The 285,451-nt window shown below is 50.9% G+C and overlaps 3 protein-coding genes across 9 annotated transcripts; all 3 read right to left on the bottom strand.

The window, feature by feature from the left end:
* Positions 1–154,523: 154,523 nt before the first annotated feature.
* LOC135454549 (uncharacterized) lies at positions 154,524–161,245 on the bottom strand. The gene is made up of 12 exons (XM_064726804.1): positions 161,198–161,245; positions 160,737–160,799; positions 160,125–160,220; positions 158,890–159,504; positions 158,632–158,723; positions 158,283–158,374; positions 158,092–158,161; positions 157,836–157,934; positions 157,224–157,355; positions 156,709–156,857; positions 156,499–156,604; positions 154,524–156,383 (listed from the first exon to the last, which is right to left on the bottom strand). The coding sequence occupies exons 3-12, from the start codon at positions 160,129–160,131 to the stop codon at positions 156,165–156,167; spliced, it is 1,581 nt and encodes a 526-aa protein (XP_064582874.1). The 5' UTR covers positions 160,132–160,220; positions 160,737–160,799; positions 161,198–161,245; the 3' UTR covers positions 154,524–156,164.
* Positions 161,246–161,932: 687 nt separating this feature from the next.
* On the bottom strand, positions 161,933–267,302 carry OSBP2 (oxysterol binding protein 2). 5 transcript variants are annotated; one of them, XM_064726524.1, is made up of 15 exons: positions 266,971–267,302; positions 259,229–259,306; positions 240,825–241,033; positions 196,188–196,438; positions 179,374–179,572; positions 177,489–177,609; positions 176,668–176,734; positions 175,173–175,340; positions 172,179–172,424; positions 169,346–169,466; positions 168,594–168,697; positions 168,258–168,353; positions 167,757–167,941; positions 165,839–166,059; positions 161,933–164,726 (listed from the first exon to the last, which is right to left on the bottom strand). In XM_064726524.1, the coding sequence occupies exons 1-15, from the start codon at positions 267,234–267,236 to the stop codon at positions 164,584–164,586; spliced, it is 2,475 nt and encodes an 824-aa protein (XP_064582594.1). In that variant the 5' UTR covers positions 267,237–267,302; the 3' UTR covers positions 161,933–164,583. The 5 variants fall into 5 exon arrangements, with proteins under 5 accessions (XP_064582594.1, XP_064582595.1, XP_064582596.1 ...); XM_064726525.1 differs by having other exon boundaries at positions 177,489–177,606; XM_064726526.1 differs by lacking the exon at positions 259,229–259,306.
* A 1,513-nt stretch (positions 267,303–268,815) lies between these two features.
* On the bottom strand, positions 268,816–275,813 carry IQCD (IQ motif containing D). Of its 3 annotated transcripts, none has more exons than XM_064727141.1 (5): positions 275,680–275,813; positions 274,164–274,957; positions 272,742–272,975; positions 270,471–270,542; positions 268,816–269,380 (listed from the first exon to the last, which is right to left on the bottom strand). In XM_064727141.1, the coding sequence occupies exons 2-5, from the start codon at positions 274,749–274,751 to the stop codon at positions 269,102–269,104; spliced, it is 1,173 nt and encodes a 390-aa protein (XP_064583211.1). In that variant the 5' UTR covers positions 274,752–274,957; positions 275,680–275,813; the 3' UTR covers positions 268,816–269,101. The 3 variants fall into 3 exon arrangements, with proteins under 3 accessions (XP_064583211.1, XP_064583209.1, XP_064583210.1); XM_064727139.1 differs by having other exon boundaries at positions 268,834–269,380; positions 275,029–275,776; XM_064727140.1 differs by having other exon boundaries at positions 268,834–269,380; positions 275,478–275,776.
* Positions 275,814–285,451: the final 9,638 nt, after the last annotated feature.

The following is a 285,451-nucleotide window of genomic DNA, read 5'->3' as shown; positions in this document are numbered from 1 at the left end:
CCAGCTGTGCCCTCCTGCACATCTGGGCAGTGTTCTCCACCCCCACCTGCAGGAACAGCCCTTCCCTGCTCCAGTGTCATTCCCAGGCAGGGATGGAGAGGAAAGGAGCCCTGTGAGGATTTCCTTCCTTCCTTCCTTCCTTCCTTCCTTCCTTCCTTCCTTCCTTCCTTCCTTCCTTCCTTCCTTCCTTCCTTCCTTCCGCCACTTGCGCCACTTGCGCCACTTGCGCCTTCCTTCCTTCCTTCTGCCACTTCCTTCCTTCCGCCACTTCCTTCCGCCACTTCCTTCCTTCCTTCTCTGTACCTCTGTCACCCCCTTTGCCTGCACAGCTGCCTTCTTCTTCTCTCCAGCCAAAATTAGTCACATTTGCGTATTAAATGCTTAAAGGTAATGGGGTTTATCCCAATGGATCACCCACATTCCTTGGCACCACCCTCACTCACTTTTGTGGAGGGGCTCCGGCTCCCATGTATACGAAAGATTCGTTGGATCTTGAAGCTTTGTTTATTTTTCAAACAGCTCCAGGATTTTTTGTCCAAGACCATCTCACCTGCAGTACCTGCACAGGAGGAGGATGAGGCTGGATTGAAAGGAGACCGTGGAGGACTGAATGTGTTAAAAACCAGTTTTAAAGCTTCAGCTGGCTAGGTTTAATCTCTGAGGCTTTTCCCAATGTTGAAACAGGAACAATTACAAAGAAAGGAGCTGGTTTAGAGATACAGCAATTATTGTTAATAACAGGAACCCTTTAGCCAGTGGGACTTAAATTTGTGGTTTGGGTTGGTGTGGACAGGTTTGGGAGCAGGGAGGTCACAGGGGTGGCTGCTGTGAGGAGCTGCATGAGGGGGAATTGTGTGTGTGTGACAGTAGGGATGGAATTCTCTGTGTGTGTGACAGGAAAATCTGGAATTGTGTGTGTGTGACAGGAGAGGCTGGAATTGTGTGTGTGTGTGACAGGATAAGCTGGAATTGTGTGTGTGTGACAGGAGAGACTGGAATTGTGTGTGTGTGACAGGAGGGATGGAATTCTCTGTGTGTGTGACAGAAAAATCTGGAATTGTGTGTGTGTGACAGGAGAGTCTGGAATTGTGTGTGTGTGACAGGAGGGGCTGGAACTGTGTGTATGTGACAGGAGGGGCTGGAACTGAAGGATGAGGCTGAAGGACTGAGACAAGCACTGGGAGAAGCCTGGGAAGGGCACGGATGGGGTGGGAGCTGAGCAGGGCAGATCAGGGTGGCCCTGTGAGTGGGGCACACGCGGAGCAGAGCAGCTCCTCTCCTCCAGCACATTTCCCACACCCCAGAGAAGACAAATGGGGTTTGCTTGTGCTTATTGTACAAATTTACAACAGCCTGACACGGGGCAGAGCAAGCAGCAGCCTCTAATAGAGACAGATGACAAACACATTTAATGAATGAAAGGTGATGGAGTGTTCCTGCCACAGCAAACCCCCCAGCCTGCAGCTGGCACTGAGCTGTGTGACACCACTGTCACAGAGGCTGCAGCAGATCAATGCCAGCCCCAGGCTGAGCCATGAAGGGCACTGGGGTGGGCTCCAGACCATTCACAGCATCCCAGGATCATGGAATGGTTTGGGTTGGAGGGTGTCTGAGAGCCCCTCTCATTCCACACCCCACCACAGACAGGGAGATCCACTCTGGGCCAGGTTTGGCACTAGGATTTTATGGTGGGATGCTGAAATTTTTGGTTGTTTGAATGATGGAGAGACCAAGCTGAAATTTTGGGGTGGGAAACACCAGATTTTGTGATCCATCCTCAGTTTTGAGTGTTCATCTCAGTGCAGTGCTGATGTTGAGACCCCAGAAAAAGCAGTAAAAAACCCCCCAAGGAAAGGGTTCATGGCTTGGCTATTCTGGGGATTGAGGAGTGGAGTGGATTTTCCTGAACTGGAGGACTAAAAACAAACCAGGTTTGGTGCTCATATGGAGTTGCTGAGGGCTCAACACCTCAAAATTAGGCTCAACACCTCAAAGCCAGGCTCAGAGAGGTGGAATCCCAGCAAGGGCTGAGTTTCACTGCAATCATGCTCCAGATCCAGCTCCAACCTGGGCTGACAGCCTGATTGGGCCTGCAGAGATTTGGTGACAGGGCTGGGTCACACAGAAATTAAAGATTGAATCTAGGCCATGATGAGCTTAGAGGAGATGATCTTGAAGGCCTTTTCCAGCCTAATTGATGCTGTGATTCCCTGGCAGGGCACATGTTTCCCAGGCCTTTGCTGGGGCAGTTTCAGAGCTGGGGCTGAGGGTTAAGCCTGGCTCTGTGTGAGTTTAGGGGGCTCTGCTGCAGGCTGGAGCTGCCAGGGCTGACCTGTGCTGAGCACAGAGAGATTGCAGTGACAAAATGGGCAGGGAAAGCTCTGCTGTGAATTAAATCCTGCCTTAAAGCCCATCTAGGCCTGTGTCTGGGTTTGTAAGACAGGTGTTTGCAAAGGAAGGCAGGACCCTCCCTTGAAATTGGAAATGCAAACTCCTTTCCTCTGAATTATTATCATTTTGAAATTAAGAGACTTTCAGGAAAAGATATGGGAGTAAGAATAACAGTTCTTTACTCGGGAAAAATAAAAAACATTTTTACTCGAGAAAAATAAAAATAAAATAAAAATGCAGCAATACAGAACAATACTGTCAGAGTGAGAGCAGTCCCTGCCCCCTGTGTGTCAGGGTGATGTCCCAGCCCCATCCCATGGGGCTCAGCCCTCCTGCAGTGCCAGCTGTGGCTCTGCTGCAGCAGGGATCCTGCACAAGGGGGGAGTTTTCCTCTGCAGCTCCAGGGCTGCTGCAGATGGGCCTGGGCTCCCTCTGGCCATGCAGGGCAGCAGAAAGCTGCTCCTCTGGCAATGCAGGGGGCAAAGGCTGCTGTGCTGTGCCAGGCTCAGATTGGATCCAGGTAGGAATGCTTGGCTCCTCCCCTGGGCGGAGCATCTCCCCATGGGAGGCTGGGATTGGATCAGCCCTGCAGGAACACTCACTGGCCATGGACAGCAGAGATCTCCTGGAGGGAGGGTTGGCTGTGGAAGAGATAAAGAAAAAACTGCCCATGGACAGCAGAGAACTGCCCCAGCTCTGACAGATGGGGATAGAACACACAGCCCCAGCCACAATCTTGTAACCTAAGACAGATTCAGATCTGGATGTTTGGTACAAACCCCCCCTGCATTAGGCCATGGCCATGGAGCCCACACGGGGTCTGGTTGTGAGTGGCTCTGTGGGGTGTGCTTATGGCTGGGAGGATCTGTGTCACCTGTGAGGGGGGACAGGTCACCCCACTCATACAAAAGGGACATGGGTCTGCTGCACCCTCCTGAAACTAAAATATGAGCCCAGAAATGTGATAGGGGAGGTCTGACCTGCAAGAATTCCTCACTGGGAATGACTTTTGAGGGCAGTCTGGTGGAAGACCCTGCCCAGGATCCATCCATGTTCTCCTTGTCTGGCTTGGGAGCACAAATCGGACTCCCAGACCCTGGCAGTGCCTCTCTGGGCCGACCTCAGGGTCAGTAAAATCCAAACTCTAACCAACCTGTGGTGCTTCTGCTCCCATTCCTGCAGTCTGGCTTATCCCAGGAGCGACCTGGAGAGGGAGAGAAAGGCAGAATGTTCTCCCTGCTCAGAACAGCTCAATTTCCTCCTCAGCTCCCACAATCACAGAATCATTCAGGTTGGAAAAGACTTCCAAGATCATCAACCAACCTTGGACCAAATCCCACCATTCCCACTAATCCATGTCCCTAAATGCCACATTTTTAGGCACATTCAGGGACGATGACTCCACAGTGTGTGTGCCAATGCCTGACCACTCTTTCTGTGAAGAATTTTTTCCTGCACTTCCCCTGGTGCAGGATTCCCATCCAGGCAGTCTTGTCTTCATCCCGAAGTCTTCCCACGAAGCTGAGGTGAGATTCTCCAGGTAGAATTCCCTATTTGAGATTTGTGGATGTCAAACTCTTCTCTAAGAGCCCCACAGGCACCACCAGGTGCAATCTAGGATCAAAGGAGCTGGAGCTGTTATCCATGGATTTCCCAGCCCTGCTGCAGCACTCACATTTCCCTTCCCCATGCTGAGGGAAGGTTGAGGAGATGAAGGCTCAGAGGGTCCCTGTCCCTCAACCTCTGAGCTGTTCCATCCTGGCTAATCCAGAGCCACTCTGGATCCCTCCTGTGTGATCCAATATGGATCACCCACTCCCTGCTTACAAGAAACTTTATTTTGGAGTGCAGCAAAGCAATCAAAACCAACTCCTTACCCTCAGATTTCCACTGCTCCCATTTTCCAGTGGGAATCCACTCATTTCACAGCCTATTTCAGTAATGAGCTGAGTGAATTTATAGGGAAGAAAAACTTCCCAGGTTTCTAAATTATTCTTGGAATGATATATTGTAAACCTGCCCCACCAAACCATTGGCTGAGTTGTTTTACATTTATGGCAAAGATGATTTAGACCTCAAGTGGGAAATAAAATCTGGAGACGTTAAGTTTATGATAGAAAAATCCATTAAGAAGCCATTTTTCAGGAGGAGCAGGGGGGAAGGAGAACATGGAGCAGGGATGGTTGTTCCAAGTGTTGTGGAATACTTGTTACCAAAATGAATGAAATTATACTCACTTCCAAAAATGTATAAAGTTTTTTAAAACTTTATCAAAAACACAACAGAAGACTGAACAGAGAAAATGTTACAGCACTAGGAGCAGAGGATTTTTTCCCACCCTATGCTCACCCACACAATGGAGGTTTCACCTTTTAACCCTTTAGCTCCCCCAAAGTTCTGTCCATCTACTCTTCCTTCCCTGTCCAAATATATAAATATTTATATAAATATATACATATATATACACATATACATATATATACATATACATTTATTTATTTATTTATGGAGATCACTGCCTTAAATCCTGATTGGAGCTCAAGTGCTGCCACAGTAACGAGTGACTGTCACAAATGTCCCAAACCCAGGGCACCCTGATAACAACACAAGGGGGGTAAAACGTAACTATAAACCTATAAAACTTCTCTTAACATTTATACATGATATTTGCCTTTCAATTGTGAGAGGAACAGCAGATTTGTCTTTCCAAACAAGCTGTGTGTCTGCTGGTAGATAAAACCAGCACTGGGAGATAAAAGAAACAATGGGAAGGATTCCACTGATTGATGAATGGAAAAAGATACTTGCTTTTACAATTAAACTTTAGGTTTGCTGATAAATGAAATTAGACATTCACAGATGAAAGAAACAAATGGGGAAGAAAAACCCCTAAATTCCATAAGAATTAAAAATTAAAAGGAGGGTTACACGTTAGAAGGGGATCTTTGGTATCAGGCGTATCGGGGAGTCTGAACCTCTCAAGTACCTCAGAAACTGGGAAAGAGAGAAGGGAAATGTGGCTGGGAAATTGGGATAAAAAGGAGGCTGCGTCCTCTAAAAATTGGAGAGACGCCAGGGGAATGCCCCATGGCCTCTCCCTTTATTCAAATAAAGTCAAAGAACTCCTCTGTCTCCTTTTTGGACATAAACCTGTGGTGTGTGTGGGTTAATTTTCCTGACAATTGTGAGAGCCAACCATGGCCCTGCTCATGTGTCTCCCCAGTCTGGCTGGGTGTGCCTGTCACACACCCCAGGGGCTGCAGTGCTGCCCCTGAAGCTGAACCTGCCCTGGCAGTTCCATCAGGGCTCTGGCATTCCCGGGGCTGCCAAGATTTCCCTGGGAATTCGCTGTATCCGTGGTTTCTGGCTTTGCCAGAATCAATAATTCCAGGCTGGTCACACAGCTCTGACAGGACGTGGTGGGCAGGCTCCACGGTGATTATTTGAGCAGCTACAAATGAAGTGTCTTCCTCTAAGAAAACATGACAAAAAGGGAAAAGACCCACTGCAAAAAAATTCAAAACTGCAAATGGGGATTTTTGGAGGAAAATAGGAGCCAGTGTTTTGTGGCTGTGTATCCTGAAATGGCACTGTTGGGATGAGCTTCAGGTGCTGGAGGCATCAGCCTCCCCGTGGGGAGGAGCAGGAGCCCCCTGGGCATTCCAGGGGTTTGCAGGCACAGAGCAGGAGCAGCCCCAGCCCTGGGATCAGCATTCCCACAGTGCTGGAGCGGGGAGCTCCACCAGGATCACGTTTCCATGGAGCACCAGCTCGTTCCACACACACACAAATGGGTTTAGACAAAGCCCCGAGATCCCTTCAACACCCATTTGAAACAGATTTTGTAATGAGCCTTTTCTGCATCATCCCTTCATCCCAGCCTGCCAGAGTTTTCCTTTTCCCAGCTCTCTCAATCCATCCCTTTGTCCACCTGCTGAGCCCAGAGCCATCTTCTGCTTGTGGAATCTTTTTGTAGAAGATATAAAACATGCAGCTCTCATTTCTCTGGTCTATACTCAGCGTACTCAGCCCTCTTACTCTTCCTTCTTGGGTTTTTTTTGGGTGTTTTTTTTTGTTTGCGTTTTTGTTTTTGTTTGTGTTTTTGTTTGTTTGATTGGTTTTTGGTTTTTGTTGTTGTTTTTGATTGTTGGTTTTGGGTATTTTTTTGTTTGTTTTGGATTTTTTTTTCTTGGTTTTTTTTGTTTTCTTTTTGATTTTTCTCAATGAAGAAAAAATCCAAGTGGAGAGGGGCTGCTTTTCCTTCCTGGATCAGGAAAACAAACAGGGACCCAGCAGCTCCCAGGTCCCACATCGTGGCTGCCTTGAAGTGACTCAAAACTGTTCCTTTAAAGCAGATTTTTGCAAGTGCTTCCATTGAGGATTCAAGTCACTCTGGAGCTTTAGGGACACCACTTGAAGGAGGTTTACTCCATGAATTAACTCCACTTCCCTGTGACAGAGGCAGCAAATAGAAAAAGGGGAACTATTGGGCTCTGTACATCCCAGCCTGGGGTTTCTTGGAAGGGCTTATTAGGTGATGGGTGATAATTGATATCACTGAGCACTCAGAACATCTCTGGCCGTGCCCATCCAGCCCTGGGAAGCAGCGGTTCTGCCGTTGCCATGGAAACAGGGATGTTCCTGGGATGTTCCTGGGATGTGGGAGCTGGGGCTGGGGCAGGAGCTGTGCCCAGGTCTGCAGCCTGTTCTGGCTGTGGGAGTGCCCCAGACTGTGACAGAAACACCAAAAAACTCCTGCTCAACTCTCCTGCAAGGCTGGGAGCGTTTCAGTGCCCCAGGAGAGCACTTCCCTCCCTCACCCTGCTCCTGCCTGGGAGATTTTCCTCCTCAGGGCTGTCCCATGACCTCCCAAGGCCCCTTCCTGCTGTCCCTGGGGAGGGGCTGCTCTCTCAGCCTGCACTCCCAGGGTTCTGTGGCAATTCTGGGCTGCAGTGATGTCTGCAAGAGCACTGCTGTTTATCTACATCCCTTCTTCCTAATTCATCAAGAACTCCTGGTAGAGCTGGAAATGTTGGCAATTCCTCTCACCGTGTCCCCTCTGCTCCCTGCTGTCCTGGATTTGGGCTCTGGGGATGGAGTGTCCCTCTCCTCTGAGCTTCCAGGCAGCTCTGCTGAAGAGGGGAACCAGGATTTAAGTCAGAAATCCCCTTCTGCTCATACAAAAAGGGCCTTTCTCCCTTCCCTTCCCTTCCCTTCCCTTCCCTTCCCTTCCCTTCCCTTCCCTTCCCTTCCCTTCCCTTCCCTTCCCTTCCCTTCCCTTCCCTTCCCTTCCCTTCCCTTCCCTTCCCTTCCCTTCCCTTCCCTTCCCTTCCCTTCCCTTCCCTTCCCTTCCCTTCCCTTCCCTTCCCTTCCCTTCCCTTCCCTTCCCTTCCCTTCCCTTCCCTTCTTCCTTCATTTTCCAGCTGTTTTCCTGTTTCCATTTTCCTCCAATTTCCAGCTGGAATTTATCCCTGGTCACTTTGCAGCCACCTCTCCTTATGAAAATATTGCTTTTAGCTTAAGTGCCTCTTTCCCTCCTTGGATATTTCTCCAGTGGATTTACAGGGAGCAATATCCCTCCAAGCCTGGCTAGATTTTTAAAATACCCACTCCAAACTCTCCCTGTTCCCTATCCAGAACCCATTCTCTCCTCATTGCTCATCATTCAAGGAATACCTGCTGGAATTTTAGCCCTTCTTGGACATGATGGATTGGAAAATTCCAGGGAGAGGCAGATGGAGAGAAAGGCTGTCCCTGCCCTGCTGGGAATTCTCTCCTGTTTCATTCTGGGGCTCAGAGAAATGTTGGTTCCATGTAGGAAATCTTCACCCTGTGGTCAGCCACATCCATCTCTTCCATGGATGGTCAGCCACATCCATCTCTTCCATTTTCCTGGCTAATGAGCAGTGGGAATTCTCTCCTGTTTCTTTCTGGGGCTCAGAGAAATGTTGGTTCCATGCAGGAAATCTTCACCCTGTGGTCAGCCATTTCAAGATCCATCTCCTCAGTTTTCCTGGCTAATAAACAGCGGGTAGAGCAGTTTGTAGGGATCACCCTGAAGGAGGGAATGTAGGGAATGCTCTGTGGCTGCCCCACAGGGCTCTCTGGGGATCTAAAGCAGGGAATGCTCTGTGGGTTTCTAAAGGCCCCACACAAATTCCAGGGTAGCAGGGGGACAAATGGGATCACTGCTCCGAGCACCTGCAAAAGCACAGCAGAGTACTGTACAACAACAGTTGTACAGTTTTCCAGCACATTCCATTGTGGTTTCCCCCCCTCCTGCCTGGCTCTGTTCCTGGCTCAGAGGATGTGGAGATAAGGGCAGGGATGCTCAGTTTGTGCCCCTGGCCTGCCAGGCGTGTTCAGATGGGAAAACACCCAGTGGGAAAATCCTCATTTCTTTGGACACCTGATGGCTCACCAGAGCCTGAGCTGCCCCCAGCAGGGGATCACAGGATCCTGGAATCTCCTGAGCTGGAGGCACCCACAGGGATCATTGATCCAGCCCCTGTCCGTGCCCAGACCCCCAACAACCCCACCCTGTCCATCCCTGGCAGTGCTGCCCAAAGGCTCCTGGAGCTCTGGCAGCCTCGGGGCCGTGCCCATTCCCTGGGCAGCCTGGGCAGTGCCAGCACCCTCTGGGGGCAGAACCTTGCCCTGAGCTCAGCCTGAGCTGCCCTGGCCCAGCTCCAGCCATGCCCTGGGTGCTGTCCCTGTCCCAGGAATGAAATGACATTTTCCAGTTGCAGGTCTTGACCCTGGGGTTCAGGGGTGTCACAGACATCTTTTATAAAAAATCTTTTCCTTAGGATTTTTTCTCCTGAGAAGCTGTGAGGCCTCAAGAACAAAATGTAAACAATGGTTATCTGATGCTGTGGAATGCAACAGGTGCATCTGTGATTGGTCTCATGTGGTTGTTTCTAATTAATGGCCAATCACAGCCCAGCTGGCTCAGACTCTCTGTCCAAGCCACAAACCTTTGTTATAATTTTTTCTTTTTCTATTCTTAGCTAGCCTTCTGATGAAGTCCTTTCTTCTATTCTTTTAGCATAGTTTTAATGTAATATATATAATAAAATAATAAATCAAGCCTTCTGAACCATGGAGTCAGATCCTCATCTCTTCCCTCATCCTGTGACCCCTGAGAACACGGTCACACAGGGGTCTCATCCTTGCAGGGACAGAGGATTTTCCTGTAGGGAACAGCACACCTGGCTCAGACCTGCCTGGCCTCCTCACTTATTCTTCCTTTGCTTTTCACTGGAGTTCTCTCTTCCCCGAGCTCACCACTCCCCATTTATCTTTCTGAATTTTCTCTTACTCATTTTGCAATGTTAATCTTTATTTAGGGAGGTCAGGTTTGAATCTCATCCCTGCTCTCTGAGTTCCTTCCAGCTCAGTTTGGAGATTTTAAGCACATCTCTGACCCATCATTTGTGCCATTAATAAACCCCTGAGCAGATCCTGACCCTGCAGGGCTCCCCTGCCCTGACAGAGCCGTGTTCCTGCCTGTATCTCCTACACCTGGAGTTTCTCTGGTTTTGTTTATTCCCATTGTCAGGGCAGGTTCCCCTCTGGCCCCTGTGTTTATGGACAGTTTTATTGAGTGTTCAGCCCAAGCAGGGACAGAGCAGCCCTGCCAGAGCTTGTATCAGGCAGCTGAATAAATCACAGGGCTGGGCAGCAATCTGTGTCCTCTGAGCTGGTTGGGAGGAACCACAGGCAGAGCAGAGAATGAGCAAGTGAGCTGTCTGGTCTGTCACAGGGGCTGGCTGGAGACACTGGGATTGTACCCAGCTTTGTGCAGGTGGTTCTGAGGGCTGTCCCACAGAAATGGCCTCACAAAGGAGGATTTTGGTTTTCTCTGCAGCTGCCCTGCAGAGATCTGTGCTGCCCACGGTGCCAGGGGGGCTGTGGGGTGAGAGAGGCTCAGGGATTCCTAAAACAGTGGCAGTGGGAAGGGTCCTAAAAGCTCATCCCATTCCACCCCATGGGCAGGGACACCTTCCACTGTCCCAGGCTGCTCCAAGCCCTGTCCAGCCTGGCCTTGGGATCCAGGGGCAGCCACAGCTGCTCTGGGTACCTGTTGTTTTTTTTGGTTTTTTTTTTTAAAGTTGTTTTAAGCCTTCTGATGTTTATATTCTTGTAATGAATTTTTTTATGCACTTTTTTGTTGTGACCATGTTCACAGGGGTTTTCGGATTGGGGAAGAGACAAGGATCTGACTCCATGTTTCAGAAGGCTTGATTTATTATTTTATGATATATATTATATTAAAACTATACTAAAAGAATAGAAGAAAGGATTTCATAAGAAGGCTAGCTAAGAATAGAATAGCAAAGAATGATAACAAAAGTTTGTGGCTCGGGCTCTGTGTCCGAGGCAGCTGGGCTGTGATTGGCCATTAATTAGAAACAACCACATGAGACCAATCACAGATGCAGCTGTTGCATTCTACAGCAGCAGATAATCAATGTTTACATTTTGATCTTGAAGCTTCTCAGCTTCTCAGGAAGAAAAATCTTAAAAAAAGATTTTCCATAAAAGATGTCTGCGACAGCTCATCCCATTCCACCCCATGGGCGGGGACACCTTCCACTGTCCCAGGCTGCTCCAAGCCCTGTCCAGCCTGGCCTTGGGATCCAGGGGTAGCCACAGCTGCTCTGGGCACCTGTTGTTTTGTTTTTTAAAGTTGTTTTAAGCCTTCTGATGTTTATATTCTTGTAATTAATTTTTTATGCACTTTTTTGTAAATAATTATTGGTTTACATTCTTTTCTGGAGGAGAAGAAATTTGATAGACTGTTGGTTTGTCTAGTGCCATTAGAGAGGTGGCACTTGATCTGCCAATCCAGTGTCACTTTTGAAAGTCTGTAAATGTTGGAGTCAGAAAATAAAATTCCCTTCTTTTTGCCTTGGAAGTTCCAAGAACGTGTGTGTCCTTTTATTTATGCCCTGTAGCAACAGGCACCCTGTGCCAGAGGGCCTGCAGGGCCTCCCCACCCTCACCCTCTTTTTAACATCTCATATAAATCTCTTTTAGTTTAAAACCATTCCCATTTGCCCTGTCACTCTCTGACCATGGAAAAATTGCTCTTCCTCATTTTCATCAGCCCCTGTAAAGTACTGGAAGGCCATAGGATCATAATTCCCAATGGTTTGGCTTGCTGGAGACCTTAAAGCTCATCTGGTTCATCCCTGCCATGGCCAGGGACACTGGCCCTGGTCCAGCTCAAAGCCCCATCCAGCCTGGCCACAGGGAGGTGTCCCTGGAGCTTTCCCATCTCCAGGCTGAACAATCCCAGCCCTCCCAGCCCAGCTGAAGTGCTCCCAGCTCCATAAAGCTGCTCTGGTCTGGTTCAGTGGACAAAATCAGGAGCAGGAGGAAACAAAAAGGGCAGGAACAGCACAGGGGACTTTTCTGAGCAGGAGCAGCTCAGGATCTGTGCCCTCCACAGGAAATCAGAACCCTCTGCACTGCCTACTCCCCTCAGTGAGGGAATCCCTCAAAAATCTCCCAGTTCTGGTGCTTCCTGGCCCCTGGAGAACATTCTGCAGGCACCACCCACGGATCTGGTACTGGGGGACGTTTGAATGGCCCAGCAGTGGAGGGGGATTTGCCTCTCCAAAGGCTCCAGCTCCCTGTCAGGATCTTTAGCTTGTCAGAGCGACCCCAAGATTGTTAAAAGTCTCTTTTCCCAGCCTGGTGCTTGAAGAAGGAGTCAGAGTTCTTAATTTCTCAGTCTCACGGTTGTTTATTTTATCTTATCTATAAAAAATTTTCTCCTGCCCTGCCGAGGTCCATCCAGCAGGACAGTTCCAGGCACTCTGCCTGTCCCCAGGGAGGTGTTATGTCTTTATACTAAAAACTACGTGTACAATGTTTGCAATTACTTCCCAATACCTATCACCTATGTTAGACAGTGAGCTTCTACTCTAAACCAATCCCAAAGTGCCACAATCAGAGCAGAAGATGGAGGCCAAGAAGAAGAAGAAGGAGAAAGGCTGGACACACCCAGTTCCCTCCATCTTGCCTCCTGAACCCCCATACCAAAACCCCAAAATCTACTTTTCCACCCTGTGATAAATTCACTATTATTCTACTTAAACTGTTGTGGCTTGCTGATCTTCATATAAGGTTGGTAATTTGCTCCACGGGTCATAATCAAACCCACAGGTGTTTTGGGCTTCTGAGCCCCCTGGCAGGGGTCCTGGCCATCCTGGACAGCCAGAGGGATGTTCTGGGGTCTCACAGCTCCCTTTGGGACAGGGAGCACTGGGGCTGCTCCCAGCAAGAGCAGGATCCTGGCAGCTGTACATGGAATTCCCAGAGGGAACAAAACCACAGGGACTGGGCACAGCAGCCCCACAGCAGCTGCAGGACAAGCCCTGCCCTGTCCCCACAGTTCTGGGCTGCTGCTCTGGCTCCAGCCCTGCTGCTGCTGCTTTGGTGGAAACGAGGAGGTGCCTCAGTGTTATAGATACATATTATAATATTGGCTTTTGACAAATATTAAAATTGATTTTATATGTGTAGTGTTAAAGTAACTTTGTTGCAAAGATATAGTTTTTATTCCTGTTGTTAATTAAGTTTAGTGAAATTGCTGGTATCGGTGTGCTTGTGTTAAAATGCCTGCTGGGATGGGATATGTTCTGGTTTGAAAGCAAAACCAATGACAGACTTTAAGTCAGAAATACAATTGATTAGGAAAAGGGAAAAGAAAATGAAAATACATGCAATAATACAAAAGAAAAACCACTGACGGAGTCAGAACACAACCTGACACCCTGTTGGTCAGGCTGTTGGTGGCAGTCCAGTTGGATTGGTGGGTGCAGCCCTTCCGAAGTGGTAGATATGGTTCTGTTGGAAAAGGGTGTGTGGGAAATCCACAAAATCAGAGGGTTTTGGGAAAGCTGCAAAAGGCAGGCCTCAGAGACAGTAAAACTGTGATTAGAGCTAAGCAGCAGCCATGAGATAGGTCAGCAGAAAAATTATTTAAAAAGTAGAAAAGCAAGAACAAACAGAACAATGGTTTGTGTATTAACACTTGTCTAGAATAACTCTCTAAGCTACAGAAAAGTTTATCTTGCTATCTGAACTTCCTCTGAAGATCCAGTGGAAAAGATATCCATTACTCTGGGAATGCAGTGGAAAGACTGACTGCTCTGTCCCAAACCCCAGATTATATCCAGGTGGGGATGCTTAGCTCCTCCCCCTGGGTGGAACATCTCACAATGGGCTGTTATCATTCTGAGTCATGTGGGGGGTCCATTAAACAGAAATCTCTGTTATCTCTGAGTCATGTGGCAAGATATTGATGGGCTCATTAACAGGAGATAAGGAAAAAACGATTCCCCTCCTGGTTTCAGCAGCCCTTGAGGATGGGAACAGAATACATTTTTATATTGTAACCTAGGACAGGATAACACCCAGTGAACACAGGATGAGAACATCTGTACAGATCTGCCAACCATCGGCACTCACTGGCTGCAGGCAGTGTGGAGCAAGGCACAAAAACTGGAGGGGATGAGAACAGACTAAAACCACAGCCAAGGAATTCACATATTCTAAAAAGGCTGACCCAAGGGGGAGCCAGGCTGAACAGTTCTTGGACCATGTGAACAGGTTTGGGGAAAAGTTTACTATGCATGAGGGTCTATGAATATGCAACAGGCTGATGTAATTAAAGGTATGTAAGGGGTACCCGGAAGATAACAAGGTGCTCTTGGCTGAGTGTCAAGATGCACCTAACCATAATAATCTTTGCTTTATTTCTATCTCCTACTGGTTTTTTATTAAACTTTTTAAATTTAGTGAAAGTGAACCTTGTTTCTCACATCCAGCATTCCTGTGGGGAGGGAATGAGGAGGGAATTCTTCCTCCCTGCTGGCAGAGTTGTGCTGCCCCAGCACAGGCTGTCCTTGTTGATAGTGGCACTGGGAGGGCTCTGGGAGCCCTTGGTGGGGACAGTCCTGGGGAAGGACTTGGATTATCCCAGCAGGGCTGGGAGGAAGATTTGGGGCAGCCAGGCTGTCTTAGGTTAGAAATTTAAGATGTGGCTGGGGCTGTGTATTCTGTCCCCATCTATCAGAGCTGGGGCAGTTCTCTGCTGTTCATGGGCAGTTTTTTCTTTATCTCTCCCACAGCCAACCCTCCCTCCAGGAGATCTCTGCTGTCCATGGCCACTGAGTGTCCCTGCAGGGCTGATCCAATCCCAGCCTCCCATGGGGAGATGCTCCGCCCAGGGGAGGAGCCAAGCATTCCTACCTGGATCCAATCTGAGCCTGGCACAGCACAGCAGCCTTTGCCCCCTGCATTGCCAGAGGAGCAGCTTTCTGCTGCCCTGCATGGCCAGAGGGAGCCCAGGCCCATCTGCAGCAGCCCTGGAGCTGCAGAGGAAAACTCCCCCCTTGTGCAGGATCCCTGCTGCAGCAGAGCCACAGCTGGCACTGCAGGAGGGCTGAGCCCCCATGGCATGGGGCTGGGACACCCCCTGACACACAGGGGACAGGGCATGGTCTGACTCTGGCACTGCTGGTTTTTGGTTTGTACTATTGCATTTGTATTTTTAATTTTCTTAGTAAAGAACTGTTATTCTTACTCCCATATCTTTGCCTGAGAGACCCCCTAATTTCAAAACTACAGTAATTCAGAGGGAGGGGGTTAGCATTTTCCATTTCAGGGGAGGCTTCTGCCTTCCTTACCAGACACCTGTCTGTTCAAACTGAGACAGAATCCAAGAACTGATCCCTTAAAATGCTCCTAGTTCTCTAGACAGGGCTCAGTAGAAATTCTCTTCCCAAGGCAGAGCCCAGCAACCACCTCCCAACAATGAATCCTCCTGTGATAAACATCCCAGTTTTCCATTATGTCAACAGCCTCAAGGATTCCTGAAAAAGCAGGGAATTCCTTTAGATAATTCCTTAGAAGCGACTTCAAGAAGAAGATAATTTCACACTCTGGATACCAACAAAAATCCCGACAATCCTGTACTCTACTAGGGAAACCCCAACCCCAAAGCTGAGGATCTTTGCAATCCCAGGTGAGCAGCCTGGGTACAAACACTTCTCATCCCAAAGGCTTTCCCACCAGAGCTGTGCCCTGCTCTGAGCTGGGCTTTGTGGCCACACAAAGGCTAAAACAGGCCCCAAAGAGAGCCTAAACAGAGCCTAAACAGGCCCCAAACAGGGCCTTAACAGGGCCCTAGCAGGGCCTTAACAGGGCCCAAACAGAGCCTAAACAGGCCCCAAACAGGGCCTTAACTGGGCCTAAACAGAAGTTCAGTTGTGAACCAAGGGGTGACCAAGGTGTCCTAAACCCCACAAGTGTCCAGCAGAAACCCAGAATTTGGTATTAAAGTGCCATAAATACAGCACAGGGAAATGCACTTGGAATGCAATGATCAAATCTGCATCCTGAAATAGCAATAAATCACCTGGCCAAGGCCTTTCACTTCCAGCCCAGGAATTATTCCCACTCTATCAAACAACTCCTTTCATCAACAGCTCCATCTCCAGATAATTTATGGGCCCTCCTTCCTGTCTGCTTCTCCTCATCTCCGTAGAGACAAATGGATTGGGACAGCATGGGAGAATTTCACTCCGTGGATTGTTAGAAATCTTCTAATTTCCAGCCTTGCTCCACTCAGGGCTGGTTTCTATCTATTTGATCAATTTCCATGCTATCCCTTAATAGCTTTTCCACATTGGATATTATCCCCCAGATGTGTTTCTATTAAGAGCCATCACCTAGCCCCTCCGAGCCATTTTGCACTGTTGACAAAGCAAAGCTTTCCAAGTGTGTTTTCCCAAGGCAGGTGCTCCAAGCTCCCTGGTCCATCATTCCTCAAAACTCATTCTTAGGCCAAAGCCATTAATTGGATAATCTGATTCTTCAGGTGAATTAAAACTGAAGAAAATCCAAACATTTTTGTCTTCTCAGAGGGGAATGTTTGGAGGTTTTTTTTTTCCAAAATCCTTTTTTGCATCATCTATTTTCTGTTCAATTCCCTCAGCAAAGTTTAAACCCCCCTAAAATTGGAATTCAACTTTTTCTTTTATCAAAACAGAATAGTCTGCTTGATCCAATTTTTTTTTCCAGTGTGGGGAAAAGAAAATTCATTTCCATTTCGCTTTGTGGAATCATGGAGATGGGAATTAAATGAGAAATGAGTTGTGGACCCAGAAGTATTCTGGTTCCCTGGTGAAGTTGAAGATGTTCCTCCCAAAGTTCCTGAAGGCAGTAGGGCAGCTGGCACTGCCATTCCAGTGGTGGGATGGGACTGGGACCAGCACAGGCTTGCTGACTTCCTTTGGGAGCTGGGAGAGACAGACTTTTCCCAGGAAGAAGCTCTGTTTACAAAACTCTGTGACAGATTCCACAGCAAATTCAATATTTGCCACTTCAAGACTCAGTTCCTGCTGCTGGGGTCAGATTCCCTTGCAGGAGCCTCATTCTGTTTCCCAGAAATTCCCTGCTCTTCCTCATTCCCAGTGCTCCCTGCTCCAGTCCCGAGGCAGGAGGGAGCAGATGGAGCTGGGGTTTGGTTCTTCCAGTGTCTGTAACCCCCCTGCTCCCAGGGTTTGGGATCTGGGGGCTTTATCCAGCTGTGCCCACACCTGGAAAACCAGGAACACAGCTGGGAACACTGGCTCATGGAGGGCTGGGATGGACTGGAATGGGAATTCTCTTCCTGGGCACTGCTCCAGCCCCTGATCTGGGAGCACAATCCTCTGACCCATCCTGGCAATGCCAGGCTGTGGAAATTACCCCTGGAAAACTTCTTCATTTCCTTATCAATTGTGCTCCTTCAGGAATCCCCTTTGCTTAGAAGGATTTCTGCTCAGAAGGATCTGAGTCCCAAGCAGGGCTTTCCAGCAGGATCCTGACTGGATCCCTGCTGTCTCCAGCTGTTCTTGCCTCTCACCTGCACCCCAGACTGATCTTATTGCTCCCTTTTCCATCTGCCCACAAACTCTCACCTTTATATTCAAGCTTCTCAAGCTGTTTCTTTGCTGTTCTCCTGCAAACACCCCCATTCACATGGAACAGCCTCAAAATCTTGGCATTTTCCTTCCCTGTTCCTGCATTTCCCTCTTTCACTCTTTATCTTTAGCTGTATTTTCAACATTTATTAATTTAAAATGAGTTCCTGCTCCAGTCCTTTCAGTGGAGAACTATTGAGAGATGCATTCATCAATCCTCAGGCAGATAAAAGAATCCTTTTTACCAGCACTACAATCCAGAGGCAAAGGGAAAAGGGACAAGGGGAAACTCTAATGTGGAGTCTCCCAGCATGTCCCACTCTCCATTATCCCAGTGGAGAAAAAATCAGAGCTTTCAGGCTGGGATTCGTAAGATCAAAGGTAGGCAATCATTTTAATTGGAATAAATTGCACTGCTCTGGAAGTGTTGGCTCCAGGGGAGCCTCCACTGAGGCTCTGAGGGAGACACAGATGTGGGACACAACAGATCCAGGTGCCCTGACCCAGATTCCCTGCATTGGGCTGGGGGCCACAAATGGAGCCGGAGGCCAGGCCAGCAGATCCTTCACCTTCAGCAAGGGGCAAAGAAACGGGAAAAATGAGGGAGCAGGAAATTCCTGCCCTTAGGAAAGGGCTGCTGTAGGAGTGTTGGGGGGTAGCATGGTGGGGATGGATGGTGACCAGAGATGTCTGAGGCCAGGTCAGGAACTTGGGGTTCATTGCAAAGGGCCTGGGTGCAAGGGCCCTGCTGGGAGCTGCCAAACACAGCTGGGGCAGGGCTGAGAGAAGAGAGGGGGAGAGAGGATGAGAGGGTGAGAGAGTAAATGGGTAAGAGAGCGAGGTTCCCGTTACAATACAATAAATCTTCTTCTGTGTTGAATATTCTAATTCTCACTAACCAATCTAGTACAAGATACAAATCCTATAGCATTTCCATACAGCCTATAAGAATCATTACATTACCATACTATATTACATTTTAAACCCTAAAAACTCCTCTTTGGGGCCCTTCTGCCAAGCTGTAGGGTCTGCTCTGACCCTTGGGCCTGTCTGCAAGCAGAGGGTGTTGTTCCATCCAAAGGGGATTATCTTCAGCTGGCCACACCATTGTTTTCCATTTGTTCAGTAACTGAGGGATCTCAAAGCTTGCTTTCATTTCAATCTCACTTATAGTTTCCATATTCTCAAACTCTTTTGCCAGGCAATCATATTGATAAGGCTTTCCTGTTTCATCTTCCCCAACAGGCTCCCTGCTGGAGTCAAGGGCACGTGGATCATTGATGGGCTGGTCTCCTTCATGGAAGCATTTTGGGAAGCTTCTCCCTGAAAAGGGGACTATTGTCCCCAGGCTGGTGTCCCCACCCCTAAAGGAGGCTGGCTGTGCACCAGGGCCCTGTGCTGGCTGCAAAGGGGCAAGGACAGAACAGGGATCAGCCTTTGGAGGCACTGGAACGTGGTTGTGCAGGACAGGCTTGGGCAGGAGGTTTAGGGAAGCTCAGGGAGTGTCCCTCCCTTCCCACCATCCCTTTTCACATCCTTCTGGTACCTCCTGGAGCAGGGCACGCCCTTCTGCTGCAGGGTGGAGGCTGAGGGGAGGTCTGAGATCAGAAAGATGGGGATCCTTTCCTCTTAGGGATCCTTTCCCTGTGGGGATCTTTTCCTTTTGGGAAAGGGATCTTGGGGATCCTTTCCTTTTGGGCATCCTTTCCCTGTGGGGATCCTTTCCCTGTGGGGATCCTTTCCTTTTGGGGATCCTTTCCTTTTAGGGATCCTTTCCCTGTGGGGATCATTTCCCTGTGGCTCCAGATATTCTTTCTGCACAATTCTTCCTCCTCTGGGGCAGCAATTCCACCTCCCAGGAATGTCAGGGTGACAGCCTGCAGCTCCGTTGGGTTGTGCACTGATCCCTTTGGACACTGGGTGTCCCAGGTCCTTCACAAAGCCCGTGGAGATGCCTCTGGAAGCTGCAGGAATTTTGCAGGCAAGCTCTGCAAAAAAGTGACTCATCCAGGCTGGGCAGATCAGCCCATGGGTTTCTTTTTTATCTCGTTTTTTTCACCATCTCCTCCTCTTCAATCCCCAAAATAAAAAGCCTCCTCATGGGTAACTTGAGTGAAAATCCTCAGGATGTTCCTCATGCTCTGCCCTTTCCTCATCTTTTCCAGGAGCAAGTTCCCATTAAAGTCCTGCTCTGTTCTGGCTTCAGGCGTTCTGCTACAAATCTCAGGAAAATGTTTCCTCTCCTGTCCCTCTTATGAAGGAGAGCCTTGGTCCCACAGATTTGTTGATGGAGCAACAAGGATTTCCTCAATTTCTCAGGGAAACAGCCTGGTGTCGGATCTCAAGATCTCAGTCCTGAGATCTGAGCCACCGAGACCCTGGGGGGGCTCGGGAGTCCTGGAATGTTGCCAGAAGTGTCTGGTGGCAGGACTTTAACCCTGCGCAGGAGACGACAAGGATGAGGGCTTCACAGGGTGAATGGTGAAGGGATTAGTTAATTAGAGGGTGAGACACAAGGTTTAAGATTTATGTACAGGGGGGTTTAGAGGAGTAAGATGGAGGAATTGGGGTGTGTCCTGTCCTTCTTCTTCTTCCTCCTCTCCTCCATCTTCTTTGGCCACGGTGGCACCTTTCTATTGGTTATTACTAAGAGTACACCAAGTTATAACAATAGATGGTATTGGGGAAAAATGATAAATATTGTACACGTCACAATGGGTATAAAGATAGGTGCCTGCCCCGGAGGGCAGAGACTGTGTGCCCATGGCTGACTGCTGAGCAGATCTTTGTTCGGCTGAAAGAACATCTTTTAGATAAACAATTAACAAACATAAAACCAGAAAGAAGAACTGAAGCCTCTTCTCGTCCTTCGACACGCGGGCTGCCCCAAGGCCACCCCCGGGCCTTTCCAGGCCCCTCAAACAGCCGAGAAAAACCGGCAGCCTGGAGGAGGTTCAAGGTGGGAAAATTCTTCAGTGACAGAGTGATAAGTCCTGGGACAAGCTGGGGTGGAGTCCCCATCCCTGGAATTGTTCAGGAATGGAGCAGACGAGGCTCTTCACTGTGAGGTTGAGTGGAGATGGGGATATTCAGTAAAAACTTGGATTGATGGCCTTGGAATCTTTTTCCAACCATAATGACTCTGTCATTCCATGTCTGGTGAGCCCTCAGTGATTCTCGTGGATCTCCTGTCCAGCTCTTCGCTGGCAGAGGAAGAGATTTCCCAAGTTACCATGGAGATGAGAGCAATGGAAAAGAGCTCGGAGCAGATGGATGCATCCCAAGTGAGCTCCTGTTGGCTCTCCCAGAACAAAGGGAATATAAAGATGCACAGCATTGGAACAAAATGATGGAAATGATTGATATAAACACTGATATGCCAGGGATGAGAGTGAGGCTGTGAGAAAAGCCAAGGAGCAAAGGGAAAGAGGAATTTCCAACTAGGAAATGGGGGGAAAATGAAGTTTTTGGAGATCCAAGATGGACTAAGGGGTTTAATCTTGAAAATGCCTTTGGGATTTTTTCCAGAGACGTTGGCTGCTTTAATTAAGGTGATTGATTCACTCCAGAAATATGTCAGAAGTCACCTTTCCCTGGTAAAATCCTTCCTAATGGGAGAATATCACTCATGTCCTGAGGCTAATTAATGTCAGCAATGAGTGATCCCTGGGCCTGATGGGGTCCTCCTATAAGGAGAAGTTTTATCCAGATTTTCTGGATAAAATTTCCTGGCACAGGGTGCCCAGAGCAGCTGTGGCTGCCCCTGGATCCCTGGCAGTGCCCAAGGCCAGGCTGGACATTGGGGCTGGGAGCACCTGGGACAGTGGGAGGTGTCCCTGCCCATGGCAGGGGGGCACTGGATGTGATTTAAGGTCCCTTCCCACCCAAACCATTTCATTATTTCATTATTTAGTCTCTTCCATTAGAGCTTGTCATGAATTTGGGAACATTTTTTTAGGAACAAGGGCTGGGGGTGAGGACACATGGCCAGGATGCAGCAGAGCAGATCTTTGGGCAATTCAGGATTTATCCATCATGGACAGCACTGTAAGAACATGGATGTTTATCCCATAAATGATCTGCAATCCCCATTTCCCTCTTTGGTATGTGGGGAGTGGCAGAGTGAGGCTCTTTTCCCAAATCCCAGGGGAGCTGTGGGCTGGGAACAGCCTGGACTGGGGGAATGTGCAGCTCCTGGTGCCTGGGGCTGCAGTGGGACCCAGGAGTGGCACTGAGGGGCTTTCTGCATTATGGGATTTTGTAACAGGACCCAAACCCTCCCTACACCAATGAGATACCTTTGGATGAGCCATGGCAATCATGGAATACGTGAGAGTGTCCCAATTTGGGATCTCAGGGGAGTAACCTTTCCTTGGGAATCACCCACCAGCCTCTCTTTTTGCAGAGAACTGGGAACTCCTCCTCCAAGGATCTCTGTATTGTGACAAGAGGCTGGGGTGTGAGAAGGGAACACAACAATTCTTTGGGAAGCACAGGTGACCTTTGGAAACCCCACAGGCCACAATAAATTTTTGGGAAGCACAGGTACCCTTTGGAAATCCCACAGATCCTTCAGGAATGGTCCCCAGGATAATTCAGGTGGGCAGGGATGGGTTTAGATGGAATCAATGTCAGGTGAGTTGTGACAGCCCCAGCTGCCCCTCTCCCCATCCCAAACTGCCCAAAGACTCCCTGTGGAGCAGGGGCTGTGCCTGCCCATGGATTTATCCACTGTGAGCCTTGATCCTGAATAAACCTGTCAAGGACAGAGCAAATTGTGACAGCCGAGCCTGAAATTCCCATTTTAGCATCATCATTGCTCCACACTTTGCTGGGAAATTGTGTGTTCCCTTCTTTTTGTGGAATATTTCAATCCCTAATGATGCACAGAGCTGCTGGTTATTATCAGCAGTGTAACACATCCTAAATCAGTGTCACCATCCAGGGATGCTAACTATGAGGGAATCATGGAGCTGTTAGGAGGCAGAAAAGTGGGGAATGACTCGTGACTGGAAGGGGGTGTGTGGAGTGCTCCTGTCTCTGCACATCTGCACCCATTACAGCATAAAAATATTCCCAGAAAAACACAGGGAAAATGTTGGGGAGCCACATCCTGAAATGAGAGGCAAAGTTTGGAATCAGAGTCGTTAGTGATGATTATATTTAATGATAGGGAATAGCACAGGGAAGCTGCACACAGGGAATTGGTGTTCCTGGGAATGCTGTGGGGCCAGAGCCCTGTGAGAGGGAACTTGGGGAACTGCTGGGTTTGGGGAGCTTTGGGATACATTGAGGAAAGTGTTTGGAAAAGGTGGGAGTTTGTGAGGAGTAAATCATTCCAGACAAACACTATTCATTCCTAATGGAACAACTCTGGGGCTGGGGAGAGAGGGACCAATAAATCCCATAAATCTGGGAAGGTTTTCCACGTGCCTTGGCTTGATGCAGTTTCCCAGGATGAATTTCCATGGAGCCTTTTAATCCTGGCCTGGCACTGAGCTTGGCTGGGTCTCTCCTGTGTGAGGGTGGAGGCTGGGATGGGCATCCCAGGAATGCCAGATCCACATCAGCTTCCCAAAGCCTCTGCTTGATCTCTGCATGTCCCAGCCCCTGCTGGCACCACCTGGGACACCTGGCAGGTGGCACTGCACTGGGACAGTTGTGTCATTGCATTCAGGTGTCACTGCACAGGGACAGTTTTGTCCCCATGACACCTCACAGGTGTCACTGCACTGGGACAGTTGTCACCTCAGGTGAGGGTTTATTCAGCCAGATTTCGGTGCTGTCATCGGGTTGGTGACTGGTCACCTCCTGGCTCCATCATTAGGACAGAGCTGTCACCTGCAGCCTGCAGAGGACACGAGGAGCAGCTCCTGGTGGGAAGCTGTGCCATGCTGGCACTGGGATTTCGTGGACACCCAGTATTGTCTGGCCCACGGACGACCTGAAAATCCTGATGAATCCTGGAATTCAGGACCTTAAATCCCACCCAGTGCCACCCCTGCCATGGCAAGGACACCTCCCACTGTCCCAGGCTGCTCCAGCCCCAATGTCCAGCCTGGCCTTGGGCACTGCCAGGGATCCAGGATGGGCACCCTGTGCCAGGGCCTGCCCACCCTGCCAGGGAACAATTCCCCATTCCCAATATCCCATCCATCCCTGCCCTCTGGCACTGGGAGCCATTCCCTGTGTCCTGGCAAAAATTCCAGGGTGTCATTACATGACAACCATGGTTCACATGGAGTGACTTTGTGTTCATGGGGCCTCAAGGAATGCTTGGAATCAGCTCCCAGCAGGAGCTCTGGGCCCGACTCTCCTGATCCTGATCACACAGATGGATTTACCTTCCAATGGGAGGAAAAGACTCATTACAATGAGAGCAGGACAAGCCAAAGCTGCTGAGCTAACCAGAGGAATGAAAAGGGCTTTAGGGAAGGAGGAAAGGACTGCTCATGGAATTATGGAAAACGGTTTTCCTTCATGCAATCCTAATCCAATGTGGTCCCTATAAAAATCCCCAAACCATTCCATGATTTCATGGTTTGGTCTCCTCCATTAGAGCTGCTCATGAATTTGGAAATATTTTTTTTAGGAACAAGGGATTGAAAGGAGGTAATTTGGCCAGGATGCAGCAGGACAGATCCTTGTGCAATTCGGGATTGGGGAATCATGGAACAGTTTGGGTGGAAAGGACCTTAAAGCTCATCCAGTGGCACCCCTTCCATGGTGGAACTATCCCAGATTGCTCCAAGCCCTGTCCAACCCAAAATGGCCATTCCCATGGATGGGAAAAAGAAAAAAGAAAAAGAAAAAGAAAAAGAAAAAGAAAAAGAAAAAGAAAAAGAAAAAGAAAAAGAAAAAGAAAAAGAAAAAGAAAAAGAAAAAGAAAAAGAAAAAGAAAAAGAAAAAGAAAAAGAAAAAGAAAAAGGTGTTTCAGTCCATTCTCCATGGTTTTGAAAGGAAAATAAAACCAGGTAAAATTCTACGTCATGTCAAAGACTTGATCCCATTATTCCAGAAGACACTGCCAGCCATACATTTATACATTTTATCCCACTCCATTAGTGCTCTGTCAGGGAAGAATATAAATGAATAGGATCCAAATGAAGGCCCTACAAAGTGAGATAAAAGCAGAATGCAGCTCACAGGGGAAAATGTGGGATTTTGAGACAGTTTGAGACAGCTGAGAATCAAATGTGCTCCCAAAAAAATATTCTCTCTGGGGAAGAAAGAGGGAGAGAAGATTGTTGCTTCACTGCCACCCACAGAAAGCTGGAGATTATTTTAGGGAAGAGCTTGCACAAGCTGCTCCTTGGGAATCTGCAGGATGGAAGAAATCCCAAATAACTTCTCTGCTGAGGGCTGGTTCTGTCCTTTGTAGGCACATCCTTCAAATCCCTGCACGGGTGGAAATCATGGACTCCTGAAATTGTTTGGGCTGGCAGGAACATTAAAGCCCAACCAGTGCCACCCTGCCATGGCAGGGACACCTCCCACTGTCCCAGGCTGCTCCAGCCCCAATGTCCAGCCTGGCCTTGGGCACTGCCAGGGATCCAGGGTGGGCACCCTGTGCCAGGGCCTGCCCACCCTGCCAGGGAACAATTCCCAATTCCCAATATCCCATCCAGTCCTGCCCTCTGGCACTGGGAGCCATTCCCTGTGTCCTGTCCCTCCATCCCTTGTCCCCAGTCCCTCTCCAGCTCTCCTGGAGCCCCTTCAGGCCCTGCAAGGGGCTCTGAGCTCTCCCTGGAGCCTTCTCCTCTCCAGCTGAAACACACATTTCCAAAATTATGTCAGGAAAACTGAGACACCAAGCCTGTTTATGCAGGCTTTTTCATCTTCAAAAGAAATCACAGCCTCATTAATGAGTGCCTGAAAGGTGTGAGACAGGAAATGCTGCTGTTCTGGATCCCTGAATCCAGGAAAAAAAACAGGAGCTATGGCTGGAGCAGGGATGTGCCTGTGCCAGGAACGTGCCCTGGAGCATTCCTGAGTCAGGGATGTGCCACAGGAACCAGGAGCTCCACTGGTGTGACAAGGGGAGAGGTCACTTTGAACAGGTGACCTGCTCTTCCCACAGCTCTTCCCTGTGGAATGACACTCTGGGATCTCTGGGATGAGCCCCATCAGTTGCTCCAACACTTTGAAATTCAGGATATGATTCCAGGCAGATTGGGGAGGAGTCTGTGCTGAGAGCTCTTTGTGTGACTCCTCCCCACCCAGCCCCTCCAAACAGCAGGGATTTGTTTTCCAACATTTTCATTCCCAGGGCTGAGTGGGCTCTGCCTGATCCCATGGGAATGAGAGCCTGTTCTTCCCACCTCGAGATGAGACAGCTCCTCTGGAAACACTTGTTTAATTTGCATCTTGTCACTGGAAAGCTGCCTTTCCACTGGAGTTTGATTTTAAAGGGGATTTCTTGCATTTTAATGAGGATTTCTTGGTTGGCTGCAGGAATTCTGTCCTGAGCTTCCCGTGGCTCTGGGGTCTTGGGGAACTTCTGGGTCAGACGAGATGTGAGCTGATTGATTCCCAGCCTCATCCCAAGGTTTTTCATCTGTTTTCTAAATATTCCAGCATTCTCCTCTCATTTAAATTCTTCCCTGTTTGGAAGTTTTGGAATCAGCTTAAGAGCAAAAGGGAAAAAGGGAAAGCAAGGAGACCCTGTCAAAGAGCTTCCCTAGAGACTGGGCAGTGCCAAGGTCCTGGAGCTGCCGGTGCCTCTGGATGTATCACAAGTATCCCAGGGTGTCCAGCTCTGCTGAAGGTCTCTGTCACTGTCACCAGGAGCTCACCCTGAGTGAGCCCAGCCATGGCACTGGGAGGGATGGGGCTGAAGGATGGGACACTGGACTGGGAATCTGCCCTGAGAATGAGCACTGAGCCCTGTCTGTCCTTTCCCAGAAGTTCTTTCCCATCTCCCAGAGCTCTTCTGGCCGATTTGGGGATCCATGTTATCACTGGCTGGGGTGTCTGTACAAATCATAAACAGGGCAGGACTGATGGGAATGTGCCTTGAGCTGTTTTATTCTCCAGCATCAGTCTCATTACATGGTTATGACAACGGGAAGTTGTCACCAGCTCACATCCCAGGCAGCAGACACAGAACTTAATGTTACAACTCACTTTATAAGTTTTTTGCCCAATCACACAAAGCAAAAGCACATTGACAGTAGTTCTATCCAATCACTATAAGCACAGGTACCTTTGGTTAAACAGTGCTTGCTTATTTCAAATACAATACCTGCCTTGTGTGCCTTAAACACAATGCACAGAGCTCCATTATTAAGCTTCAAACTTCTTAATATCTCACTAGATAAACTTTTCCGTAGCTTGGGGAGTTATTCCAGACAAGCATTAATACACAGACCATTGTTCTATTTGTCCTTGCTTTTCTACTTTTTACATAATTTTTCTGCTGACAAACCTTATGACTACTGCTTAGCTCCAATCACAGTTCTGCTGTCTCTGAGGTCTTTTGCAGCTTTCCCAAAACCCTCTGATTTAAGGATTCCCACACATGTGGGCACCAGCCCAGGAGTGGCACCTCCAAAAACACTTTCCCAGTGACATTCCTGGGCTGGAAATCAAGGGAAGGAGGAGAGCTCTCAGAATTTGTCTGGGTGCAGTTGGACATGGGGATGGCTGGGCTGCCTTGGAATGAGGTGGAGGGCTAGAGCATGTAATGATGGAATAACCAGGATGGGGGGATGGTATCCATCACTCTGCTGCCTCTGCAACTTCTGGATGACATCAGGGATGCTGCCATTTAATAAAAACAGAAATTTTGGCACCTGGAATTCCATTTGACCAAACTAACAGGGAAATTTTTCCTGGGAAAATCCATGTCCAATTCCAGTGCACTCAAGAAGCTCTGCCCAGCCTGAAGTTGAATAATCTCATCCTTCTGTGTCACAGACATATTTCATGAAAAATCATTTTGTTAAGATCTTTTCTCTTAAGAAGCTGAGAGGCATCAGAAACAAAATGTAAATAATGATTATCTGCTGCTGTGGAATGCAACAGGTGCATCTGTGATTGGTCTTGTGGTTGCTTTTAATAAATGGCCAATCAAAGTCCAGCTGTGTCAGACTCTGTGGTCAGTCACAAGATTTTATTATCCTTCTTTTCTATTCTTTTCTTTTCTAGCCTCCTGGTGAAATATTTTCCATTCTTTTAGTATAATTTTAATGTATAATTTTCTTTTAATATAATATAGATCATAAAATAATAAATCAGCCTTCTGAAACATGGAGTCAAGATTCTCATCTCTTCCCTCATCCTGAGACACCTGCAAACACCACCACACTTCTGCCTCTCTAATTTTTTCCATAAATTCAACATTAAGGATTAGAAGGGAAATTTCTTTCTGGAGAGTCAAGAAGGAACAGAGCTGGCAGGATTTTCCTGGGAGGGAGCAGGATGAGTGTAACTGGGGGAGGAAAAGATGAGCCCATAGACAGGAAAGATGGTTAAACCTCACCCAGCGCTAATCCTGCTCGCTGGGTTAAACCTCACCAAGGGCTAATCCTGTTCCCAGAGTTAAACCTCACTAGGATTAAACCTGCTCCCAGGGCTAAACTTGCACACAGGGCTAATCCTGCTCCCAGTGTTAAACCTCACCCAGGGCTAATCGTGCTCCCAGGGTTAAACCTCACCCAGGGTTAAACCTGCACCCAGGGCTAATCCTGCTCCCAGGGTTAAACCTCACCCAGGGCTAATCGTGCTCCCAGGGTTAAACCTCGCCCAGGATTAAATTTGCACCCAGGGCTAATCCCACTTGCAGGGTTAGATCTGCCCCCAGGGCTAATCCTGCTCCCAGGGTTAAACCTCACCCAGGGCTAATCCTGCACCCAGGGCTAATCCTGCTCCCAGGGTTAAACCTCATCCAGGATTAAACCTGCTCCAGGAGTTAAACCTCACCCAAGGCTAAACCTGCCCCCAGGGTTAAACCTTACCCTGGGCTTTGCTAAAGTGCTTTAAGCTGGTGTTTGCCAAGCCTTCAGGCTCAGCCTTTCCTCTGCTCTTCCCAAACATTTCCCAGTTTGTGTTTGCTGGGATATTTTGGGAGGGATTTTTTTCTTTGCTTTTTTCCTTCCTGAATTGGCCCAATATTTGCAATTCATTATCCCTTATTTGCATTTCAGGTGTTGCTGGTGGTAATTTGCTGTCCTCTGGAAAAAGTCCCACGTTGTATTCTCAGAAATTAGAGTCAGTCCTGTGGGGCAGGTGAGCTCTCCATGAAAAACAGCTGCAAACCAAGGGAATTTGGGACAGGGAGCTCAGGGGTGAGAAATGCTCCAGGGATGAGGGCCAGGAAATAGGGCAAGGATCTTAAAGTGAACTGAACAAGGGAGGGATTTGCGGAAAAAATAACATAAGGAAAAAATAATTCCAGAGCATTTGTGTGAGTAGCGCAAGGAAAATTTCTGGAGTGTATCAGATCAAAGCATCCCAGTGCAGGGAAGCTGCTCCATGAGAAGAGGATGGAAACTGGGCCAACTTGGGAAAAAGTCCCACAGAAATAAGAGGAACATTTCCAGGTGTAAAAGCAGGAGAAGGGAAACAATCAGCAGGGACATGAGGAGTGAGAAATCCTTCTATAGGCACGTAAAACAGGGAAAATTCATCTGGTACTCCTTGGGCAGGGAAAATTCCCAAGGGAAGTTTTGATGCCTTCCCTCTGCCTTTGCAGAGCTTGGGAAAGAGAGGCAAAGCTGTGGGAATGGGGCTGGAACAGGGAAAAGCAGGGAGGAGTTGCAGAAATGTGTGATTCTCACATGCTCTGAACCTGGCACAATTCAGCCCTGAGTGTTCCAGGCAGCTCTGAGCTGCTCATTCCCATCTCCAAGAGCACCTGGAGAAGGAGGGGGGAGGCTTCTGGATTCTGTCTTCATTTCTGGAGGCTGGAGAAGACCAAGAGGCCTTGAGAGGAGGGATATCCATGGGATCAGAGGGGAACTCAGCCTGGAAGGGATCTCAGGGGTCCCTGATGCTGTCTCAGGCTCAAAGCACAGTGAGCCACAAGATCAGCACGGTTTGGGCTTGGCTTTAGCAGTTTGGGCTTGGCTTTATCCAGTTTGAGCAGGGCTTTATCCAGTTTGTGTTTGGCTTTATCCAGTTTGGGCTTTGCTTTAGCAGTTTGGGCTTTGGGCTTGGCTTTAGTACTTTGGGCTTGGCTTTTTTCAGTTTGGGCAGGGCTTTAGCAGTTTAGGCATGGCTTTATCCAGTTTGGGCTTGGAAATCTCCATGTCTGGAGTCTCCCAAGCTGCTCCAGTGGTGGGATAGAACCACAGGGATCAGCTGTGATGATGCTGAGAGGTCATTTTGTTATCTGGTACCTTTGAGGGCTCCCCCTCCATTTCTAATTAGACGGTGAATATTTTGGGGTCTCAAATTTGAATTTTGGGGTCTCACTTTTGGAATTTGCTGCTCCTGGGTCCCACTGCAGCCCCAGGCACCAGGAGCTGCACATTCCCCCAGTCCAGGTTGTCCCAGCCCACAGCTCCCCTGGGATTTGGGAAAAGAGCCTCACTCTGCCACTCCCCCACACACCAAGGAGGGGAAATGGGGATTGCAGATTATATATGGGATAAACATCCATGTTCTTACAGTGCTGTCCATGATGGATAAACCTCAAATTGCCCAAGGATCTGCCCTGCTGCATCCTGGCCATGTGTCCTCATCTCCAGCCCTAAAAAAAATCTTCCCAAATTCATGAGCAGCTCTAATGGAGGAGACCAAATCATGAAGTCATGGAATGGTTTGGGGATTTTTTATAGGGACCACATTGGATCAGGATTGCATGAAGGAAAACCCTTTTCCAGGGGGATTTTCCAGGCTGCAGCCTCCATCCCTCAGAGAGAAGCAGTCTGGATCTGTTCCAATCTCAATCAATCAGCAGCAGACACTTGTCTGACATTAAAACTCCAACCCCAAGTGCTGCATCCATCACATTTCTCTTGGGAAGAGATTAAAACACAGCAGGAAAAACTGCAGGTTTCCCTCCATCCAAAAACCAGACAGGAGGAGGTTTATTCCTTTATTTTGAAAGCTTCGTAAACAGATCCAAAGCCCACCTCTACCATGCTGGAGACAGACCTGGAAGAGGCAGGAAGCTTTTCCAAGGGGATAATTCCCTGCAGGAATTATCACACACGTGCCTGGGGTGTTTTGTTTCCCCCAAACACCCAAAGTTGTTTCTCTGTCATGGGCAATGTATTTCCCAGCAGTGATCAGAAAACAGGGAAGGTCTTCCCTGCTCCTGATCCTGCTGGGGATGGAATGCCTCCAGCTGCTCCCTGGAGCAGCAGCAGGAGCTGGCCAGCTTCCAGCCAGCAGCATTTCAGCTGAAGTCAATGAGCTTGGAAAAAAATCCAAGCATCTGCTGCAGATTATCCAATTTCTTTCCCTCTTTCATTTGGCAGCCAAGAGCTCTGGCAGCTGGGCCTCAGAAATTGTGGGAGCCTCTAAAAACCCTTTGGACTGGGAATTCTGGGCTTTTTTTCTTGCTCTCTGCCCAGCTCAGGCTGGTTTAGGATTTTGGAGGCTGCCCCAAACACAAAATTCAAGTCCAGCACTGCCAGCAGGGACCTTCCAGAGTGAAATTATTCCTTTAATCCCTGGGGAAAACAGGGAATTTGTGGGTGTCCTGCAAACTCTGTGCATTATCCAGCTACCTGGGCATCCATTAGGAGAATTAAACCCCCTTTTTGGTTTGGGGTGAGTGGCTCTGAGCCCCAGCAGCAGCTGGATCATCCATGGTGGGCTCTTCCATCCCCCTTTCCTCCTCAATACCCACAGTGAACTGCAGGGAATGTGCTTGGATGTGTTCACAGGGCTGCAGCCCCATGCCTGGCCTTGGGTTTAAGTGGTCCCAGCTCCATCCCTGGCCCCATTCCACCTCCAACCCAGCCTTCCCCTGCTCCCATCCTTCCCTCCTGAGGAGCAGAGCCACAAGCTCACCTCTAGAATCCCTTTTCCCTGTTTCCCAACTCCTCCCCTGTTTCTGAGGGACAGGGGAGTGTGAAACCACCCTGCTCTGCTTTACAGCTCAGTGCTGACATGGCCCCACTCAAATAAATTTTGGCATCCCCAGGTCATTCTCTGCAAGCCTTTATTTATTCAGTGGGAGTGAAGGATTCATCCCCCCTGGACTGAGGGAGCCCAAGGATTCCCACATGCAGCTGAGCCTCTGCACTTCATCCTCAGCTGCTGGAGCTGTTTGCATCCATGCCAGAGCTATTGCACCTCATTCCTGCCCAACAGATTTTTATTTGGGTATGAAATCAAAATGTGACAGCACATGGAAAGTTAAGGAATGGAGAAATCCATAAATTACTTTTAGACAGCAGAGCTGATGTGTGTGTGCTGCTCTGGCCTTAACCAGTGCTCAGCCAACCTCAAGTCTAAGCTTGGTTTTAAGGGGTGCGTAAATCACACTGAGCTTTGTCTTCCCTAAAAATCCTTTCCTAATAATGCTAATTATTAGCCAGGAATGTTTTTACTCCAGCAGTTCTTCCCTTGGAGCCCTGCTGGGCTTGGGGCTCACCCCCAGCTCATGGTTCCTCAACCTTTCCCATTCCATGGGTGGAAATCACTTGGAGGTGTTCCCACATGGCAGGAGATGTTTCTGCTGGACAACAGGAGCTTTGGGAAGTTGGGTGGGACTGGTGGAGACCTTTCATGTGCTGATCCTTGAGCTCTGTGCCCAGGCAGGGAGGAGAGGATGGGAGATCAGGCAGGAGCTGCTTCTCCTCGTGGGCAGCAGAAGGACAGAGCTTCACTGGAGATTCCATCCCCTCCTCACCAAGACTCTGCCATCAGCACTTGTGGAAATGGAAACAGGATCATGGAATCATGGAATGGTCTGGGAGGGAAGGGACCACACCCAGTGCCACCCCTGCCATGGCAGGGGCACCTCCCACTGTCCCAGAGTGTCCCAATGTCCAGCCTGGCCTTGGGCACTGCCAGGGATCCAGGATGGGCACCCTGTGCCAGGGCCTGCCCACCCTCACAGGGAACAATTCCCAATTCCCATATCCCATCCATCCCTGCCCTCTGGCACTGGAAGCCATTCCCTGTGTCCTGTCCCTCCATCCCTTGTCCCCAGTCCCTCTCCAGCTCTCCTGGAGCCCCTTCATGTCACAGACATCCTTTATGAAAAATCCTATGCTAGGATTCTTTCTCCTGAGAAGCCTCAGAGGTAAAAGAAAAACAATAATTATCCGCTGCTGTGGAATGCAACAGGTGCATCTTTGATTGGTCCATGGGAGTTGTTTCTACTTGATGACCAATCACAGTCCAGCTGTGTTGGGACTCTGGTCAGTCACAAGATTTTATTATCATTCCATTTCTTTCTTTGCTAGTCTTCTGATGAAATCCTTTCTTCTATTCTTTAGTATAGTTTTAATATATCATTTTATTTAAAAATAATATATATCATAAAATAATAAATCAGCCTTCTGAAACAGGAGTCAAGATTCTCATCTCTTCCCGCTTCCTGGGACTCCTGCAAACCACACCTTCAGGCACTGGAAGGCCACAATAAAATCCCCTTGGATCTTCTCTTCTCCAGGCTGAACAATCCCAACAGCATTAAAAGCCACCTCTTATTTTCTTTTTTCCCATTAAGTTAAAAATTACATTCATTGGCTTTTTTAAATATTTGTATTAATTATTCCAAGTCATTTGCTGTATTCCATGATTAATAACTCTGGTAAAGTCCTTCCAAAGTCCCTCTTTTGCTATATTTGACTTGTTTGGAGCCCTTACCTTGAGGGGTTTTGGTCCTCAGCTCATAACTGAGTGGTGCAAGGACAGGGATATGGGGACATGCTGGGACAGCAGAATTTGGGATTTCTAAGCTGTTCCTCTGCTCCATATGGACAATAAGGGATGTGTTGAAGGAAGGATGAATAAAGGAGAGCAATGTGTGAGCAGAAATGGTGGGAATTATCCCCTGGATCATCTCCTGGTGGGACACTGTCCTAGGGTGACGTTCTGCTGCTTGTATCCCCATCCCTGTGCTCTGTTCATGCTGGATATCATGTTCTGTGCCTTCAGGACTGGCTCTGCAGAGCGAATGTTTTGTTTGGGTTTTGCTCTCAGCCGCTCCCCCACGGCTGGCGGGACACACAGACAGGGCAGTGCATGGTGCTGCTTTTGCTTTTTGCTTTGCTTTTCCCTTTGCTCTTGCTCCTGCTTTGCTCCTGCTTTGCCTTTGCTTTTTGCTCCTGCTCATTAGTTAGAGAATAAGAAAAACAGGATTTATTTTGGGATTGCTGATAAGGAGGTGAAGGTCAGGAGAGCCCTTTGGAAAGGCTGAATAGGTTCTCACCACGGAAACACCTGGAAGCTCTTCCCAAGAGCATGGGAGCCTCCCACAGCCACAGCATCCATTGGGATTTGGGAGTGAAAATCAGTGGGGAAAAAACACACCACACTAAACAGCCCCTATTCCCAATGTTTTCATGGCTTGTTCCCCAGTTCCTGGGAGCCTTCCAGCCACTAGGCAAGTGCTGAACTCTGGATGCTGCTCTGAGCTCGTGGATTGATGGATCCTGAGCCTCAGGACAAGACAAGGAGAGGAAAATGCTCCCAGCTCAGGAATGCTGGAGGCAACCACAACCACAGAGTGTCCATGGGGTTTGTTTGTGTTTCTTTCCACACAAAAAGGTGGTTTTGGCTAAAATTAGGATTTTAGACCAAAAAAAAAAAATTAGAAAAGACAGTGGTTTTGACTAAATAAGGATTTCCTTCACAATTGTCCAGCATTCCTGAGAAAAGTGAGATTCAGCTGTTTGGGAAAATAGAGGAAGGAGAGTTAGCAATTGAACCCATCTGTTTTCCAGGTTTTTAGACCTTTTTTTGCCAAACAGACCACATTTAAAACAGAACAAAAGGAATTTATATGGGATCAGCATCCAGCCTTTCTTCTGGAAATCTGTGCACAGCTATCCCTGGAGAAGGAGTTGCACATCTCCTGCTTGTTCTGGTGGGATGGTTCCCAAATTAAACCCTCAACTTGCACGTGGGAATGTCTCCCAGGTCCAGGGAAGGAAGCAGGGTCTGTCCTTGGTCCATCATTCAGAACTGGGCAGGAGAGGAGGCAATTCCAACCTTTCACTGCATTTTATTCTTATAAAAATGGAATAGGAACCTTTTTCAGATTTTAAGGATATTTAGAGAGCAAATTAATACATTTTGGTTCCTAAGAAAACTATTTGAGATTTCTGTCATTCAAGTTTTCATCACAAAATCTTTTTTTCCTTCTTTTTCTTGTGGAAAGTTAAGCATTTTCAGGAGAAATTAAATTGTGTTGAAAGCCCAACAAAGGAAGGTTTTGATAAGAAAAATAGCCTGGAACTTGTTGACATTCACAAATCTCCAGGTTCCACCTTCAGGACAGGGCCCCCAGGCAAATCCTGCCAGGATTTGGGGCAGGATGGGAATTCCAAACCATCCCTGTGGGTGTTTTGTGCAGGGGAAAATGGGATTCATCCAGAGCTCCTGGGCTGAAAGGCCCAGATCTGCTTGGTTTCCTCTGATTTCATCCACACCTGAGATCCCTTTAGAAAAAAGCTTTGGATTGGACAGGTCTCTTCTAATGCTGGATTTGTTTCCAACGTTTCCATCCAGGGATAGCCCTGGATCCCTGGCAGTGCCCAAGGCCAGGCTGGACATTGGGGCTGGAGCAGCCTGGGACAGTGGGAGGTGTCCCTGCCATGGCTGGGGTGGGATGGGATGAGTTTTACTTCCTTCCCACCCAAACCATTCCATCATTCCATGATCTTGGGGTGCCACTGTGGGCACATCAACTCAAGGAATGGGACAATCCATGATCTTGTGTCCCTCCACCTTTCCACTGCTCCAAACAGCTCCAAACCAAACCAGCCTGAACCAAATCCATGCACAAGCACTGGGCTGCCTCAGTTCTGCTCCGCATTCCATTCCTACAGGGCAGAGACAGTCTGGAAGCATTTGGGTGCAGGATATGATTGGAAGCCCTCTATTATTTGTGTTTCCCCATTTCCTGGTTCAGTTATTTCCTCTCTGCACTGTTCCAAGTGCTTTGTGGGCAGCTGGACACTCTCCATCCTGAGCCACCTCAGAGCCCAACAGGAAAATGTGGAAATTCCCTTCAGTTCATGGTTGTCACCAGATGGATCATCAAGAGCATCCACTGAGGATTCTGCTTTCTTCTTCCCAGCTTTTTTTTCACATTTTGAACTTTAGATCCCAGAACCCCAGCGTGGCTGAGGCTGGAGGGAGCCCAGAGGGTCCCTGGTGTCCCCTGGTGCTCCCTGGGGCCATGCCAAGCCCAGGGCACAGCAGGGTGTGCTCACAGCTCTGCCATGGCCCCAGCGAGGAGCCCCCAGAGCCTCTCTGGGCTCTGCTCAGGGCTGGCACTGCCCAGGGCAGCAGTTCTGCCTCCTGGGCAGGGGCAGCTCCTGGGCTCAGGCCCTGCCCGTGGCTCTGGGGCCATGGCTGGGCCTGGAGCACAGCCTGGGGCTGCCCTGAGCCTGCACACAGGGACAGACTGGGGGACACACGGACACACAGACAGGGACACACTGGGGGACACAGGGACACACAGACAGGGACAGACTGGGGGACACAGGGACACACAGACAGACTGACAGACTGGGACAGACACCCAGGCACCCCCAGGCCCCCCCCAGGGCTCAGCCCCTCTCTCTCCCTGGGCTCCTCTCCAGGCTGAGCAGCCCCAGCTCCCTCAGCCTTTCCTGGCCCGGAGCTGCTCCAGGCCCTGGCTCAGCTCCAGGAGCTCCTGGCCCTGCTGTGCTGAGGATCCAGAGCTGGGCACAGCAGCCAGAGGTGCCCCAGGGCTGGGCACGGGGGCAGGACCCGAACACAGCCCAGCATGAGCCATTTCCACCAAGGGCTCCTTTGTTCTTCAGAACATCCCTGGCAGTGAGAGAACACTGCTGGGCAGTGACAGAGCAGAGCAGGGAGGCTCTGCTGGAGCAATTATGGATCTGACAGTCCAAGGAGGAAAGTGGGGATCAGCCAAAAAGGGCAAAAGGTGCTTTCTGTGCTCCACATCCTGAGCAGGGTAGGCAAAGGGCCTGATTTAAACCCAGCAAGGACTCTGGGAATCCATCCTGCAAAGCTGAAGTGTCAACAAGCCAAGTTCATAACCCTGGAGCCAAAGGAGGAGCCCATCAGTTCTGTGTGAAGCTGATGAGGCCACAGCTGGCCCAGGGGGATCCTGGAGGATCAATATTGCCTTGGAAGCCTTTTCTGCAGTGCTCTGCTTCTGCCTGGCCCTGGAGGAGTCAGGAACCTTTCATCCATTTTTCCTGCACACACATCCAAGTGGCAAAGGTCACACATCAATATTCCAGACGAGCAAACCCAAAGATCTGCAGCTGAGCTCAGGCAGCAGAATTCCTGAGGGGCACGGGGTTTGCAGGAGATGCTGACAGCATTGCTGCAGCCCAGCCGCTCTGGGCGCTGCCCCGTGCAGGGATGGGGAAGTTTGGGAGCTTCAGGGCACTCCCTGCTGGGGGGTTCTGCTGGAAAGCTCAGTCATGCTCTCCCAAGGGATATTTATGGGAATATCCCACCCACAGGCACTGCAAAGGGGGATTTGGGGCATGGAGACAGCAGGGATGTGTCCTACTGCACATGATAAAGTTCAGGTTGGCACCAGCAAGGCCTCACCAGTCTGGCCATTAATTGTCACTCCAGAAAAAGGGCAGACATGGCAGTGACACCTTGCAGATCCCTGACAGCTCTTCCCCAGCCTTCCTAGATGTGACAGTGTTCACAGGGGTCTCAGGATGAGGGAAGAGACAAGGATCTGACTCCATGTTTTAGAAGGCTTGAATTATTATTTTATAATATATATTACATTAAGAACTATACTAAAAGAATAGAAGAAAATGCTTCATCTCAGAAAGCTAGATAAGCTAAGAATAGAAAGGAATGAATAACAAAAGTTTGTGGCTGGGATTCTCTGTCCAAGACAGCTGACTGTGATTAACCATTAATTAGAAACAACCACATGAGACCAATCACAGATGCACCTGTTGCATTCCACAGCAGCAGATAATCATTGTTTGCATTTTGTTCCTGAGGCCTCTCAGATTCTCAGGAGAAAAAATCTTAAGAAAAGGATTTTCATAAAAAGATGTCTGTGACAACTAGAGATCCCTGTGTGATGCTTTTGGGGTATGCAGGAAATGATTGAGCTCAACCCAGCTCCAGCCCCCACCAGCCAGAGCACCCTGGAGCCAAACCAGCCCCCAGGCCAGGCCTTCCTCTCTCATCAACCCCCAGAGCCCATTTCCAGCTCCAGCCATGTTTGCAGCTTTCTATTTTAGCATCCAAAATGCTTGGAACAAATATTTATCCCACTAATAATAAAATTAAACACTGGCTGTTTGTTTGTGAGCACACTGGGATGCAGCAAAGTTTGGGAGCTCCCTCATTTTCATTCCAATAATGAAGAGTGAGCAACACCCTCAGGCACGGGGTGGGATTGTTGGGCTGCCTGGGCAGGGCAGGAGCTGGACTGGAGGGTCCTTGTGGGCCCCCTCCAGCTCTGGATATTCCATTATTCTGTGACCTACCCATGGCCCAGACCTGAGAATTTCACAGCAGCCAAATCCTTGCTGAGGGATGCTTTATCCCAGGGCTGGCAGGCAGGGAATGCTGCTCTGTTGTGAACCCTAGGATATGACCATCATGCCAGTTAATGCCCAGTAACTGCCCAGTCAATGCCCACTTAATGCCTAGTAAATGCCCAGCAAATGCCCAGCAAATGCAGAGTTACTGGCCAGTTAATGCCCAGTAACTGCCCAGATAATGCCCAGTCAATGCTGAGTTACTGCCCAATAAATGCCTAATCAATGTCCAGTCAATGCCCACTAAATGCCTAGTAAATGCCCAGTAAACACAGAGTTACTGCCCAGTAAATGCCCGGTTATTGCCAAATTAATGCCCAGTAAATGTCTAATTAGTGCCCAGTTACTGCCCAGTAAATGCCCAGTCAATGCCCAGTAAATGTCTAATTAATGCCCAGTTACTGCCCAGTAAATGCCCAGTAAATGTCTAATTAATGCCCAGTTACTGCCTAGTCGATGCCTAGTAAATGCCCAGTAAATGCAGAGGTACTGCCCAGTTACTGCCCTGTAAATGCCCAATTAATGCCCAGTTACTGCCCAGTCAATGTCCAGTAAATGCCCAGTTACTCCCCCGTTAATGTGCAGTAAATGCCCGGTCAATGCCTAGTAAATGCCCAGTTACTGCCCAATTAATGCCCAGTCAATGCCCAAGCACCACAGGGCAGGTGGGGCTCACACAGATTGTGCTCTGCTCCTCCTCTGGTGGTTCATTATCCCAATCCACACCAGATTCCCAGTGCAGCCCTAAAAGCAGGAGCCACCTGTGTGTCTGCTGCTTGTAAACGACACCCTGGATTAATTAGGAATCACGAGAAGCCGGTGCTGTGAGGGCTCTGAACATCTCCCTTTAATGTTTTACTCTTCTCATTGAAGCGCAGGAGCCCTGAGCAAATCACCTGCTTAATGACCACATGGTCATCATCATCATCATCACCATCACCATCAGGTGCAGTCATTAGGAGGGGATGGGAGCAGGGGGACTTCGGCCATGAATAACAAAGGATGAGCAGCCCTGGATCAGCCAAGGCTGCCTTGGCACCAGCTCCTGCTGGCTCCAGAGCCCCAGAAGGGTCGTGTCACACCTTTGGGGACGTGTTTGTCCTGCAGGGTGCCAGGTGACAGAGCACAAACACCGGCTGGGATGGCGGGGCAAGACACAGCCCTAAAACTGAGTGATCAGCTCTGAATTAATTGATGTAATGGTCCCATCAAAGTGCCTTTATTTAATAGCCCAGGATTGATTTCTCCTGTTTCCTACAATTCCACCCTCTCTCCTGCCAGGAATAAAAGCAGGCAATGACTTTTAAACCCGGAGCAAATGGCACTTTCTGTCCTGTTCCCTGGGAGTGCTGCAGGGCCAGCACGAGTGCTGTGACAAGGAGCCTTAATCTCCTCCGTCAGAGTCTCTGAGGTGCCACGAGCTCCAAAGATAGCCAGGGACATGACAGCCTGTCAGGAAGCACAAGCTGCTCCAGCCCAGCCTGTGACAGAGCACCACGTAGAGAGACAATAAATAATTGACAGCAACGGGGATTAATAGAAGTGTCAGAGCACAGGAACCTTGGCCACAGCTGCATCCGAGGGCTCTGCAGGGATGGAAAAGCTCCACATCGTGGGTAAACTCAGAAATTCTGAAAGCCACCTGGGGCTGGGGAGTCCTCATGTGCCCCACAGATGTCCCCCATGCCCTGTCATCACCTGAATGTGGAAACGCTGCATTAGCTTGATGTCACTTTTAGATCCAGCCCAGGCCTGTGCAGAATACATCTGGTTTATTTTAAAATGAAGCTGTGTGTCACAGCCCATGGCTGCTATCCGGTGTAGTTACCAAAATCACACAATCCTGGAATCTCCTGAGTGGGAAGGGACCCACAGGGATAATCCCAGCCTCTGTCCCTGCCCAGACCCCCAACAACCCCACCCTGTCCATCCCTGGCAGTGCTGCCCAAAGGCTCCTGGAGCTCTGGCAGCCTCGGGGCCGTGCCCATTCCCTGGGCAGCCTGGGCAGTGCCAGCACCCTCTGGGGGAAGAACCTTGCCCTGATCTGCAGCTAAACCTCCCAGCACAGCTCCCGCCATTCCCTGGTGCTGTCCCTGTCCCAGAGCAGAGATGGAGCTGCCCCTCTGCTCCCCTTGGGATTTCCCCTGGTTTGGCACCACTGGAGCTGTGCTGGGATAAACCTCTGGGTTCCAGTCCCAAGTGCTTTCCCTGGATGGCCACAAAACTCAACCTAAACATGGTGTGCTGTTGGAACCCTGGATACTGAGAATTTTCGACTTTCTGTGCTGAGGGACACTGACCCCCAAAAGAACACTGCATTTGACCTGAGGCCATGGAGAAGGCTTCCCTCTCCATTTCCTTGGCAAAAAAGAAGCAAAGATTCGACAGTGTGGTAGTACCCCCCCCAAGGAAATTCTGAGGGAATTTGCTGTCCCAGCAGCAGAAAGCTCAGGACCATGGGAAAAAGGGATTTGCTCCATTTCTGTCCCATGGAAATGGGCACAGCCACATTCCCAGCTTGGAGCTGTGAGAAATAGCTACTCATTTTTCACAGTTTAGGAAGGTTCATTAAAACTTATCAAAAATACAACAGAAGACTGAATAAAGAAAAAAGGTTATGGCACTGGAAGCAAAAGATTTTCCCCACCCTGTGCTCAGACCCCTCACAATGGAGGTTTTTCCTTTTTAACCCTTTAACCCCTCCCAAAGTTCTGTCCATGAACCCTTTCTTTGCTGTCCAGCGGTGGAGATCTCTTCCTCAAATCCTGACTGGAGCTCAGGTGTTCCATTCAGGTGTTCCAGCTCAGGTGACAAGCCAGCCCTCCCAGGTGTACCAACCTAGCTGTCCCTTGATAACCACGTGAGGGGGTACAACATAAATATAAATCTATAAAACTTATTTTTCTTAACCTACATACATGATATTTGTCCATTAATTGTGAGTCAATCATCACATTACTCATCTATCACAGAGCTGAGATAAAAATGTGATGGAGATGAGACCCAGGAAGAATTAAGCATGGCTGTGGCACAGCTTGCACTTGGACCGTGTCTCCTTCTCCGTGAATGAATTGGGATTTTCCGAGGCACAGGGAGCCAAGCAGTGAGGGAGATAAAAATTAATGAGGAAAATTTCTGTAATGAAATAAGCAGTGAGAAAAAGGCAAAAGAGGCTTTTCCTGGAGTCTTAAGCAATGATGCCCCAGGCAAAGGAATTTCCCCTGCCGTGGTTTCAGCCTTCACTAAAGGAGTTAGTGACAGTGACAGGGTGAACAAACAGCTCCGGTGACAAAGGGGACAGAATTTACTCTGCAGCAGGAGAAGGATGGAGCAGGGAGCTCTCAGGGCCATTAGAGGATCCCAAATTGCCTGGCCTTGCCAGCATTCTCTGTGTGGCGCTTAAAGGAGGCCGAATCAATCTCGGAGCACTTGGCTTTTATCTTAGAATGTGTGTGGAAAAAATTTGGGAGGTCTGGAAAAAGTAAATGCTAAGACTATCTTTAAAAAAAGGATAAAATGGGGATCTGTTGCCTGAAATACCCAGAACAAGAATGGGAATATATTATCTGGCAAAGTGCTTGTGAACACCTGGGAGATAACGAGGCAGGGAATTACAGCCAAGTTTGATTTGTCAAGAGCAAATCACATAAAATCAATTTAATGCCCTTTCACGGCAGCGAAAACAGGCCTCGTGCTCAGGTGAGCAGTGATGGATGGCATGGATCAGGATTCCAGTGAACAGGAAAACTCAGCTGCCCTGGGGAGAGCGCAGGGAACACCCAGAAGTGCAGGGAAACATCCCTGGGTGGCCCTGGGAGGTGGGGAAGGACAGGCACCGCTCTGGAGATGCTGTTCCACTGCACACACCTGTTATAGATGGAAAATGAGATGATTAGCTGTCGCAATTAAGGGATGACTATTGTGTGAATATGAAGAAAAGCTTTAGTGATGTGTAGTTATGTTATTGTGCCAGAACCCAGGACATTCCTCTGGCTGCCCTGGGTGACTCCAGACCCTGGCAGGGGCTCAGACACCTTGGCACAGAGTCACAGACACCTGTGCCTTTGATTTTAGCCCATGGAAACAATTACCAACTTTGTGCAAGGAATTACAAGCCACAACAGTTTGAGTAGAATGATAGCTAATTTGTGACAGGGTGAAAAAGTAGAATTTTGGGGTTTTAGAATGGGGTTCAAGAGGCAAGATGGAGGAATCTGGGTGTGTCCTGTCCTTCTTTTTCTTCTTCTTCTTCTTCTTCTTCTTCTTCTTCTTCTTGTCCTCCATCTTCTGCTGTGATGGTGACACTTTTAGATTGGTTTAGAGTAGAGACAGACTGTCTAACATAGGTGATAGGTATTGGAAAATTATTGTAAATAAAGTCCAGTTTTTAGTATAAATAGATAACACTGCCCCAAGGGCAGTCAGTATGCCTCAATCCAACCTGCTGGACAGATCTCAGTAGGTCAGAGAGAGAATGCAACAGATAAGAGAAAATAAACAACCTTGAGAACCAGAGCTGAGGAATCTCGACTTCTTCTTCAGTTGCAGGGCTGGTAAAAAAGAGACTTTCCAACAGCTCGGGGTCATCTCAACACCAGAGACCTCGTCATTATTGTAGTATAGCTGTCCTCTGTTCTCCCCATAGTTCCCTTTCCCCCCTGTATTGCTGTCCAGGACAGGTAAAAGAAGCTGCACAGGTGTCCCTTGCATGGGGCAGGTGGGAATGGAAAAGCTTGGGGGTGCTCAGGGGGTGCAGCATGACAACACCTGAGCTCCAATCCAGTTACAAAGCAATCTGCACTGATAAATGGCACAGAAGAGCCGACTGACAGACTTTGGGAGGGGCCAGGGCTGGCTGATGCAGCCCCCAGGGTTATAAAAGACTGAGAATCCATTGTGAAGATGAACTGGCCATGTGGTGTGCATGAGGGCAGCTCCCAGCACTGCAGCCTTTTCCTTCTGTATACTTTGTTGTATTTTTGTTAAGGTTTAATAAACCTTCTTAAATTTTCAAAGGAAGCAGTTGTCTCTCACACACCCAAGGTTTGCCTGTGTGAGAAATGACTGCTCCACGAAATGTTGAAATGTTAAAGGTTTATTAAACCTTAACAAAAAGACATCAAAAGGACCAAATAAGGAAAGATTACAGTGCTGGGAGCCCTCGTGACTATCAGCCAAGTGCTTCTCTTCCAAATGGATGCTTTGCCTTTTATATATGTAGCATCTCCTAAAGTCTTGTCAGTGACTCATTCCTTGCTGTCCAGTGGTGGAGATCGCTTTCTTATACCTTGATTTGGGGTCAGGAGCTGCCATTGTAACAAGCCAACCCTCCCCAAATGCCTCGAGTACCCAGGCCATCCCATGATAACAATGCAAGGCAGGGAGGACATATTACAGTAACATAGCTCTGCACCTACAAAACCTGTCCTGGATTGTCAAACAAATCGTATTTATTTACCATCTGTCTGGCAGCTGTCTTCTGTTATGTGGGCAGTTTTCCTTATCTCTTCCACTACTGGGGAGACATCTGCTGATAACAGCTATGGAATGTCACTGCATGGCTGATAAGAACTACAGCATCCCACTGGGAGATGTGAGCCCAGAGGGAGGAGCCAAGCATTCCTACCCAGATATAATCCAGAGGTTTTGAGACACCAGCACGGCTTCTCCACTGGATTCCCCAGAGGAACAGCAGCTGCCTCTCCTTCCACTGGATCTTCAGAGGAAGAATCCATCCTTCTCTACAGGATCCCTGCTCCAGCAGAACCACCCCTGGCACTGCAGGAGGGCTGAGCCACAATTCCAATGGGACTGCCACCAACACCCTGACCCACAGGCTGTCAGGTTGGGTTCTGACTCTGTCAGTGTTCTTCTAGTGTACTGCATTGTTCATTTTATCCTTTTATTTTCTTCCCTATTAAAGAACTGTTATTTCCTGCTCCCCTATTTTTTGCCTGAGAGCCCCTTAATTTAAAATTTATAGCAATTCAGAAAAAGGGGGGGTGTCACATTTTCATTTCAGAGGAGGCTCCTGCCTTCCTTAACAAACACCAGTCTTTCGAAACCAAGACAAAACTTCTCTTAACATACACATCGTGTTCACCCCTTCACTGTGAGAGCCAACTATGTGATTACTCATCTCTAACACCTGGAAAGCTGAGTGTGGATGTGGCTCAGCTCAGCAAGGAGGTGGCTCCGTTTGGAGGTGCAGGAGTGGGAGCGATCAGGAAAACAGGATTTTGGAAGGAAATCAGAACTGTCACCACCAGAAGCTGGGAGATGATGAAGGGAGACTGGTGCCACTTGGAATTGTTGGAAGGGAGCTGTGGAGGTGACAAAGCATCCTGGTACCTGAGTGTGGGAAAAATCTGTCTAGGTTTGAAAAACAGGTGTCTGCTAAGGAAGGCAGGAGCCTCCCCTGAAATGGAAAATGCAAACCCTCTCCCTCTGGATTATTATAATTTTGAAATTAAGGGGCTCTCAGGCAAAGGTATGGGAGTAGGAATAACAGTTCTTTATTAGGGAAGAAAATGAAAATAAGATAAACAAGGCAGAAATATAAAACAGCACTGCCAGAGTGAGAGCATGCCCTGTCCCCCTGTGTGTCAGGGGGTGTCCCAGCCCCATCCATGGGGGCTCAGCCCTCCTGCAGTGCCAGCTGTGGCTCTGCTGCAGCAGGGATCCTGCACAAGGGGGGAGTTTTCCTCTGCAGCTCCAGGGCTGCTGCAGATGGGCCTGGGCTCCCTCTGGCCATGCAGGGCAGCAGAAAGCTGCTCCTCTGGCAATGCAGGGGGACAGCCCTGGAGTGGTGACAATGGGTGTACTGTGAGGTGAAAATAAGGGAAAATTCCCATGAGGAAAATGAGTGGGGGATTTTCAAGGTGTCTCTCACTGGGTGCTTTGGTGCAAAGCTCTGAGCTGACCACACGAGATTCTCTCAGCTCCTGGCAGGGGATGAGCAAAATTCCAGTTTCTTCCTTCCCCATGTGCAGGAATTCCATGATTCTCTGACACTGTTGGCACCCCTGGAGCAGCACAGCAGGATCTGACTCAGGCACAAATTCCAGGCAAGCAGAGCCAAACCTGCTTGTGAGATTTCCCCCAGGAACCTGGGAATGGCCCTTTCTCCCTTGTGGGTGCTTCACCTCCAGGCTGTTTCCTTTCCCATGTCCTGCCCAGGAATGTTCCTTGGGCATATCCAGGGCTGTGCCTGGGGTGTGACACCACATCTGTGCCCTGCCTCAGGGTTCCAGCCAGCAAACCTTGGATTTTAGCAATTTATTCAAAGAATGAGAGAGAAAATCCCCTCTGTTGAAAGCTCTGAATTTGCATAAAGAAATAAATCAGCTTTGTTTGTTTGCTGGATTCAAGAGAACCTCACTGGAGGGTGAAGGTGACCACAAAGAGCTCTGAATGAGGGAATTGTGGCGCCAGGTGTCCCACAGGTGTGGCTGCCACTGCATGTGTCTGTGCCAGTCTCTTTTCTGTCCAGTAACCCCTGGGCATCTTCTCTCCTCACAGAATCCCAGTTTGGGTGGGAAAGGACCTTAAATCCCATCCAGTGCCACCCCTGCCATGGCAGGGACACCTCCCACTGTCCCAGGCTGCTCCAGCCCCAATGTCCAGCCTGGCCTTGGGCACTGCCAGGGATCCAGGGGCAGCCACGGCTGCTCTGGGCATCCATAATTCCTTTCTTTTCTCCGTGCTGTCCGTCCTTGCTGACACTTCTCCCATGGCCCAGCATCCATGGGAGCAACAAAACAAAGTTCAATGGACAAATGAAGTTTAGTGGGAATGTTTCTGTGGCACAGCCATGGAAGAAGGAGTTCTCTCTTGAAGGCCCAAGATTTAATAAGCAGAAATGGATCACTCCCTGGAGCAGAAATGGAGAAATAAGGAGAAATGGATCACTCTGAGAGCACGGCAGTGGGTGAGTCACTGCTGTGACTGTGCTGGGTGACACCACTGTGATGCTGCTGCAGCTCTGTCACCAGGATATTTTCTGAAAAATCCCTTTGCCAGGATTTTTCTCTTGAGAAGCTGAGAAGCCTCAGAAAAGAAATGTAAACAGTAATTATCTGATTGCTTGGAATGGGGTTTGGAGGTTGCTTACCAACAGGTGCATCTTTGATTGGTTCCCTGTGAATTGTTTTTACTTAATGACCAATCCCAGTCGACCTGTGTTGGACTCTCTGAGTCTGTCATAGGTTTTTATTATTCATTCATGCCTAGTCTTCTGATGTATCCTTTCTCTTTCTTTAGTATAGTTCTATAATATGATATGATAGGATATGATATGATATATGATATGATATGATATGATAAATATAATATAATATAATATAATATAATATAATATAATATAATATAATATAATATAATATAATATAATATAATATAATATAATATAATATAATATAATATAATATAATATAATATAATATAATATAATATAAATCTGCCTTCTGAGAACTTGGAGTCAAATTCTCATTTCTCACCTCATCCTGGAACTACCCAACACAACACAGGTCCAAAGATGTCACCAGCCTGAAGGGGAATAACACAGCCCCAAGCTCAGCTGTCCAACCATGGAATGGAGAGGAGGGGAATGAGTGGATGGATGTGGGATTAGCAGCCCTTTGTCCTTCAGTATAAACACAAAGTGATGGTGGAGCAGGCAGATCCAGCCCTGCAGCTCAGCTGGCACTGCACGCACTCCTGCCAATGAGTTGTGGAATTGGCTCTCCATGAGCCACAGAAATGGGGACATGTGAGGTCCCAGTGTGTCCCAGCAGAGCTGCAGATGCTGCTCGTCAGGGCACTCAATGCTCTGGCATTTGGGAAAGGAAACCCAGATGGGGGGAAATTAAATCAGGATTTTGCTGGGGGTGTTCATCAGACTCTCCTGAAAATGCTGCATCCCTTTTGCTGATAAGATCTGATCTCAAACCTGCTCCCAGGTTGAGATCAGACGCTTCCAAAAAGCTGCAGGAATGGAAGAAGGGATGATGCCTGCTAAGAGCCCAAGGCCATCCCTCACCTCATTCCCTCCCTCCCTCCCTCTATGAACCTGCTCCTCTTCTCCCCAATTGCTCCTTTGCTCTTCTCTCTCCCCCTTTTCCCTTTCCTCATTCCCTATTTTTGCTCCAGGGAGTGAGGCTGAGCAGCAGCACGAGGGTGGAATCCTGCCCTGGTTCTTTGAGGGAAGGTTCTGATTTGTTCCTGCCTCCTGTTGTAATTTCCTTTGGCAGAGGAAGGTTAATTGTGTGCTCCACAGAGCTCTGAGCTCCCTGACTGAGGGGGCTGTTGAGAGCTGAGTGTTGCTGCAGCTCTGATTTAGTCCTGCTCACCAGGGTGATAAATTATGGGCAGATAGGAGCCCAGAATGTTGACATTTGCAGGCTGCTGAACCTGTGCTCGCTCTCCAGCAGGGAAAATTTGGTGTTTCCCTGCTGCTGCACTTCCCACGTTGTGTCAGGGTTCCTCTGGGGCTCTGCTTTTCATCCTGCGATTTTATCCTGGCTGTGATTGAACATCTCATTTCTTGGGAGTTGAGCTTCAGATTTTCGTGGTGCCAGTGATAAAAGATCTGAGGATAAAATGTCTCCACGACAGAGGAGCCTTCGTGCTGCCTTGGAGAGCAGGATCACAGAATGGTTTGAGTTGGAAGGGGACTTTGAATATCAGGTTCCAGTTCCAACCAGGGTCACCTGGCTGAGGTTGGTGGACACCTCTGGAGTCACCTCATCTAACCCCCCTGCTCTGCCCCATGGGAACATGGGAACATGTGATATTTTCTGAAAAATCCCTTCTCCAGGATTTCTTCTCCTGGAAAGATGAGCAGCCTCAGCTTCTCCATGTTTTGCTGCTCTGGAATGTGGTCTGGAGATTGTTTATCCAAACATGTGAATTGTTTTTAATTAATAACCAATCACAGCCAGCTGTGTCAGACTCTGAGGAGTCAGTCACGAGCATTCATTATCATTCCTTTCTAGCCTTCTGATGTATCCTTTCTCTTTCTTTAGTATAGTTTTAGTATAGCATTTCTTTTCATATAACATAATATCATAAAATAATAAATCAGCCCTCTGAAACATGGAGTCAAATTCTCATCTCTCACCTCATCCTGGGGATGCCTTCACAACACCACCCATGGGGAGCAGCAGCTGGATCCCAAGGCCAGTTCAGTGTGGCTGTGCTGAGGATGTTCCACGTGTGCTGCAAACGAGGTTGTGGTGCTGTGATTGCAGCCTGAGCCTCTGGCTGCAGCCTGGACCAGCCAAGATTGGGTTTCCATCTTCATTTTCTGCTGGGCCTGCACTTAGATCACACCATCCTATCCCAAATGGGATTATGGCCCGGCTGAAAGATGGAGGTGAGCTGAGCAGTGCTGGAGTAAGCTCAGTGTCCACAGGGCTCAGCCAGATCCTCACACAGCCTCTGTGTCACCTCCTGTAGAAAATGGAAATAGAGAAACTTCCACAGACACTGAAGGGTTTCATTTGCAGCCTTGAAAGAAGCTGGGATTGATGTAAAAATACAATACACAGACATTAAGCAGAAAAATAATAAATTTATGTTTCTATAGTTGTAAGTAAGAATGTGCCTTAAGTAAGTGAGAAACTGCATTGGGTAAGATGGTGAAGGGTTTATAGTGTAGTAATGTAATAATGTAATTGTAATGTATATATTATGTATCTATTAGTAATGTAATGTACAGAGCAAGAGTTTAGTTATAATGTGGTTATATTAGTTATAATAGAAGCATGTGTGTGTACATGTGATTATTGCCCATTGGATAAAAGTATCTGCAGTGCAGCAGATAGGTGATAGGAAATAGGAAAGGTGATAGGTTAGAAAAACAAACTTTGTGACAACTATCCATCGGATTAGAACATTATATATTGCCTGTAACAAATAAAATTGGGACCATTTTGAGCTATGGCCGACTGCTTACTCTTTTAAACCTCACAGCCTTTCAATGTGATGTTTATCTGAGTAACAATTTGTTCTTAGCCCGACTGTGGTCCCATCCCTTCAATTAAAGCAACGATAATAAAATCCTCCCTCACTGCCAGGCAGCAGCTAATGCTCCTCTCTCCCTATGCCTCACCCCTGAGTGCTTCCCTGGGCTTGCAGCAGGGAAGGGGAGATGCTGAGCCAGGCCCTGATGCAATTTTCAATCCCATCTCGTGTTCTGACACTTCAGATGTATTCCAAAAACTCCAGAAGGGTGAGGGGTCCTGCTCTGCTCCAGTTGTTTAGAGATGAAATTAAGTGGGGAAAAAGTGGAGGGCTGAGATAAATGGGGAGGGCTGGCTCCACTTTTGGGACTCCTTTTATTGAAACAAAGATGAGCAGGGATGAGGTTGGTGGGAGAAAGGGAGCAGAGCCATGAACTCACATTTTGGGGCAAATCCTTACATCTGTGGTCTGAGAGCATCGTGTGTGAGTGGCTGTCTTGGTGTGAAAAGCCAGGTGTCTGCTAAGGAGGGCAGGAGCCTCCCCTGAAATGGAAAATGGAAATGCCCTCCCTCTGGATTATTATAATTTTGAATTTAAGAGGCTGTCAGGCAAAGATATGGGAATAGGAATTACAGTTCTTTATTAGAGAAGAAAATGAAAATAAGATAAACAACGCAGAAATATAAAACAACCCTGCCAGACTCAGACCATGCTCTGCCCCCTGTGTGTCAGGGAGGTGTCCCAGCCCCATCCATGGGGGCTCAGCCCTCCTGCAGTGCCAGCTGTGGCTCTGCTGCAGCAGGGATCCTGCACAAGGGGGGAGTTTTCCTCTGCAGCTCCAGGGCTGCTGCAGATGGGCCTGGGCTCCCTCTGGCCATGCAGGGCAGCAGAAAGCTGCTCCTCTGGCAATGCAGGGGGCAAAGGCTGCTGTGCTGTGCCAGGCTCAGATTGGATCCAGGTAGGAATGCTTGGCTCCTCCCCTGGGCGGAGCATCTCCCCATGGGATGCTGGGATTGGATCAGCCCTGCAGGGACACTCAGTGGCCATGGACAGCAGAGATCTCCTGGAGGGAGGGTTGGCTGTGGGAGAGATAAAGAAAAAACTGCCCATGGACAGCAGAGAACTGCCCCAGCTCTGACAGATGGGGATAGAACACCCCAAACCCCATCTTACAGCCCAGGACAGTGGCAGTGGAGGCTCCAAGCCCAGGGACAGTGAGACTCCCCAGAAACAGGAGGACACAGGGTCAGCAGCTGCCCCGGAATCACCCAAATCATGCAGAGTGGGAATCCTCCTGAACCCATGCCAGCAGGGAGGCCATGGAGGTTTCTTCTCTGCAAAGGCAACTTCCCTCAGAGCTGAGCTGCACAGGGGGCACCTCCTCTCCACACAGGCTCAGGAAAATTGCTGCTCTTCCTGCACTTCCGTTGCCAGTCCCACTCTCAGGTTTCCATCCTGAGCTCTTCACCAAGGAGCAAGGTCAGGACACACCATGGGCTCTGACCCTGCTGCACCCTCAGCTTGTCAGGGCAGCTCGTGGATGTTCCACTGGCTCTGCAGAGAACAGAGAGCAGAGATCTCTGCTCTCCCCTCATTCCACAGCAACAGCAAAATTCCTGTGAGATTCCTGCTGGCATCACTGGCCTTGGAAGCTTTTGTCAGCCTGGGGAGCAGGGGGAGTGGATCCAGGCACCTGAGTGACCCGGGGGCAGCAACATCCATGTCACAGACATATTTTATGAAAAATCCTTTCATTAGGATTTTTTCTCCTGAGAAGCTGAGAAGCCTCAGAGGAAAAGAAAAACAATAATTATCTGCTGCTGTGGAATGCAACAGATGCATCTTTGATTAGTTCATGTTGGTTGTTACTAATTAATGGCCAATCACAGTCAGCTGGCTCGGACTCTCTGAGAGTCACGAGCTTTTGTTATTCATTCCTTTCCTTACTAACCTTCTGATTAAATCCTTTCTTCTATTCTTTTAGTATAGTTTTAATACATAATTTTCTTTTAATATAATATATATCATAAAATAATAAATCAGCCTTCTGAAACATGGAGTCAAGATTCTCATCTCTCCCCTCATCCTTGGACCCCTGGGAACACAATCCTCACCCAGGGAAAGGTGGAGCTCAAGCTGGGGCTCCTTTAGTCTGTGATTTCCCAGGATCAGTGTCTGGGAGCACCTTCCTCCCCTCTCCCTTTCTTTCCCTCAAAACACTCTGGCATCTCCTTAAGCCTTGCTTAGCACCTGGAGAAGCCCTGGGTTACACAAAAGACACTTGATAAAAGCCTGCCTGTATTTTACTCAGCAGAATTGTGTGGGGGAATGTGCCCAGAATTGCTTAGAGACACAGAGAGAAGTCCTTTAAGAGCCCACACTTTCCCTTGAAAGCCTGGGAGAAAAATCCCCACTGCCTGCCTTTGTGAGAAAGGTATTTTTTATTTAAGATACAAAGCAGGATTGTGTTTGTGTGCTGCTCTTCATCTGCATTACTCCACTTAAAATCCCATTGCAGAAATATGAAAGAACTCTGTTTTCTTTAAGGATATATCAGCTCTATTCCCAGAGGGATGAAAGAGCACCAGAAAAAAAAAGGGACAGCTTTAGTAAAACAGCACTGCCAGGGGACATAATAAATACATAAATTACTCACAACCAGCCAGGCAGCCTCACAAACTGCACAACATCCTGCAGTGCAGGGAAATATATTCCCTGGGAATGTTCTCAGTGCTTGTCTGCCATTCTGGGGGTCTCAGACCCCCAAACATTCAAACCTGTGGCCTGGAAGGAGCTGGAGCTCCTCTGGAGCGCTGCCTTTGGAGCTCCATGCCCCAAGCTCTCAAACACCTTGTTGTGTCTCCAGTGGATCCCACAGAGCTTCTCAGCATCTCCCTGGAGCTGTTGGAGCTCAAGACTGGACAGGGAGCTGCAGATAAGCTTCCCTGTGCTGGGAAAAGCTCCCTCAGCTCTCCTCAGCTCTTGCCACTGTCCAGGGCCAGGGGACAGTTTGGTTTCATTCCAGTACATCCCACAAAAGTGCTTTTCCTCACTCTGGGGTCCACCCCAACTTCAGTGCACCAGGTGTGGTTCAGCTTCCCAGCTGACCAAATCCGAACACACTGAGCTCAGACTCCTCACCAGAGACCCAAAATGGGTCCCTTACACCCCAAATTCTGCATTCCCAATGGCTGGAACTGTCCATCAAGACCCAAAATGGGTCCCTTATATCCCAAATTCTGCATTCCCAATGGCTGGAATTGTCCATCATGGCTCATTATGCTCTTTTTAATTGGTTCCCTTTCTGCACAGGAATGCTGCCATTATTTTTGGAGGATATATTTGGATATTTCTTGTCCTGCTTATCTTTCTCCCAGGTGTCTTATCAATCCTTCAGGTGGCTTTTGTACCTGTGCGTTGTCCTTTGAGGGATTACCACCATCACTCTTGCTGATGACTCCCTGGGTGCTTATCAGGTGAACTCCTGCATTGCCCATTAATTCAGGGAATTAATAAAAGAATCAGCATTTTCCCAGCCCTTCCTCAGGCTGCTGTCTCCACTCCTTCCTTGGATTTGTGCAGTTGCAGGAAAAGACTGAAGAAAGGCTGTCTGTTCCTGTGTGTCTGTCTGTCCCTGTCTGTCTGTCCCTGTGTCCCCCAGTCTGTCCCTGTCTGTCTGTCCCTGCGTCCCCCAGTCTGTCCCTGTCTTGTCTGTCCGTTTTGTCCCCCCCAGTCTGTTGTGTCTGTGTGTCCCCAGTCTGTCCCTGTCTGTGTGTCTCTGTGGTCCCCCCATTTGTGTTGTCCCTGTGTGCCAGTGCCTCAGGTCAGCCCCCAGGCTGTGCTCCAGGCCCAGCCATGGCCCCAGAGCCACGGGCAGGGCCTGAGCCCAGGAGCTGCCCCTGCCCAGGAGGCAGAACTGCTGCCCTGGGCAGTGCCAGCCCTGAGCAGAGCCCAGAGAGGCTCTGGGGGCTCCTCGCTGGGGCCATGGCAGAGCTGTGAGCACACCCTGCTGTGCCCTGGGCTTGGCATGGCCCCAGGGAGCACCAGGGGACACCAGGGACCCTCTGGGCTCCCTCCAGCCTCAGCCACACTGGATTCCATCATGTGGAGATGCCAGATGTGGGACACTGATGTCTCCGAAGTGCCTGCAAAGAATCCAGAGGCAGGGAAGATGACGAAGAGTGAAGAAGGCCTCTGTTTCCTACTCCTGCAGGTTTGTCTGTTCTAGGGAGGATCCACATCCAAATCCCCCCCTGCTCTGACAGGGAATGGTGCTCTGGAAACACAAAAGTGAAGGGAGAAGCTGGAAAACTGGGTCCACACCCTCTGAGGCTTTGGGGCTTTCCCTTTCTTTGGTTCCTTCCATCCTGTCCGTGTCCTTCCTCCTGTGTCCTCCCACTGCAATGGGCCCCAGCTGCTGCTGCAGAATCGTTACAGACCCCAGAATGAGCAGAGCTGGGATTTCTCCTCTGCTCATAACACACCCCTGCAGGAGGAAGGAACAGCAATGAGAGCATCTCCTCTCACCTCCAGCAGAAATGAGGGAGCCAGGAGGATGGAGAAGGTTGGGGAATAGGGGAATACAAACCTCTCCTCCTCAGCTGCTTCCTGCTCTCCATCCTTCCCAGTGCAGTTCAGGATTCCTCTAAACCTGTTTGGTGCAGCTTGTCCTGACATTTCCAAAGGGGCTTCTTGTTTGTGTTATGATGTTATATCCTTAATTGCAGAGTCAGCAATTTCAAATGTTAGCTCTCAGAGAAAAAATATTTAACACCAGAAATTCCCAACTGCCTTCCTTCGTTGTTCCCTGCTCTCATCTGAGTTGTTCCCTTCTCTTTCTCTACCTACATTTAAAGCCTGTTCCCTCCTTTTTCCAGACCTGTTTTTAAGATGTTTTCCTTTCAGCAGATTCATTTTTCAGGACTTTTGCTCAGGATCTTTCAGGCAACAGAAGCAGAGAGAAAATTCCTCATAAAATCCCCACAGCTGGAGGTTCAGAGGCCTGATGGAGCAGCCTTGGGTCCAACATTGAACCAGATCCATTCTCTTAGAACTCCAAATCCCAGAATCAGGTTGGTAAAGACCTGGACGATCATCAAGCCCAGCTTGTTTTAGTGTCGTGGTTATGTCTCCAAGAACTGCTTTGTACACTGTGAAAAGTCTTCATTTGAAGGCATTTTGGGATTATTTATTCCAGCAGAAAACTCCAAAATCTTTAAAAATTGAAGCCACTGCATCAGATCCCTGAGCTGAGTTACATGTTCATACAAACAATTCCTGCATGGAGCATTTTGGTCATGCTCAGTGTCCTCTTGTCCAGAAAACTCCAGTTTGTTTTTTATCCATGAATGACAACACATGTGGAATTTCTCTGCCATGATTCCTGAGTGGACGAGCAATTCCAGCCTCAATCCCCAGATTTTAGAGGACAAAATGACAAAGGATCTGCAAGGAGCAAAATTGTCCAGGATGAATGGAATGGTGTTTGGGTCTCTCCAAGTGTTCAAGTCTGAAATACAAAGTGGGAGATGTGGGAGCAAAATCAGGGACCAGTTGGAAGATGCCCAAAATCCTTTGGCTCCACCACCCCCTTGGCCAACCCATTCCCATGGAGGCACCTTCAGCTCCCAGAGGAAAAGCTCGAGGAGATCTCAACTCCCTCCAGGAGGAGGGAATTTGGAATATTTGGGCATTGTGGGTGATATCTGGTGGGATAAAGGGGCTCCACTGCCTCACGGCAGGGACAGGGCTTCTGCGTGTGCAATGGACAGCCAGGGATCCTCTGGGATAAAGGGGAATTTGAAATGGGAACAAAAGGAAAGAGGCACATGATCCAGAGCATTTTTTAATGCTCTTGAAGGGGGGTTCGGTGTCTCCTCTAGCAAGGCTTGGCTCCACTGTGTCACCAATAAACTCTCCACTAGATTTGCTGGATTGGAAAGCCAACACTATGTAATTATGAGTGCTGGATGTGTGGGAATTCTCCAGCCTACAGACCAGGTGTTATCCATGAAATTAATACATATCCCTCACATTTCTATATTCATTACATTCCTGTGCTCATTATGAACTTACTGGGATATAAGCAAGGGTATTTTGAGGGTCTTTGGTGGCATTTGGAGCATCCCATTCCTCAAAATCCCCTTGGATGGTCCTGGATCTTCTGATGGAACTTCACTCCTTGAGAGTGTCTCAAATACGTGACCAGGTCATGATGCACCTTCTGTTATCATTCTTTATTCTGGTCTCTGAATAAAGATCTCTGTTCTCAAAACTCAGGCATCTCCCAGTTCATATCCATCATGGATATAGAGAAATAGGGAAGCCTTGGCTGGCACGAGATCTTTTAGTCACAGATGTGGGGGATTAACACAAAGTCACATGAATCCCTGGTATTTTGTAGAGTACAAAACTCAGCATTAACTCCAAACGTGGGATCATAAACTATTGTCCTAAAATTAAAATTTTCCACTATTTGCCCCACTGCTGCATGGATTTCTTCCTGAGGAAACAGAACCTGGTTGGTTACAGCCCCACCACTGAGGCCACCACTAAGCCAGGTCCACAGAGTTTTACATCTCTTGAGGATTTAATTGCTTTATTAATTAACACAGCCCCTCTCAGAAGGAAGGATGAGCCCTGCTCCAAAGCCACCAGTGCTGTGACAGTCCCACACTCGCTGACCACAGCCTGGCTGCTGCATTAGTGCTCATCTGCATTCCCAAGGGATGGGATTTCACAGCAAGTGAGCAGGAGCAGAAACTCTCCATCCATCAGAGAGATCCATGGACTCCAGAGTGGGAGTCAGGTGTTTATGACTCTCCCCATAATATTAAATTAATACAGTGATGATTTATCAGCCTGGCAACTCTCTGAGGCTAACAAAGAGGGAGAGGGAAGCAAATAGAGGCTGAGGCTTTTCCTGAGATAAAATATTTGTGCCTGGTACTGCTGGTTTATAAGATCCAGCCCCATAAATGTTTCACGGGCTCATTCCTACCCAGGCTGTGCTGTCACACACCCTGGGCAGGGTGTTTAAACCCTGAACCCTGAGTCAGTTTAATTGTCAGGCCCTGACCCTGTGATTTTACTGCAGTGAAGTGGCAGAGAACAGAAAGTGCTCCTGCTGCAGGCCCAGCCCTGCATTGTTACACCTGCAGGAGGATGTGCTCTGCTGAGCACTGCAAAGGGCACGCAGGGCTGGAGGAGAGAGGCCCTGGTGGTGTCTCAGAATAAATCAGCCCCTGGGCTGCCTCTATTTATCAGGGATGTGGTTTGAACAGGAAGCCAGGCAGCAAAGCTGGAGGACAAAATGATAAAATGTCAGGAAACCTCCCCAAACCAGGCAGTGCACCCACACGAGTTCCCAGGGAGCTCAAGGACAAACCAGCTGCTCTGGGCAAACCTGCTTTACAACCAGCACAGGATCAGGGAATGTTCTCCAGCTTTCTGCTTTATCTAACATGTCTGAAAGTCCACAGAGTTCAGGGAAAGAGTCAGAGCACCTCAGGGGAAGCCAAGTGTCACCAAATGAGCCCCAACAACCACACCCAGAGGAGGCCTCGGTGGTTCTGTGGGCCTCAAGTCTGAGGAGAACTGGGGAGGGCCCTCACAAGGGGTTTTTAAGGGAAAAGGAAGGGAGGGAGGGAGGGAGGGAGGGAGGGAGGGGGAGAGGAGGGAGGAAGGAGGAAGGAGGAGGAAGGAAGGAAGGAAGGAAGGAAGGAAGGAAGGAAGGAAGGAAGGAAGGAAGGAAGGAAGGAAGGAAGGAAGGAAGGAAGGAAGGAAGGAAGGAAGGAAGGAAGGAAGGAAGGAAGGAAGGAAGGAAGAAGGAAGAAGGAAGGAAGGAGAAGGAAGGAAGGAAGAAGGAAGGAAGGAAGGAAGGAGGAAGGAAGGAAGGAAGGAAGGAAGGAAGGAAGGAAGGAAGAAGGAAGGAAGGAAGGAAGGAAGGAAGGAAGGAAGGAAGAAGGAAGGAAGGAAGGAAGGAAGGAAGGAAGGAAGGAAGGAAGGAAGGAAGGAGAAGGAAGGAAGGAAGGAAGAAGAAGAAGTGGCGGAAGGAAGGAAGGGAAGGAAGGAAGGAAGGAAGTGGCGGAAGGAAGAAGGAAGTGGCGGAAGAGGAAGTGGCGGAAGGAAGGAAGGAAGTGGCGGAAGGAAGTGGCGGAAGGAAGGAAGGGGGGGAGGGAAGTGGCGGAAGAAGTGCGAAGGAAGTGGCGGAAGGAAGGAAGGAAGGGAAGAGGCGGAAGGAGGAAGGAAGTGGCGGAAGGAAGGAAGGAAGGGAGGAAGGAAGTGGCGGAAGGAAGGAAGTGGCGGAAGGAAGGAAGAAGGGCGGAAGGAAGTGGCGGAAGGAAGGAATGCGGAAGGAAGTGGCGGAAGGAAGGGGAAGGAAGGGGAAGGAAGGGGAAGGAAGGGAAGAGGAAGGAAGGAGGAAGAAGGAAGGAAGGAAGGAAGAAGGAAGGAAGAAGGAAGGAAGGAAGGAAGGAAGGAGAGAAGGAAGGAAGAGAAGGAAGGAGGAAGGAAGGAAGGAAGGAAGGAAGGAAGGAAGGAGAGGAAAGGAAGGAAGGAAGGAAGGAAGGAAGGAGAAGGAAGGAAGGAAGAAGGAAGGAGAAGAAGGAAGGAAGGAAGGAAGGAAGGAAGGAAGGAAGGGAGGAAAGGGAAGGAAGGAAGGAAGGAAGGAAGGAAGGAAGGAAGTTAATGAGGATCATCACAGTTGTCACCCTCCATCCCAGGGCAGGGGTTTGAGCAGTGCCAGGGGCTCAGCTCCTCATAAACACCCACAGGAGCTGTGGCTGCCCCATCCTGGAAGTGTCCAAGGCCAAGATGGACAAGACCCCCAAGCCCTTTCCTTCCTTCCAGCCCCACACTCACCCCATGAGGACCTTTCCCTTTCTTCCTAAGGCAGCACAATGCCTCAAAAATCCCTTGTGAGGGCCCTCCTGTGTTCTCCTCAGACTTGGGGCACACAGAAGAACCCAGGGCTCCTCTGGGGTGTGGCTGTTGGGGCTCCTTTGGTGGCATTTGGCTTCCCATTGGAGCAAATGCCTTAAAATAATAATTACAAATATTTTAAAAATCAATGTATGTAATTTTTACCCTAATGGAAAAAATAGGTGGTTTTTAATGCTATTAGAATTGTTCAGTCTGGAAAACAGAAGGCTCCAGGGAGACCTTTCCAGTATCTAAAGGGGCTCCAGGAGAGCTGGAGAGGGACTGGGGACAAGGCATGGAGGGACAGGACACAGGGAATGGCTCCCACTGCCAGAGGGCAGGGATGGATGGGATATTGGGAATTGGGAATTGTTCCCGGGCAGGGTGGGCAGACCCTGGCACAGGGTGGCCAGAGCAGCTGGGGCTGCCCCTGGATCCCTGGCAGTGCCCAAGGCCAGGCTGGGCATTGGGGCTGGAGCAGCCTGGGACAGTGGGAGGTGTCCCTGCCATGGCAGGGGTGGCACTGGGTAGGCTCTAAGGTCCCTTCCCACTCAAACCATTCTGGAATTCTGGGATAAATAGCCTGGAGAGGAGCAGAGTGCCCAGGAGGGGTTTGCTGCTGGGGCATTGCTGCTCAGAGGACCAAGGTGAAAGAATTACAGAATCACAACGTGATGAAAAGGAAGGTGAAGTTGAAGTTGAATTTAAATAAATGTAAAGTCAAGTGCAAGGGGGAAATCCTAATGAGACATCTCCAGGATGGGCTCCAAGTGGATTATTGTCATTCCAGAGTGAGGCAGTGAGATTTTATCAATTCCATAAATACATCAGCTCAGCACACAAAGCAAGCAAATCAAATTATGGAATTATCAGGACAAGAGAGGACAGACACAAGGAATCTGTGTGTGATACTGGTAAATCCACCACAAACCTCTATTGGTAAATCCATGACAAAGCTCTGCCTGGATACTGGTGCAGTTCTGGGCCCTCCCATCCAGAACAGGAATGCAGGAAAGGTGAAAAAAAGGTGGAGAAAACCCCAGTGGGGTGAAGAAGGTCATGAAGGAACGGTTGGATAATTCAGGGAATTTCAGAGTGGAGGTGACATTAAGGAACATGAAAAGCAGGGAAAAGGTGTGAAGGTGAGAGACAGACACCAGAGACAGACAGGTCAGGAATGTCTCAAGGGAGCATCAAGGGAGTTTCTGGACACTCCCAGAGCCTCCTCCTTGGAAACATGCACAGAAAGCAAAGGAAACAGCTCCCAGTCACTGCAAATCCTCATCCAACCTGACCCTGCAGGGATAAAAGCAGAATCCCGTCATTATCTGGGACCTCACATGGGAGGGGACAGAGCCTCAGTCACAGGTGAGGGAAACAGGAAACAGGAGTTGGGCCTTGGAGGAACCACAGGAGAGAGCTGTCCCAGAAAGGGGGTTAATGGGGTCTGGGAGTTCTCTCAGTAGGGAAGAACAGGGGAAAAACAAAAGAAAAATGGCAGTTTTTTCTGGAGCCAGCCTGTCAGAGAGTGTAGAAGGCAGGACATGGATCAGCTCCAGGCTGGACAGAGGATGGGGACAAGATGTCAGGGCACAGGGGCTCAGCACAATCCCAGGAAATCAACTCTCTCCTGCTCCTGTGGGTGCAGAATGAGGCTCTGGGTGATCCATGGGGAACTGAGAGCAGGAGTGAGCAGCAAACACAGCCCTGCGAGCACCAAGGTTCCCCACAATGAAACATAAAGTTCATGTCCTGCTTTCACCACTAATTACCCTCCTCACCATAAAAGAGAGCTCTGCTCACATCCTAGTGAAGGTAATTGTGAGAAATGATCCTCACTTCCAAAAATTTAAAAGGTTTATTAAAACCTTAATCCAAAATCCAACAGACGACTGAATACAGAAATTATTACAGCACTGGGAGCAGAGGATTTTCCCTACCATGTGCTCACCCACACAATAGAGGTTTCACCTTTTAACCCTTTAGCTCCCCCAAAGTTCTGTCCATCGACTCCTCCTTCCCTGTCCCATGGTGGAGATCATTCCTTAAATCCTGATTTAACCCTTTAGCTTCCCCCAAAGTTCTGTCCATGGACTCCTCCTTCCCTGCCAAGTGCTGGGATCACTGCCTTAAATCCTGATTGGAGCTCAAGTGCTGCCACAGTAACGAGTGACCCTCCCAAATGTCCCAAACCCAGGGCATCCCCTCATAACAATGCAAGGGGAGTAAAACATAACTATAAATCTATAAAACTTAACATATATACATTATATTTGCCTTTTAATTGTGAGAGGAACAGCAGATTTGTCTTTCCAAACAAGCTGTGTGTCTGCTGGTAGATAAAACCAGCACTGAGAGATAAACAATGGGGAGGATTCCACTTATTGATGAATGGAGAAAGATATTTGCTTTTACAAATAAACTATAGGTTTGCTGATAAATGAAATTAGACATTCACAGATGAAAGAAACAAATGGGGAAGAAAAACCCCTAAATTCCATAAGAATTAAAAATTAAAAGGAGGGTTACACGTTAGAAGGGGATCTTTGGTATCAGGCGTTTCGGGGAGTCTGAACCTCTCAAGTACCTCAGAAACTGGGAAAGAGAGAAGGGAAATGTGGCTGGGAAATTGGGATAAAAAGGAGGCTGCGTCCTCCAAAAATTGGAGAGACCCCAGGGGAATGCCCCATGGCCTCTCCCTTTATTCAAATAAAGTCAAAGAACTCCTCTGTCTCCTTTTTGGACATAAACCTGTGGTGTGTGTGGGTTAATTTTCCTGACAGTTGTGAGAGCCAACCATGGCCCTGCTCATGTGTCTCCCCAGTCTGGCTGGGTGTGCCTGTCACACACCCCAGGGGCTGCAGTGCTGCCCCTGAAGCTGAACCTGCCCTGGCAGTTCCATCAGGGCTCTGGCATTCCCGGGGCTGCCAAGATTTCCCTGGGAATTCGCTGTATCCGTGGTTTCTGGCTTTGCCAGAATCAATAATTCCAGGCTGGTCACACAGCTCTGACAGGACGTGGTGGGCAGGCTCCACAGTAATTATTTGAGCAGCTACAAATGAAGTGTCTTCCTCTAAGAAAACATGACAAAAAGGGAAAAGACCCTGCAAAAAAATTCAAAACTGCAAATGGGGATTTTTGGAGGAAAATAGGAGCCAGTGTTTTGTGGCTGTGTATCCTGAAATGGCATTGTTGGGATGAGCTTCAGGTGCTGGAGGCATCAGCCTCCCCGTGGGGAGGAGCAGGAGCCCCCTGGGCATTCCAGGGGTTTGCAGGCACAGAGCAGGAGCAGCCCCGGCCCTGGGATCAGCATTCCCACAGTGCTGGAGCGGGGAGCTCCACCAGGATCACGTTTCCATGGAGCACCAGCTCATTCCACACACACACAAATGGGTTTAGACAAAGCCCCGAGATCCCTTCAACACCCATTTGAAACAGATTTTGTAATGAGCCTTTTCTGCATCATCCCATCATCCCAGCCTGCCGTGGTTTTCCTTTTCCCAGCTCTCCCACTCCATCCCTTTGTCCACCTGCTGAGCCCAGAGCCATCTTCTGCTTGTGGAATCTTTTTGTAGAAGATATAAAACATGCAGCTCTCATTTTTCTGATCTATACTCAGCGTACTCAGCCCTCTTACTCTTCCTTCTTTGTGGGTTTTTTTGGGTGTTTTTTTATATAAAACTTCTCTTAACATATATATATATGATATTTGCCTTTTAAGTGTGAGACCCAACCATGGCATTACTCATCTACCACAGTAATTACACCTGGAGCCTGACCTGCAGACATTATTTAGGGGTAATTGTCTCCTGAAAACAAATTGTGGTTTTTTTCCCCACAGCAGCTTTGGACAGTGTCACCCAGAGCTGCTCAGAGGGACCTGAATTCCAGCCGTGGCCACAGCTCAGCAATAATTCCTGCCTGCTGCCAGGATGGAGCTCTTCTCCAACAGATTTGGAGCTAAAATTTAATCCATTATGGCTGTAAACAACCCACTCCAATGGGAAGCAGGTGTAACCTGTGCTGTCTGCTGAAAATATGAAGTCATAACTCTGGAAAAATGGTGCAAGCCCAAGCGTCTGTCTGGTTATTTGTCAGTGGGTAATGTCCCCTGCATCCCACAATTATTGGGAGTGGGATTCATCTGGCTCCATGTGTCCCTCTGCAGCTCTCAGCAGGATAAGCAACAGAGCCCAAACTGCCATTAATCCTGGTCTAAAGCTTAAAATAGGTCAGTGAACAGCACCTGCAAGTGTCACTTTCCCTCCAGACACTGCAAAGGGAGCCCACAGAGATGTGATCAGACAGAGGCATTAAAAATTGGGAGGAATAAATCCCCCAGGGACTTGCTGCCCATGTATCTGAGCAACACCATTGATCCCAGGGCAAATTCAATCCCAGACAGTAATGGAAGGAGACACAGACACTGCTCAGTCTGTCCCTACAGTTGTTCATCCCAGTCAGCTGGGACAGCCACGGTGACACCAGTGCCAGGTCAGCAGGGAAAGTCACCCAGACACCTTTTCTAGAAATAACTCAGTGTTTTCTCTTCCAGGGATGCTCCTGAGGGATCACAGTGATTTCCTTGAGGTCTGGGCAGAGGGAAAGCCTGGCCCTGTGACCCTGAGTGGGGAGGAACTAAAGGGCAAAGTCAGTGCTGGAGTTTGGGAGTGTGGAAACAAATCCCTTTCACCTGAGGGAAAGGTGGGGAGCCAAAGGTGCCATCCCATAGATATTGCCAGGTCTGGAGAGCCCTGCTCCATGGAAAAGCACCTGAAAAGCTGGGGCCATCCTGAGTGAGTGTCAGTGTGTGTGGGAACCCAGGACATCCAGGACCCCTGCCAGGGAGCTCAGGGACCCTGGCACAGAGCCCAAAACACCTGTGGGTTTGATTAGGACCCATGGAGTAAATTACCAACCTTAGATGAAGATCAGCAAGCCACAACAGTTTAAGTAGAATAATAGTGAAGTTATCCCGGGGTGGAAAAGTAGATTTTGGGGTTTTGGTATGGGGGTTCAAGAGGCAAGATGGAGGGAACTGGGTATGTCCAGCCTTTCTCCTTCTTCTTCTTCTTCTTCTTCTTCTTCTTCTTCTTGGCCTCCACCTTCTGCTGTGATGTTGGCACTCACAGATTGGTTTAGAGTAGAAGCTCACTGTCTAACACAGGTGATAGGTATTGGGAAGGAATTGTAAACATTGTACACGCAGTTTTTAGTATAAAGACATAACACTGCCCTGGGGGCAGGCAGAGTGCCTGGAACTGTTCTGCTGGATGGACCTCGGCAGGGCAGGAGAAAATTTTTTATAAATAAGAAACAATAAACAACCTTGAGGCTGAGAAATGAAGAGCCCTGACTCCTTCTTCAAGCACTGGGCTGGGAAAAGAGACTATTGAACTTTTCTTGAAGTCACTCTGGCAAGCTAAAGAGCCTGACAAGTGTGTCCATCTGGTACCAAATGGGATCAGAAAAGGCTGCAGAGGTCATTTTTTTCCCTTTCTCTCCTCCTGCAGGAACATGTGGAGAGTCCTGCTCCTGCAGCACCTTTCCTCCCCTGGAACACATTCAGTGTAATTTTACACAGGGAAAAAAGCAGGATTGATTTCTTCTCCTCCCCTGATCTCTGTGAGCACAGAACCCAGCAGCAGCTCAGGAGTGGCTGGGGAGGAGCTCAGTTTATTGCCTGGAACACAACCCATCATCAGCAGGGCCATGATGGAAACACAGATCCCAGGCAGGCAGGGAAAAGGGCTGTTAGGAAAATGAGCTGGAGCTCTCGGAGAAGCTGCTGCATTTATTTCATGGAAAGCACAATTCCCAGTCCCTCTGGGAACCTGGAGCTTCCAGCACTTCTTTCTGTGCCTGCCAGGATTTCAGGGCCATCCGTGAGGCATCACCACTGTCCCCACACTGGCCAAGCATCCAGAGCTTCTTGGGTCCAGAGCAGGCATCAGCAGGGGCATCCAGAGGAAGGAGCCAGGCTCCTGAGGAAGCTGAGGAGCAGGGGATGAAGGGCAGGGCTGTTCAAAGGGAGGATGCTGAGCACACATTCCAGGGGCTGCAGAAACAAATCCTCTGGAGAAGCTGAAATGGAAAATCAGAGTCATCCCCGCTGTTATCCCAAAAGAGTCAGAGCAAGGAAGGGCTGCTCTGTTCAGTCACAACACACCACAGGCAGAGGAGCTCACTCCAGCAGGATCTGGGGAAAAGCAACTCTTGGAATCGTATTTTCAGTAGGAATTGGGCAAAATCCATCTGGAATGTTGTCATCTTGATTTTTTTAAGGTTTTCTAAGCCTTCTGATGTTAACATTCTTGTAAGGAACTTTCTCACACACTTGCTGTAGCTAACTTATTGTTTTGCATTCTTTTATGGAGGAGGAGAAATTTGATGGACTGTTGGTTTGTCCAGTGTCATTGGAGAGGTGGCACTGTCACCCTCCCATCCACTGTCACTTTTGAAAATCTATAAATGTTGGAGTCAAAAAAATAAAAGTCCCTTTTATACCTTGGAAAGAGCAGCAAGTCTGTATTGAGTTGTTTTGTGTCCTATAGTGACACACTCCAGCAGGATCTGGGATAAAGGAACTCTTGGGTTTGTATTTTCAGTAGGAATTGGCCAAAATCCATCCGGAATGTCTCAGATAAGATCATTGTAATTCCTGTGTCAGCTGATCCTGAAGGAGGAGGCAGCTTTCTTCCCTCTCACTGAGACATATACTATAAGGAATTTAGGGATTTTAGAGGTGCTGAGGTTTTAGTTACAGATAAGCTTTATTGGAGTTAATCAAAATAAATGGGTAGGCCTTGATGAAGTTAAGAGTTAGTAGTTAACTAATAATCAATTGCTTATCAACACAATGTTTGGTTAGCTGGGTTTATAATGAAGAATATAGAAACTGATAAATAGCTTTTAGGAACACAAGACAATTGTAGGCCTCCTCTGTTCTGAAACCAATTGAAGACAGGAATGGGAGTTCTACCAAGGGTTCATTTGTCAGATTTGCATTGAAAAGGTAGAAAGGTCAGAACAAGGAAGACTTCATTTACTTCCTCATTTTGGGACCCCTCCCCATGAAAGGGACCACAGACCCATTTCAAGGAACAAACTAATCATGCTTAATGGCTTTTGAACTAATTACCATAGGAAGCAGGGAATGGGATGTACCAAAGTTATGAATATGCATTTGTATTTTGGGTATTCAATACTTGTACAGATAAAAGCACTCTGTAATCATCTGTAAATTGAGGTGTGTATTTGGGAGCTATCCCACAATAAACATACAGTTTCTAACTTTAAACTGTTAGAGAGTCTTTGTCCATCACAGTTGGATATCAGTACTAGATCAATATCCGTATTTTTAATAAAGCATCACTGTGTGTGACAGGGCATCCTGAGCTGGCTGTTGGACTGAGAGGGAGATTCCCAGTGGATGTCTGAGGGGATGGCTCCAACATGGGTGGCACCAGTTTTGGCTCAGGATCCTCTCCTGGAGCCTCCATAGAATCACAGGATTATTAGGCTTGGAAAAATCTTCCAGATCATCAGGTCCAACCTTTGGCCAAACACCAGCATGCCCAGTAAGACAAACTTCATGCCAAGTGTGATGGTGTTCACAGAGGTCTGAGAATGAAGGAAGAGATGAGGATCTGACTCCATGTTTCAGAAGGCTTGATTTATTATTTTATGATATCTATTATATTAAAACTATACTAAAAGAATAGAAGAAAGGATTTCATCAGAAGGCTTGCTAAGGAAAAGGAATGATAACAAAGGCTTGTGTCTTGGACAGAGAGCCCGAGCCAGCTGACTGTGATTGGCCATTAATTACAAACAACTCTACGAGACCAATCACAGATGCACCTGTTGCATCCCACAGCAGCAGGTAACCATTGTTTACATTTTGTTCCTGAGGCCTCTCAGCTTCTCAGGAGAAAAAATCCTAAGGAAAGGATTTTTCAGAAAATATCATGGCTACAGCCAAGTGCTATACAAGGGTGGAACCCCAAATCCCATCGATTTATCCATGTTATTCCCACATTAGTGAGGTGAGTGCCAGCTGGGAGCTGCTGAGGATCTCTGCTCCTGCTTTTCTCTGCCCAGTTAAGCCTGCCAGGGCTCTGCTTTCACATCTCCAGGGGCTGCAGGTCACTCCAGGTACCTCCAGGTGTTTTGGTGCTCTGAGATGGCAGGAATTGGGGTGCCAGGAAGTTTGCAGGTGGCTCTGATGGAAGGACACCCCACACAGCAGTGCCAATGGCCACTCCAGCAGTGACTGGAAAGAAATAAGTCCTGAAATGGTCTCTTCCAAGCTCTGTGTGCTCACCAGGGCCACAGGAGCAGGAGACTTGTCCACACAGGCTCGTCCCTGTCACAGGAACCAGCAAGTGACAGCCAGAGTTATGCTGGCGCCCTGTCCCTTATTTTAAAGGCAGATCCCTGATGGCCTTGATTCCTTCCTCGAGGTGATTTTTTATTGCTTCTTCCAGCAGATGACCCTGATTTCATTTGCTCCACGAGTTCCAGGGAGGCCACATCAATCAGGCAGAGCCTGGAGAGGAAGCAGCCCCACCGTTGATTAAAGCTGGCGCTGAGGGTGGAATTCAGCCTGGAGGAACCTTGTCTTTTAACAGGAACTAATCACAAATTCAGGGGGAAAGGAGCTGCTCTTTTTGTGTGGTTGGTGTTCTTTGTGCACTGAAAAATCTGTCAGTGAGAGCTGAGCAGCTGAGCATAAATTCTTTTGTATTTTCTGATTTTTTTACAATCATCATCATTGTCATTATTTTATTCCTTTTCTGTCCCATCACACTGTCCTTACCTTAATCCAGGATTTTTCCTACTTTCACCCTCTTAATTCCCAGGGCAGGGCAGTGGGAGAGGGGCTGTGCTGGGCTCAGCTCCCAAGTGGGATTAAACCACCACAGCCCAGCTGGAAAATGACATTTTATTCCAAGAATTTAGTGAAGATAAAGGGCAGGACAGGATTCTGGGACATCCTATAACCTCATCTCTCTGATAGGACCTGCCTGGCACTCCAAGAATCTCCATCCCTGGCTGGCAGGGAGGGCTCAGAGCTGGACTGGGGTTGTCTTCCCTGAAAACTGCCTGATTTCCCAAAATTCTGGGATCAAGTTCAGCTTGGAATGCATTTTGATAATGTACAGCTGAGATAACTCTACATAGTAAATATTTTCTCCATAAAAAGGAATTTTTAATCCATAAATATGGGCTTGATGTGTCCTGGCTGGCCAAGGCAGGTCCCTGACTCACTCTTGGTGCAACTTCCATGTCCTACATGGATTGTGACCATTCCAGGGACTGCAGCAAGGCAAAAGATGCCTCTAAAAATAAAGAATTTTTCTCTTCTCCCAATTGGGAAGCTCTCCCATCAATCCCTAAATATAACAGCAATTTCCATGTGCTTTGGAAGTTTATATGGAAGTAGGTCCTCAGTTGCTTGGGGTGGTTCATCAGATATAAGTCACTATGCAAATGGGACAAGTGCAAGTGCTCAAATGATGGCATTAGAATTTTATGGACTATAATTACAAAATATTTTTGTATATCATTATTTTGATATGATTATTTTCATATCATTATCATGGAAGTTGGAGGAGAAGAACCCTTGAAAAGTTTGCGTGAGGAAAATGAGAATATGGGAAAAAGAGAAGGGATCTGCAGCAGAAAAATCCCTGCAGTACCAGCAATCATTAATATGGATTTTGGGGATTGCAACTGCAAATGAAACCTTTTTTTTCAGTCTTCACTTAGTGATAAAATGGCAAATCCTTGTGGGATAAAAGCAGGATGGATATTCCCAACAACGTATTAGTTCTCCTTCATCTGAGGAAAATGATTAATAAAGGCTGGACGTGGTTTTCTTTACTCCTGATGCTTCGTGCTGTGAAAATAACAAAATCTGTTGATTTGCATTACAACATCATTATCAGCTGCTTGATTATTTTCAAGATAAGAAAAGTGGTAGAGGTATTATTGCAGAATATGAAAAAAAAAATCAAACATTTTGAGCTTTGGTCTATTATTTATCATCATTTGTAGTTTCTGTGCTAATATTTATTTTAGTAGATTTGCCTCCAAGTTAACAGGAGAAGAAAATGAATGGGCTCTGTGTTGAACCAGCAGACCAAAACAGGGAATGCCAAAAACCTCGTGGATGTGGCAATTTGGGACTTGGGTTCATGGTTGGACTTGATGAACCTGGAGGGTTTTTCCAACCAGAACCATCCCCTGATTCTGTGAATAACCACCTCTAATCCAATAACCAACCCTAATCCAATAACCAATTCGACTCCAACAACCAATTCCAATCCCACTAAACTCATGGAAGCTCTCCCAGCACAACAAGAAATCTTTCAATTTGCCAACCTTAAACCCGCAGAAATCCACGTGTCTCCCCAGAAGGCTTTTTTCCTCTCTAATGTGCACCTAACAGGCTCATTAAATGATTTAATGTCATTAAAGGTCACTCCTGCACATCCAGGAGGACTTTCCACGTGGAATTTTTGATTTTATTACACGGAAATAAAGCTGAGGTGCACAGACCCTCTTTTTAATAGTTGAATATGCATGTATTTATTTATTTATTTATTTCCCAAAGGAGGTTTTTTTCATGACAGAGCTAATTAAAACAGACTCATCTTGTGCTCTGTCTATGAGATACTGCAAACATTAAAGAGGGGGCTAAAAAAAGAAAAGAACAAGTGACATTATTTGGACACAAACACAGCTCCTATTTAAAAGACAGGCACTGGTAAAGTGGAAATAAGACAAGAAGTTTCATTCTATTGCATGTTGGGATAACAAGGAGGTGTTTGAGAGGCTTTAAGTTGATTTTTTTTACTATTTCGTGCAGAAAAATTCAGCACAGGATGTGTGTGATAACAGCCCAGGAGACCTGGATGTGAAAATACCTGAAATTTAAACTATAAATATTTCTTTACATATTTATTTCACACTTCTCACACCAGGGACCTGTGTTGTCCCCATATCACTGGGGAAAAAAGCTTTCCTTGAAGAAGTAAATATGAATAAGCTGCAAAAATCCATGAAATATTGATCCTGTCCAGGCTGGCCTGCAAATGGAAGAGAATCCTGCTCGTACACCTTAGGAGTGTTTTACAAATTCATTAAAAATAACACAGTAGCCCCAGAATGCACTAAAGGTGATTAATTTGTACCATTTTAAATAATATACTCTGGCTTATAAAAACGGAATTATTTATGAGAGCAGCAGTAACATCTACTGGAAAGAAAAATAAATGTTGAGCTAAAGTAAACAGTGTTTTTCCAAATGTCACAACACACACCATAATTTCTGCATTTCCACCTGGTTGTTCCTCGTTTTCAGAGAATCACGGGATTGCTGAGGTTGGAGGAACCTCTGGAGATCACCAAGGACTCAAGCAGGCTGTCCAGGACCAGGGTTTGGATATCCCCAAGAATGGAGAGTTCACAGAATCCTTGGACAATCAGTGCTTGACCAAACATAAAATTCCTCTTTTTAGGTCCTAGTGAATGTCCTGGGCTGTAAGATGGGGTTTGGGGTGTTCTGTCCCCATCTGTCAGAGCTGGGGCAGTTCTCTGCTGTCCATGGGCAGTTTTTTCTTTATCTCTCCCACAGCCAACCCTCCCTCCAGGAGATCTCTGCTGTCCATGGCCACTGAGTGTCCCTGCAGGGCTGATCCAATCCCAGCATCCCATGGGGAGATGCTCCGCCCAGGGCAGGAGCCAAGCATTCCTACCTGGATCCAATCTGAGCCTGGCACAGCACAGCAGCCTTTGCCCCCTGCATTGCCAGAGGAGCAGCTTTCTGCTGCCCTGCATGGCCAGAGGGAGCCCAGGCCCATCTGCAGCAGCCCTGGAGCTGCAGAGGAAAACTCCCCCCTTGTGCAGGATCCCTGCTGCAGCAGAGCCACAGCTGGCACTGCAGGAGGGCTGAGCCCCCATGGCATGGGGCTGGGACACAGGGGGTCAGATCCTCCTGCTCTCACAGTGATTTTTTGAGGTTTTGGGTTTTTTGGGTTTTTTTGTTTGTACTATTGCATTTGTATTTTTAATTTTCCTAATAAAGAACTGTAATTCATCTTCCCATATCTTTGCCTGAGAGCCCCTTAATTTCAAAATCATAGTAATTCAGAGGGAAGGGGTTAACATTTTCCATTTCAGGGGAGGCTCCTGCCTTCCTTACCAGACACCTGTCTGTTTAAACCAAGAAATTGAGGCCTCCTGAATTTCAATTTTTTGAGCACTGTCCCTGTTCCTGGTACTGGGCACCACTGGAAGAGCCTGGATCCAGCTCCTGCCCATCCTGCCAGGTATTGATGGACATGGACAAGGTCTCCTCTCCTCAGGCTGAGCAGTCCCAGCTCCCATCAGGCACCAAAGGTGCTGCCATCCCATTCCACTCTCCTGGCCCTGTGCTGGATCCCTGCTCCCAGGACCATCTCCAGATGTGCAGGAGGAGCTGCAGCCCCAGGAGAAGGACACTGTGGCACTGAGCACCTGCAGAGCCAGAGCAGATTGGCCACCCTTGGGGTGTGTTTAGGATCCAGTTTGGAGCTTGAGGCATCAACTGAAACCTCAACCTGACTCCACAGGAAGTGAAGCTCCCCTGGGCTGTCCCCAGCCCTGTCCCCCTCGTGTGACCACACTGAGCCCCCTGAGGCTGATTCCTTTCCTGCAGTGCTCCAAAGCCTGGATTTATCCCTTGGGCAGCACCTCCAGCAGCATGAGGAGAAAATGGGTAAAGGAACTGTCTGTCTTTCCTTGAGGATGCACCAGGACAGGAGCTGGGAGCATCCATGGGGAAGATGGAGAGGTTTAATTCCTCACCAGAGCCACAGAACCCGTGGTGAGCTCCACAAGGCTGTCTCTGCCACACGTCTGCTCTCACCTCATGATGGTTTTATTATTTCCCTGTCAGTTTTCCTTCCCAGCTGCTTTAAAAGACAGACTTTTCATTTTGGTGGAAGCCCAGGAAGGCTGGAGCAGGGCTGGGGTTAAAGGAGGGCAGAGGAGGAGGCAGCAGTTGCAGGCTGCAGTTTGGATGCTTTATGTTCTCCTCAGAGCTCCCTGTCAGCTCCTGCTGCCATTGCCAGGTGATGGATTGGTTCTCAGCTCCTCACACAGAGAAAACACTGGGAAAGGGATTGCATCCCTCCTGGAATGGGAGCTGGAGCACAACTGGGCACCTCTCACCTCAACAGAGGTGATTGGTGGGAGCGGAGTGGAAAAGGTGTGCCCATGGAACTGGAGGAGCTCCAAGGTTCCTTCCCACCCAGCCCATCCTGGATTCCATGGCCCTGGAGAAGGGCAGGGTGCCCAGGGAAGGCTTTGCTCTCATGGGAGGCTCTGCTGTGGGGGATAGCTGGGGCAGGTTCTGCTGAGGACAGAGGGACAGAACAGGGTTGTCACAGACATCTTTTCATGAAAAATCCTTTCCTTAGGATTTTTCCTCCTGAGAAGCTGAGAGGCCTCAGGAACAAAATGTAAACAATGATCATCTGCTGCTGTGGAATGCAACAGGTGCATCTGTGATTGGTCTCATGTGGTTGTTTGCAATTAATGGCCAATCACAGCCCAACTTTGTTATCATTCTTGCTGACTCTATTCTTAGCTTAGCCAGCCTTCTGATGAAATCCTTTCTTCTATTCTTTTAGTATAGTTTTAATGTAATATATATTATAAAATAATAAATCAAGCCTACTGAAACATGGAGTCAAATTCTCGTCTCATCCAAAAACCCCTGTGAACACCATCACACAGGGTTTGACTCTGATAAGGACAGGAGAACAGCACAGCCTTGGAGAAATAGATAAAGGATGTAATTTAGGCAAAGCACAAGCAGGAGCCAGCCCAGCTCTGTAAGGCTGACAAAGGAGAAGTTATGGAAAACAAAGACATTTGGCTTCCTCAAAAATGGAGTTTGAGGAACAGTCACCTAAAAGGACACCAGACATTGAAGACAGACCCAAAGAACCCTAGAAGGGCTTTGATAAGGGGTGTGATTGTGTAAAATGATGTCAAGTCATCAGGGATAGCTCCTGGATGTGTAATCAGTGTGAGATAAAAACTGTTCACCCAGCACTCAATCAGATCCTCCCTGTGCCCAGCACTGCAGCACAGAATTCCTGATTTCTAATGCTCCAATCTGTGATAGAAAGTTTCCATCTGGCTGATTTCAGTAGCAGTTCCACGCTTTGGAGGATGAAGGTGTGAGATGGAGAAGGAGAGAGCCCTTCCCTAGCGAGATCAGGGCTCACTCCCCTCCTCAGCAGAGTCAGTAGGAAAATCATCCCAAGGCCAGCAGGACCCTCTGGGGCACGTCAGACCTCCTGGCCAGAGAAGAGTGATCCCAAGCCTCCCCTCAGTGGCAGGATTCACCTGTGGTTGAGCCAGAGATGGACTTGGGCCAAGATTCAGAGTCCTGGGCTTTGTTTCTCACCTCCTCCAGTGCAGCATCAGATGAGAATGGTGAATGGCTGTGGTACATTCCTGCCTTTCCCATGTCACACATCCATCCCAGAAGAATGTTGGGTGTCACAGACATCTTTTTGTGAAAATCCTTTTCTTTAGGATTTTTTCCCTCCTGAGAAGCTGAAGCCTCAGAAACAGAATGTAAACAATGGTTATCTGCTGCTGTGGAATGCATCAAGTAGATTTTTGATTGGGCTATCTTGAATGTTTACAATTAATGGCCAGCTACAGACCAGATAGCTTAGACTCTCTGTCCGAGCCACAGATTTTTATTATCTTCAATCTTTTCTATTCTTAGCTTAACCTTCTGAAGAAACCTTTCCTTCTATTTCTTTTTAGTATAGTTATAATGTAATATATATATTATAAAATAATAAATCAGGCCTTCTGAACATAAAGTCAACATTCTCGTCTCTTCCCTCATCCAAGAACCCTTGTGACCACTGTCACAGTTGGGTGCAGGAGACTCAGGCATTGATGGGGATCAGGGGCTCCTGTGAAATCTCATGATCACCTACAAAGCACCCAGAGGAAGCAGAAAATGTCCAGTGTTGACAAGGGGGACCCCCTCCAGACCCTCTGGACTCATTAAATCCTCTCATGAGAAAGGACATGGGTGAGAATCCTGCATTTTCCTGGAGCTCTCCAGCAGGGATGTGATGGAGGCAGAGCTTTCACAGATCCTGTCACCTCCTGGACACCCAAACCCTCAGCACCACACCAGCTGTGAACTGGACCCTTCCACCACTGCTGGGACATGAGGGACAGCAGAATTTGGGATGCCTGAAAGGAGAATTCTTGCCAGCAGAGCTGTTTACTTGGAAACATGCCCTTGATGAAGTTGTTTTTCTCATTATGACACAGAATTACAGTTGTTAGAACTCCCCATTTAGTGACAGTCTCCTCCCTTTGCAGACTGCAGTGACAGGAGATGACGAGGCAGGAATGGTCTGAGTTCTCCAAGGAATCTGGTCCAAGAAACTTCTGTTCATCCCTAAATAGAGGCTGGAAACCCAAGCACGACATCAGGAACCATCAGGATCAAAACCAAGATCCTGTTTTGCATATCCAGCCAAACTGGCTCAGTGAACACCATGAAATGAAACCCTTTGGGATTTACCCCTGCAGCCTTGGTTGGATTTTGTAGATGAGACAGGAAGAGTCAGGTAAATCCTATTGTCCCAACACTCATTTTCTCTGATTGCTGAGCACCTGCTATTGAATAAAATGCAGAGAATTTCTGCTCCTGAACATGTGCTGGGAGGAAGGCTGGGTGAGTAATTGATTTTTCAGTTCAACTACCGAGTTAAAAAGTGAAAAAAAAAATCAATTTGATCCAAACCCAGGCAGATGTTTTCAAGTTTCCTTGCCAAAAAGAAAAATGAAACAATTCCACTTCAGTGATTAAAAACAAAGAAGTTTTATTCTGGTTTGGGCCATTTGGAGGAAAATGAACCTGCAAAGTTATTGCATCTTTTTACACTCAACAGCACCTTACATTCAGCATTAGCAAGGCCTGGAGTGGTGTCCCCACCTCTAAATGGGGACAATGTCCCCTTGTTTCATGGGGAATTTGTTCCAAGTTTTATGGGGATCTGTTCCATGTTCCCTGGGGAATCTATCCCTTGTTTCCTGGGAAATCTGTTCCTTGTTTCATGGGGAATCTGTTCCGTGATCTATGGGGAATCTGTTCCATGTTCCATGGGGAATCTGTTCCATGTTTTATGGGGATCTGTTCCATGTTCCATGGGGAATCTATCCCTTGTTTCATGGGGAATTTGTTCTCTGTTTCATGGGGAATCTGTTCCATGTTTTAGGGGGAATTTGTTCCGTGTTCCATGGGGAATCTGTTCTGTGTTTCAGGAGGAATCTGCTCCATGTTCCATGGGGAATCTGTTCCTTGTTTCATAGGGAATCTGTCCCACTCATGCTCTACTCACTGGAACAAAAAGGAAAGGTGTCTCCTCTGCTTCCACATCCCTCAGAGATGCAGGATCATCCTACCCCCCAAATTAAGTATTTGGTCTTAAGTGGAATGATCAGGATATTGTCCCAAAATTTCCTTGCAGGGAGAGGAATTCAGCAGGGAGCTGGATCACCCCAGTGACTTGGAATTCAACAGAAGTGGATTTCAACACATTTAACCTTTGAATTGAAGGACAGAAAGTGGTTTCTCTTCTTGAGACTATTTGGTTTTTTCCTCTTAACAGGCTGGCCACTTCACAGAATTACTTTGAAATGCAGATCAGAGCAAAATATTTCAGATCAGTTTATTCTGCCCCTGAAGTTTCCTTACCTGAGTTGTCAGTGCAGCTCATGGAGTCTGTCAGGCCGCTCTGCCTTTTCCCTTTGGATTCCTGCCCAGAGCCCAGGGTGGTTGTGGAGTTTTAATTCCCCCCAGCAGGAGCTGATCCTGCTCAGTTCTGCTGTCAGGAAAGGCAGAGCAGTTTCACTGATCCCCCTTGTAGCAGAAGACAGGACTCAAGTGTCTCCCTTGTTCCACCGTGAGGCAAGGGAATTGTATCTTCCAAAAATTCCTTCTTGAACGTCCTTAAAAGACAGGGATGTGGGAGACAGCAGGGAGATTGTAAACAGAAGCACAACAGCAACTGTTAACACCAAGCAACCTTTGATTTTAAATCAAAAATACTCACCCAGCCTGCAGGAATTTGGGTATTTATTTGCTCTCTTTCAGCAAACCTTCTCCTTTCCCCAGAAGCTCTCACTGCTGCTCAAGTGGATTCTTGGGAAAAGGAAGCTGGGAGGGAAGGAATAGTGACTTTAATCTTATTTTATGGATCTGCCCCCTAAATAACTCAGAATTTAGGATGTGGGATGAAACTGGAGCTGAATGTTTGTGCTGCAGGAAGGGCCTTTTGCACCAGTAATGGGGACTTTGCATCCCAGGACATGGGGCCAGGACACTCCCATCCCACTGGGACTGACTTGACCTATAGAAATCCAGATGTCTTCCCCAGAAGCCTTTTTACCTCTCTAATGTGCACCTAATAGGCTCATTAAATGATTTAATGGCATTAAAGGTCACTCCTGCACATCCAGAAGGACTTTCCACGTGGAATTTTTAATTTTATTACACAGAAATAAAGCTGAGGTGCACAGACCCTCTTTTTAACAGTGTAATATGATTGACCTGACCTAATATGAACCGACTGGAGTTAATTCCAGCTCTGGAGTTCCAAGTCCAGTCTGGATTCCAAATCTTGATAGTTCTCCTCCAAGAGGACCAGCCTGGGAGTTGGGAAGATGCACAGAAAGTCTGCTTCCCATCAGTGGTCATAAGGGAAATGAGAGAAAATGGTGTTCAAGGAGAATTTTAAGGTAGAAAAACAAAAAACCCAGCACAGTCCAGGCTGGATGGAGCTTGGACCAATCTGGTGCAGTGGAAGGTGTCTCTGCCCATGGGAGGAGGAGGCACAGGATGAGCTTTAATGTCTCTTCCAACCCAAACCATCCTGGGATTCTGTGATTTCAAGACATCTGAGAGGGACCAGAACCCCATTAAAAGTTTTGCTGTCAATGGGGTTGCAGATTTGGGGTTTACGTCTCCAAATCTTGAGGCAAAAATATTCTCAGAATGTGTGAGGCAGCAAATTCACCTGCAGAAGGTTCAAGATGGGTTCTCTGGAGGAGAGAAACCCCAGCTTGTCTGGATAAAATGACAGGAACATGTCATGATTGCAGGTTTGCCTCAGCCCAGCCTGCAGGAGGGTGGAATAAGGCTGAAGAAATTCAGGAATCCTGATCCTTGGGGGAACAGCTGAGGCTCACAGAGGCTACCTCATATCAGTCTGATTATCTCCTGTCCCCGAGAGCTGGAGAAAACTCAGAGCTGCATCCTGGGAAGGAAGAGAGAGGCTGGAGCAGCAGCTCTGAATCTGCTGCTCAGGGAGAATTCGCTGCTTTCCCGCCTGCCCGTCTATCACCTTCCATCAGCACAAAGTGTGTCTGGATAAAGAGATGGAATGTGCAGGCTGAGGATAATTGCAGGGGGGAGATTGGGATAATGGCTGTAATTTGGATTGTGGGAGCAATAAAGCCAGGCTCAATCACTGCCTGCTTTATTTGGGAATGAGCCCAAGCTGCAAACAGCGAAAATGAAATTTATGAAAAATAGAGATTTCAAGAGAAGTAATGAGCATCTGTCTGCTGCAGTGATTGCAGGGGGCTGAGTGCTTCCAAGTCTGTGCAGCTAATCCAAGGGATTTGCTGTGGGATGCACAGGCTGGGTGGGGCACAGGTCAGCCAAGTGGGATGGATCCCCTGCCACACCTGTGGCTCTTCTTTAGCAATCATTTGCTATTGCACAGGGAATTTTTAGGAAGCTGAAGGTAGTTTGGGTAAGTTTTGCTGTTGTTGGATGTTTGGTCATCATTCCCACTGAGAGGCCATGGTTGTCCCAGTGGCGTGGAAAACATTCTAAGATTTTCTGCTCTGGGGCTGACCTATTCCATGCTGCTCCAGGTGACAGCATGCTCAGCAGTTGATGTGGATGGAGGAAGAGAAAGAAAATCATACTTCACTTTCTTTATACTATATTCCTTTTATGCTTAAAAAAACCCAAAAATTATCAGTTAGAATCCAGAATCTTCCTCTTCACAGACTCATGGAATGGTTTGGGATGGAAAGAAACTTAAAGCTCATCCCGTTCCACCCCTGTCATGGGCAGGCACACCTTCCACAGGGGCTCCAAGCCCCAATGTCCAACCTGGCCTAGGGCACTGCCATGGCTCAGGGTGCCCAGAGCAGCTGTGGCTGCCCCTGGATCCCTGGCAGTGCCCAAGGCCAGGCTGGACATTGGGGCAGGGAGTAGCCTGGGACAGTGGGAGGTGTCCCTGCTATGGCAGGGGTGGCACTGGATGGGCTTTAATGTTCCTTCCTACTCAAACCATTCTAGGATTCCATGATTTTTCCATGTTCTCTGGAAGACAGGGAATGGGAAGAGCATCAGAGGCCCTGTCTGAGGGCCTTGGTCTGGGCCTGGGCCTGGGCCTGGGCCTGGGTCTGGGTCTGGGCCTGGCCCTGCAGGAATGCTGGCACTGGTGATGGAATGGTGCCAAGACCTGCCAGGAGAGGAGCCCCAGCACTGGGAGACAGCTGATCCAAGGAAGGGAACCAGGTGCCTCCTGAGCAGGAACCCACAGAGATCAGCAGGAATGAAGAACAGCCTGAGGTCTCTGGGGTGGTTGTGGCACTCCTGATAAATTCCAGCGCCGTTCGAAATCCTGGATTTTCTATAAAGTGTGCTCAAAGTCACCCCTGCCTGCAAATCTTTATCACCTGGAAGTGCTAGAATAAGCTAATAAATAATATTTTTTTTGCATGGCAGGAGGACATGGCATCCTTGGCTTCACCTTGGTAACCCCACAAAACTGTCCATGCCTGGAGCTGCTCCAGGGTCTTGTTTGGCTCTAATTCCCCCATTCCTGAGTTACACAGACCACCCTTCATAAACACACCACAAATCCCAGAATCCCACAGAACCACGGCATGGGCAGGCTTGGAAGGCACCTCTGGAGCTCATCTTGTCCCACCTCCCTGCTCAGGCTGGGTCCTGTGGCCAGATGAATTCAAAACATCCCCAGGGAAGGAGACATCCAGTAGGATGTATGATCCATTGTTCTGGGAAAACCCAGAGCCAGCATCTGGGAGAAAATGAGGGAGGAGAATTTGCATCTGAATCAACATTTTTCCATATTTTTTTTTAAATAGACAACATTTTCCACAAGAAAAAGGCAACAAAGGAATTTATAGGATTCAGCATTCCACCTTGTTTCTGACCAGTGGCACTGTCTGCACTGAGGAGCTCTCCTCTTATAGTACAGATTTTGGGAGCAGGTCCTGGCAGGGTTCCACAGGAAGCTCCATTGGTAAATCTGAAGAAAACTTGGTCCAGAATTTACCTATAGCCTTAAATTTAAAATCCCACAGCCACAAGAGCAACCTCAGCCCCTTCCAGGAGTAAATTGAGGTTTTTCCTGCCCACTCTCCTGTTTGAGATGCCAGGAAAAGGATAATTATCCCAAAGAAACACTGAGAAGTGTCAGTGTGTATTTAAACTCCTTCAGAAAGGGTTTAAATGGAGCTAAATCCTTCCTTAGCCTCGGATTTTGGCAGCAGTTGGAATTTAAGGAAGTTATGGAGGTATAATTGAATCACTTTGTCCCTCAAGTTCTTAATGCTGGCAAATCAGATCTATTTATAAAAATGAATTATTTATCAAGATAAATGAACAGGCAAGCGATAACAGACGAAAGATCTTAATCAGAATTAATTACTACACAGGATAAAACTAAAAGAACTACTGGTAAATTATAGAATAACATAAAAGAGCGCAGTAGAGCAAGGTACCTATGTTAGAGTAAAAGAAATTATATTGATTAGGAGCTGAATGTGATTTACCACTGAAATGATAATAATATCCAGATTATTTCACTTAAATCCTGGGAATACCCATGAACTAAATGTCCCTGCTTGTGGAAGGATCTCCACACACTGCCAGGAAAATGTGCAGGAGATTTCTGCTTTGTGGAAGTTTGGTGTGGCCTTTACAGCTTAAAATGAGGGGCTGTCATGTCATCAGAAATCCAGATTATCCTGCAGATCTCAATCCCACAGTGAGCTCTGGCCCCAGCAAGGAGGGATGAGGACCCGAGGAATGAATCCAGAGATGCTCCAAGGGCTGGAGCCCCTCTGCTCTGAGCCAGGCCTGAAGAGCTGGGGGTGCTCACCTGGAGAGGAGAAGGCTCCAGGGAGAGCTCAGAGCCCCTGGCAGGGCCTGAAGGGGCTCCAGGAGAGCTGGAGAGGGACTGGGGACAAGGGATGGAGGGACAGCACACAGGGAATGGCTCCCAGTGCCAGAGGGCAGGGATGGATGGGATATTGGGAATTGGGAATTGTTCCCTGGCAGGGTGGGCAGGCCCTGGCACAGGGTGCCCACCCTGGATCCCTGGCAGTGCCCAAGGCCAGGCTGGACATTGGGGCTGGAGCAGCCTGGGACAGTGGGAGGTGTCCCTGCCATGGCTGGGGTTACTGTAAATGTCCTTCTAAGGCCTTTCCCAAACCATTCCATGATTTTCCCTCTGCAGGCCTGGCTGTATTCCTAACATATTCCCAAGCCCACAGCCACACAGGACAGAGGGAAGGAGGACATAGGGCATAAATTCCATGAATGACCATCCTGGGTCATTCATGGCCCCAGAGCTGCTGCAGAGGGTCACTGTCACTCCTGCCCTGGGCTGGATGTCACAGACACCCCTTGAATAGCAAAGGACACCAAGCAGGGATGAGGAAACAGCAGCAAAAGAAATATTCCCCCTCCTTAAAAGCTGCATTTGTTCCTTGCCTTTCCAGAGAGAATCGAAGGAGCGGGATGATGAAAAAGAGAGAGGAGAGTTAATCAACACCGAGGCTCTGGCAGGAAACCAAGTCACCTTTGGAGTTTCTCGTGCTCAATGAGAAACCATCAATGAGCAGGGAGAGCAGCAAATGATTTTCACAATGGACTGGCCCAAACCCTGGAATTATTCTGCAGGGAACAGCTCTTCACAGGCTAATTGGGCTCGTTCAGTCTTGAACGCCGAGGATACACCAGGGGCTCTTTTAATTTATTGGGTTTAGGAGGAGTATTTACAAATCTAAACCCATAAAGCTGAGGCTTTGCAGCAGAAATGGAGCTAAGGCTGATGTCAGGCAGGACTTTGTCTTCATCCTGCGGCTTAACTGCTTGATTAGGTTCCATGTAACTCATTTTAAAAACATCTATTAAATATATATGAAAAGGAGCACCCCTGAACTTGGAGGAGACCAGCCCTGAATGTTTTAATTCTGCAAAAACCAAGCAGAATTCAGGAGCAGAATCAGCAAATCAAGTGCAGCCCCAAGGAGGGAGAAGTGGTCCAGTCAGGAGCCAAAAATCAAAGTCTGGCTCTTGCTGGGCCCTTTGGGGTGGCCTTTGCTGGTGTGACCTCGATGTCACCACAGCTGGTCCAGGGTGGAGCAGTGAGATGTTCAGCCAGGAGCAAGGTGGGAATGGGAGAAGGCTGATCCCAACTCAGCAGGGTCTGGAGGTGTCTTAGGATGGAAATGGGGCTGTGTGTTCTATCTGCCATCTGTGAGAGCTGGGGCAGTTCTCTGCTGTCCATGGGCAGTTTTTTCTTTATCTCTCCCACAGCCAACCCTCCCTCCAGGAGATCTCTGCTGTCCATGGCCCTGAGTGTCCCTGCAGGGCTGATCCAATCCCAGCATCCCATGGGGAGATGCTCCGCCCAGGGGAGGAGCCAAGCATTCCTACCTGGATCCAATCTGAGCCTGGCACAGCACAGCAGCCTTTGCCCCCTGCATTGCCAGAGGAGCAGCTTTCTGCTGCCCTGCATGGCCAGAGGGAGCCCAGGCCCATCTGCAGCAGCCCTGGAGCTGCAGAGGAAAACTCCCCCCTTGTGCAGGATCCCTGCTGCAGCAGAGCCACAGCTGGCACTGCAGGAGGGCTGAGCCCCCATGGATGGGGCTGGGACACCGCCCTGCCAGAATACGACCCAGGGTGCCAGGGCATATTCTGGCAGTGGTTTGCTTTTTTTTTTGCACTATTGAATTTTTATTATTTTTATTTTTCCTACTAAAGAACTGTTATTCCTGCTCCCATATCTTTGCCTGACAGCCCCTTATTTTCAAAATCATAATAATTCAGAGGGAAGGGGTTTCCATTTTCCATTTCAGGGGAGGCTCCTGCCTTCCTCAGCAAAAAACTGTCTGCTCAAACCAAGACAGCAAGACCCCTGTTTGCAGTCCCCAGAGCAGTCACCAACTAGATCTGGACTAAGGTTCATTAATTAGCAAAGTCCCTCTCAAATGAATGATCGCAGAGGGAGGAAGGGCATTCACAAGTGCCACTGAAATTTGGCATAATTATTATAATAATTAAAGTAATTTAAAATGTTAATTGAAAACTTAATGCATTTTTTTTCAAATCTAAAGAAAAATAACAAGTATTAAAATAATTTTAAAATTAGGAAACTTTCTAGAAGCTGAAAAAATGGTCAAATGGTCAGCTTGGAAGAGGCTTCAGGAGGTTTAGAGTCCAACCTCTTCCTCCAAGCATGTCAGCAATAAAATAAGATTAAATGAGATATGAGATTATTTTGTGCCTTTTCAAGGTTTGTCTTAAAAACCTGCAAGTGTGGAGCGTCCATGGGAAACCTCTTCCCATCCTGGGCTGCCCAGTGGTAAAAACATGAATTTGGCCTCTTCATTTTTGAGTGGTCCCATGGAAAAGAGGAGGAGGAAGGCAAAAGAGGATTAAGTGGGTAAAGAAAAAATGCAATAACCTCATGTCAAGTAGTGGTCAAGCAGATGGAACAGAGCTCATTTCACCTCCTATGTTATGTCTCCATTCTGAGCTGGCCTTTCCAAATTCCCCATTTCCCCCGGGAGCTGGCACATCTGAGATATTATTTAATTTATCCTGAAGGAATGGCTGATACTTCAGACCAATGTCCCTCAGCACTTCGCTCTCTGGGATTGTGAGGACACCAGACAAAACCCCATCCCTGGACTGCCTAAAGCTGGATCTGGAGGCTGCAGCCCTGCTGCCTCCTCCACACCATCTCCCAAGCATTCTTCTCTCCTTTCCATCCTCCCATCTGCTCAGATTTGGTCTCTGTGGAAAGGTGGAGCCTTGGTCAAACCAGAATGTTCAGCACTGTCCTCATCAGTGCAGAATCCAAGGCATTGGAAGTGAGGCAGCAGAACAGCTTGGAGAAATGGACTTTCCTCCTAGCTGGGAATGAATAAGGATACCTGTCCTCTCAGGAGGGCTGATCCATGCTCTGTGTGCTTTTTTCCTGTCACGCTCTCATTTCCCCCTCCAGAGCAGAGCCCAGTGCAGCCCTTGGCTCTGGAGGGTCCCTGTAAGCTCCAAAAGAGCTTGGAGAGCCCCAGGTTCCCCTGGACACACAGGATGGTGCTGGCACCAGATCCCAGCTGCAGAAGGTGCCTGGCTTGCTCCAGGTGCCCCATCCAACATCCTCGTAAACCAACCCAAGCATGGCCTGGACCTGATCCACATTGTATGGGCTGGAAAAGGACAATTTGCCACCTTATTACTGGGGACCAGAGTGGCTTTAAAGGGTCATCAATTTAACCCAGTGTCTTATTTAGCTGTTACTTTTATGCAGCCTCGCTCATCGCTCAGTCAGACATTTCCCATTCCCAATTTCCGATTCCCAATTCCCCATTCCCCATTTCCCATTCCCCATTCCCCATTCCCCATTCCCCATTTCCTATTCCCCATTCCCCATTATTTCCCATTCCCCATTCCCCATTTTCAATTTCCTATTCCCCATTCCCCATTCCCCATTCCCCATTCCCCATTCCCAATTATTTCCCATTCCCCATTTCCTATTCCCCATTCCCCATTATTACCCATTCCTCATTATTTCCCATTCCCAAGTCCCCATTTCCCATTCCCCATTCCCAATTACCCATTCCCATTCCCCATTTCCCTGTTCCCTGTTCCCCATTACCCATTTCCCATTCCCCATTCCCAATTCCCCATTCTCTATTCCCCATTATTTCCCATTCCCAATTCCCCATTTCCCATTCCTAATTTCCCATTCCCCATTATTCCCCATTCCCCATTCCCGTGTCTCCATCTGGAGCTGCCCCCACTCCCCAGCAGGGCCTTTTCCAGTTGACACAGACCAGTGGCCAAGACACCAACTGGAGATTAGGACTGAGGACCAGGAATGAGCCAGCTGCAAATGTCACTCCTCTGTGTTGGCTCCTGCCTGGAAAGATCCATCCAAGCCACTTTGGGAATGGTTTGCAAATGAGGACATCCCTTCTGCATCATGCACAGAAAGGATCAAAATGGGAAGAAGCTGAAACATGGGAATGGTTTGATAGAATCCTCTGTATTTTTCAGCTCCTCTGTAGGAGGGTTTGTTTGGGCACTGAGCAGAGGAAAAATTAGCATTGTTAATTTGCTGCAAGCCAGGGCACCTCAAGAAATGCAACACAATTAATTAGCCCCTAAAAAAAAAAGAAACCATTTGAAGTGTTTATTGCAGGATCAAGCTCCTGGTTTTATAAGCAGATGGGGAAATAAAGTGCTGGGAATGACATGGAGAAAACAGCTGCAGTGGGAGCAGAGCCTAATTCATAATTCAACAGCCTAATCAGGGAACATCTTCCGCAGCTCCTCGCTGGAATGGCAGAACGTGAGCAGGCAAACGATGAGGCTGCTTCAGTTCTTCAAGAGCTGCTGCCAATTAGCTCGCTGTCTTCGTTAGCCGTGTACACAGCTAATGAGGGGCCCACGGTATTAAAGAGCCCGAAAAAAGTAGGGCAGCCTCAAATAATTGTCCTAATGATAAACACTCGGTGGCAGCGTTTCAATAGGGTTTGGTGGGAGTTCATTACCAGCATAAATACCTGTTCATAGTCCTTTTGCTGATCCTTCCCGTCCTCCTGCGTGGAGGGGGGGGGGGATGTTTTGGTGGAGCTGCTGCTGGCTCTGAAATTGCCTTTCAAGGTGGCTGCAGCTGCTGCTGGATCAGCTCCAGGCGATCCCACCCAGGGTCTGGCTTTGGTTTTGCACTCTGGACACCCAGTGCTGGTGGCAGCACCCAGGAAAATTCACTTCTGCTGAAGGGGACATTCCTGAGGGTCCCCAGGGACAGAGGGAGAGCCCACTGGGATGGGCCTGGGTGACAACAGCAGCTGGAAACCTGTGGAGAGATGGGAGATGCCGTAGGAACTTCACTGCCCTCAGGGAGAAGGGAATCCTAGCTTGGATCAGCCCACAAAGCCAACAGGAAATCTTGTTCTGGGGAAGACACCACAGGGGGATCAATGTCCTACACTGGGAATAAGGAATTTGTCCTGGAATAGTCTTTGCTCTCCATCAAGCTCTTGGCTTGAAAGACACCTGACATGGTCGGTGCTTTGAACAGAAAAATGCCTTTTTTTTAAACTTTTTTTAATTTATTGCAGTTAAAACCCATTTGTCTGAGCTGGGATCCATTGGGATGATCCTGGCATCCTGGAATTCTGGTCTAACCTGGAGATTATTTCACTGGAAGTCTGGTCACCTGCTGGCTCCATTTCCCTGCACTGAGCATTGACTGGCTCTGTGTCACAGGACAGTGACATCCTGGCCCTGGTCACCTCCAAGTATCCCTGTGCAGCTGGATGAGTCCAAGGTCCAAGATAAATTTCCTGGATTTGGAATTTGGAATAATTTCCCCTGTGCTGACAGCAATCCCCATTGAGGTTTTCTCATTTTCCTGGGTTCTCCAACTAAAATCAAGTGCAATTAGGAGTCACCACACTGAGCATCTCTGCTGATCTTCCCAAGGCTGGGAGAATCCAGGTCCATAAAAATCCTTTTGGAGGGCATCAGTCCTCCAGTTTTGGGAGGAATGTGTTTTCCTTGGGGCAGGATCAAACCCTCAGAGCTGAGAGAAGCCTGGGTTTTGTGTTTGCCCGATGAAACCTTTTGTAAAACCAGCCCCAACTGCACGGATTTCTTCAGCTAAGGTTCTGATCCACTTGGAAAAGTGGAACATTTCCCAAAGGTGTTTTATTCCTTCCTTTCAAAACAATAACTTTGAATTTTCAAACAACAAAAGGGCAACATTCACTCAGGCACCTTGTCAGCCATTCCTTTTTACACCAAACCCAGAAGCATTTTCAGGTTCTTGCAGAAGGAGTTTTTTAAGATCTAATTTGATGGAAAAGTCCGATTTCTTTTGCCACTCTGACTTTGATAAAAGTGGATGTTCAGAGCCCATTGATATCATCAGAGTGTGCTGACATCTGTGGAAAGAGGAGCCAGAGCCCCAGATCAGAGTTGCTGCCTGAAGAGTGAATGGATGAGTTCTCCCTGATGGGCAGGAAACCCCAAACCTGGGGTAAGATCTCTCTGATCCCATCTCAGAGCATTGTCTGACAGGTTCACCCCTAAATCCCACTTCTGTGACCCATCTGAGCTTCCCTGACTTTCTCCAAACACTTTGGAGCTCTTTGGAATATATTGCTTGGATTGAGAGCTGCTCCCTCAGGGCAGACTTTGATAGAAAATCTCTCCCATCTCCTTCCACAGAGGAAGGATGAGCCCTTCCCAGGGCATCGCTCCCTAAAAAGCCCTCATGGAGCACAAGGCTCTGATTAAAAGGAAGAAAAGTAATTTTCCATGTCTCCATTCAAGACCTGAGCCTTTCAATAATTACTGAGCTAATCTGACATTCACGATCCTTGATTTCACTCACTCATTCCGGAGCTGATTAACAAGATGTTCCTTAGTGCAACACAGCTTCCCTTCTTCCCCCAGGACAGGAGAATTTTAGGAAAAATATTAAATATTCCAAAGGAGAGCAGGTAATTGGCAGGAGCAGTCCTTGTCTGCTCTGCAATCCTTGGGCTTCCTCGCCACTAGGAGAGGTGTTTTCCAGAAAATCCCTTGGGAATGAATGGCTGGAAGGAGGTGGAGTTCCTCTGGATTTCCTGTTGCTCTCAGTCAGGAATCAGCTTATGGAGGCTCCTCTCTTTTTACCCACCTGGAGCATCCATGACAGCTTCCCTCTCCCACCCACCTCCCAAATTCCCTCACTGCAGCCTCAGTTTGCAGTTTGGAGCAGTTCCTTGGTTTGGTCCTTGTCTGGATCTTTAGCTTGTCAGAGTAACCCCGAGAAAAGTTCAATAGTCTCTTTTCCCAGCCCGGCTCTTGAAGAAGGAGTCAGGGCTCTTCATTTCTCAGCCTCAAGGTTGTTTATTTTTCCTTATCTATACAAAATTTTCTCCTGCCCTGCTGAGGTCCATCCAGCAGGACAGTTCCAGGCACTCTGCCTGCCCCAGGGCAGTGTTATGTCTTTATGCTAAAAGCTACGTGTACAATGTTTACAGTTACTTCCCAATACCTATCACCTGTGTTAGACAGTGAGCTTCTACTCTAAACCAACCGGTACGTGCCACCATCACAGCAGGACATGGAGGCCAAGAAGAAGAAGGAGAAGGGCTGGACACACCCAGTTCCCTCCATCTTGCCTCCTGAACCCCCCCATACCAAAACCCCAAAATCTACTTTTCCACCCCATGATGATTTCACTATTCTTCTGCCTAAACTGTTGTGGCTTGCAGATCTTCATACAAGGTTGGTAGCTTGCTCCACAGGTCATAATCAAACCCAGAGGTGTTTTGGGCTCTGTGCCAGGGTCCCTGAGCTCCCTGGGAGGGGTCTGGGCTGCTCAGGACAGCCAGAGGGATGACCTGGGTCCTGACAGGTCCTCAGCTTGTAAATATTTTTGGATGTCGCCAATGCCGTGTGTCCTCTCACTCCCCTTCCTTAGAAACCATTTCCACACTGGATCAGCAGAGTGGGTCATCCCACCTCTCTCTGGGCTCCACAATTTTTGAATTCCAATGCACTTCAGGGAGTCTGTGCTTCCCACAGGAGCATCCTCAGGGACACGTGGCAGGACTGAAGTGGGAGACGTGGAACTGGTAAAGGATCAGTCACATCTTTCCTTTATGGGGGAATTGAATTTGATATTTAGGGAAAAAAATTCCCCCATGTCAGACACATCACAGGGCACCACAGCTTAGACAAGGCTGAAATTCCAGATTTCCCCCTGGATGAGATGGACTGAGCATAATTTACTTGGAATTTGGTCATCATTAATTCATGCCATTCCAGCGAAATATCAAATTATTTCCTTTAAAAAACCCAACAACTTCAAAATTTGAAGTGTTTTTTGGTGTTTTTTTTACTCTGATCATTGGGATTATCACGAAAGTATGAAAAAAAAAGTGGTCTTAAAAGCCATAAATACAGAGAGGTCGTGGTTAAATCTTCTGAATATTCAACCAGTCCCAGCATTTTGGGGATCCCGCTGCTGGTTTTGGGTTGGGTTTAACTGGTTCCCAGTTCTGCAGCATCTCACAGTCCTGACTTTCTGTTATCTCATTGGTTATCACCTGAAAATTGGGGTTTGGATGCTCCAAATGAGGCTTTGAACATCTAAAAATGAATGTTTGAGCCCTAAGTGTGGAGTTTGTGCCCTAAAATGAGGGGTTGGGCATTGAAAAGGAGGATTTCAAGCCCACAAGCAAAACTTTGGGCTCTAAAAATGAGAATTTGGGCCCTGGAATGGGGATTTGTAATGTACAGTTGAGGGTTTGGAGACTGAAAATGTTTCTTGGATCCTAAAAATAATGGGCAGGATCCCAAAAATGCCCCTCTAGAGGCTTTGGGCACTAAAACTGCTGATTTGGACTCTTAAAATAGACATTTTAATGGAATGGAGTCTTTGGACTGTAAAAAAAAAGGGAAGATTTGGGCCATAAAAATGGGGTTTAGCCCTAAAAATGAGGGTTTGGCTCCTAAAATGAAGGTTTGAATCTTCTAAATGAAGCTTTGGGTCGTAACATGGGCATTTGGAGCATAAAATGAGGGTTGGGTCTTAAAAATGTGTCTTTGAGCCCTGAAAAAGAGAATTTGGGGCTCTGTAAATGCTTTTGGGCATTCAAACTGGGATTTTTGGCTGCTGGAGATGAGGGGTTATGGCTAAAATTGGAGGTGTGAGCCCTTCCTTAAAATGAACTCCTAAAAATTATTCTTTAGACCTGAAAAATGAAAAATTTGTGCTGTAAAAGTTGGGATGATGAAAATGAGGGTTTATATCCCGGGAATGCTCATCCAGAACCACAAAATGGGTCTCTGGAGAGAAAAATGGGACTTCCTGCCCACTGCAGCGTGGAATTTAGGGCACATTTAGGATTTTTTTCTGTGTGTTCTGAGGCTTTTCTGATCTTTTCCAGGGAATATCAACAGCAGAGAATGGTGGTGCTTCAGAAAGAATGGAATGTTGTGGCACTAGTGCCTCCATCACTGCATTCCCCAGTTCTTCCTGACCTCCCATAGTTTATTTGGAAAATGGGCTCATTTCGTGCCTTTTGGCTCTTTCAGGTGAGAATTATGGAACCTTGGAATGATGTAGGTTGGAAGGGACCCTAAAGCTCATCCCACTGCAATGGCAGGGACATCTCCCACTGTCCCAGGCTGCTCCAAGCCCCATCCAGCCTGGCCCTGGAATACTTCCATGGATGGGGCAGCCACAGCTGCCCTGGGAGTCCTGAGATGTGGAAATCCTTCTGCAGCAAACAGGAAGGGTTTCCTGGACAGATCCCACTGTAGAAAACCTGTCTGTGATTCCCTGATGTTCCCATGGGACAGCACTGGGTTTTCAGTGAGGTTTTCCCAGCTGGAATCTCAGACAGGGAGGACAAAGATCCTGGTCACAGGTTGGGAAAGACCTTGAATATCTCCTAATCCAGCCATCATCCAACAACCCCATAACCACCCCAAAACCACATTCCCAAGTGTCACATCCACTCTTGAACACTTCCAGACACAGGGACTCCACAACTCCCCTGGCACCTCATCCCAATGTCGCAGACATCTTTTATAAAAAATCCTTTCCTTAGGATTTTTCCTGCTGAGGAGCTGAGAGGCCTCAGGAACAAAATGTAAGCAATGGTTATCTGCTGCTGTGGAATGCAACAGGTGCATCTGTGATTGGTCTCATAGACTTGTTTCTAATTAATGGCCAATCACAGTCAGCTGGCTCAGACTCTCTGTCTGAGACACAGCCTTAGTTATCATTCTTTCCCATTCTATTCTTAGCTAGCCTTCTGATGAAAACTTTTCTTCTATTCTTTTAGTATAGTTTTAATGTAATATATATCATAAAATAATAAATCAAACCTTCTGAAACATGGAGTCAGATCCTCGTGTCTTCCCTCATCCTAAGACCCCTGTGAACATTGTCACATCCCAAGGCCTGTGTCTCCCTCAGGGACACATTGTGTTTCCAGTTTTGTTTCCAATTTCTGATCTGAGCCCCCCTGGTGCACCTGGAGGCCATTTCCTCATCCTTTCCCTTCCCTGCCATTCCTGCTTTGACCTGCCAAGCTCATCCCAATGTTTGTGTGCTGCTGTCCCCAGCAGACCCTGGTGGATGAGGCAGATGGGAGTAAAGGTTGTTTCCTCTGGATGCCATGGACACAATCAGGGAATTCTGGGCCATTCTTGGCCTCTCTGGGCTCAGGTGATGTTTGTCTCCACCTGCTCCAAAGGGTTTCCATTGCCATTCCTTTGGCGTTTGGAACGGCCAACAACCACCACAGATCCTGTATGACTGCCCAGGAAGAGGTTTGCTGGCCAGAATGGTGTTTGGTGGCCAGGATAGGGTTTTGTGGCCCATGATGGTGTTTTGTGGCCCACGATAGTGTTTGGTGACCCAGGATGGGGTCTGGTGACCCAGGATGGGGTTTTGTGACCAAGAAAGCATTTGGTGCCCAGAATGGTGTTTGGTGGCCCAGAATGGGGTTTGTGCACCCAGGATAAAGTTTGGTGACCTAGAACAGGTTTTGGTGGCCTGGGATGGTGTTTGGTGGCCAGGACAGGGTTTGGTGACCCAGGATGTGGTTTTGTGGCCCAGGATGGGGTTTGGTAGCCCAGGATGGGGTTTTGTGGCCCAGGATAGGGCCTGGTGGCCAGGACAGGGTTTGGTGACCCAGAACAGGTTTTGGTGGCCCAGGACGGGGCTTTGGTGGCCAGGATGGGGATTGGTGGCCTGGGATGGTGTTTGGTGGCCAGGAGAGGGTTTGGTGGCCAGAATGGTGTTTTGTGGCCCAGGATGGGGTTTGGTGTCCAGGATGTCTCTGACATTTCCAGAAACCTTTCCCTACCCCACTAAAAGCCTTTTCCATGGTGCCAATGACTTGCCTGGCTCCACAGGATTTTTTTTCCCCTTGAACAGCAGGAATTTAGCAGGATTTGCAGATGCTTAGGGTCTGGGAGAAGGGGATTCTCCCACCCCAGCCAATGCATTTTTCTCCATTCCTCTGGCAGCAGAATGCAGGCCTCAGTTTGCCTTCACATGGAGGGGAGTGCAGTACACCTGGAACCAATTGCCCCAGGGGTGGAAGCACAGCCCCACCATCTGCCACGGACTGATCCAGGCTGCACTGGAAAAGGGTGAGGCTCCAGAACATCTGCAATATATTGATGACATCATTGTGTGGGGGAACACAGCTGCGGAAGTGTTCGAGAAAGGGACCAGCTCGTGAGATTCAATTCCTGGGAGTGAAGTGGCAAGATGGACGGCGTCAGATTCCTACAGATGTCATCAACAAGATCACAGCAATGTCTCCACCCACCAATAAGAAAGAGACACAAGCTTTCTTGGGTGCAATAGGTTTTTGGAGGATGCATATTCCTGAGTACAGTCAGATCATGAGCCCTCTCTACCTGGTCACCCGCAAGAAGAACAATTTCCAGTGGGGCCCTGAGCAGCAACAGGCCTTTGTCCAGATCAAGCAGGAGATTGCTCATGCAGTAGCCCTTGGCCCAGTCAGGACAGGACCAGAGGTGAAAAATGTGCTCTACTCTGCAGCTGGGAACATAAGGGAGAGTTATTCCTAGCTCGATGGGCCCATGATGCCTCAGGCCACCAGGGCAGAGATGCCACCTATAAGTGGGCACGAGACCGAGGGGTGGATCTAACCATGGACAGTATTTCTCAGGTTATCATGACTGTGAGACGTGTGCTGCCATCAAGCAGGCCAAGCGAGTGAAGCCCCTGTGGTACGGTGGGCGGTGGTCTAAGTACAAGTATGGGGAGGCTTGGCAGATTGACTCCATCACACTGCCCCAGACACGCCAGGGCAAGCGCTACATGCTGACCATGGTGGAAGCCACCACTGGATGGTTGGAAACCTACCCTGTGCCTCATGCTACAGCCCGGAACACCATCCTGGGCCTTGAAAAGCAAGTTCTGTGGAGACATGGCACCCCTGAGAGGATCGAGTCAGACAATGGGACTCATTTCAAGAACAGCCTTATCAACACCTGGGCTAGGGAACATGGCATTGAGTGGGTGTACCATATCCCCTACCATGCACCAGCACTAGAAGTGGGAAATGCACAACCAAGACCAATCGACCAGTGGATGATGATGATGATGATGATGAAGGAGAAGGAACCTCAGTGCCTCCTGACGTAAAGTGAGGAGTCAAAGCAGCAGGTGCAAGATCAGATGCCAATATTGAGTCCTTCTCCCTGAAGGACCTTCGTGGCCTACGGAAGGATTACACTCGAAGGTCTGATGAATCCATAATTAGTTGGCTGGTCCGTCTCTGGGATGCTGCAGGCGAGGCTACAGTTTTGGATGGCACTGAAGCCAGGCATTTGGCATCCCTGTCACAGGATCCTGTCATAGACCAAGGAATGATGAGGGGGGCTAACTCTCACAGCCTCTGGGAACAGGTCCTAAGAAGTGTAGCAGAAAGATACCTGTGTGCAGACGATCTCTATATGCAGCAGACTCAGTGGAAGACAATAGAGCAAGGGATCCAACGCCTGAGAGAAATGGCAGTGGCAGAGATTATCTTCTCAGATGATGTAACAACTAGGAACCCAGACTTAGTACCATGCACGTCTGTGATGTGGCGAAAACTCGTACGACTTGGGCTACATGAATATGCTGCTGCCTTAGCCATCATGAAGAGGGATGAGAAGGGTGAGACTGTGCTTGACATGGCAAGGAAGCTCCGAGCATATGCAGATGCTGTACAAGGCCCAACACATGCCAGAATCGCAGCGGTAGAAACACGTCTGCAGAACTTAGAGGATAAGATAGAGGAGAACCATAAGAAGCTTAGAGAGGAGATTAAAGAAGACCTTCTCCAAATTTCAGCAGTACAGATCCGAGGTTCCGGTATCCAAGGCAGACGTTTCCCAGATGGACTGGGAAACACACAAAAAACTGGGCCAGAAAGGGAGGGAAGAGATTAAAATCCTGATGAGCCACCTGGTCTGTGCAATGATTCCCAATAATGAGGAGTCAGGAAAGGGATTGTTAGCACGGGCTGGAATTGAAAATGCAGCATGGGAATGTTACATAATGTAAACATGTTAATTAATGGAGCATGGTAATGAATGGAACAGGTCCTGACAGCTCTGGCGTGCAGGGGTGGTACTCTTTCACTCCTCACAAGGAACAGCCAGCAGAAAATGTTGTTCCCTCAATAATTCATTAAAACTGGGAGCAGCATGCCAGGATATGGGAAGAGCCCTGTCCCTGCCTCGCTCCCCACATCCTTTGGAATTACACAGACACAGGTTTAAGGGCTATAATATAAAAAGAATATTTAAAATATATAAATATAAAATAATATTATATTACTTATAATATAAAATACATTATAGTTTAATATAATTTAATATAAATATTAATACTAAATATAAAAAGAAGGCTCATTTTCCAGAATCATGGAATATTTGAGGATGGAAAAGGAGATTCCCAACCCTCCTGCTGTGTCCATCTGGGAATATCTCCAATAATTCTCATCAATCCATTTCACTTTTCCCAGTGGCTTCAAGTCAGCTGGAAGCAGCCAAGCAGATCCAAACTGATCCAAAGTGATTAGGGATTCCTCTGATCACTGGAATGATCTCCCAGGAAGGAGCATCAAACTTTAAGTAATGATGTTGTTCCAGTTGATTGTTTCATTAAAGCCCACAGAAGATGCTCAAAATAATTATTCCCATTTGGAGAGACAGGCTGGAAATAACAATTCTGATTTGCAGAACTCCATCAGCTTCCACAAAAAAAACAAAAACCACCAAAAAAAAACCAAAAAAAAAAGACAAAAACCAAACAAACAAACAAACAAAAACCTGTTGTTCCAGCAGGACTGTGGAATCTGAACCCCAAAAACAACTTAAGTGGCCCTAGAAAAGGGCAAAGTAGGAGGTGCCAGTCCTGGGATGTGGCACCCACACGGGCACAGTCATGCTTGGGATGAGGGACTGTACATCCAGCAGTCCTTCCCTTGGGATTTTCCTACTGTTACTCAACACACACATGGAAAAACAAACCCACTCCTGGTCTGAATATCAATTCAGGGAGTGATCTTCATTACTAAAATCATTGGGAACAGAGCCTGGTGACACCTTTCCTTCTGCTGCTTATTAATCTTCCCTTCACACATGGAAAAACCTGATTCAAGCCTTCTCTGCAGGGCTGGGAGCAGGCAGGATGGGAAGAAGGTCACCCTGCCTGTCCCAGATTGGTTTTCATGTCCTGCTAAATCACATTCCAGGTGCCAGACAGGAGATTCCAAATAAATTGGATATCAAAAATTTAAATGCATGGAGGAATCTCCCGGCTTTTACAAGAGCACAGCAATCAAAACAATGCAGGGATGCACAATCTTCCTCCTGGGATGTTTCTGCTGCCTCTGAGCTCCAACATCTCTCCCTGAGCAGATTCCTGCTATTCCTGATCCATGTTCAGCCCCATTTCTTCATGCCCAGGGATCTGCTTGAAGACACCTATCCAACATTGTGTGTCCTGACACTTCCTCAGAGACATCAAACCCCCAACATTCCCAGTTACCTGCCAGGCTTTACTTTTCCAGGCTCTGGGATTTGCTCTGGAGGTTCTCCAGTTCAGCTTTTTCTGGGGGAGCAATTTTCATAAATATGTTTAAAAATACACTCAGGAATCACCAGAGGGAGGAGTTATCTGTGTTTATAGGAATTTAAAAAACAAAAAGGCAAATTATGAAAATAGATATTCCTTTTCCCTGAAGGAATCTTTCAACACTTGTGTGGCAAGGTCATAGAATCCTACAATTATGGAATACTTTGGGATGGAAGGGAATTTGAAGTTCATCCAGTGCCACCCCTGCCCTGGGCAGGGACACCTTCCACTGTCCCAGGCTGCTCCAAGCCCTGTCCAACCTGGCCTTGGGCACTGCCAGGGATAAGGTAGCCACAGCTTCCCTGGGAAAACCATTCCAGGGCCTGCCCACCCTCACAGTGAGGAATTCCTTCCCAAGATCCCATCTGACCCACTCCTCTGCTCACGGGGAAGACACTCCTGGATGGAAAAGGACTTGGGCTGAGTTTGGGAGGTGGTGGTTTTTAATTAGTCATTAAGCCTAACAATTAATGATCCCACAAGCCTGTGGAATGCTGGGTTTTATTCCCTTGGCATTATTCCATCTGCATCCCAATGTTTTATGTTAGGATTGTTTATATGCTCCTTACAGGAAGGTCTCCCAGCCTCTAGTTGCCATTCCAGGACAGCTGCATGAATCTCAGGTTTCTGTGGTTGAGATGACCCTGAGGTATTAAAGTCTCTTTTTTTCCCAGCCCCACGACCAAAGAAGAAGTCAAGATTCATCAGATCTGCTTTTCAACGTTGTTTATTTTCTCTTATCTGTTACATTCCTTCTCTGACCTGCTGAGATCCGTCCAGCAGATTGGATTGAGGCACACTGACCACCCTTGGGGTGATGTTAACTTTTTATACAGTACTTTTTGTACTTTATTTACAATAATTTTCCAATACCTATCACCTATGTAAGACAGTCTGTCTCTTCTCTAAACTAATCCAGAAGTGTCACCATCACAGCAGAAGATGGAGGACAAGAGGAAGAAGAAGAAGAAGGACAGGACATGCCCAGATTCTTCCATCTTGCCCCTTGAACCTCCATTCTAAATCCCCAAAATTCTACTTTTTCACCCTGTGACAAATTCACTATCATTCTACTCAAACTCTTGTGGCTTGTAAATCTTCACACAAAGTTGGTAATTGTTTCCATGGGCTAAAATCAAAGGCACAGGTGTCTGTGACTCTGCCAAGGTCTCTGAGCCCCTGCCAGGGCCTGGAGTCACCCAGGGCAGCCAGAGGAATGTCCTGAGTCCCAACACATGAACTCCATTGAAAGGGACATTCCAGCCATTAAACCTGGAACTACTGTGTCTGCTGGGAAATGCCCCAACAAAGGCAGGAATGATGCATGTGACTCCATGTTCTCAGAAGGCTAATTTATTACTTTATTATACTATATTATACTAAAGAATACTATACTATACTAAAGAATACAGAAAGGATACTTACTGAATGCTAAAAAGATAATAATGAAAACTCCTGACTCTTTCCAGAGTCCTGACACAGCTTGGCCCTGATTGGCCAAAGAGTGAAAACAACTCACAGCAGAATCCAATGGAACAATCACCTGTGGGTAAACAATCTCCAAACACATTCCACACCAGCACAACACAGGAGAAGCAAATGAGATAAGAATTGTTTTCCTTTTCTCTGAGGCTTCTCAGCTTCCCAGGAGAAAAATCCTGGATGAAGGGATTTTTCAGAGAATGTGAATGCCAATGGAACAACCCCAGTCTGCTGCTCTTCACCAATTAATTACAGCAACAAGCTTAAGGCAATTAAAGACAACTAATTAATGGACTGCCTCATTGTTTGTCAAGAGTGATTTCTTCGGATAGGAAATGGAGCTGAACACAGTGTTACAAATGGGAAGGATCAGGGACCTGGGAACACATCCTATTCCCAAAAATTTGGCAATCATTCCTGCTGGGAATGAAAGTTAATCAGAACAGCACCTCCAAGCTCTGATCCCAAAATTTAATTGGAATTCTGATCTTCATTAAGATCACTTTAGAAAGCAACCTTTCCTACTTGATTAAAACTCACAAATTCCTAACGCAGGAAATATTTTCATTTTCCACGAGACTCCTCTTCTGTACTCTTATCATTTCGCTCCCAACCTTTTCTTCTTGGTTCCCTTTAAATGGATGCCCATTTAAACTTGGGCATCTTTTCAGTCAGAAATGCCATTTTCAGTCAGTTTTGCCACTTCCTAAAACCAAAAAAAGTGATTTTTTTCATCCCAGAATTTTTGTCAGTTTTGAACTCTGGTTATCTTTTGGAATTTGGGGTTTTCCCATAGAAAATATGTTCAGAAGAGAGAAAGAAAAATAGGGAAAATATAGAATATTTTTTTCTTTTTAAAGTTGGGATTATCTGTGTGAAGTTTTTACCTTTCTAAGCAAGAGAGGTGGTGAAGGATTCCAAGAAAACCAGGAACAGTGATGCAACAGAACCTTTGCTCTTGCCTTGCCATAAATCCCTTCCACCCCTCAATCACTCTCCAATTTATCAATTCCCAAGAGACAGTGATAGTGATCCATAGCCCCATTCCAAAGTCCTACTTCCAAAAGACTCCAAGCCCAAGAATTAAAGAATGATCTGCAGAAATTGGAGGCGAGAATCAGAAAATTCAGGAAAATGTGTAAATGTTACATTTGTGGTTTGAAGACAGAGGAAAATCACTGGATTCATGTTCCAATATTCCTTTGTCCAGCCAAGAAATACAGAAGTGTCAGGGATCTCCCACCGCTGTTGGAGGCTTGGCACCTTCCCAAGAAAAAGGAGGGCATGCAAATCAGAGGGATTTGCCGGAAATGTGAAATGGAATGGCTGCAGCTCCTGGGATTTACCTGCACAGGGATTTCTGAGCAGAGCATCCAGCAGGAAAAGGCACCCAGGGGCTGGAAGGTGCAGGGCTGGAGAAACAGTGTCCTTGGGGCACAGAAAATTGATCTTTTATGATAAATTGAATGCCAGCCCTTGAGCAGGGGAGTGATGGGCGTGCAGGAGACACCAGGAAAGGCCCTTCAAGCCAATCATGGGCATCTCACAGATCACTGGAATTCTTTGGGCTGGAAGGGACATTAAAGCTCATCCAGTGCCACCCCAGCCATGGGCAGGGACACCTCCCACTGTCCCAGGCTGCTCCCAGCCCCAATGTCCAGCCTGGCCTTGGGCACTGCCAGGGATCCAGGGGCAGCCACAGCTGCTCTGGGCACCCTGTGCCAGGGCCTGCCCACCCTGCCAGGGAACAATTCCTCTTCAGTGGAAAACTGCCCCCTCCTTGTCTCACCTGCCTTCAAATCCAGGATGTTTCTATTTTCCCTCAGATTTTATGAGTGGAATGTGCTGAACAAATATGCAGGAATCTCCCTGGACAGGAGGGAATGCCATGAGCTCTCTGCCATGTGAGGAGAGCATGGAATCCACACCCAGGGATGGCCCTGGCTTTGGGGATGGAGAAATGAGCAGGTTTAGGGCTGGAGGGCCCTCTGAACATCCCCTCTCAGCACAGGGAACTCCTGGATCTGCCTCCTGTCCTGAGCAGGGATGTGGCACATGGAGAAGGAGCCTGGATTGAGGCTGGAGGAGGAGGAGGCCCTGCCGTGCTGGCTCCGTGTGACAGCCCCGGAGCCCTGTGTTACACAGGGATTCTCCTAATCCCTTCATTAGCTTAAATCCTGCTTTTCTCCAGCACAGAGAGGCTGTTCCAAGGAGAAAGGAGTCAGTGGTGCAGGAGCACACTCCTCCTTTCTGCCAAGGAGAAGGAGCTGCGAATAATCCCCTCTGTTCAGCTGGGATGAATGGGGTGTGATTGACACCCTGGGTCCCGCTGCTCCTCACTCCAGAGTGGATGGAGCTGCTCTCACAGCAGCTCAGGAAAGGAGCAGGAAAAACCCCAGAAGAGGTTTCTTAATTAGGAAAATTTCATTTCTGCAGATTAACATATTTATTAGAGCCATTAATCATCCCTTCCTGTGTCCTACCAGAGCACAGCTTTGCAGGAGCAGGGTGGGATGGGGAGCTCCAGCAAGGAGCCAGTGGCTTCCAGAGGAGCATCCCAGCCCAGAGCATCCTCCTGCTCCAGGGTCACTGGGAATGAGCCAGGAACAGCCTTGACAAAGTTGTCACCACTGCCACAGGAGGCTAAAAAGGGCTGGAGAGGGACTGGGGACAAGGGATGGAGGGACAGGACACAGGGAATGGCTCCCACTGCCAGAGGGCAGGGATGGATGGGATATTGGGAATTGGGAATTGTTCCCTGGCAGGGTGGGCAGGCCCTGGCACAGGGTGCCCATCCTGGATCCCTGGCAGTGCCCAAGGCCAGGCTGGACATTGGGGCTTGGGGCAGCCTGGGACAGTGGGAGGTGTCCCTGCCATGGAGGAATGGGATGAACTTTAAGGTCCTTTCCCTCCCAGGCCATGGACTCAGAGGTGTGACGGTGTTCACAGCGGTCTTAGGTTGAGGGAAGAGAGGAGTATCTGAGTCCATGTTTCAGAAGGCTGATTTATTATTTTATGATATATGTTATATTAAAACTACACTAAAAGAATAGAAGAAAGGGTTTCATCAGAAGGCTGGCTAAGAGTAGAAAAAGAAAGAATGATAACAAAGGTTTGTGGCTGGGACAGAGAGTCGAGCCAGCTGACTGTGATTGGCCATTAATTAGGAACAACCAACATGGGCAAATCAAAGATCCACCTGTTGCATTCCACAGCAGCAGATAACCATTGTTTACATTTTGTTCCTGAGGCCTTTCAGCTTCTCAGGAGGAAAAATCCTAAGGAAAGGATTTTTCATAAAAGATGTCTGTGACACAGACAAACCAGTCTGGGTCCCAACCTGTGGTGTGAGGGAAGGGAATTGCTCCAGCCCTCATTTATGTGTCTTTTCCATCTCCTACCAACCCCATATCCCCATCCAGCAGGTTAAAACAGGTTCTCTGAGCATGTTCCAGGATGTCCCAGGCAGGGCTGCCTCCCTCAGCCCAGCCAGGCCCAGCAGGTCCCACCCAGCAGCTCCTGCCATGAGGGCACTGCTGTAGAGCTTTAAATGTGGAATGTAAATGGAAAATACAAATGAACTTTAAGGGATCACTCTGTACCCCTGAGGCTTCTCCTGGAGCAGCTGGGAGTTGGGGGTTCCTTCTCCTCTGCTGTGACCCTTTTGGGGGGTCAGGGAGGTGCTGGTGGGGTGGACAGGGAGCCTGGCTGGCCACACTTGTCACAACCACGCTGTGAAGTTTGTGCTCTCTACCCCAGTGACCTTCTTCCCTTTTTCCCTTTTCCAGCACTCCCAGAGCCCATCCAGACTCTGAAATCCTCAGTGACCTCAGCATCCCTGTACAAGCAACTTAATTATTGCCCTGTTGTATTTTTCCTGCTAAACTGTATGTGCCCTGCTCCTGGAGGAGGAGGAGATGGAATTTGCTTTCCTGTCCCACGTGTTCCTGGGGGAAGGGAAGGGAAGGGAAGGGAAAAAGGAAAGGGGAAAGGAAAAGGGAAAGGAAGGGGGAAGGGCAAAGGGGAAGGAAAACTCGTGGATCTCTCTTAGCCTGCCCTAATTTCTGAGCCTGGGCAAGAGCAAGGAGCTGCTGTGTGCTCCAGTTCCAGCCTCCAAGGACAGTGTGCTCCCAGGAAAGGGAACACCAGGACAGGCAGGGGAGGGAGCAGTTTTGGGGAAGTCTGGGCTGAGCAGGAGGACTTGGCAGCACTCACAGACACTCAGGAATAAGGATTTTTTAGAGTGATGTTTCCTCTGAGCTCCAAAGGAGCAGATTCTGGCTGGATTTGCAGTGATGAGCAGCACAGAGCTCATCCATCACACTCAGAGGGTTCCCCTAATTAGAGATCCCCTTTTGGAGCCTCAGGCCCATCCAGTCCCTGACAGAATCCGAGCAGGGCCCCCCCTCTGCTCCACTCCAACCAGGAGATTTTTCTTCATCTGCTGCTGACAATGCTGTGTGTGTTGGGGGCTGATGGGGCTGTGGGGAGCCCTGGCCAGCAGCCAGAGCCGGCAGCAGCAGTGGCTCAGTGTCACTGCTGCAGGAGATAAGAGCTCCCCAGAGAGCCAAGGCCTGGCACGGGGCGCTGGCTCCCCCCAGCGCCTCCCAGTTCACCAGAATCAGCTGGGCTCAGTCCAGCTGGGATGCCCTGGCCATGACTGCAGTGGGCAGGTGGGTATCACATGGGAAAAACACCTTCACTCTCCTGGGAACATCTAAAAAGTGTAATAAAGGACAACTGAGACAAGGAGCACAGAGCAAAGGTTATTATGGCACCCTGTTATCTTCGGGGTACCCCTTAAATACCTTTAATTGCATCAGCCTGTCGCATATTTATAGACCCTCATGCATAGTAAACTTTTCCCCAAACCTGTTCACATGTTCCAAGAGCTGTTTACCCTGGCTCCTCCTTGGATCTGCCTTTTTAGAGCGTGCACATTCCTTGGCTGTGGTTTTAGTCCATTCTTATCCCCTCCAGTTTGTGGCTCCTCCTTGGTTCCACCTTTTTAGAACATGTGAATTCCTTGGCTGTGGTTTTAGTCCTTTTTTATCAGCTCCAGTTTTTGGGCCTTGGCCCACACTGCCTTCAGCTTGTGAGTGCTGATAATTGGAATATCAATTGCAGGGTGCTCATCCTGTGTTCACCAGGTGTGATCCCATCCCAGCAGGCATTTTAACACAAGCACACACTGATATCAGCTATTTCACTGAGCTTAATGAGCAACAGAAATAAAAACTATATCTTTATAACAAAGTTGCTTTAACACCACACATATAAAATTCATTTTATTATTTACAAAAATCCTATATTATAATATGCATCCATACCATCACACATCCACCCTTATCTGCTCCATGGGTCTGTGCCAAAAGCAGCAAAGCTCCAGCAGCTCTGCCCAACCCAGGGTCCGGAGCAGCTGCCCTTCCTCTGAGCAGCTGTTTGTTGTGGTTATTTACTCTGAGCAGATATTTGTGGTTATTTGCCCCGAGCAGGTGTTTGTGATTCTTTTGCCCTTCAGCAGATGTTTGTGGTTATTTACTCTGAGCAGATATTTCTGGTTATTTTGCCTCTCATCAGGTGTTTGTGGTTCTTTTGCCCCTGAGCTGGTGTTTGTGGTTATTTAATCTGAGCAGGTATTTGTGGTTATTTTGCCCCTGAACAGGTGTTTGTGGTTATTTGCCCCTGAGCAGGTGTTTGAGGTTATTTATTCTGAGCAGATGTTTGTGGTTATTTTGCCTTTGCCCCCAGAGCCATCACCCGATATAAATCTGCATCCCACACTCATTCCAGCTAATCAGTCACTAATTACATGATTGAAGACCTCGGTGGCTTTAGGAATATCACACCATGCCCTGGCAGGAGTCAGGGATGTGCCAAAGATCCCTAACAAACCACCTGAGTAGGGAAATGTTTATCCAAGGCCAGGCTGGCCCCTGACTCCTGTGCTTCTGGTGCTGTCAGTGTGCCCAGCTGCTGCTGTGGATATCCTTGCTCCTGGGAGAAGGGGCTGGAACTGGTGTGGTGCAGTGTCAAAGCCCAAATCAGTTCCTGCAGATGCATTTCCGATGGAGAAGGTTTAGAAAGAAGTCCATGGTTTTCCCTGAGTCCCAACTGCCTCACAGTGATGCCTCAAGGAATCATATTTTATATTTTATATCATATAATATTTATATAATATTTTATATTTTCAGATTCTGTGCTGCTTTAGTCTGTGGGTCTGACCTTCATATTAGGGGATGGTGAGGTGTCTGCACAGAGCAGGGAGACAAAGCAATTCCTTCTCTAGCTGGGGACCAAGGACAAATGATCCAAATCTCAGGCCCAGGAGCACTAACAACGTGGGCTGAAGAGAGAAAAACAAGAACGATGGGACTTCATAACCTAAAACTGTAGTTGGACAATTAACTCCAATATGCAAATGGAGCAGAACTTATAAAAGTGAGAGACCCCGTGACCTGTTGTGCATTTTGGGACCATTTTGGTTCATCTTGGGTGCAGTCCTGGCTGGGCTCTTGTGCTGGATACACCCAAAGTGAATTCACTGAGGCCTTTTAATAAATCCCTGCTTTATTCTTTAACTCTGTCCAGCCTTTGTTCTAGGGCAGCCTTCACAAGGCATCAATGATTCATTCTGTCCCCCCAGAAAAGCCCTGTCCCTGCTTCCAGTCGCCTGTCCTTGGTGAGGCAGGCAGAGGTGACAATCTGTGAGGAAAAAGCTCAGACCAAGTTTTGATTTTGTTTTTGCTCAGCCCAAAGTCCTGCTTGGCCTTGGGCAGCACCACAGCAGAGATGGTTGTCCCAGAGTTTCTGTGAATGGGAGCTGATCCTGTGGGTCAGGACAGGGTTCAGCAGCAATTTGGGGTCCTGAATCCTGGCAGGGAGATGTCACCCCAAAATGACAGCAAGAACTGACCCCAGCAAGAGCTGCAGTGAAGCCCCTGCAGCTCCACAGCAGGAGGATGCATGGGCAGGACTGCAGGAGCCAGGGAATTTATTTTGGGAATTTCTTTTCTGTGTCTGACATCTTAAAACTTTTCTCTCAGGATTTGCTGGAGGTTATTGTCAGAAATACCATGTTAGATGGACCTCTCATGGTTATTTACTTTTTGGAAGCATGGAAATATGGAACAGAATGTCCAGGATTTGTTTTGACCTCCACATCCATTAAATATTAACCTCATTTGCTCACTAAGTAGGGAAGACAGGACACCAGGTCCACAGAGAGAAACTCTTCCTGTCTCCTCCATAACTCAGCTAAGGATGATTTTGGAAGACCAACTGTTCCAGGGAGCTGAATCCCAGCACAGGGCACGGGGCTGGCACGGGGAATGGCAGCAGATAATCAGGATGTGCTGGAGCAGATGCAGCAGCAGAGGAAGATAAATGGGTGGGAGTTAGAAGGGAAGCAGCAAAAATGAATAGGGGTTGCGAGACCTGAGAGATTAAACAAGATAAAAAGCAATAAATATGTACATTCCCAGTAAACAAGGATTAATGGGAGTGGGGGATGCTGCCAGCAGAGGTCTGCTGGAGCCATGGAGGGTGACAGGACTAACAAGACACTGAGGAGACACAAGAGTGCTGGCAAACCTTGAGGTATCACAGTGAGGAGGAAAAGAGGAGCCCAGGATGGGGCTGGCTGGGAGAGAGGACACGGAGACAACAGGAATGGGATGACAGCAGGAATGTGGTGACAACAGTGACCAAACTGGTGTCACCTCCCATGGCAAAGGCAGGGGTGATGGAGTCAGCAGCTTGAGGCCCCTCACAGCAGCTCCTGGGGGTCATTTGTGAACCAGAACTTCTCTCCTAGGGAAGGGTGACGCCTCCTTGAGAGGATGAAACCTCCCAGCTGCTCCATTTTACTGCCCACAGAGAAGCAGAGTTCTAATCCTTTTCTCCTTTACCCTTTTCCTTTACAGCAGGACCTCCAAGGCTCCTTCTCCAGAAGGTTTCAGCCTTGATCCTCCTGCCCAGAGGATGCAAACACCTTCTACCCCAGCTTTGGGCATTCCCTGCCCGCTGGTGCCATTGCAGAAGCGCACAGGGGAAGAAGAGGAGGGTGAGGAAGGATCATTTGCCCCCCTTGGAGGGGATTTTTCCCAGCTTGGAGAGGATTTTGGAGAAGAGGAGCTGAGGGTGTGGCAAGAGTTCTGGCCAAGGACAGGAGAGTGAGTGCTAAACTCTCCACCAGGTGCTGAGAGAAGGGAGGCATCCATTCAATGAAATTTCCCTTTTCCCACCAGGCTGCAGATTCCGCAGTGATAAAATTAATTAACAACTGCAATTAAACCCAAACCTCCCCTGCTTTGTCAGGATGAGCTGGGGTTTGTAATGGCTGCAGCATCCAGGGGAAGGCAAAGGTAGGAAGTGCTCACAGGCTGGGATCCTCTGAGCCCTAAATCACTTTGTTCTTGTGGAATAATTTTTTAGGAGGCTTGGATTTGGGAACACAGGATCCAGATTTTCTGAGTATCCCTGCGGTCCTGGATCCCTGATTTCCCTGAGGACCCTGGAAAATGCTGGCCAACAGAGCTCCAGCTTCAAGATCTCAGGGATCCTGGATTCATGGTGGGACCATAGGGTGAGAAAGGCCCTGAGTGAAGAAAGTGAGGATGCCCAGAGCAGCTGTGGCTGCCCCTGGATCCCTGGCAGTGCCCAAGGCCAGGCTGGACATTGGGGCTGGGAGCAGCCTGGGACAGTGGGAGGTGTCCCTGCCGTGGCAGGGGTGGCACTGGATGGGTTTAAGGTCCCTTGTTCAAAGTCCCTCTCAAACAGAAGTGCTGCCACTGCTGATGCCCAGATTTTCCAGAGTGTGAGTCCTAACTGACTTCTGGGAGCAGCAATCCCAACTCGTCCGTGCTCTTAATTAAATCAATTATCAGAAGTAATTGAATTAAGAGACATTTATACAGAGTCTGATTATTTCAGGGCTTTGTAGAGCCCTTAAGAGAGAAAAGCTTTCAAGCAGGACCTGACCACAGCCGATCTATCCAGGGAATACAAACCCAGCCAGAGAGGGGAAAACTCAGGGAAAAGCTCCACATTGAGACATCAGCAGCATGCAGGGGAGGTGTCTGTGAGGTTGTGCAGCCTCTGACTGTGGAGACTCCAGGATCAGATGGAATAAAAGCCCTGAGGAGCTCAAACTCCTCCTGCTCTGAGCAGGAGATTGGCCCAGAGCCCTCCTGAGGAGCCTCCAAGCTGCATCCTGTGTGCCCACATCAGTCATTAATGGGACATCGGCTTTCTTGGTGCTGCACAATTATTAATTATCCATTGGATAACTCCTCTTAGGCTACCAGCAAACCTCTCCAGCCTTTTTCACCCCTTTTTCAGGGATTCAGCAATGCAGGAAGCACAGGGGCAGCCAACCCTGCAGCCACAAGCAGCAGCATCTTAATTACATCTCCCTGCAAGTACAAGGAATCATTTCAGAAGGAATAAAATACTTGGGTTCTTGGGTTGGTGCTCTCAGCAGAGGCATTTCAGGGTTTTCTGGGCTTGAATTTTAAATAAACGTGGCAGAATTCCCAGGGAGCGATGAGGGCTCTGCCACAACAGCAATAAAGGGAAGATTAGCACTTGGAGGGGAACATTTCAATTTGCCTACAGGTGGCATTTAAACCTTCTTGGCTGGGCCTTTCGTGTCCTCATTCCCTGGAATGGGCTGCCTGCCTGCCTAGCTGGGATAATGAAGTGGCAGCAGTGCAGGAATAATTTTTAAAAAAAGAGATTTAATGCCTTTTAATTCAATTTTAAGAGAAATAAGCAGAAGGCTGCATTCATATAGACACAGCCTGGCATGGAGCCTGGAGTTCTTCTCCTTCAAGGATCTGTTGGAATGCCAGGGAAGGAAAGCCTTTCTGGTTAAAAACTTTGCATTTCCCTCCTCAAAGATGCTCCTACTACACCACAGCCGGAGAAGGAACCAATTCTCACTGTAAAGTTCTGAGGGCTGAGCTTTACAGCAGCAGTTGGGTGTAATAACAGGGATTTAATAGAAATCCAGAATGTTTGCCTTACACAGAATGGGGATCAAATGGAAGCAGAACTCTGGAGAGAGGAAAAGACTTTTCAGACAGCCTGGCTCCAGAAAGATGGGAGGAATGAATATTGGCTGGATCCTGTGGGATCAGCCCTGCTTGTGGGGTTTATTTTTATTTGGAACATTTTAAAAAAAATAAGTCATTCCACAGCATAAATTCTTGATCAGATTTAATTGCCACGCATTAAAGAATGACCTTGTAATGCCATTTTTGTCTTATCAAGAGATTTTTCTCCCCCCAGTTTCAGACACTTGTTAGTGCCATAAAATGGCAAATGAAGCACTAATGAGAGAGAAGATCCTGTGGGAACCAAGTCCCCTTCTGCTGGAAGTGCTGGGATGAGCCTTTGGCTGACACAGGGATGTCCTCGAGGTGTCCCCTCAGTGTCACATACACAGCGTTTCCCTCTCAGCCTGGCTGTGTCCTCCTTGCTTTTGGGCACCACCTAATGGCTCCTCACCGTCTCACAGATCAGGGAAAAACGGGAAAAAGCATTCCCAGTGTTGGTGGCAGCATGAAAAGCAGAGAATTTCCTTAAATCCCTCTCAACTCCCAAGGCAGAGCAAGATCTGGGTGTCTGAGCCCCATCCCACTTCCCACCCTTCAGCTGGGACAAATTCCTCTCCCACCTTGGATGGGAAGGGAGCTCACATCCAGTAAAGCCAGAAATACAATCCTGAGTTTTAGTTGTGCATGGAATAATGGGTTATAGGAAAGATCTCATTGTGGATCATCCAGATTTATTAGAGACAGTGTTCATGGTGCACGTGGAAGGGTTGGGTCTGCACAAATGTGGAACTGTTTGGATTTGTAGGATTGATTGCAAGTCTTTACCTGCGGGAAGGACAATATTCCTGTGGGAATGAGAGCAGGGAGAGAGCAGGTCAGGATAAAGCTCCTCAGACAAGACAAGTGGTCTCCTCCCAACTTTGTCCTTCCCAAACCAGAGGAGCCCTGAGGTGAACACATCACCCAAACCTCATCCCTGAGCCAGCCCTCAGCAGGTGCAGGGCTCAGGAATGCTGGGATGAGCACAGAATGCCCATCCCAGAGGCCCACAGAGCCTGGGGTGAGGAAGCACAAAACATTTCTCCATCACAGATTGTGTCCTGTTGAGATGTTTGTAACCCTTTTTGTGCCATGTTGGTTTTATACCCCCAGCTGTTTTTTGTCTTCACCAGCAGGAAAATGGGACTCCTTCCTTTCATGGAATCATGGAATGGTTTTGATGGAAAGGGTCTTAAAGCCCATCCTGTTCCACCCCTGCCATGGCAGGGACACCTCCCACTGTCCCAGGCTGCTCCAGCCCCAATGTCCAGCCTGGCCTTAGGCACTGCCAGGGATCCAGGGGCAGCCCCAGCTGCTCTGGGCACCCTGTGCCAGGGCCTGCCCACCCTCACAGGGAGTGACCACCCCAGAGTGTCCACCAGAGAGTCACCACCACCATGTGCCCACCTCAGAATGCCCAGAACACCCTGCCCACCACAGAGTCACCACCATGGGGTGCCCACCACACCCTGTCCACCACACACCCTGCCCAGAACACCCTGCCAGGAACACCCTGCCCACCCCAGAGTGCCCACCCCAGCTGCCCAGAGCTCTCCTGTGCCGCTGCCAGCTCCAGCAGAACCTCCCAAGCCCTGTGTTGAAGATTGCAATGCAAGATGTTTTCCATTACCATCTGTATGGCAGATTACCTTTGTCTAGTGGCCAGTCTGCCTTATCTCTCTCTTTGAGTGACCACATTCACATTGCTGATAACAGCTATTGAATGTCCCTGCATGGCTGATAAGAACTACAGCATCCCACTGGGAGATGTGAGCCCAGAGGGAGGAGCCAAGCATTCCTACCCAGATATAATCCAGAGGTTTTCAGACACCAGCACGGCTTCTCCACTGGATTCCCCAGAGGAACAGCAGCTGCCTCTCCTTCCACTGGATCTTCAGAGGAAGAATCCATCCTTCTCTACAGGATCCCTGCTCCAACAGAACCACCCCTGACACTGCAGGAGGGCTGAGCCACAATTCCAATGGGACTGCCACCAACACCCTGACCCACAGGGTTTCAGGTGGGTTCTGACTCTGTCACTGTTGTTCTGTGTACTGCATTGCTTATTTTATCTTTTTTTCTTCCTTTCCCCTATTAAAGAACTGTTATTTTCTGCTCCCATATTTTTGCCTGAGAGCCCCTTAATTTAAAATTTATAGCAATTGGGAGGGGTGGGGAGGGTTTACATTCTCCATTTCAGGGGAGGCTCCTGCCTTCCTTAGCAGACTCCTGGCTTTCCAAACCAAGACACCCTGACAGAGCTGTGCTCTGACGGCGACAGGAGGAGGAGGATTCCTGCAAGGATTTGTCAGTGACACTGGGAAATCATTTGGGGTTTGCTAATTGGATAACAAGGCAATTACAGCCTTGCACGTGTAATTCCCTGCTCTGAGTGTGCCCAGACCATGGGATGAGGATGTCTCTGTGTGGGGGGAGGTTTGGATCAGACCCTGGAGGATCTGTTTGACATCAGAGCCTTGCTCAGACTCGGTGAGAGCCTCCCAGCTCTGCCCCACGGCCAGGAGAGCCCGAGCCCAGCCCCTGCCCTGCTCTGCCCTTGGTCCTGTGGGACTGCCCAGGGATCCCAACACTCCTGGGAGCTCCAGGAAGCTCCTGAGGGATCCACACAGACCAAACCCCACCCAAACACAGCCCAAACCCCCCACACCCTGCCTGCCCCACCGGGATGGGGCTCACAGTGCTCCACACCCTCCTGGGGCACCCCTGCCCTGCCCTCCTGGACAGATGAGAAACGTCCTCTCATTCAGCTCCTCCACCACTCTGAAGGGCCAAACTCCCCTTTCCAGAGCAAAGCACCCCAAATTCACATTTCCACTCTTGCCAAGGGGATATTGTGGGGTTTTCTCCCTTTTTCCATCAGTCAGAGTCGTTCAGGTGCCTCCTTTCCCCCTCCCACCAGAGCAGCAGCAGGAGCACATCTTCAAGCAGGGCTGTGGCAGCTCCTGGCTCAAGGAAGCTTCTTCCTTGGGATTTCACAACATTGCCACCTCTCCTTATTGTTTTATTCCTCGTTTTTCATGAGGAAGAGCTGCCCCCCTTCCTCTGCTCCGTGCTCAGTCCACAGAACTTCTTCTGGCACCACTGAGATGTTCCTCAAATGTGCAGGTGTTTCCAGAGCTCCTCTGCTCCTGGATTGCAGGGGAACCCCATCAATCTGTGACACTTAGTAAAGTCTTAGTAAATCATGGAATGGGTTGGGTTGAAAGGAACCTCAAAGCCCATCCAGTGCCACCTCTGCCATGGCAGGGACACCTCCCACTGTCCCAGGCTGCTCCAGCCCCAATGTCCAGCCTGGCCTTGGGCACTGCCAGGGATCCAGGGGCAGCCACAGCTGCTCTGGGCACCTGTGCCAGGGCCTGCCCACCCTGCCAGGGAACAATTCCTGCATAATATCCCAAATTCTGCCTCTCTCTTTAAAACTTCAGCCCAGCCTGACCCTTTTTCCTTTGGGAATAGGGGATCCAGCCTGGTAACTCCACTTTTGGGATCTTCTCCTCCTGCTTAATCCTTTGAGCTCCTGAAGGCCCAAAGTCATTTGGGAATATCCAAGTAAAGCAAGAATTAGTGCCTTTAGCAGTGCAATAATCATAAAATATGGAATATCCTAAGCTGGATCCACAGGGATCATGGATTCCAGCTCCTGGCCCTGCACAGACACCTCAAAATCCCACCCTGTGCTTGGGAGCATCAATCAGCCTTACACCCAGGGAGACTTCTGGGATCATTAAATCTTTATTTACTCCATTTCCTCCCTCTGTCTACTCTAAAATGTCACTCTTTTATTTTACTGAAGGAGTTTTACACCCTGAGTCTCAGATTTAGCTGTAATTCTGACAGAATTGTCTTTGACCGTGCTCATAAATCTGTTCTCTGCCAAAAAACTTTGATTTTTGCTTTGTTTTGCACTGGAATCAGGCACACTGTCACTGCTAGGTGGAAATGTCACAAAAACTACATCACTATAATTTTTATGTCCCTGTTGCAAAATGCCTTTGTGCTGTGTTTGCATTTTGAATTTGCTGCTGGAACAATAACATCCCATTTGGGTCACAATCAGGGGCCTTGTGCTCGGATAAAATTTTATGCCTAATCAGAATAATTTGGGTTGTTTTGTGGGCATTTGGAGGTTTGTGATGTCCCAAACCATTCGCTTTGTTGCTTTTAAGTGGCCAGGTGTGCTAAGCAGGGGCTTTACTGTCAGTCAGCCACCCATAATTGGCTTTGGAAGCAGAGCCTTGTGGTTTTCAGAATATTTACAAGCAAGTGGTGACATTTTCGACAGATCAGGCAAAGCTGCTGACTCGAAAGAGCCTCGTTTTTGTCAGTATCAGCAACATGACCTCCCTGGTTTGGGAGGAAAGGGAAGGGATTGTTTTGTTTAGAGCTGACAATGAGGTGTCACAGCTTTTCTCAGATTCACAAGGTTTTCTTAATGCAGCTCAGGGATGGAAACTGTACATGGAGAGATGGATCCAGCTCCAGCCAGGGAAAGCTTTGCCTTAGGGAATGTTTTATTAGGATTACCTACAGAATCATAAAATTATGGAAGGGTTTGGGTGGGAAAGGACCTTAAAGCTCATCCACTCCACCCCTGCCATGGCAGGGACACCTCCCACTGTCCCAGGCTGCTCCAGCCCCAATGTCCAGCCTGGCCTTGGGCACTGCCAGGGATCCAGGGGCAGCCACAGCTGCTCTGGGAATTCCATCCCAGCCCTTCCTCACCCTGCCAGGGAACAATTCCCTATTCCCAAGGTCCCCTCCATCCCTGCCCTCTGGCAGTGGAGGCCATTCCCTGTGTCCTGTCCCTCCAGGCCCTTTTCCAGTCCCTTTCTATCTTTCCCTTCAAGTCCTGGAAGGCCAAAATTGGGTCAGCCCAAAGTCTGGACAATCCCAACCCTCCCAAGCCTTTCTACAGCATCCCAGGGCGTAGGAAAATTCCAATTTCTCCTTATCAACAAACACATTGAGCAGAGATGCACTGCCCTTCATCACATTCCCAGGGGAGATTCCTTGTGGGGGCACACACAGGGTCAGGCTGAAAATGGTTAAAATTCAAGATTAATTCCAAAGCAGTCATAATTCCATCCTTCCTGAGAGCAATCCCAGAACCTGGAGTCAAGGACAGCCTGATGAAGCTGGGAGAATCTTCTCTGTGGCCATGTCTGCGGGGTCTTTGGGAGCTGTCACAGGACACCACAATTCCGTGAAACCCATGATATTTTGTCTTTTTCTTCTCTAGACTCAGTTCTGCATCGCTCCCCAAGCTGTGACAGTCACCACAAAAACGGTGACACATTCCTGTCTAAGCTTCACACCTCCAGCTCTTCAGGAGGCTGAAATTCAGCACTAGAGTTGAGCCCAGCTGAAAAACCAGCTTGGATTTAGGTTCCAAGATGGAAATAACCTGATGTTGGCAAACTGGTATTCTGGGAGGTAACCATAGAAACACTCCCAGGGATGGATGGGGGAGATTCAGACTTGCAGGAAGGCAGGAGCAGGCTCTGGATCCGTTTTTGTTGGTGTGAGGGCACCACCTTGGTGAGGGATTATTGATTGCATTGAGGAGCTGCCTCCATGCAGCTGTGGGTGATTCCCACATGGATGAGAGCCCCTCTTCCCAAATGAACAGCAGCTCCTGTGGGTTCCCACATGCAGGTGTTCTTTCCATTATTATTCCATTATTCCATTGTGGAGTGTGAACACAGTGATTGGAGTGCCCCAAACTGGAAACTGGGACCAAATTGCTGCTGCCCTTGGAGCCAGAGGCTGGACATTGTGGAAGAGGCCCCTGCTTTTAAAACTGGGAACAGTCCAAGGAGTGCAGGGGAGAACTTCCCAATTTGACAGAGGGCTGAAACTCTTCTCCTGAGGAGCAGCTGAGTGAGATAGGGAGGAGGAGGCTCCAGGGAGAGCTCAGAGCCCCTTGCAGGGCCTGAAGGGGCTCCAGGAGAGCTGGAGAGGGACTGGGGACAAGGGATGGAGGGACAGGACACAGGGAATGGCTCCCAGTGCCAGAGGGCAGGGATGGATGGGATATTGGGAATTGGGAATTGTTCCCTGGCAGGGTGGGCAGGCCCTGGCACAGGGTGCCCATCCTGGATCCCTGGCAGTGCCCAAGGCCAGGCTGGACATTGGGGCTGGAGCAGCCTGGGACAGTGGGAGGTGTCCCTGCCATGGCAGGGGTGGCACTGGGTGGGCTTTAAGGTCCCTTCCACCCAAACCATTCCGTGGTTCCAGGACAGCCCTGATCTAAAGTCCAGCAAGTGCCATCCCCCAACACCCCCAGCAGCTCTCAGCCCTCCCCAGGCAATCCAGGCCTGGCAGAAATCCAATTCCCAAAATACAGATTTCCACCAGTCCTTGTAGGTGTGAGCAGCTCTTTATTTATTGCATCCTTCTGCTTTTAGAAACTCAAGACTGATCTCTCTGTTTGCCAAAAACAAACTGTGCCACTTGTGTGACACAAAAACCTGGGGATATTTTCCATCCACTTTGCAAGAGCAGGCACAAGATTTTGGACAAGTCTCCCTATTGATGAACTTCCACACACATGAAAATCCAAATTAAAGCCATCAAACTTGATTGGCTTTGGTGTTGTAGCCCTGTGCTCCCCACACTTGTTTGGATAATCTCTAATGAATCATTAGGTGGGAATTGGACGAGCAATCAGGGTTTAATTTTTTTCACAATACTCCTGGAAGATTCCATGTTTATTTTAATTATATTAAGAACCAGGAATCCTTCATGGAAACTTGTTCTGAGCTGTTGATGCTGTGACAGTAAAAACCAAACAAAAAGGAGAAATAAACCCATGAACTCAGTAAAACCACCCCGATATTAGGATATTTCTCCACTTTATCCTCCCTGCCTGCCACTGGACCACCAAAATAAGCAAAGCCTGGACAGAGAATCCCAGAATTGTCACAGAGCCATGGAATGGGTTGGGTTGGGAGGGACCTTAAAGTCCATCCAGTTCCAGCCCCTGCCCTGGGCCCTCCGTGGATCAGGAGCAGAGGAGATGAGGCTCAGGAAGGGCTCAGCACAGAGATCCCATTCCAGAGGTTTCCCAGAAGGAAGGATGTGGATCTAAGGTCAGGGCATTGCTGTTTATGGACATTCCTCCATGGAATTTACATTCCATACATCTTCACAACAAAAATCCTGCTGTGAGCCCCAGGCACCATCAAACTTCTCCCCCCAAAAAACTCTAAAAACACTACAAAGGACCAAGGTTTGAATGGTCCCATGGAGACTTTAATGTCTTTGTTTTTAATTCTTTCTTTAAATTCAGTACAGCTGCTTCTTGTAGGCATTCCAGAATCGTGGAATCACTGAGATTGGAAAAGCCTTCCAGGATCACCAGTCCCACCTGTGCCTGACCCCCACCCAGAGCTCTGAGTGCCACCTCCAATCCTTCCTTGGGCACCTCCAGGGATGGGGACTCCAAATGTCCCTTCCAAGGCCTGACCACACTTTCCATGGGCAAATTCCTCCTGATGTCCAACCTGAGCCTCTCCTGGAGCAGCCTGAGGCCTTTTCCTGCCATCTGTGAGTGTCCCCAGGGAGTGAGGACTCTCAGGGCTGAATCTCACAGGATCACCCTCACTGGAAGTTGTTGTCACAGGCTACAAACCCTGCTTGCACCAGGAAAAAAATTATCTGGGAAAACAAATTTCCTATTTCTACCCCAAACCCTGGTGTCCTGACAATGCTACAACACATAGACAGACACAAGTGACTTATTTGTCTTTTCTTTTCCCTGTGTCAAAAGCTAAAATAAACCCAGAGCAGAATCCAAACCCAAAAAACCAGCCCCATTTCTCCCTTTCCAACGAGCTCCTGTTAATAAATTAGGGCTGATGATATATTTGAGGGGGACACAATCCTGCCCTTTCTTTGTGGTATCTGGACAGCTTCTCTATAAAATTAATAACAAGAATTAAATCCCCAGTGAGCTCCAGGCAGTATCTGATCCTTCTCCCTGCCAAGGACAAAGCTCTGCTCCTTGTGGCTTTAACAGGGCTCTGATAACCAGAGCAGAAGAGAAGAATTGGATTTTAGCACAAAGAATTTTAGAGATTTTCAAATATAGTCCCAAAAGGAACGTGAAACCAAACATTGATATTTTCTTCCTGGGTAATTCTTGAGGGGGAGATTCTACGCAGCCAATGAAAGGATTTAATTTGGACACAATGCAGTGGGATTTTGATTCTGAAATTGGACAATCAATTACAATATATTATACTATAAACATATTGGTCTCTGCAGCCTGGCAGGCAACAGTTGGAAAAGAAAGTGGGGAAAGTTTCCATTGCAATATCCTGCAGGGATCAAAAATCCTCCACTTGGAGAGCCAAGACAGCAGGAGGGAAACCCTGGAGGCCTTTGGAGTAAAAGAGCTGTGGTCACGTGTAATTTGTTGGGGCTGATGCAGACCCCTCTGAAATGATGGTGGCCCAAAGGGACAGGGCAGATCCTGGGTCACACTCATGGCCAACACTCCAGAGGCAGCTCCTCCACCTGGGATTCCTGCTCACTTCTGTCACTGGGAAGGGATGTGGAACTACAGAATCATGGAAAATCCTGAGCTGGGAGCGACCCAAAAGAGCTGGAGAGGGACTGGGGACCAGGGATGGAGGGACAGGACACAGGGAATGGCTCCCACTGCCAGAGGGCAGGGCTGGATGGATGGATGGATGGATGGATGGATGGATGGATGGATGGATGGATGGATGGATGGGATATTGGGAAGGACCCAACAGGAACATCAAATCCAGCTCCCAGCCCTGCACAGACTCCCCCACAATCCCACCAGGACCTGATGGAACCAAAATACTCTGTCAGCACTAAGGCACATCTTCCCATTCCCTGATCTCCATGTGAGAACAGAGAGAAGGAAAACACAATTTTCTCCCTGTACTTGGAGCACCTCATGGTAACCACAGCTCAGGACTCAGTCTGAGGGCTTCAAATTTTTTTGCCAGCCCAGCATCCCTTGTCCATCCTAGAGGCCATCCCACATCTCCATCACTCTTGTTGACTTTCTCTGCTCCAATGTCTCTTTTCCAACCTGCTCCTGCTTTTCCAGCACAAGGATCAGGCGTGCACCCTGGAGGAGCAGAAACACCTGGAGTACTCTCCATCCCTTCACTCTAACATCACCTGAAGGATCTGTGGCATCCCCGAGCCTGAATGTGCAGCAGAATCCTCAGAGCTGCTCCAGGATTTCCCTCTGTGAGTCTCTGTCTGAAATTTCTCTCATCTGCCTCATGATCATCGTGAAAGGACAGAAACTGGGACCACCAAAGAAGACCCTGGCTGGAATCCTGGTCTTGCTGGAGATGGTTGCTCTCCAAGATCCCAGAAACCTTGCTGGTTTGCCAAAATATTGTTTGCAGGTGTGTTTGCTACCATGAGACACTGAGCCTGCTGAAAAAAGAAGGGGCACCTTGCACTTCTTCGCCTGCACTCACTTTTGCAACAATGGCCCTGGAATTTCCCCGCCTCTCTGCTTGGTTGGACTTTTCTGGGGTAACCTGTGGTGGTCCCCAGGGAAGATCCCACATCTGTTTTACAACCACCGTGATGGACAGACTGAGACGGGAGCAGCCTCTCCCTCAAGGACATGAAACCCCTCCATGGAGGAGCTCCCCCTCCTGCCAAGGGCTGGGACTGAAACCCCCAACCCAGGGGAGGTGTGTGGGAGCTGACCAGAGTGAGATGTTTGCCTGCAGGTGTGAGCATTGGACCAAGAAGACAATGGTTCTCACCCACTGCTGAGAACATGGACTGTGTGCACCCTTCTTCAATGCCTTCTTTCCCCTCAGCAATTGCAATGGACTATTCTTTATTACATTTTATCTGATTTCAAGACCTGGCCCCCTCCCCCATCAAAAAGGACTGTAAAGAACCTTGAGTTGACCAATGTCTCTGAGATCTCCCCTGACGTGACCGGGCGAATTCCGTCAACTGGACCTCAAAGGACTTCATTGCTCTACATTTGGTAGCCATACACCTTCCTTCTCTTCCTCCCTCTCTTTTCCCAATTCTTTCCTTTTTCCCCAATCTCCCCTAATGCATTTTGGTGTGGTCATACAATAAAGGTGCATCTGGTTTTGATTATTACTGCAATCCCCTGTGCTGTGTCGGTGTTTTGCACTCTGAGATCGATTCCCAAACCATCACAAATCCCATTTGTAAGGACGGATCGTGACACCCTCCTGGGCAGGAGCAGCCACTCCAGGGCACACCTTGGGAAGTGGCTGGTTTTGCTTGGCAATTGTTGCATTTCCTTGGAATTTCTGGATCATGGAGAATCCCAAGATCCTGCAGCCGCTCTTTGCCATCAGCTGCCATTTCCCCCTCCGAGGTGTGAATGATGTGGGAAGAGCCCATTTTGCTCAGCAGATTGGATTTCTCCTTCCAGCTGAACTGAGGGAAGGAGATGAGGCTGAGTTTACTCATCCTAGGGGAAAAAAACACAGCAGCAAATTAAAAGTTCTGGAGAACAATTTTCCTAATTAACTCCCAGACTCCAAGCCCCAGACCTGGTGTATTTATTAATCTTATGACTCAGAAATGCATTTTTCTATACATGGCTCATCTGTCTTGTACTTTAACTGCTATTCTGTGTCCATCTTCAGGAACATTGGCTGAAAAATACTGGATATAAAAAAGAATGGATGGGTGAAACCTAATACATGTAAAGAAACTCCTGGATTTTACTGCTTTCCCTACATTCTTGTCATGTTGAGGAATGTAAGGAATTTCCCAGCACAAGGAGGGCAATAACACTGAGCAACATTAACATGCTGTATAATAACCTGGAATATTAAAATTAATTGCTTAATTGAAAGGAATTGGGTGAATTAGTATAGCAATACAGCCTCCAAAGTGGAGAAAGTGCTTAAAAATTCACTATTTATTATTTGTATTTTATTTTATGTATTTTTACTATAGAAAACAGAAAGGCTCCTTGCACACTCCAGACATCTCAGTCTATAGATCCACATAATTCAAATTCATTCCACCAAACCACATGTCACACTTTCTGAATTAGTGCATACATGGATTGCTTATCAAATGGACCTGACCTGGAAAATGCAGGAAAATGCAGGGAAGTGGAAATGTTAAATTCATTGGGATAAAGGTTCCAAGAAAAATAGCTCTTCTCTTCTCTTCTCTTCTCTTCTCTTCTCTTCTCTTCTCTTCTCTTCTCTTCTCTTCTCTTCTCTTCTCTTCTCTTCTCTTCTCTTCTCTTCTCTTCTCTTCTCTTCTCTTCTCTCTTCTCTTCTCTTCTCTTCTCTTCTCTTCTCTTCTCTTCTCTTCTCTTCTCTTCTCTTCTCTCTCTTCTCTTCTCTTCTCTTCTCTTCTCTTCTCTTCTCTTCTCTTCTCTTCTCTTCTCTTCTCTTCTCTTCTCTTCTCTTCTCTTCTCTTCTCTCTCTTCTCTTCTCTTCTCTTCCCTTCCCTTCCCTTCCCTTCCCTTCCCTTCCCTTCCCTTCCCTTCCCTTCCCTTCCCTTCCCTTCCCTTCCCTTCCCTTCCCTTCCCTTCCCTTCCCTTCCCTTCCCTTCCCTTCCCTTCCCTTCCCTTCCCTTCCCTTCCCTTCCCTTCCCTTCCCTTCCCTTCCCTTCCCTTCCCGCTTTAGGAGAAATCCACACTGGCTGCTTTTCCTTCATCCACCAGGGCTCCTGTGAGACCATGATCTCTGCTTTAAGGTCACTGTCCCAGGCATAATTCCTGTAGAAATTCAGTTTTTCTTAGGAATTTTCTGTCCATGTCCTTTTTGGGGCAATCCTGGCACAGATAATGGGAACGCCTCAATTAGGGACGCACCAAAGGTATTTTTGTGTCTCTCAAATACAAAGTGAAGAGCAATGAAAAGGGGGCCTGGGTGGGACCTTCTGACCAGCAGAGGTTCAGCAGATAATGCTCCTGAAGGTCCACCTGCCCTGGATGCCTGGGCAGGGGTGGAGAGAGGAGATCCAGTGAACTGCAGTGGGGCAAAACAGAAAATTGGAAATTTTTTTGCTGTCCCAGGGGAGGATCTTGAAATCCCTGGAAGAAGAGGCTGAGGACAATGGAGACCTGAGTGTGAGGAGCTCTCCAGCCTCCTGCTTGCCAGCAGCGTTCAGGCCCTGGTTGGAATGCATCTTCCAAATAAAAGAATGCAAAAGGCTTCATATGACTTTCCTGATCATCCTTTGGGAAGGAACAGATCCAAGGGGAAGCTGGGTGTGAAAGCACCACCCAACCTCCTGTGAGATGTTCCTCCCCTGCTCCTCTCACCTGAGCACTTATCACTCCTCCCTGGATAAATCCTGCTGTCCCTAAAAATATTTATTCTGAATATCTTGCTGTGGGCCCCATTCCCTGGGGAATCCTGCAGCTGGGAGTTTAATTACCCACCTCCTCATTAGTGTGTCCTCTCCACCAGCCACTGCTCAGCCCCAGAACCACAGATCTGACCAAAAACTCCAATCTGGACAAACTCCAGCAGGTTAATTGCTTTATTTAAAGCAAATTTATTTAAATTGCTGCCTTTCCAATTAGTTCAGCTCAGATTCCAACTCCTTCAACTCAAACCCGTGGCATGGCAGAGTTTCTTTTGGAGAGCAAAATCACTCTTTCCTTGCCTTTAGGGATAAAAGTTTGGGGTCATTATATTTTGCCTCAGTCCCCTGGGATTACCCAGCACATCTGAAATCTGGAGTTTCATCACAAACACATAAGGAAATGTGAAATTATTGTCTGGAGCATTTCAGGATTCTGTTACAAACTGGAGATCTTCTTGTCATTACCAACTCTTTCCATAGGCACTAGTTTTTTTCCTGGGAAGCTTTGAACCCCATTAGCATAATAAGCTGTTCCTCAAATCCTGATTGCTAATTAAAGCCATATATTATTGTCAGCTCCCCCATTGCTGTGTGGGCTCAGTTTTCTCTCATTAAAGTGTAATAAATGCTTCTTTTTCTCCTTTCTATTTTGTTTCCCCTTTTCCATCTTTTTTTTTTAAACTTGCAAAAACAAACTCAGAGCAAACTTACATAAAACTGGATTAGTTCTTTTCCTGCTTTCTGGAGGGAAACTCTACAGCTTATTCAGCACATTTTCCATGTGTTTTCCACAAATAAAGACTGTATTGACTCCCAAAGATATCACACAGCTCCGGAGCTAATTAAAGTCAGCCTCTGTGCAATTATCACAGCACAGGGAGAGCACTAACAGCTAAAAATTCACAGATTTTCTTTGAAACTCAACCCTGGAGTTACCCTGTGCAAATACTAAATGAGGAATTCAATTCCAAAAAAAAAAAAAAAAAAAAAAAAAAAAAAAAAAACAGGGAATGATGGTTGTTCTCAGCACGGAGGGGGTTTAAACAGCTCAGGAGTCCCACGAGGGTTCCATAACCCCAAAATTAGGAGACAAAAGGAGCTGTGGGATGTTAGATTGGAACCCAGCTGGGACAGGCTGAGCAGCCTCTTCCCACAGAGGAAATATCACCAGAAATATCCATGAGGCTCCAGAGGAGTGAGAAAAAACAAGAAGCCATGAAAGGAAGGAGAACAAAGAAAACGTTGGACTTGGTGATCTTGGAGGTCTTTTCCAGTCTTCATGATTCCATGAACATGTGGCTGGAAGGATCCCCCACCCCTGAAGTTGGATGTGTGCTCCATTGGATGGATTCCAGAGCATGCTACAGGTTGTCTTTAAACATTTCTGAGTCTCCTGGAGAGGGAATCACCCCTGTGAGGGTGATCAGGATGTGCTGGGATACAAAACCACCTGGAACTGGCTCAGTGGGTCAGAGCAGGGTGCTGGTACCACCAAAATCGTGGATTTAATCCCTGTATGAGCCATTCACCTTAGAGCTGGGCTTGGTGATCCCTGTGGGCCCTTTCCAACTCAAATATTCTGGGATTCTGTGTGAAATTTAATCCTTGCAGAAGAGTCTGAGCCTGCCAGAGGGCAGGGCTGGATGGCATATTGGGAATTGGGAATTGTTCCCTGGCAGGGTGGGCAGGCCCTGGCACAGGGTGCCCAGAGCAGCTGTGGCTGCCCCTGGATCCCTGGCAGTGCCCAAGGTCAGGCTGGACATTGGGGCTGGGAGCAGCCTGGGACAGTGGGAGGTGTCCCTGCCATGGCAGGGGTGGCACTGGATGGGCTTTAAGATCCTTCTCATCTCAATGCAGTCTGTGTTTCTACCATTCCAACATGGAATTGCAGGAGTCACATCAAAATGTTTAAATCCTGGAACACTGAAGGTCAACTCTGGGCTGGAGGGAGGCACAGGCCAGGCTGTCCCTGCTCCTCCCATGGAGAGAGGATTGTGGTGTTTGTGAAGGTCCCCAGATGAGAATCTGACTCCATGTTCTCAGAAGGCTGATATTCTATTCTATTCTATTCTATTCTATTCTATTCTATTCTATTCTATTCTATTCTATTCTATTCTATTCTATTCTATTCATGCTATCCTAAAACTATACTAAAGAAAGAGAAAATATACATCAGAAGGTTTAACAAGAATGATAATGAAAGCTCGTGACTGACTCCTCAGAGTCTGACACAGCTGATGGTGATTGGTCATCAATTAAAAACAATTCACATGGAACCAATCAAAGATGCACCTGTTGGTGAGCAACCTCCAAACCACATTCCCAAGCAATCAGATAATTATTGTTTTCATTCCTTTCCGAGGCTTCTCAACTTCCCAGGAGAAGAAATCCTGGTGAAGGGATTTTTCAGAAAATATGATGGTGACAGAGGATGTGGGACAGGACCAGCTCCATGTTCTCCCAGCTCCTGATTCTCACTTTCTTTCTTGAAACAGCAGTTTCCAGAGAAAAGAATAGCCCAACCAAAACAAGCTGGGATTTTGGAGTGTCTGCATGGTCTTTGGGAAAGATCTGCCATGACAGAGCAGGAATGAGGGAAGAAACTTCTTCTGTCCTGGGAATAAATACTCATCCCATTCACTGTAGCATTTCCCAGGCATTGACGCAATTTTCTCCAAAAAACAGGATCCCACTGAAGATTTTCAGCCAGGAAGGTCCCTCTTCCTGTCAGGTTGGATACAGGAGAGGGTTAAAAGTGGAAGAGTGGCAAGGAGGGGGTAGATTCCAAGTGACCTGGCACCTGGGAATGAGACCTGGAAAACAAATGTGGGAAACCCATCTCTTACCCCTATTGCTGTTTTGGGAAGCAGAACCTCTGTGTAGGATAAGGGACGTGTTTGGAAAGACTTGGAGGGAAACTCTTCCTCTCCAGTGAACTAAAAGTTCCACAACCATGCTGTGGGATCCCAAAAAAACCTAGGGACATTTATAAGTGTAGGAAAAGTCCAGCAATGTGGGGGAAAACACAGAAATTGTGCAAAAAGCCCAAAAGAAAAAGTTCCTCTGAGAAGTGCCTGCAGTGCAGTGTTTCCATTTCACTCCCTCACCTCTCCAAATTAAATTAATTAAAAAGTATTAGCAGGAGTTATTAATCTTTCTGTAATTGCTATCTCAATAATAAAGAATTGATTAATGATTGCACTAGGAATTATAATAATAATTATTAAAATTTATGCTGGCCACTAATTACCAAATTCCTGCTAATAGGTGGAATAGAATCACTGAACTTTCCCTTGGAGGAGTCAGAGAAGTGAGAGGAAACACAAAGTTTTTGGGAGCTGTGGAACTGAATCCTGATGAGAATCATCCCAAGCCTGTCCTGACCTCGGTGCTGAGGTTCCTGCAGGGAATGGTGGGATTCCAGGAGGCACAGGAGACACAATTCCTGCTACTGCATCATCACACAGACCCCTCTGGTGCCCTCCCGCCTCCTGGAGTTCAGCAAATTCCTAAATTAAGGCCTTTCTCAGAAGAGGGCTCAGCTGACCTTGGCAGGGCTCTGGTGAAATCAGAGGAAATCATGGAATTATGGAATGGTTACGGTTGGAAAAGCCCTTTAAAAAAGCCACAACACACCCACATGAAAATGAGAAATGCACTTATTTTATTTCACTTTCATTAACAGCAGCTACAAATGGCCCCAAAAGCAGAGGAACCAAGGACTGTGGACTTTGTCTTCTGCTCCCACCAAGATCCGCACTGGGACATCTCCTTCCACCCTAAATGGACAATTTCCACTCTCCCAGGTTCCTCCAAGCCCCATCCAACATGGCCTTGGACACTTCCAGGGATGGGACAAAAACAGAAAGAAAGTGGGGGAAAAGAAAATGAGGAGATAAATTTTCCTTTACAAGGACTTCTACTGGAGACCCAGAAACCTGGAAACTTCTTAAGGTAATTAGCTCAAAACGAGGTAGTTAAGAATATCTACAGTGGAAGGAATCCTCATATGATGATTTTACAGTTAATATTTAATAATGGTCCTAAAAATATCTGTCTGAGCACAGTGGAAATTGTGGAGCCTCCGGGAGGTTGTTGGACAAAAGTCCAAGGAGATATTTTATATTTTCTGAGTTTTGAGAGGTGTGGGTCCCTCTCACCCCTTGCTGCTGTCATTCCTGGAGTGCCAGGACTTTTTCCCCATATTTTGCCATTTTTTAAAGCTGTGTTAAAAATTCACCTGGCACAGATCAAAAAATGCTAAAGAATTGGTCTTTGCATCCTTGGAAAACTCTGTCAGCTCTGCCCTCCTCCTGCTGGATATTCCCTGGATGTGGCAGGTGGAGAAGTTGAGGCCAATCCCAGCTGGCTCAGTCAACTCTACAAGGTCTTGAATTTGATTTTTTTGGATCAAAAGATCTTCCACCTCATTATTCCTGAGTTTTCCAAGCAGGCTGAGATCCTTCCACTGTGCAGAAGGAGATGGGAAGCACAGACCATGAACTCCATGAACTTTGAGGCACTAATAATTCCCACAAAAAGGCCGGACATGGAGCCCTGTGGAGAAGGGAAGAACACATTTATCCACCTTGAAGGAAATTGAAGCCCTGGTGGCTCTGTAGAGGTGTCATTTTCCTGGCAGTGCAGAATTCCACAGGATTGCTGCCTTCCTTCATTTCTTCCATGTTATCAGCACATCCCTGTCCCAAAGGGAAAACTGAGCCCTGGGAAAGGCTGGGGATGGAGCACATTTCTCAGTGGATGTTATTCCAATGAGAGCAGGAAATCCTGAAAGAGGCACAGCTCAGGCCTCGTTCCCACTTGGTTTAAGTCCAGACTTTCACCTTAGGCCTGGGCTCAAGCTGGTTTTCCTTTGGATTTTCACCTCCGTGTTTTACCATCCCTTCCACTTCCATAAGGAGGGGGTTGGTCCTGGCTGCTGTGGGAAGGCAGAAAAACTCCAGGGCTGGGCAGGCAGGGATTTTTAATTTTTTTTATTATTATTTCTATTTTTCTTCTTCATTTATATTTTAATTTAATAGATTTTCAAGTAATTCTAATGAGACAAAATCTTAGCAGACAGGATGGCTGAATTCCCTACAGGAACCAGAGCTATCCCAGGACCAAAGCCAGGGATTTGCCTCTTTCCCAAGCTGCATTCTCTCATTTGCTCCTGTGAAGTTCAAGAGAACTGTGAGGATTGAGGACAATCACCCAGCTGTGTTGTAGGACATTCCCAGGCCTGAGTTCACAGAATTCACAGAATTCTCAAAATGACTAGGTTGGATGAGACCTTCAAGATCACTGAGTTCAAGCCATGCTCTGACACCTCATTCTCCCCCTGCTCTCCAGAATTCCATGGCTTGGTCCCATCCCCTCAGTGCCTATTTCTATACACATTCCTCAGGGAGAAGACACTCCACAACATGGAAACACAGGGAAAATCCTTCCCTTCCTTGGGACACTGGCCACAGAACTTGAGGAGAAATGGGTAAGAGGATAAGGGATAACTTAGAAAAATATTTCTTAGGGGAAATAACAGAGTAATAAATGATGGGTGAATGTAAATGTCTGGTTTGTGCCAGGGCTGACAGCAGCAGGACACCACCCACAAGGCCCGGCCTAACTGAGCTTTCCCACAGGCTCTGATGGAGCAGAGAGGCCATCAAAAGGATCATGGAATGGTTTGGGGAAGGGACCTTGGAGCCCATTTTGGGCAGGGACAGCTCCCACTGGGCTGGGATGCTCTGGGAGGAGGGAGCAGGGATCATCTGAGGGCAGCTGGGAGCTCCTCAGGCCTTCCCAAAGACACAGCTGCTGTGAGCACTCACATTGATCTCCCCAGGCCCCCCATCCATTCTGGGCTCCACAGGACACTTAATCTTCCTGAGGAATAAATACCCTCAATTACTGCAGAGGGAAGAGCAGCAGTGTATTTATTGGGAGGAAATCGAAAGTAATTACTGTGGAAAAAGTTATGCTGTGGCCTGGAAGTGCAATGCATTATCTGTCATGGCAAAGGCCCAGTCCATCATATCCCCACCAATAACCCAGGAGAGGCTGCAGGAGCAGCACAGAGGGATCAAACCCTGCAGGGGGATCAAACCCTGCTGCTCGGGCAGGATTGAATTTTCTGCACCTCAATCACCCCTTTTGTCCTGGCTCCCTTGGCAGGATGATCAGGGCTGCCTGCACATCACTCCAGGCTGGCTTCCACCCTCTCTCCAAGTCCCTTTGTGCCAAACCTGTACTCCTCAATCCCCCAGAAGTCTCCTTTTGTTTCTCCCCCACCTTTCCTATAGGAATGTGCCCCTTGTTGACAAAACGATCCTTTGTCTCTTTTAAAAGGAAAAAAGCCCAGAAGTTTCTCTCCTCAATTAGGTAAAAAGACACCTCATAGGACCTGGGGGACTTCACCTCAAACTTAGGATAGCAAATTTGTCAGGAGCCAAAAAGTCCCACCTAAGAAATTTACTAGAAAAAGAAGAGAACAAAGGAAATAATCACTTTTGTGAGGTATTTTACTAGGGGCAAGAGCCTCTTGCCCCTGGCTCAGTTTTTCTCTGTAAAGAGCTTTGTTATTTTGCCTTTTATTAAAACTTTTCTGTTTCAAACACTACCACAGAAGCCATCCTGCTGATTTTATGCCTTCTAAGGTAGCTGAGATATCTTGGGTGTGATATAGATCTCCAAGAGCTTATGAGACCTGGCTCAAGGAGACCCCTCTATCACTTGCCCTCTGAACCCACCATCACCTCCTGTTTTCCTGCTGGGCCTTCCTTCTGTCCCCAGGCCTTTCCAGGAACAGGAATATTTCTGCTGCAGAGGCTCTGATGCCACATAAGGTCAGGACACCCTTTCCTGAGCTCCTGGAAAGCTAGTCCCCAAAATTCCACTGTCACCATGATATTTGCTGAAAAATCCCTTCACCAGGATTGTTCTCCTGAGAAGCTGAGAAGTCTCAGAAAAGAAATTTAAACAGTAATTATCTGATTGCTTGGGAATGTGGTTTGGAGGTTGCTTACCAACAGGTGCATCTTTGATTGGTTCCATGTGAATTGTTTTAACTTAATGACCAATCCCAGTCCGGATGTGTTGGGACTCTGGTCAGTCACAAGTTTTTATTATTCATTCTTGTCTAGCCTTCTGATGTCTCCTTTTTCTTTCTTTAGTATAGTTTTAGTATAGTATTTTCATATAATAAGATGTGATTGATGTGATATGATTAATATAATATCATATCATATATCAGCCTTCTGAGAACTTGGGAGTCAATTCTCATCTCTCACCTTGTCGTGGGACCCACAACACTGCAACAATTGGTGACCACATTCCATGGATAATCCAGCTCAGCAGATCAACCATTAACAGTTCTCCTAGCCCTCCTTTCCTTAGATGAGAATATTGAAGGTTTGGGCAGTTCAGAAGTGCCCATCTCAAAACACCCCCATTCCTTGACTCCAATGACCTCTCCTAGGTCATTCCTTTAGGGATCATTCCAGGGATCCCTTGAAGCAACCTGAGCTCAAATTGCTCCCAAGGAAAAGCCCAAAGGAATATTTGTCTGCCACATTCAGAATACATGGCAGAGTATCTTGGCTATGAGGTAACTCATAGCTAAGATAACTATGGAAAGTTATCTTAGGAAAACTCTGAGTAGCTGGACTGAAACTTGTTTATATTTATTTCCCCCTCCATGAGTAATTCCTGGCTGTGGGTGGTGCCCTCAGGAGTATCCAACTCACAGAGTGTCCCAGCTGGAATGTGGGGGGGGTTGAATGTCCCCAGGGTGTCCTCACAGAGAGAATTTCGACATTAAAAACCCTTCCATGTACTCCCATAGGCCCATCTTTGATATTTACCCAAACTGGAACCTCTGACACCCTCATCACCACCCTCTGCACCTCCCACCATCCCAATTATTTCTCTTCAGTGAGAAAAATTGGCTTTTCCTGTGTCTACAACGTGATCTGCCCCTGCTGGCTTTGAATGTGGCAGTGTCCCTTGAGCCTGAGCTGCTGCTGTCTCTATTTGCTCTGAAAACAGCCAGTTAAGACTCTGCCCGTGCTTTAGGAAGCTCTCAGCAAACTGCCCAAGGAAAATACTCTTTCCAGGAGTTGTGGCAACCTTTACACAGCGTTAAACTGTGTAAAACCACTTGTAGCTGCTGGGAAGTGGCAGTGCTGATGTTCCAACACCTTCTGCCACCTCGTGAGGGCCTTCAGGAGTTCCTGATACCACCCAAGGGTGCCCAGGAGCTGGGCTGGAGGATCCTCTGGGTGCCTTCCAGCTCAGATATTCCAGGATTCTCTGAACACCTCCTCAGTGTGGGCTGTGTTTTATGGTTGTTGCCTTGGTTTGAACAGCCAGGTGTCTGCTAAGGAAGGCAGGAGCCTCTCCTGAAATGGAAAATGCAAACCCCCTCCCTCTGAATTATTATAATTCTGAAATTAAGGGGCTGTCAGGCAAAGATATGGGAGCAGGAATAACAGTAATTTACTAGGAAAACTAAAAATACAAATGCAATAGTACAAACAAAAAAAATCACTGCCAGAGTGAGAGCATGCCCTGTCCCCTGTGTGTCAGGGGGTGTCCCAGCCCCATCCCATGGGGGCTCAGCCCTCCTGCAGTGCCAGCTGTGGCTCTGCTGCAGCAGGGATCCTGCACAAGGGGGGAGTTTTCCTCTGCAGCTCCAGGGCTGCTGCAGATGGGCCTGGGCTCCCTCTGGCCATGCAGGGCAGCAGAAAGCTGCTCCTCTGGCAATGCAGGGGGCAAAGGCTGCTGTGCTGTGCCAGGCTCAGATTGGATCCAGGTAGGAATGCTTGGCTCCTCCCCTGGGCGGAGCATCTCCCCATGGGATGCTGGGATTGGATCAGCCCTGCAGGGACACTCAGTGGCCATGGACAGCAGAGATCTCCTGGAGGGAGGGTTGGCTGTGGGAGAGATAAAGAAAAAACTGCCCATGAACAGCAGAGAACTGCCCCAGCTCTGACAGATGGGAAATTGAATACACATTTAACCCAGGACAGCTGTGTTGCCACCCTGGAGTGGAATCCAGATTTGTTTCCACCAGGGGCAGTGGAAATGTTGTTTGGAGAAGTGTGAACCTCCCAGTGACTGCCCCAAACTCACAAAATTTCTGTGATCTCTCCCCCAGTGCTCAGGGACAGTGATTCCCTGGCTGATTCCCAGTGCTCCCTGCTCCCTTTGTCCTGGGAACAGATCCATAAAAACAGCGGAGAGAAACCTTTTCAGCCCAGTTCCTCTTATCAGTTGTCTCAGACAAGTCATTTGCAAATAAATGTGTTCCCCTTTCTCTTCAGCCACCTGATAACCCTTGTAAGATAAAGCCCCCTCAGCACCCCCATTAATCACTCAGGACAACATTTGCAAATGAGGATTTCACACTTTCACCTCCTTTAGATCTGATCAAATTTCTGCTTCAGAACTGGACTTTAAAATACTGACAGAAAGAAATTAATTCCTTCATTTCCCACCCACTTTTCCACAAAGGAAAAGAAACCTCACAGGTAGAGAGATAAGAACAACCACTATGATCACCTATAAACACTTCTCCAGGGTGTTATCTGTGTTTATCCCTCTTCCAGTCTCCTATCTGTAGCAAAATTAGTTCTTTTAGGAGAAGAACAAAGGCTAAACCGAAAAATGGACAATCTCAGTGAACAAAAAGCAGCTTTTGGAAAGGTGTTGTGATGATAAATTATCCCACATTTCCCTCAGCTCTTTCTCTCCAATATTCTTGGAGGAGCCTGGGATAATGGAAGTTGTCCCTGCCCACGGTGTTTTCTGGGAAACCAAATCCCTGGAGGGTGCCCTGCTGACATTTGGGGTCTTTCCATCCAAACCCCTGTAGATCTAAGCAGGGAAAATATTCCTTCACTCCGGAGCTGCTCAGATTCCTGGTCTGCAGCCAAAACACAGCTCCAAAATCACCCTTGGTCATGAGGGGATCCTGGAGAACTGAATTCAAACTGTGCCCACTCAGCAGCTCCAGGAGTGAACACTGCAGCTCCTCAAATTGTGCCTCTTGTGGAGTGTCACAGACATCTTTTATGAAAAATCCTTTCCTTAGGATTTTTCCTCCTGAGAAGCTGCGAGGCCTCAGGAACAAAATGTAAACAATGGTTATCTGCTGCTGTGGAATGCAACAGGTGCATCTGTGATTGGTCTCATGTGGTTGTTTCTAATTAATGGCCAATCACAGTCAGCTGGCTTGGACAGAGAGCCCGACCCACAAACCTTTGTTATCATTCTTTCCTATTCTATTCTTAGCTAGCCTTCTGATGAAACCCTTTCTTCTATTCTTTTAGTATAGTTTTAATGTAATATATATCATAAAATAATAAATCAAGCCTTCTGAAACATGGAGCCAGATCCTTGTCTCTTCCCTCATCCAAGAACCCCTGTGAACACGGTCACAGTGGAACAGGGATTATTCTTAGGGAGTTGTCTGAAGGATGGGCTCCCAGGCTCTTGAGAACTGCATCTCTCTGGGATTCTGCTCCTCTTACAGACCCAGGCAGGGTCAGCTCACTGGCCAAGGTGAAAACTGGAGCTGGGCATGCACTGATGCAGGGGCAGGACTGAGTTCATCCACCAAACCAAAATTCAGATTAACTGACAACCCTCATGTGAAATATGCCCGTGCTCTCAGCATTCAGTCTGCAGGGCGATGCCCTTGAACTCAGCTTTGCACAGTGATCTCAAAAGTGGGATTTTCACTCTTGTCTTTGCCCATGGGACACCCCTTTGGGGGGCCATCTAAGCCCTGCCTTGGAGAAGCTGGAGAGGCACAGGGGAGAGGAAATTTGTCCTTTGAATATTCCTGGGCTGGGGTTTTCTCCCCAGGTTTCTCCTGCAGCCAGGGAGCACAGCCAGCACCCCCATCCCAGGCTGTTCTGTGTTCAGTGGCTCCTCAGTGATAAATCCATCCAAGATCCTCCCTGCATGTCTGAGCACACCACGGCCCCCCCACATTCCAGGGAGAAGGAATTATTCCCCAGCCTGCAAGCTGAGACTTGATAAATCAGATTAACCTGTCCCAGCCCTGATGGATTGGTCCTGTACAGCATCCAGGGCAGGAGTGGAATTTAGATGTCCCCAGAGCCACCTCTTGGCCTGGGAAAGCCACAGCCCTGCTGTGTGCAGTGGCTGAAAGGGGCTGGAGAGCATCTCAGGACTGCCACAGGCTGGGGACCTGGTGAGGCAGGGCTGGAGCCACACCAGCAGAACTGAGTGTGTCACCTGGGGATTTCCCTGGAAATACCCAAAGAACAGCTGGACACAGCTCTCCATGGTATGGTCAGTGGGGATGGGAGTCCTTGGTCAAAGACAGGACTTGATGATCCTGGAGGTTTTTCCAACCTGAATGAATTAGTGATTCTGCAAACCTGGGGCAGCAGTGACAGTCAGAAGGGATGGAAAGGAGGGAATGGAGGCCTGGCGTGGAGTTGGTCCCTCAGGTCTCTGCACATCCAGCTGCTCAAGTCCTTCCACTGCAGGCAGTTATCAATTTTTGATTTGGGTTTGATCCAGACACCACAAGCCCTCTCACATCAGCACCACTCCACACCCTTCCTGTGCACAATCCTTTTCAGGCTCTGGAGGCACTGCAGGGCCTGAGCTTCAATACTGTGTCAGAGGCAGCTTCAGGACTCCTCATGCTCATGAATTCCTCAGGGCTTCTGCTAAGGAGAGAAAAATGGGTCCAGTTACCATTTTAATGAGCTGGAGATCGTCAGAGGAGCTGTGACAGCACAGAGCCCAGCAGCTCCAGCTGCTCTGAGCTTTGTGGGCTTTATCTCTCCCCAGACACCTCTTTGGACACCTCTTTGTGGGCTTTGGAGAGGCAAATCTTTGGTGTTCTAAGGATCCTCACTGAGCATCCTTACAACACCAAAATCCAGTCGCCACAGCTTGGGTGGGTGGGTCAGAGTCGGGACGCGAGGGAGGGATGGGAGGATAGGATGAAGGAAGGAATGAGAGAAGGAAGGAAGGAAGGAAGGAAGGAAGAAGGAAGGAAGGAAGGAAGGAAGGAAGGAAGGAAGGAAGGAAGGAAGGAAGGAAGGAAGGAAGGAAGGAAGGAAGGAAGGAAGGAAGGAAGGAAGGAAGGAAGGAAGGAAGGAAGGAAGGAAGGAAGGAAGGAAGGAAGGAAGAAGGGAAGGAAGGAAGGGAAAGGAAAGGGAAGGGAAGGAAGGAGAGGAAGGAAGGAAGGAAGGAAGGAAGGAAAGGAAGGAAGGAAGGAAGGAAGGAAGGAAGGAAGGAAGGAAGGAAGGAAGGAAGGAAGGAAGGAAGGAAGGAAGGAAGGAAGGAAGGAAGGAAGGAAGGAAGGAAGGAAGGAAGGAAGGAGTTAACCAGATGTTAATGAGCAGTGAAGGATTTTGAAATAATTTCCCAGTGAAGAACTAGAAGTGGAGTGAGGCCACACCTGCATTAGGAAAGAAGATTTATCCCAAGCATAAATGTGGATTGGGTTTTGGTTAGACCAAGGCAGTGGCAGCTCCTTTGGCTTTCCAAGCTCAGAATTGTGAAGTGGTTTGGGTTGGAAAGGACATTAAAGATCATCTCATTCCACCCTCTGCCATGGGCTGAGATTCCAAGGATCCCATGGGATGGATGGTGTGATTGATTGATTGATTGCTTTGGGCTCAGGCCGTGGATTCCTTTCCCTGATCAATCCAAGTAGATCAGGAGGGATGAGGGGAGGGAAGGAGGGAGGGAGGCTCCTTCCCCAGGAATAATGAGGTTTCCCTTCTGCTGAAGTTCCTGGGGTCAGAGCTGTGGAAATCAGGAATTCGTTCCAATGGATGCGGGCCCTCAGTTTGCAGGAGCTCTCCCACAAATAACTGTGCTCAGGGAGAGGATGGAGGAGGTCACAGGTGAATTAAATGTAAATATTTGGCTTCTGAGAGCTCTTGGCTTGCTTGTTTTCTTTTAGAATAGAAGTGAGCCTCAGGATGGTGCAGAATACACCAACAGCCCCCTGGATCAGCAGAACCAAGGGGGAGATGATCCCAAAAAAATCAGGAAGTGGCTTTAAGGAAGATGCTTTTCAGGATCAGCCCCAAAATCTTTCTGGGGCTGAATTTCCACAGAATTCCTGTCCTCTGCTCCTTGGCAAACTTATTCAGCTGCTTTTTCCCAGATCCACAGTTTTCGTGCTGCTTTGGTACCAAACTCACACATTAAAAAGTGTGGAACTGAGGGTTGGAACTGCCCTTGTCCATTCCTTTCTCTCCGTGGAGTTGCAGATTTACATTTTAACAACTTGCCCTTGTTTCCTGTAAATGTTTCTTCAGTAAATGGAAGCAATTACTGCTGTAGGTGATCAATAGTGCAGCCAAACAGGAGTTCAGGAGCTGTGATAGGGATTGGGAGTGGCAGCATGGAGTTTATTGGTGCTGGAATACATCATGGGATAGTCTGTGCAACAAGCAGCCCTTCCCTGAAAAACACTGAAATGCAAAATGTAGGATTCATTCTCCCTGGGATGAGTTTAGGGCTTTACCCAGGTGGAAAGAAAAATTTCCCCACTATTTGGTGTTCCAGACATAAAGGAAAATGCAAAAACTAATTTACATTAGAATGTAAATGTAAGAGTTGGAATTTTCACCTCAAGGTGTGAAGGTTTTCCCTGTGTGCAGAAGGCTCAGAACCCAAAATTCCAGGAGATGGGGATGGCAGCAAACCCAAATAAACCCCCAGGAAAGATGTGGGCTCCATCCCAGCAGCAGCTGGGGCGCTATTCCTCTTTGGAGCTGATTTTTTGTTCCCAAGTTGTGTCCCCATTACTCTGTTGGTCCTTCCTCCCCTGTATAATATGAAATAGCCAGGGAAAAAAAATAAAACCAAAAATTAAAATTTAAAAAATATATAATTTTCCCACTATTTGGTGTTCCAAACATAAAGGAAAATGCAAATGCTAATTTACATTAGCATGTAAATATAAGAGTTGGAATTTTTACCCCAAGGTGTGAAGGTTTCCCTGGGTGCAGAAGGCTCAGAACCCCAAAATTCCAGGAGAAGGGGATGGCAGCAAACCCCAAATGAGCCTCCAGGAAAGATGTGGGCTCCAAGCCAGCAACAGCTCCAGGCACATCAGAATGCACAGGGAAGACCCAGACGGGTGTAATGACACAACAAAGCATTTGTCTGCTCCCGAATTTCCAGCTCATGGAGAGAGTTTTCCATCACAAGGCGAGTGTGGGTCCCCCAGGAAAGCTCCTCTGGCTCATTCTTCACAACAGCTTCTGCAATGACCTCTGGATATTTGTTCCTGGGGAATTTCCAGAAATATTGAAAAGTGACGAATTGAAAAGCACCTGAAAGTCTGTCAGGCTTCTTTTGGATTTTGCATTTAATTGAATTTTACCCTGGATTGTCCCTCAGTGTCACTGAGAGATGATGTGTCTTTTATAGCTCCTGGGAAGCATTTCCTTCCTGGGAGCGCAGCTCTGTGTGGACACTTCATTCAAACTCCCTGTGCTTCCTGATCCATCCATGGGCACTTCCCCAGGGAATGGGAGCACTGCTGCCACAGCCATCCCAGCTCCAGCTCTGCTGCCCCTTCAGCATGAGACAGGAATTTTATCCGACCCCAAGGCAATGCTCTGAGGGAGAAATGTGACATTTTTGTGTCCTCTGAGGGTGACCAGGTGGGGGCTGTCACCCTGTGATGAGAAGGTGAGAGACCAGGGAGTTCCTTTGCCATTCCAGCCCCTTTTCCCTTTCCTGGGTGTCCTGTGCTGGGTTAACAGCTACACATCAGGAGAGGAACAAATGACCCTTTTCTGTTCTGTTCTCTCCTATTCCACATCTATTCCTCTTTGGGGCTGATTTTTTTTCCCCCAAAGCTGTGTCCCCATGACTGTGTTGATCCTTCCTTCCATAACAGGAAATAGCCAGGAAAAAAAAATTCTTTTTCCTCCCAAGGACAGCAGCATCATCCAGAGCCATCCCTGGGACACAGCACAGCCCACAGGAAAAGGGACAGGGAAAGGGAAATGAGAAAGGGAAAAGGGAATGGGAAATGGATGGGAGGGGGGAGGAAAGGGAAGGAAATGGGAAGGGAAAGGGAAGGGAAAGGGAAGGAAAGGGAAAGGGAAAGGAAAGGGAAAGGGAAAGGGACAGGGAAAGGGAAATGAGAAAGGGAAAAGGGAATGGGAAAGGGGAATGGGAAATGGGAAATGGGAAATAGGGAATGGGGAGGGGAAAGGGAAAGGGGAATCATAAATGGGAAATGGGAAATGGGGAAAGGAAATGGTAATGGGAAATTGGGAAGGGAAAGGGGATGGGAAAAGGAAATGGGAAAGGGAAATGGGAATGGAAAAGGGAAAGGGGAAAGGGAAATAGGAAAGGGAAAGGGAAATGGGAAAAGGAATGGGAAAGGGAAATGGGAAATGGGGAAAGGGAAAGGGAATGGGAAATGGGGAAGCTGCTGAGATCTCCACTCCTGATACTGAGGTTGGGTGCTGCACTGGTGCATTTGATGCAGCAAAGTGCCCCAGAGGAGTCCCAGCCCAGCAGCAGTGCCTCTCCATGTGACTGAAGGTGTCTCAGATGTGCACAAATCCACGCCCAGCACCTGGTTCCCTTTGGAGATGGAGAGGCCAGGAAGTATTGGTGATGAGGAGAGATGGGGAAGGCTTTGAGATGGTCAAAGAATCCAAATTTATTATGGAGTACAACTGCTTATATATTTATTGTAGGAAGATTAGTAATGTTTTACTACAGTGATTGGGTTAAAGAGCACATAAACAAACTTATACATTTTAAACATCTCTTGCTTGCAGAGTCTGATGTAATTTTCTTTTTCTGGTAGGTCAGTCTGATTGAATCTTCTTGCAATCTTGATTTAATCCTCATAGTTCTGTTTGCTATTGCCAAGGCATGCTGTCCTCAAATCTCTTATGCTGACCAGGTCCAAAGCCCATCCTCCGTGCTGTCCCAGTATCCCAGCAGGGCAGAGGTGCCCAGCCCAGCACATCCTTCCCAAATGTCTTAGTTTGGAAAGCCAGGAGTCTGCTAAGGAAGGCAGGAGCCTCCCCTGAAATGGAGAATGTAAACCCTCCCCACCCCTCTGAACTGCTATAAATTTTAAATTAAGGGGCTCTCAGGCAAAAATATGGGAGCAGGAAATTACAGTTTTTTAATAGGGAAAAAGAAAAAAAATAAAGGATAAAATAAACAATGCAGTACACTAGAACAACAGTGACAGAGTCAGAACCCAACCTGACACCCTGTGGGTCAGGGTGTTGGCGGCAGTCCCATTGGAATTGTGGCTCAGCCCTCCTGCAGTGTCAGGGGTGGTTCTGCTGGAGCAGGGATCCTGTAGAGAAGGATGGATTCTTCCTCTGAAGATCCAGTGGAAGGAGAGGCAGCTGCTGTTCCTCTGGGAATCCAGTGGAGAAGCCGTGCTGGTGTCTCAAAACCTCTGGATTATATCTGGGTAGGAATGCTTGGCTCCTCCCTCTGGGCTCACATCTCCCAATGGGATGCTGTAGTTCTTATCAGCCCTGCAGTGACATTCAATAGCTGTTATCAGCAATGTCCCCTCCCAGGGAGGTGTGAATGTGGTCACTCAGAGAGAGATAAGGCAAACTGCCCACTTGACAAAGGTAATCTGCCATACAGATGGTAATGGAAAACAACTTGCATTGCAATCTTCAACACCAAACTCCTCCCATGCAGCCCCAGAGGTGCCACTGCCCACGAGAAGCCCCAGGAGGGTTTGCTCAGACAGAGGGACCAAAACAGACACTGGAATTCCACAGCCATGGATCCAAGTCCCAAATTTAGGATATGTAACACCAAACAACTGAGATGAAAACAGCTGAGGGAAGAACAAGAACAAGAACACAGAAATGTCAGTGCTGCTCCAGGACTCTGTGTCTTCCTTCTTCCCCAAGGTCTTTCCACATCCATCCAGCTGCTTCCGTACATTCCTGCCCCTCCCAGAAAAAAACAGACATCTTGGAATGCAGCTTTAGCAACCAGCTCAGTTTCTCTAAGAGATTAATAATAATAATAATAATAATAATAATAATAATAATAATAATAATAAACCAGAGTGGAGCATTTTCCAGAATATTCTCGTTTCAAGCCAAGTCTCTGTTCTCACAGTCTGACTGATATTCCCTTTTTTCCCTGCTCCAAGCCCTATCACAAAGGATCATCTTCCTGCTCCTTCACCCTATAAACAAATTGTTTTCCTAATTTGTTGCATGCTGGTGCCTGCAATTGTCTCCTCATTATTCTCTTAGCAGATGATTCTGTGCAGCTCCTGGGAAGCTCCCAGGCACAAATTTCTGTCTGTTCTTCCCTAAAAACGGGTGCTTGGATGTTGTCCTGGCTGTCTGAGCTGGGGGAATAGCTCCTTTCATCAATGAAAGGCCCATTCAGCCTGGACCGAGCCCACGAGAGCCTTCCCAGCTCCAGAATATTTTTAATTGGTTCCATTTCAAAAACTGGGCTGCACAGCTCTTGGAAGGGCCTTAATTCTTATTAATTTTCCTGATAGCAGACGTGGCCTCCTTTTGATGTGCAAATTTCAAACTATTTTTCCACACACAAATTCCCCCCCCCTGCTCCTGCAGCGCATAGATTGGGATCTGTGGGAAATGAATCCAGAGCAGCTCTGGGGGAGGGACAGGAGAGATGGGATGGGTGGGAGGGATGGGGAGATGGGGAGGGATGGGAAGGATGAAATGGATGGGGAGGGATGGAGAGGGATGGGAGGGATGGACTGGGATGGGGAGGGATGGGGAAGGATGGATGGGAGGGATGGGAGGGATGGGGAGATGGGGAGGGGTGAAACGGATGGGGAGGGATGGAGAGGGATGGGAGGGATGGACAGGGATAAGAGGGATGGACAGGGATGGGCCCAGGGCTGTGTCAGGAGGAGGAGAAAGCAGCAGCCAGGAGATGTCTGAGGGCTTGGAGCCCACGAGCAGCTCTGGCCATGGAGAGCTCCGGGGGTGGAGGTGAATCCTGGGGCTGTTCCCTGTGGGATCCAGGGGTGCTGCAGCATCCATGGGATACCAGTCCTGCCAACACCAGCTGTCCCTAACCCTGGGCCAGCCCTGTGGGGGTCACTGGTTTTACCTAGAGCTCTGCACTCGCTCTGCCTGTACAGAAGAGGGTAGAAAATGCTCCATTTTATCCAGGATTTTCAGTTTTCCCTGTTTCAGTCACCACTCAGAATCATGGAATGGTTTGGGTGGGAAGGGATCTTAAAGTTCACCCCATTCCCACCCCCTGCCATGGCAGGGACACCTCCCACTGTCCCAGGCTGCTCCAGCCCCAATGTCCAGCCTGGCCTTGGGCACTGCCAGGGATCCAGGGGCAGCCACAGCTGCTCTGGGCAGCAATTCCTGGGGCCAAGGTTGCAGGAGTGCTTTCCTGGTGAGGTCTCCTCTCCTCCTGTCCCACCAAAGCCCTGCCTGCCCCTCACCTCACCAGTCCTGTGTGAGTGGAAAGGCCCTGGCAGTGCCCAAGGCCAGGCTGGATCGGGCTTGGAGCACCCTGGGACAGGGGAAAGTGTCCCTGCCATGGCAGGGGTGGGATGTGAGGGGTTTTAATGTCCCTTCCAACCCAAACACCACTGCAATTCTATGATTTCGTGATCTTCCACTTTTCAGCAATTTATTTCTATTTATGGGTTGAGGGCACTCATCTGCTGCTGACAATAAAGGAAAATAGCTGTAACATTTTCTGTGCAAGGCCATCACTATTTTCCTCTGTCCCTTTTCCCATCCTTTTTCTCTCATTGCTGATCACCACCTGCATTTTCAGGGACCAGCTCTGCACATTGTTTGGGCCTCTGCACCCTCAGACCCCTCCCAGGATTTTCTCCTGAGGGCACAGCCCCCCCTTCCCAAGGATAAACTTCATCCCCTAAAAATGGCAAAGGCCTTTCCTGCATTTACCAATATTAAAATCAATGTTCACCATGGGCCCTTTTGTCACATAATTCCAATTTCTGCGAAACCTCCCTGTCCCTGAGCAGCAGTTTGTGTCACCTGCCAAATCCTTGGGCTGATTTAAGGCACACCTGGCTCGGGATCATTCAGGAGGATTTTGACTTTCCCAGCAGCCTCCCAGGAACTTGTGGCAACTTGGCACAACTTGATGACCTTTGGGGGATACTCCTGATCCAGGGAGGGCAATCAGAGATGTCCAAGGGCTGTAGATCAAACCAAGCAGAAAAGAGAGAGAGGTTTAATTTGGGAAAGGTTTTCCTTTAAAAACCAGCCTCACTATGGAAATTGATCCTGTCCCTTCTGCCCAGTGAGAATGAGGGACCCAAAAATGGGAGAGAAGCCACCCCCAGTGAAACTCCCAGCAGTATTTTGAAGGAATGCCACTTAAAATCTGTCCTGTACAGCCAGGTGATAAATGGCAATGCAGCCAGCGTGGAGAATCCAAGCTTGACCACGATATGGAATTTATGCAAAAATAAAGGAGGGGATAATAAATGTGACATGGAAAGAATTAATTTTTCGGTTCAGGAGTTTTGCTTTAGAACAAAGCACAGATGCCCAGCCAGGGTCCAAATCAACTTTACTGAATCTCACTCTGGAATCAGCCTCCTTCAGTGTGGGATTTGGGTGGGAAGGAAGGAGATCCTGCAATCCCAGGCAGCTTGAGGGATTCCCAAGCATTTTCCCCACACCAGGATCCTTTGTTTGCACTTTGGCATCTCCCAGCTACAAATGGGATTGAGGAAAGCAGGGAAGAGCATGGGGAGGGGTGGGAATGCAGGAACAATTCCACACTGGATGTTTTCACCCAAAAGTCACAGATTCCCCTCCAGCAAAGCCCCAGTGCCCTCCCAGGGGTGGAGAAAGAGGATGGTGGAGAGGAAAACTTGGCTCAGGGGGGAAAACACAGCCGGGGGGATCCATGGGAAAAGATTGATCCCTTTAAATGTAAAAGATAGGAAATCTCTAACTCCAAGCCATGACTTTATTGAGGACAGTGGGAAGAAAGGAATCTACAATTAAACATTTTAAACTTTCCTGAAGGGAGAAGGTTGAAAAATTTAACAAGATCTTGTTCCCAAATTTATTTGAATATTGGCATAGAATATGCATAAAAGGTTTATTTTAAGTCAATATTCCTGAAGGATAACCAGCACATCCAGGGCCTGCTTCCATCAGCTCCCTGCCCCATTCCCAGTGTGGGGCTGCTCAGGGACACCTGGCACAGGTGACCAAAGGCTTGAGTGGCTCCAGGGACCTCTAGCACACTGGGAAAGTGTTCCAGAGGGGTTTCCAAAGGATAAATGTGTGACTTTCTGCAAACACATTGCCTGAGGGCTGTAAGTGCTCATTGATGGTTTTAAGAAGGGGAACAATTTATGACACCAAACCTCATCACCTGGAAAAATAATTCCCACCTCTCTGGTGCTCTCACCACCCATGGTCCATGGCTGAGAGCATGGTGACAGTGACAGGACAGCAAAAACTGGCAGGAACTGGCCTAAAATAGCCCCATGTGTGTAACAGGAGCTTTGGAGCTGTGAAACCCTGCAGGGAATGGACACAAGGCTCAAGGGTCCCTCCCACCCCTTGGGTTCTCCTTCACCACAACGCAGAGAAGCAACCCAAAGCTTTGGTGAGATCTGTTTAATTCCAGCCATTCCTGGTGTGGGGGTGGTTCCAGAGGGAGCTGATTCCCAGGAAGCACTGAGCCCTCACCCCTGAGCTTCAGCCCAGTCTGTTATTGAAGCAGCCACAACACCTCAGACTTGCACCAGCCTTGGCCTGAGGCCACATCTGAGCCCCAATGAACCTTTAAAGGACAAATCCTCTGGCAGAGGAGCAGAGGAGAGAGTGTGGGAAAGAAAAATGAGGCCATTGCTGGAGCCAGGTCACGTTAGAAGACTTTTACAAAGCCAGCAATGGAGCATGGGGGGTTTTTCCAATTTTATTTTTCTGGATATTTGCTTGCAGAACCTGCCAGGTCACCCTGTGCCAGCACCCAGGGATGTGCTGAGGCAAGCAGGAGCATTCTGTGGACAAGAGGGACAATTCCTCAAGCACAGCCATGAAAATGCCATCAGTGTTTGGTGAGTTTATTCTCATTTGTAGCCCTTTTGTTTTCAGGATACTCACAGGAATAAAAACACTCTGGGATCCCTGGATTCTCCACAGTGGGAGACAGCAAAGAACCCTCCAGGCTGGTGGAGCAGGGACATCCCTGGGGGCCCAGAGCAGCTGGGGCTGCCCCTGGATCCCTGGAATGTCCCAGGTCAGGCTGGATGGGGCTGGGATGCTGGAAGGGCAGGGGGTGGGACTGGAAGGGTTTTAAGATCCCTTCCAACCCAATTCCATCATTCTGTGGTTCCTGTTTTGGGGTGGGGTGGGGAAGGGAACACCCCCTCTGTGCTGTTTTCTATGCGAATAAAAAAAACTCAACCACAAAATTAATTTCCTCGACATGGGGGAGGAAGAGACGCCTGCATGCTCTTGACACCTGCTGGGGATTCTCCCTGAGGAGAATCAGGATTCATTTAGGGGAGAAAACAATGAGTGAAAACAAACAGCCTGGGCTTAGACTGCACTTGAAAGTGATGCTGGCAGGATGAAGGGATTGCTGCTCCTGGGTGGGACCAGCAGGGTGGCACAGCTCACATGGCTCCCCCATCCCAGCAGCTTTATCCAAGATATTTTGGGCAACACAGATGCAGATTCCAGCTCTTAAATCTTTCAGGCTTATCAAAGAGTTTGTTGTTGTGGGTTTTTTTCCTTTTTCTTTTTCCCATTTTCAGCCCTGTGGATTCCGAACCACAGAGATCTTCTTATGTCTAATAAACACAGAAATGCTTCTCTTTCCAGCTTTGCTGCTAAAGCCAGGATGATTATAAAGCTAAATCCTGGGCATATGGCGTGGGTGCTGCTCCTGGAAACTTCTCCTGGGTCTGGCACTGAAGGGGGAATTAACCCTTGGCAGGAAAACAAGGAAAACAGGGAAAACAGGGCTGTCCCCCAGCTCCCTGTGCCAGGGTGTCTCTATAGGACACAAAAGAACACAAGCTCACACTGCTGTTCTCAAGGTAAAGAAAAAAAGGGAAGTTTATTTTCTGACTCCAACATTTATAGTTTTCCAAGAGTGACAGTGGATTGGAGGGTGACAGTGCCACCTCTCCAATGACACTGACAGACCAACAGTCCATCAACTTTCTCCTCCTCCATAAAGGAATGCAAAACAATGAGTTATTTACAGAAAGCATGTGAGAAAGTTCACTACAAGAATGTCAGCATCAGAAGGCTTAGAAAACCTTAAAAAACCAAAGTGGCGGTGGGACACCTTGTGAGGGGCAAGGACAGGAACAAAGTGCAGGCCTGAGACATTCAGAGCCATCATGGGATGAGTTTCAGGGAGAAAAGCTCATCCCAAAGTCAGCTCCAAGCCTGCTGCAGCCATTGCTGAGGGGATGGGTGAGTGCACAGGGTCAAACAGGAATTTCTGATCACATCTCAGGAAAGGCTCTGTGTGGTCTGCCCGATGCTCCCTGTCAGCATTTCCCTCGTGCCTCCATAAATCAAACCCTCCTGCAGGCAGCTCAGAGCCACAGGGCTGGGTTTGGGAGCACCCTTGGCTTTGAAAAGCAGGAGGCTGCGTCCATAGGAAAAACAATTTCAATAAATGCAAGCACTGAGTTCTGGCCCTCTGGGATCCTTTGGGTCTCTGCTCCCTACATGGATTTTGTGCCTACCAACAATTTATCTCCCACAGGAGGGCTTTGAACAGGGGCCACGTTCTGTTCTGTGTTTTTTTTAAATATTCCTTGAGGAATGGACAACGGGTTTGATACATAAATAGTCTGTAGGGTCCCCTTCCTTTCTGAGGGGTGATATAGAGGGGTCAGCAGGGAGCAGTGCTGCTCCTGAGGAAACAAAATTATGGGGATATTGGCAGCCAAACTCTGTCTCCGTGGGCAAGGGGCCTTCCCTTGCTGTCTCTATGCTGGAATTTCTCAAAAGCAAGGAGCCCTGGAGAGCTGCTCTCTCTCTCTCACAGGAATTGCTGAGACATTTGAAAATCAATTCTCTGGCTCTGGGAGGAGCTTTCAGTGAAATCTTTCACAGGTCACTTGGTAAGGAAACCTCCATTGCAAAGGTTCCAGAGGAGCCATTACCAGCTCAATAGGGGAAAAAAACCACCTTGAGGATGGAAACAGAGGTTGCATCCACTTTGTAAAGGGTGGCAGCTCAGCCCAAGCAGCCCAGATATTCTTTTTATCTCTTGCAATAGCAGAGCTTTATCCCTGATTGCATCTCCTTGCTGCTCCTCGGAGCCAAGTGCCCGGCACAAATCTCCTCCAGCCTCCTGTGAGGGACCATTTTCTGCAGCAAATGACCACTGAAATGTTATAAAGAGGCTGTGGAAACCCCATCAGGCACCAAATAATGCAGCATTTGAGTGTCCCCTGAAAGATGACCCGAGCCAGAACACAGCTCATGGGCATCACTGTGCTCTTGTGGCTGGGATGTGATTTAGGGCTTGACATCCTGCTTTAAAAAGTGCCAAAATTAATAATGGAATGGAATGGATGCCTTTGCCAGGCAGGGAGCAAAGCAACCCAGTGGGCAAGGCTGCAGATTGGTTTGGGAAGAGAAATGGGGGCCCAGGGGCTGTAAAATGATGGGGGAAGGAGAGGGAGCCCTGGGCAGGGAGAGGAGCTCTGTAAATCACAGGATGCATCACAGAGCAGAGCCCAGAGCTCTGGGGTGGAGGGGAATCCTTTGTCAGGGAGCAAATCCAGAGTCAGGCATGGAAACACAGCCTGTGGTGGCTCCTGGAAAACCCTGGGGGGAATGGTGGTGATCTGATCCATGGGAGCGATCTGATCCATGGGAAATTATCTGATCTGTGGGGATGATCTGATCTATGGGAATGATCTGATCCATGAAAGGGATCTGATCCATGGGGAGTGATCTGATCCATGAGAATTATGTGATCTGTGGGAAATTATCTGATCTGTGGGAAATTATGTAATCCATGGGAAATGATCTGATCCATGGGAATGATCTGATCTGTGGGAAATTATCTAAACATGGAAAATTATCTGATCCATGGAAGGGATTTGATCCATGGGAATGATCTGATCTGTGGGAAATTATCTGATCCATATGAGTGATCTGATCCATGGAAGGAATCTGATCCATGGGAAATTATTGGATTTATGGGAGTGATCTGATCCATGGGAAATTATTGGATTTATGGGAGTGATCTGATCCATGGGAAATGATCTGATCCATAAGAGTCATCTGATCCATGGAAAATTACCTGATCCATGGGGAGTGCTCTGATCCATGGAAATTATCTGATCCATGGGAAGGGATCTGATCCATGGGAAATTATCAGATCCATGGGAAGTTATCTCACCCATGGAAGGGATCTGATCCATGGAAATGATCTGATCCATGGAGGTGATCTGATCCATGGAAAATTATCTGACTCATGGGACTGATCTGATCCATGGAAGGTATCTGATCCATGGGAGTGATCTGATCCATGGGAAATTATGTGATCCATGGGAAATTATCTGATCCATGGAAATTATCTGATCCATGGAAGTGCTCTGATCCATGGGAATGCACTTCCAGTGCCAGGTAAATCCTCGGCTGGGCCGTGTCCATGGCCTCTGGTGCTGCTGTCACCTCCTCACCTCAGACACAGGGACCAAGGTGGTTTTTAGGATCCCTTCTATCCCATTCCATGGAAAACAGGGGCACAAGGAGGTGGTCAAAGGTCTGGAATGGTGAGGAAAACTGGAGCAGGAGATTCTCCAGCAGAGAAAAGGGATTTGCTGCAACAAAGCTATGGGAGAAGTCAACAAAATCATGAGAGGACATCAAGGACTCAGCTTTTGGTTCTCTTCCTGAAGAAGGAAAAGGGGAAGCAAGCAGGAATCCAGGTCAAAACAAACAAAAACCCTCTTTCTTCATGCAGCAGGAATTGGATTTGCTGGGAAAAACTGCAAGTGGTGAAATCCTGCATGGGCCCATGGGAAAAGTGGGAGAGGGTTTGGGGAAAGCTTCACCAAGGGGTGCTGGACACCTCATCAGGCTCAGGAATCTGCTGCTGGAGCAGGAACAGGATCTCCCCAAAGCCTTGGAGATGATAAGAGAAAGTTCTCACAGATAAATGTCTAAAGTGGCTTAAAAATGGCTAAAAAAATGGCTAAAAACTCTTTTAAAAGGTCTAGAAACACTTCTAAAATGTCCAAAAAAGCAGGAAGCACAGGACAGGAATAAGCATTTGATTCCTGGAGTGCAAGGAGGTGGATTGTGAAGGGATCTCTGCTGAAGGCAGGACACCTCTCCATGGTCTGTGAAGGAAGGGATGGAATCATGGATGGAATCATGGCCAGATTTGCAGGGCTGAGTTACTGAGGGTGGAAAGGCAGGGGGAGCCTGCAGGAGCTCGTAATGGTGAGTGAGAGGGTGACAGAGCAGCAGCTGGAATTCAGTGGAGACAAATGGAAATGGATGCACACAGGGAAAACAAACATTATGCTCCAAATGGAGCATAATGGGCTCTGAGAATCCCCACTCAGGCAGGAGGGCTGGAGGGATGAGGGACATTTCTGAGGAAATGTCAGCACAGCTCTTTGCAGGGTCAGAAAAATTGGAAAATTGAATGGTGGGGACAGGCAGGGAATGAAAAGGAACCGTCCTGGTAACACAGAGGTTCAGCTGCAAGGAGGAAATCTGAGTCTTCCCTGTCCTCATCCCAACTTCCAGAGGCACAGGGCAGAGGATTTACCAAGAGGAGCAATGAAAAAGGAAAACCAGGCATTGCTGGGTGCAGAGCTATTAAAGAGAGGCCAAAGGGAATCCCCAGGGCACAGGCAGGTGGAGACAGGGAATTCTCATCCCGCCAGGCTGGTGCTGCTCTCCCTGAGCACTGCCCATCGTGATTACTGCTGCTCCAGGAATGAGAGCCAGGCAGGAATATCTGGGGTGATCCAGGAGCCAGAGGGGTGCAGAGATCATGGAACAACCAGCACATGGAAGCAGCTCCTGGAGCTCTCAGTCCAGGCTTGGCCCTGCGTGGCCACATTCCTCCTCACAGAGAAAAGCAAGGCACAATTCTTCCCAAGAATATTTCTGGGTTTCACATTCTCTGAACCTCAGAGAAAGGAAAAACACAATTCTTATCATTTGCTGTGCCTGTGTTTGTGCCAAAGTAAAATGCAATATGGAGATTTTCTACCCACAGTTATGGTGTTTTGTTTCCTTGGCCTGTCAGGGTCAGGTGTGTGTGTGTGCGTCAGGACTGTCACTGACAGTCCCAAGAGTCAGAGCAGTTCAGTGCAGTGTGTGCAGGGCTGAGGGCTTGGCAGATTCAGTTTAGATGTAATGTAATATAGTGTAATATAATTTAGAATAAATTATGTAATACAGTATAATATTAATATAATATAATATAATATAATATAATATAATATAATATAATATAATATAATATAATATAATATAATATAATATAATATAATATAATATAATATAATATAATATAATATAATATAATATAATATAAGCCTTCTGATATCAATGGAGTCAGATGCATCATTCTCTCCCCTCATCAGGGCTCCCTGTAAATTCCATAGCCATGGTGTCTCATCTTCACTGTTGGCTGAGGCTCTCCCAGCTCTTTTCTCACAGGCACTCACTCAGAATTCATTGTGTTTTCTGTACAACCATGGGACAATCGGGCTCTGATTTCACCTTTGCTCCTGTCTCAGCTGTGGGCTCGGTCTGGAGCTCAGACTTTCAAACATTCTGAAGGCCAAGTCTTGTGGAGCTCAACCCTGTGGGGCCTGAACTCTTCCTCCTCTCCCCTGCTCCCCATCTTTGTCCTGATCACCTCTGGCAGAAATTTCCTTCTCATTTCATAGGGACTTCAGGATTCTCCAAGATTTCACAGAACCATGGAATGGTTTGGGTGGGAAGGGACATTAAATTCATCCAGTGCCATGGCAGGGACACTTCCCACTGTCCCAGGCTGCTCCAAGCCCCAATGTCCAACCTCACATTTCCAGGGATCCAGGGGCAGCACCAGCTGCTCTGGGCACCCTGTGCCAGGGCCTGCCCACCCTCACAGAGAGGAATTTATTTCCAATATTCAATCTAAACCTTCCTTCCTTCACCTTTAATCCATCCCCTTGTCCTGGCCACTCCATGCCCCTGTGTCTTTGAAGTTATGACAGGTCCTTTGATTAAAGAACTTGGTAAAATCTTTAGGAAAGTCAAGTAGGTTTATGCCCATTGGATCTCTGGGCCCCCTGATCTCCTCCCTTGCTGCTCCCTCAGAAACTCCAGGGCAAAATCCTGGTTGGATTTGCCAGGAGCTGCTCACCCCTACTCCCCAGTTCCCTCCTTAGTGCAGTTCCACCTCATTTGCACATCACTTTTAATAATCTGCTGCTCCTGGAGCTGCTCAGGAACATTTTTTCCAATCAAGATCTCACTGCTTCCTTTCCCTCTGATGGTGAGGAAATGTTAAGTGGGAGCTCTCAGAGCAGAGTTAATGCTGTTAATGGCTCAGCCATTTCACCCTTGGATTCCTCTGGAGCTCTGCAGTGAGCACCACCCGAGTGTTACCATTTATTGTCTCGGGTTGTTCAGAGCTTCACCCACCCAGACATCCTTGGAGCCACATTTCCTGGCCCCCATCAAGGTTTCCACACTGAGGATTCCTGGAAATTCCTTTTTCCTGTAAACCTGCAGCTGGTTCTCTGCTGCAGTTGGACTCTCTTCATTCTGCCCTTTGGATTATTCCAGCTTCCTGCTCAGGGGTGTTTGGGACAGAAAATTCCCCTGGAAGGCAATGCCTGAACTTCCAGTGGGCACTGGAGGGATGCAGGGTCCTGTGGATGGTGTCACAGACATCTTTTATAAAAAATCTTTTCTTTAAGAGAAGATTGAGAAACTGAGAAGCTTCAAAAACGAAATGTAAACAATTATTATCTGCTGCTGTGGAATGCAACAGCTGCATCTGTGATTGGTCTCACGTGGTTGTTTGTAATTAATGGCCAATCACAGTCAGCTGGCTTGGACAGTGTCTTTGTTATTCATTCCTTCTTTTTCTCTTAGCCAGCCTTCTGATGAAATCCTTTCTTCTATTCTTTTAGTATAGTTTTACTATAATATATATCATAAAATAATAAATCAAGCCTTCTGAAACATGGAGTCAGATCCCCATCTCTTCCCTCATCCTCAGACCCCTGTGAACACCATCACAGGATGGTGTGGAGGATGATCCTCATGGAGGATCCAGGGCTTGAAATCGTGTTGGTCCATCCATTCCTCCTTTCTCTGCTGCCTCCTTTTTCCTGGATAACCACTGGGGTAACCCAGATCCTGCAGGAACAGCAGCCAAGAATTCATGAAGGAGTAATTTTTACAAGGGCAGAGGGTGAAAGAGCAAGTTTTAAACTAAAAGGGGAGAGATTTGGACGGGATGTTGAGAAGGGATTGTTTCTTCCACAGGGTGCTGCTTTGTCAGGGTGAGCTGGGGTTTGTAATGGCTGCAGCATCCAGGGGAAGGCAAGGGTAGAAAATGCTCACAGGCTGGGATCCTCTGAGCCCTAAATCTCTTTGTTCTTGTGGAAAAATGCTTTAGGAGGCTTGGATTTGGGAAGGCATGATCCAAATTCCCTGAGTATACCTGAGATCCTGGATCCCTGATTTCCCTGAGTATCCTGGAAAATGCTGGCCAGCAGAGCTCCAGCTCTGAAGATGGGCTCCAGCTTCAAGATCCCAGGGATCCTGGATTCATGGAGAGACCAGAGGGTGAGAAAGGCCCTGAGTGAAGGAAGTGTGGATGCCCAGAGCAGCTGTGGCTGCCCCTGGATCCCTGGCAGTGCCCAAGGCCAGCCTGGGACAGTGGGAGGTGTCCCTGCCATGGCAGGGGTGGCACTGGATGAGTTTAATGTCCCTTCCCACCCAACCCATTCCATGATTCCACGTGCTGCTCACCAGGCAGGGCAGGAGGCAGCAGTGGCCCCTGGCCTTGGCCACTTCCAGGGATTCAGGGCAGACCCAGCTCCAGCTTGCCCCACATCCCCCTGCTCTCCCCCAGGCAGATCCAATTTCTCCTCCATCCTCTTCTCCTCCTCCAAGAGCCCCAGTTGTGCTCCCAAAATCTCCCCGCTCCTGTCCCAGGCTCCCATCTCCTCCCAGCTGGAGCTGCTCCCTATCTCCCACAGCTGGAATTCAATTCCAGCCTCGTTGGGAGTCTCACTGAGGCTTTGGCTGCTTGGTGGAATTTGTATCCAGCAGAAATTGGATTTGCTGTGCTGCTGGAAGCACTTCCTACCTGGGAGAGGGAGCTGTGCCAGCATTAACATTCCTGTCACCGTGTCACCTCGCTGAAGGTGCCACTGCTCCTCTGGTGCCTCCCTCCCCTGCTCTGGAGGTCAGAGCAGCCTCAGGTTTCTCCTTGGCCTCCGTGTGAGCCACCCTGAATGCCAGTGAGGATCAGGATCCATTCCTGCAGTGCTCCACACTTTCCCAGCCCCGTTTTTCCCCTTTTCCAGGTGCACAGGACCCAGCAATGCCTCAGGGAAAGGGAACACCTCAGGGAAACACCTGCCCTGTGCTGCAGGAATGGGGATCATGGAGGGTGGGGTGCAATTCCCTCCTGCTTTGGCTCCAAGCAGGATTGAGCTGGGTTAAAGCAGCCTCTGTGCAGCAGGAGTGGCCCAAGAGGTGCCAGCAAGGACAGGAGTGTGTCCTGCTCTGGAACTCCCAGAGAGGCTGGACGTGGAAATCTCCTGGTTTATGGAGGGGATTTTTCCTCACGTTGCTTTGGCTGTGTGGGGAGGATCCAAGTGGAGTTCCCCTGGGATGGAGGATGTGCTCTGGGGTAGATCTGCTCTGCTCAAACCCACCTGAGAGCAGGGCCAAGCTGGAAGTGGTGGATGGGGAGAGACCTGGAAACATGGAAATGCCAGGAAAAAGGGGAAATTGTTCCTTATCCATCTTTGGGGGTCACAGATGTCCCGTGCTGGGCACTGCCCAGGGAATGGGCACGGCCCCGAGGCTGCCAGAGCTCCAGGAGCCTTTGGGCAGCACTGCCAGGGATGGACAGGGTGGGGTTGTTGGGGGTCTGGGCAGGAACAGGGGCTGGGCTGGATGATCCTGGTGGGTCCCTTCCAGCTCAGGATATTCCAGGATTCTCTGACAAGTCCTGGCCCAGGCTTTGGCTTTAGGGTGTTCCACCCAAGGTGTGGATCTCAGACACGGATTGTGGGGAGGATCCTGTGGATCTGAGCCCCGGCAGGAGCCCTTCCTCCCCTCCGTGCTCCTGCAGAGATCCCCCGGCTCAGGCTGGCAGAAATCCCAAAGGCAGCGTTTGGGAGGAGCAGCTTTCCCAGGGAAAGGGAGGCTGGCGCCTTTGGGATGTGCCAGGAACGCTCATCAGAGCCAGCTGTGCCCACCCAAAGCCATCCAGCGGTGCCGCTGTGCCTGCACATCTGGATCCCGCCGTTTCGGGAGGAGGAAACACCTCGGCTCTCCAGGGAAGGGTTTTTATCCCGTCCGCAGCTTCCCGAGCGTTGTGCGGAGCGCAGTTGCCATCTAGTGGGGCAGAGCATCCCTGCAGAGAGAGCATCCCTGCTCCACAGCGGGAATTCCCCATAGGAAAAGCTTCCACCGAACCCTCGGGATCAGCCCAGAGCCTCCAATGTCACAGACATCTTTTATGGAAAATCCTTTCCTTAGGATTTTTCCTCCTGAGAAGCTGAGAGGCCTCAGAAACGAAATGTAAACAATGATTATCTGCTGCTGTGGAATGCAACAGGTGCATCTGGGATTGGTCTCATGTGGTTGTTTCTAATTAATGGCCAATCACAGTCAGCTGGCTGTGACTCTCTGGTCAGTCACAAGATTTTGTTATCATTCCATTCCTTTCTATTCCTTGCTAGCTCTCTGATGTCTCCTTTCTCTATTCTTTTAGTATAGCTTTAATATATAATATCATATCATATCATATAAATTAAAGCCATATATAGCTTTAATATATAGTTATATATATTTTGATATATATAGCTTTACTATATATGGTTATATATTAAAGCTATATATATCAATATATATTACATATATTATATTATTTTAATATATCATAAAATAATAAATCAGCCTTCTGAAACGAGGAGTCAAGATTCTCATCTCTTCCCTCATGCTGGGACCCTCAAACACCACCCCAAGGTGCCACTGCCCTCCAGCTGCAAACTGTGGAGATGTCAGGAACTCATAACCACACAATGAATACGTGCAGGTGCTTTCATTGAGAGCTCTGGGTGTCAGGGGACACAGACCCAAATCTGACCCACCATGGGTTCAGGATGAACGTGGTTTTATTCTATTTGTGAAGAAAAACATGAGAGAACTGTTTTCTTGTGGAGAAATCTCCATAACATTTACAAGAGAGACTTCTCTCCCTAAGTGAACTGGAGAATGACTACTCTAGAGGTGGTAAACTGACTGAAATTTTAGGTTTTGTTTCTTTACACAGTCTTTCTATCCTAAAATTATATTCTATCATTATGTAATCTATATAATGATATATTATATCATTTATATTGCTATATATTTATATTCTATCATTATATGACTTACATATTAATTATTAAACTTACATTGATTTCATCCAAGCATGGGTTTCTGGTGATCCCCCTCAAACTTTTGAACACAGATTCTCATGATTCTTTCTTAAGATTAAACAGTAATTTTATCTAAGTACTAAGCAATCATCACATCTAACAATCATATCATTTATCATGTACTGGTTACACAGGTGCAGTTTCACATGATCCAGGCCTAACATCTCTCAGGCCTACCTTTAACATTTTCCCAGGCCCTACTAAGCCTAACTTTCTTCCTAACTCCCCAAATTTTCTATGATTTTAAAATCTTTTACTATCAGAGAGATTCAATGCCCAGCTTTAACCCCAGCCTTGCTTTTAACCCCAAATTTGCTTTTATCCCACTGATTTTAGGCAGGATGGATCCTGTGTGCGTGTCCATGGGAAGGAAGGCACAGGATGCTGTTCTGGGAATTTTCTGATTGTTTGGGACTTGGTTTGTGCTCTGAGCTGCAGCTGCAGCTCCAGTGCAGTGACTGCAGGGCTGTTCTGACTCCTTCCCTAATTGCCAGATTTTCCAGGGTTCTCATTAAAACAGGAGCTCTGAGTGATTCCAGCACCCATTGGAGGCAGCTCCTGCAGGGAACTGGATTTTAAAAAGAAAAAATAAAAAAGGTAATAAGCATTTTTTCCTACAAATGGCATCTCCTACAAATCAGCAGCACACAAAGGGTGCTCCCCTAAGCCTTGGGGTGGGACCCCTCCCTAAACACCCCAAAATTTCCCCCAAACACCCCCAAAGGTGTTCAGGCTGCAATTCCTGATGGGAATCCCACAGCTCTGCCTTCTGTGAGTATCCCACATTTAGAAAAGGTTTGGCAGATGTCACAATTCACTGACCTGTGTCCAGCCAGCACCAGGAATTCTCCAGGGTTTCACAGAACCATGGGATGGTTTGGGTGGGAAGGGACCTCAAATCCCACCCAATCCCAGCCCTGCCATGGGCAGGGACAACTTCCAATTTTATGTGGTGGTTTTGGTTCTCCAATTTGAGATCTCGCCAATTTTGAGATTCCCCAGCCAAAGCACCAAAGAGTGTGGTGGGGTCAGTGCTGGCCAACCCCAGAGCACTCACTTTGTGCTGTGAGACAGGAGAAAGGCAAAGCAGGCTCAAAACTTTAAAAGGGTATAAAGGAAACTTTTTTAACTAAAAGAAAGAAGTAATAAGAATCAAAACAAACCCCTCAGAACACTTCTCCCCAAAACCTTTCCTTTCTCACTGACAATGTAAAGAAATAAAACCTAAAATTTCAGTCAGTTTCCCACCTCTAGAACAGCCTTTCTGCAGTTCACTGAGGCAGAGAAATCCCTCTGGTAAATGTTATGGAGACTTCTCCGCAAGAGGAAAAAACCAGTTCATGGCTTGCAATTTCCTCACAAACAGCAGCCACACAGGAATTCTGCAATTCTGCAAAAAGTCCCTCCCATTTTCACAGTTTTTTCCCACATTGGGCCATGTCAACTTATGGGGTACTAATTTAAACATGAGCTGTTCAAAGGCAAAGGTTCTCATTATCTATTTCTAAAATCATCTTCATCCCTGGGAACAGAGATCTTCTTCCTCTCTCCCTGGGCGCACAGGGTCTCATCACTCTTCTCTCTCTCTCTCTGTTTAACCTTCTCATGAGATCACAGCTGCTTCAACATCTGCTTACTCTAGCATGGAGGCCTTTGCTCATATCCACAATTTGAACACTTCATCTCCCCATAGTTTCATGTGTTATAGGGAAGAAGAAACCTTTCTCCATGGCTTACAAGAGGATTCCAGCCCCAAAATCAAGGCAGCTCCTCATCCCTCCCATCTGGGACTCCTTCCTCACTGCCCTCGATGTCTCCAGGTTGCTCCTTCACACGCTGGCATCCTGTTCCTTCCTCACTCGAGGGAGGATTGAAATTCCCCATTAAAAACTGGGTGTGAGCCTGCTTTGGGAAGGGAAGGGCACCAGGATCTCCCAAACTGCTCCATTTGTTGGCTCCAAGCCCCTTCCACACTCCCTCCTTGGCTTTTCCATGGATAATTCCCAGACTTCTCCCAGCCCTGTGTCCTGGTTTGGTGGCAATGTTGCTGTAACAGAGATCTTCCTCTCCAAGTTCCATGAAATAAATTTTTTCTTGTTTCACAGTTTTTCTAATTTATTCTCCCATTTTTCCCCTCAACTATTTCAGACTTTCTCCCTTTTATTCAGTAAAGTGTAGAAAAGTTTTTCACCAGATTTTACATTTATTTTGCTTTACTTTTTCCTGGGGGAAAAGCGAAGGGATTTTTCCCCCTATTCCTTCCCTCTGGGATTGGGAATTGAGGTGATTTCCCTGCTCTGCTGCTCCCTGGCTGTCAAAATCCTTAATCCCAGCAGGGCAGCAAAGCTTTCATCTCCTTTCTCCCCATTCATCCCCCAACACAATGGTGGCAGATATTGCTCTTTGTTTTTATTTTTTTCCCATCTTTTTCCATCTTTTTCTGTGTGATTTCAGTGGTTTCCTTTTGGTTTTATTTCCTTTTTCCATTCAATTTCCAATCCAGTTCCTCACATCACCCAAGTGGAAAAATATTTTCTTTGCTCCTGCTTGGGTGGATGGGTTTGCTTTGGGTTTTTCCCCTCTTACTCTTTCCATAATGGATGAAAGAACATTTCTGAAGGAAAGACCTAAATCCCATCCCATTCCACCCCTGCCATGGGCAGGGTCACCTTCCACCCTCCCAAGCCAAATCCAACCTGGCCTTGGGCTCTTCCAGGGATGGGCAGCACTTCCAGGATCAGCCAATGGTGATTTTCCTCCTTTTCCTCCCTCACCACCCCAATTTTCCCAGGAAAAGTGGGGATTCCTCACAATTAGCTGGGAGAATCCATGGAGAATGGGAATGAGAAGAAAACCCCAATAATTGTCTGCCAGAGCCATAAATGATGACAGGGTTTGTTCAGTGTGAGTACAAAATGCATCTAATAAATTTAATTACGCTGAAATTAAGATAATTAATTGGCCCTGCTTAATGGGCAATGATGATGGAGGATTAAACGGCAATCCCAGCCATTCCATGGAAATGATGGGATTTCAACAGAACACACTCCTTATGGAGCAGGGCTCCTTGGGGATAGCAGCCTGAGGAGTGCAAGGACTGGAATTCTCTAGGCTGGGTGGGAATTTTTGCTGTGGGACCCCCAAAATCCCCTTCCAAGCAGAGCTCCCCTCTGGAGTAAAATACTAGTTACAAAATGTCTTAAAATGGGAATAAACGCTCTGCTGGAGCAGCATCCTGCAGGAATTCCTGGGTTAGGAGAAGACAGCAAATGCACCATTAGTTCAGCACTGCTGCACCCTCATTACTGTGGGTAATAATTAACCAGGAGAATAAAAAGCTCTTTTCCAGGCTGATATTGCTTTGGAATAGCAGGAATTAATGAGCAGCTGGTCAATATCCCTCGCTGAACCCACCCTGTTCCCTGTGGCATGGCTGGAGTTCATCATCACCCCAAGGGCTTGAGGTGATGAACCAGGATTGCCCAGGAAAAGTGGGAATTTGGGAGGTTTGTTTTCACTTGGGGCTGATGAGGCTGCTCCAAACCCCAATGTCCAGCCTGGCCTTGGGCACTGCCAGGGATCCAGGATGGGCACCCTGTGCCAGGGCCTGCCCACCCTGCCAGGGAACAATTCCCAATTCCCAATATCCCATCCATCCCTGCCCTCTGGCACTGGGAGCCATTCCCTGTGTCCTGTCCCTCCATCCCTTGTCCCCAGTCCCTCTCCAGCTCTCCTGGAGCCCCTTCAGGCCCTGCCAGGGGCTCTGAGCTCTCCCTGGAGCCTTCTCCTCTCCAGGTGAGCACCCCCAGCTCTCCCAGCCTGGCTCCAGAGCAGAGGATGAGGAATTCCCACCTGGTTTGCTGCTTTGCTGTTTTGCTGTTTTGCTGTTTTCAGCAGCCTCTCCCTTGACCAGGGAGCAAAGCCATGCCTGGGACCCTCTGGGTGGCTCCAGAGCAAAGCAGAGGCTGCAGGTGCCCATGTGAGACATTCCAGCTGCATCCCAGGGCCAAAAATAGCAAAAATAGAAGAGAAAGGTGAATTGATGGATATTTGTACAAGTCTGACTCCGTCTGCTGCCTCTCAGGAAAGTGTTCCATTGATTCCAAAATCCCAAAGGCACTACAGGGCTCTAAAACTCCATCCCAAGCTCACTTCCCATTGGAAGGGACATACCCCACCCCAGGATCAAACCAAAAAAAAGACTTCCATCAAATCACATCCTTTTTATCCTTCTTTTCCCCTGGGGAATAACTTCAGGTTCTTGTGGCAGTGGGAAGACTCCAAAGGATCCAGGACCCTGCACATGGACGTGAACCAGGCACCAGCACCAGGACCCTGCAACCTAAAATTGGGCGCCCAACCCCAAAACTGGGGTCCCTATAACCCAAACCTGGGTCCCTACAGCCCAAAACTGGGTCCCTGCACCACCACCCCAGAGGTGCCCCCAGCATTCCCTGGTTCTGTGACATCCTGAGGGAACACTTGGGACTCAGACAATGCAGAAAATCCCCAGGATGAAATCCTGGCCGTGACCATTCAGGGATTTGGGAACCCTTCAGGGATTTGGGAACCATTTCTCCAGCAATCTCCTGCTGCAGGATCAGGTTTGTGTCCCTTGGTGTCACCCACCTGTCCAGGAGCCCTGAGGGTGGCAGAGACACTCCTGGAGCCCTGCAAACATTTGGGGTTCCATTAAAAGCTCTGTATAAAAATGTGTTTGTGGCACTGCTCTGGTTGTGAAACTTAAAAGGAAAATAATGAATCCTGACCTTCAGCCAGGGACCAGCTGAGCATCCTGAGGGATTCCAGGTTTTTCCTGATCCCACATTGCAGAGAAACATAAAAACTTCACTTTTATTTTCATTGGAAAAGAAGCACACAGATCCTTCAATCCTCATCCCTCCCTCCCCCTGGAACAAGGCACAGCAATAAAATCCTGCAAGAAATTCCCATTTCCCCCTTTTCACATGGAGAAATTTCCCTTGGATGTTCTCCTGCCAGTTAAAACAGCATTTCCCAAGGAGATCTGCCCAGAGTGAGGAATGGGTTTCTCCTTTTCCAAATTAAAGCATCCAAACAGAGCAATTCCCTTGGGTTTTTTTCCATTAAACCTCTGTCCCAGGGTCAGCCATCCCAGCCTGGGCAGATCCCACTGGTCCCAGGGCACTCCAAGATCCCTCCCAACCTCGTGGTGCTCCTCAGGGAATTTGCAGGAGTTTGGTTCTGCCTGCTGGAATTCCATACCTGGGACCTCAGTGTGCAGGCAGGAAACTCAGAGTCATGGAATCATTCAGGCTGGAAAGGACCTGCAAGGTCATCAAGTCCAGCCTTTGACCAAATCCCACTAAACCCCATCCCAAAGTGCCACATGGACCCATTTTTTGGGAACTTGCAGGGATGGTGATTTCCATGAGCAGCCTGGGTCAGTGTATCACCTTTTCTGCTTGGAGTTTTTCCCAAATATCCAACTGGTGGAGCAGAAAAGGAAATGTCACCTCCAGCCAGTCCCTGCTCTGTCCCAGAGTGGGAGATGGGAGCAGGGTGGGAAGAACATGTGGGAGCCCTGAGCCTGATCCAGGCAGGCTCTGCAGAGGCTTCCTGGGATTTCATGGCTGTCTCAGACATCTTTTTATGAAAAATCATTTCCTTAGGATTTTTCCTCCTGAGAAGCTGAGAAACCTCAGGAACAAAATGTAAACAATGATTATCTGCTGCTGTGGAATGCAACAGGTGCATCTGTGATTGGTCTCATGTTGGATGTTTGGAATTAATGGCCAATCACAGTCAGCTGGCTCAGCTCTCTGTCCGAGACACAAGCCTTTGTTATTCATTCGTTTCTATTCTTAGCTTAGCGAGCCTTCTGAGATGAAACCTTTTCTTCTATTCTTTTAGTATAGTTTTAATATAATATATATCATAAAATAATAAATCAAGCCTCCTGAAACATGGAGTCAGATCCTCATCTCTTCCCTCATCTGAAAACCCTTGTGAACACCGTCACACATGGCCATTCCTCCTGATTACCCCAGGATCAACACAGGCCCTGGGCTCTCCGGGAGGCACGGATTGATGGTGGTGGGACTGCCTGGGGCCACAGTGCTGTTCCAGCAGGAATTGTGCCCCACACTGGAGCCCCCCTTGCTCCCCTGGGTCAGCAGCAGGGCTGGGGCACAGGGGGAGCCCCCAGCCCCTGCCTGGCCCTGGTGCCCAGCGGTGCCCCCAGGGCAGGGGGGGTCCCTGGGCTCTGGGTCTGCTCCAGCTGCAGCTCCCGGAGGTGGTGCTGGAGGTGCTGGAGGTGCTGGAGGTGCTGGAGGTGCTGCAGGTGCTGCAGGAGCCCCGGGGAGCCCCGGCCGGGCTGGGGGAGCCCTGGGATGGAGGCGGGATGGGGACATTCCCTCTGTCCCTGCACAGGGGAGGGAAAGGGCAGCTCAGCCCGGGCTGGGAGCTCCAGGAGCATCCTGCCCACACATTCCTGGCTCCTCGTGCCTTGGAGCTCAGCCATGGACACGGGGCAGCTGCAGTGGCAGGACACACACACAGCGTCACCCGGTGGACATTCCAGCAGGCAGAGCAGGGCACGGAGCCTCTGGAGGGGATCTGGGGGTCCCCAAGGCTCTCAGAGACCCCAACCCCTGAGGCCTGGCCCGTGAACCCCAGCCCAGCCTCGGGGAAGGATCCGGGGCCTGATTCACCTGGATCAGGGGCTCCCTCGGGGCTCCTGGAGCCGGGACCTTCTGTGGCCGCTGCCTGTGCTCCCCCTCCTGCACAGGGACACACACACGGCTGGGCCCGCGCCCTGCACAGGGGCTGGCACTGCCCCAAGGGTGACAATGGGGGCTCACCCACCCCATGTCCTCCCTCCCAGCCCTAAATCACCTCGTTCCTCTGCCCGGCGGCTCCCAGGGCTCCCTCCAGGCCCTGCCACTGCCCGAGGCGCCGCTGGATTTGCTGCCGGAGCCCCCGCAGGACGTGGAGAGCGCGGCTGGGGAGGGCAGCGATGAGAGGCAGGGGACAGGCAGGGGACAGGGAGGGATGGTCGCACCAGTGGGACCCCCCCCCGTCCCCTGGGCAGCTCCCGGAACCCACCTGAGGGCTGCCGGCGAGGGGCCCGGTGCCAGGGCAGTGCCGGGCCGGGGGCCGTGTGCCCGGGGAGCCACCGGGGCGTTCCTCAGGGCCGCGGAGCCCCCGGCCCGGCTCGGGCGATGCTCCCACTGGGCGCTGCTGCCGAGCGGCTCCTGGAGGGGCAGGACAGGAATCAGGGCAGGGAGAGGGATCAGGGCAGCTCTGCCCCCTCAGCCGCTCCTGGAGCAGCTTCGAAGCCAGCTCAGAGCTCCCAGGGACAGCCGAAGGCCCCCGGGCTGGAGCAGAAGAGACAGAGACCCCCGGGGGTCCCTCCTGTGTCCCCAGAGCCACCCCCAGCGCGGTCCGTGCCCCCGACAGCACCGTCCCCAGCAGCCCCTCTGCTTGGGGTGGCCTCAGAGGAGCAGCACATCTGAGCTGCTGTGGGCCCTGGCCCATCCCCAGCACAGCCCCGGCTCTGGGCTGGCTGTGTCCCGGCCTTCCCCTTCCCCTTCCCCTTCCCTTCCCCTCCCGTCCCGGACCTGTTCCATGGCCTCCCGGAGCAGCCGCAGGCTCTGGGCCCGGTCCCTCTGCAGCAGCCCCTGCAGGCGGTGCAGGACCCGCAGCCGCTGCCGCAGGAGGTGGCGGCTGCCCCGCTCCAGCTCCCGCAGCCTCTGCAGGACCAGCGGAGTCACCCTGGGCTGCCCAGGGCCACCCCACAGCCCCGGAGGGCTCAGGGCAGGATCCCATCCTCACTGCCCATTGGGAAAGGGCTGAGCTTTGCTGGGTCAGCGCCCAGGAATTGTCACCCAGCCCCCAGCCCTGCCTGTTTCTCTGCCCTTCCCAACATTCCAGCTCTCCTGCCTCTGCCCAGGCTCTCCAGGGACCCTCTGAGCTGCACACACTGACCCCAGGCTGCCCACGGCCACAAGGGTGGTTTTCCCAACAAATTCTTCTCCTAAAAGCCTCAATCCCTCAATAAACCCCGCTGTGGATAAATCCAGCTGGGCTCTGTAGGAATTTGGGCGGCAGGAATGTTTCCCATGGGATGCTGGAAAAGGGGCTGAGCTGTGGCAGGGTGTGATGCGTGTGCTCCTTCCCACGGCCCCTCCCGTGTGATCCTGGCCCCTCTGGAAAACCAGGAGTGCTCTGACCTCCAGCAGCTCCAGTTTCTCTTCTTCTGAAGTTGTTATTTTCCTTCTCTCCTTGTCCAGCTGCTCCTGGCTCACACGGGCTCCCTGCCCCTGCCAAGACTGCAGAAACCTCCTCTTTTCCCATTCCCTCACCTTTTTCTCTTCCAGGAGCTGGCTTTGGCCCTGCCATCACCCCAGGAGCAGCAAAGCAGAGCCAGCACAGCCACCCCAGCCTGTCCCTGCCACCTGCAGCAGTGCCAGCCCAAGGTCACCTCACCGTGCTCTGCAGGTCCGTGTGGCAGCGGTGACAGGTGTCCCAGGTGTGTCTCAGCAGTGCCAGGCCAGTCCTGTGCCAAGGACACAGTCATCACAGCCCCAGCTCTGCCCTCAGGGTGCCCATCCCCTCCTGGGCTTCCAGGGCCACCTCCTGCTCCAGCCTGGGGCAGGAGCCATCCCTGGACCCCTTACCTGGCTCTGTCCCCTTGGCTTCTGGGCCTGGCACCAGATCCCAGCACTCGTGTCCCCTCCTGGCTCCTCCACAGTGGATGCCCCACCAGCCCCTGGCATCCAGCACTGGGGTTACAATCCCATTTTCCCCCTTCCCATTGCATTTCCTGGTGCATTCCCGGGGCCACCACGTGGGACACAAGGGCCAGGGCCAAGCTTGGTGTCCTGGCCCCTCGGTGTCCTGCTGCTCTCCAGATCCCAGCTGGAAGCAGAGCCAGAAGCATCCCTGCCCCCACCAATGCATCCTGTCCCAGGTGGAGCTGTGGCATGGCAGACCCCAAGCCCCAAACCCCAGACCCCAGGGCTGTACCTTGCAGGGCAGCTCCCCTTTCTGGTCCCCTCGCAGCCCTGGGGACAACGGTGACCTCCATGGCCGGGGGGCTCTCACAGCTGTGTCAGCGCCTGCAGGGAAAATAGCATTTGGGGAGGGAGGAGCCACAAACGCACAGAAACCCCGCAGGCAGCCAGGGCTGGTTTCTGCCACCGTGTCCCTGTCCCTGCCTGTCCCTGTCCCTGCCTGTCACAGCCCTGCAGCCCCTCCTGTTCCCCAAAGCCAGCCCGGACTCACTCCTGCTGCTGGCCGCTCCTTCCCTGTCCATGGCAGCCACACTGAAGGTGACATTCCTTCCACGTCCCCAGAGGGCGGGATGTCCCCTGGTTGTGGCCCTGCTGGCCCTGGGAGCGCTGCTGCCCGGAGCTCCTGTCCCTGCCCCAGCCCCAGCCCTGCTCCTGCCAGCAGCGATCCCAGCAGCGATCCAGGGGTGCCCAGCTGTGCCCAGCAGCTCCCCACGGGCAGTGTCCCCGTGTGCCAGGGCTGCCTGGGCAGGGGGGCCCGGACGGGACACCCCGCCATGGCTCAGGCTCAGACGGGAGATGCTGGCTCCCAGGGACTCCAGGCTGCTCCGGGATGCAGAGCTGTCCTGCCGGGGGGCTCTGCTGGGCTCCATGGCCGTGTCCGGGCTTCTCCCTGCGGGGAACAAGGGCTCGTCCTGCCCGGGGTGAGCTCCTGCCCTGGGGACACCCCCGGCAGGCTCCTGCTGGCACAGCAGCGGCTCCACCATCGCCTCCCAAAAGCTGGCAGCCAAATCCTCGGTGCAGACGGAGCTGGAGCTGCTGCAGGGCTCCTCTTCCCGTGGGACAGGGCTGCCAGCCCGGGCACAGCCGGCACCGCATCCTGCCAGCTCTGTGGGGACAGCAGAGCCATGAACCCATCCCAGAGGGAAGGAGCCATCCCATCCTGCTGGATCTGAGCCACCTGGGAGGGGCTGGCAATGCCTGTTCTTATCGGGGAGCACCAAAGCATGGACACCAAACACATCCCACCCTCTGCTGCAAGGTCCTCAACTGCTTCCAGTTAGAAGGAAAAGCCACAGTTTCATCCTTATTTTCGTTTTAAACCAGGGTCATTGTTGACCTTGATCCTCCCAGGGTCGGGAGGGGCAGTGCCAGGGAGGGCTGGCAGCATCCAGGATGGGGCAGGGATGCTGTCAGCTCTTTCCAGGGAGGAATTTTCCCTAATACCCAATCTAAACTTCCTCTGGCCCAGCCTGAGGCCGTTCCCTCTGCTCCTGTCCCTGTTCCCTGGAGCACAGCCCGACCCCCCGGCTGTCCCCTCCTGGCAGGAGCTGTGCAGAGCCACAAGGGCCCCCTGAGCCTCCTTTGCTCCAGGCTGAGCCCCTGCCCAGCTCCCTGAACTTCTGCTCCATCCCCATTCCCAGCCCGGCACTGCTCTGCAGAACTGAGAGAGGGGGCTGTGGGGCCAAGCAGAGCTGAGGAAGCCCTGAGTGCCCCGTGCTCACTCACCGGCCATGGCAGGACCCTGCTGGGAAGGATGGGGAGGATGGGAACGATGACACCGCCCCCGCTGCCACCAGCGCTCAGCACAGCCACACCCGGGAGCTGCAGGGAGTGGGACAGGGAATGGAACAGGGAATGGGGCCGGGAATGGGACATGGAATGGGACAGGGAATGGAACAGGGAATGGGACGGGGAATGGGACATGGAATGGGACATGGAATGGGACATGGAATGGGACATGGAATGGGACATGGAATGGGACATGGAATGGGGCCGGGAATGGAACAGAGAATGGGACAGGGAATGGAACAGGAATGGAACAGGGAATGGGGCAGGGAACTGAACAGGGAATGGGACGGGGAGTGGGACAGGGAATGGGACAGGGAATAGAACAGTGAATGGAACAGGGAAAGGGGCAAGGAATGGGACATTGAATGGAACAGGGAATAGAACACAAAATGGAACACAGAATGGAACAGGGAACGGAACGGGGAATGGGGCACTGCCAGATGTTTTCACTGGGGGGACAAGGCAGGAGCACCCCAGGGCTGGTGCTGCCCCCCCCCCCCCCAACCATCTGAGCCCCGCAAAGGAACCCCCCCTTCGCACACCCCACACCTGGATTTCAGGTTTCATCAGCAGGGTCCAGATCCAGGATCCTGAAAGCCCTGGGCTCCAGGGCTGCAGAGAGGAGGAGAGAAGCACTGAGGGTGCCAACGCCCTTGGGCTGGGCCAGAAATCCCCAGAACCAGTGCAGGGCTCCCAAACCACTGCACGCTGGAGGGGATGGGGCAAAGGTGCTGGAACAAAGGTGTGCTGGGCCAGCTGTGCTGATCCAGCTGTGCTGATCCAGCTGTGCTGGGCCAGGGCTCAGTGAAGGTGCTGAGACCGACACACCCAGCCCAGCCCAGCCCGGCCCCGGAGCTGCGGTGCCGGGGATGATGGGGCTGGGGGCTGTTTTCCCTTAAAGCCGGGACACGGGCACTGGAGCTGCCCTGGGAGCTGCAGGTGCCCGGAGCCCCCCCGGCACACAGGGAGGGTCGCAGGGCCGGAGTCCCCCCAGGGCAGCCCCGACTCACCTGGGCCGGCAGAGAGGAGCAGGAGCGGCACGGGCAGGGTTGTGTGTCCCGGTCTCCTGGCAACATCCCGCAGGGACCGGCCTGAGCCTGCCCGGATTGCCCAGCCCCGGCCCGGACCCTGCTCCAGCTCCCCCGGGCAGCTCCTGCCCCACAGAGTCCCGGGGGCAGCTCCTCCTCACCATCCCCAGGGCATCTCCGTGTCTGGGTACCTTCCCCTGAGCCCCATTCCCTGCTCCTCCTCCTCCTCTGGGCCACCATCACCTTCCCCTTGGCCAGGCTCCCCTGGGATGATCTCCCTCCCAGGGCAAACCCTGCCCTCCTTCTCCTTCTCCTTCTCCGTCTCCTTCTCCTTCTTTCTCCTCCTCCTTCTCATTCTCCTCCTCCTTCTCTTCTTCTCTTTTCCTTCTCCTTCAAGCTGTTACTCCAGGATAATCTCCTTCCCGGCTCCTGCTTCCCTGGCCCTCCTGCCCTGGACAACCTCCCCAGATCACCTCTCCTCCTGCCCCTCAAACCATCCTCCCTGCACCATCTCCTCCCCTTGGCACCTTCTCCCCCAGATCTTCCTCCTTTCCTGAACCACTTCCCGGGACTTCCCTGTCCTTTGAGCAACATTCCCTGGATCTTCTCCTTCCTGTCACCCACCCCGTGTCCGTGTCCATGTCCCCCCTCACACCCAGAGCTCCTCCAGGACCTGCAGCCCTGGAGCATCTCAGTGACCATCTCAGCACCACGGCCTTTAAAACTCCCGAATCCAAGTTTTATTTCCGTGTAGGAGAAGAGGGATCACTCACAATATATTATTGTTCAAAAAGAAAATACATTCAACAGCATTTACAGTGGAATGACATTAAAATCCTCGAGGAGGAACAGAAGGACCAGGAGATGGTGCTCTGGTTAAGTGCTGCTGATAAGATGATCTCTGGAAGATGGAGCAATTTTTTTTCCATTAGCCTAAAATCCGGGGGATTTCTGGGTTGGGGCTGCTCCTCGTGCTCCCCCAGGCTCCGTGGAGCTGTGCAGGGTCTGTGGTGGGGGTCCCCAGGTGGAGGGGGCGATGGGGGCACAGCAGAGGGGACCACTCGGGCCCCAGAGCCCAGCACATCCCGCTCCTGCTCTGCTCCGCCCGGGAACGGCCCAATCCAGCCGGGAACGGCCTGGGCTGGAGCTCCTCCCTGCTCCAAGCTCCCGGCGACACTTGCATTGACACAGCAAAAAGGCAAATAAGGCATTCTGAAAGCTCCATTCCACCCCTCCTACACAAACCCCCCGGGCACTGCGGTGCTGCCACAGGCAGGGCAGCGGCACCAGGGACCCGTGGGGAGCATCCTCCCTCTGCCAGGCAGCACACCTGGGCCAGGACACCTGGGGCAGCTCCCACAGGCCAAACCCCAGGCTGGAGCATTTAAGATCAGCTTTCCCGAGCAGGGGCAAAGCTCTCGGGACACTGGGACGCAGCCTGGAGAATCCCACTGCCAGGAGTCCCTAGTGCCACAAACCCCAAACACATCACTTCCAGATGGGAATGTCCCTGGAACACATTTTCCATGCTACAGGATCCAGCTTTGGAGCAAACCATTGCTTCCCTGCCACGGGAATCCATCACCACCACCCGAGCTCGGGGCCGAGCCGAGGGGAATCGTACTCGTGCTGTAAAAACTCAGACAGACACCTCTGTCTTCATCATTTTTCATCTTTTGTGTACCATAGAAATTTAAGCAAAATAATTTTATATATATTTATATATATATGTATAAATTAGAAGCAAATAAATAAGATTAAAGGGTGCACTGAGAGCAGTGGGGGCTGCCCTGCAGCACGGTGACGCCGTCAGGGCCCTGGGGACTGTACACTGTGGGGATCACAGGGATGGAAGTGCTGGAAGCTGATCAGGAGGAGACTGATGGATGAGGAACCTGATTGCATAAGTGTCCCGTGTGCAAGCCTGGATATTCCAGTTACCATTGCCCCAAGGTTCGTTATTGCTAATTAACTTCACGTGGGTGTGACGGCCGGCTCGGGGCGGCCCCAGAGACAGTGTGATATGGTGCAGAGCCAGAGGAGACAGCAAAAATGGGATCCAGCAGGGCCAGTGCAGGTCTCCAGGTGTTCCTGGCCCAGCAGATGCCATCTCTGGGATGCCACCACCTCCTGCTTCCCCTCGGTGCTCCCGGTCCTCACCTGTCACCAGCAGTGCTCGCTCTGCTCCTCCCGGTGCATCCAGGGCCAGGCAGGGTGACGGAGCCAGCAGGGCTCAGGGGACGAGGGGATCCCTGCCCTGACAAACTGGAGCTGCTGCAGGGAGAGCCCAGGGTGAGGGAGGCGAGGAACAGGAGTTGGGTGCTGGGGCGCAGGGACCCTCCAGCCCCAGCCTGGGGCCAGGCCTGGCTGGCTGAATGCGGTGGGAGATGCAGGACCAAGGCTCCATCCCAGCAGCACCAAGGCATCTCTTCCCTCCTCTCCCACCCAGCCTCAGGCACAGCTCAGCAGGGAGACACCGATGGAGAAGCTGGAACTGAGATGTAGCCCCCGTGTGCAGGGACACAGAGCAGGGACACGGAGCCAGGAGCATCACTGGGACAGAAACTCTTCACTGCATCAGCCTGGTGTTCCCAGCCTCGCTGGGGCCATCTCCCCCTTCGGATGTGGTTGCAGGAAAACCAAAACAAACCTCACTCAAACCACTCCCACATGATAAAGACAGGCCCAAGCTTTGCCTGAACACATCAGACTGTGGGGAAGCACCTCCAACGCTCTTGAAAAAAGCAAAAACCAGGTCAAAAACCCCAAAGTCACCAGCTGAAATATCCTACTTGGTGTTACTGGGATGGCTGGGCACTGTGGAACCACCAAGAGCCTCTGGGATCAAGTGCCACAGCTCCTGGGGACAGTTTTCCAAGCTGAGTTGTTCATGTCCATCTTTGAAGGAAACCTGAACCAGGAGCAGGATTTGTTTTTTTTAAAAAAATAATTCCATAAAGTCCACACAGAAATGGGGTCCCAAAAGAAGAAAAAAAAAATGGCAAAGAGAAGAGCTCACACAAGCACAGCATTCCCACACCCCGGGCATCTTTGGAAGTCGACGTCTCGGCCAGCGGAGCCAAGGCGCTGGAGGATATAGGCAGCAACTCCTGACAGCAATGAACATCCTAAACCCAGCCCAGCTCCATGTGTCCTCACTCCTAAGCAGTCGCTGGAAAATCCATCATTTAAAAAAAAAAAAAAAAAAAAGATGCTATTTATTAGTGCATAAAAAAATAGGTTTGGAATCCCTGTTTGGATCTCTGCATGTATTGACCGTGTCGGCCCGGCGGGACGCTGCCGGCGTGTCCTCGCTGTCCCTCGGGCTGTGCCAGTGTCCCAGGGGTGGCCCCCGAGCTCTGGGGGGCTCAGAAGATGTCAGGGCACACGCTCCAGTCCTGCTTGTCCTTGGCCTCCCAGTAGCCGCCCTTGTAGACGCAGATGAGCTCCCCGGTGACGGCGTCCACCTTGCGCTCGAACCACAGCGGCAGGTACCCCTCGTAGTCCTTCCCTGGGGGCACAGCGGGGCTCAGGGGGCTGCTGCACCTGCAGCCTGCAGCCCCACAGCTCCCAGAGCAGCAGGGAATGGCTGCTGGTGCTCCCAGAGCTCAGGGATTCATTTGAGCCCAGCCCTGTTGTGGTCACGAGGGTCAAGGGAGGACTGCTCTCCAAGGGGACAAAATTACATGGCCAGGGACAGGGTGACCAGCAAGGCAAATCAGCCAACAGTCCTCCCTGCCAGAGCCCACTGCCCCAAAAACCCAACCAGCCCCCACAAGTGGCTCAGTTCCTCAATAAAACCTCCCTATGGACAAATCCAGCTTGGTTCTTGAGGAATCTGGGCAGCATGGAATGTATCCCATGGGATGCATGTGGCTGGATTGGAGCTCTTAAAGGAGCTCCAAGAGAGATGGAGAGGGACTGGGGACAGGAGTGCCAGGACACAGGGAATGGCTTCCCAGTGCCAGAGGGCAGGGATGGATGGGATATTGGGAATTAGGAATTGTTCCCTGGTAGGGTGGGCAGGCCCTGGCACAGGGTGCCCAGAGCAGCTGGGGCTGTCCCTGGATCCCTGAGCTGCTGACAGGTGTGTGATGGCTCTGGCTCTGCTCAACTCCTGACAGCAGAGGGGAGGTGAGCTCTGCTCCCAGGAAACAGGGACAGGAGGAGAGGAAATGGCCTCATGTTGCACCACAGCAGTTTTAGATTGGATATTAGGGAAAATTCCTTCCTGGAGGGGTTGGCCAGGCATTGGAACAGGCTGCCCCGGGCAGTGGTGGAGTCCCCATCCCAACAGAAAATCCCCAATGCAGGGACTGTCTGTTGGTGCTCCCAGGGCTCAGAGACTGATTTGAGCCCTGCCATGGTCCCAAGGGCCAAGGGAGGAGTGGTCTCCAAGGAGACAAAATGACTGGTGGGACACAATGGCCAAGGACACAACGACCAGCAAGGCAAAGCAGCCAAGAGCCCTCCCTGCCAGAGCCCACTGCCCCAAAAACCCAACCAGCCCCCACAAGCACCCCAAACCCACCCATAAGGGCTCCCCAGAGCTCACAGGGTGTGTCCTCCACAAGCATTGCAGTGCAGTCCCTGCATCCTGAGCCATCCCAGAGCGCTCCTCACCTTCCTCCATGGCCTCCACGGCCTCGGCCTCCCTGCGCCGGCGCACGGCTCGCTGCTTCTCCTCCAGCCTCTGCTTCTCCGCGTTGGCCTCGTCCCAGCGGCCGCTCTCCATGAGCCGCTGGTCGGGGCGCAGCCGGCTGTCCGTGGGCGCCACGCGCTCCTCGGGCTCGTTCAGCGTCAGCGCCAGCTCCGAGAAGAAATACATGTTCTCAGCATTGTCCCTGAGAATGGCAGAGAGCCTGCTCAGCGTGGGGAATGGCTCAGGCACAGCCCCACAGCGCCACTGAGCCACTCCTGCCGAGCTGGGGCACCTCCAGGGCTGGGGCAGCTCTGGGACCCTCCAGACAGGAGAGCCCTGGAGGGGCTGGAGCGTGTCCAGGGCAGGGAACGGAGCTGGGAAGGGGCTGGAGCCCCAGGAGAGGCTGAGGGAGCTGGGCAGGGGCTCAGCCTGGAGCAAAGGAGGCTCAGGGGGCCCTTGTGGCTCTGCACAGCTCCTGCCAGGAGGGGACAGCCGGGAGGAACAGGGACAGGAGCAGAGGGAACGGCCTCAGGCTGGGCCAGGGCAGGCTCAGGGTTGATATTAGGGAACATTTCTAATGACTGAAAGGATGGTCAGGCACTGGCACAGCTGCCCAGGGCAGTGGGAGAGTTCCCACCCCTGCAGGGATTTAACAGCTGTGTGGATGTGGCACCTGGGGACAGGGGACAGTGGTGGCCTTGGCAGTCTCACGTTCCTGGTCTTAGGGGAACATTTGGACTTGATGCTCTAAGGGGGTTTTAAGACACACCTGGAACATGGAGGGACCAGACCCTACATGTGTCCCCTCTCCACCCTTTTGATGCTTTTCCCACTGAAGGCAGGGAGGGCTCAGGGTCCTGTCCCCCCAAATTCCTGGCTGTGCTTCCATCTCACGTGTTCAAAACTGGGATCAGCTCTGGGACCCTCCAGACAGGAGAGCCCTGGAGGGGCTGGAGCGTGTCCAGGGCAGGGAACGGAGCTGGGAAGGGGCTGGAGCCCCAGGAGAGGCTGAGGGAGCTGGGCAGGGGCTCAGCCTGGAGCAAAGGAGGCTCAGGGGGGACCCTGTGAGCTGCACACACTCATCCCAGTCTGCCTACAGCCACAAGGCTGTATTTTCCCAAGAATTTTCCCAACAAATTCTTCTAAAGCCTCAGTCCCTCAATAAATCTCCCTGTGGATAAATCCAGCCTGACTCTTTAGGAATTTGAGCAGCATGGAATGTTTCCCATGGGATGTGTGTGGCTGGAAAAGAGACTGAGCTGCTGACAGGTGTGTGATGGCTCTGGCTCTGCACAGCTCCTGACAGGAGGGGACAGTCGGGGGGGGTCAGGCTCTGCTCCCAGGGAACAAGGGATGGGATGAGAGGAAATGGCCTCATGTTGCACCACAGCAGTTTTAGATTGGATATTAGGGAAAATTCCTTCCTGGAAAGGATGGCCAGGCATTGGAACAGGCTGCCCAGGGCAGTGGTGAAGTCCCCATCCCAACAGAAAATCCCCAATGCAGGGACTGTGCTCCCAGGGCTCAGAGACTGATTTGAGCCCTGCCATGGTCACAAGGGCCAAGGGAGGAGTGGTCTCCAAGGGGACAAAATACTGGTGGGACACAATGACCAGCAAGGCAAAGCAGCCAATAGCCCTCCCTGCCAGAGCCCACTGCCCCAAAAACCCAACCAGCCCCCACAAGCACCCCAAACCCTCCCACAAGATTCCCTAAAGCCACCCTCCTCTTCCAGGGGCCCACATCAGCAAAAGCCACTCAGCCCCATAAGTCCCTCATGTCCTCAGGCCTGGGCACATGAGCCTGCCATTCCATGACGCCCTGGCAGATCCCATCCCATCCCATCCCATCCCATCCCATCCCATCCCATCCCATCCCATCCCCACCCCAGGGACTCACGGCAGCGGGTACTTCCTCCACAAGACCTTTGGGGACAGGGTCTGGTACACAGTTTTCTGCTTGCCCTCGGTGCTGGTGCTGCCATGGCTGCTGTGGAGGATCTTGGAGCACTCCATCTTCTCATCCCACGTGCCAGACATGACGTAGTGGGCTTTGCCGTCGGCGTCGCTCACCACCCCTGTCACCTGCCGGGGGACACGGCTCTGGTGGCACGTGGGAATGCCCGGGGGGACACCACAGCCTCCAGGTGCCCAGCTGGATGTGGTGCTGTGTCTCTGGGACATCCCTGACCTGTCCAACCCACCAAACCCCTCCCAGTGTCAGTGCTGCAGCTCCAGCACATCAGAGCAAACCACAGGACATGGAGGTGCCACCCAGCCCTCCCTGGTACCCTGCCTGGCCAGCCCCTCAGCCCCATGCTGGGACTCATCCCTGTGGTACTGGGAGCCTCAAGAGCCAGGAGTGACCCCTGAAGGAGCAGGGTCCCTGCTGGATACTCACCTTGCGGGGGACATCCCTGGAGAAGTAGCTGTAGGGGGTAAATTTCAGCTGGCATTTATCTTTGGACTTATGGTTAACAATCTCTATTTCACCAGACTGGATAGAAGACACAGAACCACAGCAGGGAGAGACAGAGGAGGTGTTAGTTGCAGTGCAGGTACCAACGCCCACTGGGCACAGCAGCACCAGTGGCTGCCCCCACCCCAGCCACCCCCAGCACCTGCTGGCCTCGGGCAGAGCCAGGGAAGGTTCCAGAAGCCTTTCCCAGCCCTGCAGGAGCACGTGCCCAGTGCTCCTCCAGCCCCCAGGGCCGGGCAGAAGTGTGCCCTCACCCACCTGGTCGATCCAGAGCTTGCCCACGATGATGTTGTGCACTGTGGAGGTGACTTTCCTCCACACATAGTGGTTCCCGCTGGAGTGGAACTCCAGGTGGATGGCGCCTGTGGAGACAGGGATGCTCTGAGCTCAGCAGGGCAGGTGTTCATTGCCCAGAGCCCACCACCACCCCTGCACTGTGCTCATCCCTCTCCCTGCATCCCCAACCAGGTCTGGCTCTGGATTCATCCCTTCCTTAGTGCTCCAGGAAGGGAAGGACAGCTCCTGCCAGGCCCTCTGCCCTCATTCTAAAAGCAGGTCAGAAATGTGCTGCCTGGTTGATTCAGGCACTGGCACCACTCTGAGAATGCTGCCCAGTCCAGGGACAGGCAAAAGGAAAATAAAATGCTGCAAGGAGGCAGCTTATTGCTCTTGACTGGCAGGGAGAGGGTTAAAACAGGCAGCAAGTTAACTTTAAATATCATGGAAGGAGAAATCACTTCCTGGGCAAGCAGGGTATTTCCAAAGCAAAGCAGCCTTTGCAGCTGGCATCGTTTCCACTTCCAGGGCGGACATGTTACTGTTGGATCATTGGATCAGGAGCACAAACCTGGGCTCCTCAACTGCCTGGGGCAGAACCCACTGAGCCCCAGGTGAGCCCAGGGGGTTCTCTGAGCCCCAGGTGAGCCCAAGGAATTGCTCAAGGCCAAGGCAGCAGCTCCTTTAACTGCAAAGCCAGTGCATCCCAGGGAACTGCAGGATCCATCACCTACCCAGTGGCATGATGGAGAGGTATTTGCCCCTGAACTTGCTGGCGATGGTGATCTCCTGCCACAGCGTCCAGCCTCGCCTGGAGTACACGTGGTGGGCGGCTGCAGGGGGGTGGTGGCTCACCTGGGGACAGGACACACAGCCCGTGAGGACACAGAGCCCAGCTGAGTGCTCAGACAGAGGACAGTCCCACACCAGCCCAGCACTGAGGATGCTCCAGGCCCTGGGCACCACATCAGCTTCTCAGACACCACAATCCCCTCCTGGGCAATGCACATCTCCAGGTCTAAGAGCAGCATCCTGTCATAACCAGGGTTTGCAGAGGATTTTGCTTCTCTGGCATGGGTGTCAAAACAACCAGCTTGATGTTTGTGCTGGAGGTTGAAAGCCCTCAGAGCTGAGTATAAACTCCAAAATCATGTGTCTGTCTAATAATTCCCAAGGTGGATAGAAACAAATAGTAAACCGCTTTTCTTCCCGCTGAGACATAAGGTTTTTGGTATTGATTATGCCAATTTGCAGTAGGGAGACTGGAGAGTAATAGGCCTGCCAGAGTAATGCCAAAAGAACCCGGGCAGAGGTTCTTCTGCATTACTCTTCAACTAGGGACAGAGCCCAGACCTCCAGCTAAGTGTAGTCTAAGATACATTATTTGTTATACGTCATTTCTTTAGAAAAATGAGTGAACCAAATTCTAATGCCCTGTTAACAGAATACTTCCTCAGGCAAATGCAGTTGGAATTCAGCCCCTACAAAAAAGACCAAATTTTGGTCTGGCAGCAAAGGGAGACACACCAGGATCCTGACAGGATTGGCTCAGGCTCATTTCAAAGCATGATCCGTGAGATCTTCACTTGAGCAACCATTGCTGTGAGATGCTGCTGTTCCCTGAGCCCTGCTTTCCTGGGATCCTGGCTGGCAAACATGGATGTGCTGGCACCCCAGTAACCCCAGTGGAACAGCACCTGGCAAGTCCCAGAGGACACAGGCCCACAAGTTATCCAAAACACACAGCAAGACTTTGGCTTTTCCCTCTCACACACACCAGGCTGGAAAAGAGGACACAACACCCTAAATCCTCAGAGTGACTTGTTAGAGGTGGTGCTCACATCACCCTGCCCTGGGAAAAAAGCTGCCCAAACCCAAGGCAGGAGCAGGAATATCCCAGGCAGAGGGACCTGGTGGCACAGCCTGGCACAGGCACCCATGATCCCCAGAGCTCTGGGATGATTTCCCTGCTGTAATTACAGGCTGAGCGCCCCGAGCTCGGGATTACACACACGGGCAGGGCCAGGGCCTGACATTAAATCCAGGCAGCAGCAGCAGGAAATCCTATTTGGATAACTGGATTTCAGGCACTGGATTATCACTGCTTGCCTGGGCACGTTGGCAGGCTGAGCAGCACAGGCAGCACCAAGGAAAATTCAGAGCAGTGGGAAAGGAGGCTGGAATTGGTCAGGAATGTCAAATCTGGGTACAAACACAGGAAAACTGGGACCAGCCAGAGAAAGCAATTGCAGGCAGGTTATTTATCTGGGAGGGAACAGGGATGGAGGAAGGAGTGTGGTGAAAAGGGGGGTGAAAATGAGAACAGGGATGATGAAAGTTTGGGAATTATGCAGTCAGGGGTGTCCAGCAGTACTGGACAGGCAGGATTTGCAGAGATGTGCTCAGAGGTATCCAAGGGGGACAGACAGCCATGGGCTTGGCACTGCAGCTGGGATGGGCTGAGAAATCTACCCAGGACTTCCAGCTGTACCCCAGGAAGGTGAGGGTATGGTATGAGGGTAACCCAGCTGGCCAAGGGATGGATCCATCCCTTCCAGGCTAAACCAGGTTTCAGGCCAGGACCTGCTGCCAGGCAAGGGGAGGTGAAGGTGTGACACTGCTGAGCTGGAGAACCTGAGCCCTGTGACAGCTCTGTGACACTGTGGTGCTGGGGTGGCTGAGGCTTGAGGCCACCTCTGACCCTGGCAGGCAGGAGGGCTCAGGCTGTGGCTGGCAGTGTCCCACCTCACTGGGATGGCTCCCAGGCTGGGATGGGCCATCTGGGGACATGCAGAGCTGGGTGACATTGGGCCCACAGCACTGGGGGTGTGGAGGGACAGCAGAGCCAGGAATTCTGGGGATTATCTACTGCAGGACCTTCCTTGGGTCACACTTCCAGGAGACCCCACAGAGCCTGTTCAGCATGGCCTAGAGAGGTTGGGATGGGATGGGATGGGATGGGATGGGATGGGATGGGATGGGATGGGATGGGATGGGATGGGATGGGATGGGATGGGATGGGAGGTGCCATCCTGCCTCAAGCCAGCGCTCCACATGTGCCTGACAAGTTTGGGTTCCACTACCAGGGAGGGCTTTGTCCACCCCTGGGTGTCCTGCAAGGAGCTGGTGCCAGAGCCTGGCACCACTGCAGCAGCTGCTCCAAACCTGGGGACAATGCCAACCCAGCCAAACCTGTGCCCCATCCCTCCCTTATCACCCAGCCCAGAGCACCAAGTGCCACATCCAGTCCTTCCTTGGACACCCCAGGGGTGGGAACTCCACCCAGCACCTTGAACCCATCCCATTTTGGGGAGAAGAGCCCAAGGAAGGCTCAAGGAGAAGAACCCATGGAAGGCTCGGGGAGAAGAGCCCAGGGAAGGCTCGGGGAGAATAGGTCACAGAAAGCTCAGGGAGAAGAGCCCAGGGAAGGCTGGGGAGGTGCTGCTGGTGCCCCAGCAGGACGGCAGCAGCAGGATCAGCCCAGGGAAGGCTCGGCAGGCGCTGCTGGTGCCCCAGCAGGACGGCAGCAGCAGCAGCAGCAGCAGCAGGAGCAGCCCCAGCGCTCACCTGCTCGCAGAGGGAGCGGAAGCCCAGCTCCTCCAGGCGGTCCAGCTCGAAGGTCTCCCCCAGCAGGGGGTTGAATGGCTTCGCAGTGCGGTGCACGGTGGTGGAGTAGGAGGACACGGAGAAGGCGGCCACAAAGCACATCTGCTCCGTGGAGCTCTCACACTTCACTGCCTTGTCCAGCAGCTCGTGGTACTCCAGGTCCTCCGTGAGCCGCTGCAGCATGGACAGGGGCTCGTTGAAGTTCACCTGCAGGGGAACAGGGTGGGGTTAAGAAAGCAGGAGAGATCCCCAAGAGGCACCTCCAAGGCCAAAGGGAAGGGAATATGTGCTCTGCTCCCTGACCTGTGCCAGGCAGCGCCGAGGTTTGGGGTGTGGGATGATCAGGGATCAGCCCAGGTAACCACACTGACACCAAAATCAGCCTCAACAATGAGATCAGCCCCCTCCCAGCCAGCATCCCTCTGGGCACAGGACAGGGATGTGCTGCTCCCCAGCCTGCTCCCATCACCTCCATCCCTGTGTGACCCAGCTGCCCAGAAAACCTGGAAATGCCCCATTTTGGGGTCTCCATGCCCCTGAGACTCCTGGAAAAGACCTATTTTGGGGTCTCCATGCCCCTGAGACTCCTGGAAAAGCCCCATTTTGGTGTCCCCATGCTCCCGACACTCCTGGAAAAGCCCCATTTTGGGGTCTCCATGCTCCTGAGACTCCAGTCCCAAGACCTCTATTTTCCTGAGACTCCAGTCCCCAACACCTCTATTTTTCCCTCTGAAAATACTGAAATTAAAAAATAATTGAAAGCAAGACAGAGCCACAAAAGGTCTTCTGCCTTTTTCGTTTCATTTCCAAACAAAGAAATATATTTTAAGAGGAGCAGATGGCTGAAGAACCACTTCTGTAAGCCAAGTTAAATATTTCATAGTAGAAAAAACAAACTGCAGATTCCAGGATTTAGCTTTTTTTAGATTTTCCACTCAGGGATTTAGCCTGCAAGTGGCAGGGATCTTACAGCATCAGAGAAAGAGGGAGCTGGGGAGAAAGAGCAGCATCAAATCCACATAAAGAGCAAATCACTTGGGATAATTCTCGGGAGAGATGCAGAGAACAAAGCCAGCAGCTGCATCCTCAGGCAACAGGGAGCAAAAGCCTTTCATGGGGGAAGAAGATGAATCCACCCAAATTCCAAATTCCTACAACTGTTTTTCTCCTTTTCAGTGCTGCAGGTTTGTTCATTTAGAAGGAGAATCAAGGAGCTGTTTGCACAAGAGGTTTGTCAGTCCCTCACATCCCCAGGAAGGGGATGGGGGTCTCAGAAAACCTCAGAAATGCTCTTAATTCATCAGGAATCTCCCCAAATAATATCCACATGCAGCTGAGCTTGTGGGGTGGACCCTGGTGCATCTCTGGCAGCACCTTCCTTCTCATTTCATAGGGACTGTGGGATCCTTCAAGATTTCACAGAATCCCAGAATGGTTTGGGTGGGAAAGGACATTAAAGCCCATCCAGTGCCACCCCTGCCATGGCAGGGACACCTCCCACTGTCCCAGGCTGCTCCAGCCCCAATGTCCAGCCTGGCCTTGGGCACTGCCAGGGATCCAGGGGCAGCCCCAGCTGCTCTGGGCACCCTGTGCCAGGGCCTCACACCTTCATGGAGAAAAATTTTTTCTTATATTTAATCTAAACCTCCTCTCTTCCCCACTGCCCTCAGGTTTGGACTCCAGCAGCTCCCAGGATGATCTGATTGATAGGAGAAGCACAAATTTCTCTCCCCAGGCAGCAGCAGCTGCTGGGATTTCACACCCTGAGCTTATTCCTGTGCCCATCATGCCCTGATCTGCTGCTGCTGCAGAACTGGATGGTGCTGGGCTGTCCATCCCAGCTGCAAATAGCACAAGGAAGGGACAGCTCATCACTCTCATCAGAGCTCTGAGCTCTCACTCAGGCTCTGTTTGAAGAGACAGAACACAACCAATCCAGCATCCCAACCCCTGGAATGTGCTCCCTGCTCTTTACCCCATGAATGTGGCTCTGTGCAGCCCATGTGGGGCTGTTCCACACACACAGACCCCCAGCAAACCCTTTCTGGCCATCACAGGCAGCCTTTGCCCCAGGGCTGAACCAGCAGCACCCAAAGCCTGCCCCCAGCATCTCCTTCACCAAAAAGCTGCTCTCTGTAAGGAAAAACAGGCACTGTGAGCCCCTGGGGTGGAACCCAGCCCTGCTGTGGCTGGTGCAGGTGGGGCTGAGCCCTGAGTGTCCTGTCCTGGATCACAGGGGGGAAACATCACCAGCAGCAGGGTCCCTTCTTCATGAATCCCCAGGGATTCACAGCGTCCTGCTCCCCTAATGCCTCTGCAGCAGCTGGATATGCAGAGGACACTCAGGCAATGTCCCCTCTGCCCCAGAGAGCCCAGAGGAGGCACCAGAGATGCTGCAAGGGCTGGAGCCAGGCTGGGAGAGCTGGGGGTGCTCACCTGGAGAGGAGAAGGCTCCAGGGAGAGCTCAGAGCCCCTGGCAGGGCCTGAAGGGGCTCCAGGAGAGCTGGAGAGGGACTGGGGACAAGGGATGGAGGGACAGGACACAGGGAATGGCTCCCAGTGCCAGAGGGCAGGGATGGATGGGATATTGGGAATTGGGAATTGTTCCCTGGCAGGGTGGGCAGGCCCTGGCACAGGGTGCCCATCCTGGATCCCTGGCAGTGCCCAAGGCCAGGCTGGACATTGGGACACCCGGGGACAGTGGGAGGTGTCCCTGCCCATGGGGGTGAGACTGGATGAGCTTTAAGGTCCCTTCCCACCCAAACCATTCCACAATTCCATGATAAGCATGCAGCACACAATCCAGTCCCTGGTGACAATCTGTCCCTGCCTGGGGCTGCTGTGCCACCACAGCACCAGCAGAACCATCCAGGTACAACCCAAAGCTCTGCACAGCCAAGAGCTGCCCAAACCCACCCCCGTGCCAGCCCTGGTGCCAGGGACACTCAGACTCACGGGCATGGGGATCTTGGAGAGCTCCTTGCCAATGCAGTTCTTCATGATGCTCCAGAGGTTAAGGCTGTAGTTGGGTTTGTCAGGAATTCGAGTCCTTCTCCTCTTCCTTGGCAGGAGATCTTTGCCTGTGGACTCATTGTAGCTGCTTTGATTTGAGCTCTCAAACACCTGTGGAGGCAACAGAAGGAACTCAGGTTTAAACTGGACCCAACCAGACCCAGCAGCTCCCAGGAACAGCAACCACAGCCCAGGAGACACCTGAGGAGCATTGCTGGAAGCCTGTGAAAACAACTAAATTACAAAAGGCTATCACACCACACCACGTCCAAGAAGAAAATGACCAGCTAGCGTGGCAGAGCTCAGAAAATGCAAAAGGCTTCAGCCCTTTAACTCAGAGGCTCAAATCCTCTCCCTAGCTTAACCCAAACTATGGGAATATGATCCCAATGTTACCAGGTAGATTGTGCCTGGGCTGGCCTGACCCTTGCTGCTGGGCCAAAAGAGGCAGCTGTGGTGTTTCACCTCAGAGACACCTTTGGCTGGCTGATGTTGCGGCTGGGCACTGAAACAAACCCAGGCTTGTAGAAACTCAGTTTACCTCAGGTGGAAGGGCTTCAGGCTAGGGTGAGGAGGAAAAGGAGACAGATTCTGTCGGAGGGTTTATATCCAGAGTTTATTCCATGGTCACAGACGTCTGAATCTTGGTAACAGCTCCAACAGAATACCGAGCACATGGTTCTGGCTGAATTTAAGCCCAGGGACAGGGGGAGGGGAAGGGACAGGTGAGGCACCAACCAGGTGGGAGGGGCAGGGTCTCAGGAGACGAGGGACACATAAACTGGCCAATGAGCCCAGGCCTGGATTGCATCCTTTGAACGTGACCAACCACACGATGGCCTTGCTGGAATGTTGAGCCTGATTGACAGAACTCACTCAGCAAGGGGGCGAGGGGGAAGGGAGAGAGGTATGGCCACACCTGGGAAGGGACTGGGGAGTAAAACAGGAAACTGCAACACACTGCAACACCAAACCATCTACCATGACTAACCACCCTCTCTTAATCAATCTCATCATAGCTGTCTCCTATGCCCTCCCAATCTTAACTGCAGCAGCCTTCCTGACGCTAGTAGAATGCAAAATCCTGAGCTATACAAGGCTGAAAGGGCCCAAACACTGTTGGCCCATTTGGGCTCCTACAAGCTCTAGCAGATGGAGTAAAACTATTTATCAAAGAGCCTATTCAACCATCAACATCCTCCCCAATCTTATTCATCACAACCCCAATACCAGCCTTACTTCTAGTGGAAATATGGGTACAGCTGTCCCCCAACACCCTCCTGCATCCTCCTCAGGAGGATGTTCAGGATGCTGATACCTGCTGATATCTGTGACTCACAGAGGATCCACCACAGATGGAGGGTCCCTTCACAGCATCCCCTCTGCCCTGGTTCCACCCCAGCAGCAGCACCCTGCTCACCCTGCCCAGCCCACTCACACTGTCCTCCAGGTTCCAGTCCTCGGGGTGGCCCTCGCTGGCCCCGCTCAGGTTGCTGCCCGAACGCCTGTGGGGAGAACAGCAGTGGGAGCACAGGGCAGGGAGCGCCCAGGGCTGTGCAGCACCCCCAGAGCACCTCCTGCATCCCCAGGGCACTGCCAGGAAGGAACTGGGGTGACAGAGGCTGTGCACAGCTGTTAGGAGGGGATTCTAAGGATGGGATGCTCAGGAAGGGATTCACAGCCCTGGGGGCACAAGAGGTTCTGCTTTTGTCACCAAGCCCAGTGATGTGACCATGGGTCAGACCACAGGCTCCTCCAGCCCAGGCGTCCATGGAGGAGTAAGAGCAGGTGACAGCAGACAGAGGGCAGGATTTGATGGGATACTGGGAAGAACAAATTCTTCCCTGTGAGGATGGGCAGGCCCTGGCACAGGGTGCACACAGAAGCTGTGACTGCCCATCCCTGGCAGTGCCCAAGGCCAGGCTGGAGGGGCTTGGAGCAACCTGGAATAGTGGAATGTGCCCATGCCCATGCCAGGGGGTGGAATGAGAGGAGCTTTAAGGTTGAGGGACAGAGGACTCAGCTCTCCCACAGCACTGCCTGACACTGCCCTTCCTCACCTGCTTCACTACAACTGGGGGCCACCCTCAGCCTCGCTCCAGGAATGCAGGAGCAGCCGGATGCAGGACAGACCTCTGGACAGAGGCAGGGGAAGTTCTGAAGGACATGGCCTCAGAGTGACCCCGTGGGAGGGGCGCTGAGGGAACACCAGGGCTCTTCCCAGCCCTCCCCACATTCCCGGGCAGGCAGGGGCGGTACCTGTGGTGCTTGGGGTCTGCAGTTACTGTGATAAAAGCTGGTGCGTCCTCCATGGCATCGAAGTACTCCGTCTCCTCATCTTCATCACTGGCCTCTCCTTTGGCAGACTGCACACTCCCTGCTGGCACAGAGGCTTTGAGACAGAGCCTGCTGCAGGATCTGTCCCCAGAGTCCCCCTGTGTCCCCTCCTCACAGCCTGACCCCCCTGCATCCCGCTCCACACCCCGAGGATGCTGTACCGATTTCCAGCTCCTCGAGGCCAGAATGTGCCCTGCTCCCCAAGCCAGGCACACAAGGCTGTGCTCGGGAGTACCCCCAAAATGTCCCCAGGCTGCCTGAGGGTGTGGCCATGCCCAACCCCGTCTGGGTGTGGCTCCGCTCCAGCACCGCCCCGTCCGCCGGGAAATCCGGTTTGGATTGAAGCAGGAAAAACAAATCCCGTGTTTGAGGTGATGCTGGAGAGGGTTCCCAGCCCCACATAACCAAACACCAATCCCAAACACCGCTCCCAAACACCATTCCCAAGCAAACACCATTCCCAAACAACAAACAGCAATCCCAAACAGCAATCCCAAACACCATTCCCAAACGCCATTCCCAAACACCATTCCCAAACACCATTCCCAAACATCCTTCTGCTTCAATCCATGGCTGCGGTGCCTGAGTCCCGGTGCAGTTTCCCTGCTCCTGCCCCATCCCAGACAGTCCCATTCCCTGCCTCTCTCCCGCTCTCCAGAGGAGCTGTGCCACCATCCCAGGTGAATTTGTGGATTTGTGCCTGTCCCTGCAGCCATGTCCCCCAGCTGCCCCTCAGGACTGTTCCAGCTGCTGGGCCCTCTGAGGACATCCAGCCCCTCCATTCCCGACCCATGTCCCCAGGTGTCACATCCACAGAGCTGTTAAATCCCCCCAGGGGTGGCGACACGGCTGAACAACCCTTTCCAAGAATAAATATTCCCCAATATCCAAACTAAACCTCCCCTGAGGGGGAACAAGGGCAGTGCCTGGCACCAACACCCCCCCACCTCCAGCAGCCACCGCTCTCTCCCCCGGGTCTGTATTTCCTTTAAAAGTCAGACCCAGCACTTTGAGCAGTGTTTGTGGCTGTAACAAATGCTGCCCTGGGGGAAGGACATTTGGCAGGAATGTGCAAAGCTGTTGGATCTTATTGCAAACGAGCCCTGGCTGTTCCACATCCACCCCACGCAGCCAACTCGGCAGTGCCAGGGGACCCTGAGCCTTTTCCCAGTGCCATGGCTGCCCTCCAGCACCCGGAGATGTGCCCACCAGTAAGGGTTAAAGCTCCCAGAACAGCCTGGAATAGCATCAGTGAGCTGGGGACACAGCCCTCTCTGCATCTGAATCTTGGGGACATCCACGTCCCTGAGCAAGGACAATTAGGAGTAATTATGGTGTAATGGGAACCATTTAGAAAAATACCATGGGGACACAGGGCATTGCCTTGGGCACCCTTCCCATAGCTGGCAGCTCGCTGGGAGCAGCCAGGCAGAATGCCCTGATCCATCCCAGAGGTCCTGGAACAGCCCTGTCCCATCCCAGGGGTCCCCAGGCAGCTCTGTCTCATCCTGACGGTTCCTGAGTGGAACACCTCAGTTCATCCTGGGAGTGCCTGAGTGGCTCCATCCCATTCCACGGGTCCCTGAGCAGCCCTGTCCCATCCCAGGATCCCCTAACAGTCCTGTCCCATCCTGGTCCCCTAACAGCCCTGTCCCATCACAGGAACCCCTAACATTCCTGTCCCATCCCAGGATCCCCTAACATCCCTGTCCCAGCCCAGTGATCACTAACATCCCTGTGCCAGCCCAGGATCCCCTAACATCCCTGTCCCTCCCAGCCCCCCGTCCCAGCCCGGGCTGTAGCTCACCCTTGGCGGCGCTGGCGCTGCTGGCAGTGCCCGTGGCCAGCCCGGGTGCCCCTCGGCAGGCTCTCTCCAAGCTGTTGTGCTGCTTGGCTAGCTGCTCGATGGTCTCCTCCAGGCGGATCCGCTGCTCCCGCTCATGCTGCAGCAGCCGCTGCCATTTCCGGCTGTGGCTCTCGGCGAGGTCCAGGAAATCACGGCAGGCCTGCACGGAAGGGACAGCTCAGACAGGGGTGACACAGCACAGCCTGGGGTGTCCCAGCACAGCCTGGGGTGTCCCAGCACACAGGGACAGCTCAGCCCAGAGGTGTCACAGCACACCGAGCTGTTGAAGATTGCAATGCAAGTTGTTTTCCATTCCCATCTGTATGGCAGATTACCTTTGTCAAGTGGGCAGTTTGCCTTATCTCTCTCTGAGTGACCACATTCACACCTCCCTGGGAGGGGACATTGCTGATAACAGCTATTGAATGTCCCTGCATGGCTGATAAGAACTACAGCATCCCATTGGGAGATGTGAGCCCAGAGGGAGGAGCCAAGCATTCCTACCCAGATATAATCCAGAGGTTTTGAGACACCAGCACGGCTTCTCCACTGGATTCCCCAGAGGAACAGCAGCTGCCTCTCCTTCCACTGGATCTTCAGAGGAAGAATCCATCCTTCTCTACAGGATCCCTGCTCCAGCAGAACCACCCCTGACACTGCAGGAGGGCTGAGCCACAACTCCAATGGGACTGCCACCAACACCCTGACCCACAGGGTGTCAGGCTGGGTTTTGACTCTGTCAGTGTTGTTCTAGTGTACTGTATTGTTTATTTTATCCTTTATTTTTTTCCTTTTCCCTATTAAAAAACTGTTATTTTCTGCTCCCATATTTTTGCCTGAGAGCCCCTTAATTTAAAATTTATGGCAATTCAGAGGGGTGGGGAGGGTTTACATTCTCCATTTCAGGGGAGGCTCCTGCCTTCCTTAGCAGACTCCTGGCTTTCCAAACCAAGACAGGGACAGCTCAGCCAGGGGTGTCCCAGCACACAGGGACTGTGACTGTGTTCACAGGCATCTCAGGATGAGGGAAGAAACGAGGATCTGACTCCATGGTTCAGAAGGCTTGATTTATTATTTTATTATATATATTACACTAAAACTATACTAAAAGAATAGAAGAAAGGATTTCATCTGAAGGTTGGCTAAGAATAGAATAGGAAAGAATGACAACAAAGGCTTGTGGCTCAGCTCTGTGTCCGAGCCAGCTGGGCTGTGATTGGCCATTAATTAGAAACAATCAACATGGGCCAATCAAAAATCCACCTGTTGCATTCCACAGCAGCAGATAATCAATGTTCACATTTTGTTCCTGAGGCCTCTCAGCTTCTCAGGACGAAATATCCTAAGGAAAGGATTTTCCATAAAAGATGTCTGCGACAGGGGACAGCTCAGCCAGGGGTGTCACAGCACATGGGGACCCCAACACCCCCTCCTGCTCCTCTCCCAGGAGAGGGCTTTTACCAGCTCCCAGAGCTGTGCTCAATCCCCTTATCCACAGCTCAGCTCTGGCCATCCAAAGCTGAACCATCCCCCAGGAGGCGGCTGCAACAGGGACAGCTGGCCATGGCAGCCTGGCCTGCCACAGCCTGCCCACAGCCTGTCACTGTCCCTGTCCCCAGCCCACTGTGCTCCTCAGGAGCTCTCACAGCCCTCAGCCAAGCCTAGAGGTCTTGAGCAGCACTTTCATGAGCAAATTCAGCAAATGAGGAGAAGCCGGATGGGACAGTGGTCCCTGGGGTGACAGCCATAGACAGGAGAGGATCACAGAATCATGGAACACTTGGGCTGGAAGGGACCTAAAGATCATCCAGTTCCATGGACAGGGACACCTTCCACTAGCCCAGGCTGCTCCAAGCCCTGTCCAACCTGGCCTAGGACACATCCAGCGATCCAAGGGCAGTCACAGCTGCTCTGGGCTACTCAAGTCAGGAATCAGCTGTCCCTGTGCTCCAGGGAGGCAGAGAGGAAGGATAGCCAGCTCCTCCCCAGAGCTGCACAGCCCAGGACACAGCACAGGGCCTGGCCCCTGCAGCACATCCACCATGGCCAGAACCCCCATTCCCTCCCCAGTGAGCCTGGGGACCCCCTCAGCCATGGGGACCCCGCAGACCCACAGGGCACAGGGCAGGAGGGCTCAGGGAGTGCTCCAAGTGAAGCCTTGCAGTGCACACAGCATCCATCCTGTGCCACCAGGCAGGGGACAGCTGGGACACCACAACCCAGGCTGGCAGAACCCCTTGGCACCATCATCCCTCCCAAAGCCCCCCAGGACTGGCACCACCAGCCCAGCTGTGCTGCACTCCCTGCAGGAGCTGTCCGGGGGCAGGGCTGGGACACGGGGACACTGCTGGCTGTCCCACACTGCCACATCCCACACAATGGCCTCACAGCACAGCCAGGCCCTCACAGCTCTATTTTTAGGCTATTTTCTATTTTGGATGAAACCCTGAGTTCCCGTGGCCTCGCTGTTTCCTCTGCCATCAGCGCCACGTGCAGCTGAGCACGCAGGCAGGGCTGCTCCTCCCGCCCCAATCCCTGCCAGATGCAGCACACTGAACTTCTTCTTGTGTTTCAAAGTAGGGAAACAGGATTTTTATGGAAATTCTCCAGGAGCTGGCAGAGACAAGGGAAATTAACTGTGCTTGTGCAATTCCTTGTCAGATCAAGGGAGTCCAATGGATAAATGCTAGCTGAAAAAATCAAACCTATTCAGAGACATCCAGAGAGTTTTGGATGTCTGACAGACTACAACATTCCCAGGGCTTGCTTATTTTCTGTTTCCAGCTATCTGGATTCCACAGATGATTCATCCAGCTCTTGGCTTGGTTACTCAGCACTTGGGCTGCAGGTGGCACCTGAGGATTGAGGTAACTCCTGGTCAAGCAGAAGATTCAGGGCTTCAGTTTCCATGACGTGCTCTGATTTTACCAGGATTTGTCCAAGAAAAGCTCCAGTTCATCAGTTCTTCACCAAACCTTTCCATTGGATAGGAGCAGGATTTGAGACTTATCCAGGGAAAGAAGTTTTTCCTTTAAGGTTTTGCCTGACATACACCTGGAACATGGAGGGATCAGACCCTACATGTGTCCCCTCTCCATCCTTTTGATGCTTTTCCCACTGAAGGCAGGGAGGGCTCAGGGTCCTGTCCCCCCAAATTCCTGGCTGTGCTTCCATCTCACATGTGTTCAAAACTGGGATCAGCTCTGGGACCCTCCTGACAGGAGAGCCCTGGAGGGGCTGGAGCGTGTCCAGGGCAGGGAACGGAGCTGGGAAGGGGCTGGAGCCCCAGGAGAGGCTGAGGGAGCTGGGCAGGGGCTCAGCCTGGAGCAAAGGAGGCTCAGGGGGCCCTTGTGGCTCTGCACAGCTCCTGCCAGGAGGGGACAGCCGGGGGGTCGGGCTGTGCTCCAGGGAACAGGGACAGGAGCAGAGGGAACGGCCTCAGGCTGGGCCAGGGCAGGGGCAGGGTGGATATTAGGGAACATTTCCTCATGGAAAGGGTGGTCAGGCCCTGGCACAGCTGCCCAGGGCAGTGCTGGATCCCCATCCCTGCAGGGATTTAATATCCACGTGGATGTGACACTTGGGGACAGGGGCAGTGGTGGCCTTGGCAGGGGTGGGGAATGGTTGATGCTCTCAGAAGCCACACCAGACCCCACACTCTCAGGGTGATGTTTTCACTTCCTCCTCTGCAAACAACTCAGCTCCTCCCCACCCCAAGATCCTTCTGGGAGCCTCCCATGGCCCAAAGCCCACGGGGACCCTGCCCTGGCCCTTCCCAGTGACACCATGCCGGGCCAGCCACCAGCTCTGTGTCCCATGGATGCACGGGGCTAAGAGGATGAAACCAGGGCAAATAATGGGATATGGCCATGACCTTCCCACCCCAGCAAAGCTCATTATCTGCTCCAAAGGTCCAGCTCCACAGGCAGCAGGCACAGAAATGCCCAGTTTGGCACCAAGGGTGGGAACTGCCGCCTGCTCCAGGCTTTAAATCCAGATCACCTGTAATTATCCTGCTACAATTAACCACGGGCTGGAACAGGGAATTAGGGGGAAAGGAGGTAATTATGCAGGAGCCACGGGTAGGCAGGGCTGGGAGCTGGGAGGAGAACTTGCTCCAGTACGTGATGGGAATCAACATCCTAGTGAAAAACAGCAGGAAACGCCTCGGAATCTCCCATCCCAAAGCTTCAAGGAGGACTCCATGCTGTATCCCAAAGGGAAACCTGCACCACTGGGCTTCATTTACAGCCATATAAAAAATCCAAGTGATGGAGAATGGCTGTCAGCACCGCAGAGTGTGGGGAGGTTTGGGAAGGAGCAGGATGGTCCTCACGAGGCCACGGATCCCACCACGGGCTGTGGAGCTTCCATGGAGCAGGTCAGGACAATGCACAGTCCATGCTGCATCCCACAATGGCATCCACGTGGATTTAGGAGCTGGGATACACACAGGGATTATTCCCTAGTTTTGAAAGGCTCTAGGGGCCCCTCTCTGCAGCCTCCTCCCCTGTAACTCAGACAATGGCTTGATCCAAACCCAGATCAAAGGATCTGGATAACCAAACAAGGACCATGTTTGCTCCTTGGGAGAGAAGTGATGCCAGGGGTGGAGAGGGGAGAATATCCTGCAAGAGGGATCTGCCAAACTCAGCCCCCACTGCTGCCACCAGCAGCCAAGCAAATTACAGTGATTAATTTGGGTTTACACCCCCTAGAGCCAGACAGTGCCCAGGTCCACAGGGATGCCCACTGAAGGGGGGAGCACCACCAAACAGGGATCAGGGGATCTTTTCTCAGTCTCTGTCAAGTGAGCTCAGTCCTGAGCCAAAACTCATCCCTGTATGGAACAAGGGCTGCAGGGCACTGGGATGAGGAGCTCAGACACGAATATCCCAGCTCATCACTCATTGCCAGCATTAATCCCCTGCCTTGGTGTTCCCAAGGTACAGACAATCCCAGCCACTGAGCAGGAGCAACACCTCACAATCCAGCTTATGAAATTCTCATGGAGAGCTGGCTAAATTTAGTTCCAGCTGAACTTGCTCAGGGCTGTAAGCAAGACCCAGCCACAAACCCACAGAGGCTGCACAGGGACACAGGACAGCAGCAAGGGCTCCTTGAGGAATGCACCCAAAGGAGGGCACAGAGCCCAGGCTGAAGGACGGAAGGGCACGAAAAGTGACTCCCCAGTGAGCTGTGGGGCTGAGGAGCCGAGGCCATGAAGGTACAACCATTCTCAAAGCTCTCCCAGGATCCACACTCTCTTTTTAAGCAACTTAACTCTCATTATATCTAAATAAAGATGTCAGGCTTGGAGTCCAGCTTGAGGAGTGTTGTGCTGTTGTTCCAGGTAGGAATGCCCTCCCTCCCCAGTGGATTTCCTTACTGCACATGGGGAGACCTGACACCATGTACAGATTTCTCTGACAGAGGCACTCCCTGTCCTCAGAGCTGCTCTGTAAGAGCAAAGAGGAAGGGCACAGGATGCTGTGCCCATCCCCACATCTTCTCACCCCATCAGGCAACCGGGTTAATCCTCCACAGCATCCAAACTGCTGCCTCCCACTCGCAGAGGGGCAGCAGGTACAGGAGGTGACAGAACACGACCTGGATTTCAAACCCTGAAGTTCCAAAGGCTGTTCTGCCTCAGCATCATCACAGCACAGATGGGGCAGCCAGGCTGACAGGTCACCAGTGACCAGAGAGAAAAGCAAGCTCCATCCCTGTGCAGTCCCTGATCTCAGGGAACCCCAGTGTTCCCTGCAACCATGGGGCAGGAGGGACAGGGGTGGTTTCTCCTCCTCTCCATGGCTGGACAAAGTTGTGGCAGGTCCCAATCCAGCACTGGCCATTGGAACTGTAAATCCCAGCCAAGACAGGGAGGCACAGCCAAAAGAAATGGAAAAATACCATCGAGGCTCCTGCAAATTCCTGGAGGAAGAGGCAAAGTGCCATGGAGATCCTGCCGGGAGCAGGAGGCATCAGGAGGCATCGCTTGGTGCCATCAGCTCTGCGGTCCCTCCCTGTGCCCAGCAGCTGCCAAGGGCACATTTAGCACCTTTCACACATTTGTCACGGCAAATATCCCGATTTCACAGCTTGTTGCTGGCTAATGGGAACGTCGTTAACAGCCCCGGGATTATTCATGCAGTGGAGAACAATCACCCGAGGTCACTCGTGTCCTGCCAAGGTGCTGGTGTCACACACCCTCGGGGATCTCGGCTTCCTCAGTGGAGCAAACAGTCAAAATCGGAGGGAAGGAACAAAGAGATGAGGTTAATTAGCTTGAAAGGGTAAATGATCACAGCAAGGCCTGCCAGACTTCATACAATCATGGAATGGCTTGGCTGGAAGGGACCTTAAAGCTCATTTTATCTCATCCCCCTCCCATGGCAGGAACACCTTCCATTGCCCCAGGATGCTCCAAACGCCATCCAGCCTGGCCTTGGGCACTGCCAGGGATCCAGGGTGGGCACCCTGTGCCAGGGCCTGCCCACCCTGCCAGGGAACAATTTCTGGGGTCACCAAATGGTGACAGCCTCTGGGGGCAGCCCCAGCATAGCTGAGCATTCCCAGTTTCCAGCACAACGCTGCTGGATGGTGAGGGAATGGGCTCACACCTGCAATCCCACCTGCCCCAGCATCCCACACAAATCCAACCTTCGGGCAGGAAAAATCCAGCAGGGAAGTGCCTGCTGTTGTGGGACCAACACCTCCTGCTCCTCAAGCATGGGACAAGGAGCACTTCACGGCCCAGGAGTGACAGGAGAGGAGGCAAGTGCCAGATGGGTTCAATCATCTCCTGTTGTTGGGTGAATCACAGAGCAGGAGCCGTCACTGCACTCAGCAGGGACAGAGCTCTGTTCGAGTGCCTGGCAGATAAGTGCTCCCTTCCTTCCTGGAGTCATCAAAACCCTGGGACACAGCTGCTGCTGCTGCTGCACAACAGCCCCCAGGGAAGGGCCTTTGTTTGGCTCTGCACTCAGCACAGAGCAGAGAATCAGCATCACGGGGTGGCTGGGAAGGGACCTTGGAGCTCATCTCCTTCCACCCCCTCCAAGGGCAGGGACAGCTGCTCCGAGCCCTGTCCTGTCACAGACATCTTTTATGAAGAATCCTTTCCTTAGGATTTTTCCTCCTGAGAAGCTGTGAGGCCTCAGGAACAAAATGTAAACAATGGTTATCTGCTGCTGTAAAATACAAGAAGTAGATCTTTGATTAACCCATGTTTGTTGTTTCTAATTAATGGCCAATCACAGTCAGCTGGCTCAGACTCTCTGTCCAAGCCACAAGCCTTTGTTATAATTTTTTCTTTTTCTATTCCTAGCTAGCCTTCTGATAAACCCCTTTCTTCTATTCTTTTAGTATAGTTTTAATATAATATATATCATAAAATAATAAATCAGCCTTCTGAAACATGGGGTCAGATCCTCATCTCTTCCCTCACCCTCAGACCCCTGTGAACAGTGACACTGTCCAGCCTTGAACACTTCCAGGGATGGAGCTGAAGCCATTGGGGTTCAGAGGGGTGAGACACAGAGCCACAATCTGCCACTGCACCCACAGAGGGTTAATTTGTCCTTCCTCCCCCAAAAAACACTCTGAGCAGCAAAGGACAGAGCCAACCTGAATCCCAAACCATCACACATGGTCTGGAGTGTGGGCATCTGCTCCACGACAGCCATGGCACCCACAGCCCTGCTCAGGTGCTGCTCAGCACCACAGCAACCCAGCCTGCTGAAACAACAACAAATCCTCCCAAATCCTTGCAGTGACCCTCAGCCAGCGTCCAGCTGTCTGAAGCGGGATGTGGAAACACCAGGAACTGCTCCTGCCTGGGGCAGGGCTGGTGGGGAGAGCTGGGCTGAGCCTCAGCATGTTGTGACACCCTGTGTTGAGAAACCAAGGTGACATTGCATAAAATGTGAGTTCAACATGGAAAATCATCCTTCTGCATCCAGGGGAAATAGGTGCTACAAAAAAGCACAGACATGGGAAGGATCCTTAGTGACCCAACAGAAAGTGGGAAGACACTGGAGCAGGCTCCAGCCCACCCCTTGATGCCACTGTCAGCAGCTCAGCCAGACCCACAGTGCTTGAACAAGGTGCTCCCAAAATCCCCGAGGGTCCCCATTCCATGTGGCACCTTGTGCCCCAGCAGTGCCTGCTTCTGTCTGGGATTCATGGATTCCCTGGGAGCCAGAGATGTCCATGGTGGAGATGTCCAAGATACAGAAATCTGGGATAGGTGTGTCCAAGATGGAGACATCCCCACTGTGATGGGATCAGATCTTGTCTCCTGGTTGTGAATCTGGGGATTTTCCCACCTTACCACGTTATTTTGGGCCACCTGCTTAAAGGCCAAGGACACACCAGTGTTCCAATCAGATGCACCCTGCCCAGGGGTTCCCAGAGCCAAGCTCATCCCAAAGCCCATCCCAAAGCACCAGGGCTGGCCCAGCTGCCAGACCCCGCCTGCAGCACCGCTGTGAGCGCAGTGGAATCCACCCCATGCAATAAGGAGGGGATTAGTGGGAAACAGTGGCAAATCCACGGGCTGGCTGTGCTAAGAGCCTCTAATCCCAACCCCACGGAGCTCCGTGGAGGAGGAATCAGGGACCGATCCCGAGTCAGCCCCGGCAGGAGAGGAGAGCATGGTCGGGGTGGCTCTGGGAAAGGGAACAGCCAGTGCTGCCCACAGGTTACAGCCTGGAGCTGTGCCACAGGAAGGATCTGAGTCTGGTTCCTGGTGGGAAAACAACTGAGGAATTTGCTGGATACTCCAGGGTGCTGACCCTTCCACCCCAAAGCCCACTGAGCAGCACCTCTGGCAATGCCAGAGGGTGCCAAGGGCACACTGGGACCAGTGCAGAAAATATTCTGGGAGCTGAGACTGTGCTGGGACGTCCTGCTGCAGAGTGGCCATACCAGAACTGTATCCCTGCAGAGCTTCCCTGCTCTCCTCCAGCCATGAAAATCCTCAGCTTGTCCTGGTGCTCTCACTTGTCCCAAAAATCCTGTCTGGGAAGCTCCCAGCACTGGCTCTGTCCCTGCAGGGAGGTACCTCCAAGTGGCTGATGCACATTCCTTGCTCTCCTTGCCTTGCCCAAGCCCCCAGACCCCCTCAGCAGTGGGGGACCCTCCCACGGTCTGCACCCCCATTCCAGGCCCCTGGAGCCCCAGTCCCAGTGCTGGTGTGCCCAGAGAGCTCTGTCCTGCCGATGGCTCCCAGGATGGCAGATTTCCTGAGGCTCTGGCTGGCTGCTTTGCTCATCCCTGATGGAGCAGATCCCAGGCTGGAGGAGCATCTGTCCAAGCGCTCGGCAGCAGGAGCAGCTGGCACTGCCCGCGGGCAGCTCCGGCCCCGCGATCTGCAGGAGCTGCCTCGGATTGTCCCTCCCATTCAGCCTCGTGCAAACCCCCCCACGGTGTGAGAGGGGCTACAGCAGCAGCAGCAGCCCCCCACAACCCCCTCATCTCCTGGGTAAATCCACAGGAGAGCAGAGGGGCCATTCCAGAGCCTTTTCCTTCCACACACGCTGGGGGAAGGAGCTGGAGGGAAGCATCTCGGGGCAGCAGCCCAGGGAAGAGGCAAACACAACCCTTGTGGGATTCACCCAGCAATGCTCTGATATTTGCCCTCCCCAGGGCCATCCTGCCCAGCCTCCAGCAGGGATGGGGATCCCAGGAGGATCCCTGAGCACAGTAAATGCAGAGGTGAGCCTGGCTGGGCTGGCTCCTGGCTCAGCAGAGCTGCTGCTCAAGCCCAGGCACTGCTGACAGTGCAGGGCCGTGCTGGGCCCACCAACACAGCCCTGCTGACCCAGCAGCACGGCACAAACACTCCCAGCTCTCCTCAGTCATCCCTCTCAGCCAAAAACATCCAGGAGGGAGGAGCTGCAAGAGGTACCCTCAGGTGTGGGGACAGATTCATCCTCCCTCTTCTTGCACGAGGTACTGAGGGGAGCCCCAGGACAGACTGAAATCTCCTGAGGGGTCAGATGGACAGAAGGAGGAGGAGGAAGAGAGAGAAGAGGGGGAAGAAAGGTGAAAACCCCTGCAGCAGGGTGAGCAGGAGCACCACTGAAATCCCTGGGCAGCACAGAGGCCCCACAGCCACACGAGGGCTGAGTACCCACATGCCTGATAAAATCCAGTTGGAAGCACTAAGGGAACGATGATGAGGAGGGAGTGGGAGGAAGGCACTGCCTGTCTGAACAGATCTGATCAGAGATACCCTCACACCTCTACATTCAAAAGCATCACAGGATGCTCTGAGCAAGGTGCAGGAGCTCCAAGAGCAGGGGCCAGGCTCCACATCTCCCCATTTCCACATCTTCCCATTTCCACATCTTCCCATCTCCTCATTTCCCCATCTCCCCATCTTTCCATCTCCCCATTTCCACATCTCCACATCTCCCCATTTCCACATCTCCCCATCTCCACATCTTCCCATCTCCCCATTTCTACATCTCCACATCTCCCCATCTCCACATGTCCCCACTTCCACATCTCCACATCTCCCCATTTCCACATCTCCCCATCTTCCCATTTCCACATCTCCCCATTTTCATATCTCCACATCTCCCCATCTCCCCACCTCCCCATCCCCCTGTTTCCACTCCCCCAGCCCCCCTGAGGCAGGGACAGACCCCGGGTGCCACTGTCACCTCCCATTCTCCCCCAGCAAGAGCAAAGCACCCACCAGTTGTTTCCTGCGAGCGCCTCCACAGCAGGAGCACGCAGGGCACCCGGAGCCCTGGCTGCAGCCCTCTCCTCCAAGGGGATTAGGGCTGGGTTAGGGATTTAATCCCCCTGCCGGGGCTTTTCTGGGTCGGTGACATGGTTTGCGAGGCGCTGATTAGTGCGCGTCGTTAGCGCAGCGCGGATAATTAACACAGCCGGTGCCACATGCCAGCACAGCTCCTGCGCCATCCCCCTGCCAGGGGCACACACAAACCCCCTGTGGGGTCTGGCTGGGGCTCTGGGCACCAGAGCAGCTGCCTGGGGTCACAGAGGGAATCCCTGCCCTGAAGCAGCAAATCCAGGGGTTAAAGATGGAGTTTTCTCGCTGCAGCGCTGGAATTAACCCCTGAATGCACAGGTCCAGCCCACTGGCTGTACTGGGATAAACATCCATTCATCCACAGGAGCCTGCTGGTGCCTCCCTGCTGCCCAGATGGAGGATGTCAGGTCCATCATCCTGCCTGTGCCATGATGGGCTTGGGGACCCCAAGGGACGGACCAAATGTCCATGCAGAGCAGGAAGCAGTTCCAGCACAGGGACGCGCCCAAGGTAGGGACCAACAGCATCAGCCCGGCCCCAGGGGCACTCCAAAGAGGTGATCCCAGGTCACTCTGCTGCCTCCCAGCTCAGAGCAGCTTTCCAAGCAGGCACAGACACACTCACAGGGTGTATCCATCATTTACCACTGCATAAACCAGGAGTCACACACGGGGCTGGAGGCTGTGCTGGGCAGCCTGGGCTGCTCAGAGCAGGGCTCAGCACTGCCTGAGTTAATATGGAAACAGTGTGGGGAGTATGGATCGGTCACAGCAGCATTCCATGGGGCAGAGGGGGCTCTGTGCTGCACAGGGAGGCTGGAGGCAGAGGAGGAACTCTGGGGAAGCACATCTTGTGCCCAGGCAGCTCATTCCATCACAGGCACCCAAAGGGCTCCAAACAAACCAACCCCACCAGGCAGATGCCCCTCAGAGTCTCCAGGAGCCCAGTGGGGCTGCAGGGAGAGGCCAGAGGCTCCTTGAGCAACTGGCACACGACACAGGGCCACCCCAAAAGTGCTGCTGAGCCAAAGCACAGCCTGGAGGGATCCACAGGGAGAAATCCTGCTGGGACTGCAGGGTGCAGCCCCTGGGATGCTGCTGGCTGTCCTGGAGGGACTTAAACTGAAAGCCTGGGGGCCCTTTCCTGGAGGAGAGGCAGCACATGCTGTTGTTCACCTCACTCTGGCTGCAGCTCCGTGTTTGACACTCCTGGAAGCCCCCCTGGCAGGCCTGAAGGATGGAGGCTGCTGCTCCCAGGTTCACTCCCATGGGAAAGGAAAAGCAGGGTGGGAAATGAGCCTGCCTCCAAGAGGGTGCTGGCATCCCTGCAGGACAGGCTGGGGTGGCCAGCAGTGCCTCTCAAGGGCAGGTGAGTCCTTTGTCCCTGGGACTGCCTGCTCCAGGGGGTCCATTCTCTCCAAATCCTGATGGAGCAGCACCTCCCACCCAGCACTGCACCCCTGCTCCTCTCACCCTCCCTTGTCTGAGCTGCACTGGCCTGGCAGAGCCTTCCTGCACCCCTGCTCCTCCGAAACATCAAGGGAAAACACAAACTAAGCCAGGAATGACACAGGCATCCCTCCTGCCCTGCTGCTCCCCACACTCCTGTTCCTTGAGGAAGCACAAAGCTCCGCCGTAGCATCCCCATTCCCATTAAAAACCTATTTCCATCACCACCCACAGCCCTGTGAGCTCTTCCTGACGCCCAAACTGGCTTCCTCAGTGCATCCACACATCCCTCCTGCCTGCTGTCTCCTGCTGAGTGATGAGACAGAGCTTTCCCCACTCCTGGATGAGTGTACACAACTCAGCTCACTGCTCCGGATCCTCTGGGGCTCTCATCCCGGTGATTTGTTGCTTCTTATTTTCACACACCTCCCACTCCTCCCCCGTGGCAGATTGTGCAGATTGTGCTCTGGCTCTCTGTGCCTGCTGCCCAGCCCTGCTGACACCAGGCTCCTGCATCCCTGGACTCTGCCTGGTGGGATCCAGCAGAGAGCAGAGCCAACAGGAGCCTCACAGAGCTCTGGGCTTCAGTTTAAGCCCTGCAACAGCCAGCCTGAAACCCAGCACGTCTGAAATCCTCACCTGTACCACAGCAGCCCAACACATCCCACTGTGCCTCTGCCCAAACCCTTCCCCATCACTGCCAGCACCACCTGGCCAGGTGATGCTCCCAGCCTCTGGAGAGGAGCACCCGGTGCTGGCTGTGGCAGCCCCCAGAGCACAGAGGGAAGGTCACCTTCTCAGCAAAGCTCTTGCATTTCCATCTCTATTTATTTATTTCCTGTGCTCACTGCGCTCCCCGCGGCTCCGGGGCCATTTACATAATCGGATCAGAGGCAGCTGCACAGGAACTGCACGCGCCGGCCCCGAGCTGCCAGCCCTGCTTCCCAGGAGCACCTGCCCCTCCCTGCAGCACCCATTGCTTCCCTGGAGCACCCATTCCTTCACTGGAACACCCATTCCTGCCCTGGAACACCCATTCCTTCCCTGGAGCATCCATTCCTTCCCTGGAGCTCCCAACCCTTCTTCCCTGGAGCACCCATTCCTTCCCTGCAGCACCTATCCCTTCTTCCCAGGAGCACCCTTCCCTTCCCTGGAGCACCCAACCCTTCACAAGAGCATTCAGCCCTTCCTCAGATTGTCCAGACCTTCTTTCCTGGAGCATCCTTCTTTTTCCTGAAGCATCCCTTCCTTCCCTGGAGCATCCATCGCTTCCCTCGAGCATCCATCCCTTTCCCAGAGCTCTCAGCCCTTCTTCCCAGGTGCACCTTTCCCTTCCCTGGAGCACCCATTCCTTCACAGAAGCATCCAGCCCTTCCTCAGATTGCCCAGCCTTCTTCCCTGGAGCACTCTTCTTATTCCTGGAGCACCCCTTCCTTCCCAGAAGCACCCACTCCTTCACTGGAGCATCCATCCCTTCCCAGAGTACCTATCCCTTCTTCCCAGGAGAATCCATCCCTTCCCTACTGCACTCATCCTTTCTTCCCCTAGCACCCCTCCCTTCCCCAGAGCAGCCATCCCTTCTCCCCAGGAGCACCCATTCCCTCCCTGGAGCATCCATCCCTTCCCCACAGCACCCATCCCTTCTCTCCAGGAGCTCCCACCCCTTCTGCTCACAGCCACAGCACCAAAGCTCTCAGATCCAGAGCAGATCCATGGGGTTTGGTGCTGCTGCTCTGGACACAGAGCATCCACGTGCCAGCACCAGCCCAGTGCTGAGGCTGGGATCTCTCCAGGAAAAGCCTGGCAGGGAAGGACACTTTAACTTCTCCTGCAGGGAGCTCCTGGCCTGGCAAAAGCACCCTGGGCTGCCATGGGAGATGTGCTCGGGGATGGAGGTGGGATGAGCACGGTGTAGTTTCACCAGAAAGCTCCCCATGCTTCCCTGGAGCGATGTTTCATGTTCTACACAGAAGATTTTGGGACTTTTGTATTGCCAGAGTTCCCCCACCCCCCATGAGAGGCTGCTGGCAGCTCCAGAAGGCATCAGCCCATCCAAAAGGAGAAATCAAGGCACAGAAAGGGATCCATGCTGGGAAAGGTGGCACTGTGGCTGGGAGCCACCAGTCCCTGTGACGGGGGTCAGGCTGGTCCCCTCCTCACTGCTTGTCCCTCTCCTGCCTTTCCAAGCCAGCCCCTCAAAGCGTCCCCCTGGCCACAGCTCTGTCACCTCCTCCCAAAACACCCGGCTCAGGAGGGCTCTGGAGAGCCACAGCCTCCTCCTGGAGCTGGCCCTGCTCCCACCTGTCACAGACATCTTTGTGTGAAAATCCTTTCTTAGGAATTTTTCTCTTCTAAGAAGCTGAGTCTTCAGAAACAAAATGTAAACAATGGTTATCTGCTGCTGTGGAATGCAACAGATAGATCTGTGATTGGTCTCATGTGGATGTTTGAAATTAGTGACCACTCACGGCACAGCTGGCTCTCCCTGTCTGAGCTACAGACTTTTGTTTTCATTCTTTTCTTTTTCTTTCTGTTCTTAGCTGAACTAGCCTTCTGAGATGAAACTTTTCTTTTTATTCTATTAGTATAGTTATAATGTAATATATGTATCATAAAATAATAAATGAAGCCTTCTGAAATATGGAGTCAAATCCTCATTTCTTCCCTCATCCTGACAACCCCTGTGACCACTGTCACACCCACCCTGCTCCCTCCAGCCCTGCCCCTCCCAGGGCACAGCCTGTCCCTGGGGCATCCCCCCAGGATGCCCATCCAGAGCTGAAGCACCAAAGGATGCTCTGAGAATGTGCCCTGCCACCCCCAAGCCCCTCTTACCTGCTTGGGATTTTGGATGAGCCCTGCTCCTGCTGTTTTATCCCAGCACAATGCTTTGTGTGGAATTTCCCACCCTCCAGACAGCCTTGCTCAAGCTTTTATCACGTTGCAAACACCACAACCTCCTCCTCCTTTCCTCCGCCTCCTCCTCCTCTCTGGGCTGGACACAGCAAATACTGCTCTGCTCATCCCTTCCCAAAGGCTGCTGGAGAATCCTCTCTCTGGCAATTCCCTGCCCACCTCCCATTGCTGCTCTGCCTCCTGACAGCAAACCGGGGCAGCACCAAGGGTCTGCTGGCACCTCCCACCACGCTGCCAGCCCCATTCCCAAAACTTGGACAAACTCTCCGTGGGGAAAGTGCTGCACAAGCCTCCTCAAACTGCTCTGAAACACAAAAGAGAACTCAGGAAGCCCTTTCCCCCTGTGGTTACAGAATCCTAGCAGTGGGAATGGGGAGGATGCTGAGCCCATGGGGCTCTCAGTACCCTCCAGCTCCTGCTGGGAATTACTGTTATTCTTTAAAGCCCACATCAAACAGCACCCAACCTCCTTCTGCTCAGGGCTGGGACAGCACAGCGACAGCACTGCTCCATTCACAACTCCCTAAGCTCTGCCTTCATCCATTATTCCAGCCTGGTGAAGCTCTGGGACTGCTTTATTTTAATTTTCTTTAAATATTTTATTCAGTTTTGCTCTCTCTCACAGCTCCCTGGGGTAAACCAGGCTCCCCAGGAAGGGCTGTCTCACTGCCATGGAGGTAAAACCACACTCCAAACACGAGCTGTCTCCAAAAAGCACCAAAGCACCGTGAGGCTGCACAAGGCAGGAGCAGGGGCGGTGCCAGCACCATTCCCTGACCTCTGAAACCCGGCTGGGAGAGCAGAGCCAGCACGAGAGCCCGAGGGGTTAAATCCCACAGAGACCGTGAGGGGTTAAATCCCACAGGGACCCTGAGGGGTTAAATCCCACAGAGACTCGAGGGGGTTAAATCCAACAGAGACCCCGAGGGGTTAAATCCCACAGAGACTCAAGGGGTTAAATCCCACAGGGACCCTGAGGGGTTAAATCCCACAGAGACTCGAGGGGGTTAAATCCAACAGAGACCCCGAGGGGTTAAATCCCACAGAGACCCTGAGGGGTCAAATCCCAAAGAGACCCCAAGGGGTTAAATCCCACAGAGACCCCGAGGGGGTTAAATCCCACAGAGACCCCAAAGGGTTAATCCCACAGAGACCCTGAGGGGTCAAATCCCACAGAGATCTCGAGGGATTAAATCCCACAGAGACCCTGAGGGAGTGAAATCCCACAGCCATGTGGGACTCCAGCAGCTTCATGGAAGCAAAGAGGATGTGAGGGATGTGGGATGTGGGCCTCAAGCTGCAGCGGGCAGTGGGCTCTGGAGTGCTGTGCCAGGCAGGATTCCACCCAGGGAGCAGGAAAAGCCCCTCAGCACTGCCAACACCCCCATGTCCCAGCTTTCCAGCAATGTTCCATGGGGCAGGCTGGAAGGACGCAGCATACCTGTGTCTCAGTGGGGTCCACACCCGTGCCCTCTTCCCAGCTGCATCTTCCCAACTTCCCATGCCCTCACCGCGGTAACACGAGCCAAAGCACAGGGAGCAAACAGGGAGGGAGGGCAGGAGGATGGAGGAGGAGGAGGAGGAGGAGGAGGAGGAGGAGGGGCAGAGCAGCACTCACTCACGTTGATCATAGCATTGGAGGTGATGCGGAAGAGCGTGGCGCGCTCGTTCACCGCCTTGATCTTCTCGCCGCTGTCGGCCGGCAGGCGCAGGTTCTCCAGCTCGCTGAGCGAGCGCTGCAGGGCCGCGCCGTGCTTGGCGATCAGCTCGTTGCAGGTGCTCAGGTCCTCCAGCTTACTCGACAGCGTCTTCAGGGGGCCGTGCAGCTCGCTCTTGTCTGACTGCGAGGCGGGCTCCTCGTCACCCGAGTCATCTGCACGGGGAGGGATGGGGAGAAAGAACAGCGTTTCCATGGCTACCCCCGGCCGCTGAGCCCGGCAGCGCCGCGGGCACGGACCGGGGACAGGGACAAGGGACAGGGAGCAGGGAGCAGGGACAGTGACAGGGAGCAGGGACAGGGAGCAGGGACAAGGGACAGGGAGCAGGGACAGGGAGCAGGGACAGGGAGCAGGGACCAGGGAGAAGGGACAGGGAGCAGGGAGCAGGGACAGGGACAGGGACCAGGGACAGGGAGCAGGGACAGGGACAAGGGAGCAGGGACAGGGAGCAGGGACCAGGGAGCAGGGACAGGGAGCAGGGAGCAGGGACAGGGACAGGGAGCAGGGACAGGGAGCAGGGACAGGGAGCAGGGAGCAGGGAGCAGGGACAGGGAGCAGGGAGCAGGGACAGGGAGCAGGGACAGAGAGCAGGGACAGGGAGCAGGGACAAGGGAGCAGGGACAGGGAGCAGGGACAGAGAGCAGGGACAGGGAGCAGGGACAGAGAGCAGGGACAGGGAGCAGGGACAAGGGAGCAGGGACAAGGGACAAGGGACAGGGAGCAGGGAGCAGGGAGAAGGGACAGGGAGCAGGGACAGGGAGCAGGGAGCAGGGACAGGGAGCAGGGACAGGGAGCAGGGACAGGGAGCAGGGAGAAGGGACAGGGACAGGGAGAAGGGACAGGGAGCAGGGACAGGGAGCAGGGACAGGGAGCAGGGACAGGGACCAGGGACCTTCCTGCCAGCGCCAGGCTGGGGGTCGTGGCCACCAAATTCCCCCGAGCACAGTGTGGTGGGAGTGGCACCCAGAGCCTGAGCTGCCGCTGTCACCCAGATCTGGTTCAGGTATGGGTGCTGGTGAAGCAGAGTAGAATTTTTTCAGGGTAGAAATCTATTTTGATTTAGGTGAAATGTACATTTTTGAGTTGAGTCTGTGGTTGGAAAACATAGCTATTTAGCCTGACTGCAAAGCCTAGGCTCAGAGAAACTGCTTCAGTGAAGGACAGAGATAACGGTGGGGGAGACAGAGGGTGATAGAGACAGAGACTGCCGTGAGAGCAGTCAGAATTCCTGACCTAGGAATTCTTTCTGATAAAGAAGAACTAGCAGCAAATGTCACGCGAAATTTATAAAAATGAATATGTATGAACCTATTGTGAAATTGTATGCATATGTATCTGAGAGGGGGATTAAAAGGGACCTGAAGCTCCCAGAAGTACACAGGTCATTTTAGGAGAACGATTCCCACATGTGCCCAGCACTGTAATAAACATACATACAATAAACACACCGGCTTTACGACTTTCACAAAAGTTGTGGAGTTTTGATTCTGGGGTGGCACCGGCGGTGCCACACACCAAACCTGCCCTTCCCAGCCTCACTGGGATTGATCCACCATGCACTGGGGGCTCTGCCAGCTCTGCCTGGGGCAGGGTGAACAGTGTCACCTGAGAGAAGGTCACAGAGACACCAAGGAAAGTGACACTTCACCCAAAACTACCACCAGGTCTTCAGAGGGCAGAAAACTCCACGATCAGCACCTCAGCTACAGCAAAAAATTCCTGCAACTCCAGAACACTTCAAAGCAGGAAACTAACCCAAATCCACTCAGTGGGGGTAACACAGCATTTCTGATCACACCACAGCTCCCTCAGGAGCAGTGATCGGCCCCAAAAGGCAGAAGCACCCAAAGCAAACACAAAGAGAGAGAAGCAGGTCCTGGGCAGGGGCTGTGCCCCATCCTTATGCTCTGAAATTCAACTGAGGGTTTTCCAGGTGCTCCCAAAACCCACTGAGGCAGCAGAGCAGGGAGCTGCTCCTGTATCTCCCCTCCCTCAATCTTCTGTTTCTGAATTTCAGAGAGATGGGCACCAGCAAAACCTGGCTGCAGCTGCTCTGCCAGGTCTGGGGGCACTGGGGGAGTGAGAACATTCTCCAAACAATCCAGGGGATCTGAGGAGTGAGAACATTCTCCAAACAATTCAAGGGATTTCAGGAGTGAGAACATTCTCCAAACAATTCAAGGGATTTCAGGAGTGAGAACACTCTCCAAACAATCCAGGGGATTTGAGGAGTGAGAACATTCCCCAAACAATCCAGGGGATCTGAGGAGTGAGAACATTCTCCAAACAATCCAGGGGATTTGAGGAGTGAGAACATTCCCCAAACAACCCAGGCACAGAGCTCAGGGAAGGCTCTGGTGTAGCAGGGAGCAGCACATTCCCTCTCAGGCTGTGAGGGAAGAAGGAAACCCGTGATTCCCTGGCAGGTGGGTGTTTGGCTGCTATTCCTGGCTCATTGATGGAGCTCTGCAAATGCTGTGGGGACTGGGAGAGGTGCTCAGGCACTGCTCAGACTGAATCCACAGTAAGGAAAGCAGAGGATGAGCACTCTTTGATAGCAGGGATCTGGGTAAAAGTGACAGGAACATCGGCCTGCAGTGGCAGCAGGAGCAGAGCACAGCACAGGGTCACAGCAGGCTCGTGGGGAACCTCCCCAGAGTGGATGTGATGGGACAGGAGCACTGATCCTCCACAGCAGGGCCAACCTCACTGCACAAGGACGAAGGGAGAAATCCAAGGGAAACAGGGCATGGAGCAAACCCCAGGTGGCCCCCATGAAGCACCAAGACAGCATCTCCCAGTGTCACCACCCGGTCCCTCTGCAGCCCAGCTGACAAACAGGAGCAGAGCTGCTGGAGCCAGAGAGGAAGCAGCCAGCAAGGAGAATCAGACACGCAGGGGAAAGCAGCTGAGAGCTCCCCAAGGGAGGTGAGTGCCAACTGAGGGGCTGGGAGCTGGGCAGGGACAGGAGCAGAGGTTTGAAAACACATCCAGTATCAGGGAAGCCTCCAGAACAGCTGGCAGGGAAACGGGAACAGGAACAGAAACAGACAGGATTCCAAGGACTGGTGTTGGGAAGGATGAAAGTTTGACAAGAAAGTCTCTCAGATATGTGTGCTTAGCAGAAAGATTTGTAAATGTAGAGTCTGATGAAGGAATAGAGATGGAAGCAAGTTTTGATATAGAAGAAAAGAATTGCTGAGGCAGTCTCACTGGCTAACCAAGAAGGCAAAGGGTGTGCTAGTTAGAAGGGGGTTTTATGGCTTAGAGCAAAGGATAAACCCACCCCAAACAAGAAGATGTTTTTACCAAGCAGAAAGAGAGCACAGGCAAACAAGTCAGCAACTGTGGCAAGTAGAAAAAAGGTCTCAGAATTTTCCACTGCAAGAAAACTGAAAAACAACTTCTAGCTTAAACTGTAATGTACTGACTTTTAGTGACTGGAGAACAGTACCATGAATATGGTAATTACAGTAGTTATGACAGGCTATAGGTAAAAGTTAAGGTATAGATTGGTTCTGCTGTATTAAGATGCTCAGCAAAGAAAAGTAAATAGAGCAAAGAAAAGTAAATAATGCAATATAACCTAAACTAAGGGTCTCCAGGCCTGCCTGCAGCTGGAGCTGACAGCTGTGGGCACAGCTCTGTCACCCACCACCCTGGGCTGCTGTGACATCTTGGATGGAATAAACTGCATTTTGGATACAATAAACTGCATTTTGGATACAATAAACTGCATTTTGGAAAGCTGCTTGGAGTCCTGTATCCCTCATTACGGCTCTTACACCCAGGAAGGTGCACAGAGGCACCACAGCAATGGCACAGGCTCACACCACAGGCCAACTCCGAAAGATCTGGCAAGAAAACTGAAGCCACTTTTCTACCAGTAAAGAAAATAACCAAAACCTCCTCCAAGTCCATCTTCTGATACAAAAGTTTCAAGCATTCCTATGGTGCCTTCCACACTGTGGCACACGATGGGTCTCCAGCAGGGTGGGCACATTCCCTGGGCTTGGATATTGTCACTGCACCTGTCCTGACCATTTGGAATGCTCTGTCCAGTGCTTCCAAGGCCAGAGCATTCCAAACCCCAGACACTCACTGGGAGGGGGGCACCAGGCTGCTCCTGCTGCTCTGAGCTGTCCCTGGGCGTCCCAGGGCACTCTCAGGCCTCCTGCACACCTCTCTCTGCTCTTCCCTCAGCATCCTGGGCAGGCTGTGCCAGCTGCCTGCCCTCCAGACGGCAGAACCTCTGTCCACAGCTCTGGGATCTGATCACTAACCAGGCTGCGCTTTAACAGCCAATTTATAACAAAGTCCCATGTTTTATAAAGCTCCCAGGAGCAGAAGCCAACCCAAACCCTTGGCTCAGCTGTCACTGCCAATAGGAGGCTGAACATGGCAAAACCCACCTGTGAGGGACTCCAGGGGACAATCCAATTTTCCCAATTTTCTTTTTAGGAAAAATACCAAAAATAAATCACAAAGACAATTTTATCTGCTTACAAGTACTGCAAAAACTGTGCCAAGCAAGAGAAAGTTCCTCTCTGCCTATCTCCAGTCCCTTTAGTTTTCCCCCATCCTGCCTTACACAAAATGCTGCCCCAAAGCCCTGGGCCCATGGGCTGTCAGTGCCTGGGTGCAATCCCAGATCACAGCCTGGGATTTTCCACAGAATCACAGAATGCCCTGAGCTGGGAAGGACCCACAAGGATCACCCAGACCCCCACAACCCCCCCAACAACCCTGGCAGTGCTGCCCAAAGGCTCCTGGAGCTCTGGCAGCCTCGGGGCCGTGCCCATTCCCTGGGCAGTGCCAGCACAGGGATGGCAGAGCAGGGACAGGGATGGGCTCTGCACTCTGCCAGGACATTATTTCCTGCCCATTGACCGAGGCTCTGGGAACAGTCCCTGCCCGAGTGCTCAGCTTGAGGCAGGAACACAGCGTGGCCCAATTTCTCAGCGCTGTGCAGAATTATATAAATGCCTCAAAGCCCAGGAAAAGAGGGAAGGAACCTGGGTCAGCCCAGTGACTGCTGTTCATTCCAGCTGAGCTGGCTGAGCTGAACATCCCTCCCCAGCTCCTGCTGCCCCAGAGCTGCTGCTGTGGGATGCTGGAATGCTGGAATGCAGCAGGACACCTCCAACCATAGAACCATGAAATGGTTTGGGTTGGGACTTTGAAGCTCACCTCCTTCCATCTTCTTGGTATGGTCAGGGACACCTTCCACTGGAGCAGGAAGCAATGGAACCAATTAATTTTATTTATATATATAATATATATATATAAAATTATATATATATAATTATATATATATATAAATTAAATATATATAAATTATTTTTATATAAAATAAAGAATTATATATTATATATATATATAATTTTTATATATTATTATATATAGATATATATATCTCAAGTGACATAATTTCTTGCAATTAAATCAAAGCATGGGAAGAGGGAAATCCAATCTCACAGCTACAGTCAAATAAATCAGAGCAGCTGAAAGCAGGAATGATCACACAGAGCACCCAAACCTCCTCACTGCCATTCCCAAGGTGGAGCTCTGGCTCTGAAGGTGCTTCCATCTTTCTCCTGGGAGCTCCCAGCAAAGCTGACCAAATCCCAAGCCCACAGAAACATGAATCCTTCTGTCTCCTGCAGCAAGCAGCAGCCACTCAGATCTGCACCAGCTTTGGAGCTGCACCCCCAGATCCAGTGGAGGAGCCCTGCTCCCACCAGACCATCCCCAGCATCCCCCCAGCATCCCCTCAGCATCCCCAGCAGCTCTCCAACATCCCCAGCATCCCCAGCGTCCCCAGCAGCTCCAGCATCCCCCCAGCTGTACAGCAGGACAAACTGCCACAGGAATGCTGTGACACAGGACAGGACAGGGCTCTGGGATACCCTCACTTCCCCCTCAGGGCTGTTCTCAGGGAAGCTGCTCTGAACCACAGGATCATTTAGGAAAAGACCTCCAAGACCAGCATGTCCAACCTGTGACCAACCCTTGCCCATGACACACCAAATCCTGTAGTTACAGCTGGAGATTATCACCAAGGGCTGGAGGAGAGAGCTGCACAAATATTTCAATATTTCTCCTATTGCTGACGAAGAAGGATTCACTGAGGCAGAAAGGTGGAAGAGCAGGGAGGCTCTGCCTGGAGGTCTCTGCCTGGAGCCCAGCCAAACACCACAGCTTTGGGGATCCTGCCCTTATTGCAGCTTTTGGATCAACTCAGACAGGGAAAAAATGATTTGATTTTGCTAAGGCTGAGAAAACACCCTGAAGGTCAGGAAATACCCACAGACAGAGTCAATCCAGGGCTCCTCATTCCAGGATGGAGCACAGGGATTTGCAGAAACCAAAGTGGAGTGGGCCCAGCAAGATCAGAGCACTGAAACCTCAATCTGAATGGGAGGATCCCAGCAGCACCCACTGAGGGTCACAGAACCTCCTGGAAGCTGCAAAAACACAGATTCCTCAATACTTTGGAGGATTTAGGAGAGGGAAGAGGGGGAGAGGGGAAACACAACTCGCACAGGGTGATGGTGAGGGACACCCAGCAGAATCCAACTGAAACATTTTCCAGCACAGCCCAGGAGGAGTTTAGTGATGGCTTTGAAGGGGATTCCAAACATGCAGGGAATGAGCAGGAACCAAAACAGGGGGAATTGAGGACTGGCTGAGGTGGAGGATGCTCAGGGGCTGGAGCGTGTCCAGGACAGGGAACGGAGCTGGGCAGGGGCTGGAGCCCCAGGAGAGGCTGAGGGAGCTGGGCAGGGGCTCAGCCTGGAGCAAAGGAGGCTCAGGGGGCCCTTGTGGCTCTGCACAGCTCCTGACAGGAGGGGACAGCCGGGGGGGTCGGGCTGTGCTCCAGGGAACAGGGACAGGAGCAGAGGGAACGGCCTCAGGCTGGGCCAGGGCAGGGGCAGGGGGGATTTTGGGAACATTTCTAATCGCTGAAAGGATGGTCAGGCCCTGGCACAGCTGCCCAGGGCAGTGCTGGATCCCCATCCCAGGAGGGATTTAACAGCTGTGGGGATGTGACACCTGGGGACAGGGATCAGTGGTGGCCTTGGCAGGGCTGGGGAATGGTTGGATTCGATGATCTCAGAGAACTTTTCAGACGTCAATGATTCTGGGGTTCTATTCCAATGCTCTGTCTCTGGATGCTGCCCTCACTCCTTTCCCCCAGTTTGGTCCTTTTGGATCCTCAGCTCCCAGCAGCTCCTAAATCCCATTAATCCCCAAACCAACACCCCCAGCTGGGCAGGGCCAAAGTGAATCAGGACCGTGTCCAGGAGCAGCACAAAGCCTGGAGGCCCAGCAGGAGCCAGGAGGGGCTCCCTGCTCCTCCCCACAGGCAGCACACACAGAGTGCTTCCATCCCTGGCTTCCAGCCCCCAGCACACCCTGGCCCTGCACAGGGAAGGGCTCAGGGATGGATCCCCTCTCTCCACACAGGTGCTCCCACCCACCCTCACCTGCTCTCCATGGAACCAAGCTCCTCCCTAGAGCCCCAAACCCTCAGGGGTGGCAGGGGCTCCCAGTGCCATGCTGGGATGCAGGTGGCCCTTGGGAAGCAGCACATCCCTGGCGCAGGAGCGTCACCCCAGCTCACCCTGCTGCTCCTGATGAAAGGCAGACATTCAGCAGGAATTCCTGTCGCTCTTCCCCAGGGAACAAAAGCTCCTCAAGAAAACAAACATGAAAGGCTGGCAGGAAAAATTTGACAACAAATTGCCAGGTTCCTCTGGCTCCTGTGCTGTGGATGAGGCAGCCCAGCCTCCACAGCATCCCCTGAAGGATTCCTGCACTCCCAGCGTAATCTGGAGATTTCCCTGGGCTCACCAGCGGCACAGAGGGACTATTCATGATTTGAATTCATCCTCCTCTCCATCCTGCAGCCAAGCTTTCCCCCTGCCAGCACCTCTGGGACCCTGGGTCAGAGCAGTGGATCTGGGCTGAGCACAGTGAGCAGCCATCACCACGCAGCTCCAACCCCAACCCTCTTCCCTGTGCCACGACACAAGTGTGGCACAGCAGGGCTGGCCCCAGGCACTGCAGTAACCCACATAACACCCTCCTCCTCCTCCTCCTCCTCCTTCCCCCCTCGCTCCAGCAATGCTCCACAAATGCAGCTGCTGCTTCCCACTCTCCTCACTATGCACATCTGCAAACTCAGGCTCAAATCCCAGAGACACAAACCACAGCAGCTTCCCATAAATCCAGGAGCACTCCAGGCTGGTATTTGACACCTCCATCCCCAAACCCCAGTGCTCCCTGAGCCCAGCCCTGCTGCTTTGTTTGGACTGGGAGCAGCTGGGCTGGCTGTGGTTTGTAGGGCACGGGCACGCAGGGTTGCTATAGGAACAGGCAGCCTCACCGTAAGCTGGGCAGATTATTTTTGGAGCTGTGATGCAATTTAATCTATGGAAAATGGATCGGCAGCCATGGCCATAAGCCTCCTCAGGCTGGTTTCTCAAACACAAACCTCAGTGCCTGGAGCAGCAGCCCAGCAGAGCCACCAAGGCAGAGCTCCCTTTCCTCCCCTTTTTCCATCCTGAAATCTTCCCTCATTGCCTGCAATTCCTCCAGAGCTGGGGGGAAAGCTGCTGGCTGGAGGCACAACACCAGAGCGTCCCCATGCTCTGGGGACACACTGGGGACACACTGGGACTTTGCAGTGCAGTCCATGGGGATCCCAGGGACAAGGATCCCATGGGAGGCACTGCCATGCAGGGCTCCCACCCCAAAACCATCAGGGAGCAATCCCAGGGGGCTGCTGCTCACGGCTGGGCTGCTCCAGTGCTGCCTGTGGATGAGCAGAGCTGGGAAGAGCCTTTTCAAACCAGCAGGAGGAAAAGGGATTGAAAGGTTCAGCATTAGACCAAAATTATTGCAAAGTTCCCAAACTGCATCCAGAGTCTGGCTGTGATGTCTCCAGCCCAAAACATCACAGCTCCTCAGCCCCACACCATACCCACACCATCCCTACTTATCTTCCTCTCCAAGTCCAGCACAGCTCTCCTCACCTTCCTCCATCCCTCACCTTCCTCCATCCCTCACCTTCCTCCATCCCTCACCTTCCCTCTCCCTGCGAGTGGAAAACTCTCCCTCCCCAAGCACCCTCATTTCCAGCAGCAGTCCTTGTCCCTCCTGCATCACTGAATCTCTCCCCAAGAGATTCCTGCAAGCCTGAGCTGCTTTCCCACCACTGCATCAGGGCCTCTGGAGCCTCCCAAGGCAGGGCTGGCCCTGGGCTGGGAATTAAACCCAGCTTTCTCCTGCAATGAGCTGATGGGGGGTTGGAAGTGCAGGATCAATACTGCAGGAGTGAAGTCAAGGATCCCAGGGCAGAGATCCCTGAGTGCTGTCCACAGGGAAAGCTCTGATGGGACAGAAGGAGCCCTGATGGCTTTAATTCAAACAGGATTCCTGGGATGCCCCAAAGGCACCAGAGACCACAGCAGTGACAAAGGGGCATCTCAGCAGCTGATTTCCCTTTGGGCAGCAGGACCTGCACATCTGCCAGGGGAGCTGAGCTTGGAAGCCTCAGAGCCCCAACCTGGCTGTTCCCAGTCCTGGAACAAGCTGCCTTCAGGCCTGGATGGTCCCACCAGCACAGCATGGATTATGCCTCTATTCCCATCTTGTGCACTTTCTCCTGCCTTTTCCCACACTTGTCTAGGATTTTAGGATCTAAAAGTATGAAAAGTATCCCAGTGACTGGGAAAAGCCTTTTCTCCTCCCACGGACACAGTAGAGATGTCCATGAGGATCAGCCAGCAGCAAATCCTGCAGCCATCCCAGCTGAAGCTCCAAGCTCTTTCTCCTCACAGCAAACCCACAGAAATCAATCCCACCTCCTTTCCAGATTCCCCATTTATCCCAACCCCAAGCAAGGGAATGATTCAGAAGCAGCAGCCCTTCCTGTGTGGAATTATCCTGATCTCTGGGATCTGCTGCTCACCCGTCATTGCTGAGGCAGAGCAATTTCCAGCCTGGCTCTGGCAGACACAGCTGCTTTCATCACTTTTAATCGCTATGAATATTAAATGGAGCAGGGATCTATATTTAATAGCCTGGCCCGGCTGCCAGGGAGATGGATGAGGTTTATAGCAGCTGCAGATGCAGGAACAGGCGGAATTTTGGTGGTTAGAAAGAATTACACTGAGAATTAATCATCAAAATAGTAGGGAAAATAATCATTCATAAATCATTCCAAATCCGGGTGATCGCTCAGCAATTGCCACCAACCTGCCAGGGCTGGGCCTTCTCCCCACTAATGCAAAGGGAAATGGGAGCAGGCAAATGGGAGCCTAAAAATAGGGAAAAGTGGCTGCTCCTGACAAGCTGGGACACACCCCAAAGTCACATTCAGTGGGAGCAGGAGGGGAGGGCCCAGATGGAGATGGGGCTCCACAGAGCAAAGCCAGAAATCAAAGGCCACTGCTCCTGGGGTGCTCACCTGGAGAGGAGAAGGCTCCAGGGAGAGCTCAGAGCCCCTGGCAGGGCCTGAAGGGGCTCCAGGAGAGCTGGAGAGGGACTGGGGACAAGGGATGGAGGGACAGGACACAGGGAATGGCTCCCAGTGCCAGAGGGCAGGGATGGATGGGATATTGGGAATTGGGAATTGTTCCCTGGCAGGGTGGGCAGGCCCTGGCACAGGGTGCCCATCCTGGATCCCTGGCAGTGCCCAAGGCCAGGCTGGACATTGGGGCTGGAGCACCCTGGGACAGTGGGAGGTGTCCCTGCCATGGCAGGGGTGGCACTGGATGGGCTTTAAGCCCATCCAGCCCAAAGCATTCCATGGTTCCATGAAAATAAGCAGGATACAGAAATGGGCAGTGGGAAAGCACAAAGCACCTCCATTCCCATCACTGCAGCATTCCCAGCCTGGCCATTGAACATTTTATTGCTGCAATTACAAAATGATGATGCTCCTGGTCAATAATCCTGAGCAGCACAGGCTGCACTTTGTCTGGACTGCACTCCTGCACTTCCCAGCACAAATGGGGTTTTCCCAACACCCAAACAACCCCAATAAGATGAAATTTAGGCTACAGAGTCACACAGATTGAGTTAAAAATACAGCAAAAGGCAGGGTTAGAACTAGAAATAGGATGGACACACTGAGGAAATGGAGGGAAATGCAGGATGTGATCAATCCAAGACTCCACGAGGCCTCAGTGGAGAGACTCAACCCAACAGGCAGCCCTGGAGCCACTGGCCATGGCTGCTCCTAAAACCATGCAAATCCCAATGGAACTTGGAAAAGTAAGCTGCAAGATCAGATGAATTCAGGGTTATACAAAGAGAGAAGGCAAATTTGAGACAGGAGGTGATGTCTGCTAAGTCCTCACCAGCCCGAGGTTGGTTTGGGATCCTGCACACCCAGAGTGTGCCAGGAAAGGACACCCCTGATGGCACTGGGGCTGGGAAACACATCCCAGAGGGACAGGGACTGAAGGACAGGGCTGGGCAGAAATGGGAGAAGTCAACTGGAGACATTCTGACAATCCACAAGGAACAACTCCAGATACTCAGGAAGTAAAGCTGGAAAATGGAGCAGCTACAGAGGGGCAGCTGTGACACAGAGCCCTGAGGAGAGAGAGCATTGTCCCTGTGTCCCTGAGGGCTGGAGCGTGTCCAGGGCAGGGAACGGAGCTGGGAAGGGGCTGGAGCCCCAGGAGAGGCTGAGGGAGCTGGGCAGGGGCTCAGCCTGGAGCAAAGGAGGCTCAGGGGGCCCTTGTGGCTCTGCACAGCTCCTGCCAGGAGGGGACAGCCGGGGGGTCGGGCTGTGCTCCAGGGAACAGGGACAGGAGCAGAGGGAACGGCCTCAGGCTGGGCCAGGGCAGGGGCAGGGGGGATTTTGGGAACATTTCTAATCACTGAAAGGGTGGTCAGGCACTGACCATCCCTGGAGGATTTAACAGCTGTGGGGATGTGACACCTTGGGGGGGACACAGGGCAGTGGTGGCCTTGGCAGTCCTATGGGAACAGTTGGACTTGGTGCTCTCAGGGGGCTTTTCCAACATAAAAACCATTCTGTGACTCTATAAATACATATATATATATATATATATATATACACACACACATATGTACATATATATATATGTATGTATGTATGTATGTGGGCTGAAGCACAGGCAGGCATCAGTGCTGCTTCATAAATCTTCCCAGTGGATTTTTCTTCACAATCCTTCCAAAATTCTTCTCTTCTTAGGAGCCAAGAAGCTTTTCAAGATGCCACTTTGCTGGCTTTTGGAGGAGGTGGAGGATTGGTGGCTGCTTTTTTGCTCTGCCTTTTGCCTACAACGCTCTGCTCCCTGTTCCCAAAGGGATAAGGAGTTGGGAGCCCTATGGAAAAGTACAGACCCAGCCCTGAAAGCTCCTGAGCAGGGATCTGAGGGGCAGAGCTGGCAGGGAACACAGCAGGAGATGAAATGAACCCAGCTGATGCTTTTGTGGGAGCACTGGAGAGTCACAGTGAGTGCTGCTGGACAGGCCGTGTCCCTCCTGTCCCCTGAGGGCACTTGTGAATAGCAATGAGCAAAAACACGGATGGGAAGGAGTGATTACAGGGAAATAACGGCTCATTAGCAGATAATTGGGGGCTCAGCAGTGCAGCTCACTGCCAGGAAAGAAAATTTTTAAAAAATTAAAATAATGGCTTGATAAAAATAGAAACTTTTTCATTCTGCAGCTCAGAACAGCAGCGACACACCAAGTGCTGAACTCCAGGAGCAGTGTGGGTGCAGAGCTGGGGCAGGGACAGGGACTGCCAGGAACAGCCCAGGGATCCCAGCAGGTCCTGCCAGTGCCCAAAGGGGCTCCAGGAGAGCTGGAGAGGGACTGGGGACAAGGGATGGAGGGACAGGACACAGGGAATGGCTCCCAGTGCCAGAGGGCAGGGATGGATGGGATATTGGGAATTGGGAATTGTTCCCTGGCAGGGTGGGCAGGCCCTGGCACAGGGTGCCCATCCTGGATCCCTGGCAGTGCCCAAGGCCAGGCTGGACACTGGGGCTTGGTGGAAGGGGTGGCACTGGATGGGTTTTAAGGTCCCTTCCAGCCCAAGCCATGCCATGACTGGGAGCTGTGACTTGCAGGAGGCCCCATCACTCCAAAATCCTGCAGTCAGCCTGGATATCCAGTTACCCTCCCCACCATCCTCCCAAAGCTGCCTGTGAAAGCATTTCCCATCCCTGGATAGATCCATATCAGCAGGACAGAGGCACAGACCTCTGTGTCCCTTCCTGAGCCTCTGCAAGATCCACATCCAGCTGAACTTCTCCACACCAGCCCTGCTCTGATTTCTCTGTGCCCTCTGAATTCACAGCCCACACCTGACCCAAGGCATCCCAGCAGGGAGTTCTTGCCCTGCCTGCAGCTCCAGGACCATCTCCCAGGGAATATTTATTTAGCCCACAGACACAAGTGGCATCATAAATAATTCAGTCGATTGTTCTTGTCCAAAGCACGCCAGAAAATGTACAAAACTTGTTCATTAATTGTTTCTGTTCCTTTAGTCACTGAATCCTTCAGTATCCAGTGATTCCTACGGATTTGCATCACTCCCCCACACAGAAATGGAGCAGCTGCCACAGCCTGGTGGCACCATGAGCTTGGGGACAAGAAGTCCCTGAGTCCCTGAAGGGGTGACAGGCAGGAGCAGGACACTGGCCCAGGCACAAGCAGCTTCCTTAGCCAGGAACAACTCCAGAAAAGGGCAGAAATAACTAAAATTCCAATATTTTGGAGGAAATGAGGTATTTTCAGTGCGAATACTCACAGAAGTGACCAGTGTGACAGCTGGGGGGTGACACCCTGTGACACAGACATCTTTTATGAAAAGTCCTTTCCTTAGGACTTTTCCTGCTGAGAAGCTGGGAGAACTCAGGAACAAAATGTAAACAATGGTTATCTGCTGCTGTGGAATGCAACAGGTGCATCTGTGATTGGCCCATGTTGGTTGTTTCTAATTAATGGCCAATCACAGTCAGCTGGCTCGGACAGAGAGCGAAACCACAAACCTTTGTTATCATTCCTTCCTTTTCTATTCTTAGCCAGCCTTCTGATGAAATCCTTTCTTCTATTCTTTTAGTATAGTTTTAATGTAATATATTTCATAAAATAATAAATCAGCCTTCTGAACCATGGAGTCAGATCCTCATCTCTTCCCTCAGCCTGAGACCCCTGTGAACACCATCACAACCCTGCTCTTCCACACACCAAGCAAACCCTGGCACGCTGCCACTGACACCATGGCAGGTCTTGGATGTCTCCTCCTGCATCACTGGACATCCATTTTTTATGATGCTTAAACATTTTCCAGCCCCAGGTCCATCTCCAATGTCAGCAGGGCGAGGAGGGGAGCTCACAGATGGGCTGGCCTCTGCCCTGGCATCCATCAGGGAAGGGGGCTTGGAGAGCTCTCAGGATCCCTGGGGATAACATCATTCTTGGGGTAGCCAGGACATTCCCAGGGGCTCACCACAGTGAATCCAGCCCAGATTCATTTATGGTTTGCTGTTTTTAAGTCTCCCATCAGCAGGGAGCACAGATCCTGCCCCAGGCTCCCTCCAGCTCGTGGAGAGCAGTGGGAGATGTGCAAAGGACACTCCTACACTCCTGTCAGCTCCCTCCTGGCTCACTGACCCTGGAACAAGGAGATGACAAGGGCTTCACTCCCAGGGAGGGGGAGGCAGGGAAGGGACAGGGCTGGCTCTGTCCCTGTCACACCCACGGCTGTGCAGGGTCACAGGGGAACAGCCAAACCCAGCAGCACTAGCAGGGATGGTGGGACACAGGCAGCCCAACCCAAACCCTGCTGGGCCACCCAGAGAGGCTCAGAGAGCCCCTGAGCCTCCATTCTCCTAAATCCAGCAGCTCTTGTGTCCCCTGCCTCGGGATCAGGGCTCAGCTCATCCCTGCAGGCCCCAAGCTCAGCTCATCCCAGGCTCTGCAGGAGCATCCAGGCTGAGCTGCAGTGAGGCCACGGAGACACAGACACCTCCTGATGGGCACTGAGCCCCTCCTGAGCCGGCAGGGCTCAGCTTACCCGGGGTAACAGGATCCAGGGGTGTCAGGTGTCCCCCCTGCTCCATTCCCCAAGGTCAGGACACGCCAAAGGCACCGCTCACACAGGCAGGAGCTGGGAGCCTCCCAGCCCCCCTGCTCTGCCAAGGCTCAGGGAGGATGGGGAGGGTGGCAGCGGGGCAGGAGCAGCCCCAGAAAGGCTCCCAGCTTCCATCCCTTTTAATTTGGATTTCAATCCTGCTCCCTCTGAACGCACAGGCAGGGAAAACCTCCAAGCCCATCAAGTCCCAGCTGTGCCCAATCCCCAGCCCAAAGCACTGAGTGCAAAATCCACATGGGCCTCCCTGGAGACCTCCAGGGATGGTCACTCCAAACCTCCCTGGGCAGCTGTGCCTGACTGCCCCTTCCATGAAGGAATTATCCCAAAATCCACCCTGAGCCTGCCCTGCCATTCCCTCTGCTCCTGTCCCTGTTCCCTGGAGCACAGCCCGACCCCCCGGCTGTCCCCTCCTGTCAGGAGCTGTGCAGAGCCACAAGGGCCCCCTGAGCCTCCTTTGCTCCAGGCTGAGCCCCTGCCCAGCTCCCTCAGCCTCTCCTGGGCTCCAGCCCCTTCCCAGCTCCGTTCCCTGCCCTGGACACGCTCCAGCCCCTCCAGGGCTCTCCTGTCAGGAGGGTCCCAGAGCTGCCCCAGCCCTGGAGGTGCCCCAGCAGTGCCAGCTCAGGGCACGGGCACTGCCCTGCTCCTGCTGCCACCCCAGGGTGACACAGCCCAGGTGCCCTTGGCCTCTGGGCACACCTGGGCACACCTGGGCACACCTGGGTTTGTGTCCAGCCACTGCCACCAGCACCTCCAGAGTTCTCCCACCAGCAGCTTTCCAGCCCCTCTGTCCCCAGGTCACCTCCCCTGCAAGGACAGGTCATTTCATGGGTGTCACAGGATAACACACCTGTCCCCAAGGCCAGGGCACTGTCACACATCCCAGGTTAGTGCAGGAAGTCACAGTTCAGTGCCTGTGGTGAGCCATGGACCATCCCACGTGGGCCCCATGCCAGGCACCACCTCCTCTACAGCCAGGACAGCCCCAGGCCCCTCCTGGGCTCAGTGCCTGCTGTGGGAGCACAGGGAATCCAGGTTTGATCCCTGCAGGAGGCACCAGCACAGCAGCACTGGCAGCTGCTCCAGCAGCAGGACACAGAGCAGGAGGGGCTGAGGCCAGGCCATGCACAGCAGGTCCCGGCAGTGATTCACTGCCAGAGCTCCTGGAACAGCCAATCCATCCCTGGAGTCTCTCAGCAGCTCAGCACAGACAGGGAGAAGGGCACTCCACGCTGCAGTCTCCCCAGGCACTGCTGTGCTGGCTGTCAGTGCAGAGAGATCAGGGGAAAAGGGAAAAGAAATAAAGAAATCCACTCCTGCTGCAGGCAGGGCCTGTATTGCAGAGCTGTTTGATGGAGCTGGGAGCTCATCTCCCTTCCAATTCTAGAAGAGCATTTCTGGTGTCTAATTAACACCATCAGGCTGTCAGGATGGCCACTTCCTCCCTAATTACTGTGCTTTGTAATTAAGATACAGCTAATAAACTCCTGTTATTAGTGATTGCTGCTGATCAGCTCCGAGGTGCAGAGCAGCTCCTGCCTTGTGCCAGCACCAGGAGCTCCTGGGCACCGCATCCATGGCACAGAATGCCAGGATTATTTGGGTTGAAAAGACCTTTAAGGTCATTGAGTCCAACCATGAACCTCCAACACCTCCAGCCCACCCTAAACCCTGTCCCTGAACCATTTCCATGGCACCTGCACGTCCTGGGGATGCATCCTCTGCCAGCCAAGCCACATGTGCTTGTGGGCAGGAATCCACCTTCACACTGCTGAAAATGAAAGGAAACAGGGCAGAGAGGGCATCTCTGGAAAGAAAATAAACATTCCCTGCCCTCAGCACATGATCTGCTGCTCTGCTGAGGGTTCAGGGCTCCTTGCTGGGAAGGATGGGCTTGGCCAGCTCAGGCACTGCCATTCCCTGATGGCCCCGGGAACACTCGCTGAACCATGAGCTCATCCCAGTGAGAATCATGGAATGGGATCATGGAATGGAACCATGGAATGGAATCATGGAATGCAATCATGGAATGGAATCGTGGAATGGAATCATGGAATGCAATCATGGAATGGAATCATGGAATGGAATCATGGAATGGAATCATGGAATGCAATCATGGAAAGCAATCAGGGAATGGAATCATGGAATAGGATCATGGAATGGAATCATGGAATGGAACCATGGAATGGAATCATGGAATGGAACCATGGAATGGAATCATGGAATGGAATCATGGAATGGAATCATGGAATGGAACCATGGAATGGAATCATGGAATGGAACCATGGAATGGGGTCATGGAATGGAATTGTGGAATAGAATCGTGGAATGGAATCATGGAATAGGATCATGGAACAGGACCATGGAATAAAATCATGGAATAGAACCATGGAATAGAACCATGGAATAAAATCATGGAATAGAACCATGGAATAAAATCATGGAATAGAACCATGGAATAGAACCATGGAATAAAATCATGGAATAGAACCATGGAATGGAATCATGGAATAGATCATGGAATTCCCTGAGCTGATCCCAGGATTATCCATCCCAGCCCCTGTCCCTGCCCAGACCCCCAACACCCCCACCCTGTCCATCCCTGGCAGTGCTGCCCAAAGGCTCCTGGAGCTCTGGCAGCCTCGGGGCCGTGCCCATTCCCTGGGCAGCCTGGGCAGTGCCAGCACCCTCTGGGGGAAGAGCCTTGCCCTGAGCTCAGCCTGAGCTGCCCTGGCCCAGCCCAGAGCACAGAGACAGCTCCACATCCACTCCCCCAGCCCTGGGGCCAAGGGCAGTCACAGGGCAGGGTTTCCTTCCACTTCTGCTGGGACAACCCAGCCACACCGAGCTCCCTGAGCTGCCACTTCTTGAAATGAAAGGATTCCACAACATGAAACATCTCCAAACACCTCCATGGACATTCTTACATGGTTATTTCACCTGGAAAAACCATCCACAGCAAAGGACACCAGGCAGGGCCCCACGTCAATGCACCCTGAGTGACCCGTGACTCAGCCTTGGAGAATCCAGGCTTTATTTTAAAGCAGGTGAATCCACCAGCCCTGATTACAGATTTTAAGTGCTTTCCACAAATAAATCAGCAGCCACAACTGCTAAAGCTGCAATAAAACACCTCCAGCTCCTCAGCAGCTCCAGCAGACACAGCCCCAGCCCAAACTCCAGACTCTTAACCCAGGAGCACAACAACCAGGATGCAGCCCATGGATTCAGCATCTCCCCGTACCAAACTCTCAGGAAGAAGTTCCCCACCTCAGAAACTTCTAAATAAATCTGGATAAAGGCTGAACCAACACACCTGCTTTGGGAGCAGGATACAGCCTGTCCATCACCACCTGTGCTTGGTCCTCCTGGAAATGTAATCCAGCTCATTCCTGAGCAGACTTTAAACACTCATTTCAATGGTTCCTAGCTGGGCCATGAAATAAATACACCCTGCACGTCTACAGGGAGAGAAATGCATTTTTCCATCTGTTTTATGGTCCCCTCTGCGTGCTGAAGCCGTGGGCCAGGTGCAGCCCAGGATCTGAGCTTCCTTTGAGGATAATCATCCATGTCACCACCAAATATTAATGACAGCTGCATTTGGGCATGGTAAGAAATGCAGCACCAAACACACAGCACGGAGCTGGAGAGGGAAATTCCTGATGGAAATGCCCTCTGAAAGCAGCAACAGCACTGGCAAGAGCTTTGAGATCCTCAAAATTAACTAATGATAAGCTAATTATCTTAATCTGCTAGCTACCCACAGACCTTTCTGTGCACAGCAAGTGAAGTGTCTGCATCCCCCTGGCTCCAAAGGCTTCAGCACCTCAGTGCTTCCTCCTTAATCTGGCCACAAAGCCAAAACCCAAGATCCCATCAGCTCTGACTGAAGCAGACCAGCCCCTTAACACACAAAAACATTGTGTCTGTATAATCAAAGAGCACTGGCACAATTTGTGCCATCCCCTGGACCCCTGGCAGTGCCCAAGGCCAGGCTGGACAGGGCTTGGAGCACCCTGGGATGGTGGGAGGTGTCCCTGCCATGGCAGGGGTGGCACTTTAAGGACCCTTCCAACCCAACCATTCTGGAATATTGAATCATTCAACCCAAAGATTCAATAATTGGTTTTATCTTACAAGTACAAAAGGAACTCCTAAAGCCACCCAAAGCCTCCAGGCTGAGCTCCTCTGTTCCCAAGGAATCTCCTGCTGAGCACAGCCAGGCCCAGCTTTTCCCTGGGCTGCTCATTAAAACTCATCAGCATTTTAAACATAATTCAGACAGCTCCATTTGAGGAGATAAGTGGATTTAAGGACAAAATTTTGGTAGGAAAAAAAAAAAATCACAGCATGAGGATTTCTAAATGAAAAGCAAAGCCACCCTGGGATGTATTTTCCCATCCAAAATATTGCATTTCCAATGGGGAATGTGCTTACCAGAGCGACACACTTTGCACATCACAGTTTTTACAGTAAATTGGTTTTAAAAGCCAACATTTTCCCAGCTTTGGGGTTCAGTTTGCTGTTAAAACATGACAAATATTTGCCTGTCATGTCCCAGGGCCAAAGCCTCTGGGTTTGTCAAATTTGCTCCACATGTGTAAAATGGATGTTCCCCCACCAGACAGGGAGAAGTTTTCCACATCACTGCAAAGCTTGCCCAAAATACCACCATAAAATGGGGGAAAGATGCTTTGGGGGCAGAAAAAGACCAGGCCAGCCATGGGAATACCCCAATCTCACCTCAGACACGGGTTCCTTTCTGCTCTTCCCAAGCCCACTCCCCATTTCTCCAGTGCTCACCACTCACCTTCCCCAGATTTTCACACAAGACTGGTTTCAGCTTTTGATGAGAATAATTCTGGTTTGGGGCATTTTATTCTCCACTGAAGGCTTGTTATGTAAAGCTCTGTGCAGAACTCCTGGAACACGCATGTCCTTACGTCACCCAGCTGGAAAAACAGCTCGAGAAGGGAAGCAAAGGGAAGGGGACAATCTGGATTTGATAAAAAAAGATTTTTTTTTTCTTTTTGGTCAGCTGAAGCTAGCTGTAAATCCTCAATTGCTTGAATTTTGATTTGACCTATTTGCATTCTTCCTTTCCTCGCCCTTTTCTGGGGGAAGGAAATTGCATTTAGATAAAGTAATTTATTGTGAAGTGATGCTTGAGAGCAGGATGGGACAACAAGAGGGAGGGGAGTGACAGAGGACCATGGGATCATGGCATGGGTTGGGTGGGAAGGGACATTAAAGCTCATCCAGTGCCACCCCTGCCACGGCAGGGACACCTCCCACTGTCCCAGGCTGCTCCAGCCCCAATGTCCAGCCTGGCCTTGGGCACTGCCAGGGATCCAGGATGGGCACCCTGTGCCAGGGCCTGCCCACCCTGCCAGGGAACAATTCCCCATTCCCAATATCCCATCCATCCCTGCCCTCTGTGTCCTGTCATCATCCCAAACTACATCAAAGCAGCAACATTTGGATTTGACCATCACAAGGGCCCAGGTGTGAATCACCACGTTCCTGCAGGCAGACCCCTGGAGCACAGCAGGGACAGAAATAAAAGAAATAAAACATGGGATGTGATGAGCTGCCAGTGCCCAGGACAGGGGAGCTGCCTCTGGTGTCCAAGGAGAGCAAAGAACATCCTGAAGTCCTCATTTCTCACCATCAGCCTTCACTGTCAGACACTGGACTTTGCTCAGCCCCTCCACTGATGAATCATGGAATGGGCTGGGTTGGGAATGACCATAAAGCCCACCCAGTGCCACCCCTGCCATGGCAGGGACACCTTCAGGGACACCTCCCACTGTCCCAGGCTGCTCCAACCTAGCCTGGAACACTTCCATGAATTGTCAGTGCTGCCATGAAGCAACACAGAAGTTGAACTGAAAGGCAGGACCCACCCCCAGCCTCTTCCTGCTTCATCCCACTGAGGAAAAAACACCAGAAAGGGGGTTTCTGTCCCAAAGCAGAGCAGATTTGGGCACAACATCCTTTATCCCATGAAGGACAGTGCTCCTGCACACCCAGCACTGGGAATCCCCTGGAATGACCCAGAGGGCAGGAACAGACAGGACATTTCAGTGCACACCTTAAACACAGCTCAGTGTTCCTGGAGAGCAGCTCTGCCCCTCAGCATGGCATGGGCAGGGAGCAGCACAGGACCAACATAACCACACTCTCATTCCATCTCAACTCAAAGGAATTTGGCTTAGAACTCAAAAAATACATCCTGACATCAAAAGGGACTGATTTACCCATGACAAACAGCCCAATACCCTGTGCAATTAAAGGTACCCGAATAGAACAAATTATCAGCAAATTTAGAGGGTTTTTTGAATTCAAACTGAGTTATTCTGGATTTTTCAAACACCTGATAAAGCAGGAGCTCCACACTTTGTCCATCTCCAACCAAACCCAGCGGGGCTGTAGCACAAGATGCCTGCAGGGCAGATCCCACACGTGCATTCCTAATATTTCTGGTATGGGGTTAAACACGTCCTCCCCAGCCCACCCCAGCAGAGCAGCCCCTCCATCGCTGCCCAGCAGAGCAGGGCAGCCCCAGGGATGCATCCAGGACGCCGGGAAGGCCACTAACCCTTGTGGAATTTATTCAGACAGCCGGCGTTGCAGAAGGAGCGCAGCGATCCTGTCTCCCAGCAGCCCCTACCCTTCATCCCCACCGCGGGATGGCTCTGCCGAGGCTGCCACGGCTCCTACATGGCTGCGAGCCTGGGGAGGCAGGAAAACCCCCAGGGATGGAGGGATGGCCCAGGGAAATGTCCTTATCCCAGTGCCACACTTCCCATCACCCATCCATCCATCCCCAGCACATGCCGCTAGCAGGGCACTACGGCTCCATCATCAAACAGCCTCGTACCAGCATGCACCACGGAGCAGCTCTTAACTCCATCCCTGCCGGAAAACAGCCTCAAAATGCCCAAAAAACCGGGAATGAGAGCGGCAGCAGCAGCCCCAGCCCCGGCAGGCTCGGCCGGGAGCGGCTCCGGAGCGGTGCCTGCGGATCCCCAGCCCCAAAGGCAGAGGGATGCTGCATTTTTGGGAAGGGAGGAGGAGATTTGGAGGCTTGTCCCTTTAAATGCTGCTGGAGGTTATTTTTAGGACATTGGCTTAAAATAAAGAGCAGAATTCCTTTATTTTTTTTATCAGAAAGTCCATGATCCATTTTAGTCACTCGGTCACATTTCACATCCCAAGAGCTCCCGAACGAACCCCAGAGGCTCCTCCAGCCCTGTCCTCCCTGAGATCCATTTTCTCACCCCTCCATTCCAAAACCACTGGATTTTCCCAGCTTTAACTTGCCCAGTCTCAAGGGAATGTGTAATTCTGGAGGGAAAATGCAGCAGAAATCCCAATATTAATCCCAATCCCAATCCCACTCCCTGCGTGCAGTGGGACCCAGAGCATGGAGTGGGAACTGGGAATCTCCAGGACCCACAGGGATTAACAGTTTGCATTTGATCATTTTTTCCCTCACTCCAGCTGGATTACAAGGATTTTACAGCAAGAAGGAAATGTTTGTATTCCAGCTTTTAGGTTGGAACCACTTTCTGAGGACACATTTAAATAGAGAGGAAGGGACTGTGCAAGAATTCCAGGTGGAAAAAGGAGAAATTCAGCCAGATCACACAATCTTTACTGTGTGCAGTCAAGCCAGGGAAACTAATGCTGGCAAGTGCACACACACACAAAGATTTCATTAAATTATTGGCATATTTATTGATGGTCTGGGTAAGAATCTGCAGTTCTTAAGGGGAAAATGACCACCACAAGAGACTGGATTTTAATTGGAGAGGAGAGGAAGGTCTGGATAGGATTTAGCTCAAAACAAGAATTTCCAGCTCTGAGATCAGATCCAAGGACCAGCTGGAGGCAGGATCTGGGTTTTGACACTGATACCAGAGTTAATACCTATCCAGGGTCATACAGACACACACACATTTATGTTCTGTATTATATCCTAATTCCCAATCCTGATCAGCAGGGATGGAGGAGTCACAGCTCCACTGGAAATCAAGGCAGGATCATGGAAAAAGAAACCTAAGATCCTCTCCATAAGCATCACATTCCCAAACTGACACAGCTCTGCATCTTTTCTGTCAGCTGCCCCCAGCCTCCTCCTGCCAATATTTAAGTCACAGCCCCAGCCACTCATCTGAGCATTTGGAAATCAGCCCTCAAGTTCCCTGTTCATCAACAGATTGCAGGTTTAGCCCTGCATTCAGCCCATTCTGCTGCAAATCCAGAGCTACCTGGGTCCCAGGAACAGCAGAAGGTGCCTGGGAAAGGCTCCCTGACTTCCCCTGGGAAAGTCAGGATGAGCTTCCTCCTTTCTTTCCAAGGGAAAGGCTGGAATTGTGATGTTACTTCTTGCTGAGCAACTGAAACTCAGGTGGGAAGAGGAGTGAGGGTGTGGAACACCCAGGGCTGATGAGGGGCCAGGGAAAGGCTGGGATAAACACCATGAATGAGGGGATCCAGGAGGAGACCGACCGACCATCCATCCATCCATCCATCCATCCATCCATCCATCCATCCATCCATCCATCCATCCATCCATCCATCCATCCCCTCACAGCACACACACACTCCCACACCACGGATCTCCCAGCAACACCAGATCGTTCATCTTCCAGAAACTGCATCAAATATAAAAAGCCATTTAAAAATGCGACTTCTACCTTCCAAATATTTTGCCTGGAAGAAGACAAGGTGGGTAGGTCAGAGGATAGCTGCAGTTTGGGTTTAGTCTGACTTCTTCTCCAAGCCTGATGAAATTCCAAAACAAACTGCAGAACTTCAAGAATTCTCTTTTCCCATTCCCGAGCATTCCCAACGACACTCCCAGCTGCACTCTTCAGCCTGATATCTCCTTTATCATTATCCAGTTAACCTTGAAAGCCTCCATAATCCCTAATTTTCTGCTATCTTTACAACTCTGCCACATCCACCTCCCAAACCCACTGATAAAAAAATCAGGTGATTGTTACAAAGCCCTGCCAGGATTAGTGGGACCAAACCACCTCCAACTCCAGCCCCTCCATTACAATCGATTGGAAATGCTTTATTTGGAGCAGTCACAATAAATTCTCCCTGGTCCAGAGGTTCCTTGGGGTGAAGGGACTTTAAATCCCATTTTATTCCAGCCTTATGGGGTTTCTCCAGCCTGACACAGGGCAGGGTGGGATGAAGGGCTGCCCCACACAGGGACCCTCTGGGGACCCCCACATAAGGGAACACCCCTCACTTTACCCGTTTATAATCAATCCAAGTGTCTCACCAGCCCCAGGGGCTCTCCCAAACACCTCAAACCCAGTGCAGACCCCAAAGGAGCCCGACCCACCCCTGCCCCACAGAGCTCAGCCCCAGGGCGGGTTCAGGGCAGTACATACTGCGTTTGCCACAGCACCTCTTCCTCATCCAGCGCTCGGGAGGGGCTGCAGGGACAGGAGCAGGGCCAGGGACAGGGCCAGGAGGCGCAGGAGCAGCCCTGGACGGCCCCGAGCCCGGCCCAGCCTTGCCCCGGGCTGCTCTCCGCAGGCTCCATATCCTCATCCCTTCCCCTCTCCGCAGCTCTCATTCCCCGCTCAGGGCTGCGAGTGCCTCCTCCTCCTCCTTCCCTTCCTCCTCCTCCTCCTCCTCCCTCTCCTCACCTCACCCACAGCAGCCGCGCTGCCCCAGCACATGGAGAACGGGCTCAGAATAAACAGACACTTGGGAAATTTCACCTTTCCAGTGGAAAAGCCCCAAACCAGCCCCTTTGGGGGTCTCTTCTGGGCAGAGCTGCATGTCAAGGGTGACACAGACATTCCTTGCCCAATTTCAAGTCCTTCCTTCAAATTTTATGGTGATAAAACCTCCTAAAAAAATTCTGGGGATTTGTGCCTGCACTGAGATACCTTATGATACACTGAGATACCTTATGATACACTAATGATGAGATATTAAACATAGTCATTTACTGTATATCATCCAATACTGTCTTGAAATACTCTTTCCAGTATTGCCTTGAAACACTCCTCCCATAAATGCCCAAACATTATAAAATAAAGCAGCTGTGCTGATTCCAGGCGTTCCTGCTTTGGGATTGTTGTGGTTTTTAAGCAGAGTTATTCTATTCCCAACCCTCAAATTATCTCCCTGCTCCAACTGCAGGGATTGTCTCTGCCCCCTGCAGACACAAAGGAGAAGTGGCCACTTCCCTCTGCAAAAACCTTCATTGTATTGGAAACACTCAACACATCTTCATCCTCTGCTGCTTTTGGGGCTTTTCATAAGATTTGATTATTTTCAGGGTTTTCTAGAGGGGTGGGTGTCCCTCACTCCCTAAATTCCTGCTGTCTGTTTAAAGTATGACGCCCAAAACCTTCCCACATAAATGCACACTCACAGGAGTGAAGTGAACATGTCTGAAATATCATAGAATCATGGTTTGGGGTGGGAAGGGACCTTAAAACTCATCCAGTGCCACCCCTGCCATGGCAGGGACACCTCCCACTGTCCCAGGCTGCTCCAGCCCCAATGTCCAGCCTGGCCTTGGGATCCAGGGGAATCCACAAACCCCTGTGCCAGGGCCTCTTCTCCCTTCCTGGTGTTCTCCTCCCTCCCAGGAAAAGCCAATCTCCCTGTGAGAAAACTTTTAGGACTTCCAAAAGGAAACAATTCAACTTTAAACCTTCTCTGGGCAAGGAGATAACACTGGATCTTCTCTTTTGCCCTGTGTGAATCAAAGAAAAGATTATTTATATTGTAAAAAGTAAAGGAAAAAACCTGTCAGCTATACTGGGGTGATTTTCCTCCCTGACTGAGAAGAGCTCCAGCCCCTGAACATCACCAGGAAACACCACAGCACATCCTGTGCAGCTCAAACCCATCTCCAGGCTGCACATCTCAACCCAGGGATGCCCAGAATCCAGAGTGCTCCAAGGCCAGCCACAAAGGAACAGCTCCCCAGAGGCTCTTCCACAGCTTTGCCCAGCAATTGGCTTTTTTTTAACACTTGTTCCTGACTCCATTTATTTTATTCCTCTCAAAAATGCTGCTGGAGTGCAAGGAACTCCCCCACCTGCCCCACCTTGGTGACACTGAATGCCATGGTGGGTTTGTGAGATATGGAAATCCTGGATTCTTCAGTCACACAATTCACCCTTGAAAAGGAGACCAGTGGAATAACCACAATATTCTTGTTTTAGTGTAAACAGGCAGCTGGAAGGTCTCACACGTGAGTTTTCCATCACACTCCAGCAGTTCTGCTCCCAGACTGGAAGAACTTGGTTCATTCCAGGGCTGGAGAGCAGAGGCAGAACCTGGAGGGAATTTGAGGTTTTTTTTACTCCTTTCCTTGTTTAAAGCCAGACATTCACCCCCAGCACATTTCTTCTGCACTGCCTACTGACCAGATGCCAAGGAGGGACAGGGAGCAGGAAAATGCTGCCCAGGGCAGAGAGGGGAAGGGAGGGATCACTTGACTTGAAGGAGAAGTGGCTTAGCTGGGATTTCAGAGCCAGTCCCACAGCAGGGACAGAAATCCACAGAGTCCATCAGGCTGCAGGAATTACACCCAGCCCCTTTCCACTGCTCCCCACGCAGCAGCCAGGTGAGTGAGAGCCCTGGGATGGCAGCACTGCCTGCCCCACCTGGCTGTGCACTGAACAGGCTGCACCCTCCAGCAGGGAATCCTGCCAGCAACAAGCACAGCCTGCACCAGCTCTGGGAAAGGGAGCACTGAGTGCAGCTCACACTCAGTGCTGGCAGCACTGCGAGCAGCAGCCTCCTCCCCACCACACAAACCAGGATCCCTGAGGCTGGAAAAACCCTCTCAGGCCACGGAGGCCCAGCTGTGCCCCATCCCAGCCCAGAGCTCTGAGTGCCACCTCCATGGAGTCCCAGCTGTGCCTCATCCCCAACCTGTCCCCAGCCCAGAGCTCTGAGTGCCACCTCCAGTCACTCCTTGGACACTCCAGGGATGGCGACTTCAAACCTCCCCGAGCAGCCCTGCCAGTGTTTAACAATGCTTTCCATGAAGGGAATTCTTCCTGATGTCCAGCCTGAACTTCCTTCTCACACACCAACCTCCATGGCTTTACATAGTAAAAAGTAGAGGGAAAACCTCCACCTGCAGCACCCAGGACTCTGTTTAAAAAGGATTAACAGCTTTTGTATCCCTCCATCCTCTCCCAAGTCAGTGTCAGCACCCTACACCATCCAAGGGTGTCGCAGACATCTTTTATGGAAAATCCTTTCCTTAGAATTTTTCCTCCTGAGAAGCTGAGAAGCCTCAGGAAAAAAATGTAAACAATGATTATCTGCTGCTGTGGAATGCAACAGGTGCATCTGGGATTGGCCCATGTGGTTGTTTCTAATTAACGGCCAATCACAGTCAGCTGGCTTGGACAGAGAGTCTGAGACACAAACCTTTATCATTCTTTCTATTCTATTCTTAGCTAAGCCTTCTGATGAAATCCTTTCTTCTATTCTTTTAGTATAGTTTTAATGTAATATATATCAATAAAAAATAAATCAGCCTTCTGAAACATGGAGTCAGATCCTCGTCTCTTCCCTCAACCTGAGACCCCTGTGAACACCGTCACAGGGTTCAGCCCTCCCTCCCTCCATCCTGTCAGGAGCTGAGGGATAACCCAGCGTGCCACTGTCACCACTGTGCTCCTAAATCCAACACCACCACACCCCTCAGGGAGGCTCTGGCAGCAGTTTAAGCTCTCACCAGCACATTTCAGGGAGAATCCCAAATTGGTGTTTATCATCTTGTCATGCTTTCAGCCCTCTTTGTTTTCCCTTCCCCTGCCCAGCTTTAACTATAAATGAATATTTGAGTTCCTCGTCAATGAGTTACTGCCAGAGGGAGAGCTGCTCCCTGAGGAGACTCATTTTAAATTGGAAACACTCCTTAGAGCTAAATTTTTAGTTGAAGCTACAAATCTAATAACTGAGGTCAAAACTCCCTGGTTATCCATCTGCAGGAGCAGCATGCCTGCCAACATGATGTTATTACAGCACCACAAGAAGTCATTTCCATGGGAAAAGGCAGCTCTGCTGCTGCATCCATCCTTCAGAAGTGGCTCTGCCCTCCATGCTGGGTTTGTGTTCCACTTCCAACACCTCCTGGGGGAGGCTAGAGCTGGATCCCTGCTCACACTTGTCCCAGGAGAGTTTCCTGCAGGACAGGCTGCTGAGCCCAGCCAGGGCACCAAATATCCCCAGCCCAGCAGGGCCAAGACCCCCAGCAGAACTCCCAGCAGAAGCTTCTGCTCTGCAGAAAAGATGAAGAGCAGAAACTCTGTTTTTTCTGTCAGCTGCCCCCAGCCTCCTCCTGCCAATATTTAAGTCACAGCCCCAGCCATTCATCTGAACATTTGGAAATCAGCCCTCAAGTTCCCTGTTCATCAACAGATTGCAGGTTTAGCCCTGCATTCAGCTCATTCTGCTGCAAATCCAGAGTTACCTGGGTCCCAGGAACAGCAGAAGGTGCCTGGGAAAGGCTCCCTGACTTCCCCTGGGAAAGTCAGGATGAGCTTTCTCCTTTCTTTCCAAGGGAAATGTGAAATTGTGATGTTACTTCTTGCTGAGCAACTGAAACTCAGGTGGGAAGAGGAGTGAGGGTGTGGAACACCCAGGGCTGATGAGGGGCCAGGGAAAGGCACAGGGAAATAAACCCAGTGAGAATGAGGGGATCCAGGAGGAGACCATCCATCATCCATCCATCCATCATCCATCCATCCATCCATCCATCCATCATCCATCCATCCATCCATCCATCCACCCATCCATCCATCCATCCATCCATCCATCCATCCATCCATCCCCTCACAGCACACACACATCCCACAACACACTCCCACACTCCCACATCGTGGATCTCCCAAAACACCAGATCATTCATCTTCCAGAAACTGCATCAAATATATGCCATGAATCCTATCCCACCCCTCAGCAATGGAGCCAATGGATGAGGCAACAGAGGTTTTCCTCAATAAAAATTTCCTCAAATAAAATAAAAAGCTGAGCAAAATAAAAGTGGAATTGTATCCTCAAGTTGATCTTCACTACCTAGAGTGACAATTTTAGCTTAAAAACTCCTAAAACTCCACAAGAATTCTGAATTCCCATGTGGATCTGGGGAAATGCCCGAGTGGAGCCTCTGCTGGGATCAGATTGCAGCACTGGGAGGAGCTGCAGGACGAGCAGAGGCACCACAAGGTGCCAGCACAGCCCAGCTGTGCCACTTCCAGCCGGGAATGTCGGGGCAGGGGGAGTTTGGGCTCCCCACGAGCTGGGAGCAGCCTGGGGCTGGGAAAGGGGCAGGAATCCAGGACAGAGGAGCAGCTCTTCCCCATGGAAAAGCAGCTCTCCTGCCCTACTGGAGTGCCCAAGCAAGGGCTGCCTGGCAAATCCCTCTTTTCCCAGACATCCATTAATGCCAGCTGCAAAGCAAGCACAGGCAGTAAATAACCTCCAAAGCCGGGCTCTCTGCAGGGCCAGGGCTTATGCAAGAGCTGGGAGAGCTGGAAGCACACGGAGCTCCACGGGCAGCCAGGAATGCAGGGCAGCAGCGAGCCAGGAGAGGGCAACCTGCTCCTGCTCATGGGATGGGAGCAGGGAGCAAACAGCTCCTGCAGAGAGCTCAGCAAGAAAGGGACCTGGGGCTGCTGTGACTGCGGCTGGACACGAACCCAGGTGTGCCCAGGTGTGCCCAGGTGTGCCAGAGTCCAAGGGCACCTGGGCTGTGTCACCCCGGGGTGGCAGCAGGAGCAGGGCAGCGCCCGTGCCCTGAGCTGGCACTGCTGGGGCACCTCCAGGGCTGGGGCAGCTCTGGGACCCTCCTGACAGGAGAGCCCTGGAGGGGCTGGAGCGTGTCCAGGGCAGGGAACGGAGCTGGGAAGGGGCTGGAGCCCCAGGAGAGGCTGAGGGAGCTGGGCAGGGGCTCAGCCTGGAGCAAAGGAGGCTCAGGGGGCCCTTGTGGCTCTGCACAGCTCCTGCCAGGAGGGGACAGCCGGGGGGTCGGGCTGTGCTCCAGGGAACAGGGACAGGAGCAGAGGGAACGGCCTCAGGCTGGGCCAGGGCAGGGGCAGGGTGGATATTAGGGAACATTTCCCCATGGAAATGGCTGTCCAGCCCTGGCACAGCTGCCCAGGGCAGTGCTGGAGTCCCCATCCCTGCAGGGATTTAACAGCTGTGTGGATGTGGCACTTGGGGATATGGGACAGTGGTGGCCTTGGCAGGGCTGGGGAACAGCGGGGTTTGGGTGATCTCTGAGGGCTTTCCCAACCTCCACAATTCTGTGATTCTGTGACTGCAGTGTGCTCAGATATCCCAAGTTCCTTGTGCAGAGGGACGTCAGAAATCCCAAGGGGATGGATGGATGGATGGATGGATGGATGGATGGATGGATGGATGGATGGATGGATGGATGGATGGATGGATGGATGGATGGATGGATGGATGGATGGATGGCACACATGGCTCTGCAGGTGCTCCCTCAAGCTCTCAGTCCCAGCAATTCCCTGTTACCTGAGTAACAAATGAACATCCACCCAAACTCCTTCATGCGCAGGGAGAGCCCTGAGGGACTCGCTGTGCCCTGCCAGGGCTGCACAGAGCTGTTGTATCCCACCACCAACCCAAATCCCATTTTCCTCTGTGGCCAGGAGCAGGAGCTGCTGGGCTTCATTAGACACAAACACCACGAGGTTTCCTGCCAGTCCCTCACTCCTCAGTGCCTGGCAGCCCTGCCACCCCCTCTGCCCCAGCCCAACCCTCCAGAGGTGCCTGCAGACCCACTGAAGGATCAGTTTGCACTCAGTGACTCATTTCTAATTAGCAAGGACTGTTATTGTTTCCAGAGTCCAAATCTGATTTACCTCCAAGAGCCTTTATCTGTGCCAGGTAAAGCAGAAAGCCCGTGGGAATCCTGAATGACTGACAGCAACAGTGAGATCCTGAACTGATTCCTGAGCTGGGAATCTCCCCCTTGCTGCTCCCAACTGTATGAAAATCCCTGTTGTGCTGCTAAATGTGGCATTAAAAACTACTTACAGCTGAAACTTGCCTTAAAAATCAGTAACCAGAGTCTGTTCCAGCACTGAGAGAAGAGATCAGGGCTCAAGAGCCAGGGTGAGCAAGGACCTGGCTTTGTCCCCTTCCTGCAGCTCCACTGCCATGAGGACAGCACATCCCTGTGCTGGAACTGTCCCTCCCATGGCAGGGACACCTTCCACCATCCCAGGGTGCTCCAAGCTCCATCCAATTCCTAATTCCCAATATCCCACCCATCCCTGCCCTCTGGCAGTGGGAGCCATTCCCTGTGTCTGTCCCTCCATCCCTTGTCCCCAGTCCCTCCCCATCCTTCCTGCAGGTTACCTTCAGCTACTCCCATCCTTTGGTTCTCCCAGGGGATAAAGTTTTGCTTTATCTCTGTGTCCAGCCCCTTTTCATGTGCCATTTTTCCAGAAAAATGAATCTTAGTTTGAGCATATAAATCCAATGCACGCTCCCATTTTAGACAGCACTAGAAGTGCTTGAAAGTTTTGACATTATTTTTAGCACAAATATTTTTGAAAGTCTTCCCAAGCTAAACCTGGTGTGTCACTGGTACTTAGGGAAACCACATTTTTTCGCCTGTTGTGAAAAATAACAAGTTTGTAGTATAGAAAAGTGTTTTCTTGCTCAAACACCAAAACCCTGTCACCAAGGGTGTCTTCTCTCCTGGTTCCCTGCCAGGCAAGCACTGTGCATTCCCTGGGATCTTGAAAATCCCCTTTCCTGCGTGGGTGCACGAGTGGGAAGGATGATCCTTGTTGTTCCTTCCCTGCTGCACTTGCTAACATGGACTGGGTTTGTCATTTTGGGAACTTTTCACTCTTCACTCAGGGCAGATGTTCCCTCCTTGTGGGCACTGGGAACGGGATCTCTGCCCTCTTGGATAAAGGTGTCCCTGCCTTGGCAGGGGTGGGACAAGCTGAGTTTAAGGTCCTTTCAACCCAAACCATTCCATGGTTCTGTGACCCTGCAAAGCTGTTCCAACCCCTTTGGCTGCAGTCAGAAAACCTCCTGCAATTCCCCAAGGGAAATAATCAGCCCTGAGTTCAGGTGAAATGTGGGCACAGCTGCCCAGGGATCACTGGTTTGGGCTTTGCAGCCTTGCCAAGTCACCTTGGGAAATTCTTTCCTCAAAAAGATGTGTGGAAGGGAGGAGATCGTGTGGAAGCAACAAAAAAGGCACTAGGAATGAGAGAAAGGAAACACAGACTAATAAACAGCTGGGAAACATGGAATGAGGGACATTCCCTCACTCAGGCCACACACTCACAATGTTTGTCCATGGCACAGGGGAAAGGGCCATAAATAATGAAATGAGGGGAAAAAAAAAACAGATTTAAAGAGACACAGGAGATGGGCATCGGAGAAACACAATCCAGCAGCAGAATCCACAGCATTTTTGGAAATAAGGATGGATTTGTGGTACCTACAAACATGGCACAGCAGAGACCATTCTACCCTGGTATTTATCACTTTATCAATTTATAACGAGGTTTTCCCTGCTATTTATCAACTCCAGGAGTAACATAACCCTCACCATAGGAATTTATCTCTCTCCCTCCCATTTTTGCTGGAGAGGAATCTGCTCTCCAGCTTGCCAAGGAGTGAACTGAGCCCTGTGTGTACAACAGGACACTTTAGCCCTGGGTTTTGCCCGCCCTCCCAGCTCCCAAAGGCAGGGCTGAGCAAGGGCCCAGAAGGATTTCTCCTCCCAGTGTTCCTGCACCAAACTCCTTCTGCAGCAGCTCAGCCAAAACAGGGCCTGTCCTTCACCACAGCTGTCCCAGGTCACCCTTGACACTGGCTGGGGTCTCTGTACAAATCACAAACGGGATGGGGCTGCTGTGGAACTGCCCTGAGCTGTTTTATTCTCCAGCATCAGTCTCATTCCATGGTTATGACAATGGGAAGAGGCCACCAGCTCACATCCCAGGCAGCAGACTAAGAATTTAATGTTACAACTCACTTCATAAGCTTTTTGACCAATCACACAAAGCAAAAGCACATTGACAGTATTTACACCTGTATAGTATATATTCTATATTGACAGTAGTTCTATCCAATCACCATAAGCACAGGTACCTTTGGTTAAACAATGTTTGCTTATTTTGAATACAATACTTACTTGTAAGCCTTAAAACACAATGCACAGAGCTCCATTTTTTATTAAGCTTCAACCTTCTTAATATCTTGCTAGATAAACTCTTCTGTAGCTTAGGAAGTTATTCTAGACCAGCATTAATACACAGACCATTGTTCTATTTGTCTTTGCTTTTCTACAGTTTAAATAATTTTTCTGCTGACCAATCTCATGGCTGCTGCTCAGCTCCAATCACAGTTCTGCTGTCTCTGAGGCCTGCCTTTTGCAGCTTTCCTAAAACCCTCTGATTTTGTGGATTCCCACAACCCTGGTGAGGAAAGAAGGGCCCTGGTGTGCCAGCAGAGCTCAGAGAATCGTGGAATCACTGAGGTTGGAAAAGCCCTCTGAGCTCCTCGAGTCCAGCTGTCCCCAGCACTGCCAAGGCCACCCACCCACACACCCAAGTGCCACATCCCCACTGCTGTTAAATCCCCCAGGAATGGGGACTCCACCATCTGGGCAGCCTGTTCCAAAGCCTGAGCAGCTTTTCCTGCAGGAATTTTCCCCAGTATCCAATGTAAACCTCCCCCAGAACCCTTGTGCTGCACATCCCACCCCCTCCTCCTGCAGGAGCATTTTCCCAGCTCTGGCGTGGGCACGGAGCCTCCTGCCCAGCCCAGCCCTGCTCCTGCTGTGCCAGCCCTCCCCAGAGCCTCCCCCTGCTCTGTCACGTTCCTGGGGTTATTACAGGGGGTTCCTGCTGCAGCCACACCTGGAACGCTGAAAACACAGGAGCCCAAAAACCTCCGCGGAGAAACTGCCCCAGGGCCTGGCTGGGCACACTGAGCTGAGTGCCAGCCCTGCCGAGGGACTGCAGGAGGGCAGGGCAGGCAGGGGGGATGTGCCCCTTGGGCAGGGTAAGAGCAGCACTGGAGCAGCAGGAGCTGAGACATCAATTCCCATCCCACTCCTCAATTACAGAATCCCACAACAGTTTGAATGGAAAGGGGACTCAAAGCTCATCCAGTTCCCCTGCCATGAGCAGTTTTCCCTGCTATTTGTCAACTCCAGGAGTAGCATAATCCTCACCATAGGAATTGATCCCTCTCCCTCCCATGTTTGCTGGAGAAGAATCTGCTCTCCAGCTTGCCAGGGAGTGAACTGAGACCTGTGAACACTTTAGCCCCTGGGTTTTGCCCACCCTCCCAGCTCCCACAGGCAGGACTGGGTGAAGTGGGAACTCAAAGCCCACCCAGTGCCACCCCTGCCATGGCAGGGACACCTCCCACTGTCCCAGGCTGCTCCCAGCCCCAATGTCCAGCCTGGCCTTGGGCACTGCCAGGGATCCAGGGGCAGCCACAGCTGTGCCAGGGCCTGCCCACCCTCACAGGGAACAATTCCTCATTCCCAATATCCCATCCATCCCTGCCCTCTGGCACTGGGAGCCATTCCCTGTATCCTGTCATAGAATCATGGAATAGTTCAGGTTGGTAAGAACCTTAAAGCTCATCCTGTTCCAGCCCCTGCCATGGGCAGGCACAGCTCCCACCGACCATGGGCACCAGGCAGAGCTGAGGAGCAGCCCCAGCTCTGCACTCGCTCTGGAGGATGAGGCAGGAGCAGCAGGAATGGCCTAAATACTGCTGGCTGCTCTGAGCCCCTGCTGGAATGTTTAATTCCTGCTGTTATGTAAGTACTGTTTTCTGGGTTCCTTGGCTGCCAGTGATTATCATGGATTACATCTGCACAACAACAGCAGTGGATGTGCTCTGGTACCTGGGATCAGGGAGAGCAGCAGCACAGCCAGGAGGGGAGCTCAGTCTGGGGCTGCTCATCCCCACATGCAAGTGGAGGGGAAAACAGCAGCAAGAGAATTAAAAACAGATTAGAAAAATAACAAGGCGGGGGAGGGAGGGGAGGGAAGTGGTTCCTGGCTTGTGAAATAGAAAAATCCAAAGATTCCTCCCATCCTCCTCGTGTTTGCAGCACCAGGCAGCAGCCAGGAGAAGGGAGCAGTTGGAGGCTGTGGAGATAAGAGAACCCTACACTGGTGTGGGGTGGGAAAGGACCTTAAAGCTCATCCATTCCCAACCCCTGCCATGGGCAGGGACACCTTTCATTATCCCAGGGTGCTCCAAGCTCCATCCAGCCTGGCCTTGGGCACTGCCAGGGATCCAGGGGCAGCCCCAGCTGCTCTGGGCACCCTGTGCCAGGGCCTGAGCACACATACAGGGAACAATTCCTTCCCAGGATCCCACCTAATCTGTCACTTTGTCCAAAGTCCCTCTCCCTGGCACAGTTCCCATGGATCCAGCCTGTCCAGACCCCTGTGCAAACCCTTCCTGCCCCCCAGCATCCCTGAGGCTGTGGCAGGAGGAGCTGAAGTGCTGCCTGCAGCTCCCTGGGGTGGCTCAGATGGACCAACCCATGAGGAGAATGGGGAGCCAGAGCATCCTGCCAGCTGCAGGAGGAGCACAAGTGAGAGCAGAAGACACTGAGAGGAGACAGGAATCATTAGGAATGGGAAATCCAAGCAAACAAGTCCATCAGCAGCACTGTCAGCTCTGTTTCCCACAGCAGCAGCTCCTGGCACGGTTACCACCAGCTGGCTGTCCTGGGGAAATCCAGACTCCAAGGATAAAAACACAATTAGAAGAGCAAGGTGACAGCCAGGCACGAGGGAAACAGCTCACAGAGATGGGAATCTCACAGGGAGGAGGGGAAAAGGGAATGCTGCTGTCCAAGAGCTGGGAATGGCTGGGCTGTTACAGCCACACATGAGCTGGGACAACAATGACAGAATTGTCCTGTCCTGCCACAAGCCAAGGCCACCTGGCCAGGAGCTTCTGTGAGGCCCTGGGGAGCAACAAGGGGACAATTCATGGCATGGGACAGGGAAGGTGCCAGATGCTTTGCAGTGTCACAGGCCCAACTCAAAATGGCTTTTGCAAACAAACCCCTGCCTTGGAAAAAGGATGAAAAACAGCCAAAATGAGCAGGGCAACACAAGTGGCATTATCAGTGGAGTGATTAAAGGGAAAGCTGAGGAATAATTAATTATGGCTAGTTTTTAATGGGATCTGGGACGCTGAAGGGGAACTCCCTGCTGGCCTGAGCTGCTTCCACCCACCCAGCTGCACCCCAGCCCTGCAGTGGGACCCCACAGCTCCACTGTCCCTCTCCAGAGATGGATTGTCCCTTTCCACTCTCCTGCAACAGGAATTCACCCCAGGAGCAGAGCAGGGGGCATCACCAGCCCTCTTCCACTCTTCCCCCTCTCTGCTCAGAGCTCCCCTCCTCCTGCAGCCCACAGAGAGCCCCCAGAAGCAATCTCTCCCTGTTTTTCAAGAAGAAAACAATGAATTAAGGCAGGAAGGATAACCAGGTAAGCCAGGTAATCAACCCCCACTGTCCCAGAGCACTGACCCACACCACAGGGTGTTGCTTTCAAAGTGAATCCTCCCCAGGATGGTCACACAAGGTCAGCCTAAAACCCCAGGAAATTCCATCTCTTCCCCAGCAGGCAAACTGCAATTGGCATTTTGGAAACAGGACACTGGGACAGGGCACAGGCTCTGGTTCCTCTGGGCACTGATCCTGCACTGTCAGAGCTGTGCTGCACAGGGAGCCCCCAGGTCACACTCCACACACAGCCAGGCACAGCCTGTACCCCAAGGGATGAAATTGTGCCCAAATCTGTTTGGTCTCCCTGGATTTTCTGGCTCCTGGCAGCAAGTGCCACCATTTAATTGGATGTTGTACAAAATATTAATTATTCCTGCTCCATTTAAACCTATGAGTTGATCATTCCCTCCTTTTTCTTGTTATAACCATTTGTCCCCAACTTTTCCTAGGCTCAGACAGTCACAGAATTGTTCAAGTTGGAAGAGACCTTTAAGACCAAGTCTAACCATCAATCCAGCACTTACCAGGGGCACCAATAACCCACAAGTGCCACATCCACAGGGCTGTTCAATCCCTGCAGGGATGGGGATCCAGCACTGCCCTGGGCAGCTGTGCCAGGGCTGGAAACTCTTTCCAGGAAGAAATGATCCCAAAATCCCGCCCTGGCCCAGCCTGAGGCCGTTCCCTCTGCTCCTGTCCCTGTTCCCTGGAGCACAGCCCGACCCCCCGGCTGTCCCCTCCTGGCAGGAGCTGTGCAGAGCCACAAGGGCCCCCTGAGCCTCCTTTGCTCCAGGCTGAGCCCCTGCCCAGCTCCCTCAGCCTCTCCTGGGGCTCCAGCACATTTCCTGAACCACTGACCACCATCCATGTGGCACCTTCAGCTGTCCTTCCCCCAGATGATGTGATGGTGTTCACAGAGGTCCCAGGATGAGAGAACAGACGAGGATCTGACTCCGTGTTTCAGAGGGCTTGATTTATTATTTTATGATATATATTATATTAAAACTCTATTAAAAAAGAAAAGATTTCATCAGAAGGCTGGCTAAGAATAGAAAAAGAAAGAATGATAACAAAGCTTCTGTGTCGAACAGAGAGTCCGAGCCAGCTGACTGTGATTGGCCATTAATGACAAACAACCACGTGAGACCAATCACAGCTGCACCTGTTGCATTCCACAGCAGCAGATAACCATTGTTTACATTTTGTTCCTGAGGCCTCTCAGCTTCTCAGGAGGAAAAATCCTAAGGAAAGGATTTTTCATAAAAAGATGTCTGAGACAAGATGAAAAATTTACTTTCCATTATCCTCCTTCCCTTGTCAGAGATGATTTTATCTCTCTGGTTTATCTCGTGCCTGTTTGGTTGTTTGGGTTTTCTTTTCAAGTTCTGCTGAAAACCCTGTGAGTCACTGGCAGGGCATCTCCAGGGAAGAGATGCCAGCAGCACACAGAGCAAAGCTGCATTTCCTTCTTTTCCCTCTGCTTATCAATTCCCAGTTTTTCTGCACTCAGCCAAAGGAACCAGACACCTCAGAGAGCGGCTGGCAGGTGAGCTGTTCTTGCACAGACACCAGCACTGACCTGTCCAGTGAACTCAGCACCATGAACACCAAAATCCCTTTCTGTCAGCTCAGAATCTGCTCCTCATCAGGGTAACACTGGAATCACACACAGCTTTCACCCTCCCTCCTGCCTGGGATCCCTGAGCAGGGAATCAAAAGGAGTCACCAACTCCCTCTCCCAGCAGCCCAAGTCCATTTTGGGGAGTTTTCCTGGTGTTTAAAATACCAGGAACAGAATTCCACTCTTCCCTTGCACACTTTTCTCTTATTACAAAGCCAAGAAAACAATCATATATTCAGCTCTCACCAAATTCCTGGATGCCATGATAGTGCTCTAAAAAGAAAGAATAGTTTTCTATCTGTTTTTGTATTTGTTTAAAGAAAATCCACCAGCCCCAGTCACCAAATACAGAGGGTGAACACAGAAATCTGATTTTCAGGCCAGGTAACAGCACAGGGCCACAGCCAGTACTGATAAAAGCAGGTGATGAATGAGGACAAATTGAGTTTACTACAACTTTACCAACACTTTGCAATCCCACCTAGCAACAGGAATGCCACATTTGGCTGAGCAGAGCTTGGTCTGGGACTGTCCTGTCCTCCTGTCACACTCTACATGTGTTTCAGAGGAATTAAGCACCTGTGGTAATTGAGGAGAGAGCTAAGCTCAGCTCCACTCTCACTTTCTGCCACTAATCCCTGGGCAGGTTCATCCCTGGGCAGGTTCATCCCTGGGCAGGTTTCTCTCTCCCTGGGCAGGTTCATCCCTGGGCAGGTTCATCCCTGGGCAGGTTCATCTTTCCCTGGGCAGGTTCCTCTCCCTGGGCAGGTTCCTCTCCCAGAGCAGCAGGATGAGGACAGGGAGCCCAGGTCACATCTCAGTACCAATGTCCCAGGTCACAGCTTGTTACCAAAATATTCCTGACTCCACAGTCAGAGGACAGAGGGGAAACCAGAGCTCCTCCTTGCACAGAACAGCAAAGTCTCCCATCCCATACTTGGTTTGGGGACAGGTTCTGCTGTTAAAAACAGACATGAAAAGCAGTCCTGTGAAATGGCCCCTGCGGCTGCACAGCTCCAGCCAGCAGCCAAGTAAAAAAGAGAGTTAAAAACACTTCCACAGCTGTTCAATTCAGGAGAACTCCTGGAGGAAAGACCCTTTTCATCCACCCCAAAAAGGTGACCCAGCAGTGAAAATGTGGGCAGCAATTTGCCAGTCCTCCTACCCATGGAATTTCCCATCAAATCTCAAACACCCTGGCAGCACTGAGGGATCACTGACTCCTGCAGAAACAGTGAATGAGCCCCAGCCCAGGCTCCAGCAGGTCTGGGGAGATTCAAGGCTGAGCAGTGCACCTGACACAACAGAGGGATGGGGACATCCAGGGGGTGGAGAGCTGGAGAGGGCCCAGGAGAACCTCACAAGGTTCAACAGGTCCAGGTTCAGGTCCTGCATCCAGTCAGGGCAACCCCAGCTGTGAGCACAGATGGGAGAGGAACTCCTGGAGAGCAGCCCTGGGGACAAGGACTGTAAAATGGGATTTTGACAGGACAAGGACTTTGGGGTGCTGCTGGGTGAGGGCTGCACCTGCCCCAGCCCTGGAACCCCCTCAGCCCTGGGCTGAGCCCCCAATGTGGGCAGCAGGAGAGGGGGGATTCTGCTCCTCTGCCCTGCCCAGGTGAGACCCCACCTGCAGAGCTGCCCCAGCCCTGGGCACAGCACAGGAGGGACCTGGAGCTGCTGGGGAGAGCCCAGAGGAGGCACCAGAGATGCTGCAAGGGCTGGAGCCAGGCTGGGAGAGCTGGGGGTGCTCACCTGGAGAGGAGAAGGCTCCAGGGAGAGCTCAGAGCCCCTGGCAGGGCCTGAAGGGGCTCCAGGAGAGCTGGAGAGGGACTGGGGACAAGGGATGGAGGGACAGGACACAGGGAATGGCTCCCAGTGCCAGAGGGCAGGGATGGATGGGATATTGGGAATGGGGAATTGTTCCCTGGCAGGGTGGGCAGGCCATGGCCTCTGAAGCAGGCAGGGCAGCAGGCAGTGCCCATGAACACAGATGGCCACAAGGATGCTCTTTGTGTCCCTTCCCAGAAGGACAGACAGCACCAGACACAAACCTGCTCTTCTCTCCCCCTTACCTGTCTCCTCTGCCACCCTCTCCTGACCTTCTGGCCTCCCAGAGCCATGGATGCTCCTCCCTGAGGGCACAAATCCCTTCAGCTGCCCACCACCCTTTGCACTCACTGGAGCCCAGCCCTTGGGGAGCACACAGCTTTTGGGGATCCCTCAGGAGGCAACCCAGACAATTCTGCACATGAGCAGATTGAAGGACTGGGGACTTGTACACCAAATCCAGAACCTCCTCCCTTTACTTGTAAACATCCACCCCAGAGCTCACAGGGACACATCATCAGGAATTCTATTTTGATTCAAGCCAAACCCACAGTCACTCTTTACTATAATTAAAATATCTCTAATTGGCAGAAACCATCAGCCAGGTGAACATTATAGCATAAAGTAATTCACTGATGTGCTCAGGATTCAGCACCCATTTACAGAGTGTCTTATCCCCTTGATGAGATCAGGAAAGTCTGGAAAAGCAGGAGTCTGCCATGGATTTTCTGTTCCATCAGCTCTGTGGCCTGGATCACAGCTGAGTCAGCAGAGCCTGGGGCAGCACAGCCACATCCACAGCACTGCCCTCAGCCCAGAGCTCAGCAGGGCCTCAGCCCCAGCACAGCCAGCCTCTGCAGTTGCTATTTTTATGGGCAGACACAAACCAAAATAGCTGTGCCTGACTCGGGAGGCAGCGTGGCTGACAGCCCTGGGACTGCCCCACCCTGACCCAGCACTGCCACAGCCCCACGTCACAAAGGGAAGGCAAAGAACACACAGCACCCCTCCAGGAGATCCTTCCCACTCCCATCTCTCCAGGAGATCCTTTTCCACACACCCTCCTGTCCAGGAGATCCTTTCCCACACCCTCCTGTCCAGGAGAACCTTTCCCACATCCATCTGTCCAGGAGATCCTTTCCTATACCACCCCTCCAGGAGATCCTTTCCCACACCCCATCTCCAGGAGTCCATCTCCACATACCCACCCAGCTGAAGGACTGGACAGACCCCAGAGCCACCTCAGTGCAGCCAGGACCAGCACAGTGTCCCAGTGTCCCATCCTAAACAAGTGTGCCCACAAACTTCCCCCTTCTCCTGCATCAGCTGGGCTCTCTGTCAGTATTTGAATATTCCAGAGCTGGAATTTTAAGGGACAGAAAATTCACAGCACTTAAAATCACAGAATGGTTTGAGTTGGGACTTTAAATATCATGCACTCCAACCCCCCTGCCATGGCAGGGACACCTCCCACTGTCCCAGGCTGCTCCAGCCCCAATGTCCAGCCTGGCCTTGGGCACTGCCAGGGATCCAGGATGGGCACCCTGTGCCAGGGCCTGCCCACCCTGCCAGGGAACAATTCCCAATTCCCAATATCCCATCCATCCCTGCCCTCTGGCACTGGGAGCCATTCCCTGGGTGCTGTCCCTCCATCCCTTGTCCCCAGTCCCTCTCCAGCTCTCCTGGAGCTCCTTTAGGCACTGGAAGGTGCTTTAAGGTCTCCCTGGAGCCTTCTCTTTTCCATCTGTTTTACTGCAGCTTGAAGCTGTGCTTGCTTGTAGAAGAAAACCCAATGTTAATCCCAGAAGAGTTATAGACATTGAGATACAGACTAATAGAATCATTGAAATATTTCTAAAATATTCTGTTTGCCAAGCCTAACTGACCCATTTCAGAGCAGAACAACGTCACCCTGGGGAGGAGCTGTGCACCAGGCACAGGGCTCTGACAGCTTTACAAAGTGTCACTGTCCCAAACCTCCTCCAATAAACACCACAACAAAGGGGCAGAAGCAGAGATGCACACAGAAACAGCTCAACTAAATATCTGTGTCACTCATCCACCAAACCTCCCCAAGCTGGGCAACACCACCCTGGGCTGCTCAGCCCTCTGAGCACAGCATTTCCAGCACAAAGCCTCCAGGAGGAAGACATCTCACTCTGCCTTCCAGAAGAGCATCATTCTCTCATTGTTACTGGCTCTCTGCAGTTCCCAGCCATTCCCAGGGCTCTAAAGATCTGCTCAGAGCTGGCAGGGCTGTGTCCAACCCTTTGTGTCCCTGGGAGACCATCAGCAGCCTCCAGCTGAGCATGAAACCCTCCCTGGGTGGGTTCTGCACCGTTTAACCAGCCCACAAGAGCTGTGTGAGCTGAGCAGAGCAGCAGGAGCTGTGCTGGGGAAGATGGAACAGGAAAGCCTTATAAATATGATTGTCTGGCAAATGATTTTGAGAATATAGAAACTATAAGCGAGATTGAAATGAAAGCAAGCTTTGAGATCCCTCAGTTACTGAACAACTGGAAAACAATGGCATGGCCAGCTGAAGGTAATCCCCTTTGGATGGAACAACACCCTCTGCTTGCAGACAGCTCCAAGGGTCAGAGCAGGAGGAGTCAGAGCAGGGCCCAAAGAGGAGTTTTTAGGGTTTAAAATGTAACACAGTATGGTGATGTAATGATTCTTATAGGCTGTATGGAAATGCTATAGGATTTGTATCTTGTACTAGATTGGTTAGTGAGAATTAGAATATTCAACACAGAAGATTTATGGTATTGGAACAGGAACCTCGCTCTTTCACCCTTTTACCCCACTCTTGCCTCCTCTCTCTTTCCCACTCTCTTTACTTCTCTCAGCCCTGCTCCAGCTGTGTTTGGCAGCTCCCAGCAGGGCCCTGCCCCCAGGCCCTCTGCAATGAACCCCAAGTTCCTGACCTGGCTTCAGAGATGTCTCGTGTCTGTCCGGCCCCGCCATCCTACCCCTGGCACTCTCACAGAGCTGGAGGGCTCTGGCTGCCCAGGCTGCCCCATCCCCGACCAGTTAAACGGCCGCTCCTGACTGGTCAAACCCCCACTCCTGACTGGTTAAACACCCATACCTGGCTGGTTAAATCCTGGTTCCTGACTGGTTAAACCCCCACTCCTGACTGGTTAAATGCCCGTTCCTGACTGGTTAAACCCTATACTTGACTGGTTAAACGCCCACACCTGACTGGTTCAATCCCCATTCCTGACTGGTTAAATGCCTGTTCCTGACTGGTTAAATGCTTGTACCTGACTGGTTAAATCCCTGTTCCTGACCAGTTAAATCTCCATACCTGACTGGTTAAACCCCCGTACCCAACCGGTTAAATCCACATTCCTGATGGGTTAAACCCCTGTGCCTGAGCGGTTAAATCCACATTCCTGACTGGTTAAATCCCCATACCTGACTGGTTAAACCCCTATACCTGACTGGTTAAATCCCCGTTCCTGACTGGTTAAATCCCCATACCTGACTGGTTAAACCCTATACCTGACTGGTTAAACCCCATACCTGACTGGTTAAATCCCCATACCTGACTGGTTAAATCCCCGTTCCTGACTGGTTAAATCCCTGTACTTGACTGGTTAAACTCCCGTTAAATCCCCATTCCTGACTGGTTACATCCTCGTTCCTGACTGGTTAAATGCCCACACCTGACTGGTTAAATCCCCGTACCCAACCAGTTAAACCCCCTTTCCTGACCAGTTAAACCCCCATCCTGACTGGTGAAAATCCCCTTACCTGACTAGCTAAATCCCATACCTGACGTTTAAATCCTTGTACCTGACCAGTTAAACCTCTGTACCTGACTGTTAAATCCCCATCCTGACTGGTTACATCCCCGTTCCTGACTGGTTAAATGCCCATACCTGACTGGTTAAATCCCCGTACCTGACCGGTTAAATCCCTGTTCCTGACTGGTTAAATCTCCGTTCCTGACTGGTTAAATCCCCGTTCCTGACTGGTTAAACCCCTGTGCCTGACTGGTTAAATCCCTGTTCCTGACTGGTTAAACCCCCTGCCTGACTGGTTAAATCCCCATACCTGACTGGTTAAATTCCCATTCCTGACTGGTTAAATCCACATTCCTGACTAGTTAAACCCTATACTTGACTGGTTAAACACTCGTTCCTGACCAGTTAAATCCTCATACCTGACTGGTTAAATGCCTGTACCTGACTGGTTAAATGCCTGTACCTGACTGGTTAAATGCCCGTTCCTGACCAGTTAAACACTCGTTCTTGACCGGTTAAGCCCCCATTCCTGACTGATTAAACCCCCATACCTGACTGGTTAAATGCCCGTTCCTGACTGGTTAAACCCCCATTCCTGACTGGTTAAACCCCATACCTGACTGGTTGTTGCGCATGCGGATGGCCTTGGCCTTGGCCAGCTCCAGGGCCGTGACCCAGCGCTGCCTCTCCACCTCCGAGTTGGCTTTCAGGTGGTAGGTCCTGCCCCCGTTGGACAGCACGATGTTGCACGAGTCCTCCGTGTCGATGTGGGCTGTGGACAGGTTGATGGTGCCCCGGCACGTGTGGGCCATCTCTGCCTGAGTCCTGCACGGGAACAGAGGGACAAGGAAGGGTCAGTGCTGCTGTACCCGACCCCAAAACACCTCCAAGGCACCCTCCTGCACAGCACAGACCTGGAGAGCTGGCAGCACTCACATGTAATCCACTAAAGCTGAAAAAGGTGTGGTATTCTCATGCCCTCTGAATAGAGATGTGGCTTTCTCAGGATTCTCCTGAGAGAAGCAGAGAAAAGAATGATCAAAAGAAAATCTCATTTGCTGCTCCTGTGTTTGTGCCCATGTGGAATGTGTTCTGGAGATGGTTTACCCGAGGTGATTGCTTGATTGGATTCTGGTGATGGTGTTTTAGATTCATTGAGCAATTGGATCCACATGTGTGTGTCAGGACTTTCAGGCAGAGTCACAGGTTTTCTAGTTAGTTAGTGATGGTTCTTGTTAGTGTAATATAGTTATATAGTATAATGAAGTAATTAATTAGCCTTCTGATATCATGGAGTTCTGTGCATCATTCTTCCCTGTGTCAGTGGATCTTCACAGCATCTGATAGAAAAGGTCAGGAAAGGGTGGTCAGGGTGGCACAGCTGCCCAGAGCAGGCTTGGAGTGCCCGTCCCTGAAGGGATTGAACAGCTGCATGGATGTGGCACCTGGGGACGTGGATTAGTGGTGGCCTTGCCAGTGGCAGGTTAATGGTTGCCCTCAATGATCTGAGGGTTTTTCCAACCTCAGTGACTCTGTAATTCCACAAGAACATCAGAGCAGGGAGGCCTTAGAGGCACAGCTCAGAGCTGCTCTCACAAAGTGTTGGTGATCAAGCTCACCACAGGACAGAGATACGGTCCCTGCCAGGTTAGAATGGGCAGCACTCCAGGGATACCCACTGCCAAGCTGACTCCTGAGGCTGCTTAGTACACAGAGGAGGCCACTCTGCCTGACCAGGAACTGAAAATCCCCAAACCCCCAAACATCTCAAGGACATCTCTCACCTGCTCAGTGGGACAGATTTATGCCAGGGCCATATCCAGGCCTGACATGAGGACATGAAATCCTCCTGGTGCCTCCTTAAGACCTACAGTTTGTGTCTCTCAGCACCACAGGGCAAGTTCAGAGCCAGTGCACAGTGTGGTTAACCTTTTTGCAGGGGTGAGTTGGCCCCAAAGGAATCAAAACCCAATTTTCATTCCTAAGTCATCCCTTCACGCTGCAGCACATACTGTGCTCCCAGGAGGGATCCCTTCCCACCTTGAGAGAGGTGCTAAAATCATCTCTCCTCCCCAAAGCAAAGGTCCTCAAGGTGACTGCACTAAATCAGCTGCAGACACTCAGAGCCTCGCTCTCCCACCCAGGGAAACAGAGACGTTGCTCTCCCAGCTCCCCTCCAGAGCCAATCTGCATGGGAAATCAATTCCCATCAATCAGCACCCACACACGAGGCAGGCACCTGACCCAGCCTGGAGCCAACCTCCTGTGCCCAGAGCCGGCCAAAGGAGCAGGGGTGCCCTTCAGAGCCCTCGTGGTCAGCTGGATCCGCTCATTCAGGCTGGCACTGGGCTCTGGTGTAACCTGATCCCGCAGATCCCAGCTCTGCCCTTCCCGCAGCACTGGGAGCGCTGTGTTTGGAGAGTTTAACCTGGCTGGGGGTTAAACCTGGGCACCCAGAGGTGGAGGCAGCCAAACCTCTGGGATTTTTTAGCTCTGCGAGGGAGCAAAACCCGCCGGGATTCGCCCTCGGAGCGCCAGAATTAGAGCTGTGCATGGGAGGCTGGGGGGAATGACAGCCTTGGAGAGTCCTGGCCAGGACACACCAGAGGGAAAAAATATCCCAAAATACCACAGGGAGGACTAAAGCACCCACCCACCCAGCCAGAGGATGGCAAACATCATCATATCAACGTCAATATCCCTTTTGCCAGCAGCAGGATCCCAAAGCACCAGGACATTCTCCATGGAAGCCTTGAGTGGATCAGCCCAAGGCAACCCTGCCCACCCAGGACACATCAGAGAGAAAAAATATCCCAAAATACCAAAGGGAGGACTAAAGCACCCAGCCAGAGGATGGCAAACACAAATCACTCATGTGCCCCTTCGCAGCACCAGGATCCCAAAGCACCAGACACACTCCATGGAGCTCTGGGTGATCAACCATGGCAATGCTGCCCAGGGCCAGGACACACCAGGGGAAAAAATATCCCAAAATGCCACTGGGAGGACAAATGCACCCACCCACCCAGCCAGGGATGGCAAAATCATCAATCAACTCATATGTCCCTTTTGCCAGCAGCAGGATCCCAAAGCACCAGGACATTCTCCATGGAAGCCCTGAGTGATCAGCCCTGCCCAGCCCAGGCATCCAGTTCCAGACAGAGCAGGGCAGGAACCATGGACAGATTCATGGCTGACCCCAAAATCAGGCTTGTGGCAACACCAGTGCTGTTGTGGATGTGCTAAGATCATCAGAGAGGAGAATCCTTACCCTAAAATCAGAGATATTTTTACCACAATGCCAGCAAGATCCCATCTCAGCTGTCCAACCTCCTCTGGATGCACAGGCCCCAACTCCCACGTGGATTTTGTCCAAGCCAGCACATGTTCCTGCTCTGAATATATATTTTTCTCTTTTATTTCAACAGAATAATAGGAATTTCAGACTGGTGAAAATTCTGGCATCTCCATCACCCACCCTTACTCACCAGCCCAACACAGCTCTTGTATCACAGCCACTCATAATGACAGGTTTTGCAAAAATCTTGAAAGATTTTCTTTTAAAAATATTATTTATAGCATTTCTCCCTTTTTTGACTGATAAAGCTGCTTCAGCTCCTTAACACCACAAATCTAAACACAGAGAGTTTGACAAGACAATCTGCAGCATCAGTTCCTTAAAAGGGCTTCAGTCTAAAACTCCTGGAGTCTGATTTTCAGTGACTTGGATTCTACAGCCTGACAGAGCAGCTACAACACTGCAGTGCCATAAAAGAGCAGCAAATTATAATTTAAAGACCTGCTTTGTACTGCTGAAGGGACACTTGAGCTGCAGGAGGCTGCTCAGCACGCCAGGGCTGTGCAAGAGAAAGATGCTCCCAATTTTTAACAGCTGTACCAAATCTCCCTGGATTTAAACAACAAATCTCCCTGCAAGGGCTCACAGGACAGCTTTATCTACAGAGCAAAGAGAAGAAGGTGAAAAAGGAGATAATAAAATGTTTTCTGCCTGCCAGCTCCACAGCTGTGGTTTTGGTGATATCCCAACAGCCGAAGGTTGAGCTCTGGATGCTGCTGGGAAGTTGCTGCTGACACAGGATCTGTAATTAAAACTGTGTGGCTCTGCTGGAAGCTAACAGGGCACGGCAAGGAATGAACAAGCCAAGCTCACACTCTGCTCCCAACCCTTAACCAGCACAAGGGATGCCTGTGGCATTTCTCTTAAGAATTTTCTTTCTACCAGCAAGGCTCTGCACCATTCCGGGCAGCCTTGTCCCTCCTAAAGCTCAACTTCTTGTCTGACAGCTCCAACAGCATCAGGCAGAGGAGCCCAGCAGGGAACTGGGACCATCCCCATGTCCCAGGCACACAGAATTCAGCCTGAGCATCCTCAGGGAGCTCCCAGCAGCCCAGCCCTGGGACCAGAGCATTCCTGCAATCCTGGCAGCCCAACCAGAGCATTCCTGCAATCCTGGAAGCCCAACAGCTGCCCCAGTTCAGCCAAGCAGGGCAGGAGTGACACCTGTGACATTGTGACATTCTGTCCTGGCTGGAAGCATCCAGCATCATGAGAGGGCCAGAAACACTCAGGGTAGTGAGGGACAGGTCTCCAAACTGGATTATCCACCTGAAACCCAGCAGGGAGCCACACAAACACTGAGCTGAGGGTGCCCTTCAAAGCTGGCAAGGGCAGACTCCAGTATCACCCATGTTCTAAGGCACCTCCACAGGGAAATCCAATCACATTTGAAGTTATTTCCTGAAATATGTTCACACTCTCATCCTGCTCATTTTCCTGATCATCTCAAAACCACTGCTCTGCTGTAAGCCTCAGAAATCAGCACAGCTGATTCTACATGACAGAATCATGGAATGCTTTGGAAGGAACCTTAAAGCCCATCCAGTGCCACCCCTGCCATGGCAGGGACATCCCCCAATGCCCCAGGGTGTCCCAATGTCCAGCCTGGTCTTGGGCACTGCCAGGGATCCAGGATGGGCACCCTGTGCCAGGGCCTGCCCACCCTCACAGGGAACAATTCCCAATTCCCAATATCCCATCCATCCCTGCCCTCTGGCACTGGGAGCCATTCCCTGTGTCCTGTCCCTCCATGCCTTGTCCCCAGTCCCTCTCCAGCTCTCCTGGAGCCCCTTCAGGCCCTGCCAGGGGCTCTGAGCTCTCCCTGGAGCCTTCTCCTCTCCAGGTGAGCACCCCCAGCTCTCCCAGCCTGCCCACAGGACCTCAAACACTGAATTCCCATCTCATCACAGTTTCCTGCTGTAAATGTAGGTCAGGCTCACACTCAGCCACCTCCCCAGGACAGGCTCAGAGAAGCACAAGGTGAGCAGGAGAGACTCCTAAAGGAGGTTTTGTCTTCCTTATCCCAGTGTCTCCTTCTCCCTGGGCTTTCAGTCCCTGCTGTTACACCACAACCAGTGAAATCTGCTTCAGAGGCTGCTTCTGAACCCCCAGTCTCAGACCACACACTCCAGGGACTTCACCCCAGAGTTATCCAGGAGCCAGAACAGCTCATGAGCAGCCTCTGACTGAGCCTTCTCTGGGGAAAGCAGCACCAAGTGCTCCAACAGGGACCTGCTGGGAGCTCTGGAACAGCAGGAGGCACCAGCAGCCACAGCAGAGCATGTGCAGGGCACCACTGAGCTCCCTGGACACTGCTCACCCAGCAAGCATTTCCTCATTTAAACAGCATTTACACAAAAATCTCCTGCTGTTGCTGCACAGTCTAGGGGGGTTTTCCTTGCCTTACATTTGTTTTCCAAGGAAGTTTTGCTGTCCAGGTTTGGGGGGTGAGTGCAGATCCATGAACAGCCTGCCCTGCATGACCAGACAGGTTCTTGCAGGTGCGACCCTTCAGCTGGATGGGACAGCACAGGGGCAGAGCCAGCAGGGATGCTCCCAGCTCCTCCTCCCTCAGGAAGCCTCAAGGAGAAAATAAGAAACATCTGAGGAGTTTGAAAAGAAAAAGGCACAAAGTTTCAGGGAAGAGAGTGAAATTGTTTGTGGTTTGGGGTGGGTTTGAGTCTCTGGCTGAGAGGTACAGAGGCACCACAGCAATATTTGTCACTACCCACGTGGGATGGAGCTGGACACCAAGCCCAGGTTCATCCTGGAGCTGGCAGATGGACACACTGAGGGACTTTCCCAGCACCACACTGTATTTGCAGCTCAGAAACACTTCTGGCTGCCAGATCTCAACAGAATTACAAATCCAGGCTCCTGAGCTGCTGCAGATCACACCCAAAACCCAATCCAACACAGCCAGGAGCAACAAACAGCACAAACCAGAGTACAAACCCAACAGCACAAACCCAACAGCACAAACCCAACAGCTTCATAGAACAGACACAGAGGGGCTTCAGACAAGGGCCCAGACAGACAAAGGGAATGGCTTCCCATGGACAGAGGCAGGATTAGATGGGATATTGGGCAGGAATTGTTCCCTGGGAGGGTGGGCAGGCCCTGGCACAGAGAATCTGGGGCTGCCCCTGGATCCCTGGCAGTGCCCAAGGCTGGATGGGGCTTGGAGCAGCCTGGGACAGTGGGAGGTGTCCCTGCCCAGCACAGAGAGTGGAACAAGATGATATTTAAAGTCCCATCCACCCCAATCTGTGACACCCTCTCTGCTTCTTACCCCACTGCCCTCTCCAGACTCAGAGATTAAGAACTGCTTTTTCTACTGTTTATTTTATGGATTAAGTAGAAACCAGTTTGTAAAATTCATTTCTTCATCATACTGGAAAATATTGTAACATTAAGGGCTCTGCAGCCTTAAAGGAATATTTATACCCATGGCCAAGTGGGAAATGCCCTTTGGAGTCAGGTGCAAGGACTGCTGCAGGCAGAGGGAAGCAGAGAAATCAAGGCCAGGGAACAAACCAGGCAGAATTGGACAATTCAGTAGCTGGGACAGGATTTGATTTCCTTCCCAAGCACAAGGGATGCCACAGCCCTGAGTCCCTGCTGTGCCGGAGCAGCACAAGGATTTCCAAGCAGAATTCAGAGCCTTGCACCAGGGTTAGGCTGAGCTCTCCCATTCCCCACAGCATTCCCCCAGGGCTCAGGGACAGGAGCTGCTCTGCCCATTGCTCACTGCCAACAAAGGGCTCTTGTGCCACCACCCCCTCCCAGCAGCAACAACAGCTCCCTCAAGGCTCAGCTGCCACTCCCAGAGCATCCATGCCCACATCTGGTGCTTGAGCTCCCTGTCACCCCCACCCCACGCTCCAGCCTTGAAATATCAGACACAACGAGCCTCCCTGCACGAGGGCTCCAAGGCAAAACTCCCAATAAACTGAGATTTCCCAATAAACCGAGATTTCCCATTTGTTCCGTTTTTGGGGCTATAAAGCCAGTGAAATCTCTGCTTCCCTTTTAGGCATGAGAAATCCCAACAAGCACTTGAATTTGAGCTCACATGCCTGAAGTCAGGGCATGGGACATTGAAACCAAACCTCTTGGGGTTATTACTCTCCCCGGGTTCAAGGAAAAAGGGAGTTTATGACAGCTCAATACCAGAACCCAAATACCCAAGGGGCTGCAGGCCTGTGGCTCCAGAGGTATTTTCCCAGTGAGTTCAGCACACCACAGCTGGTTCAGCAGGGCTCTCACAAACCACAAGCTCCATGTGACCAACAGCTCAGATATTCCCTTTGCTTCCTCTTTCTGCCTTCCCCAAAACCAAGGAAGCACAAACCAACCCCAAACAAGCACATGGCAAGTGTTGGGCTGAGATTGCTGTAAAAACACACGAGTTTGGATCTGTTTAAAGGCCAACTAATCTGCAACTGGCTGCAGTCAGGATGGGCATGGATTGGGAATGATCAGGGTTGAGGGAAAGCCAGCAACCCTGGCTGCAACCCTGGCTGCAACCCTGGCTGCAATCCTGGCTGCAACCCTGGCTGCAACCCTGGCTGCAATCCTGCAACCCTCACCAGCCAGAGGGATGTCTGCAGCTCAGGATCATGGAAATATCCCCCACAACCTATCCTGCAGCCTCCCAAGCTGGTTCCAGGACAAATCCCTCCCCACACTGGGACCAAAGAGCCTCAGCAACACCACCCAGGCAAGGATTTAAGGAAGATTTGGCCATGCAGCTCTTCTGTAAGCAAGCAATAGCACAGCAGTCTGGAATTCACACTCCTTTCTCCACCTTCATTTGGCTGCAATACCCACCCCAGCAAAGGGACAAGGAGGAGCCTGGAAGATCCTTCTGCTCCAGATCATTCACAAACAGCTCTTGTCTGTCTGTGCTTCAGAGAGGGAAAAAAACTCCAGAGGAGCTCAGGACAGGCAATTTGTCAGACAAATTCCCTCAGAGCCACAGTGCAGTGTCACAGACATCTTTTATGAAAAATCCTTTCTTCAAGATTTTTTCTCCTGAGAAGCTGAGAGGCCTCAGGAACAAAATGTAAACAATGATTATCTGCTGCTGTGGGATGCAACAGGTGCATCTGGGATTGGTCTCATGTGCTTGTTTCTAATTAATGGCCAATGACAGCCCAGCTGGCTCAGACAGAGAGTCCAAGCCACAAGCCTTTGTTATCATTCTTTCCTATTCTATTCTTAGCCAGCCTTCTGATGAAATCCTTTCTTCTATTCTTTTAGTATAGTTTTAATATAGTATATATCATAAAATAATAAACCAAGCCTTCTGAAACATGGAGTCAGATCCTCATCTCCTCCCTCATCCTCACACCCCTGTGAACACGGTCACAGTGCAGGACCTGGCAGTGCCTGCTGGGAAGGTTCCATCCCACGAGGATGGGACACTTTGCCAACGCCAGCACTTCCTACTCGGAAATCTCTCTGCTGTGAGAGAGTTCCATGAGAACACTCCCTGCTGGGGAAGTGCACGGCTGTGAGAGCGTGCTCAGGGCAGGAAAACCACCACAGCCCAGCTGGAAGGGCTCTGCAAACAACACCCAGGCTACCCCTCACCTCTTTTCCTAAATAAAATCAGGGTGAGCTGCTGGGTGGCTGAGGAGCACAGAGCAAGCTCCTCCCAACACACAACATACCCAAGCTGGGTGCCAAGCACAGGGGCTCATGTCCTGAAAACCTGTGTAAAACCTGCAAAAATGCACTCAGACCTCAAAATGCTTTCCCTGCCGAAGTCAGAATCACAGCAAAAGGCACAGTTCCCTTCCCCTTGTTCCTCAATGCTGTTTCTGCAGTGCTCCCACCGACAACACTCCCACCCCAAACACAAAGATACTCTGAAGTCAGCCCATCCTGCTGCACACCTCTGGGATTGCCTTTTATCCCACATTTCTGCCTCTCTCATGTGCCTGCTGCAAGTTTTCTGCCAGGACACCTCAGCAGTGGCCAGGAGATAAACTAAATAAACTAAGCCATAGTGCAGGTCAGCAGATATGGCTGGCAAAGAGGGTTTGTGTCGGAGTTTTTATGAAAACAAAACAAAACAAAACAAAAACAAACACAAAAGATAAAATTAATGTTAAAAGAATTTACTGGGAAGCACTCCCACTCCTCCCAGCACACGGTGCTATCTCCTCTGCACCTCTGGAGAGGCCGGTGTGGCCCTGGCTGATAAGGGTATCAGCCCTGCAAACACGGGCACCCAGGAAGCTCCAGGAGGCACTGCCTGGTTTGGGGCTCCACCTGCTCCACCACGGCCCAGCTCTGCAGGGCACAGCTCCCTGAGCTGCTGTGAGCCCAGCCCTGCTCCCACCAGCGCTGCTGCAGCTCCCCAAAAAGGGCTCTCACTCCTTCCCCTCCTGCAGGGCAGAACGAAAGGAACTCGGTGTGGGAAAAGCATCTCAGGACACGAGCAGAAGGAAAGGCTCTAAGAGCGTGTCCTTGGTGGCAGCTGGGCTGCAGCTGACCCAGCACAGGGACACTGGTGTCCCTCACAGCCCAGAGACCAAACCACCAGCTCAGCAGCTTCAGCAAAGGCCCTGAGCACGGCTGCAGAGGCAGGATTTGGGCATGGGGCTGGGAATGGCTGTGGGGAGCTGGGAGTGGTGCAGGAGCCAGGATCCAAGTATGGAGCTGGGAATGGTTCCTAGAGCCAGGATCCAAGCATGGAGCTGGGAATGGTTCCTAGAGCCAGGATCCAAGCATGGAGCTGGGAATGGTTCCTAGAGCCAGGATCCAAGCATGGGGCTGGGAATGGTGCAGGAGCCAGGATCCAAGCATGGAGCTGGGAATGGTGCAGGAGCCAGGCTGTGCTCATGGAGCTGGGAATTGCCCCTGGAGCCAGGCTCTGGGCACAGAGCTGGGAATGGCTGCAGAGCCAGGCTGTGCTCATGGAGCTGGGAATGGTGCAGGAGCCAGGCTCTGGGCATGGAGCTGGGAATGGTGCAGGAGCCAGGCTCTGGGCATGGAGCTGGGAATGGCTGCAGAGCCAGGATCCAAGCATGGAGCTGGGAATGGTGCAGGGGCCAAGCTCTGCACATGGAGCTGGGAATGGCAGTGGGGAACCAGGAATCAAGCATGGAGCTGGGAATGGTGCAGGAGCCAGGCTGTGCTCATGGAGTTGGGAATCGCCCCTGAAGCCAGGCTCCCAGCATGGAGCTGGGAATGGAGCAGGAGCCAGGCTCCAAGCATGGAGCTGGGAATGGTGCGGGAGCCAGGCTCTGGGCATGGAGCTGGGAATGGAGCAGGAGCCAGGATATAAGCATGGAGCTGAGAATGGAGTAGGAGCCAGGCTCCAAGCATGGAGCTGGGAATGGCTGTGGGGAATCAAGGTCTGTACATGGAGCTTCCAAAAACGCCAGAGGAAGCCCCTCAGTCACCCCAGTTTTTTGTTTTCCTTAGTTTCCAAACTAAAATTCAAAAGATTCAGAGATGTGAAATCCCATTAAGACTTTCAGCTGCTCATCACATCAGTCATGGAAGGTCTGCTCCGGGTCTCATCCACAGCCAGCAGGATAATCCAAAACCTGGGCCAGGCCTGACTCACGAGCTTGGTGGTTCATTTTTAAGCAAGAACAAAAAAGGAGTGACCACACACAAGTTCATTTGACAAATGCTCTTTACTAGACAAGAAACAAATGCACTGCAGCAGATGAGAGCCTCAAGCAGTCATTTTTCTCATTACAGCCTCTGCTTTCAAGTTTGTACTGGTGCTTCAGCCCTTGGGAATTGTGTTAAATGATCAGCACAAAGATCAGCCACAGTCAACTCGTGTTTATCTTTTCTCACCACCACAGCCAAGGACATAATAGCACACAGGGCACACAGAGTCAACATTAAAACCCCATTTTTATTCCTATCCCATCAATTCCTATCTCATTTACAATATTCAGACTGGTTAAAAAATCCTGGTTTTCCAGACTACAGACTTTAGGGATGTATTTGCTTCAAGCACAAGACTCACCCCATCTTTCAGAGATTGAGGGTGGATAGAAAAGCTCACTCCCAAGAATTTTTCCATGCTGCAAGCATCTCTCTTTTCTGCAAGTTACTGTCAATGTTAATGTTTTCAGTACCCAATAAATTTCCCTCAGAGACAGCACATGAGATACAGTTTGTGACCTCAAACATCACTCTAAAGTCATCACACTCCTGACTTTTGCCAGCTTTCAAACAATGCTCAGTTCTAGCCCAGGATCTCTGTGTGGATGAGATCTTCCTTAGGGACAGACATCTAGATGCAGAATCTCCTTCTGGATGAAATATTCCTTGAGGAGAGATATCTGGGTGCAAAGCCCACATGGTTGCATAAATATATATTTTCCTCTATTTTAAGGCATGAGAAGAAAGATAAAACTTCATATCTAAAAGCTGAACTGTTGTTTCTCAGCTCATGACTATGAAATCCTCAGTTCAACAAGCACTTTGCTACAGGTTTATGTGGAGGCAGCTTCCAGGAGGAGGGAGAATGAACTTTACTGCATACAAGGTGCCTCCATGACCTCCATGCCCAGGAAAGCATCAGCTGATCCTTGCAGGACACGCTCCTGAGGAGTCCTGAGGTCAGCAAGCCTGGGAAGAGCAGGTTTCCTGTAAGAGCTGAGCAAACAGAGGGAAATGCAAGCAGCACAGCAAACCCTGCCAGCAGTGTGAGCAAGGGGCAGTGTGGCACAGTGCAAGACCTTTCCCATCCCTTACAACACCACCCATAAAATAAAAACTGCTGGCAGCTGGCATTGCAGATGCTGGAAATGCCAAGAGCTTGATTTAAAACAGAAATCAAGAATTAACCACTTACTGAGCCATGACTGGGGCTCAGGGTGTTTTTGGATCAAATCTGCAGGTGCCAAAGTGACTTTGGCCAACAGCTTGGGGACAGGCCTGGCACATCCCAGCTGCTTCACTGTGAGACCCAACATCCTCCTGCACTCAGTGCCAGCACACAGGGAATGGCTCCCAGTGCCAGAGGGCAGGGATGGATGGGATATTGGGAATTGGGAATTGTTCCCTGGCAGGGTGGGCAGGCCCTGGCACAGGGTGCCCATCCTGGATCCCTGGCAGTGCCCAAGGCCAGGCTGGACATTGGAGCAGCCTGGGACAGTGGGAGGTGTCCCTGCCATGGCAGGGGTGGACAAGATGCTATTTCAACTCCCTTCCAATCTAAACCATTCCATAAATCTCTAATCCAAGACATGCTCTGGGATCATTCAGGGCTGCAGATTTTCTGCAAAAACCCTGCAGATATTGACTGTGGGTTACCAGGAACAGCCAAGAGGGAAGGCAAAGTCACTGACCTTCACAAGGGACAGCTCTCACACGCAGACAAGGATGAGTTGCAGCTTTCAGCCAATTTCCCAACTGCTCAGACCAGACTCTCTGTGTTATTTCAGTGCATTGTGTTGCAAGACAAGTTGTGTGGTGCAATAAATGCTCCGAGGTTTTAATGCAGAAACATTTCAGTTGTTTCAGCACAATCTGAGTCCTGCCCTTCACTCTCACCCCTGTGTGCTGCCCTGGCTGCAGCCAAGCCAGGCCATCCTCCCCCTGCACAGGACACCTTCACACCCCCACAACACCCAGCTGCCATCCCAGCACTCTGCTCCACGCTGGAAAGGTTCACATGCACAAAAGCAGCACCAGCACTTCATCCAAAGCCACTCCTTCCCATTCCAGCAGCCACTCTGGGCAGCCAAGGGGCTCCTGCTGTACACACCAAGGCAAACAAGCAATGCACAGAATCATGGAATGGGACCTTAAAGCCCATCCAGTGCCACCCCTGCCTTGGACAGGGTCACCTCCCACTGTCCCAGGGTGCTCCAAGCCCCGTCCTTGGGCACTGCCAGGGATCCAGGGGCAGCCCCAGCTGCTCTGGGCACCCTGTGTCAGGCCTTGCCCTCCTCACAAGGACCAATTCCTTTTAATATCCAATGTAAATCTACTCTCTTCCAGCTTTAAGCCATTCCCTGTGTCCTGTCACTCCAGGCCCTTGTCTGAGCTCCCTCTCCAGCTCTTTTGGAGCCTCTTTAGCTGTTATTTTTTCATGAGAAAAACACCAGTTTTACACATTGCTTGGCCAGGCAGCTCCACACCCCCCTCAGCTGCTCAGGCTCCTGGGAAGCAGCAGGATTGTGCCAGCAGATCCCAAAATCCCCCTGCAGCCCAGGGCCTGGTGCTCCACAGAGGACATTAAAGCCTCCATCCTGAGAGCTCGTGTCCAGCAGTTCCTGTCACAGGGACAGGGCTGGGAATGGTTTATTTTTAGCCCTCAGCATCTTTCATTTCCGTAGGAGCTGCATGCAATGCTCCCTTCCACAGAACACCTCCTCCCCTGCCTCTCCCACACTGCAAACCAGAGTGCTGGGACAGAACAGAATGCGGGGCTCTGGCTGCTGAAAAGGACAAAGCCACCCGAGGAGGGGAGCAGAGGCACCACACACAGGCTGGGTGCTGTGCAGGGCAGGAAACAAACAGGGAAAACAGGGAAAACAAGGAAAAAGGGAAAACAGGAGAAGCAGAGCCATGTGTGCCAGCAGGATCTGTGCAGTGATCCACACTCCCAGTGAGGTGTGAGACAACAAACAAACACCACAAGTGCAGCCAGCACCACAAGCAATCCAACAATCCAGGGCTTTTCCAGAGCTTTTCATCTTCCCCAGCCAACAGCAGGGAGATGAATGCTGCTCTCCAGTTTTAACATCCCACGTGGGGAAGAGCACCTGTTTATACAAATTTTTACACAGATAAAAGGCCAATCTTGGCCTAGAAGCCACTCTGTGCACCCATGAATGACTCCCAGCGGTGGCTCATGGCCTGTCTCTCCAGCAGGACCCTCAGCCCTGGCAGGTTCAGCAGCTGGGAGGACTCCAAAGGAGCCCAAAGCACACAAGGGAGCACATGGGAAGTGTCCCAAGAGAGAAGGGAGAGCCCAGCTGAGCTCCAAAGAACAGAGCCCAGTGCTCAGCTGGTTTCCTGAGCAGGATTTCATGCAGGGGACAAATAAAGCTATGACCATCCTCCTCCTCTCTTCCCAGGATCCACCAAACTCATTGAAAACTCTTTTTTACACAATTTTATTTCTTCAATCTTCTACAGGAAGAAAAGCAGGTTTAAACTTTCAACTTTGTATGTATTTTTATGTTATCAGAGATTTTAAAAAATGGCGTAAGAGGGGACAGAAGCCAGGCCACAGAAGGGAATTCTCCCACAGGAACATATTCCAGGAGCTGGACTTGAATGATCCTTGTGGGTCCCTTCCAAGTCAGGATATTCCACAACTCTGTGATGTGAAGGAGCACAGAGCAGTGAAAAGCAGCACAATGCCCTTTTCCCAAGTGAGGGAGCAGGATCACATCACATCCAGGCTCACTCAAGCTGAGCTGTTCTGACTCCAACACTTGCACAGGGGAGCAGATTCTTTTTATAGAGACCTGGCACGGCACAAACACTTCCATGAGGTCTGTGAAGGGATGAAGGTGCAGCAGCAGGATGTGTCCCCACAAAGTGCCATCACCACAGGACTGCACTAATGCCACACAGGCACATCCCCAGTGCCTCTGCTGGGTTTACATCAGCAGTTCTAGAAATAAACCAATTTGTAAATTAAGACTACACCTAATGGTCTAATGGTCTATTATATGGTAGAAGGGCAATGTTTTATTTTGAACTTGGAAATTAAAGCTACACTGATGCTATTAGTGGAGTTTGTGTACCTGCCCCATGGGACAAAGGGCTCAGTATTTATTTCCTTTACAAACAGAAAACTCTAATTCCCTCTGCACCCATGAGGATGCCTCACTTCAGGGTAATGTCTGATTTAATACTGGTGTTTTAGCTACTTCACAAATTTGTCCTTCCTAAAACTATAGAAATTGTAAATCTTCAGGGAAACACCTTGAACCAAAGTGCCAACATTAACCTCATTACATTATAGCTGAAAGATTTAGGATTGCTCAGCCTGGAGAGGAGAAGGCTCCAGGGAGAGCTCAGAGCCCCTGGCAGGGCCTGAAGGGGCTCCAGGAGAGCTGGAGAGGGACTGGGGACAAGGGATGGAGGGACAGGACACAGGGAATGGCTCCCAGTGCCAGAGGGCAGGGATGGATGGGATATTGGGAATTGGGAATTGTTCCCTGGCAGGGTGGGCAGGCCCTGGCACAGGGTGCCCACCCTGGATCCCTGGCAGTGCCCAAGGCCAGGCTGGATGGCACTGGGAGCAGCCTGGGACAGGGGAAGGTGTCCCTGCCATGGCAGGGGTGGCACTGGATGGGCTTTAAGGTCCTTTCCCACCCAGACCATTCCATGATTCTATGATTGAAGACTTTGTTCCCCCCCAGCCTGACCCTGTGACACCCCAGCCTGGCACCACAGCAGCTCCTCACCACAATCCCACAGCTTCCTCCAATGCATCACTGCCTCCCTGCAGCATCCACAGGGATTCCTCAGCAAAGCTCTCAGCCTCCACTGCCTGCAGAACGTGACTCTCACAACCACTGAGCCTGTTCAGGTGTTGAGCACTTGGAAATCAATTGCACAAATCCTGATGGGATCAATCCTGTTCTCACAGCGTGGGCTCTGTGCTTAAATTAAGCTACAACATTCCAAAAATGGGGAATGTCAGCTATGGGCAGCCAGAGGTTTCATTCCTGCACTGCAAAGGCACCTCAGGGCTGCAGTTGTGCAGCAGAATTCAATCCCATCCAGTAATTACAGACCTTATCTGTGCTGAGATACAGAGCTGCAGCCTCTCAAGGCACTTACAAGTGACAATTCCAGGCTGGATGTCTGCAGCTGTAAGGGAGCCTGTTACAGAGCAACAAACACAAATTTCCACACCTCTACAAGTCAACTTTCAAATTTAAAACTGCATTTCCAAGGAGTCTGCAGGCATAGGTTTTTCCACTTTGAAGCAGAAATTTTTATTTCTTTCCTGGTGGTGAAAAAGAAGGGGACAGAGAGGGAGAGGCAGATGCCTCACCCAGCGCACACTCAATGTTTATCCACCAAAAAATGCAGGTTCCTGGGAAAACAGTTCCCAGGCAGCACCCAGCTGGGACATCCCAGGGACTGCACAGGCAAAAAAATAGGAAAATTCCTGTCCAGCAGCTCCTAAGCCAATCCCTAAAAGGATCAGCAACACCACTGGGTCTTTGCATCCCCAAGTGCTGCAGCAAAACACTGTACTTATAATGAGCTTTAACAGATAAAAGCCTGACAGAGGAGTAAAGCACAGATAATCCCATAAATTTGTCTTGCCAATCCTCAGGCTGTCCCAGGGTCAGGCAGCTCCTCCACCAACTCAGAGTGCCATGGAAGTGCAGGATGGTCTGAAACAGCCTGAAGGGTTCACACACAGAAATCACCAGGGCTCCCCTGGCACTGAGAGGACAAGCCATAGACAGGACATGGCTCTTCTTCATCCCCCATCAGCATCCAGAGCTGAAGGCAAAAAGTGTCACAAATAATCATAGAATGGTTCATGAAATGTGTCTGGGAGGCACCTCAGGTGCAGCGTCCTGCTCTGAGCATCTGCCTCCGGACAAGGCTGCTCAGGACCCTGCCCATGCACAGCTGGAACAGCCATGAACTCCCTGCACCTCCCCAGATCCCTGTCCCAGTGTTCAGCCTGAATAGTCCTCATTCCAAGCCAGCATGCTCCCATGTGTCCATGCAGGATTCCCCACGAGCTGTCCCAGCCCTGTGCCTCACCCTGCCACGAGCAGAGCCAGGCTCTGTCCCCTCTCACACCCTCCACCATGGAGCTGTGGGGTCTCCTCTGCTCCAGCCCCACTGATGGCCCAGACAGGGCACCCCAGGGCTGAGCAGAGGGGACAGTCCCTCCCCTCAACACTTCTGCTAACACAGCCAAAGCCACCACTGACCTCTGCTCACTCCTGGTCACCTTTTTGTCCCCAGGGCTCCTCTGCAAAGCTGCTTCCAGCAGCAATGGCTCTGCTGAGCATCACAGGGCTGCCATCACCCTGCAGCTCCAGGGTGTCACAGTCCCTCTGAACTCCAGACCTGTGACCTCTCTGCTCCACTTGGCACCACCCAGAGCTGGGCTGTGAGGGCACTCACCCGTTATTAACCACATTACACAGCAAATACTGCAACTAATGAACTGTGATCCCATCACAGCTACCAAAACCAATCAAATTATAACTCCTAATCAATGTCTGAGAGGATACAGCTAACCAGAGCACCACCAGCACCCCAGCTCCCAAAGGGAGCGCTGCTGTCGCAGACATCTTTTTATGAAAATCCTTTCCTTAGGATTTTTCCTCCTGAAAAGCTGAGAGGCCTCAGGAACAAAATGTAAGCAATGGTTATCTGCTGCTGTGGAATGCAACAGGTGCATCTGGGATTGGTCTCATGTGGTTGTTTCTAATTAATGGCCAATCACAGTGAGCTGGCTCAGACAGAGAGTCTGAGGCAGCTGCCTTTGTTATCATTCTTCCTTCTCTATTCTTAGCTTAGCTAGCCTTCTGAGATGAAACTTTTTCTTCTATTCTTTTAGTATAGTTTTAATGTAATATATATCATAAAATAATAAATCAAGCCTTCTGTAACATGGAGTCAGATCCTCATCTCTTCCCTCATCCTAAGACCCCTGTGACCACCATCACACCCTGCATGTTGTGGACAAGTCCAAGTGGGAGCTGACAGTGTGTCCTGTGTGCCACATGTAAATTATGCAGTATTAAGATGATTGTCACCTTTGTACCACCAAAAAATGACTTTTAGTTTGAGCACTCTCTTCCTCCTGCTTATGAAAGTTCCATCCCAGCAGAGAAGCAAAGCCAGGGAGCCTCAAGCAGACTCTCCCCAGCACAGACCACAGAGACACAGCTGACAGGAATGGAAAACTCTGCTGGGATAAAATAAAGCCATAGAGCAGTTCCACCTCACCACACACTATAAACCTGCAGTGCCTTCTGCTCCACAAACCCTGCTGGGAAACACCACAGTGGCAACTTGGGAATAATAAACAGCAGATAAACAGCACCCAGCATCAGTCACAGGAACGGGCCTGCTTGGAAACAGAAATGATGGAAGGTCTCAAGTCATCCAAGAACAAAGGATGGGGCTGCTGGAGAACACAGCCCTGACACCAGGCACCACCCAAGCGTTCCTGGACTCCTCCAAAAGGGCTTCAAACCAAAGGCTGAAACTTAACACAGAATCACAGAGTCATGGAATCTCCTGAGCTGGAAGGGACCCACAGGGATCATCCAGTCCAACTTCTGGCTCTGCCCAGACACCCCAAACCCCACCCTGTCCATCCCTGGCAGTGCTGCCCAAAGGCTCCTGGAGCTCTGGCAGCCTCGGGGCCGTGCCCATTCCCTGGGCAGCCTGGGCAGTGCCAGCACCCTCTGGGGGAAGAACCTTTTCCTAAAATCCAACCTAAAATTCCCCTGACACACCTTCATTGACTCCTCACGAGCTGTGGGCACAGCTGCCACCCCCACCTGCTGCACATCTCCACACCTCAAAGACAAAAATCTGCTTCTTTCATCTTGTGGTCTCCACTCCTGCACAGTCCTGGAGAGGAGGGGCATGTCTGTGTCCCACTGCCATGAGCACACCCCAGTTATCCATGTCCATGCTGCACCAAATCCACCCAAACTCACCCCATCTTCCGAACTGGCACCGGTGTATTTTTCAAGCGCTTCCAAGAAGAGCCACCACTCCTGACAGTTGCAGAAGACCTGAAAAAAAAAGTTGGTGGAACCACCCCTGTGCATTTCACAGGAAAAAAAAGAAACTTCAAAAATCATGAAGATTTCCAGAGCTAGGGAATTAGTTGCCATGGATATTTGCTGCTGTGACAAATACTCTAATTCTGTGCTGGGGTGAGTGACAGCACAAAGCACCGAGTCAGCTGGGAACAAACAGCAACACAGCACGGCTGGAACACAGCACACACAGCCCCACGTCCCGGGGAGCATCCCTGAGGACACCAACCATGGACCTCAACAGCACCAGCACCAGGAGGACACGTGGCTCCCCAAAGGAGCTTTGCTCCCATCCAGGCTTCCCAGCCCTGCAGTCACATCCATGGCTGTGCCATGGCAAGGAGAGTTCACTGTTTGAGAGCCCACCCAGCCACAGTGTTTAGGTGTTTGTGACAAACAACCAGCCTGAAGTGAGAACATCTTACTCACAACAGCAATACACAACCAGCAGGCCCCAAGGACAACATTTTCCTGCTCTGTTTCTTATAAAGTTCCTAGAAGAAACCTGCTCTAGCTATTAACAACAGATTAAGAATCACTGCTTTGTGTTAAAGAAGGAAAGGAGAAAGGCACTGACTCCCACTTCACCATATTTACCCCCACATGCATTGCAGAAGCTGCTTTAAACAGCCACGCGTGCCCAGCCAGTGCTCTCATCCAGAAAGATTTGGAGGATTAGGACTATTTTTAGGGAGTGAAGCACCTCCCCCTGAGTCACTGCAGGGACATACATCTATCCGGTCGTGATTCAAAGCAGAAATAGCCTTGAAGAGTTAGATAAAAATAAAAAAAAGCAAGGAAAGTGGATACTAACACAGCTTGGTGTGAAAGGAAGGGCAGGGAACACAGAGGTGACAAAGGGTTTGGGCACAGTCACCAGTGCTGACACAGCAGCAGCTCCATCAGTGTCACAATGTGACCCGTGAGCAGCTCCAGCCCGCAGCATCACCTGGGGACAGCACAGGTACAAACCAGCCCTGCCAGCAGCCCTGGCTTGCAGAGGGGGAAGCAAATCCCAAGTGCCTGGAAGGGAACCAAAGAGAAGATTTGCTCCCATTTGTTCTGCTTCCATGGCAGAGCTGCACTGACACGCAGTCCCACGCTCCCATCTGCATGTTTAATGGCAGCGTTGATCCGTTCACAGCCCGGGCTCAGCACCAGCCCTGCACTCACACTCACACTCAGGGCTGTGAGTGAGCACCACACTCACACTCAGGGCTGTGAGTGAGCACCACACTCACATCCAGCCCTGCACTCACACTCACACTCAGGGCTGTGAGTGAGCACCACACTCACATCCAGCCCTGCACTCACACTCAGGGCTGTGAGTCAGCACCACACTCACATCCAGCCCTGCACTCACACTCACACTCAGGGCTGTGAGTGAGCACCACACTCACATCCAGCCCTGCACTCACACTCACACTCAGGGCTGTGAGTGAGCACCACACTCACATCCAGCCCTGCACTCACACTCACACTCAGGGCTGTGAGTCAGCACCACTGCCCTGCCCAGCACCATCCTCACATCCAGCCCTGCTCTCCTCCAGCCCAGCCCCAGCCCTCAGACACAGCAGTGTTGTGGCATTAATTATTAAACAAGCTTTTTGAGTGAAACCAAACAAAGGCTGATGCAAAGTGTAGAAAGATCTCTGTCACGGTGCTGTAGGAACTGCCACAATAATTGAACAGTATAATGAGGACCTGAAGGGATATTTAACACCTCCAGGCAGCTCAGGTTTGGAAGCACTATCTTATTTAGGGGTAAATCTCCAGGATGCTGCCTGCCCTCCTGATAGCAGGCTGGGACAGCTCACATTTCAGGGTGACAACCTGAGCTGTTGGCCATCAGCTGAACAGACCTGCAGTGAGCAGAGGGCTCTGATATCACTGATAACACTTCAGGCATATAAAATTACCAGGCTGAGTTACCCAGCTACAACATTTGATACACAAGCACAAAATACAGAGAAGCTCAGTAGTCTGACCTGCTGCAGCATAACTCAACCTACAGATAGTGAACATCGTGGTCATTCAGAGGTGAGCTCAGAGCACATTGCACTGATTGGAAACTCCTTTTCAGGGGAAAATGAGGCAGGATACGAGGGATACTGCATGGAAAAGCACAGCAGGTTCCTCACAATACTCCTGACAAGAAGGATCAGCTCCTTCCCCAGTGACTCACTGTGGGTACAGAGGATGACAGGCCATACAAGCACCAACTTAAACCTGTAATTGGAGCAAGCCAAGTCAGAGCTGAATGCATATTTCCCTGGAAAAAGACAAGCAGGGGAGCTGCAGGAAGAGGCAGGTGATGCCAGTCACCTCTGCAGGCAAAGGACAGCCGGCCTGCTCCTGGAGCAACATGACAGCAGCTAGAGCAAGGGTTTTCCAGGGCTGAGCACAGTCCTGGAGCAGGAGCCAGTCCACACCACCCTCTGCTCCTAAAGGCCAGCACAGCCCCTGCTGTCCCACTCCAGCAGAGCTGAGGGAGCTGCAGCACCGTGGGGGAGAGTGCAGGGCTGGACAGTGACCCCAGCCCTTGCCTGGGACAGCACAGCAGAACTGCACAGTGTGTGCTCCAGCAGTGGAACCTGGACCAGGGCACACCAAAAAGGGGGAACAGGCACCTCACTCAGGTAAGGAGCCTGGCAGCTGAGCCCACAAACACCCTCCACACCTGCCAACAGCTCCAGGAGTGAAAACTGCTGTGGGAGCCAAGGTACCTGAGAGATCCCCTCGTGCCCAACATGGAGACAGCACCACAGGCGGCTGTACCTCCACACAAACCCAGAGTTCTCTGCCCCTTCACAGTTTAGACAAATCAGTTATATTTCTTCTACAATTACATCAAGTTAAGTATTTGGCCAGTACAGAATCATGGAATGGTTTGGGTGGGAAGGGATCTTAAAGGTTCCACTCCCCTGCCGTGGGCAGGGACACCATCCACAAGACCAGGCTGCTCCAAGCCCTGCCCAGCTTGGCCTGGAACACCTGCAGGGATATGGGATGAGGGATGACATCCATCCCATCTAGCCAAATGAAGATTATATGTATAGAAACAAAGGAAAAAGATGCTTCATGGCTCTTATCACAGTTTGCAACCAGCAAACAGAACCAGGCAACAGCTGTAAACCCCCTCAGCCAGCACTAATTACCAAGCCATGATGGAAACATCCCTAAGGAGAAGATCCCTGTCTCACACCCTCCTGCAGAGTCAGCTGCAGTTGCTGTTTGGACTGAAGAGAGCCCAACCTCCCCCACAGCACTAACTGGGAGCAGAGCAACCCAGCCTGGAACCAGCAGCCCCAAGAGCATCATGCCCCCCACCCCATGGCACCCCCAAGTGTCCTGTGACCATGCAGTGTCCCCAGGGAGCTGTGGCAGCACCATGTCCCCAGGGACAAAGCACAGCAAGGAGCTGCTCCAGAATGGGCAAATAGCAAGGAACAACAGCAAAGCACCATATGGATCCAGAGAGTGCCACGGGAAAACAAGCTGACTGGGAACACCAATTATTCATCACTGTTTAAAAACAAGTAGCTCAAAGTCACCAGGAGCTGCAGAGCTGCCCTGGAAACCTGCACGCTCCAGCACCCAGAGAGACACAAACACTCCAGGATTGTCTGCACAGGGACAGGAATCATTCCAGGAGAGCATGGTGCCTCATTCTATCAGGTACAAGCTAAATGTGAGGAAAAGTTTTCCCCTCCAAGGGTGGTCCAACACTGGAAGAGGGGCCTGGAGAGGCTCTGCAAGCTCACACCTTGGAGATTTCAGAGGCTGGAGCAGAAGTGTGATGAGAGACGGCTGAGGGAGCTGGAGGGGCTCAGCCTTGTGGCTCTGCACAGCTCCTGCCAGGAGGGGACAGCCAGGGAAGTCAGGCTGTGCTCCAGGGAACAGGGACAGGAGGAGAGGGAACGGCCTCAGGCTGGGACAGGGCAGGGTCAGGTTGGATATTGGGAAAATTTCTTTATGGAAAGGGTGGTCAGGGTGGCACAACTGCCCAGGGCAGTGCTGGAGTCGCCATCCCTGGAGTGACTTAAAAGCCACGTGGATGTGGCACTTGGGGACATGGGTCAGTGGTGGCCTTGGCAGGGCTGGGGGCTCCCAGAGGTCCCTCCTGGGCTCCCTCAACCCCCCACATCTCTACCATCACCAGAGGTTCTCAAGCTCCTTCCCGAACTCCCCTCCTCAGCTTTCAGTGGAGTCTCAGCACAAAAAACATCTCTGGGTTGTGCTCAAGCCCTCCTGATGCCAACCAAGAGTTAAGTGCTGCATAAACAGAGCTGGTGAAGAATGCTGCTCTGTGAAACACAGCTTTTCCAGGGAAATGAGCTGCAGGATGACCCAGACAAGACAGCTAAAGTGCCCCAGGCACCCATCACTGCTCAGAGAGGGGAGTTAATGCTGCTTGATGGAGAAGCCTTTCCCTTCCCAGCAATAACATGGTTTTCCCCTCTCCATTTGTCATTGCTTTCATCATTACACCCCATGCCCACACAAAGCACTGCTGAAGGCTCTCCAGACACCCAACCCACAGGAGCCCAGCTCCAGCCCATCCCACAGAGGAGCCAACACATCCCAGAACTCTCAGAAAGGTCAAGGAGCTGCTGGGAGAACACAACACTTGGAGCATCCATGGTCACATGAGCCAACGCCAGTCTTTGATGAATTAATACTCACCTGCAGATCCTCTCTAATCTCCTTGAAAACACTTATCTGTTCAAGGTGATTAGATTCTCCCATAGAGCTGCTAATTATAGATAATGACAAATCTGAGTGGCAGCAAGAGGAGTTCAGAGAGTTTGGATCATTAGCAAGTCAAGCAGACTAGTCCTGCATCCCCAAACTGCCTTCCCACGCCAGCATCACTGAATCAGCCAAAACACTTGGTCAAAAACAACCTAGGAGGACCCATCAAGGGCATGTGAAATGGTCCAACCATATTGCTGTGGATTTAGGGACTTCCTGAACCCACACACCTCCCTCCAGAGGAGGGTACTGCACAGGGACTCCTCAAGAATTCCTCAGCAGTTGTTGTTTTTCACAGGTTCAGAGGAGGGAATACAAAGCAAAGGCACATGAAGTTTCCCTGGCAGCAAGGCTTGATGTCTTCATCGATGTAGCAAAGCTACAGGAGGCTTTAAATGCTCCATTTGGGGAAAATGTTGTAATTAGAAGCTTTAATTCAGCAAACTGTCCCTGTGAAACCAACTGGGCAGCAAACAGGCGTCGCACTGGGCTGCTGGAGCAAACCTCTCACTCAGAACAGCTCCAGAGGATGGCACAGCAGCCACCCACACAGCAGCACCTCCAGGGACACCAAGGGGACACCCGGGATTTCAGCAGCTCAGCTCTGCACACCAAAGCCCTCCAGGCAACGTGACAGGCTGGGGTTTAAAGCTGAACAGCGAGAGGCAGGAAATCCAAATGCAACAAAAAGCTTCAACCTGGAACAAAATCAATCCACTCACGGAGGCAGCCTGGGCACCACGGGGCAGCCTTCCCAGTTTAGATGATTTTAGCAAAATGAAGTTTCTACAAAGCTCCTCCTGAGCAGCCCCAGCTAAATCAGGCGCAACTACCAAGGTGACAACACGAGAAGAGCACAGCAATTCACCTGCAAGGGCAGGAAAGGAGACTTCTGCTGTGGGACCTGCTGAGCTGGGCTGAGCACAAAGAGCCAGCAGAAAGCAGGACCCGTGACTCTCCGAATGCCAGGGACCTCTATAGAACATTTACAGATAGACAAATACAGATAGATGCTCTTTCTCAGTGAACAGGCAGCAGCCTGACACCTGCCTGGCTCCTGTCATGGAGCTAGAACTCCTATCAAAACAGAAGTGCCAGGTTTTACCCCAGACTGTCTCCCAGGAGCGCTCCCAGATGAGCAATTCAAGCTGACACAGGCACTATTTCAGAGTGCTGGGTTTGAAGAGTATCATGGAGGCTTTTCTCCACTTAGGAAAGGCTTCACCACGTGTTCTGCACTGTATTTTTGTACTCCTGACTCACAACCAAATTAATTCAGTTGTCATCAAGCCCAGAGATGAAAAGAAGCACAAAATCCTCCAGCATCCTTTTCCCCAAGCAGCTGCTGAAGGTCTGCCCTGCCTGAAAGCTTCACAAAGTTTCAACTCCTTCACATGCAGCTCAGAATAATTTCCTTGGGTGTTTCTGTTTGTTGTTTCAGCCTAAAACAGATCAAATGGTCTCAAAATAAACCAGGTTGTTCCCATCTAAAGTAATTGTTGAAGAAAATCACTTGTTTACTCATGACAGACTCGGCATCAACACGCAAAAATAATATTCTGACATGGTTACAAATGGGGTGTTAAACTCCATCAGCCTTTTTGAGCAGAGTTAGGGCATTCCAGAAAGGATTACAGTAAATTAGCTGAATTACTGAGAGGTAATTACATATCTTTGGGGGGAGGTTGTTTGGCTTAAGTTCTTTGAGGGTTTTCAACAACTCCAAGTAGATAACCACATCATTTATCTTCTGCACTGTTACCTGCTGTAGTCTGGCCCTGGAACCCAGGTTCCAGGGGTCTCTTAGAGCTGGAAGAGTTTATATTCACATCTGACAGGGAGCTGGAGCTCTGCAATCTGCTTCAGGCTACGTGTCAGCAGCTGGAGCTAGGAGGAAATCAGCTGATGAACTTTATGTCGGGAGGAAAAACAGCTTTGGCACAACCTTTATAGAGAATTCCTGTCTCAGGGGGTTTGGCACTTTAAAGAGTTACTATTTTATAAAGCTTTTAACCATCTTTAATATTCAGGATTGTTTCCATGTCCTGAAATACAGCCAACATCTGCTGCACAACACCGAGGGTGACAGAGCACTTGTGTTCCCAGTGAGAAGGATAAACATAATCCAAATCACAGAACCCCTGAATGGTCTGGGTGGGAAGGGACCTTAAAGCTCCTGTCGTTCCACCTGCTACCATACACAGGGAGGATAACAACACCAACATCCACATTTGTATTTTCACCGCCCAAGTGAGACAAGCAGCACAAGAGACGCTACGAAGATGACACCGCTTTGGATTCAGCCTCGGGGTGTCTGACACGCTCCTCGCCGAGCCCACAGCCCGTCAGACAGTGCCGGGAGCCAGGCACGGCTCGGAGCTGCTGCTGGAGCTCCCTTCAGCCCCCCAGGAGCGCAGCCCCAGCCCGGGCTGCCTTCCCAAGGCCGACATCCCCAGCACAGCATCCCAGGCCACGCTTGCACCGCCACCGCAGCGCCCGCAGCCGCGGGCACCGCTGGGGAAGGACCCGCAGGGTCCGGCAGGGTACAGCAGGACCAGGAGCAGGTTACACAGCTAAGGGAGGAGGGTTTGGGGTGTTTGGATGGAAGGGTGTGATTTGGGCAGCTGTAGCAGCCGGAGCTGCTGCACCAGGAGCGGAGGGATGGAGAGAGAGAGAGAAGGATGGGAGATCCAGGGCGATCCATCATCCCGGGGCCCCGCTGGACCCCCGCGGCTCTGCAGGATCAAAACCTGAGTTTGGCTTTAAAAGAGGAAAAAAAGCCCAAACTAAACAATACGCGGCGATTTTCGCTGTGCAACAGCGCAGCCCCCGCGGTCCATCCCCCCTCCCGGCGGCCCCTGCCCGGCCCCCGGCCCCGGTACCTGTAGTAGCTGAGCAGCCCATTGCTAAGCACGAACCAGCGCCGCTGGTAGCCCTTCAGGTAGTTGGTCCACTTGAAGAGCCAGCCCTTGTAGGTGTCGGAGCCCGGGGGGGCGGCGGGCGCTCCCCCCGCCGGGCCCCCGCCGCCGCGGCCGCCCGGCTCGGCGCTCATTGCCGGCAGCTCGTGGCAGGCCAGGCAGGGGACGGCGCTGAGGAGGGAGACCAGCCCGCGGGTGCCGCCGCCGCAGAGCGCGGCTGCCTTCCCCATAGACCCCGCGGGGCCCGGCCGAGGCTCCGCCGCTCCCGGGGCGGCCCCGGCCCGTCCGCACCGAGCGGGGGCGGCGCCGCCGCCACGTGACCGCCCCACGGGGAGGGGAGCGGACGGGAGCGCCCCCCGGCGGCGGGGCGGGAACGGCGCGCACGGCGCCCGCCCTCGGACGGCCCCCGCCCTCACACCGCGCCCTCCCTCACACAGCCCCCGCCATTTTGGCCCCCCGCCGCCATTTCATGCCAGGGGGCTGGGGCGGGGGGCATGGTGGAAACTGTTACGTATAAATGTTCCCGTAAAAAAATCCTCCTGGGTGCCGCCTGCTCTGCTGGGAGGAGAAGCCCCATCCTTGTGTCCCGCTCACCCGCTCCTTCCATCAGCACACGGGCCTGGGTTTTGTGCCTGAGGAGGTGCCTGTACACAGGGCAGTGTGGAGGCCTGTGGCAGTGCCACCCGGCCAGGTGTTCCCATGTCTGCTGAGGGTTCTTCCCTTTCCCCTTTCTCTTCCCAGCCTTTTTTTTCCCTTCCTCGTTCTCTCTTCCCTTTTCCCTTTCCCCTTCCTTCTTCCTCTTGATCCTCTCCTTTTCGTTCTCCCCCCCATCATAGATCACGTCTCACTCATCTCCCTGATCCTCTCTGATCCCCCTGATCCCATTATCCTCAGCCATCACCTTCACACGCTGTCACAGCTATGCCAGGCGCTCAGGAGGCTCCCCCAGCCCTGGGAATTCTCCAGAGGGCACTGGGCTCCAGGCTGGGCAGCTCCGAGGGTGAGGGACCCTCCCTGTGCTGCTCTGGGCTGAGCTCCGGCCCCTCTGCAGCTGGGTGAGCCATTCCTCCCTGAGCCTCCTTCAGGCAGGAGCACCAGGGACACTGAGGCAGCCTGTAGGGCCACTCCTGGGTCTGCAACAGCCTGAGAGGGCTTTGCACTCCAAATGCTGCTTTTCAGAGAGCCATGCAATGGGTTAGCATGGAAGGGACCTTAAAACTCATCCCAGTTCCACTACCTGCCATGGGCATGGACATCTTCCACTATCCCAGGCTGCTTCAAACCCCATCCAGCCTGGCCTTGGACACCTCCAGGGATCCAGGGGCAGCCACAGCTGCTCTGGGCACTCTCTGCCAGGGCCTGCCCACCCTCCCAGGGAACAATTCCTTCCCAATATCTCATCTATCCCTGCCCTCTGGCACTGGGAAGCCATTCCCTCTGTCCCAAGTCCCTCTCCCACTCTCCAGGAGCCCCTTTAGGCACTGGAAGGGCCTTTAAGGTCTCCCTGGAGGCTATAGGTTTTTGGGAACTGAAGTCTATCTGGACAGGGAATGTCCTTCTTGATGTAACTACACCCCAAACTATCCACATGGCTGCCAACTTCTCAAGTCTCATGGATCCCAGTATCTCTTGTGGCTGCCAAGAAGGGAACACACCTTCCGTGGCCATGTCTGAGGAGAGAGGGGCCTCACCAGTGCCACTGCTCTCTCCTGGGAAGGGAGACTGCAAGGAAGGGCCCTAAAGTCAGGAGTAGGCTGTCAAATCCACATAAGTAGGATATGACAGCATGAGGGGAAATAGCCTCAAGTTGTGCCAGGGGATGTTTATATTAAATATTAACAGAACTTTTTTTTGTGGAAAGGGTCCTGAGGCCCTGGGATAGACTGCCAGGGGAAGTGGTACAGTCACTATCCCTGTAAGTGTTCATAAAACATATGGATGTGACACTTGAGAACAAGGGTTACTGGTGAACATGGTGGTACTAGCTTGACTGGATGATCTTAAAAGTCTTCTCCAACCTTAACAATTCTCAATGCTTTCATCTGGAAGAGCTCAGACACCGCAGCTTTGCAGGGAGAGAAAATTATTTGGGGCTTTATTTCTTGCCTTTGCCTTTGCCCTTGCCCTTTCCCTTCTTCCGTAGTGACTTGTACTTGCACCGCACAAAGTAGCCTTTCCAGTAGGCCTGGATGCAGGTGGCAGCTTGGTTCCTCCTGGCCTCCTCCCGTTCAGCCTCCTCTGCCTTCTCCTGGAGAATCCTGCGCTCTTCCTCGATCAGGGTGTACTCCTGGATCAGCAGGGCGTGTTTCTCCATCAGCACGGCCAACTGCTTCTTCTCCTCGTCGTAGGCAATCTGGAGCTCATCATATGTGGTCTGCCAGGACAGCAGGGATCAGGGACAGCTGGGCAGCAGCTTCTCCCCACACCCCCAGGTGGGGGTCCTGAAACCCATCCCAAACCATGGAACCTCAACTGGTTGGAGCCTTTCCAAAGGGATTCAAAAGGAAGGGATGTGCCCAGTACCCAAGGAGTCTCATGACGTGCTGAGTGCCTTGATGCTCCCCTGAAAAATGCTCCCACACACAGTGGAAGATTTGGAGAACCAGCAGTGCATCTGCCAGGGTGCTGCAATGAGCTGAGCTCTCCAAAGCAGCCCTGCTATAGCAGGAACTGCCTGGCACAGCCTCTCTGCTAAAGATTTTGGGTCTTGTACTGCAGCTCTAACTTGGGTTTGATGTTTTGTCAGTGTGGGGGTGGGTCTGCCTTGACAAATTCTGCCCCAAACCATGGGGCTTCTGCATCTCCAGGGACAGGAAACCAAAATAATCCCATTATTAAACATCTGACAGGGGATCATTCCTTACAATTAGCAGCAGCTTTCAGGCCCCTCCCTGTATTTTGCTCTGTAAGGAATCCAGCAGCTTTTATCCAATCCCATAAATACTGCAAGAACAGGAAAGCCCCCAGGGCCTTCCTAGAGGCAAATTTTGGGGGTTCTGATGTGACCCTGAGCCTGTTATGGCTCAGTTGTGGGCAGGCTGTTGGGTTTCTTAACACCCACCACATCCCCCAAGGATTCAGCAGGAACAGGAGCAGAATTTGGACACCAGGTAGGGCCATGAGGATTGAGGATTGGAGCAAAACTGAAAAACCCGTTTCCTGGCATCAGGTGGACATCCCAGACAGAATATGGTGACCCATTTGCCCTCAGATACTGTGGGATTTAGCACAGATTTATCCCACAGATACTGTGGGATTTACTGTGGGATTGAGTGGATGTAACTTTTCCTAAAGCCAAAGGAGCAGAGGACTCCTGGACACAGAGGCAGGACAAAGATCCCTTTCCTGTAGGTTTGCCTGGATGCTAAACTGCCTCTGACTTCCATGGTCTTCTGTGTCCCTTTGGACAGGAATCTACCTAAGGAAATCACTTTATGGCAGAGCAAAGCACTTAAAGCCAACACCTGTTTTTCTGTCATGTCTGTGTCGTATTTCTGGACCCATTCCTGAATTTCCCTCTCTGTTTTGCACTTTTCCTGAAAAACAAAACAAGATTAGATCCTTGAAGACATCTAAGGCCTGGTAAGAAGTGTCCTGAGTGAGAAAACAGGGAAACTTTGAGCCACATCACCATTATATCTAAGTATTTGAGCCACAGCATCATTATATATCTGAATATTTCACCTCCTCCCTGTGACAAGCTTCCCTCAGCTGACACATATGTGGTTTGCCCTGGTTTAAGGATTCTCCTGGGACATTCCCAGAGGGCTTTATTTGGTTTACAGCATGGAGCTGGGGGGATGAGCAGCACCTGGAAGTTGCTTTCTGCAGGAGGAAATGAACGTGTGTGATGGAATGTGGCAAGTCATCGACAAACTGAGGCAACCAGCCTGAAACTGAAGCAGGAGAGAACTGCAAAACCTGAATTTGGGACAGAAAGTACTCAGAAGATGGTGGTACCTGTTAAAAGAAAGAGATCTTTCTGGCTGTACAACAGTTTAACAGTGGCTGTGCTCCTGTACAGCCTGGGGCAGGTTCCCTCCAGCTCTGGATGTGTGCTCTGTGGAATCATTCCTGCTCCATTTCCTGTGTGGCAAAACCCCAGCATGGCCTAAGGGCTCCCAGGCCATCACGAGGTCCCACCTGAGCTATTTAGACCACAAGTACAACTTGTACTTGCTGAGGAAGGGAGGTTTCTGTGGTCAGTAAATGCATCTGCTGGGGTGCTGGAATGAGCTGAGCTCTCCAAAGCAGCCCTGCTGTGGCAGGAACTGCAGCAGGAACTGCCTGGCACAGCCACTCTGCCAAAGATTTTGGGCCTTGTACTGCAGCTCTGACTTGGGTCTGATGTTTTGTCAGTGCCCAGCCCTTCATGCTGCACCACCCAATGCAAGAGTGCCACATGCCACATCACCACCCGGGCTTCCTACCCATGGAAGGCTGCACTGGTTTGGAGAGAATACTCAGGATGAGCAAAGTGAGAAGGAAAATGCCCTTTTTTCCAGTTCTCAGTTCTCTGTGTCACCAGTGTGTTCTGCTCAGGGCAGAGTTGGTGCTACAGGGGGCTGAGCCTGCCTGCTGCTCCCATTCCTCCTCCTGAATCTGCTCAGCCCTGGGGACAAGGACTTTGGGGTGCTGCTGGGTGAGGGCTGCACCTGCCCCAACCCTGAAATCTCCCAGCCCTGCATGAGTCCCCAGCATGGGCAGCAGGGCAGGGGGGATTCTGCTCCTCTGCCCCAGCTGCAGAGCTGCCCCAGTCCTTGGCACAGCACAGGAGGGACCTGGAGCTGCTGGGGAGAGCCCAGAGGAGGCACCAGAGATGCTGCAAGGGCTGGAGCCAGGCTGGGAGAGCTGGGGGTGCTCACCTGGAGAGGAGAAGGCTCCAGGGAGAGCTCAGAGCCCCTGGCAGGGCCTGAAGGGGCTCCAGGAGAGCTGGAGAGGGACTGGGGACAAGGGATGGAGGGACAGCACACAGGGAATGGCTCCCAGTGCCAGAGGGCAGGGATGGATGGGATATTGGGAATTGGGAATTGTTCCCTGGCAGGGTGGGCAGGCCCTGGCACAGGGTGCCCAGAGCAGCTGGGGCTGCCCCTGGATCCCTGGCAGTGCCCAAGGCCAGGCTGGACATTGGGGCTGGGAGCACCCTGGGACAGTGGAAAGTGTCCCTGCCATGGCAGGGGTGGTCTTTAACGTCCCTTCCAACCCAAACTATTCTGGGATGATTCTTTGAAGTTACATTTCTCCCCCTTTCAGCCCAGCCTGACTCCTTGGCTTGTCTGTTCTGCCAAGCTGGGCAGTGCAGCACCTGCTGAGCCCTCAGCATCAGCTCCATTCCACCCTGAACAATAAATCAGCTCTACAAGATGCCTTCTACCAAGCCAATATTGCTTGCTCTGCTCCCCCTACAGCAGACCCCTGGTTTGTCACTATCCCACACGTGTCCTGCTCCTGCTGGCTGCCCTGAGCCCTGCCTGGTGTCACAGCACAGTGGGAAGGTGTTCCCAGGCAGCAGGAGCAGGACCTGTGACAGCTCCGTCCCTGCTGTCGCTGCAGGGCTGCTTTGCACTGGAATCAGCAGAGCATGAGGACAGGGCGGGTGTGCTGTGACAAACACCATGTGCATCCTGCCAGGAACAAGCAGGGAGCAGGGAACTCCTTGCAGCAGGCAGCAGCCAGAGCTGACAGCTCTGCAAAAAGGCTTCAACCTCCTGTCCCAGGGCTCTCCTCCCCTTTACCTTCCTGAGAACCAGCTCTGAGGCTCGATGCTCCAGCACCAGTGCACTGAACTGTGTTCCCAGGTGCTGAATGTCCTCCTTCAGCCTGGCACACCTCTCCTGGGAGGCTTCCTCATCCCCCTTTTTCTGCTTTCCTCCTTCCTTCATGAGCAGCCGGATTTCAGTCCTGCAGTTCTTGGCCAGATCTTCCATGGCGGTTTTGAGGTTTTCGATTTCTTTGTCCTTCTTGCTAACCTAGACCAGAAAAAAAGAAGAATTCCTTTGGGAAATGCCCCTGAGGATAAGGTGAGCAGGAGAAGAAAAGCTGGAGGAGATCCAAGAAGGGACCCCCAGGGGCCAGCTCAGGTAGCACCAAGGCCCTGCCACTGCTGGCTGAGGGAAGTCAGATTTACACAGGAGCTTTGGAAACCTTCCCCTGGCTCCTCTGGGAACCTGTTAGTAAAGGCACAGAGTGAACAAACCATCCCAAGCCCCACTGGCACTGCCACCTGAGGAGCAGCCAAAACAGATTCCCTGGAGTGGTCCTGTGGCTCCCTCAAGGGCTGCATCAGGCTCTGAGTGACTGTCTGGGGGACACAGCTCAGGGAGGGAAATCCCCAGCTGGGATCACTGAAACAGATTTATTCCCCATGTCCCGGACAAGCTGCCAAAGTGCACATAAAAATCTCAATTCCCAGAACTCCAAGGAGCAGAGGGAAAGGGGAAAGCTGGCTCTGCCACCAGTGAGCAGGGCAAAACCTTCTCAGCCAACCCCTCTTGCAGGGAGGAGAAAGAGAAACCCAGGTAGAAAACAAAGGATTGTTGTCAGAAGCTCTGGGCTTGCTACACAGGCTGGGAAAGTGCCTGGGAAGTGCCCAGTCAATTATCTGCATCTCAGCTGCAGATAAAATTAAAGATTCATGTAATTTGTATAATCACTGATTAATCACAAAGGCTCCAAAGCAGCTGTTAGAGTTGAGAGTCGCAGAAATGTTGGTTTTAAGCAAGAGTGAAGACAGAGCAAATATTAAAAATGGATTTTAATCAGAGCAATCTCTCCCTGTAATGATTTTTCATTCTTTCAGCAGCAGGGAATGAAGCAGCTGGCATTGTCACCCTGCCAGGATACCACCACAGCAGCTTGTGCCTGTCCTGCCACTCCTCTGGAACGCAGGGATTTATATTGTTCAAGTTGGCTGGTGACAACAGGTTCAAAACATGCCAAATTTGAGTTTAAAAAAAATCAAGCGTGCAATATGCATTTTTCATTATATTTTACAATAAAAATATTATTTTTAAGTTTTAGATCTGGTTTAGAAAGGATTTCTGAAACTTGCTCTTTAGGAACTGCAATAAAGGGATCGGTTTATAGTTAGCAAGGTTTTGCTCCAGTAAAAAGCAACTTTCCACTTGGTTGGAAAACACATTCCCACAAGGTCATACCTCTTCATCTCGAGCCTGGATGAGTCCTTCGAGCTGTGCCTGTAGAGCTGAGATCACTTCTGTGTTCTTCTCAACCTGGAGGGAAATGTCTTTCATGAATTGAATCATTTCCCTCTCCTCATCAGGAGTGGTCAGGAGCCTCTCGAGCATGGAGTCCCGGAACTCCATGAAGGCTTTGATGAACGCATCAGCTGCTGACTCTCTCACCCGAACTTCGAATTTCAGCCCATGGTAAAGCAAGGGGTTGACCAGGAAGAGCCTCAGGATGTTTCTCAGGGAACTTTTCAGGCGTTTCTCTGCAGCTCTCAAGGTCTTTGCATCTCCAGCGCTGGTGTGCAGCTGCTGTATTTCCATTGAAAGCTTCTGAAGCTCCAAAAGGCTGCTTGTGATCTCAGGTCCCAGCATCCCAGCATACCTGTCCAGGGAGCCAGTAATCCGTGGGATCAGCCTGGTGATCTCCAGCTTGACAATGGTCTCATCCAAGACAGTCATGATTCTTTCTGCCTCCGTGCTGTCAGGCTTTAGCTGGCGTGGATCTAACACCTTCATGACACCTAAGGGGATCCCTGCCTTCCTTGGAGTTGCCATTGCCTTCACCAAGGTTCTTTGCTTCGTGAGGATGCTTGGAATGCAGCTGGATCCTCTCTTGCTATGGATTCACTGAAACACCACTGGCCTGGGTGGTTTCAGGTCTAGCAAGGACACGGCAGCTCTTACACAAGGTGAGACTCTGGAAGAAAATGGAGGTCCCTGTGCTGCTGCTGTCACGTAATCTCCTTTCTTGGATTTTCTCTCTAAAAGGAAAACACAGTTACAGGATTAGAGAAATTATGTAATTTGGGAAAACATGAGAGTCCAAGATTACCGTGGAGTTCTCTCTGAGTCTGGGCAGGGGTCAGGACATGGGGTTGTGGATTATAGCTGGTCTCTGTCCCAGAGCAGCTGTCAAACACCCATGGAAGGGGGTGATGGATTCCTGGCTTTGAAGGGTGGGGGGAAAGCTCCCAACAATTTTTAAGTAGCAGCTGAGGTAGAGCAGCACAAGCTGCAGCTCTGCTGTCCCCAGAGGGGTGTGGAGAGCCCTGGGGCCACCCTGGAGGGGAGGGGAGGGTTCCTAGTGAGAAACCTCTATGGGAAACCTCTGCCCTTCCAGGCCTGTCCCTGTCAGAGGGAGGAGGAGGGAGAGGGGATCTGGCAGGGACAGAGCAAGAGGAGGAGAGAGGGGAGGAGATGGGGACAGCTGTGGCGGAGGGGCCGACAGGGAGTGCAGGGTCCCCTTGGTGCGGGTGTGGGACAGCAGGAGGACCCAGAGACCGGGGAGCAGTCAGAGGTCGAGGCGGTGATTCCCGGTGGGGACACCCCCGTGCGAGGGGCGGGCGGCGAGGGGCCGGTGCGGGAGGATCCGGGGGCTCCGTGGGATCAGCGGCCCTGGGCATCCCGGGGGCGGGACGGGGTGTCTCAGGAGTCGGTTACTGGGGGATGCCGGCCCCAGGCGGCCTCCACCCCTGAAGCGCACTCGGTTCCGATCCTGATCCTGGTGCCGATCCCGATCCCGATCTTGGTCCCGACCCCGATCCCGATCCCGGTCCGGATCCCAATCCCGCCGTCAGCGCCTCCCGTTGCCAGGCGACCCGAGGGGGCGGGGCTTTTCCCGGCCGTTCACGGCGAGCTGTGCTAGCCCCGCCTCCTGTCGTTTGATTGGCAGTGCCGCTGTCCAATGAGGAGCCCCGCTGCCGCGACTGCCGGGCGTTGGGGTGTGTCATGGTGCCGAGGGGGCTGTGAGGGGTGAGGGGGAAGAGTCGGCTCGTTTCTTCTGAGCTGCCCAGATCTGTGATCCTGAGAGCACGACGAGTAACCCGAAGAATAAACTTTATCCCCACCACGAGGTGACGTCTGCCAGGCGCGGGTCAGCCCAGTGGGTGTCCAGGAGCCCCGAAGGGGCTGTTTTGAATCATCAGGACACAAGAGAGCTCCCCTGAGCCGCACTATTAACGTGGCTGGTTTTACAGGGCCATAAAGTGATAATGAACCTCAGCTGATGAAGATGCTGATGCTGTACAGGCTGAGTTAATTGCTTACCTGTGATTTACTGACGTCTGCAAAGAACTCGATGGCCCCTGAACGCTGCCCTGCAGCCTGCCCTCAGCCTGTGCCCATGGATGCCCTCGGGAGGGGAGGGTTTGGTTTCCAGCAGCAAACACAGCAAATGCTGAGCTCCAGGCCACGCTCACAGCGATCTCTGTCCCTCGCAGGAGCTGGCACAGCACAGTGGTGGGGTGGCCATGCCCTCACAGGCAGCCTTGTCCCGGGTCCCAACCTTATCTGTGTTATGTTTGCCCAATTATCCCATCATAAAAAGGCCAAACAATATTAAAAGTAGTAACAATTTTAATCAAATAGTTTAGAAAATATATGAACAAGGGATAATTTGGTTCAAATAATAGCGCATAAGCAAAAACAACCGCAGGGTATGGAGGGCAGGGTTCAATGACCCTTGCCACTTCACGTACAAGCTTGCCAAGTGAAAGTCACCCCTTATATGCCATGTGTCAATACCATCTCCTCCTATTTTCGGTTCGTCACTTTTCTGTCTCCGCCTTCATTACCACCTTTACCATGCATGCGCCACCACTCGGTTTGGTGGTCGCACAAGTCTGGGGGTCGTCACTGATGAAGGCCCTGTAGTCTTCTTCGTTGTCCTTTAATTCACCTTTGGGTTACACATGCGCACCAAGCCAGTACAACGTAAGCCAAGACTAACGTATCACTGCATCCACATATCAAAGCAATAAGTCCTTTATAATTAGCATTTTCTTGGACCCAACCAGGTTCTTGGTCATTTTTAGCAACTGTATCTCCAGCTTCTTTCCTGTGGTCCTTGAAAACATCTGCTGGGAAGGGGGGAGGGTGGGTGGAGCCCCTCCTTTCCCTCTCTTCTTTGGCATTACAACTTTTAACTATTAACTGTTTTATTATTCTCAAATATTAATTACTGTATCAATATTGATTACTGTTTCAATTTTTATCAGCACAAATCATACCTATTTATCACACCTGGCCCAAGCAGCTCCTTTATTTCTGTGCAGGGAGTGTCCAAGTGCCGGAATAATTTTGCTCACCCATTCCCAACTGCTTCCCTACACAAAGCAAAGAGGGGCTGGTGGTGGGAGATGTATTGGGACCACCAGGACTGGGCTTTCTGGTGTGGCACTGGTGAGGATGGATGAGGGGACACTTGGCATACCTGGTACCATCTCCACCACCCCCAAGTCATTTTCCTCCAGGCCCATTACCTGGAGCAGTGACCTCCATGTGGGTTCCCTCCTGCCCTGAGTGGCTCAGCCAAAGGACTGATTCTAATCAAGAATGGGATTGAGTGTGACAGTGACTCTGGGTTTGGGCCCACCCCAAGCTGGAACATCCCCAGCCCGCTGTGGGAAGAAGGGACAGCTGGAACTCTGAGGCTGCCCTGTAGCCTCCAGGGAAAGCACTGACCTCCCCAGGAACACCTTCTAAAGCTCTCATTCAGCAACTGGGATCCAGAAGATCTGTGATTTCCTGGCTGCACTATGATTGAGAGCACAGCAGAACTGTGATTTGAGTTCTGTCAGTTGGATGTGTCCTCATGGAGCTCATCACACAACAGAGAACAGCCCTTGAGACATGGAGAGCTGCTGCTTTTCTTGACAAGGACTCCAGAAGGGATCCCTGATCCCCCTGAAAGGCTGCCACAATGCACTGCAGATATTTTGGAATGAAATCCATCATGAAAAGAATGTCTTTCCAAAGTTGAGGAGTGTTCTGATTGCTTTGTTTGAAATGTGCTACTGCTCTCCATGAAGGGCAGACTTGGACTTGTTGACAACCATGACCTGGAGATGGCATCAACTGGCCAGTGACTGTCACCAGAGTCCCCTGAGTCTGGTGTGCACAGCCTGCTTGAAGGGACAGCAAGTCCTTGTGACATCCAGGGAGAGAGGAAGGAAAGGGGTGGAGCCGTGGGTCACATCCAAACCTCCTCTGAAGCAGGGAAAACTGTGGATCACTGCTGCTCCCTCCTGGATCTGGGTAATTACAGACACTGCCACCTTGCAGGAGGAGATGGGAGTGATGACACATGTCCAGAGCAGCCCTGACTCGTCCTGCAGCTCCACACTGCTCCAGGCCAGCAGCAGCTCTTCAGCCAGGAGGAAAACTGGGTCACTTTGGGAGCTGGATGAAGCATCACCAAACCTGCGTCAATCCCACCTCATCCAGGATGTAGAAAAGCCTCAGATCTATCCTCAAACAATTCTCTGCACCCAAACCCACCAGACTGCATCACTGCCTGAGCCAGAGCTGCCCAAGCATCCAAATTATGTGGGGCATGTCCAAGCAGGGGAGGGAGAGCCTGGAGTCCCTGGCACAGTGTCCCCTACAGTTTGAGTCCAGCTGTGTTCCAACAGCAGGACTGTGACAGATACCTGAGGGCCATGGACTCCCCTGGCCCCAGCTGGCCTCAGCCACCACCCAAACCCCTCTCCAGGTGCTGAATCCCATTCCTCTGCAGCAAAGGGAAGCACAGCTCAGAGTGTGGGAGCTGGCAGGTCAATCTGCCGGGAAAAACATGATCCACCCCAGCCTGGTTTGCCCAAATAATTCCCCTGTTCCAGCTACCACCCACCCCTGTGTGGGACCAGGGAAGAGACACCAAGGAGGGACATGATTTGAACTGATTGTGAAATGTTGGTGACAGAGCAGGAGCACACAATGAAGCCTTGCTGCAGGCAGCAGCACCCCATCCTGTCACTGCAGGGCCAGTCCCTGTGACCGTGTTCACAGGGGTCGCAGGATGAGGGAAGAGATGAGGATCTGACTCCATGTTTCAAAAGGCTGATTTATTATTTTATGATATATATTATAGTAAAACTATACTAAAAGAATAGAAGAAAGGATTTCATCAGAAGGCTAGCTCAGAATAGAAAAAGAATGATCACAAAGGCTTGTGACTGGCTGAGACAGTCCAGACAGCTGGGCTGTGATTGGCCATTAATTAGAAACAACCACATGAGACCAATCACAGATGCACCTGTTGCATTCCACAGCAGCAGATAATCAATGTTTGCATTTTGTTCCTGAGGCCTCACAGCTTCTCAGGAGAAAAAATCCCAAGGAAAGGATTTTCATAAAACATGTCTGTGACAAGTCCCCTCCTGCCAGAGTCCTTTGGCTGTAGCCTTACATTGTGCCCTGCTGGCAGCATGGAGCTCTGGCACCACACCAAGGCCTGCAGGACTCCACAGGGCCAGCTGATCCCTGAGCACATCCCTCCTGCAGCTTTGGCGCTGCTGTTCCTCATTCCCATGTCCCGCTGTCAGTGGGATGATGGCATCTGTATCCCGAACAGTTGGGAAGGAGTTTGCACTTCCCTGGCCCCCAGAGCCTGTCAGGAAGGCCCAGACGGGGCACAGAGAAACCAGGGAGTCCCTGCAGCACAGAACTGGCTGAAGGGATGAGAGAAGTGGGGTTGGTGTAAGCTCTGAGCTAAAGGACCCAACAAGGAAAACGGGAGGGCTGGAGGTGCTGGGTTGGCTCTGAGAGCACCAGGCTGGAGCTGGGTGGCAGGAGCAGGAGTGCAGAGGGATACAGCCAGCTGTGGGCAGATGTGGCACAGGAAAATGTCCCTGGGGCTGTCAGAGCACTGAGACCAGAATGTGTGAGTTTGGTGCTAATCTGTCTGCTGAGGCCAAACCTCAGATCCTGTGTCCAGTTCTGGGCCCTTTATGACAGGAGAGACCTGGAGGGGCTGGGAACGGAGCTGGGAAGGGGCTGGAGCCCCAGGAGAGGCTGAGGGAGCTGGGCAGGGGCTCAGCCTGGAGCAAAGGAGGCTCAGGGGGCCCTTGTGGCTCTGCACAGCTCCTGCCAGGAGGGGACAGCCGGGGGGGTCGGGCTGTGCTCCAGGGAACAGGGACAGGAGCAGAGGGAACGGCCTCATGCTGGGCCAGGCCAGGAGCAGGGTGGATTTGGGGACAATTCCTACATGGGAAGGGTGCTCAGGCACTGGCACAGCTGCCCAGGGCAGTGCTGGAGTCCCCATCCCTGCAGGGATTGAACAGCCATGTGGATGTGGCACCTGGGGACAGGGGACAGTGGTGGGGGAATGGTTGGACTTGATGCTCTCAGAGGGCTCTTCCAACTTTAATGATTCCGTGAGCCTGCAGCAAGTCACAGCCTCCATCTCCCAGGTACAGCCCGCTGCTCCCTGGCTCTGCCGAGAGGGAGCGCACAGGGCTCGGTCAGCACCGACACCAACCCCGGGTGTGCCAAACCCCCCCGGCCTGCCCGGGAACCGCCCAGCTCCTGTAGGAGCATCGGGGGTGGGACGGTGGGGATGGACAGAGAGCAGAGATGTCTGAGGCCAGGTCAGGAACTTGGGGTTCATTGCAAAGGGCCTGGGGGCAGGGCCCTGCTGGGAGCTGCCAAACACAGCTGGGGCAGGGCTGAGAGAAAAGAGGGGCAGAGAGGATGGGAGGGTGAGAGAGTAAAAGGGGTAAGAGAGCGAGGTTCCCGTTCCAGTACAATAAATCTCCTTCTGTGTTGAATATTCTAATTCTCACTAACCAATCTAATACAAGATACAAATCCTATAGCATTTCCATACAGCCTATAAGAATCATTACATTACCATACTGTGTTACATTTTAAACCCTAAAAACTCCTCTTTGGGCCCTTCTGCCAAGCTGTAGGGTCTGCTCTGACCCTTGGAGCTGTCTGCAAGCAGAGGGTGTTGTTCCATCAAAAGGGGATCACCTTCAGCTGGCCATGCCATTGTTTTCCAGTTGTTCAGTAACTGAGGGATCTCAAAGCTTGCTTTCATTTCAATCTCACTTATAGTTTCCATATTCTCAAAATCTTTTGCCAGACAATCATATTTATAAGGCTTTCCTGTTCCATCTTCCCCAACAAGCTCCAGCTGCTCCAGAGGCTTCAAGGCCACGGTGCTGGGGAGGGGGTAAGGGGAGGGCAGAGGGGGACAGGCATCACCCCGGCTTGGGGCTCTTCATCCCGGGGTGCTGCTGCGTGCCAGGGCTGACCGTCCGTGGCAATGGTGGCACCAAGGACAGCACCGAGCTGGGGAGCGGAGCCGCCGGTGACAGGCTCCTCCCAGCACAGAGGGGCTGAGCTCTGTACCCTCCGCACAGAGCAGCTCTGTGAGAGCCCTGCAGCCCCTCTGCCTCCCCGGCGAGGAGGGGACACATCCCACATCCCCCCGGGTGCTGCTGCGTGCCAGGAACCACGCGGGGCCATCCCCTCCTCCAGTGGGCAGGGTGGGTGCTCTTTGGTTCTGATGCTCTCCTTTTCCCACAGCATCTTCCCAAAAGGAAAACCCCAGGGGTGGCCAGCATGGGTCACCCCCAAGTGACAACCTCCAGGCAGTGACAACCTCCAGGCTCCTCTCTAAAAACTTCTGACATTTTTTTTCTTTTTGACATTTTGTTTTTATTCATCTCAGTACATATTTTCTTGGGTTTCAGCCACCAAGTAAGCTGGTGCAGGTGGACACCAGCCTGGCACTGGTGCCTGCATGACCAGAGATGTTCCCTGTCCCTCCTGCCCAGCAGCTGTCACAGTGAACCATGGAATGGTTTGGGTTGGAAGGGACCTTAAAGATCATCCAGTTCATTTGGTGAACAGCAAATCCTCCTTTTCCTGGACAAACCCAGCAGGCAAAAACAGAGATCAAGTGGGAGAGGTCTGTCCGTGGAGAGGAAAGGATGCAGGGAAGATTTATCACAGGTGGGAGAAGGACAAGAATATACCTTAAATACTCTGGAAAAGCAAGACTTGATAGATCTGTGGTTTGAAGCCACTTCAGGTGCCAAACCCTGATTTTCCATGCAGTGTTTCTAGAGTCTTGCAGCACCTGAATTATGTCTATGGAGAGGTTAGGGGAAAGTTTTGTGCTTCTTTAAATAACAATTTTAACAGTAAATGGAGAATTTATTGCCAAGGCCTGATGGCTCTTGATTTTTGGGTGCTGAGATGTGACTTTCCTGTGCTGTCCTGCTGTCTGAGCTGTGCCTCTCCCATCAGTTTTGAGAAATCCCAGCTGAGGGGCACAGCTTGAAGGTACTGGGCATTTTTCAATCCAGTGAAGGAAGCACTTGACTGAGGATGTGACGTGATTGAGGATGTGGAAGCAATCTTCCAAGGTCCAATTATTCCCTTGAGGTCACTGGGAAGCATAAAAAATAAGCAGCTTCATCTCAAGCAGAAAAGGTTTATGTTATGAAATTCAAACACTGCAGTAGTGGCTGGAAAAGCAGGACACAGAGTCATGGAATCTCCTGAGCTGGAAGGGACCCACAGGATCCTCCAGCCCAGCCCCTGTCCCTGCCCTGACCCCCAACAACCCCACCCTGTCCATCCCTGGCAGTGCTGCCCAAAGGCTCCTGGAGCTCTGGCAGCCTCGGGGCCGTGCCCATTCCCTGGGCAGTGCCTGGCCACTCCCAAGGCACGAGCCAAGGAAAAACTCCATCCCTTTCACATGGCACTCCCACTCCCTCACAGGACAGCAGCCCCTTGAAGAGGAGTTTCCCTCCTGCAGCTGCCTCACAGAATTCACAGAATTACCAGGTTGGAAGAGACCTTCAAAATCATTGAGTCCAACCCAGCCCCAACACCTCAACTAAACCCTGGCACCCAGTGCCACATCCAGGCTTTGTTAAACACACCCAGGGATGGGGACTCCACCACCTGCCTGGGCAGCCATTCCAGAACATTATCACTCTTTCCATGAAAGATAACATCCAACCTATATCTCCCTTGGCACAGCTTGAGGCTGTGTCCTCTGGTTCGGTCAGTTCCTGGAGAAAGAGCCCAGCCCCACCTGAGCACAGGCGCCTTTCAGGAGCTGTAGAGAGTGACAAGGTCACCTCTGAGTCTCCTTTTCTCTGGGCTGAACACCCCTGTCACAGACATCTTTTATGAAAAATCCTTTCCTTGGGATTTTTCCTCCTGAGAAGCTGTGAGGCCTCAGGAACAAAATGTAAACAATGATTATCTGCTGCTGTGGAATGCAACAGGTGCATCTGTGATTGGTCTCATGTGGCTGCTTCTAATTAATGGCCAGTCACAGTCAGCTGGTTCAGACAGAGTCTGAGACAGAGCCTTTGTTATTCATTCTTTTCTATGCTATTCTTAGCCAGCCTTCTGATGAAATCCTTTCTTCTATTCTTTTAGCATAGTTTTAATGTAATATATATAATAAAATAATAAATCAAGCCTTCTGAAACATGGAGTCAGATCCTCATCTCTTCCCTCATCCTGAGACCCCTGTGAACACGGTCACACACCCCCAGCTCCCTCACTGCTCCCTCCAGCCCAGGCTCTCCAACAACCCCATTCCCATCGATCCCAGGGGGCAGCAGCACCAGAGGGGTTGCACTGATTTATTGCTGTAGGATTGGGTTCCTAAAGCTCCTCTGTGCCGGCAGCCGGGGCTCGGCCTGCAGGAGGAGCTCTCTGGACGCTGCTCTACTCCGACGGCTTCGCCTCAGCCGCCCCCGAACGGGAGCTGGGGCCGGGCACCCTCCCGCTCCTGCGATCGAGCACTTCCAGGGATCTTTGAAACTGTTCCGCTGTCGTCTTCCTCCACGCCATCTTCCTCTCCTGTTCTTTCAAAAACTGATGCCGTAATTGTTTGTAGAGACGATGAGTTTTCCTTTTGGCCTTCTCAAATTTTTTTACCTTTGTGAGAGCAAACATAAGCCTTTATTGCCACTCTCCTACCATGAAATGAAGAACTCTAAAATAGTGCTTGTCTTCAGGAAGAGACAGATCCCACCGCATCCCTCACTGTGGCCCAGGTGATCTCTGAGCAAAAGGCTCCAATATGCATAATCACAGAGTCAGAGAATCACTAAATCACTGAATGATTTGGGCTTAGGAGAAGCCCAGGAAGGGACCTTAAAGCTCATCTTGCTTCAATCCACAGGGACACCTTTCACCACACCAAGTAGCTCCAGATCCCATCCAGCCTGGCCTGGAACACTTCCAGGGATCCAGGGGCAGCCACAGCTCTGGGCACTCTGTGCCAGGGCCTGCCCACCCTCACAGGGAAGAATCTCTTCCCAAAATCCAATCTAGACTTATTCTCTTCCAGCATATCATTAGAACAATATCTGAGTTCAGGTCAAACCTGTGGCCAATGATATCTGTAGGTTATTCCAAACCACATGTGACTTAGGATATGACAGCTGTGTCCTGAGTTTGGGATGGAGGCACAACCACTTGTGTCAAAGGTGGCCCAAATCCAACAATTGCCTCTCCCAGCCACTGGAGAGAGCCTTGGCACCGCTCCTGATCCAGCTGCCTGAAGACCTAAAGGCCTCCTTGTGCCACAGGGGCCATGAGCTTTGTCCCAGGGAAGAGGAGACCTCACCTGCTCCTCCAGGAGCTGCAGCTCCTGGGCACTGGTGTGGCTGCTGCAGGTGGGCAGGGGGTAGTCCAAGTCAAGGTCCCAATCTGCAGGGCTGCTCTTGGGAGAAGGGGCTTCATGTCAGAGGCCCACAGACCTGTTCCTGGAGTGTGAGGGGCCCCCAGGATGGTGTGAGGGTCCCCCAGCCCCAGGATGGTGTGAGGGTCCCCCAGGACGGTGTGAGGGTTCCTCAGCCCCAGGATGGTGTGAGGGTCCCCCAGCCCCAGGACAGTGTGAGGGTTCCCCAGTCCCAAGACAGTGTGAGGGTCCCTCAGCCCCAGCCCAGTGTGAGGGTCCCCAGCCCCAGGATGGTGTGAGGGTCCCCCAGGACAGTGTGAGGGTCCCCCAGCCCCAGGATGGTGTGAGGGTCCCCCAGGACAGTGTGAGGGTCCCCCAGCCCCAGGACAGTGTGAGGGTTCCCAGTCCCAGGATGGTGTGAGTGTTTCCCAGCCCCAGGACAGTGTGAGGGTTCCCCAGCCCCAGCCCAGTGTGAGGGTGCCCCAGCCCTGCACCGAGGCCAGCCGCTCTGCTGGCTCTGGGATGTTGTGAAGAAGGTGACACGAGGCCGTGCCTGGCCCTGCTCCTCCATGGCCCCGTTTGTCTCTGCTCTTGCTGGTCGGTTGTTGTCATGGTGACCTTGGCAGGTGGCCTGTCAGGAGTCACCTCTGAACTCTGCCTCAGTGACACTGTGCTCCAACAGCTTCTCCTGCCCTTCAGCCACTGCCCCAGCACCATCCTCGGTGTCTGCCTGGAGCAGTGACCAGGCTCTGTCCCTACTGGGAGCATCCATGTGTCCCCTGAAGGACACCCCCACCACCTGCATCTGCAG

This window comes from Zonotrichia leucophrys, chromosome 15 (assembly GCF_028769735.1).
Source record: "Zonotrichia leucophrys gambelii isolate GWCS_2022_RI chromosome 15, RI_Zleu_2.0, whole genome shotgun sequence".
Classification (NCBI taxonomy): domain Eukaryota; kingdom Metazoa; phylum Chordata; class Aves; order Passeriformes; family Passerellidae; genus Zonotrichia; species Zonotrichia leucophrys.
Note: the sequence above shows the minus strand (reverse complement) of the source record. Positions and strands in the feature narration are given on the sequence as shown.

What these genes read in the sequence shown, in the direction of transcription:
- LOC135454549 (XM_064726804.1), bottom strand. An exon ending in AGCCAAGGGGACAGAGCCAG is followed by an intron (nt 158,162 to 158,282) that starts GTAAGGGGTCCA and finishes TCCTTGGCACAG; the next exon opens with GACTGGCCTGGCACTGCTGA. An exon ending in AGAAACTGGAGCTGCTGGAG is followed by an intron (nt 157,356 to 157,835) that starts GTCAGAGCACTC and finishes CTGGTCCTGCAG; the next exon opens with AGGCTGCGGGAGCTGGAGCG.
- OSBP2 (XM_064726524.1), bottom strand. Translation starts at nt 267,236, where the DNA reads ATGGGGAAGGCAGCCGCGCTCTGCGGCGGCGGCACCCGCGGGCTGGTC. An exon ending in CCAGGGATGTCCCCCGCAAG is followed by an intron (nt 167,942 to 168,257) that starts GTGAGTATCCAG and finishes GTCCCCCGGCAG; the next exon opens with GTGACAGGGGTGGTGAGCGA. An exon ending in TGGAGGAAGTACCCGCTGCC is followed by an intron (nt 166,060 to 167,756) that starts GTGAGTCCCTGG and finishes TGCCATTCTCAG; the next exon opens with GGACAATGCTGAGAACATGT.
- IQCD (XM_064727141.1), bottom strand. Translation starts at nt 274,751, where the DNA reads ATGGCAACTCCAAGGAAGGCAGGGATCCCCTTAGGTGTCATGAAGGTG. An exon ending in TCCAGGCTCGAGATGAAGAG is followed by an intron (nt 272,976 to 274,163) that starts GTATGACCTTGT and finishes TTTCTGGTCTAG; the next exon opens with GTTAGCAAGAAGGACAAAGA. An exon ending in CAGAGCTGGTTCTCAGGAAG is followed by an intron (nt 270,543 to 272,741) that starts GTAAAGGGGAGG and finishes TTTGTTTTTCAG; the next exon opens with GAAAAGTGCAAAACAGAGAG.